This window comes from Pseudopipra pipra, chromosome 6 (assembly GCF_036250125.1).
Source record: "Pseudopipra pipra isolate bDixPip1 chromosome 6, bDixPip1.hap1, whole genome shotgun sequence".
In the NCBI taxonomy this organism is placed as follows: domain Eukaryota; kingdom Metazoa; phylum Chordata; class Aves; order Passeriformes; family Pipridae; genus Pseudopipra; species Pseudopipra pipra.
In genome coordinates, this window is record NC_087554.1 from 35,430,906 (window position 1) to 35,691,676 (window position 260,771).

The window sequence follows — 260,771 nt, forward strand, 5'->3', positions numbered from 1 at the left end:
AACTAGCAAAAAGCTTACAGACCCATTTCAAACAACCACGCTAAGTTAAACTGAGACTCCTTTTCTTTCTAAAAGTTCCCAATGGACAGAATATCCTTTGAATTCAACGATCATCTCACAGACCTTTGCATAGTAAGACATTTTTCACACGAGATGTCTAGCTATCTGGATACAATTCAAAAAGAGGCTTATGCTTCAAAGAGCAGGAAAGCTGACTTAAGCTTTAGATTAAATACCAAAATCTCTTATCCTTCCATATTTGTCATATGTTATAATCCTTGCAAGAGTGGCCTCTGCAATAATAGAAAAAGAATTCTAAAGATTGGCTTGACAGATTAACAACGGCATTATACATAAATGGTGGTTAGGGAACAGTTATGGGGGTTTTAAGTTTTATAAATGAGAAATGCTCATTTATATTAAAATGTACATGAATTTCCAATGGGAATGTTTCCTGACATAAAAGTCTTACTTCTGAGGACTGATTTATTCTGTCGCACATATGAACAAGAAACTCCCCCTGGCTAGTTGCCAGGGCAAGGACATATACTTTATGGATGCGTAATTCTAAAGAGGTTGATTCTCCTTCCAATTTTTGTCTTGTCAAAAAAATTGCCAGTGATAATTTTCTGACTGCAGTTCTAGGAAGATACTTCATGCTATATCTATAGTTTGGCTGTAGGTGTGAGGGCTTATACACTGTGATTAAACTCTAGAACTTTTTTCCTTTCTATTACCTGAATTAGTTTAGTTTCCACAATGAAACATTATTCCTTTAAAATAGACTTTTATTTTCCTGAGATAATCTATGATTTATTTTAATGAAAACATTTGAAATTGATTCACTTTTGGATATTCCTCTTTAAAAACCACACTGTCAAAATACTAATTATACAAGCTTGAACTCCATCTGATTCCAGTGTTAATTTCCATAATAAAACACTTTTCATATGTGTCACTGATTCATAAGGAACTGTTGCTTTTATAAAATATAAATAAATATAACTCCTTGAGGTATTCTCCAAAACAGACACCTCTACCTTAACACCTTCCCTCTAAATCCCAGAATTATGCTGCCTTGAAAATGACCTGCAGAATCAGTTGAGAAGCCCTGGGAAATTCATTATCTCTGGGAGAAAGAAAGGTGTGTACTCCCTCTTCCCAGCATCCTCACTTGCCTTCGCCTTTCTCTGTGAGTAAAGAGGGTGCAGATGATTCAATTAGTGAAGAAATGAGTCAGTGGTAGAAATAAACTTAAGGAAATGTAACTTTTATGTTTCCCTGCTTAAGTGTTTAGCTGCACAGAGGAAAATTTTAAAGCAACATTGTTTAGATAAAATTTCATCCTTATCATAATAGATGTACTTCACCATAGATTTTGAGATAGTTGGAGTAATTATTTTAAAGACAATTATATCCATTACTATTATTATTATTATTTCTAAACTGAAAATGGAATTATTGTATGCTTACAATAGATATTAAATACATAGTCTACATAAATTTTCATGTGCTAGGATGTATGTATAGAAGACCAATAGAAACTACAGAAAAAGACCACATGAGGGATGCACATTACTAACAAACATCAGTTATTTCACAATTAACACTATTTTTCTGGTAATTTTTCTTTTTTCTTTTTTAATATATTTCTATACACTAGATGAAATACATTTTTGTATGAATTTTGTTTTCATAAGTAACATCTCACTAATATACCACAAAGAGGTGCTCTAAACCCACAGTAGCTATTGAGAGCTACTCTACCAAAACCAGATAGAACTGCTGCAAGCTCGCCTCAAGGTAGGAGTTTCTGATTTTAGTACTCTGTTTTTTAAGAAAAAAATAATTCTCATGGCAGTCACTGCGATAAAACTTGTGTCCAGCGGTAAAAACTTAAAATAATGAGATTCATAGCTGTCACCATATTAACAAGTCAGAGGAGATTTATTCCATAGAATAGATTTAGGCAGAATACTCAGCTATCCATCATCTTATTTTTCATAAATAATCTATTCAGTTGAATGTCTTTTTTCCCTGCAGTAATAACTATGTAACGAGTGAGTTGTTTGGCACAATTTTACAGAGGTTTCTGTCCTGATAACTGTGGTGCATGTGTTTAAAATACCATTTTTGTGAATTATTCTGTTGACTAAAGCTTCTTTACTTGCACATGTAAAGATGAGCATATATACAAGTCTTCATAATCAGGACTGAAGAAACAAATTTCCCTGGAGATCTAATTTCTAAATCTTCCTTTAATCTAATTGAAATTAGTTGTGTAATCCCAGTTTTAACAGTTTTTCTGAATCCCATCACCATTCTGATGATCAGAGAGGACTAGTGTGGCTGAGGCACAGAACTCTGAACACTGCATTATTCCTTGTCTGTATCCCTTCATACTAAAATAGATGGGGATAAAACTTGATTGCAGTCTCTGCAAGAAGTATATGGCTTTGAGCTATTCAATCAAAAGAAGAGTCACCTGCTGTAATGGCATCATCTGGGGGGTCTTCATATAAGTCTACATTTACATGGAGACCATTGAAGTAAAAAATCTGAAATTCTGATTCTTCTGGAAAACTAAACCTACACATAGCACTGAAGAAATATTTTTCCATTTTGAGTTTGGGGAAATCTGGATCTGAATCGAGATGAAAGTTTATAGATCAAGTTTATTTGGAAGCAGCACTTGAACAGCCCCTTTTTTTGTCATCATTTATTTCTGAATATAATTTAGAAAGTGATGTACGTAATACAGAATATGTCCCCTTCTGATCTGTATTCATTTTGTCTTATGTAAGCTAAAGTTTATTTCTCTATTGGATTATTAATGGTTCTCCCTATGAACCTCTTTGCTTATGAAAAGATATGTTTCATTGTCAAGACATTTGAATTTCAGTGTCAAAATTTAGCTTTGTATTTGTATTCCAATGTGAAAATATTTGGATACTTTGGAGCATTTAAATTTGAAAGTTTTCAAAGGAGATTTGCATTTTGTTTCCATATTATTTATAAAGAATTAATTCTGCATTTTGAAAGAGTATTGTCTACAGTAATCGATATTTATAAATGTGAAGGAGGGAAGGAAGGAGAGAAGGGAGGAAGGAAGGAAAGAAGGGAAGGAGGAAGGAAAGAAGGGAGGGAGGAAGGAGAAAAGGGAGGAAGGAAGGAAGGAAAGAAGAAAGGAAGGAAGAGAGAGAGAAAGAGAGAAAGAAAGAAACAGAGAAAGAGAAAGAAAAAGAAGGAAAGAAGGAAAGAAGGAAAGAAGGAAAGAAGGAAAGAAGGAAAGAAGGAAAGAAGGAAAGAAGGAAAGAAGGAAAGAAGGAAAGAAGGAAAGAAGGAAAGAAGGAAGAAAGAAAGAAAGAAAGAAAGAAAGAAAGAAAGAAAGAAAGAAAGAAAGAAAGAAAAGAAAGAAAAGAAAGAAAGAAAGAAAGAAAGAAAGAAAGAAAGAAAGAAAGAAAGAAAGAAAGAAAGAAAGAAAGAAAGAAAGAAAGAAAGAAAGAAAGAAAGAAAGAAAGAAAGAAAGAAAGAAAGAAAGAAAGAAAGAAAGAAAGAAAGAAAGAAAGAAAGAAAGAAAGAAAGAAAGAAAGAAAGAAAGAAAGAAAGAAAGAAAGAAAGAAAGAAAGAAAGAAAGAAAGAAAGAAAGAAAGAAAGAAAGAAAGAAAGAAAGAAAGAAAGAAAGAAAGAAAGAAAGAAAGAAAGAAAGGAAGGAAGGAAGAAAGAAAGAAAGAAAGAAAGAAAGAAAGAAAGAAAGAAAAGAAAGGAAGGAAGAAAGAAAGAAAGAAAGAAAGAAAAAGACTTCCAAAATGATGCTCCTGCCAATATGTCCTATATTTAATAAATGACTTTTCAACCCATTTTGATTTTTATTTCAGCAGGCAGTACCCTTCTATAATTGAAATATTATTTGTGCTAGTCAAAGTCTGCATGGTAATATAATTGTTTTGAGAGCTATACAGCACTGGAACACAAAATTTGCTTTGGGAGACTGGTAGATAAGTAGGAAATTCAATCTGAATTCTTAAATCTAAAATATAAAGAATTACTGTACAGGTTCTAACTAAACACAAGATAGATGAAGCACAATTATTTAAAGAGAAGAACAGTAAGATCAGAGATACTGAAAAAATTTGCAATTGAAAGAATATAAACATCAACCTTAGATATAGATTTCAGACTGTACATATGCTTCAAGTATATGAATGATCATACCGTGTTTGAATTTTTGCCTTGGTACCATCACTGCATCTCTTTTTAAGTCCATATTAAGTATTTTATTCCATTATCTTTTATGTCTAGATGCTTGCTAATTGAAGGTTCTTTAAAAGCTGCAGTGAATACTCTATGACTATAGAAAGCTCAGGCTGCATTGCCCGAAGTTGCATTAAGCAGAGCCTCATCAGCATTCAGCACCACTGCCATAGCGTTAAGCCTGGAAGAAGTGGGAAAAATTACCTACTGAAACATAAGAAGAGAAGATGAAAAGAGGTCAGCTAGAAGAAAAAAAGGCACCCTATTTCTGTTCTGAAGCGCCTTTATCTAATGGATCCCCTTCCCAAGCAATGTTGCAAATGGCAGGTGATGTGTTCTGCAAATAGATCAGCAATGTCACCTCTTAAATTGCACTTTTTGGCATTCAGGTGTTAAAACCAGTCAGCTGGTAGCCAGGCTTTATCTAAGGCTGTATTATAGAAAAAGAGTATATGTTAGATCATCTAGCAGCAATTACAGTAAAACACCTCTGGCTTGAGCCAGAATCACTGTTACTGTTGCTTCCTGCAGTGAATTCTGTCACTATCATATTTGCTTCCTTTTTCACTCCCAGGTGTCAGATATACTTGGCTAGGATTATTTTGCTGGGCTGAATTTGTTCCACAACTTCCCCAGAAACTGAGGTGATTGTTAGCTTTCTGACAGTTCTCAAACACTGAGATCTCAGTGAAAAATTGCAAAGATATATATCAAATTGTATTTTAAAAGGTATTGCCAAAGACATTAAATAAATTATGAGATACCCATTGTTAGACCTGCTCTAGTCACAGATGTAATATTTTTCTTCTTCCATTTTTTTTCCTTTTGCCATAATGATCACTGCAGCAAGTTGTAAATGCAATGAGTTCCCCTGCTATCCATGGAGAGAACACAGAAATTGATTTATGATATTAATTTATGGTATTGTACTGTGCAAAGTTCAGGTGCAGTCATAAAGTCTTGCTAGTTTCAGAAGTCTGTAGAAAGAAAGAAGGGAAGGAAGGAAGGAAGGAAGGATAAGAAACACTCAAAGGAAGAAAGATTAGAAAGAGATTGAAGAAAAACATGTTATATCCCTTCTCACATATAAAAAGCATAAGAGAAATTTTATGTGCACAGATACTCTAACAGAATATTCTGTTGTTATTTGCAGTTTGTATAATTCTTGCTCATCTTATTAATTACCTAATATATTTGTATCCTACTGCTACTGCCACTTATTGTTTACTATTTGCATAAATCAATGTGGCTTATGTATTAATGTTCAGTCATAGTTTAAGTCTTGTGTAGCTTCATGAATTATTTTCACAGGCTATCCAAAGAACTGAGAAATGCTATGAGGAAAACCTACCGTGAGGGTCTGAGCTGGGGAACAGAGATACTGTCTTGGGAGAAATATGAGGCAGTGATTGGCTGAAGCACAGTTAAAGTTGACTGGATTATGTGTAGGGGTTGGGTGGTGGTGAGAAGGCTTGCAGATGCAGGGGAGAGAGCCTGAGGGAACGCAATTTGTTAAGGAAAAGAGGAGAAACAAAAAATTTTTCTTTATGTGAAAAAAAATCTTCACATAAAATGAGGAAAGAAATAAGAAGTTCTCTAAGCCTTTTCTGCTCTAGCCTTTCCCCTACCCTTTAAGACAAATCACTGTCTTGGTTTCCTAGGTATAATGACATCTCTGTGCTCTTGATGGCAAAGGTCCTTTGCTCCTACATGTCTTCATTCAGTCAAGGCCTGACATTACTTAGAAGGCAAAAGAAGAACATCATTGGTGCAGAAAAACTGCTTTTCATATCGGCAAGAAAAGCAGATTAGAATTCTTTGATTTCTCATTCTGTCAACAGGTGTAAAAAACTAGAGGGATCCACAGGTCAAGTCCTCAATAGGGAAAGTGGTTGCCTGCCGTCTCCCCAAAAATGCAAAGAAAATACACACTGTATTGTAGGAGAATGAATTAAAAGATTTTTCTGTTAGTTCACTGATGTCTTTGTAGAGTTGCCTCAGCTCTAGCAGCAGTGATAAAGCCTTATTCCAAGGCAAAGATCAAAGCTTATGCTGGAGCTTAGTGATTTTTGCTTTGTGATTTTCACTTTGTGATTTTCAACTCTCGTTTAAGTAACTGATGAAAATAGCATAATTTTTCAATTTCCAGTTCATCTTATCAAAACCTAATTTTTTGTTTTGGCTCATACTGTTGCCACTTAGACTTTGAAGAATAAAAATTACCATAGTCATAATGCTGTCAAACTTTCAATTGTAAACATACAGGAAATTTTTCCTTCCCCTTTCCCTTTCAGTAGTTTCTCATCTCTATCCAAACCAGACACCTGCATTTTCAATAACTGTCATTAATAAGAAGTATTTTCCTTCTGGTCTGTGCTCATTTCATCCATTGCAACAGCTCTCTGTTAGTAGAGGGACAGAAGAAGGGAACCCATACAGAAGTGTTATCAGAGCCAAGAGTAAAACATGTTTAGGCCCCCAAAAAATCCAAGTTTACTCTAAACCATACAAAATAGAAACAATTTTGTGACTCTTTTGAAAAGTGGATGTCCTGTTGTTCCATTTCTGTGTCATGTTGGTTTTGCTTTCTTTTTTTTTTTATGGAAACATTATTTTCTCAGATACTGAAGTATCATATAGGTAATTTTTAAATCAAGTAAAATCAAACAACCATCTAATCAACTAGATGAATGTGATTGCCCCAGGTTGGTTTAATTTCATATTTCAATACCTGGCCTCCATATAAATATTTGTCTTTTCACTTTCTGCAAAATTTACATGAAATTATTTTTAAAATTAGTTTAAGTTAGGTAATGAATAAAAAAAAGGAACTAAAATGTAAATTCAAAAAGGTTTGAAGCTAATATTTTGAGTTTAACACAGTTTCAACAATTCATGGATTGTACATGATTTGTGTGGTCTGGAGTCTTTTATGCATGGAACAACTACACATGTGGATGATCTACAAGTCAGAATCTATGAGGTATTGATGCTGGAATGAAATTTCAGTATAGGAGCCATGTGCAATGAGCACTGTTCATATTTAAAGTGGATAAAAACAAAATCTAAACTAGCTTTTGATTCACACAGAAACTTCATTTTACTTACAGGGAACAGGGATTCTTTGAGCAGCAATGACATATCCTTTTTTATGAGGTTGTTCTCTGACTGGCTGAATGTTACAAGAAGATCATTCCCCTAACCAGACTCAGTGCTGCTTTTTCACACTATTACATTAAGTAATTTATTTCTACTGAATGAAGATTCTCTAAAGAAAGTTATTAAATCTACATGCATCATTTGATACAACAGAAATGAAGTCCCAGCAGTAGAATACTTTCTTAGGAACAATGTTTTTCAGTGTTCATGAGCATTTACTTTCAGTAGGTGTTTGGCATCTCTGTCTATATGTGTTTTTTTAACAATAAGTTACTGACATCCTATGACAATGTCTTAAACTCATCCAACTTTTCCTATGAATTTTAAAATATAAAAGCAATAAAACGTATTTATTTATTCTATATTATATATATTATTTATGTCAAATAAAATATATATTTATTAAATATGAACATTTATATAAAGTTGTGGCTTGCTAAATAACTGAGGATGACCAACATATTTCTACTTCCACTAACTTGTGAATCTAACAAGATATTGACAACAATTACCAAAATTTCTACTCTTTATTCAGAACAAGTTTTTCTTTCAACTTCTTCGAGCTAACTGAGGTGACAGGAAGGAAAACATGCTCTTTATAAAGCTGTTCCAGTTACATGAGTTGGTACACTGGAAATGGGACCAGTGGTTTTATCTAGCTCAGATAAAGAGGTAGGGTGAATCATTGAATCTCATTTCAAATCATTGATATAAATATTAGAGCCGATTACTACTACTCTTTGAATCCTCGAGGACTACAGCTAACTTAGATTATTGCTTCCTGAATATGTCATCCAGGAAGGGGAAATGGACATTACAGTCCAATCCTCTACAATGAAGCCATATTTTAGTGTGAAAGTCTGGCCCACAGAAGGACTTTCTTTACAAAGAAAGTATGACTTTGTATATGAATTTTCTATTCTGATTTTTTTTTTTTCCCACACGTACCAATAATGCACTTTAGTATCTTCCGGGAAAGTACTAAACACAGGACTAACATCTGTTACTTGGTAAAAATACTATTCCTGATTCTTGCTGCTAAGTGAGGTTTCTTTTTTTCTTTACCCTTGTACAATACCACAAATGTAATTCAGTGTCTCTCTGAAAGCAATTATTTTCTTCTTTTTTTTTCTTTCTGCATGAATTAGAAACTTCACTCACCTCAACTTACATTCCTAAGCAAAGAAAAATGAAATCATATAGCTGTGTGCCAGCTGCTGGCACCTGATGATGCACCATTGCAGCATTCAGAATAAAATGGGGTCTATTTTCAGTTAACCTGAACTTAATATGTACTGTGAGTGAGTCAGCAGCATGTTCTTTATAAAGCAAAGTAGTGTGGCAACTAGTTTTTGAATGTTGGAAAACATTATAACAGTTTTAATAATTTCTAAAATAAAAGAACCTGCTCTTTTCAATTGCTGAAAATGAATGGAGAAAGACACATGAAAAAGGGGAAAGAGTTTAAGAATCCACATTTGCCACTCCTGTCCAGTCTTGCCTTGCCTTAACAAGCTCCTGACAATCTCTTCGAAATACGGGTATACTCTGAGAACCTGTTCTTGGCTTTGAAGGTACAAGCACACTGCACTGCGTATCTTATGCATGTGACTTCAAATGCAGTAGCAGATTATAAAAGGTAAGTGTCAATGCAGACTCATGTATCCAAGGAGAAGCCTGAACTCTCACAATAACTCAAGTATACTAATATTTAAATAGAAACTTTATATCACTACTGTGCGATAAGATGAATTGTCAGGTTGCAAAAACAAATGGTAATAACATTACTGAAGAAATAGTAGGACTATGAAGTTACAAGGTATCATAAACCCCAAATTTTTTAATACCTACTTCTGTTTTGATTTGAATATATTTTATGTTGAGACACTCAAGGCCTGTTGAACTGGACCACAGCCAGGAAATGCCTGTATAGACAGTGTGCTCAATAAATACTATTGTTTCTCACCTACACTGAAAACTCTTTTTGATTAAATTAACAGAATCCAGGATCTTATCTATTGACAATTTAAATCAGTGTGTTCTGATGTAGAAACAGAATAAGCAAAGTAAAGAAGATACTCCAAATAATCTCCATTCCATTAAGATAAGGTGCCATTGCTTCACTCCATTTTGTCATTTGCTTAGGTAAGTTTGTTTGCTTCTAAAGGTTAATATAGATAGCAGATGAATTATGTGTCTGTATTTCATGAAGGGGGAAAAGGTTCTGAGTGATAATACATAAGGTGTAGAAATTAAAAATTCCAAACAGGAGAATTCCAAAGGCTAGTTAATAATATTGAGAGCTGTTTGCTTGTTTGGTGTTTTGGTTTTTTTTTTGTTTGTTTGTTTTTGTTGGGTTTTTTTTTTAATCAGTACAGTTTATATTTTTAAACGGTTTTTTTTCCTGTCTTATTCTTTTTTTCCAAAGAAAAATCTTATGTGGCATACATACAGCAGATTATTTTGAAACATATTTTGAAATAACGGAGTGTAGATTTTCAGGAAGCCTGAGAACCTGTGTAAATCTGGGCAGAGTGTGTTTCTCCTGAATGCAGAGATCCAGAGAAATTCTGAATTGATATAGAAATTAACCAGCAAGTGCCAGGAACAGTACAACTGCAGTGGGGGGAAGCTTTGGATGAACAATTTTGCTTTTCAGAAGAGTCAATTAAGTGCCGTGGAGCGTACAGCAACTCAACTGCTCCAACACTCAAGCTGGCACAGTTTCAGTGACAGTGGCATCTACCTCTACACTGCATTGCAGTAAAGAATGTAAACTTTAACTTGAAATGAGATTGAAGGGGCTACGAGCAAGTTGTGACTTGCCTAAACAAAGAGAATTTCCCTTCATTTCTCTAGTAGCAATCACCAGTGCTATTTCCATAAGGCAAAGTTGCTGGTGTAAGAACTACTTTGGCTGAGTTTAGGTCAACTAGTTTACCTCTGTTGGGAAAAATACAGCATGACCACATTCATTGTCAAACTCAGATAGCAAAGGAACCAGAAATTTGGCACTTCATGTACTTGCCAAATGATGCTGTCATTTATTATTGTACGTTACTCAGGTTTTACTTTCTGAGTGATTTAATTTTCTTTTTCTCAAGAGAATTTCTATGGAAAAGATTATGGGAGAAACTTTGCAGAGCTACTCTTACTTTGTACCTTTCTTCTAATATAGTTCATTATCAACCTTGAAAAATGTTTGATGTCATAAATAGTAATGTCCAGCACAGGAGCTTGAGGAATAATATATTTATTTTTATTGACCACAATACCGCTATAATTTTCTACAGGCTGATGCTAAAGGCTTTTTATTTTAGGTTGAATTAGCTGACATTTCCTTTAATACTCAAAATTCTAAGAGTGCTTTTCCCACCAAGGGTACCAAAATTCAGTATCCCATCTGGTTTTCAAGTTCAAGATTTTTTTTCCTCAAGTATATATGCATTGAAAAAGCTACAAACTAGCTACATGTAAAAGATTAAGAATGAAACTCATGTAATTAAAGACCCATTTTGCCTGTCATTCCAATGTAAGGTAAAACAATGCTTTGCCCTTCTGTTGATTCTTCTCTTTCAACTTTCACCTCTTATTTTGAAGAATTGTCTAGCATTGTACATTTCAAATATAAAATTGTTAATATGGAAGGTAAAAATTTAGAATGAGACAGAAAAGGTATATACCGTAGCCAAAAAGGTTTGAGGAATGTAATTTCATTGATATTAGTCCATACAATCCTGTTCATCTGGGATGGCACGTAGGCCTCTAGGATTTATTATTAATGATTAAAACTCATAGCATGGCATTCTTTTTTTATTGTCCTTTACAACCTGTCATAACATATTCAGTCTTTCTACATGACTTTACAATCTGAATATTTGAATCTCAAAAACTTTAGTCCCTGGCGAGGTTCTAGGGAAACTTCCTTTTCCCTGATGACATACGTAAGAAATAGACTTCTCAACAGAAAAGGACTTTGATTGGCAGCTAAAATAAAAAATTAATTCGAAGTATTCAAGCTCAAAACCATCTTCAGGTTGATGGATATGGCATTATACATGAAATGTTAGCAGATCCTGATTTAGGATAAAGCTGAGCATGTGCCAGAAAAATAAGTATTTTTTTTATTAATCACACATAGTCAAAATCAAGTTATGGTCTAGGGATTACAGAAACAAAAAACACAAGGAAAGGTGTTACAGGTTTGCTTGTTTTAAAGAAATGACCTGGCTGGGAATTTTTTCCCTGTCCCAGTGTGAAAGAAAAGTGTTGAATGAGGCAGAGGGAGGGAGAGGGAGGTAGCGGGTAGCCCCACATTCCAAGCTAATTGTCTCAGAAGACAGTGGGGGGGAGGTGAATTTTGCTCCTGACAAAACTGCTTCTTTTTTTTTGCTCTTGTCCGGGACTCAGGGAGGGATTGCGTGGACAGAAAAAAGCTCCAGGTTTTCATCTTTGTTTTTGGCCAAGTTGCCTGGTTGCCTTGGCCCCGGTCCGCCTCCGTTTCCCTCAGCCCCAGCCCTGCCCACTGTCTGGTCTGCCTCGGATTTCATCAGAGAAGCCAGGGCCATCTGCGGAGAAACTTCTGAGAAACTCCTCCGTTCCGGTATTGGCAGCAGCTTGTACCCATCTATGAAGCGTGGGGGAATCCCAGCCACAGCCAGCCGCCGACAACGTGAGTCCCCCTTTCCCCTTTTCTCCTTCCCCTCTCGGCGTGTGAGGGAATCTCCCTTCGGCTTCTCCCGCCCACCGGGGCCCCCACGCGGCGACCCCAGAGCCCAACAGCGCCCCCTGCTGGCCACCACCGAGCAACTGCAGGCTCTGCTCCACCAGGGACCCAACAGCGCCCCCTGCTGGTCGTGGTTAGAATTGTGCCGAAAGGCAAAAGACTTTTTCTTTGGGTGGGAATTTGGGTGCAGGATTGTAGTTTGTTTTTTGTTCTTTTGGTGTGCTACCTATACACATATATGCTTTAATAAAGGTCTGCTTTCTTTTTCTTTCTTCACATTTCTTCCACTGGACCCTCTTAATTTTGGATTTACAATTGCTTAGAGGGGGAAGCTTGGTCTTCCTCATAACTCACCCTCCTTAGCAAACAGTTCTGTCTCGTTAAATTGAGACAAAAGAATACTTTGAGGATATCCAAACTAGGCTGTTGGCCTCTATCCAACTAGCATTTACTGTAACATTGGATAAAGTTGGTAAAAAAGAAAGGAAAAAATAATGAGTTTGCTTCTTGGTAAGAAAATAGGAGACATTGGAAGATTAGGATAATATGAACCTGTAAACTGACGAGGGTGTTAGGAACTGGGAAAGAATGAGGATAACTGAATTTAAAACTTGTTTGATTCTATCTGGTGTCTAAGTCAAAAATTTTTTAAGGATTCCAGATTCCTCAACCTGGTATCTTTCCTAATTCAGGAGAGCAGATGTTCCACACCAATTCTTCCATTTTCTTTTATTCATGCTAAAAAATGAACCTAGATTAAGATAAGAGAATGAAATTTATGGCATATAGTGAATACAGATGCACTTTATTTCCTGACTTTTATAGAGTAGTAGAAAGTTCTCTTTTTTAAAAAATAAAATAATGTCACTGGTTTCTACCTCCTCCAACTCCTGCTAAAATCAGAAGATAAATTTAACAAATACACTATGATTCCAGTGCTTGTCTACAGAAAAAAAACACTTCATTTTTTCTTTAAAAAAATGGAGAAGTTTCATTAGATTATTATTTAAACTCGGCTCAGTCTTCCTGGAATTTTCAAATTGACTGCTGAAGGACAAATCTTTTATTTGTAATGTTTTTACTTTTCTCAAGTTCTTATTTCTGCAGGGAACTCTGTAGATAATGTTTTTTTCATGTAGATATATTCAGAGACAATAAATATTTTCTGTATAGAAGTGGCTGCATAATGAGATATTTTCTTCCTCTGTTGTGTAACTTGATACCAAGATCTGCCAATTGTCATGTTATGATTTTGCTTTGAGATATTTTGTTACATTTCTTTCTTTGCTTTGAAATCAACATGATAGGTTTGATACATATAAAACATTTATACCATTTAATAATTGCAAAGAGCTTTTCTCTTTGTTATTATTGCTGAACATTTTTAGGCGTGGTTCTGTTTTGCACTGAATTCTGAGCATAACCCACCAGATGCAATAATTTATGCCTGTAAGAAATTAGACTTGTGAACACTTATTTTCTGAACATTGTCATAACTAGATTTCTGTAGAGTTCCTTCTAATTTACATTAATTTTAATTATTTTTTTCGGCTCATTTTCCTTGCACAATTCAGCAGGGACAGCATAGAAATTAAGTCTAAATACCGATCTAAAAATTGTTATATTCAGTCTTCTCATTTTTCAAGTCTACTATTTTACAGATATTTGGAAATAAGTATAAAATACTGTTTCTTTGAAAAAGTAGAACACTAGAGTTCTTTATAAGCTTCCCACGACCTTTCATTTTGGAGTAGATTCCTGTATGAGACACTTCTGCTGGAGTGATTTGATTCTGCAGAATAATATAGTTCTTAAATAAGAGTATGAATAGCTTTTCTTTTTACTTGCCTGTTTTCAATCAATAGAAAACTTTTTTTTTAGAAGAGTTTAGTTTATCAACCAGTGTCCCCAGTTCTGTGTAGAAGTGTCAGAAAACCAAACTATATTTGTAGCTTTTATAGGCCCGTAACAACATTTGAGGATGCGTCATGAACAAAAGAACAGCTGATGGAACATTTGCAGGATGGGCTAATGCATCCACAATACAGTTTGCTCATGTATGAAAAAAGGAGAAATGAAAAAATTGTCCCTTTTGTCTATCTACAATAGAAACTCCTCTTTAAAAAAGAAACATCTCTTATTTAAATTTTAATCCATCAACACTTGGAGTATCATGAAATTACACTCATTAATTTTGCAAGAGACACCAAACCTGGGGAGAGGTGTAGGGAGTGGACCAGGGCAGGGCTTCTGTTGAGAGGGACCTCATGAGGGTGGAGAAATGGACTAATAGGAAGTTTAAGAAATTTAACAAAGACAAATGCAGAATCCTGCACCTGGGAAGGAAGGCCTCCTTGAGACAATGCAGGCAGGAGACTGACTAGCTGGGGCACAACTCCATGGCAAAGACCTTGGGGCTCTCAGGAAGAAAGTGACCTAAACATGAACCAACATAGTTTCCTGGCAGCAGAGAAGGTCCTCAGTATCTGAGGCTGTATTCGCTGAGGTAGAACCAGTATTTTGGGAAAAGTTATTATCTGCCCTGTACATGGCATTCCTTAGCCCAGACTTAGGTACTATGTGCAGTTTGGGTCTCAGTTTACAAGAAAACTTGAGTATGATTTACAGGCAAAACACTGGTAAACTCCACAGAACCACCAAGATAATTGGGGTGTGGAGCACATGCCCTGTGAGGAGGTGCAGAGGGAACTGGGGTTGCTTAGAAGGAAAAGAAGTGGCTTGGAAGGGACCTGATAGCAGCCTAACAATAAATCTCAGGAAGACACTGACCAGAAGGCTGGATTTATCAGTTTATTTCCAGTAGGAGAACTGTAATATGAAACCAATGAATTTGTAGAGTAGGGTTTGTCTAATATAATACATAGAAAATTGATCATAAAATTATTGTACAGTAAATCTTTGCTGAGTTTTAGGTAGGTGTAGTGTCTGAGGAGTGCTTCATTTGTTCATAATTTGGAACATCTAATTTTAATTTCTAAGAAGTCAATAGTAATCCAAAATAAAATGAGACTGAAAGAAGTCTTAGTGAAACCTTTACGTGGATATAAAATAGTTTCTTATTTCTTTTATCTGGAAGTTTTGAGCAGACAAGTATTTTCCAGCATAGCTATCAACACTTCCAAACAACTGAAGAAATAACATAAACTAGCACAAAAAAAGAAGTTTCCCATACTCACTGTGTTTTCATTTAATATTCTTGATGTTAATAAATTATTTCAATAGAATGTAATAATAATAGATTTCTCTATGACAGGAGCAAATTTTCATTTAAAGCAAGACCATCCATTATAATCAGAGACACAGTACTTAAACTGAAGATCACCACTCAGTTAAAATAAAAAATAATGAAAGTGTCATCTTTAATAGAAAATGTCACATGAATACATGACAAGTGGTTCATATTCAAAATGTTTTCTCTAAGTCATGTATGTAATTTTAGATTTTAGAACTTAAAAAGCACTTTACTGCTTTTCAGTTGCCATGAGGCACTACATCTATATTTTTATTTTTATTTGACACATCAGAGTCCATAAGGCTACTTAACTGTATGTTTTTTTTGACAGTAGACAACCACTGAAACAAATATGCATTAAATCTACAAAGAGTAATTACAAATGGAAGTGGGCAGACACAACTTAAAGTTGCGTTTGATTCTAAGGACTTCTGCAATATAGAAAATTTAGAAAGGGCTTTGAGTCGTCTGTGAGTATCAGTGTGACCCTGAGACTAAATACCAAAACCTTGGGCAACACAATAATAAAATAAAAGATAAAGATTTGTGACTCCATTATTTGGTACAGATTTGTAAATGAAATATTGCTGTCTCAATCAAGGAGGCTAGCATAATATTTGCAACGATGTGCTCAGGATTATGGAAATAGTGTGGTTTTGACTATAAAAAGTTTATAGAGAAATGAAAAAAAGTACAATACCTATTCATCATAAACCTGTGGTGAAACAAAAAGGGTCAAAATTTTTATTTTTATTTGTCTATTGATCATATTATGTTACCTATTACTTATTTAATTCTTGTTATAAAGAAGGATATGAATCACTAAAAATCATAATAATATATATTTTTTTAATCTGGTTCATTTCCCAAACACATACAAGAGTATTTTTTCTTCATGAAAGTGCCTCACCTCTCATTAAATAAAATGCTGTGATTTTTCTCAAACACCATCTACAACATTGTCACCTTTTCTTAACTTTAAAGCAAAATTATACCAAATAAGATTAGTGAGTAATATATATTGATTGATGATTAATTAGGTCTTCTAGGAGCAAGTCTGCTCACCAAGTATATACACCATGTATTCCAGCATCTGTTGTTTTAATTCCAGAGCTGTGTAGGGAATGTATTACCTTTTTATTCAAACAGAAAACATTAAGAGGACAGTTCAGAAAGACAGAGAGGGAGATAGCACCAGGACCCAACAGTACACATTAAAGCTTTCTACGTAAAATGAAAAAATGAAGTTGATTTACAGGTCACAAAATGGCATAATGTCTCATTGTAATCTATATTGGAAAACTAGAAAGTGACAAATATAGCTTAAAGAAAATGTAGATCCTGGGGAGAACAGTCCATTAAACCATGCAATACAACAGAATTGCTTAAAATGATATCTTAAGAGGATTGTAGAATGATGTAAGTAGGTACATACAACATGCTAGAGAAAAACAACCTGAACACCAGAAATCTTCTACATTTTATTAAAAATTTTAGAGCATACTGACAAGTTGAGGCTAGAAGAGGCAAATCAGATTTTATGATTTGGCCTTTTTTAAAAAAATAAACTTTATTTTAAAAGCAATCTTTGGTAAAAGTTTTCTTACAGAAGGTCACTAGTTAAAATGAAGAATGCTTACAACAAGGAGTGAAGTTCCAACATGAATAGAAATACAGCACAGCAGCAGAAAGTTAAACTGGTAGTTGTAGACAAGAATAATCGTAGTAGAGGCCAGGAAGAGCTCCAAGTCCTTGCATCTGGACCCTATCAGTTTGAATGCATGCATCCCTAATTCCATTTAATCAAGTTCTGTTCATATACTGTACACAGAGTTAAAAATAGTATATTTGCACTACTCCTCTGTACTGACGCTAGATGTTACAGGAATATGACATAAAAGCTACAGCTGTTAGAGTTCTCTGATTTCTCTTGTTTAACAAGAAAATTATAAAACATATTCTGGTTAAAAATGAGAGGAAAGAAAAATATAGCCAGGACTAAAGACTGTCATAAACCCATTTCTGAGTTGCTTCAAAATCTAAACCAAGTTCAGGAGGAGACCTTCAACAAGGTGATCTTAAATTTCAAATTAACAATGAGAAAATAACAATTAAAAATAAAAAGAGAGAGAGAATGGAAATCAGTCTGTTAGTGTGTTTTTCCCTCCTAATTTGGGTGTTTTCTCAGCTTTCTGTATAGAGCTGATATTGAAAACTATTTTTTTAGAAACAGGTTTGAAGCGTAGTGTAAGGAATAAAAGAAAAAAAGTCAACCAAACAAGCTCTGCTTAATAGGGTCCAGATAGAGTAATTCCAGGGTTTCACTCTGTTTTAGACCAGAGAATTAGAAGACTATGTAATTCCGTCCACCCAATGTGACAATGCTCCATGGAAATGTGCAATTATATACTTATGGTTGTCTATGCTCTTTATTTACAGATATAAATCTCTAATTAAAACTATTTTTATTGAAAGCACCACAGATAAATGTATACAATATATGAAGTATTAAATCGAGACATTCCAATATTTAACATTGCAAAAATGTGATATTAGAAAAGTAGTCGTAGGCATGAGGAACTACTAAGGCATGAGGAACATATTTTATTTCAATTTTATGAATAAATCTGAAAAGCTATCCTAAACCTGGATATCAATTAAGAGAGTGCCACACTGAGAGCATAATCTCTACTATAAAACCTCTCAATTTCTAATTTCTGTTTCCTAATATTTCTGAAAGATTTTGTCTCTTCTCTCAGCACTGTTAGTGGGCATGCTGTTGATTCGATATCCTTCAGTCTATGGGCTTCTCTGAAAAACCTGTGGAGAATACAGGAACACATGAGTTCCACTGCAGTCAAGAAGGGATAAAATAATTTGTTGGCATGGGCATATTCACTGCTACCTTGCTTTATACCTGATGTTGTAGTGTTTGGTGACCTTCCTTCAGCACCAACAGTTCCACTTTCCTAACAGAGATTTGGATAACACTTTGAAAGCTTGGGTCAGGTTATTTAGGAACATATTGACAATTCTACTGTCTAACAGCAAGGTCAAATCAAGGTGGTATTAACAACAAATGCAATACTCACAGCCATCCTGGGCCTCAGAGGCAAGGGGCAAGTGAATCAATGTTACCATATCCTCAGGCACCACCAACACTTGACTAATAATGCAAGTTCGAGTGATGGGATGGAAAAAACTGAGATCTATGTGTCAGAGTCTTAAAAATTTCCCACTTTAAATTTCTACTGTCCTTAGACATTACAATGTTTTAACATGCATATCTTTAATCTTGGCATTTTCCTTAGATTTCAAAAACTATTAGTGTGTGGTGTCATGTTTACAGCTAAAATCAAATAAAAATGCATCAACGACATATTGTTGATTTTATAGTCTAACAGTCAACATGAAGTCAGAAACAAAATGTTTTTTTGACATATTCTGTAGGATAAAACAGCATTTATATTATGTATAAAAAATAGAGTAAGCCTCTAATAAATGTAAATACTATATTCTTTTGGGTTTATACTGTTCTATTTTAGAGCCATAGCTTTGAACTGTGATTTATATCTGTCCCCTATTCATCTCACCAAAATTTTCTTTTAGATAAATTTTGTCAGATTTGCTATAGATATAGCTCCTTTTCCCCCCAGTTCTAGCTCCTTATAGTGTTTTGTCTTTTTTTTCATGTGAATAAAGTATTGCTTATTTGGGCTTGGGAGAAGTCTTATCAGCAATTATAAAAGCCTGGCTCTCTACTGTCCAAGGAAAGGACAAGGGCAGTGAACAGAAACTGAAACACAGTATATTCCATTTAAACATAAGAAAAACCTTTCTTTATGTTCTGTGTGGTCAAGCATGTATACAGGAATGGCCAAGATCTCTAGAGGTTTCTTCCAACTGATTTTGTAGCTCTTGGTGTGGTGCCAGAGCTTACTGTGTCTACAATGAAGTCTACTGGTTTGCGTCACATCTTTCAGGATAACATACGCTGCATTAGCACCTTAATCTTAAAATTACTACACTTTGTAAGTCATCTCCTTTTTAACTAGCATATTTTTTCTGAATCCCAGTGAAGTACTTTAGAAGACCTTGTTAGAACTGTCAAGTGTCTGTTTTAGTTAGAAGTTACAAGTGAGTAAAACTCTTTCCATAGCTAGGACTAAAGCACAATATTTGCATTAGAACCACAGAGAAAAATCTTCTAATCAACTTAAATACAGCAGCTTATCTATGTTTGACTCTCTGTATACAGTGATGAATTACCACCAATAAATTTATTTCAGCCATGTTATCCTCTCTGACAAAAGAAGTGTCACAAATTTCAGCTGGTCTTAGTAGTTAAGAACTCCAATGATTTTAGTTGTAACTTTGGGATGTTCAGATACAATTGAAATGGCTTAATCAGCACATTTTCATGCTACTTAAGAAATGTATTTTTAGAAAATACAATATAAATAAATATTGGTTGGATTTTAAACTTGACTGTTATTTATATGTTCCTGCACTTTGTAACATCCACTTTCATTAATGTGGTGGACAGGAGAGATAGCCCTTAAATATTATAGGAAGCAATTTATATATGCTGTGTCACAAGTGTGTTAATTACAGCCTGTAAAAATGTTTGGCTCCCATGTTTAAGTCCAAATTCTGACTAAATAACTTCAAAAATCTAACTGACTCCAAAGTCTAACCAACTCCAAAGTCTAACCAAACACTTCCAAGAAGGATTTATAAATTTATAAATTTCCAGAGGAGGTATGAAAACTTGTAGGGCAGATTAGGCAGCCTCCAAGTAGGCCTGGATGCGTTAGCCCTTAACAAACTTTACAGGGCAGTGCAGAATGTTACATTATTGATATCTGTATTTAAAGAACTATCAAACATAGTGGACACATGCTTGATTTAGAAAACACTTTTTTGTGTATACGGGTAGATTTTATCTTAACTATTTTCTGTCTATGTATTTCTGTTGTTTTTGTAATGGTGGACATTAGCAAAAAGGAGTTTTATTGTTTTTGCAACACAGTTCTTCTCCAAAGCTATAATTCTCAATGTCATTGCAACAGTTTGTCAAATAAATTATCAAAATAAAGGATTATTAAACTAAATCATGGGGCTAAGAAAGAAGATCATAGAATCAGAGAATCATCAAGGTTGGAAGAGACCTTCAAGATCATCAGGTCCAACCATCAACCCAGCACTACCAGTGTAACTCCTAAACCACTAAACTATATAACCCAGTGGTTATCTATAGTCTTTACTAACTGCAATATTCCAGGTAGGGTTAATGATCAGTTGTGGAACCAGTGGCTAAAATACAGTGAGTGGAAGGCTAAAGCTTTTTTAAGACAATTGTTGTTAGAGTAAAATACAAAAACTTAATCATGGAAACTTCTTTTTTATAAATTAATATTTCCAGTTCTGAAGATTTTCCATCTGCATCTTTAAGATGTGATTCCTGTGGGAAATCTAGAAAGTGTTTCACAGTAATTTTTAGAACTGCAAAAATGTCTTTGACATACTGTATGTTCTTTAATTTGCTTTGCTGCAAAATTTAGACTTTTTTTTTCATATGCATTTCAATGAAGTTTCATCACTCAAGTGTAAAGAAGAAGAAAATTTATGGTCACACATCTATTATTCTGTAGCAGAATGAATTAACTTGACTTAAAAATTGACCCATCAGCTTTAAAATAGGCCATGAGTCTCTCATCCAATAGTGACACAGTTCCGAAGACTTAGTACCTTGGAAATTCTCCCTGCAATCTGAATTACACCCTTACCTTTTTTCCCCCTAAACTGAGAAAGAAAGAAGAAAGAGTAGGATTCATTATGAATGAATCCATATTCATCAGGAGGAAATTTCTTTGGAGCATTTTTAATAGAGATAGGCCTGGACTCATTGGCCTAGGCAGGTCTTAAAATGCTACCAAAGTCACTTCTCTACTCTTATGGACCAAAGAGGAAAACTAGAGAATTTAGTCCCACCAGCCTTCAGTCCGGTTTGTGAACATAGAATAATATCTTTCTGAATCATGTTAGGAAATCCTGTTTAGGACTGTACATCATCATTTTTGTGGTCTTTGAAGATAAAATGTGTTCTGGAAGGAAAAAGGAAATTAAAAGCTCCAGCAATTAATTCTTTCCTCCCAATATTCTCTTCTTGTGACTTTTGTGTCCAGGTACACAACATAGTGAGATTTAAATGGTATATCATTGGAGCAATAACTAATTTTAAAAATTTCAGGTGAAATTTTAGAATTAATTCTATCAGAAATGACATGTTAAATTACGTATTTAAAGAATTTGATCTTAGTGAAGAAATTGGACTCATGTTGTAGGGTCATAAGATTTGTAACACTAAGAAAGACAGACAACATCTGTTGTTAAAACTGTCTGCAGATTCAACATTTAAACTTAGGTATCCATGGAAATGTTAATATAGTAAAATGCAGTGTGAAGGAAGATCTTATTTCTATAAGATGTGCAAATGTCATTTGAGTATCAAAACATTGCACCAGTGTCATTGTGCTAAATTGTTCCTGGTCCTCAGGCCCTTGTACTTTCTTTGTTTCTGTATTTCAATCATAGAATTTCTTACGTAATTTTTTTAAAAATGTATTTATTTTCTGGTATTTCAGATATGTTGCATTTTCTGTATATGTAGTATAATCTTGTTTTATTGTAGTAACTTAGTAGCTTCCTTGACGTTTAGTATTGCACAACATAAACATTGAAAAGGAATAAAGGAGAGGGGCTAGTGATTCTGTTGTTAGTGGAAAATGGTTTAAAAGTATGTTAAGAAAATTGTTTTCTGAACTGTTAGGAGTAAAAAGTTAAAAATTTTATTTTCTAACTTTTTTTTGCCAAACATTTCATTATTTGATTTAGTAAGGTTCTGTGTGAACAAAAGTTACAGATCAAGATTCTTTGTCTTCACTTGAGTACAGGATGAAGCTCCTTTATTTTTGCATGTGCAATGAATACAGACAACGGAGCTTTGATTTTTTGCTTTCTGCGTCAGGAGCTTGATCCAAGGCCAGCTCAGTGGAAATGCTCCTATTGATTTCAGTGGCTTCAGATCAGACTTTAATTCTGTTGTGACTGGATTGAAAACCAATATACTTATCTCTTTGGAATTTTACTTACATAGTTTATTTTAAAAGGTTTTGTTTAATTCTTTTCCCATTGCAATTCAGGAAATTATTCAAATAGTTCAACCTACTTCCTATTTAACATATGTTGTTATCAGCTGTCAAGATAATTAAATACTCAATATAAATTTGAACACTTAAAATGACAAAAATGTTGCTGATAAGAATAATAGAAGAAACAGAAAAGCAGGAAAAAAATTACAGGGATAATTCAAACCACTTCATCTGCAAATAATGAGAATTTAATGAGGTTGATATGCGAAAAAGCTCTCAGTGCATAAAACATTAATTTTTCACATTAATTTTCTTTTTAGCAATATTCTTAGGACATTGAAGAGAAAATTTTAGGTGAATATAAAAAGTTTTCATGGAATATTTTCCTCACTCCTAGAAAAATCAGTTCACCTGTGGACTTCTGAAAGGAACATTTCATTAAGCGTCTGATCTGTCAAACAAAAAATTAAAGCTCAGGAGACTCATACCCTATAAACAATAGACTGGCTCTCTTAATTGAAAATCTGAAACTGAATTCTTGTGGTATAGAACATGCCCCTAGGATAAGTTTTGTAAAATACAGAGACAGAAAAGAAATAACAAATAAGAAAGTGACATTATGACATTGGTCCCCACTATTTGGACATTATTCTTTCAGATCAACTATTGGGAAAAATTTCAAGCTGATTACTACAGTGATTGAAGTACACAGGTAACACCACCAGTGAGAGAATTGTTCCATCTGCCATAGTCGTCTAGATTTATTGAGATGAATTATCCCCTGGAGGCACAGGGCTCTCTCCATTTAATATAGAAAAGTCTCAATAGATAGATGAAATGGTTTGTTCAGCTCTTAGAAAGAGAAAATTAGGTAAATTGAGACCTACACTGGATATTGATTCAACTGTGTGAAGTATCTCCTAATAACTTATTTAATAACTTATTTAATAACTCAGAACAATTATGTATACTTTGACATGAGAAGCTGGAACTGTATATACCTCTTCATGAATATTTATTTCAGGAGTTTCTTAATTGCTTTCAACTTTGAAAGCAATTTCTGTAGATTATTTTAATTATATAGTATTTCTTGTCAGCAAATTTGTAAAGCTTAGGGTGTGGGGAAGATGGGAAAAAAAAAATCTGAGAGAAATAAAAATACCAGGAATTATAGTAAGGAAGAAATTATATGATATAAGTTTTAAAAAAATAAAGTGCCCAAAGGAGCACTTTCAAATTGGAGATTTGTGTTCAAGCAAGAACGTAATTTTTATTGAATTAAGGTAAATTAGGTAAGTGGAACAGAAAAAAAAGTGGACTTCAAATAATGAAAGCTTTAAAGTTCATGACAACATTTTGGGTCTAGAGCAGGGAAAACCCCCACAAAACCAAATATAAGAACCAAAAATTTTTTTCTGTCATTTTAAGAAACATCAAAAATAATCTGAACATTATAATAAAAGACATAAAGGTCATTGTAATAAATATGTTTGCTTATGTCATCCAGAGGTGTTCACAGTTAATAAAAAATATAAATAAGGTTTATGCTGACAGATATGGAATTATGTGCTTAAAATAGTCTGGTAAACTATGTTGGTATGTGTCAGCCACCAGTAATGCTTTCTGTAAGTATTAAAGTGCTTAGTGGACCTGTCAAAATTAAGAGGGTTTTACAAGTGGTGAAGAAGAAAAATTTAGTGTTGTGCTACTACAAGAAAACTTTTACAGGTCAGCTATCAAAATATTTGAGAGCAACATAGGCATAAACCTCATGTTATCATAAAATCATAAAAAGGCTTGGGTTGGAAGGGACCTTAAAATTCCAACAACCTAGTCGCAAGCAGATTGTCGCCCCCCGCTAGATCATGTTGCTCAGGGCTCCATCCAACCTAACCTTGAACACTTCCAGAGATGGGACATCCACAGCTTCTCTGGGTAGCCAGTTCCAGTGCCTCACCACCCCGAAAGAATTTCTTCCTAATATCTAATCTCAACCTACCCTCCTTCAGTTTAAAGCCTTTCCTCCTTGTCCTATCACTATATGCCCATGACATCACTCTTTTTTATAAGCCTTGAGTACTGAGAGGCTGCAAAGAGGTCTTCCCAGAGCCTCCTCTTCTCCATGCTGAGATACCCCAGCTCTCTCAGCCTGTCTTTATAGGAGAGGTGCTCCAGCCCTTGGATCATCTTCATGGCCCTCCTCTGGACTCGGCTGAACAGGTCCATGTCATTCTTTTACTGAGGTCTCAAGACCTGGACACAACACTCTAGGTGGCATCTCACAAGGGCAAGGTAGAGGGGGAAAATCACCTTCCTCAGCCTACTGGCCTCACTTCTTTTGAGGCAGCCCAGGATGCAGTTGGCCTGTTGGGCTGTGAGTGCACACTGTTGGCTCGTGTGCAGTTTTTCTTACACAAGAACCTCCAGCTCCTTCTCCACAGGGCTGCTCTCAACAGGTTCTTCTCCTGGCCTGTACTCATACCTGGGATTGCCCCAAGCCAGGTACGGGAACTTGCACTAGGTCTTGTTGAATAAGGTTGTCATAGAAGAAGTAGAAGACCTACTTCTCAAATTTGAACAGGTTCCCCCGGATGGCATCCCTTCCTTCTGTTGTATCAATTGCACTGCTTAGCTTTGTGTCATCTGCAAACTTGCAGATGGTGCACTTGATCTCACTGTCAATGTCATTAATGAAGATATGAAGAGCACTGGTCACAAGACAGAGCCCTGAGGGATACTACTTGTCAGCGGCTTCCACCTGGACATAGAGCCCTTGATCACAACCCTCTGACTGTGTCCATCCAGCCAATTCTTAATCTACCGGATAGTCCACCCTTCAAATCCATGTCTCTCCAATTTGGAGATAAGGATGTTGTATGGGACCATGTTAAAGTCCTTATGGCAATCTAAGTATATTGACTTTGGTGGGTCTTCCCCTGTCAATCATTGCAGTCACTCCACCATAGAAAGCCACTAGATTGGTCAGGCAGGACTTGCCCTTGGTGGTTATACTCACAGCCTTGGGTCACCTCCTTTTTTTTCATGTGCCTTAGCATTGCTTCCATGAGGATCTGCTGCATAACCCTCCCAGGCACAGAGGTGAGGCTCACCAGTCTGCATTTCCCTGGATCTTCATTACTCCCCTTTCTAAAACCAGGAGTGATGTTTCCTTTTTCCAGTCACTGTGAACTTCACCTAACTGCCATGACTTTTCAAATATGATGGAGAGTGATTTGGCAACACCAGCCAGTTCCCTCAGGACCTTGGGATGCATGTCATCAGGTCCCATAGACTTGTGCCTATTCAGTTTCATCAAGTGGTTCTGAGTCTTCTCTTTGCTTACAGTGGGAGGGTCTCCAATTCCCCAACCCCCACCTTGAGTTTCAGGGACTTGAGAGACATGGGAAGCCTGAGTAATAGTGAAGTCTAAGCCAGCTTGGCTTCAAGATGGATCTGCTGCTGTTCAAGGATGAGTTCATCAGTGATGGTAGTAATGCCTCTGTGCTAACATATTTAAGAAGGAAAAAAAATTATTGCACAGGTGAAATTGTGGCCAGAGAAGAGAGGAGTGAGAATATGTAAAAGAAACAACTCTGCAGACACTAACGTTGGTGAGGGAGGGGGAGGAGATGCTCCAACCACTGGAGCAGAGATTTCCCTGCAGCCCATGGTGAAGACCATGGTGAGGTAGGCTGTGACCCTGCAGCTCATAGAGGTCCACAGGGGAGCAGCTTGTGGAGGAGCCCATGCCAGAGCAGTTAGATGCCTCCAAGGAGGCTGCGACTCCATGAGAGGCCCACACTGGAGCAGGTTCCTGTCAGGACCTGTGGACCCATGAAGAGAAGAGCCCATATTGGAGCAGGTTTCCTGGTAGGATCTGTGAAGAGAGGAGCCCATGCTGGATTGGGTTTGCTGACAGGACTTGTGATACTGCAGAGGACTCACACTGGAGCAGGTTGTTCTTGAAGGACTACACTCTGTGGAAGAGACTCACGCTGACGAAGTTCATGAACAACTTCAGCCCATTGGAAGGATTCACACTGAAGAAGTTCACAGAGGACTCTCTCCTGTGGGAAGGATTGTGGAGGAGGGGAAAGAGTCCTCTCACTGAGGAGGAAGCAGACACAGAAACAACACATATTATCTGACCATAACCACCATTCCCCATCCCCAATGCACCACTTGTCGGGGGGGAGGAGGTAGAGAATTGAAAATAAAGTTAGGCCCGGGAAGGAGGAGTGGGGAGAATATAGGTTTAAGATTTGTTTTTTCTTCTCATTACCCTACTTTAGTTTGATTGGCAACAAATTCAATTAATTTCCCCAAGTAGAGTTTGATTTGCCTGTGATGGTAAATGGTGAGTGATCTCTTCCTGTCCTTATCTCGACCCAGGAACATTTCATAATATTGTTTTCTCTCCCTTTGTCCAGTTGAGGAGGGGAGTGATAAAGAGGCTTTGGTTGGTACTCGGCATCCAGCCAAGGTTAAACCACCACAATACTCTTTAAAAAAAATAAAGGAATTCTTGTAACTAAAGCAAACCAGGATTTAATGTCTTATTTGATAAAATTTTTAATAAAAGACAGATGAAGATGTTATACTGGTGGACAGGAAAAAAAATCAATGAGATCATAATCTTGCCTGATCAAAAGTGTTCAGAGTTATGTAAATGAGAATTTCTGGAAAAAACCCTAGACATCTTTTTTGGGAAGAAGAACTTCTCAATGATTCTTGAAAGGATTAAAATAAGGACACGATACCATATTCTAAATGAACTCTGTCATCTGACCTAAGTATACATATAAAGAGTATCCAGTGTCAAATAAGATAGAATACATAGTCTCTGAAGGCATTTATAGAAACACATTCACAAAGCAAAATGTGTCAAACCAGGTTGACACAAACACATTTTCCCATCTGTCACAGAAAATACTTAAAAAAATTGAATAATTAACTCACAAACGAAAACTGGAGCAATTCATTTCAGGAAGCCCCAGCTTACCAGCCATATGTAGCTACCTTTTATTTTATGCTGATGAGAACTTGCTTATGTCTCATATTTATAGGTTGAGGGGAATTCTCCACCTCATTATATAAATTAGCTACTGAAGCTACAGAGCCTAGATATACAAATGAACACCAATGCTGGTGATGTCAGATGTGATTATGTTAGGGATTCATTCCCGTCTTTAAATAGTAGCTGAAGGAACTTGTAGTAGCCTGGAGCTTTATGGAAAACAAACTATTCTGCTAATGCATAAGAAAGACAAAGAATGCAGTAAGAAGCCCTCAGGGAATCTACTTCTATGAAGAAGGGCAAAAAAGAAGACAGGCTAAGTCAAAGCATACTTTTCAATCAAAATGGTTTTTTAAACTGATGTTTTTCTTTAGAGCTTGTGATAGCACAAGCCATTTAAATCCTGAGTTTGGCTTCAGAAAGCAGATTTATTGGTATATGGCTTGTGTGTGTTGAATATAAAATCACATCCGTTACATCCAAGGAAATGAAAAGTATCAACTACCTAAAACTCTGTGTGGGTGGACCTGGTGTCTCCAATACTGAGTGGTTTAGGTTTTTATAGTATACATTGATTGCATTTGAGGCTAGGAAGACATATTATTACTTTTTTCCATTGCTTTTTTGTTTCAAACCTAGAAGACAACAGTTTCAATGCATGATGAGTGAACTAGAAATAATATAGAAATAGTATGTTCTAAAACTGCTGAGGTTATATAAAATCTGTTTTCCTACTATTTACAAGCATTTGAAGACTATTAACCAGAATCAGATTATAAAAGTCAATATCGTCAACACTGATCAACAATTAAAATATATTGAATTTTTCTGCAATTGACATCTGCAGTGTTTGTTCTGATTTTCTTGCTTCTCTTTTGACAGCCCACACAATTGACCTACTTTCCATTGAGTGTACAGACAGTTGACTTCACCTTCCTTAACTCATTTCAGTAGACCTATTTCACAGTTTTTGTAGCAGCATAATTTTTCCTGAGTACCTAAGAAGTTTAAGCCTCTCGTAAGAAGTTAATTCTTTCCTCCAAACAAATGTAGCCCCTTTACATGGTGTCTCTACTTTCAGTTTGGGATGTGTTAATGTGCTGTATAAAAGAAAAAAAGCAGGAGAAAAGCAGACTAAGGTAAAAAAAAAAAAAAAGAAATGCTACTTTTCTATCTTTACAGAAGATGGTAGATTTATTGTTGCTTTCAATCAATTGTCACTCACTTAAATCTAGATTTTATTCTTTTTTGGATTGCTCATACTTTTAATTCAGTATCAAACCTCCTAACTTCAGATTTATTGCTTCTATGTGATCTAGAATTGGAATTGCTACATATCATCATCACCTACAGTAATTCCTAGAACTGTAGCTCTTTAAGTCAGAAGTGATTTTTATGCTGAGTCAGTCTAATAGTCTACATAATAAGGGCCATTATAAGTCAAATAGCAAGGCCTATATCTATCTCAATAGTTTGTACTCCAAAGAAAATAACAGTTAATGGTCTATTTTAACATGAACTGAATATCTGAGTTAGCTGGAACTCTATGATTCATTAGTGGTTGCCTTTTTTTTGATTTATGGTTCCTACATGAGGTGTTCAACATCACAGAAGTTATTGCTCTAATCTGCGTATTTTTGATGCTGTCTTTATTGGCAGATTCAACTGGGAGATGAAGGAATGGTTAAGCTTGGATAAATTAAGTGCTTTTGCAAGCCTTAGCTTTTGGAAGGTAAATTTTGATTGCTAGGAAAGACAACTAACATCTCAATAACAGTATTCTTCAAATCCTGTCAGCTCTTTATTCAAGACCTGAGAACTAGGCAGAAATTTGAAGCTCAAAGATGTGAATGAAGCAATGGTAGATAGGAGGGATATAGGTATGTTAGGAACAGAGGAATTTTTCTGAAAGAGTAAATTGCACAGGCAGCATGGCCTGAAACTTAATCATAATGGAGTCAAGTAATGAAAATGAAAAGTGTTGTAGATTAATATTTTGAATAAGAAGGGAGAAACCGGGAGAAAGTTAAGATGTGCAAAAAGACACCTGACTCAAAGTGATACAGCTGCTTTTGTCCTAGCTCTGGGGACAGGAACAGGGACAGGAAGAATATAGTAAGTGCTACTGCAATAATTAGGCAAGTGAACCTAGCATGTGGATGTTCAAATCCATGAGAGGTAAATACATAAAGGGGGAAGGAAGAACATAAAAATAACAGTCCAAAAAGTGTGAAATTTATTAACAGATGGAAGGCTCTACATTTTTTTTTTGTATCAAAGTCTAAGTAAAATTTGTCCTACAATTCAAGAAGAAAACAAAATGATCCAAACACACTACTGTAAACAATCACAGCACATTGAAAACATTAAGGAAACCATCACAGGAAAAAGGCTGACTTTTAAAAAATGGAAGGTTTGCTTGAATGAGAACAGGAAAGGAAATTAGAGAAGGTGAAAAAGAATTTGAGGTATGACCAAAGAATGCTCAAACTGACCTTAAAAACCTTTCATATCAATTATCACTCCTGGTAACAATCTCTGGCCTATGTTCAATAACAAACCTACAAAGATTCTAATGGATTATTAAAATAAGATTTAACAGATGATTTTTGAAGAAAATCTGCAGCTTTTCTTCAGAGGTTGGACAAAAAGGCAGCTGGTGCTTTTATCAATATAGACTGGTGCTTGCTTTTATCAATATATATCAATATATACAACAAAGCACTGTAGTATTTTCAGTGTCTAGTCTTTATCGTGGAATATGTACCAAATCCAGTCATCAACAATTCCACTGTGCAATAGTACACTAGGAACCAGAAGTGGTTTGCATAGGCGTGGTGAGACACTGTTATATGTGGCCTTTCTGTTTTCCCACCCAGCTGTGTAATCAGATGTGCTTTCTCTGAAGCATTAAAGCAGATCAATGGAAAAGAAATACAAAATAGATCAATCTAACTCTTAAATATTTTTGAGTCAGTTGTAGATAGATATGTTTCTTTGTGAACACTGGTGTTAGTCTTTATTTCCAAATTAAGATTTTACTAAGAAAAAATCTGCTTGACTTGGTTACCTGTTTTTTCTTTCCTTTTAGGTAGAGAAAGGAGGGATCAGCAAAACATTGAGACTCAGTGAATGCCATACTTTTTAAAGATAAGAGATCTTCCTCTATAGTATGGTTTGTGCACCTCTTTTCTATCAGTCTTTCTGTACCATACCTGCTATGACTTTGAGATAGAATCTAGCTCTTAGTATTTTGCTAAGTTAAGGTTGCTTCACTAATCTGCAAGATCAGTATCTTTTTCTGCAGCAGATAGGACTAGAAATGATCTTGGGTTATCAAGTCCAGGCCCCTGATATTATAGGGAACCACATCATCTAATCCCTTCCTTTAACTTATCTAGTTCCATTTTAGCTAGTTTCTTGGCCCTCTAATACTACTAGAAATATGTTCCAGAACCAGGTTACTATGCTTAAAACTTTTGGTTTTTTGAAATTAAACTTATTTATTAATTGTGTGAACTCATAACTGCATATTATTGAAGGTGAATAAAATTAGTGAATTGGGCTAAATCTAACACCCTTATAGCTTTTCCCACGATAAAGAATGACATACAATATGCAGCATGGTATCTTAAAAGCCCACAACACAATGATAACTTCATTGAGATACTATGATTAATATCAACTTTACAATCTCATTTTGAAAATCCATTTAATCTAGGTTTCTTCTGGTATATATTAGTCAGGGATTTCTTTGGTTTATTTTACACATAGAATAGGCAGTGGTCTGTGAACTACTGGAGCTTCTTTTCAGGTATAGGAACAAGTTCAGCAAGAAGATTTGCTTGAAGGCTCATTAGGAATATATTTTTGTTGTTGAAAATTACTCAACATTCTCCTCTTTTTAAACATTAGCTGAGGCTTTGGTTCAGCCAGTAAAATGTAATTTTTGAAGTTAAAAAGGCAAAAGCATATTTTTATTATAACCACTGCTGCAGAGAAATGTTAGCCTTATTCTGTTCCCTTCTCCCCAGGCTTTAGAACTAATTGTTTTTAACAATATCTAATGCTGAGTTCAGCTTGGACATTGGATGTAAGAAAGAGAATACTGAGTACATCATGGCAGGTTGAAAAAGTCTATTTTAGTCAAAGGATGATGGCACAAGCGTGTGAAAGCCTGAGTTACTCTGTGGCTCACTCTGTAGCATGGACGAGGGGCTGTGCTGAAGTGCTTCACTAGTCATTTTGTACTGCCATGGCATACAATCACTCTTCTGATTATCTATGTCTAGATTTCCTAAACAGGAAAGATTATGACATTCAGAAATTAGTTTCATAAATGCTAACCAAAGCAGAACTTGGTCAAATTGTAATTTGTAACTATTTCAAAAGAACATACTTTGAAATGTGTCCACAAGAGAAGAGGAAGGGCAGGGAATCTTCGGAAGTTATTTATTTTTATTTTATATTTCTTTAAAGCTAATGAAAGAATTTAAAACAACAAATATTTTTCAAAAACTCTCATATCTTTCAGAACTCAAAAAATCCTGTTGGTGCAATGTCTAATATAATGCTGTGGTCATTCTCTGAAGGGGTTCAGATTCCAAAGAGCTCAAACATTTAGAAAATCTCAAAGCTCAAGCATTTTTTTGGGTAAGATGTGATGGCTGCTTTCACTTCTACTTTTTATAATTTTCATTCATTTCCATTTGTAAGCTAAACTGGAGCTCTTCCTGCAATAGGCATTTTGGGGGGGGGGGGGGCTCTCTTGTGCTCATTGTTTTATAAATAACTTGATTGAGTCAGGAGTCTGCTATATGCATCATAATGAGCTTCCATATATCAAAAGGAGGTAGTTTTTTTTAATGTCTGATTTTACGAAAAAAAAATGCCTTCAAAATTAGATACCATCAGTTCTAACAAACATTTTGTGGACTGATATGTGTGAAAAAATATTATTTAGTGAGGGTAATGTTGTCAAGGACAGTATAGTTTTCACTTTCTAAGGCACAGCACTGATTCAAGTAATGTCATGTTTAAAAGGCAATATCAGTGACATCTCAAAAAAATTACTCTAACTGTACCATTTGCTGAACCTGCTCCTTAACTGTTAAATGGTATGACTAAAATCTGATTAATTCACTGGAAAACTCTTAGTCTGGAGTATGACTACTTGAAATGACATCACTATTTCTATGTACTAAGAGCAGCAAGCTCTACTAGTAAAGTATTCATGCAGCAATCATTAAAACAATTTTTCCTCTTCTCTCTTACAAAAACTATCTCCATTATCAGTGTTACTGCATACATAACCCCTGTATTGCTTGATGGATTTCTGTTCAGAAATCCTACTTGGTTAACTACGCTGGTGTGGTTGCTCTGACATTTTTTTCATCTTACTCATGAGCACTATCTATATCTCTTTTCATCTTCATTTTGTTGTGTTCATTTGTTATAGAGTTATGTGTTGCAGAATTTTTTTGTTTCAGCCTGCTTGAATGTTGATGAAAATCAGAATATGTAACTATAATTAAGGTAGGACATGTACAATATATCTTATAATTTCATATTACATTATTGTTTCAGGCAATTAAATACTGTAGGCTTTTATTCATCTAAACATACATCAATATCTTAATTTTCTATAATTATATAAACCCCAAACTCTCACATATGCTTATCTTACATCTTCTCATCTCCAGGATCAGATGTTTAAAAATAATTTTTTGCTAACTTTGAAGACTTCAGACATTCTACTAACATTTAATGTTTATAGACAACACCAATTCAATTGTCTTTGAATAACAGGTCATTTATTTAAAAGCAAAAATGAGATCCTTTACTGAAGTCCGCATATTATCAGGATGAATCTCTTTGGGGCAAAAGCCATGTTAGGGTAATGCCCATCACCAGGCTAGGAGCTTGAGTTAATATGCAGTGGTAAGATAAGTACTCAAAAAGAATCTGTTATCACCTGATAACCTACACAAGAAATTTGATCCACGGTAGAAACAACAGAAATTGAAGAGGGCAGAGAGAAGCACAAGCAGACAGTAAGTAACATAAGAAGACTAACCAAATCCTACTGTCTCTTCTGAAGTGTTAACAAATAATGCTAAAATTAATTTCTTGCATAAGTTTTACAAATTGCCATTGTGATAGTTTAATTCACATGTTGTGCTTAGTCTACATTGCTTACGTGGTAATCAAACAATCCGCAATCCATTGTTAGTCGTCCTTATTGCACCACTGTGGCCTCTTAGAGCTCTGTCACCAAACACTGGACAGTATTAGGATGTTACTTAGTCACTAAGAAAAAGTTCATGCTGCTTATTTAATTGACAGCTTAAAGCATAAATTTTGTATAGCTGGATGCTACATATAAAAGGCCAAACTTATATTTCATTTCACACTCTTGCCTTTGAATTTATTGGCATCCTTTGTTGTCCTTGAGGAACTACTTTGAATGCAAGAAACTACAGTTATAATAGTTAGAAAGAAATCAGCGGTTAGAGGGGAGGTGATCAGACAGTAAAAAAATGACCATTTATAGCTGTTTTAGCAGTATGCCTTTATGTATGCTTGGAATTGCGTGTCAATGAAGCACAAGCTAAGATTTAAAACCACACAGTTTCAAAGGTAACATACAAAACAACTTGACTCTTTTGCCAGATTCCACCCTGAGGGTAATGGCATGCTTCAAAATATTGCTTGGCTAGGTTTTTATTTCTGGCAAAAAACATCTTCCACAAAATTGTTCTGTTCTGCAGCATAGCAGCACTAATTTATAATCTGTGCTCCAGCAGCTTTCTGTCTTCCTCTCTCCCATTTAACATTTATATTTACTTTATTCCCTCCCTTCTTTCATTCTAATTACTGTAGAAGCTGCATTTTTTGAAAAACTATGAGAAAAATTGGAGCTTAAACAAAGGACTGGAAAACCTGAAGAAAAGATTTTCTGTGTGTCTGCTGATGAAATGTATAGGATATTATAATACCATACTGACCTCATATACTGTATTTTCTACTAGGAGATCTTTTGTCAGTTTGCAGAGAAAGAAAAGTGACTGATTTGATTTCATAGATGGGAGGGAAGTGGGGAAGCAGAAGTGAAAAAAATTACATACAAGATGTCCCTGATTACCACAAAAACAAAGCAGATCTCTTCATGACATTTTCATACGCTCTGGACCAAAGGGTCTTTGCCCATTATCTTTGCAATTTTCCTTAAACACATCAGTTACATACTTTAAATACAGCTTGGAGAAAATTCCCAACGGTTCATCAGAACAGCGGTGATCCACTATCAAGGGTGAAAGATATGATACAGATAATTTGTCCACAAGAAACTGGAATTAAAACAGTAATTCAGTACATGCAGGCTACTAAACACCTTATTTTGGCAATTGTATTTGGTCCTTGTCAACTTCGCTGGATTAAAAAGCAGGAATGAAGCAGCTGATGACTTCTCCACATATAGTCAATGGGTCATTGATTTCTTGAGTGTGTCTTTGCTCCCTAACCACTGCATTGTCACACGTTCACTCTTCATTGTCACATGCAATACCATCATCTATGACTTTTTATCAGGGCATTGTCATGAAAAATGGAGTACATCTCAAAACTAAAGAAGTGATGATGTCTAAAGTGTACATTACCTAATCTGTAGCAAGGAGGAATCTACATTCACATAGACATTTGCCTCTTCAAGGAAGCAGTAGAAGTGATTTATGCTTCTGAGCAGCATTTTCTTTCTTATCAGCATAGCTCTTGCTATTCCTCTTTTTTTTTCACCCTTGTTACAGTTTATTTTACTGCTTATGTATTGCTTGAAAAAGAATTAGTGCACAATTTACACTAAAAGAAGTAAAAAGCAATAGTAATTTGAGCTATTTCAGTAGATTTTTACTTTTTCATAATTCAGTTTATCTAACTAATTGCCACTCATCACTTATGGATTTGAAAATATGGCAAATCCACTAATTCGGTATTATGATCAGATTCGGGTTTTCTCACAGAGCTGTATCTATGATTGCTGATCTGACTCCTGATAGAGAGAAGCAAGCTTCCATTATTGACATAATTATGTTTTCTTACTTGATTTTTTTTTCCACCCTTTTCAAACCTAGGACACACTTTCTCCCTTATGTAATTTTATCAGCATTCTGCATAAAATACAGTCTTCATTACTGCAGTTAGCAAAGAGATATCTTTGTATACATGAGTTGTCACTTGGGAATTTTAGACTGAACTACTTTAGAGATTTTTGGGAAAGCAGCTTGCTCAGTTCTCATCTTCCCTTGTTTTTGTCATTGGAGTACACCTGCAAACTGAAAACTATGTCTGTCCTTTTGTCTGGGATTCTCCTGGGTACTAGAATGCTAAAGGCATTTGTTTACAAGGCAGTGAGAAGAGGAGCATATCTCCACTTTGATAGATGATCCAGGTTACTCTTCACACTTCCCTGTTTTATTGATTCACTAAACAGAAAGACTAATTCAAGTTTATGTTCTGTATATTTGCTCTGGTCTCACCAGAATTCCAAACCCTCCCCTAAGATTAAACAAAATCATTTTGTCTTTCTATCCACCAGCACAGTGACAGTGAAGTAACCATCAACTAATCAATTTTGTAGCAAAACTAATTTTTATTTTAAACAAACATCGCCATATTTTGTTGACACAATTAAATGATTTGAGTGTTATGCCATATATCTAGCATGCACCCTAGAGAGTAGGTAGAAGCTACTGCAGAAATCACAACATACGTGCTTCTGCATCAAATTAAATATTTTCCCCTTAATCCTAACACCAGCAGCTGTTAGACAGTGTGACTTACTGCATATGGCCTATATAATGAGGCAGATTCAGGCAGTTCAAGTTCCTCTGCTGAATGCTGAATAAGGCCTTCTCTCCAAGGCCACTACGACTTATTGCTTTTGAAACAGTCCTCCTCATGCAAATAACTACATTTGGTATTCAGGAGTTATAAAGATGAAAAACCTCACAGTGTTTTTTATTACTAGGGAGATAACAAATAAGGAGGGTTGGTAAATGAAATGCAGGAAACCTCCACACAATTTGGTGCAAAAATATTTTCTTTCTGTTAACACTGTCCAAAAAGGAGTCAAATTATTCCTTTGCAATAACTACAGAAGTTCTTAGTAAGACTAAAATTGGAGGTGGCTATTCCTAATAGCTGATATAATGTCCTGGAAAAAGTAATATACTGATTGTACAAAAGAACAGAACTGTCTGCAGGTAGACGATATAGCTAATTCATCGTCGGTATTAAGAGCACACATAATCTGTTTCAAGCCCCATTTTATTTATCTCCTGTTCCATTGCTTAGAGGACTGCAAGGTTAAGGGCAATCCTTTCATGCTACCTGACAACGTGAAGACAGCTTCTCCGTATTTAAACAATAAAATCCTGTTAAAAGGACTACAGGAACACCAATTAAAATACTGCAGTAAAAGTAATCTGAAAATATGATCTATAACTGAGAAAAAGCCAAAGCAGTTCACTGCCTGAAGCAATGTGCTGATTGCTTTGTACTGTAATGCATGCTGTAGGAAGGGAAGGGAAGGGAAGGGAAGGATAGTGTAATTATGCATTTTTTTTGAGCTGGGTGAAAATCAGTTGTGGTGGTATAACTGAAGTTACTTATGCTTGGAGGGCCAAATCCTCTCTCTGCTGTGTAGCCAAAGTAAATAAATTGTAAAACAGAGTTTGAAGATGAATTGAAAATATCTCTGTAGGCCATAGATTACCTGTAAAAACAGAATATAACTGCTATGTTATATTTGCGGCATCTCCTGTAACCGTTGTGGGTTGTACCTCAGACATGAGAATTTTCCTTATATGTTTATATGCAAACCTATCATAATCTTTTAGACTTCCCATTGCACTTTCTCCTACCAACAAGACATAAGGACAGCAGGTTTAAATCCACCAAGCCACCTCATGGATCTTGCTCTTAAAGTGTCCTACACATAGAATTTTACTACTTGTTTCAAAGATTCCACTTCACAGAAATTCATACAAAAAATAACATACCCAGGGTTCATTACGGGGAATTTAAATATTCACTACTGCAGAACTGCAAGCCAGTTTATACATTTTATTCTAAAATGGCACTTTCTTGCCTTAGATATAAAAAAGTCCCATGCAAAGGATATCTCTTGTTTTACAATAAATATTAAATGTATCCAAACTCTTGCTATATTTGTGGGGGGGTTTCATAAAATTGATGTATTTATGCTAAATATTACCACAACCAGCTGAGATCTGCAGTGTGGTTGGGTAAATGTGAATTTTCAAATGTGTGTCTGGGTTTATGGAACATATTGTGACATCTACTTCTCCCAGTATGAATATTCACACTTTTGTATGAAGTGGGACAGGATGAGCAGAGCTGTTTTTGAAAATATATTTTATATGTATAACAGCACCACAAAAGTCATGTGTTCAAAGATTCAATATGACATGAGAAGTATGTATTTGTTAACTTCCCATTTTTGGTCCCAAATCTTAGTTGAGATGGACAATTAATAATAATTACCAAACCCCACAAGCATTGGAGCTCTAATCCCATGATATTTGATCTTGCCATTTATTAGATAAGTAGAATCTGTTTTACATGTTAGAATGTTTAAACCAGGACTATTAAGTGCTAGTCCTGGTCTCATAAAAAATGTAGTTAGATTCTACTGTGTTTTCTATAGGCATTTTAATCCATTTCAAGCATATACAAACTTCATTCCAAGAACATTGAATAGGCATATATGACATTATGCCCAAAGTGAAAAATGCAAACAAAAATACAAAATAGCTTCCCTGCTACAACCCCTTTTGTTTTTAACCAGGGTACAATGAGATGTCAGTTTTTCAGACTGTTCAGGATCAGCATAGATATGGACAGACAATATGTACTGGAACTGGTGCATTGCATCTCCCTGTCTGTTTGAAATAGGTACTGGATGATTCCTATAAAAAAGATCCACTTTTTAAAAGAACTTCCGGCATTCAGGATCTAGGTCTCAATTCTCCCTTTTTATTGAAAGAGAAAGACACAAACTCAGCCTCTTCACTTACTTTCTACTCCTTACTTTGTGAAGTTAGTGGAGATTTTCGTAGGGTAGGTATTTAGATTAGATATTAAGAAAAATTTCTTCACAGAAAGCGTGATCAAGCATAGGAATAGGCTGCCCAAAGAAGTGGTGGAATCAAAACCCCTGGAAGTATTCAAAAGGTGTGTAGATGTGGCACTTGGGGACATGGTTTAATGGTGAACACAGTGGTGCTGGGTTAGTGGTTGGGCTTGAACTTAGAGATCTTTTCCAACCTCAGTGATTCCATGATTCTATGATCTGTCAACCAGTACCCAGAAGTCCCTCTCCTCAGGCTGCTCTCAATCAATTCTGGGCACAGTTTGTATTTGTGCTTCAGATTGGCCTGCTCAGGTGCAGGACCTTGCAATTTGTTATGTTGAACTTCATGAGACTCATGCAGCTTCATCTCTCAAGCCTGTCAAGGTCCCTCTGGATGGTATCTCTTCCCTCCAATATGTTGACTGCACCAAAAATTTTGGCAGTGGTGTCAAACTCACTGAGGGTAAATTCAATCCCACTGTCCATTTCAAAGACGTTAAATGGCATCAGTCTCAACACCGACCCTTAAGGAACACCAGTCATCATTGGTCTCGACTTGGATATTGAGACAACGCTTTGACTACAACCAGTAAGCCAATTCCTTATCTACCAAGTGATTCATCATCAAATCCATGTCTCTCTTTTAAGAGATGAGGACGCTACGTGGGACAGCATCAAATGCTTTGCACAAGTCCAAACAGATGGAGTCAGCCACTCTTTCTTCATCCACCAATGTTATAACCCGTCATAGAAGCTCACTAAATTTGTCAGGCATGACCTTAATAAAGCCTTGTTGGCTGTCACTGATCACCTCCTTATTTTCCATGTGCCTTAGCATAACTTCCAGGAGGATCTGCTCCATGATCTTGACAGGCCCTGAGGTGAGACTGACCAGCCTGTAGTTCCATGGGTCTTTCCTATTTTTCTTTTGAAAAAATGGGTGTTATGCTTCCACTTGTCTGGTCAGTGGGAACTCCAACATGGTAGTCATCAGGCTGCCATGACTTCTCAAATATGATGCATAGTGGTTTAGCTATTTCCTCTGTCAGTTCTGGGAGAGTTCAGGTTCCCTCAGGACCTGCAGATGTTTGTCGTCAGGTGCCATGGACTTAAGAACCTCCAAGTTTCTTAGATTTTCTCAAACCTGATCTTCTTCTACAGCAGATGGTTCTTCATTCTCCCAGTCCCTGCCTTTGGCTTCTACAACTTGGCTAGTGTAGCTGGAGCACTTGCTGGTGAAGAACAAGGCAAAAAATTCATTGAGTACCTTAGTTGCTCCACATCAGAAGGTAATCTGGTCTCCTCTTGCCTTCCAGAGAACCAACATTTTTCCTAGTCTTCCTTCTATCACCAGTGTACCTACAGAAGCTTTCCTTCTTGACCTTGATCTCCCTGGTCAGGTTTAATTCTATCAGGGTGTTAGTTTTCCTAACCTGACCCCTGTCTGCTTGGACATTTTCTCTGTATTTCTGTTGGGCTACCTGTCCCTGCTCCCACCCTCTTCAGGCTTCCTTTTTCTGCTTGAGCTTGCCCAGGACTCCTTGCTCATCCATGCAGGCTTCTTGTTGGCATTTTTACTGACTTCCTCTTTTTTGAGATTGATGCCTCAGAGCTTTTTGGATTTTTTAACTTTTGTAGATTTTAGAAGTAGTTGTGTAGTGAATGTAGATTTTAATGTAGCTGTATTATATTCCTTACCCTGTAGCATAATGTTTACACATTCCCAATCCTACTATCCCATTCCATACCAATCCCTCTAAATTCTGTTAACGTGTTTAGTCTTCTTTTCAAGATAGAATTGTAGAAAAGCCTGGATCAGAAGATATCACACAGACACAGCGACCTTCAAGCCCAGAACTTTGGAGGAGCTCCAAGGATTATATGTGCTGCAAAGCAGATGAAGAGAAGGAAGAAGGGGTCCCAAATGCCCTCAGATCTAATTCCCTAAGGAGCGTGTCAGGGGGCAGAATGGGGCAGAACTGGGGATGGACAGATCAGGGATGGGATGGACCTTATTATAAAATCATAGAGCTGCTGTCTGAGCGTGCACGTGTCGTGTGTATTCCCTGGGCTTCAGGCCTGAAATTAAAGGACCTACTCCCTTTATCTTATCTTATACACTAAATTGGCCTGGAGTCTTTTTTCTCCGTGGTCTCTTAAGGCAACAAGATGAATCACTGCTCAATTTGTAGGAGGTGATTCTTGAATATCAATCAGGTTTCCTGGACCCCTCTTTCCTCCCAGGATTTTCCTATTAATCGATCAGACCTCAGAGGAGGACAAATTCTGCTCTCCTAAACTCCAGGGCTTTATTCCGCAGTACTCTACCAAGTAGGTCTCTGAAGAGATCTCTCAAAGTCTAGAGCAGCCAGCTTGCTGTACATCCTCCTCACTGCCCTAGGGCCTTTGAACGCCACTGTTTCATGGTAACTGCACCCAAGCCTGCTGACATAACAGTATACATAATAACTTTCAGGTGTTAAACTTCAGCATGTCTTGCTCAGTACCTCTTTACCTCCAGTAAAGGTATGGTTTAATAAACCAGTGATCGATTTTTGTTTTTTCAGCATTTTCCTCTTCTATTACTACATGTAAATTTAGGTTAGTGAGACTGTGATTTGCTGAAACACATATTTACCAAGGATATCATGATCTAGATTGAATTTCTGGACCATAAGTTAGGTAATGGACAAATAGTAATGCAATGATAATTACTGAACTGAGTACCTGGAACTAGATTTTCTGAGGAATCTCAATGTTCAAGGAACTTACATCACCTTCTTGTTTCTGACCATAGCAACAATTACAATAAAACCAAGGCAGCATGAATGTCATGCAGTTTGTACCAGTCTAACTTTAATGCTTTAAACTTAACACTTTTAAAAATAAAAGTCTTTTTAAAGTCAAGTGGATTTCATAACTTTATTTCATATGGGCCTCTATGAATCAAGCTAAGATTCTGCAGCTATGGCACACGATATTGTTACTGTTATGACCATAAGTATTTTGCCGACTCTATCCTGGGCTGCATCAAAAGAAACATGGTCAGCAGGTTGAGGAAGGTGATTCTCCTCCTCTGCTCTTGTGAGATCCCTCCTGGAGTACTGCATACAGTTCTAGTGCCTCCAACATAAGAAGGGCATGGAACTGTTGCAGCAAGTCCAGGGGAGGGCCAAAAGTCGATGAGGGTACAGGAGCACCTTCCCTATGAAGACAGGCTGAGAAAGTTGAAGGTGTTCAACCCAGAGAATAGAAAGTTGCATGGAGATCTCACAGCAACCTTCCAGTATCTGAAGAAAGCTCGAGACGGACTCTTCATCAGGAGCTGTAGTGATAGGACTAGAGGGAATGGCTTCAAACTGAAAGAGAGCAGGTTTAGATCAGATGTCGGGAAGAAATTCTTTACTGTGAGGATGGTAAGGCACTGGAAATGGTTGCCCAGAGAAGTTGTGGATGCCCCGACCCTAGGAGTGTTCAAAGTCAGGTTGGATGGGGCTTTAAGCAACCTGGTCTAGTGGGAGGTGTGTTGGAACTAGATGATCTTTAAGATCCCTTCCAACCCAAACCATTTTATGATTCTAAGAATGACTTAATTTGTCCAGTCTGTTTCCTATAATAGTGCTCATTACAAGAGCAGATAAATGTTTTGCTATTTTCTGTTTTTCTCACGTAAGTAAAGCAGTAGAATGTTAACACCACATACTGTCTCTGAAAAATCCATTGCTTTGACCTTTTGGTTGCTCTGTGTTCTGATTTGATCTGCAAGAAGGTGATTAATGGTGATTATAATAATTACAATGAGAACTTTGAAATATAAATTAAATGAACTAGAAAATGTATAAAGTGTTTTGTGCTACTATGCTTGACAACTTTTTTTTTTGAGGTTTTTCTTGATAATAACAAGTAAAAAATAGCTACATATAAACAGGTAGGCTTAATCTAAACCAATAAATATGAACATAACTGATTTGGGGAACATACGTGAATCCATTAAAATTTAACTCTATGACAGAAAATGTGGCTGGATTGCAGCAAGAGAAAAATCCAACAGAAGCTTATATATGAGCAAACCTTTATATGCTAAAAAAAAAAAAAAAAAGTTGGGCTTTGGGTCCAGATCATTATCTATGATTCCTGTTATAGTATATATTCCTCTAGGTGCTACAGGAAAAAGGATATACTTTTCTCTTTGATTTTATCTTACTGATTTTATATTTAGGACTCTAAACTTCCTATCGTGCTGTCTGGCTAGTTAACAAGCGTGTTTCATTCATCTGAGATGAAGTCTTAATCTCATAGCAAATGGATCACACATCATGATCATGTTTTAGAGTTGTGTTTTAGATTCTAAAGTTATCACTATAAAAATGCAGAATTTTGTTTACTTTAGTTGTAAAACTGTACTGGTTTTGGCCATGACGGAGTTCAATTTTTTCAAAGCAACTCATGTGGAATGTTTTGGATTTGTGATGAAAGATGTTGATAAGATGGGAATGTTTTCGCTGTTGCTGAGCAGTTCTTCCCTGTTTCTCTCACTGTCCTGCCAGCAAAAAGGCTGGGGGTGCACAATAATTAAGGAGGGAACATAGCCAGGACAACTGACTCCAACTAAACAGGTATTCCATACCATTTGATGTTGGGCTTAACAGTGTCAAAATTGAGGGAAGGAGAAAGGGGAGATATTAGGAGTGATGGCATTTGTCTTCCCAAGTATCTGTTATGCGTGATAAAGCTCTGTTTTCCTGGGGATGGCTGAACTCCTGCCTGCAGTTGAGAAATAGAGAATGAATTCCTTATTTTATTTCCACATGGAGCTTTTGCTTCACCTATTGAACTATCGCAACACACAAATTTTTGCACTTTTACCCTTCGGATTCTCTCTCCTCTCCCACTGCAGGGGAGTGAGTGAGAGCTGTGTGGAGCCAGGCTGCTGAGTGGGATTAACCCACAACAAAAGTCAATATATATATATATGATAGATGCAGGTTTCATACACTGAGTTACAGTAGTTTGTTTTCTTTTTATAGCTTAAATTCCACTGCATTTGCCAGTACAGGGCAAAATAAAGTCTTATAAAGAGTAGTATATATACAAACATCATAGTCCTGCAGAAGTAAGCTGCTTAGCTACTTAATCCTGAGCTGTTTGAAGGAGCACCAGAATTCAAACACAATTGTGTAAAACTTAGTCTTCCTTTAAGAGTCTATTATTAAATCTTATGGCAGTAAGTTCTTAACTTATAGATTATTATATTTTTGTAACTAAACATATAAGGCTATTTTGTTGGCTGTTCTGTATTAATTTAGTTCCATAAGGCAGACTTAATTTAATTTGAAAGCGTTTATTACTTCTGGAAAGAGAAAGGATAGATCCTGTCTGTCACTTTTCTGTCCTTTGTATTGTTTATTCTTTGCATTTTTTTTGGCAATAATATGATTCTGGCCTATTTGAGACTCAGTAATTATTTCTTAGATTGTTATAATAAGCACAAGAACCCCACCACCCACATACAGATGAAATGAATTGTGTAAGTTGCACCCTTGTGTTTTAAATATTGAGTATCAGTGAATGCATGACTTTATTACAACCTTCTTTTTTCTTCCTTTTTATCCAAATCCATAATTTTTATACATAATAGTACTGAGTGGAAGCAATAGCTAATTGAGGCAGACACTACTTAATCTAGGTCTAAGACAGCATTACTTGAAGAACTGAAAAAAAACATTTGTATGAGATAGCCATTACATTAATGTTGTGTTGGGCAAATTATCTCATTAATGATTAATACTTAAAGGGAGTTTGTATAGTAAAACACTGAAGAAAGACAAAACCAAAAAAAATCATGGAGACTAAAAAACTGGGCTGAATCATAAAGAGCAGTAAACACCCACAAAACCTTCTTCAGTAGTTTGAAAGAGTGGGAATGAATGCTGGTAAGGGTCATCTGGGGGATGATTGTATTAGAAAGTGTTGGAATGATATTTTGTAATGAAAATTTAGGATTAAAGTCGAAAGAAGCACCTTCTAACAGAATAAGTTTTACTGAGCTGTCAGCTCTCACTTTCTGCCACTGAAGCAGTGTGGAGCAGATCTGAATGCAAAGGAATGAGACTAGAAGGACCGTAAAACTATACATCAAAAGTCTGACAGTCCTAGATGCAGTCTTGATTTGCCGAACATTGAATTAAAAACTATAGGGGCACACAATGTTTGTGGATTAGAGGAAAGAGTCTTTTTTATTCAGGAAATAATACCTGTTGTGCAAACAGAATAAAGGTACATCTTTCTGGAGTTCTAGACTGCTTCATTCTAGAGGTAAAGCTCAGGAAAACTTTACAAGGGAGCATGAAATAACTAAAAAAAATAAAAACTCCTCTTTTAAGAGATTTTTCCATTTGATGGAAACCTGATGGACTGTTGAAATTTTTGTTCCAAAAGAGAGGAATAGATCTCATTTAAATAATTGACTACCTGTTTACATTTCCTATGGACTTGAATTACTAATAAGATTTTTTTTCCCCTATTTGTTTTGCAGGTATTTGTATAGTGTTGTTTACAGGCCATTCACCTACTGTTTATATCAAACACTTAGGAATTTAAATAGAATTATTTAAAATCTATCATTCCTAAATTGCTAATCCATTAACATTCCTAAAAATCAAAGTCAAAATTGATGAGGGCTAAACTTCCAAACACCGAGTCTTTTTATGATGTTAGAAAGATTAAGAGTAAAAATTACCACTATATTTTTTGTATGTAAATATGTATATACAAAGAACAAATACTTTTTCAACCTATGCAATAAATAAATAAATAATTTCCAAATGAAGCAACTAGCATCAGCTCTATTTTCAAGTTCCTGGATAATTTCCATATTCTTCGCAGAAGTTCTTTCTCTTCATCACTAAACTAAATTCTCCTTTTATCCCAGTTTGTTTAATTTTTCAACTATTAAAGAACTTCTACTTCTTTCCTGTCTTTGTTCCTCCTCCCTGATGATTTCACTAAGTATTAGTCAACCTTGTATGTTCTGTGATGTACCACAACTCTTATGACCAGTGTTTTACCTGAGCTATATAGGTTGACACACTGATCCATAGCTATTTGAGATACTCATATTCCAGTCAATTAAATTATCCTATTAGGTTTTCAAAATGCCAAATTAATGAAAACTTATTGTCTTGTTGAGGGTGTTAACTTACTGGCAGCAACAATACCAATATTTGTTCAGCATTTGCCTTCACAGCACATCTTTGATGTGCTTGGGACCTGCAGGTAGTTCTAAATGTCATACAGCAGTAGAAGAGCCCATTTAAACTCTTCTTTTTCCTCATGACATATAATTTAGTGTTCTCTAACATCCAGTCTTCAGTATTTCACCAGTTAATATGTGTAATGTTGATCCTACTGATGTTGAACCTGATGATATCCTGAGGTCCATCACAATCTGCACTGGAAGTTTAGAGATGGTGAAGAGCAATTGTGAAATCAGGATCAGAAAGGCCTCATTCTCTATTTGCAAATATTTAAAGCTATTGAAGCATGCTAGACATAGTTCCAACACTGCTTACATTTTAATTATTTTTAATACATGCTGTGATACTCTGTGAATAATTCATGCTTGCAAAAAATTAAAGAGAAGCACACATTAATGTCAATCTGTCTGTGTGTTTCACTGCTATTCAAAGCAAAACCATGTAATTCTTTATTCTATTTCCTTTCCTGATTTTTCCTTTGATTATAAGGGAAAAGACTTCATTTATGTTGCTGAAAAAGACATCAGAATCAAACTGTTATTATTATTTGTAGAACATAGTGACATATGAGAAGTATTAATCCCCAGCCTTGAAGAGACTGAAATTAATTTTTTTTAGCTGAAAATTTCACAGGAGCCATTGGATGACTTATGTTTGTCACAAAACACCCATGATTTTTTTACAAGAATAGCAAGAGGGGTAACTTCTGAGGATGTTAGGGCTCAACCACTCACATAGAGTAAAAAATATTAATACCAAGGAAGTGGATAGTATTACTATCTTACAAGAGCACATTTTTTTGTGAGAATGAGAAGACAGAATACAGTCTATATTCTTAAGGACTAAAAACTAGGCCAGATCAGTGTTAGCTTAAATCCCACTTGCCTCTCACAAAACAAACAAACAACAAAATTGGTATCAGTATGAAGACAGTAGCTTCGTGGAGGTGTTCAGAGTAGTTTAATCCTGTCTGTTGGTATTGGAAACAGAGTTGAACTCCTCACTTCCTCTCCTTAAATAGTCATCTCAAATATTTTGTTCTGGTTCACATATACAATATTCTCTATAGAAAAAACACCATTTCTTGTTCCATTGGCACATCAGGTTGAAAAAGATATAAATAAAATAAATACCATCTCCACAACATGAGTTCCCCTCTTCAGGATCTCCGAAGGATTGGAGCATATGCATGTCATGGAATAGGAGGACTAACAAAAAATTCCTTACAACAATCTTCTGGAGAGCTTCAGGTTTCCAAAATGTTCCAGGGGATGATTATCATCTCAGAGAATTTCCTCTCATTAGACACAACCCCTCAGCAAACTCTTCCTCTGAAGAAGTGAAGACTATTTTTCAAACCTCAGGGTAGGGACAATTTTTCTAATACCCTCCCTCAGGGAATTTACTGCTCATGAAAGTGCTGGCTCAACAGTCCTGAGGTTGAAGTTGTTATCTACAACATTAATGAATAATGCAACAAAGCCTTTAAAACTGTTTCCATGAAATTAATGGGGTTATTTGGGTCACATCAGAACTGCTAAGCAAATTATATTTCTTGTAGGAAATGTTCTTTCTATAGGGAATAGCTAGATAATACTATAGAAGGAAAATATATTAATTTGAATTTTTTTTAGACTTATACATCTCTGATAACAACTTTGCCTCTACGATTTAGAAAATGCATTGTGATACAGTTGCTGAATTTGTGACTATTTTTGAAAGGCAGATTGTTAGTAACAACACTGAGATAAGGAGCAGTAGAGGGTTGTTCACTGTGAGGTTTTTTTTGTATGGATACTATCTAGAGTGGAATAGCACAAATGCTTTCTGCTGTAATGAAAACACATTATGCAGATAGAAACTGAAAAAAAAAAATTGTCACAGTTGCTATACTGCAATGTAGACAATGTATATGTATTTCTAGACCACAAGTGGTTACTCCTGAGAGGTTTTTTGGTAAGCAACAGGAGAATCAAGTTTTTTATGTTTAGATTATACAAAAGCATACTTACATGATTTAAAAAAAAGGAAGAATGGTAAATTTGGTGATGTAGAAAACATTGAATTTTTGTCTGTTATCAATAATGTTGATTATAAAATTTTATATTCCTTGCTTTTCAAACATCCTGAAATCAAAATTCAAATCTCACATTGACCAGAATTTACCTGTATTAATGGTGCTCTTTGTCTCCAGAACAATTTAAAGCATATGGCTTATTTGTTACAGTTATGCTCCCAGTCAGTCTTGGAAAAATGAGAATATTCTAATGAATGATAAAATGGAATGGTATCTTTCCGGTAAAAATGCACGCATTACATAGATAAGAATACATTTTATTTAAAAGGAGAAAAATGTATATACCAATAACATAGCTTTAGATAAAAAGTTGTCAAATCTAAGTAATTTATTTTCTATTGGGAAATCCACATTTATTGAAAGTTAGAAATTTCATAGACAACAAAACCCTTAAAGCTAGTACCTTGATTTTTAAGTAAGAAAAATATTTTTTACTTTAAAGATAGATATCTGAAAAAAAAGTAATTAAGAAGCAATATTATGACAAAATAGGGACTTTAAGAATTTCATTTGTTTTATGAAATTCGTTGGAAGAGTCTTTTTGGAAGTGTCCTGTCTCCTGCTCTTCTTTCAAGAAGAAAATCAAGAGAAACCCACCCAGCACTCTCCTCTTTGGCCTCTATATGACATTTTAGATAACTTTGAGGTAGGAGAAAAGTACAGCTTTAGCTAATAATGATCAGATAATCAGTTTAAACATATATCAGGGTAACTATGACCTTAGAGGTCCCAATATTGATTAGCATTTTAAGATATAATAGATGCTGTCCAGAAAAGTAACATCATCCAACGTCAGATATTACAGTTGTGTGAGATAAACACACTTGGAATTTCAATCCATGTTCTATAGTTCTGTAAACTATTTCATACTCCCTGACTTAACTACCCAGAGAACATAAATAATCTTCATTTGAGCCATAATGCAGTTCTGCTCAGCTAAGCCTCTTGACACTCAGGGAGAATTTTTTTGCAAGCTAGTGCCTCAGATTTAAAGACAATCTACCTTTTCCCTTTGCATCACTAGGAAGACTGAAGGCTAACACCTCAAATCAGCTCAAATATATTTTTCCTCTGTTTTGCTACAAAGCTTCGCTTGGTCATTTTAACATTCATGCTCCTTTTAACGATGCCTTGAATGAACAACTGCTGTCTATCTATTCACCTTTTTCCTGAATATCAAGGATTACTTTGGAAACAGCAGTGCAGGGGAAGTATAGGCTAGTCGTACTAAAATGCAGTGTAAATTAGGACTTTTGGACCCTCTAATAAGAAATATGGCTCATGGCCAGACATTATATTTATTCCAAGTACTCTTTCCACTCTGAAGCCCAGGAACAAACAAAATAAGCAACTTAGCTCTTTCCAGAGTAACAGGATTGTTACAATATCATCTGACAAACATAACACTGATGTTTTCACGGACATGAAGCAATATATGCTGGGACTAGAGGACTGTGAAGGCCAGGATCAGTAAACATCAATGGATATGATGTGCCCACGGAACAGAACTGTATTTTAAGGAAGGCAGATGCCAGGGTAAGTGCCCTACCTCTCCTTGGACAGCAGTCACATAACAGTCCTTATTTCACTTCTCTAGTTCCCAGTGGCAAGCCTCAAATAGGAGAAAATAGATATTCTTACTCAACCACATATATCCACTTGTTACATCCCAGGACAGAGCCTGCCTTTGTTTGCCCATAGCTGGTGAATGTTCAGGTCCTTTCTAGCAATATGCTACATAACTGCATCATAGCTATAGAAAACAGTTGTAGAGACTTTGGATCACTCTGATTTTAGGGCTGTTCATGGAACTGGAAAAAAATACAATCCCTGAGAAACTCTAATATAAAAAACAATCTGTAAGACTATTTGAGCTGTTATTGATAGGTTTCCATACACTTTCCTATATTGCAACTTGAATGAAATACAATTTCTATTACCTGAGCAGCCCTTACCAAGTGAAACTCACAGATCCAGAATTTTGCTAAAGTCTCTTCCTAGTAACACAAGTGGGACAGGAACAGAATCCTTCTGGCAAAGAAAAATTTCTTGTACTTAGAATTGCAAAATAGAGAAGAAAGTTGTTGGGGTCCAGAGGATATGCCCCAGGGATTTGACAACCTGGAATTAGGGACAATTTAGAATAGGTCCTTGAAAAGACCTCTTCGAGAAACCTCTGATAATTGGCTTCAGTAGAGCTCCTCATAAACAGGTTCACTAAAGAAGACTCAGTGTGGGCCTCCCTCCCCCACACACATGCACACATAAAACTTCTAAGCATGAAACATGGCCCTGCAAATAAAACAAGTATTGACCCAAATGGTCAGTGACTTCAGGGAAGAGCAGGACATACAGGCTCTCTTCATTTGGGTTTGCTGTTGAAGGATGGTAGAAAATTAATAAAGTGCAACAAAACAAGTTCTGCTATCCAACCCTGTAGCAAACTACTTTGTATTGATGCCAGGAGACTGTCTTTTGTCATCTGTTTACAATGTCTATCGCCAAGAAAAATTCTGTAAGCTGCCTGTTCTAAGAGCAGTCACTGCCAGCCTTGACTGTAATTATGGGTTTTCCAGACAGCTGTGGTAGTATTTAGATATTGGCATGATAAATGAGTTGAAATGGTACATGCATAGAGAATAAGCTGGCATAACATCATGCAAATGTGACCATCTTAACTAGATAAAAATTTGTATGGCTATTGAATTTGGTGCATGATAGATTCTCATGTTGGATGAGGTTTGTGGGACGAATCAGAGATCGAAACTATGCCTAAATTCTTCCTGAACATTCAAACACATCTTGTCAACTCTATTTTAACTAACTTGAGGACATTCTTTCTGATGAAAGCCTGAAATTGGAAGCTCACTAAAGATTGATCTAATGACTCCCATGCAGTTGCTGAAGGTCACTAAATATTCTTACCTGGCAAAAGCGATGGTCATACCTGCTAGCATCGAGTTTTTACCGAGGACCCACTGAGCTCAGTGTCTAAACTACTATAATAGCATTGCGTTATTTCACAGAATATGCTGAGTTGGAAGAGACCTAAAAGGATCACTGAGTCCAACACTTAGCCTGGCACAGGACCATCCCCAAGAGTCACAGTGTCACTCAGATCCCAAATCCAGATCTGTACAGGAGAAAACAAAGAGAGAGCAAACAAAAAGCCTTGCTTTTCCAATGTTAGAGTCAAAATTTTAACAAGATCTCATGTATTAAAATTTCTATTAAAAAAATATATATCATATGTAACAGAGACTGAAGCCAACCATCATCCTGCACTGATATAGCCTGCTTATCTCTTAAAAGGCAAAGAAATATGTGGCAAAAATTTTGATTGATTACTGATGACAAGAAGATAGTTGTCCTTAGAGAAGGATGAAGACCTAGGAAAAGCTAGCTAAATACCCATAGTAAGCTTACAGTACATGTATCTTTGTGTATCTCATCCAAAATAAAAACTCAAGTGGTATATAAAGTTGCATCATGGATATCTCTTGCTTTAAGAGTATGATATTTAAATGAATATGGTTTAGATAGGACAGACCAGCAAGGTCTATCCAACAAAGAAAAGTAAGTGAAAATGCTGCACAAAAGTTAGTGAACTTGAAAACACGAATATGCAAAAGCTTATCTCATAGCTGATTCTTGTAACAATGCATTATCTGATATAATTTCAATTTATTATCCATTTGACATATCTATTGTGCCCTTCCTTATTAAATTCTGATCTCCTCAGAACACTAGCTACCTCTTTGACCTATAATGACATTTCAAATGTTGAAGAATAGTTATTGAAATAAAAGCCTCATAATGAGTATCTAACACCTTCCCACACAAAATGTTTTCTTGTACAGAGAATGCTTCCACTGCTGGTGGTCTGCTTTTGAATTTATTTTTTTTTTTTCTGTTTGTTTTTTTCCCCCCCTTTAAATGCATGGGACATGAAAATGAAAGGCACTGCCACAAGTTCTGTAACTGTATTCTGTGATATAAACAGTAGTAGATAGAAGTTGCAACAGACTCAATTATGTTTCTACAGTCAAATAAATAGGTGAAAGTTTAAGTCAAAGTCTTTCAAAAATATAAAGAAAATGTTGAAGAAAAAAAGGAGTAATTGCATAGATTTGCATATGATGTAAAAAACCATAGCTATTAAACCTGAAACTGAATTAAGCTTACTATGTAGAGTTCCAGCTAGTAGTTATTCAATATCGAGAGAAAAGTTTTACTTCAGTCGGATTCACAAGAAATTATGCAAAATTATGGAGAAGCTAGAGGAGAACCACCACAGAATATCAACATCTCCCTTTAAAAGTTATGCTAAATACTTTATAATATAAACCAACATAATCTGTATTTTAGAATTGTGTCTTGGTTCAAAGAAACAAACTAAAAAATATATTTATATATAGTTCTCATGAGAGAAAAAGTGAGCAAATGTAACTCTATATGTATCTCAAAAGGTAAATTATCCCAAGGATTAGGCTAGAAAAATAATTTTAAAAAATAATTTTATTTCTTCGGCTATTTGACTATTGCTATTGGCAAGGGTGCAGAACCCTGATGCATGTATGCATATACTTAAATATTCTTGTTCTTCTTGGTCCCCCTGGTTTTGAACAACTTATGAGGGAGCTTAATAGGAATAAACTTTTAATCGTTAACCAAATATTACCTCAAAGCTTATCCTTTCATAAAAGCAGAACAGGAAGGTTAATATTTTGATTATAACTTCAAATATTCCCTGATTTGGAAGTTGTCTGGATACAAATCTGACCTATAAAGCTAATCAAGAAGAGAATACCTACATGTTTATCTCTGTGAACTTAAACAGTAATATCAGTGTGACTGTGAGATGATCAAAAAAGGCAAAGAAAAATAGACTAGGAGTAGATTATCTTGTTTAAAAATTGTGAAGGAAATTACATGTTACCCAAATTCAATTACTATATAGAGAATGAAGATGTAGAATTCTTTTTCTTTTAACAAAATTTTGCCAGGAAATTTGTTCTGTTTATCCTGGTGAAGTCAAATCTAAGGGTGAAACTAATCATAGCCTTCCACCCTCTAAAGGGGGTGGCCACTGAGAATATAGTACCAGATCCTTCTCTTTTTCTCAGACGTTCATACGGAAATAAAGAGAAGCATGGTTTTGGTTGAACCTACATAAAATTATTCATAAAAAGAGTGGTTATAGACTGATACAAGTTCCCCAGAGGTATGGCAGTATCCCCACATTCAAAGCTTTTCAAAACTCTGTTGAAGAAGGCACATCAAGTTTATGGTCTAAATAGATAAAATGTTGACCATTTTTGAGATACAGATTCACTATAGTTTTAAATTAGTCTTGTAGTTTTTCTTGTTTGACTTCAATTTCAAACAGTTTTCATGGTAGCTAACTTACTGCATTGCTTGATGTGATGAACTTCATTAAAATATTTCCCTTTGGACAAACCAAAGCAATTTATCATCTTGCAGCGTACTCACATACCTTTTAATTCCATATGCAGCTGGGTACAGCCTCTCTCACCTACCCAGGAGCATCGTAAACTAATCACAATTGCTACCTGCATGTAAACTTCTAATATTAAATAGACTCAAATTCATGCATTATGAAGTCCAAAAACTTATTTAAAGAAAATTAAGCCAAGAGCACAGGGCATGTCAGAGCACCCTACATATTTCTGCATATGATGTAAAATAAGGGAGTGCACATAGTTCTGTACTAACTGTAAAATATGAATTGCATGAATATTTGCAGAAATAGTTCTCATGTTTTCTCTTTGGATTCAGGAATGACACTTATGGTTACAGAGTAGTATTTTTTAGCTCAGTGAAAAATTGATGGAGGAGAATCAAACTCAGTTTCCTTGTATGTTGAAAAGTAGGTGGAATCCTGTCCAATAGCTCTGTTCTACAGGTACTGTTTAAAATACTTGTAAGTCCATGTTTCAAGGTAAGGAAACAGGATATTTCAACTGAAGAGGTACACATAGTAATAAAAATTGTAAATTCTGGGAAGAAGTAGCTTAAGAAAGAAATAACCTGAACATTAAAAGGAATTGCCCTACCCATCCCAATCTTTATTATGTAACTTTACAGACAATTTTGAATTCATTGCTATCCCATTGATAGTATAAGTTATGTTACATCTATTCTCTTTTCCAAAGCCTCCTGAATGATCATGAAAGGTCAAACTGTTTCCACCTCTCGTGAAATTAGCAACAAAACCCCATAAAATGTAGTATCTCTTCAGCATGGTGTATTTACTTAATATCCTAGAGTAGTAAGAGAATTGGAAAGTGATTTTGAGGACAGGAAACATACTTTAGGTATTTTAAATACATCTACAAGTCAGGAAGGATACTCTATGTCTGAACAGTAACAAATTTAATATCTGTATTGGGGACAAGAGGAGGGATGATTCAACTGACTACAGACCAATTACCTTATCTCAGTAATGTGAAAATTGAGAACATATTTTAAGTGGTAATAACTGGACACACACAGTAAACCAGAAAACTGTAGAAAAAACTGCATGGGTTTACCAACAGTATGCTATTAACCTAATATTAATTTTTGAAATTCATTTTCTAAGGAAATGAAACATGATCTAGTCCATTTGTGGACCTCAAAGCCTCCATTTTTTATTTATATACCTATGTTTAATGAGGAATCAAAATAGGAAGGATGCTGATTAAAAATTAAACCCTGAAATGCTCTGTAACGGTAAATAGAGGCATGAACATTGGCCTGGAGACAGAGTAATAACACTCTTTGAGTTGGTTTTAGATGTTTTTTCTTACAAATGCAACTGTAATATGCTAGAATGTCAAATTACTTGATTAAAAAAAATAGTATCCTTTGTTTGGCCCATAAAAACAAGGTAAGATAGATGACACCTACAAATAAATGATGTGTTCTCCCTAGACAGGGGAGAAAAGTAGTAGATCAGTAGGGGCAAAAAAACACCTGGCAGAACAACTGGGTATAAGTTGGTTAGAAATTAGAAGCTGCAGTTGCGGAAGTTCATAAATATGCATTCATTATACTGACACTTCTGAAATCCATGGAAAAATCTGTATGATGTTTACTGCCACCGAATGCAGTGGTGAACTCTTCAAGAAACTAAACAGCAGTTACTCAATGTATGTCTAAGGAAATATCATTCAACAATTAGAAAAATATTTGCAGTAATCTATTACCCAATCGGAAAAAACAAGAGAGCTTCACATCACAGAACACTGAAATACTTAGAGCCATTTCTTTTTTTGTCACCAAATCCAGGTTAAGGATCCAGTATACTTTAAGTACAGTACATAATACGTATACATACATGTATAATTTTTTTAATTGTATCAAAAGGCCATGTAACCTTTTGGAATTAAACCTAATTGAAACAATCTGAATCCACCTACTGCCCATTAGACTTAGAGAATTTTAGTAGTAAAAAGAATAAATGAGAAAAGGAAATATTTTTCTTATACTTTTAGGTGGAATTAGTCAATAACAAACTGAAATTCCCCACAACACTTTATGGGGTCGTCACGATCAGAGTCTCTGACTGGCAACTCATCAGAAAATTGGAATAAGTTTCTGGATTTAATGAAATAAAAATTGGAAATTAAGTTAATTTTGCAAGTCAGAATTTTTACTTTTGCTTATGAGAATGTTATGGGCATGGTTAACTTTTGTATAACAGGTATCAATATATTAACTGAGCCCTACAGAAATATTTACTGCTAGAATCATTTGCAAACAGGCTGGGTATAATACCAGTGCAGCAAAGAGGCTTCTCACAACTCTTTTTTGGTACTGAGAGAAGTTTTATAACTGATGAGTGCCCTAGAGACAGCTGAAAATATCTTTTTTATTATTATTATTTATTTATTTTACTTGAATAGGGAAAGCCCCCTTTAACCATATTTCAAGCATGAATGCCCTGACATTTTGTACTCTTTGGTTACACTGACATACTTTTACATTCTTCATCTGTTTGATATCAGTGGCAAGTTTTTGAAGATTTGCCAAATGAGAAATTGCTCAGAGGACAATGGAAAAGTGGAATCATAGTACATATTATGGCCTAATCTAGTGTATGACCTTAGGAGAAAAAAGTAAGCTCATACCACAGTATGACAAAGCATGTGTTAAGAACTGCAACACTGAAGCAACACCCTACGTATTTTCAAGTCTATTTAGAGGACGAGAAATATACAACATAGAAAGAATGAGTTTATTGCTACTAAGAGAAGCAACAAAATATATACTAGCTAAAGTGTTTTTCCTGTTATTAGTGACTATAGTTTTGAAGAGCAGCCCATTTTGTACATACAGTTACAAGCACAAATTAACCATGTTTCAAAACCCTGCCATAAGGATAATGCAAAATAGCCATTTATATACAGTATCACTTCAGTACCTGGAGGAAACTGAAAGCACATATAGACTCAGTCTTGATAGTCATATAAATTGAATATCTGCTTTCATAAGTTAAAGGATCACATATCACATACATCTAAGCACAGTCTTTTTCATTCAAAAAATGATGAAATATGTCTGCCACTGCAATGCTTTTGTTAATTATATGAAGACAGATGTGTAAAAGTGAAACAAGACATCCATGTAAAGTTGAAAGGAGTCAACTTTAACATTAAAGTTGTTATCTTGAAGGAATGAGACATACACAACAAATTCATATTTAGATACCCAAGATACATGTCAGTTCCATGTATAGATTTGCAAAAACAGGATCAACAACAACAAAAATTACACTATACTGAGAGACCTTGAATGTTCCAGTGTTAATTAGTCCACTTTCCAAATTAGATTATTTGCCAGAATCTCCATATCCTAAGTATTGTTGCACTTCATCTCCACCTTTTTTTACCCCTATTATTAGAAATGGCTATTGAAATCCCTTGAACAGATTACTTGCCAATTTGCAGAAACAAAAATGGTTGAAACAGTATTTAGCTGACATTTACTTTAAACCATTTATTTTCTTTTCCAGCAAATCTGGAGTAAGATTCACCAATTTCCACAGAGGTTAAGGCCAAAAGAAAATATTCAAGCCTCTGCAAATGAAGATCACATATTTTGCAGTTATTGAAATCAAGTGAGCACACAATATTATATGAAGATAAAAAGATAAACAAAAAAGCAAACAAAGTCATATTTAGGTGGTCAACAGATTAGTTTATACTGCATTACCTATTATTATACAGAAAAATATTTTAGACACTAATGTATTAATTTTTTTACTTTAACTTTGTTTTACCCAAAAATATTAATAAGAACACTACACATATTGAAGTAGATTTCACTCTAAACTCTGTAATTTTCATAAACACTAAACAGTAATTTCTCTCTTGAGCTAGTTTTGATGCAGGTTGAATACCGTTTGGCAGATAGGAAGCTCAAATTGGTACTTATTTCTGATAGTCCAAAATTAAAGTAAATAGAGAGAAAATGTAACCAAGAATCCAGCCTCTAGAATATTTCTTACATTCAACTGGATCCTATAATATCAGAAGATGAGAAAATATGCCTGAGCCTTTTTAATATGCTTCTGACAAGCAGTACAGTATCACCTTCTTGACTAATACTGCTTCAAAACAACCTGCCAGGAAAGCTATTAGTAACATTGATTACACTGAGTGCAAAAAAGCCCTTGTATGTCTTTTCCAAATCCATTTTTCTTTAACATCCATTCACATCTCTGAATGTTTGTGCTAAAGCTGAGAAAATAGCCTAAAGAGGTATTATCTTTCCTATTATTAATTCTACAGTGCTATTGTGGTTCCTCCAATTTTCTTCCTTCTGCTGTAGAAAAATAATTTTTTTGACCCATCTTTAGACTTGTTCTTCTCTTTCCTGAAGAGTACTGTGTAAGACCAAGATGTTAGTATTAATACTATTTTCTTTGTTTATCCTGGGTTCCTGTCTTTAATTGTCAATGAACCTCAAAGCAAAGGAAGTGTTCATTTCAATGCAGTCTATTATACCCTACCTAAAACCCATAAGTTTTTATTCATTTTTTTTCCTCTGCAATACTTCTGCAGTTTCATCAAAGTCATGGCATTTCACTTGTATCCTCTTTTGGAACAGGTTTGGGGAAAGATGGAGTGAGCGAGAAGCTTCTTTTTCTCAAGAGGGGCAGTAGCAGAAAATACACAGTAGCTACTGAAATGTTCATTTTCTTTTTAATCTATTTGTGTCACCCCTTTCCTCAGCTACATATAAATTTAAAAATGATAGAATAAACTAAAACTGACTTTTTGCTCAGTTTTGACCTACTTCCTATGTTGTAAAAGACTAAAAACTCCTGATTTGCCCCAGAGAGAAAACATTGGTTTTCAGGAAAGTAGTTGATCTATCAGTATTTGGCTGCAGCACTGGTGGCTGGTCCCAGAACTATGAGATTAACCAGCAGGATCATTTTGTCTTTGGCTCCCTTCACCAGGCTGCCTCTTCTGAAAGGTGCCTTTTAGCTCAGAATTGTCATCAGTCCATTTATTGTTATTGACAAACACTACTATAATTTAAAGCTATTTTCTTTTGTGTAGCACATTAGGCACCTAGTCTCCTGTATTGCACTGACAAGCACTGAAATGAGCTGAATATATTAAAGGGAATCTAGCAGGCTTTCACAGGCACAGACTTAACTGGAGATCAATCAGGGCTTAAACCAACCTTCCCCCAAATCCATTAGCCCTACCAGGACCCATATGCAGTTCCAGAACATGACATTCTAGGCTGACAAGAACTCTCAGCAAAATCAGTACATTCACCTATACTTTTATACAGCAGGCATATACTGTAATTGATTTCTGCTTCCCTAAAATCTACCAAAGCCTACCTCATCTGTTAGAACTATGATATTTTCTGAAAGGTCACCCTCCCTTAAGCAATATGATAAATTATTTTTATTTCATTATTTGTCTTTTGATTTCCTCCTCCTTAGAAAACTATCTAAACCTGAAAGTCAGCATGGAAATGTACAGTCATTTCCTCAAGCCACTGACTGAACTAAGTATATGGTTGAAGCTCAGCATGGGTACCTCAGAAAGTTTCTTAGAATTATTTTTCTTTACCCTCAAAGTTTTCCATAGGAGAAGTGTGCCAGGTTCAATCAAGCCTTTACTGAAGAGAATTGCCAAGATTGCAGTCAAGATTAATTAACACAAATAAGATATAGCAAAAGTAACCCTTCCAACACCATACAATGAAAAACCAATGATCAAGCTCTTGTAGCCAATTTCCCCACCCACCCTGTACAAAAGGTTTGCAGAGCCTGACTGTTAGATGACACGCTTGTCTAAGTTGTTGCCATACATACACTTAATATGAAAAGACAGAAACTATCAATGGTTAAAAGACTTCCATTGGGAGTTAGTTACTGTTACACCAATTCATACATACATTTAGGTAGATGTTACCTGCATATGTATACCGAGAAAAGTTAGAGAGAGGTAAATAATTAAACTTCACAGGATTTTTAATCTCTTGACCCTCATGTAAACAAACACAGAGAGAAAAATTTTCATCTTTTCTAACATTAAGATGCAAAGCTCTTGATAAGTCTAACCTTTCTTACTGCTTTAAAATAAGATAAAAATAGACAGCACAGATTTCACTGGTTTTCTAAGCTTCTCCCTTTTCACTTCTTCTTCCTATCTTTCAGAATTAAAGAATTAAAATCACATTAAAGAATTAAAATCACATCTTCTTCCTATCTTTCAGAATTAAAATTTTTCTGGAGAAACTGTGAAGGGAAGAGATTATATGCTAGAAGTATATAAGAAATATTTAATGGGATTTTTCTTCTCCAACCATGTATAAAAACAGAAAAACTTACAAGGAAAGCAACTATAATATCTAATTAAAGTTATTCCACATTAAACCATAAGAAGGAAATGAACAAATGTCTCGTGTCATAATTTATGTGTTTAACACCAGCATATAAAACAAAACTCAGTACAGATACAAAATATTTTTTTTAATAATAAGAGATTCTTACATTATTTTTCCATCACAGTCAACTTTATACTGACTTGTAAGAGAGAAAAAATAAATATTATCAAGCTGGATTTGTTCAGTAAAAAAAGTTGAAAAATATCAACAAAATTTAAAGTAATTGATAGCACTTTGAAACAGACTACACACTTTCAGTGCGTTTTTACATACATGGTTATAAAAACATATTCTGAGAAGACAAGGGTAAAAGGGGTTAATTAAACTGACATTTCAGTACTCATTAATTTGCAATACATAATACTTGTAAGTAAAACAGTTTTGTAAGCAACAACACATAAAAGTTAAAGGATCATAATAGTAGCCCAGAAGCGGGCCAGAGAAAGAAGTAAATGTAACAGAGAAATAGGATTCCCAGTGCATATTTCTAATTTTTGTAGCAGAGCCAAAATTGTGTATCCTTTTCTTAACGTGAAGGCTTGGAAGAGGAAAAAAGCTGACATACAATAGCTCCTACTTACCATCAGAGTCTAGGCACCATACTGCTCTGCATAATCACACTGTCAAAGGCAAAACGCAACTTAAATTGTACTACGGGAAATACTCTAAAAGTAGTCATTGCTTACACACTATTGTATGCAGCTATCCTTTCTCCTTTCTGCCTTACCATGCTTTCCTAAGAGAGTTTTGGAGGTTACCAAGATTTTGGTATGGATGGTATGGAAAGCTATTTGAAGATTAACACCACACTTAATTAAACCATTACAACTCTGTAGATTTATACTACCATTCTATAATGTGTGAACATTAACAATGCACATTGTAGAACAACAAGGACAGGCAGGAAACAGATTCAGATATGTCTTAATGTTTATGTCAAGGAAAAGCCTCCTTAACGTTGACCAGCAAACCTCACAAAACAAAATGACAAGATGCTACTAAGCAAAGAAGGCTCCAGTAGCGTGAGCTTCTACCAGCAATTTTTAGCATCTGTGAAATTATATTTTAAGTGTGTTCTCCCCAGAAACCAGCATTTCTCACCTTTTTCACATTGGACTACAAAGGTTTGAAAGTTAGATTTTTATCCTGAACGGAATCTGGCATGGCCTCATGATCACCTGATACCTGGCTGTTGATTAGCTACATGTTGGTTTTAATTATCCACCTGCTTTCAATTAAGTACCAGGAAATCCAGCCTATTAACAGTAGAAGCTAATCACCCTTGCACATAAACAGGAGTCCTTTTTCTCTCAGGGTACATCTGAAGAATACAAATAGTTAAAATACATTTTTAAGCTTATAACCTTCTTCTAACAGTAACAGCAAACCACCTGTTTTAAAATCTATAGATAAATTAGTGTTATATATTAAAAAAAAGGTGTCACATCTTATTGAAAGAAATTTTGTCTAGGAATCAAGAGTCCATTTTGAAAATAGTACACAGTTAGTATGTCATCCTACCCTAAAAATCAAAATCCTGCCCCTGCCCCTCCCCATTATACGAATGTCTTTGTTCCATACAGTGTTTGAAAACATGCCCTGTATGCTCATAAGATCAGCTTCTATAGCCAGCTGTGGGAGTAGCCCTGATGTTCTGCAAATATGTAAAATGATGCTGCACAGCTGCATAGAACGTTTTAGAATCTAATCTAATAAAATATTAGAGAATGATTTTAAAAGTTACATTAAAGCGTAAAATACACTGGTTTATTTTTCATGGCTACAATTTAGTACTTTCACTAAAACATGTACTATGGACAGACCTAATTTCATTGTTATTTTCTTTACATGTCTTGAATATTGTGCAGAAAAAAAAATAATCCAGATAATTTAAAGCTATTAAAAATAAATAAAGAAAATTAAAGTGGCGTTATATAGATATGTGTATCTTTAATAAAAATAAAATCTATATAAAGAGTAGTTGTGGTGCATAAGAAGTACAATGCATTACATTTTTTAAAAATGCATTAGGAATTTGTATTAAAATGGTCAATATAACTTTATTTTTCCAATAAAAAATAAAAATGGAGAAAAAATCCAGCACTAATAAATGAAACAATCTTCAACACAAGGACACTGAACTGTGGAAAAGATGTCGGGTTTTTACTGTACTGCAGGTCAAAATGCAAATTGCTATCAGACCATGTGTAAAATAGTCCTAGTCACTAAGACTCCTGTAAAAATATATTTGGAATTTTATCTTTCTGGAAAATAACTTCAGAGAAAAAAGACACTTTATTCATTTTCATCTTAAGAATGTTTACAGGACAGAGGAGATGATGACGTATAGTGGGAAGGTATTATACCTGATGGTTCTTATATACCAGATGTAAGAAAGCCTGCCATAAGATCTAATTATCAAGAATTGCTTTTTCTGCCCCAAAGCAATCATTTTGATGACAGCCTTCTATGCACTGTATAACAAAATGGGAAACCTGTGCTATATAAACCGGCTCAGCGCTTCCTTTTACTTCCTCTGATATCAGTCTCCCCACCTCATTTATTTTCCACACATTAATGGTAGCAGTCACCTTGAGCTGTTGATGCAGTGTAATTTTCACAGAAACCTTGATCAGAAACCATAAATCAGCCTGATGTGCTTTTATGGTCTAATAACATTCTGCCTGCTCCTACAGGCCCTTATGTAAAACTGCATTGCGGAGAATTCCTTGGTCTGTTTTTTTCATATGCACTCCTGTATCTGAAACAGAAAATACCTGCAATGTAATAAGATTAAGATACTTTGTTTAAATCTGTAGCCATAAAAACATCAGATATTAGCCTCTAAACATGAAAACATTCAAATAATGAAGCAGAAATTTTCTCTGCAGATTTTTCTGTGTTTGGCTATTCCTTCCTATATTCGGTTACAGAAACTAAGTATTCTTTCCCTGCTCTCCCAGATGCAGTGCATCAACAGGCAGAGCACACTGCAGCTGAATGCTTTGTCTAGATTAGAAAATGCTAACCTGTATAGCTGTATCAGCAAATCCACCCAGCGTGGGAGACTTTTGAAGGTGAATCTTGTCTGTAAGATTCCATTCTCATTTGTAGATACGTTAAAGCTTTTAAGTGAAGAACTTAGAAAAGAGAGATTGATTTCATTTTTAAAATCATCATTTTCTTTCTGTGAAAAAGAAAATTATTACTTACCTTTAGCAATACTTTCCCATGACACAAACAGATTATATAAACCATAGAGGATTTACCATATATCCCAAAGATTTTTTTTTAGGACCTGGTTTGAGAAGGTGTAACCTGATTTGGAGAATCCTTAGCATTCCTGTGCTTCAAACTGGATTTTCAACATTTCTCTCTCTCTCTCTCTCTCTCTCTCTCTCTCTCTCTCTCTCTCTCTCTCTCTCTCTCTCTCATATTAATCTCTATATACACCTTTGTTCCTGCTTTAAAGGGAGAATAATTCCTCTCCCTGACCTTCCAAAGGCGATGTGGAAACACAAACACACACATACTACAGTAATTCTAATTACTTCTCAGTAGCACAGGTTTGTGTATATAATACACATAAAAGCTCTGATGTGCACAGTTTATTCTACATATACATAATTTTTTACTAAGAGGATTGTTCAAAATTTTCCTTTCTCATTGTATATTTTGTTGACAGAGTTTCCTTATATTAGTGATAACAATGCAGTTTTTTGCTTTTATGACTAATTTTCTACAGACTTTATGAAGCCCCCCTGTCAAGAAACATATGCAGCTGATAGCTAAAATCAGTGCACTAACAAATATCCGTGATTCACAGCATCTTTCATGTTAGGGCTCACAGATAAATACCCAGCACTGAGTAGAATATGACAGCTTGTAAAAGGTAGATTCATCATTTGAGAACCTGGGATGTTAGTATCTGAAGAGAAAACAGGGTATGAGATGAGTAACTTATCTTTCTCTGGTACCTCTCAAAGTATGAACCTAAGTGAGATTGGTTTGCGGTTTGCAGGAGGCTTTTGCAAATTGTCCGATTTGTGAACACAGAGCACAGAGAGTAGAGAGGAAAGAGCAATGGAAGGAAATGGAGTAAAGAAATATTCCTTTCAGGTTTGCTGAATCAGAGCTGTGAATAATGCAGCAATAGCACCAAAACAAGCATCATTCAGCCTTAACATGGCGTCACTGAGAACGCTCTTTTTCTATCCAAAATCATTGCATTTACCTGCACCATCACTTCTACAAAGCTAAAATTGAGGAGAGAATTACCAAATTAAAATGAACATAATGCCAGTTAAAACTAGAGAAGAAATGGTTACAAGATATGATTATTTCTTATTGTAAACTTCCATCACTTAAAAAAAATTTAGTACTTTGAAATGTGGTGGATACTACTCATTTTGTCTTTAAGACAAATCCTTCTTAACTTAGTACATGGTGCATCAGGGTGAAAAACAGGAGTTATCAAAGACGAGGAACATTCCTACTCTGTATGCCTTTTTTGTTTTTACTGATGATTTTAAAAAAATGATTATGGGGTGTTTCTATGGTAATTTCTATAATTAAATAGGTTAAGTCTAGCTTTTCAAATATCCATCCATTCTGCTGACTATTATATCAACTTTTACTGCTGAAGTCATAGGGCATGGGGGTACTGAGAGGCCTTGCTGGTGGACAAAAATGGAAGTGAGAGCAGGAGTGACTTGTCTTGGACGCTTGAGGCTTTTCTTTTTTGTTAATTGGATACTAAGGCAGTCAAACTCTAGGGTCTGTTAATTTATTGGATTGAAATGTGCTTAGACTGGGCACCAAGGATATTTTGATAAAATGTTTGTTAGGCTGGACTATTTTGGCACTAAAGAATCTCTTATTGTAAGGCATTTGTGACCCTTGGTCGATACAGAGACACAAATTATGTAGGTACAATTTGATACATAGATGAGGTACCCCCAAATATATTATGGGATACAATTGGATCTGCAAAAGATGTGCATTGAGGTAAAACTGTTTCTTAAAACTTTCATCTCAAGACAATATCTTTTATATCCATTGGGCAGAACTTTTTTTGGAAGCCAAGGAAATTCTGAGTACGAATACCACAAGAAATGTTTATAAGAGTTTGGGATTTCTTTAATTTTAGTAACAATTTTTTCAATGGTTCCTGAATTCTGCTGAAAGAAGTGCATATCTATTTTTTACAACTACCACAGGACTGCCTAAACTGGAACCTGCCAAAAGCATAAAGAATAATAGGGTTTATATAATTTAAATTTTGCCTAATTTATGACATCATTGTAACAGAAGGTGTTTTATGCCCTCAACTGTGTGTGTGGACATGCATTTGTCTATTTTTCTATTGCATATATTACTGAAAGAAACAATGGAAAATGACAACTATTTTGTATTGTAATCCTTATTGAGTCTCTAGTAGTTTGGTTTCTCCATAAAATATAATCTTTCTTATAGTGATTGCTATATCAGTCATCACAGCTTTTGTTTTAGTTTTTACATTTAAGCTCCTGTGGTTTGCAATACTCAGTGTTCTGCAGCTGTGAATATTCTTTCTTTGTTGATGGTCAGTGCTTCACAGATGATTTAACTTATCAGGATTCCACACATAGAAAGAAGTGAGATCTGAACAATAATACTTGCCAGAATTCTGTCTATTAAATTATTTGGACTAAACATCCTCTTTTTTCCTTTGTTTATGTACACATCAAAGATTGTCTTTACAAAGAGGTTTACTATATTGATACTTCCTGTTGTTCATGCCTGAAAATCATTATTCAGATCCTTTTGTACATATTCCAAGAAACTGAGTAGTTATTTCAAATACCACATTTATTCTAATGATTGCGTATTCAGTAACCACCGCTGAGAATGAAGACTGTGACACACTTCTAGTTGCAGGAACATACATCAAGCTATCATGTACCTGACCTACTGAAAGTATGTTTTACTGGTTTTACTGAAGGGTTCCCCTATTTTGATTTAAATTTAAAATACCGCTCTTTTTTTTTGACAAATTTCTTGTCAAGAGTTTGGTCCATTTTTTTCCCTATAGCTCAAGGACTGATCTGCAATTAGTTCTCAAGGATACCTTCACCATCTCTTCCACAGATGGCTCCCATATAAATAATTTCCTTTGTTGTTTTGCTATTAGTAAAACAAAAAAAGCACTTGTTTTACTGAGATACAGTAAGGTAGTATTACAGCACTGAGATCTTAAACAGACATGGGTGTTTGGAACAGATTTATTGAACTCCTGTGGATGGCACCAGAAGCACATGTGTTGAAAAGGGGCTATTAAGACGGCAAACAAGTTATATAATGCACACTTTTGAGATTTTGTGATAGGAATGTGAATAAAAGCCATTATAAGGAAAAAAAGGGTCAGTGAGCAGAAGCTTGGCTGTCTTGCTGATGACATGTAACATTTGAAATTTGTTTTTTGGTTTCAGTTAATTTGTTCTTACATAATAGAAAATTTGAGTGTATAGGTGCATCTTAAATACAGGTCTTTGGTCCGAATTTCTCCAGGATAAAAATCACACTGTTTCTTTGGCTTCACATCTTGGAGTTAGCTTCCCAGGGAGCTTATACTTGCTGTTTTGCTTCTGATTCTTGCTTTCTGTCTTGGCTTTATTTTCTATCTACCTGTAATTTCCACATTTTATGTATATTTTGAGTATATTTTATTCCACATGTTATCCCTAATCTAGCTAACATTTTCCCTAATTCCTAAACAGGAGGAAGAAAAGATTCAAGGGAAATAGTCAGTGATTCATTATTGATGACTTCTTCAAAACTCCAGAAAAAAAATTATCTGCACATAAGCCTGGCAAAAAAAGTAGAGAATTCCAGAAGCAGGCATAAAGACCTGATGTGCTTCTTTTTTTAGGTGTTACTTACAGCTAGAGATCTGCAATTATGACAGGTGTCCACTGCCATAGTCACCCTATTTCTAGCTCTCCTTACAGGCATCTATTCACCAAGACAAATAAAATGCAATGCAATATTCCCGTCTGTGAGGCTAGCAATTTTTGAAAGAAACAGGAATCATAAAATCATTAATGTTGGAAATTACCTTTAAGATCATCAAGTACAACCATCAATCCAGCACCACCACCATGTTCATCACTAAACCATGCCCTTAAGTGCCATATCCACATGTTTTTTCAAAACTTCCAGGGACTGTGACTCCACCACTTCCCTGGGAAGTTTGTTCAAACGCTTTACAATGCTTTAGGGGAAAAAAAAACTTCAAATATACAATCTGAACCTTCCTTGGCACTGAGACTGTTTCTTCTCATTCTGTCACTTGTTACTTGGGAGAAAATATCAACCCTCACCTCAATACAATCTCCTGTCAAGGAGCTGTAGAGAGCGATAAGGTGTCCCCTGAGCCTCCTTTTTTTCCAAGCTAAATACCCTTAGGTCTCTCAGCCACCCATAAGACCTGGGCTCCAGACAGTACACTAGCTCCATTGCCATTGCCCTTCTCTGAACACTTTCCAGCACCACGATGTCTTCCTTGTAGTAAGGAGCCCATAACTGATTTCAGTGTTTGAGGTGTGGACTCACCAGCACTGAGTACAGGGGAACAGTCACTTCCCTGGTCCTGCTAGGCACGCTATTTTTGATACAAGCCAGGATCTCACCGGCCTTCTTGGCCACCTGGGCACACTGCTGGCTTATGTTCAGCTGGGTGTCAAAAAATAGCCCCAGGTCCTTTTTAGTAAGGCAGGTTTCCAGACATTCTGCCTCAAGATTGTTGTGTTGCATGAGGCTGTTGTGACCGAAATGCAAGACTCAGCACTCTACCTAAATTTTTATTTATTTATTTATTTTAAAATTTAAGATTCTCATAGTAACAATCTGCCCATGCAACTGGCTTTCACCTGGGGACTGGGGATAGAGGCAGGACCCTATACGTATCCCTGTTTTGCTGGAGTAGATTCTCTTGAAGTATTTATATTCTTCTGGGGCTGGAAAGTCTTCAATAGGACAAAAGGAGTATTTGGATTCATGCCATTTTGCAGGGCGTAGGCTTCAGTGCATGCTATAACTTACAATGACACGTTACAATTTCGACAGCACTGTTCAATCTTGGGAGGGATTTACAGAGTTATGGTTCAGCTCATGACAGTTTTCTTCATTGTTTCATTTCCAAATATTCTTGACTCCAGAAGAAAGTTGTCATTTCAGGACATCAGCCTCAATACCATGAAGAACAAAAGAGATGCAGCAGCTATTCAATAGTAGTCAAAGAAAGTAGTTTCCTACACACTTACATGAATAAAAAGGAAGAATAAAAAAAAGAAATATATTGGAAGTTTTCTAAAGAATTTTATGAGAGAGCAAAAAGGAAACCAAAGGAAAAACTAGGCTGCAAGTTCAAAAGGCTGCAATGCCACCTGTGTGGATATTTATTGAAGAACCAAAATTAATCTGAACTCTGAACCCTTTGAAATTCTTGCATCACTAATGCAGATGCAGCTCTATTATAGGTGGATAGCAGTTTGCTTGCAGCTTGTATTCAAAAGTGTTCAACAAAACTGAGACACATTCAAGTATTCTATGTATCTATAATGGTTTGAACCAAATTCAAATGCCTTGGAGGCCCCCTGCGCATGGTGGAGCTCACAGAATTCCATATCAAATAACCTCTTTTATTTCTTTGAAGTGTTATAATTTATTGGCAAAGTTTTGTCTCTTCCCTGTTGTGCAGGTCATGCTGTAATTAAACCAAGCGCTATAAAGGTGGGGAACAGACAGACACACTTCAGAAAGCTCAAGAGAACCTTATTTAGTGGTTTACTGGGAAAAAAAGTATTCTTCAGTTAAAGAGTATTCTTTTCAATAATAAGAAGAGCAAATTAATTATAAGAATAGTGCTGCTGCCTTAAATGCCTCTCTTCTTGCATTAAAGCCAGAATTTTATTCATGAAAAGAATAACTGTCCTTCTTCCTTCTCTTTTTGAACCGCAATAATGATTGTTGTCTAGGGGTTTTTGTTTTATTTGGTTTTATTTATTCATTATATTTATTTTTATTTTTAAATCCGACCTCTCTGTGTTATGTCTTTATGAAAGTGTAGAAGAAAGTTTTAAGAAAGACTGAAATTTTTCTCATCTTTCACATGACACCATTTGAATCAATGGATTAAGACACATAAAATCCCCAAACTTTACATGACATGGATCAGATTTCACCCATGTTGCTAGTAGGAGGGCTTTCATTTTGTTTATTCAGACTTCTTTCTTCCTTGAAGGAATATCTACACCCTACACTGCACAGAACAGGACTTTGTTAAAATACTGTTAAATTAATGTAATTTAAATTAAGAGAGAGGCATAAAAATTTGGAATTAGGTTCAGAGGTATGACTAAAGTAATTTAAGAAAAAGTAATGTGAACCATATCTGGATATATCTTGAATCTTATTCACGGGCTTTCCAAACCTGTATGCTGCCAGACATTAGCCTAAGTAATCTTCAGGCTTTGTATAGAGTATTTTTTCCTACTTACCAGTATATAATATGCTTAATTACCTTTACACATTATCAGTTTGTTAATGTGTAAAAATAATTACTTTGTGAATTATTAAATAAATAAAAATTAATGTGTAAGTTTTAAAAGTCTGGATTTGCAAAATTTTGTTATTTGGGAATGAAAATAGGAATATAGAAAAAAGTAAATGAAAAAAAGGTTTAATTTAAAATAGTCCAACAATTTTGGTGATTTTTGGATGTAATTACCATATAAATTTACATGTTGGTAAGTAATTTCTGCTCAGGAAAAGACAATTTACTAGTTGACTGACTTACTTGTCGCTAATTCACTGTTTTATTCATATAAACACCATCTAAAAAATTACTAATTCTTTTTTCCAACTTTTTACCTGACTGTGGAATTACTGCACTATATAAAACACCAAGACTTGTATAAAAAAGACTTGTATTTTTTGCCTAAGTGGCATCTGTTTGCTACTGTGATGAAAAATACTGTATGAGTAATACAATATAAGTATATGAACTATTAGTACATTATATAGTTATGTATTTGTTTATATGATTAATAATCTTACTTCTGCTTCATCTTAGAAATTGGGAAGCTGGTCAAGTCCCATGGACAGGGACATCTTACACTAGATCAGGTTGCTCAAAGCCCTATCCAGCCTGGCCCTAAACAATTTCAGGGATGAGGCATCCACGTCTCTGGGCATCTTGTTCCAGTGACTCACCACCCTCACAGGAAAGATTTTCTTCCTAAAGTCTAATCTAAACCTACCCTTTGTCCTATCACTATCACTAAATGCCCTTGTAAAAAGTCCCTCTCCAACTTTCTTTTACCCTCCTTTAGGTACTGAAAGGCGGCAGTAAGGTCTTCCTGGAGCCTTCTCTTTTCCAGGCTGAACAGACCCAAATCTTATTCAGACACAGGTTCTGAATTCCATACATGTAATTCCAACAGATGATGAAAAAAGACAAAGAATGTCTATATCCAAGTGTTGCTATTCCCATCTTGCTTTATTGGTTCTTGAATGTCGGTAAGCAAAGTTGATCTAGCACAAAGTATCTACATGCACACCTTAATGTATGCATTCAATCAACATACATTGCACTATCCCTGTTTTACTGCTATAGAATACTCTCTTAGTGTTATCCCTCATGCCTTCTCTCTCTTTTCTGTATAAATATCATGACTTAAATAAGACCTATATAAGAAACTTTCTACTGTTGATTTCTTATGTTGTTTTCAGCCTGTTTAGCATTCTCATAGTCAATACTCAATATATTTCAGGCAGGAACTCAGTAACAACTGGAGGAGTCGATGCCATATAATCAGGACCACTCAAATCAATAAATCAGAAAAGTGACTTAAACAAACAAACAACAAAACCCCCAAACAAATACTATTTTGGAAGAATCACCAAGCTGCTGAAACACCTGTAATAAGGTTCACATCTGTCAACCCTACAAAGTTTTGGAAGTACCTGGCTAGCACCCACACAAAGTCTGGTCCCTTCCAGAATGGGGAAGGAGTCTTCAAAATCCCTGAGGTAGGGATGTTGTCCAAGAGCAGCAAACCAGTCATTCCTGACAGGATTAGTTTTGATATAGATGAAAAAGTCAGGAATTATAGTGAGGAGAGCAAGTGCTTGCTTGCTCAAAGGTCTTCTTAACATGAATACCAGGGAATTTAGATCAGAGTGGTAAGGTTTCTGCCTGTTGCTATGGCAATGCAAAAAGAATCTAACCGATCGAAAGAGGATTGTGTGAGGGAAAGTAAGAGTCTGTAGGCCATAATTTCCACTGAAAAACATGTCAATCATATTGCAGCATAGCTCTTTGCTTTGCAGACAAGTCCACTGAGGATGCAGAAAAATTTCACACATGGGGCAGTTCTAACATTTTGTGTACTTTTTTTCTGGCAGACTCTCCATGTATCAGTGAAACAGATATTTCGGGCAGAGCTATTAACAACTTACACTTTGTACTCGTGTCAGGAAGCATGGACTCATTTGATGTCCTGTGTTTGCTATAGTCACCAGCTGCAAACAAAAAGCTTGCATTCCTGACAATACAGATAGGTATTCTTATGTCATTGCTATCTGTATCATGTGGTATGTAAGAAAGTTTGACTTTCTGTGGACAACATGCAGTCTTACTAAGGTGTGTAGACCTCATGGGTTTTAGAAAAAAAGAGTGTATGACTTTAATTTTGACTCACTGATGCAGCAAATTAAAAAAGGATCTACAGTTTTGTACAGTTCAATGATAGTTATGCTAAATATGCTGTTATCAGCTGCTCTGGCACAGACTGAAAAAATCTGGTGTGACCAGCTTGCCTTTGCGAAGTCTTCACCATGGTGGGTGCTCATATGTCCAAGAGTATGCACAATCACATCCTCTATTTTCTCCCCTGCAGCCTCTTCCCTGCTTTCTCCTGCAATCCCCTACTCTGCAAGTAGATTCAGATTCCTATGCATCAGCTCTGGAGATTTCAGTAGTGGTACTGATGAGGTAAGTAGGCTCTTGGGGCTGAGGTAGTTAAGGCTTTTCTTATTACCAGTAGTTGACATCTCATCATCTGTCCACTAAAGGATCAGCCACACACTTTCTCTCCTGCTAAAGGGTAAGCATGTATTCAAAATGCCAAATGACCAGAAGAGTAATTTTCAATTAGAAAAAGGGCAGTTCAGATGAAGGGGCAAAAAGCAGTAGCAGTAATCTTCATGCTATGCGGTGCAAGAAATATATCTGAAATTTTAATAAAATGCTGGGATCTTGTAGCTTCAGCAATATATCCCAATGTATGTAGGGAAATTTGGTTAACAGGACACTGTGTGATTGCTTTTGAAAGTAATATGTACAGTGAGATTTAACTACTACTCTTTGTAAGTAATTACAGGTAGGAATAGCCAGCATTTTGTGGTTATCAGTTAGCCTTTTTTCTCAGTTTATTGTGCTCACATCATGACTTTCCAACACAGAAAAGAAAACAGTTTAGCCATCGTCAGAAACATTTGTGATCTGTGACCACAAACAGATTATGCAGCACATAGGCATATTTTTGTGATGATAAAGATATTGGGCAAATAAATGCCAAAAACATGTTGTTAGGCTTCCAGTGTGAAAATTCAAAACACAGTAACATTATTTTTCTGCATAAGTACAAGAAAAAAAATTGATTAACAATATTAATTGTCACTGATGTGACTGACCAAAGACAGCCCAAAACTTAAAATTTAATTCTTATTAAACTTGCAAAACCTATAAAGAATCACATAATAAAAACTATTTTAATTTCTCTGTGTGTTCTTTAGTGCCATTGGGAGTAGAAAGGACGATTGTTAAAGTTAACTCTTCCCTTAATTATTGTCCTTGGACAGGACAACAGTAATGAAGGAGTCACTCTTTTATTACTAATTTGTATACCAAAAACGATGTTTGACTTTGTTTCAACATGAGTGAGTACTGATTTAATCATGTATGAAAGAAGAAATACTTTCTCAGGCAATTTACCATCTATATGACTTTTAAAAAAATTAATCAAAACTCTCTATTAGTCTTAATCTGAACTAATGAAGCTGCTCACAAGTTTCTAGCAACATGACTTCATGGCACTTTGATATTTCTGCTGCTCTGTTAACTTATTTCACATGTTAATTGCAACTGTCTAAAACTATTTCAGAATAAACAGCAATGCAGTATGCAGAAATGTTATCCTCCTTAATATTCTAGTCTTGGAACACAGAAACCCGGATACCAAGGCTATTCATAAATGCTATTTTATTTGGAAGAGCAGGAAGGATAAAATTTGTTCACTGTCACTTCTGTGGATATGTGTGAATAGGTATCCCACCCCTTCCAAGCACTCATTATTCCCCATATCACCTCCTCTCTTTGTCTCCACTGTTCATTTTCTTTCAGTCCAGATTCTTACAGGACCACATGGATCAGGAACACTTCTCCTGTTAAAATGATATTTTTTTGCTTGTTTGTTTGTTTGTTTTATATACCTCTATGGTTAATGAAACCCCCAGAAACCCACAGGGGGTTAAGCTTTTAAAGTGAAAATTTTTTTAAATATTAATAAGAGTCAGTTCGGTAGCAAAGTTATGGTTTTTTATACTGAAGACCTTTTTTATATTAAGACCTATATTTAGTACCCCTTTAGAAAGATGTGTATATTTTACTTTGCTAAACTGCAATCAAGTGCTTCATGCATAAACTGTGTGGGAATTAATGTTTTGTGCATAAGGTGAAGAGAGTTTGGGTTTTACCAGACAGACAAATACTGTAGATGCATCTGAAAAAACCCAGGGACTAGTTATAATGAATTATTGATAATTTTGAGTTGTGTTTGGGTTCAGAGATGTCATTGTAACCACTGTCACATAAAGATTCTTTGCACGCCTGAGGGAATATCATGGCTCAGATAAACAGAACAAAAGTTCTTAATGACAGGTTATTTGTTCTGTGTAAACAAAATTAAACAAATCCAGAAAAAAGTTTAAAACATCTCATGTATTAGCTGTAATATAGCTACTTGTGTTTTTTTCATGCTTGTTTACGAATTCTACCTCCTATGCATTAATAGTGAAAACTTTTCATGTCGTATGCAGTCTTTCCTACCTTCGTGTACTTAGAGCCTGCTATATTCTCCTGTCATACTTTACTTTTTCTCTTCTTCCTTACTCACGCCCTCTGGGCTGTTAGCATCTCTGTTTTCCTTCTGCTGCTGTTACTTCACTAGCATTGTCTTTTATCATGTCCATGTCCTCTGAATAGTATAGCTACATAATATTCCCAGGATTTGTACAATTTGTTTACCATCTTTTGATATTTTTTCCTGTGTCTGAACCAATGGAAGTGTTAACACTAAGTTTAAAACCAAAACCTTTGAGTATACTCTTTTAAACATATCAAACCAGAGCCATAAATTAATATATAGATCTTAGAACCTAGAACACCAGTCAGTTGAACCAGTGCTTAATCATTTTCTGGACAGAAAAGTAAGGTTCAGCTACTTTGGTGTCTCGGCAGAGATCTTTTGGGTCAAAACCTATACTTGTAAATTGAGTCTTGATTTCACTCAAAGGTCTGCAATTTTGCATCAGGAGCCAGAATCTATACCTGGCACTGCCTGAAATGTTCTATGAAGCTGGTGAATTATCCAGTATTATTATTCAGTATTTTTATTTCTTATTTATAAAACTGTAGTACGTGCTCTCCTCGTCCATGGCAGTTATGCCAGGAAGTACTAGTGAAAGAGATTGAAACATAGTAATGGCAATGTAGACAGAACATTCCTTTCATTAGTAGTAATTTTCCCTGCCCACAGGATTGCACATTTGTTCCAGACATCTTAAACTTTTTCAATTTGCTGCATCAGTAAGTCAAAATTAAAGTCATACACTCTTTTTTTCTAAGACCCATGACATCTACACACCTTAAGACTGCATATTGTTCACAGAAAGTCAAACTTTATTTACATACCACCCTTGTTCAACTAAATTTTATAGCACAGTTTCCAATTTACTTTCCATCGTTTGACATTCTTTATTGATTTTAGCTTTTCTTGATTACTGATTACCATCAGAGCCTGTTTCTAAATGTAATTTCAACACTTATTGTGCCACATTCACTTCTTAAAAAGAAAAAAGTAGCTGTAATTTGGAAGAAAAGGGTTACACAATAGTTTGATTTCAATTTCCTTGGATATTGATTAGGGATTTGTGTAAACTGCCTATGTCTTGGTATGTGAAAGCATTCATTTGCATTCATTTGCATAGCCCACCCTTTCCAGACATTTTTAATCATATAACAACCAAAAAAATTATCTTGGCCAAATTTTTGAATGTGCAAATGGCACAGTTTCAGGAATCATTGCAATATTATCCTCAGACTTTTGTCATTTATTAATAAATCCTGAATGTTTTACATACATGTAAAAAAGCAATTGGATGTAAATAATCTTGCTGAAAGTTTTTAGACTTTGTAATTCACTAGCAAAATTGAATATAAGTGAAATGACATTTTCTCTCATTAGGAAGTATAATTTTATATGTATCATATTTGCCTGTAATGCATAAAAATTATACAGCAACTAGCAAGCTAAGACTGAAGATACTGGACAAAATCTGACTTAGAACATTGAATGTCTTACACAACTTACACATGTGCAACATTTTTATTTCTTAAACTCATTTATGATGCCAAAACTAACTATGTATTCACTGAGTGAATCCCTATAAGATTCTGGTCTGCTGTATCTTGTACTTCTAGTTATAACCAGTACTATGTGTTTGCAACACAAAAAGGAATCAAATGAAAAGGAATTTCAGGCTGATTCTTGTGAATGATAAAACAATTCTTACCTATAATATTTTTTGGCTATACTGAAAAGATGAATATTTTATCATTGGCTTGAACAGAGAGTTTCAGTCATAGTACCCTTTGTATGTCATCCCTTGATATTCTGCTTCCCTTATGGGTCTTCATGCATATATTATTTTCTAGTGAAACAGCAGGTTTCAGATAGGTCAGATAAATAGATGAATATGAACAAAAGAAACCCATCTGACACCATCACCCAAAAAACTCTCTACTATCTTTGTATCTCCTACAACAGCTACATAAATACAGTAAGTGACCTACAAACCAGCCCAGAAAAGGTTGCTCTGTCCGGTCTCACAGTCAGGTCACAGTCCTTTTTTCTGGTTCTTAGCATTGTCTGCTTTGTGGTTTTGAAATTTTTTGGTTTAAATCAAAGCTGAAATTACTCCTTTCCTTAGAAATTATATTTATACTGTTTTCAATTTCTCCTTAAAGCTCACTTCAACTAATTTCATAATGTAATGAAAAGGAAAAGACTTAGGCAATATATTTGCTAAAAATGCTTAAAAAGCAAATAGTGAACCTGTATGTTTATGAAATTCTCCAACTATTAAATTGTTAACTACTTGTTGCTGGTATCCTTTTATGCTCCCTATTAGTCAATAACTCCATAAAAGAGTTTGGCGAAATAAACACTTGAGGAAAAGTACCAAGATCTGTGTTTACAGAGCCATAGTGCTGTCTACTCTTTTATATGGGTCCGAACCATGGGTCATCTACCGCCACCACCTGCGACTCCTAGAAAGCTTCCATCAATGCTGCCTCTGTACAATCCTAAACATCCCCTGGTCAGATTATGTGACCAATACATCTGTTCTAGAACAAGCAGCAGTCACAAGTATTGAGACCATGTTGCTGAGAACACAGCTGCGTTGGGCAGGACACGTCTCAAGGATGAAGGACCACCGCCTCCCTAAGATCATGCTCTATGGTGAACTTGCCACTGGCTGCTGCAAGAGAGGAGCCCTGAAGAGAAGATTCAAGGACTCCCTGAAACAACATCTCAGCCTTGGCCACATTGATCAACATAACTGGTCTACTCTGGCCTCCAATCAGAAGGCCTGGAGACACACCATCTATAACGCTGCTGCTTCCTTTAAGAACTCACGCAGGGTCGCTCTCGAGGAGAAAAGACAACACAGGATCGTGCCTTGCAGAATATACCACCTAAGGAGTCTTTCTGCTGTGCCTTTTGCAACCGGACATGTCTATCTCATATTGGCCTTTTTAGCCACCAGCGCCCTTGTAACAAGTGTGGGTAGAGCCCTTCCCAAATCTTCATTTGTGAAACCTAGCCATGATGATGAGTCAATAACTAGTTTAAAGAATTAAATTAGCACAGGAATAAGAAACAAAACCTGTGTAAAATCTGTATTAAGCATTATTACTTCATATATGCTTTAAATAATTTATTTTTCTCTGAGTAATTGGTGCTGCCATCCAAATACAGAATTTTCTGTTACAAAATAAAACTGTACTGACTTCTTGACTTGAACATATGACAGTTATTTTGAATATGAACTAAAGGTGACATAGCAGGGCCATTTTGAGGAAGATCTAAATATCAGGGAGCATGTATTAATGTTCTTACATTCTCTGACCAATGCTAAAAATTTTTTCAGATGTGTGGTTGGTATTTGTCAGGGCTGATGTTCACCAGAATAAATTTCATAGTTTAAGAATAGTCCTTCACATGTTTAAGTAAAATCAAGAATTTGGAGACCACTTGCTTTTGCCCAGACAGAACTAACCAGATTCTGTTTTGCGAGTTGTGAGTGCAAAGGAAGCAATGCTTTCTTTCTGTACTAAGTGGGTAGCTCAGCTATATTCAAAAATTCTTCTCTAGAGCCTTTTTATGAATGATGAGAGGTCTGTGAGCTTTTCTAACCAACTCACATCACATGCCTCTTCCTTTGTTTCCATTTCTCATAGTGCTACTCTCCCTAGGTAAAAGTATGTGGCCAAACTATTGTATAATAGGCATTTGGTGCAAAGATCACAAAAATAACTATTCTTCTGTTCTTTTTTTTTTTTTTTTTAGTAAATAATCAAGCAATATCTGTGCCCATAAAAGGGAAATGGTGACAAGGCAGAGAAAATCTTTTTTGGTGTGGGCAAAGAGTTAAACTTGTTTGATTTTGAATTTGCTTAACTTTGTTAGTGTGATACAGTCGTTAATTCAAATGAGATGATGATAAAAAAATAAGATGGAAATGCAAATGTTCACTTTGACATGGCAAACCTCTGCATAAAATAACTACTATAAACTGTATTAAATACTAATGATGAAGTTAGAAACAGTTCAAAGTTTATTTATCTGAAATTTTCAGTTTTGCAGAATAGGTGTTATCTTTTGTCCGTGAATTTAATAGACTTTACTATTGATGCTGTATGTATTTTCCAGAACCTATCAATTCAAAAGGACTGGTTATCAGCCTTGTATTTCTAGCTGTGGAACTCCTCCAATTTGTGCATCATGATAGGGTCATGGTCACATCAATCAAGACTTAAGAACGGAAAATAAAACTAGTTATACTTCAAATGCCTGACTGAATGACATCATTGACTTCTTCTGCCTTTAAAACATTCCTTCTTTTTTTTTTTCTAATTACAAAAGGTCAGAGTGTGACTTCACAGTAAGTGAACCGATTCTCAGTCCTACTATTATGGTGTAGAATGGATATACATTTGTTTAACAATTGCACTGGTTGGAACAATTCTGTATTTAGTTTCTCTGTACTAACAACTACTAAATAATTTTCATAGCCTAGTGGGAATAGACAAATGGATTTGCTGATGGCCATATATTCTCCTCAAACTTATTTTTTTGTATCCCATATTTTCTCAGGTCTGCATTTGTTTCCCATAACTGCTGATTCTTTGAAGTGAAGTCAGGGAGTTCCTTTATTGTTCTGATAGACTGTTCCTTAGGATTGCTTCATTACAGCAGTGTCAGTAGACATCCTTATTAACAATCTTTCTGGTCATCTATGCTTAGGATGAAACTTCACTGTAAAGTACATTTTACATGAAGGCTGAAGCATATTTGGAAGGGGGATTGGGAAAAAAAGTTATTTTGTAACAGATAGAGAGTGTTAATAGAATTTAGTAAAAGAAATGCTGGGAATGAATCTTTCTTTCAAGCACTTGTAATGCCATTGCTATATGAATAACCCTGTCGAATTGCACTTAGCATGTCATCACAGACCAAGGTTGCCAGAATCTGGACCAGGAGTGAAGCATCTGTCTGAGTTATATGAAATGGTATTCCCCCTGTGTACTCAACAGTTAGTTTTACTGCTGAGGCAATTGAGATAAAAAAAGATCCGGGCAGGCTGAGACTAATACAGAAACGTGGGATGCATGTTTAAGAGAGTATGGAGTTTTTTTGTAAGAGTAAAGGTTAAATGGTCAATCTTCTTTTTTAATTGTTTCTATTTCTGAGCCAGGGCTGTCTTATTGACAATGAACCGCACTGGTATTGGTTCCAAAATTAATTGCTGGAATAAAGACAAGGAAGGAAAGAACAAAGCATGAATCCATCAAGCTCAGTTCAGCACGTGTCAAGTGGCAAGAAGAATGTGCACTTTTGTTATGTTTTTATGCAGGCATGGCATGATACATTTGCAGATGACACAAAACCTGAGGAGCTGTTGACTCCCTCAAAGGCAGGGAGGCCCTGCAGAGATACCTCAACAAATTAGAGGACTGGGCATTCACCTGAAAGTTTTAAGCCTTCTGCTTAGAAATGATCACAGCTATCATCTTGTCTTGGCCAGTATTGGAGCAGGAACTCCAAGAACAGAGGTTCTTGTGAAAAATTAGACTAGATCTCCAGTTTGCCACCGTAGTGGTGAAACAAGAATTTAGCAGCAAACATCTGCAGAGTTCCTCTGTAGTAAGAGTCACAGGTACACTGACTCCACAGCTCAGCTTGAGGGCATAATGATGTGTGTTCTTTGGGATGTGGCTTAATGTACATCTGGGTCTAGACTGCCTGAAACTACATCAGAGGATGTTGTCTAAACTTGACATTCTCTCCAAATGAACACTCCCATGATGTCCAATCATACTCTCAGACTCTGAGTCAGAGGGGATGATAAGGGAATTTGGCCTTCAGAATACCTTTGAGGGTGAGTATAAAACTGCCAGAGTCAACGAGTGCTAAGCATACTAATGCTAAAACTGGATTCATACTTTTTGGTTTTCCAATATCTATCAAGTGATAAGTGACATTAAATATTGTAGAACACAGTTCTCTTGGAAAACCTAAAGTCAATCCTTGGCTAAATTGCTTTTGTAACACCTGTTTCTTCTCATTAGTGGATGAGAGATGACTTTGGTTAGATGCATTTTTTAATTCGATGTCTCTGAAAGGTATGTCTGTGTTCAAATATGAGAGTTAAGTGTTTATTTTATACTCAACATTTTTTGTCTTTAGACTTTTAAATTTATATTTATTTGAACAGGAAAAGAAATTTCCCTTTTCCTTTCAGTTTTACTGATAAATTTCCTGATATTTACTATAAGTCAAAATCACTCATTAGTTTTGAATACACTTTTGGATAAAGAAAACAAAGAAATATATTTTTAGGTAAAGAAAAGGCTGTATATTTCTGCTGAACTGTTAATCTTTTACTTTGAAACAAGTAAGCTCTCATGGAATAAAACAAACCCCAACTCACTCAGACCCTAAATATATTATTCCATTATTAATGCTTTTGTCTTGCCCCCTTGTTTTTTTAATGAGAATTCATTTTTTCAAATAGGCTAAACCGGGCACACTCTGGAAAGAACACTGGGTATAATGTTTTGGCATTATTCATATGCTTTAAGAACTTCCATTAAGAAAAAAATTGAGCATTTTGTAATTTAATATTCATAACGTTCAGTAAGACACAGTTTCTGAATTAATAAGCTTCAGTTTATATCCTTGTTGATCAATTATAATCTATTGAAGAGAACTCTTACAGAGAACGAGTAAAAAAAGCCCAGATAATTGCTGTTCCTATAATCTAGTGTTAACTCAAAAAAAAATAGAAAAGAAAAATCAGAAGTTTTTCTTTCTCTTCATAAACTGAGGTTAAGCTGAAAAACACTGAAATCAAAATGATTTCAAGCTTACGATATTTCTATACCATATATAATCCACCTGCAGCACTCACTGTCAAAGGTTATCCCTGAATATAGCAAGATTAAAAAATGGATTACATATTTCAAATAGTAGGCAGGCCCTGCTATAATTTCTATTTAGAAGGACATAAAAACTTCATGATTAAGTGCTTAGGAATCTAAACAATAAGGTTTATATAAAATTATTTCACTAGTATATGTTGTATAGTCTGTAAGTTTTTTCCAACTCTTGTACCTTGTTGTCATTGTTGGGAATTGGGATCCTTAACTGAATGCCCCTTGGATCTAAAGTGGTAAATTTTGTGACTGGATTTTCAAGGAAAAGAGTAAATGAGGAAAAATGACATTCTATTAAGTCTAGAATATAAAATACTGCAATCCTGTAAGGGCAGCATTATGTTTTAGCAGTTTATTATTTGAACAGTGTAGAGATAAAAAACTGTCAGAATGAAAACTTTATTACCTATCAGAACTTTGTTTGGCTCAGAGTATTACTCAATAGATTATATGAAGAGTAGGAAAGAGAAAGAATTCAAAAACAATAATAAAAAAAAAATGTCTGTTCATCATGAGGACTGGAAATCCTTACAGAAATAACAAATGGGTATAGATTAAATATGGTGTGAGGATAAAGTGTGATAGAGGGAAGCTAGCTATTGGAACTTTGAGAGACTAATTTTTAGCAACATGTCAGTGTAAATGCGTTAATGTAAATCTGATTCAAGGCCAAGTGACTATGAGGAGAGTGGTCTTCCAAGCCCTCTAAGTCTGGCTTCATTCCACTGGTTGTAAGAACCTAACAATGTTGCTCATGGCAACATAGGCTTGCATAATTGGAAGAAATCCTGATCTCCAAGTCCTAAGCTTCTTAAAATGTGAATTGTCTTCTAGAAATATCTGCCTCTTTCTACTTGTTATAATGATAACTTACAAAGAAATAACCAGTAACCGTGACATTAGTGAGCTTTCTAAAACTACAAGGTGTGAAATAACATATTTTTATATCTGTATCTTGTTGTAATTAAATATGGTTACATATGTATATGTGCTGGAGAACTATGACTGCAAGAATGATCTACTCCCAGTAAACCCTGAAATTGTGTGGGATTTGCTGCTCCAGCTGGATCCCTACAAATCTATGGGCCCTGTTGGGATTCATCCCAGAATCCTCAAGGAGCTAGTGGATGTCATTGCACAACCTCTCTTGATGATTTTTGAGTGGTCTTGGGAATCCAGAGAGGTGTCATCTGACTGGAAGTTGGTGAGCTGTGTCCTGATTTTCAAGAAGGGTAAGATGCAGAACCACAGAAACTACGGGCCTGTCAGTCTCACTTCAGTGCCTGGTAAAGTTATGGAGAAGATTATCCTGGGAAGTACTGAAAAACACCTGAAAGACAATGAAATCATTGGCCACAGCCAGCACAGCTTCAGGAGAGGAAAGTCTTGCTTATCCAAACAGATTTCTTATTATGACAAAGTAACCCACCTAGCTGATCAAGGGAAGCCAGCTGATGTAATCTTTTTGGATTTCAGTAAAGCTTTTGATACTGTCTCCCCCTGGATCCTTCTGGACAAACTGTCCAGCACACAGCTGGATAAACACGTCATGTGGTGGGTGAGCAATTGGCTCTCAGGTCAAGCACAGAGGGCAATAGTGAATGGGGTAACATCAGACTGGTGACTTGTCAGTACTGGGATTCCACAGGGCTCCATCTTAGGTCCTGTGCTCTTCAACATCTTCATAAATGACTTGGATGCAGGACTAGAAGGGATACTAAGCAAGCTTGCAGATGACACAAAACTTGAGGAGCTGTTGACTCCCTCAAAGGCAGGGAGGCCCTGCAGAGAGACCTTAACAAATTAGAGGACTGGGCATTCATCAGACATATGAAGTTCAACAAAGGGAAGTGCACCTGGGATTGGGCAACCCTGGGTGTACATACAGATTGGGCAATAAGTTGCTGGAAAGCAGTGCCACAGAAAGGTACCTGGACGTCCTGGTCAATGGCAAGTTGAACATGAGTCAGCAGCGCCCTGGTAACCCGGAGGGCCAACCGTGTCCAGAGGGGTATCAGGCAAAGCATCACCAGCCACTTGAGGGAGGGGATTGTCCCGCTTTGCTCTGCTCAGATGCAGCCTCATCTTGAATATTGTGTGCGGTTTTGGGCACCACAACATAAGAAAGATATTAAGCTATTGGAGGGTGTCCAAAGAAGGGCAGTGAAGATGGTGAAGGGGCTTGAGGGGAAACCGTATGAGGAGCAGCTGAGGTCATTTGGTCTGTTCAGCCTGGAGAAGAGGAGACTGAGGGGAGACCTCATTGCAGTCTACAACTCCTTGTGAGGGGAAGAGGAGGGGCAGGCACTGACCTCTTCTCTCTGGTGATCAGTGACAGCTCCTAAGGGAATGGCCTGAAGCTGTGTGAAGGACTGGATATTAGAAAAAGATTGTTCACCCAGAGGTTGGTTGAGCACTGGAACAGGCTCCCTGGTCACAGCACCAAGCCTGATGGAGTTCAAGAAACGTTTGGATGATATTTTCAGACACACAATGTGACTCTTGGGGATGGTCCTGTGCAGGGTTAAGAGTTGGACTCGATGATCCTTGTGGACCCCTTCCAAGTTAGCATATTCTGGTATTCTGTGATATAAGTTTTATCATACCGACTTTGTGAAAGTTGAAGATGGTACTTCAGCCAACATTATTAGCTATATAATGTTGAATAAAGATCTAACACTGCTATATTTTTCTTCTTTTTACTTTCATTTTGGGATACTCATACACATAGCTGTTCTGTTTGGGACCAATATTCGTATCCCTCATTCATGTCCCTTCTCTTATTTATGTAGATAGCCAGGGATTTTTGACAATCCAGCCTTAGTTTCATCTTTCACTTCACAAATTGTTTGTGTTTACTTTTGTAAAGAGAGATAAGAATTGATTCTGCACCTAATCTGCTACTTCATCAATCGGAAGAAACAGCATTTGTGAGGTCCTAAGTATGGAAAGAATGAACTGCAGTGTAAGCCTTGTTTTTTTTCATTTTCTTGTCCTAAGTGAAAGGTAACTGTGGCAGTGTGTAAAATCAAACCAAGTGATATGTACTGTTGTTTCTCTCTCAGGTGTTTGACAGGTATATTTGCTTTTGTCAGTTTAGAGTGAGTTAAAGATGTTTTTAATTGCTCATTGCTGCTGCTACTGAAAAGGCTTTGATTTGCTTCATTTTAATCATAATCTGAAATGTTTGAACATTTATTTTACACATATACACACAAACACAAAGACATATTTCTTCCTTTACTGAACAGAAAAATAAAGAAAAAAGAAAATAAAATTAAAAGAAAGATCTTAGGAAAAGAAATGTTAAAAATAAGAACAATATGAAGGAATATATCTGACATGCAGTCACTTTCTCTCTCGCTGGCTGTATACTAATGAACAGTTCAAATAAAAAGAGCCTGAATTTTAAAATACTCAGCTAAACTCCTCAACAAGCACAAAATTGTAAATCCATGCAAAAGCTATTTGATGACGAAATGTAGAACTTTAAGTGTCTTAGAACATGTCCAATACCTATGAAAATTGCCCATTTATAGGAAATGCATTTAAATTTGCTTTGTCCATGCCAAATACAGGGAAATGGTAGCTGAAGGAGCATAATTATGTTAAAATGATTCAAGAAGGGTGACAGTCTTTCATGAAGCCTAATCAGTACCTTAGCTGTATCTATGGGCAGAGAATGGTCAGGAGCAATCTGCTGAACTGCTAGCCCTCAATTATCATCATCTTTGACTTGTTACCTAAATATATGCAGTATTCCAGGGTCAGTGCTTATGCAATTTGGATTCCTGTGTGACTAACCATCCTTGAGGACATCCAAATACAATTTTTATTGTCTTTTCACTTCCTTTTACACAAGTGTAGTAGTTAAGCAATACAGAAAAATCTTGCCACTGAATGATCTGATCCATCCTCCTTCACTATGGTTTTAGGTTGCTAGATTTTTCCACATCGCACTTTTCTTTCATTTGTGTTTTGCAGCAATAGGTCAAAAGAAATACTTTGTTTTTCAGCTGTCTTAGAGGCATATGGTTATGTTCTTTATTGTATTTTTAGGGCAAATCCAACTTAGAAAAAAAACTATTTTAATCAGTGTTGTAAAAATACAGACCTGAATGATACTATTAGGCTTTGTAAATGTGTTCTATACAGTGCACAGTATTTACTTCTATGGCTCTAATCAATCTTTTTCCACCTCTTCAATAGTTTTCTTATTCCAGCATACTTTTGATATAATTTCTTGTCCAGTTTCCCTGATAAGTTGTTTTTGTTTCCATGGGATTTCAATATGGTAATCTTACCCCTTTAAAAAGAAAAAATTAATCAAGTAGATATTCTATCTATGCTATGTATAGGTAAAATAATACTGTTCTACTATGGGTTTTGTAGGGGGTTTTTTTGTTTGTTTTTGTTTGTTTAGGGTTTTTTTGTGTGTTTGTTTGTTTGTTTTTCTCCATCCTCAAATGTCTTTTACTAGTGTGAACAATTTAAAGCTACCAATCTCTCTTATTTCTATATTTCCGCTTCATAGTATTTGGTTTCACATCCCACACTGTAAATTCTCATTTCATCATTCAAGTTCTTGACATTTCAGGGCACAAATATTTATGATGCTTCTTTTAGAACGCACTAAGTCTCATAACAAAAATTGGCACAGTCAGAACCCCCTGATTACTTGTTTGATCAATATGAGTATTATTTCTGTTCTAGCATCCTTCCCTCTTATGTATTGGTATGGGATTGACTGTTGTTGTAGTTTTGTTTACTGCCCTCTACATATTAAAAATGCATATGATTCATTTCAGTCACTTTCTCAGTCGTCTCCTCAGTTTGTTTCCTTTATAGTTCCTCTTATCATCTGCACCAGACTCAAACCCCAAAGAGGTACAGTGCCAACTGCTCTGAGAGAGTACATCCATTATTTCTGTGTCTCAATAGATATGCATGTAATTTAAATAACACCTGTCCTGGATTTATCTGTTGATTTCATTATCTTGTTCTCTTTACTCTCCTCCCTTAAGGATCGAGTGAATGCAACTGGAAACCATCTGAACCATCATTTTGCTGAGGTGTTTGGTTGTGCTTCATCTGCTACACTGGGGAATCCTCAAGTGTCATTTGCTGAGGTTTGAAGAAAGATTAATGGACTTTTTTTGTTCATTCTTCAGAATCTTTTTCCATGTAACTTCTGTAGTTCATACCTTTGCCTCTGATATACAGCATAGTCTTGTAGTCTCTTGCTCCTCTTTAATAACAGGTGGTTTATTTTCCTTAGCAAACGGGATGGAGTTATGCAGACTCCTCTTGAATTTGGTATGGTTCTTGAGTCATCTACTGTTCTTCCATCTTCAAAACTCTTGTCATATCTCTAAATAAGCTAATGAGATTTTCAAAAGAAATTTTTTTCAGAAACCTAATGTTATTCTAATAAGTTGCAATTTATCAACTGTGAGAGCTGATTAAGTGTAAAAAAGATCATAAATACTTACTACATTTCACTCAGACAAATCATATAACTGTTTACAAGATTGCAATGAAGCAAAATATTTTTTCAGTGGAAAAGATGAAAGTGTCTTTTTTTAGCATTCTTAATCATGAAAAAACAGTAGGATGTGGTTTATCACAATAGCAAGCCTAAATATAGAAGACCTTTATGATAATGACTGTATTTCTCATATTTTTAATTCATGTTCAGGTAGAAAAATGATAAGAGTGAAACAATATGGCACTGCTGACATGGAGAGTGTATGTGTAGTTGAGTGTATGCAAAATTTGTTGGAGTTAAGAATTGTTTCAGAAAGTAAAATTTCTTCTATATTTTTTAAAAAGTTACTCTGAGCATTGCTCTTCTTTCACACACTGAATGCCTCTTTGTTTTGAAATACATTCCTAAGCAAATTCTGATCTGCCTAACTGGTTACTATACTTCTCTGGGGAACATGTAGCTGTATATCGAGGACCGAAATTTCTCACCAGTCAGGTCCTATATCTCTAGCAAGAGAAGATTATTTGGCACATTAGTCAACTGAAGGGTCTGTTATATGGCATACATTTAATATTTGCTTTTATTTTTTCCTTCTAAGATATTACAGTTTGCAATCAGTGTACAGAAATTCAGTACTTAATGTATAAAATACACTAAATCTGTACTGACAGGTAATGATGCGGGGGAAGGAAAACATCGTTGTAAATTAGACCTTGGTGTGACCTGGTCTATCTATAAACTGAAATTCTCATTTAGCATGTCTGAGGTTTTCCTTTTCTCCCTTAGCTACACCTTGGAAATTCTACTCTGTCTACGTCTAATTGTACAGTGGGACTCAGAAAAAACTGAAGACTGATGGCTTAATTTCAATACTGCATTCAGATGAGTGACTACACAGAACTTAGATTGAAGGTTATAAATTATGTAAACACTAGTAACTTGTTTTAATCTTATTGTTTTTTTTCAAACATGTCATGAATTAAATATTGATTTTTTTTTGAAGACTATAAGGTAGTAAAAGAGATTTCTTTCTCATTATGCAAAAAACCTGCATTCAGTGTGAGGGATTCCAAAATCCTTAATTTTAAAAGTCAGAGAGAACTCTAATAATTCCTCTAATTTGGACAACAGGGAAGGCAAATTGTGTCAGAGGTATAAAGAGCCTATGTAACTCTGTGTCTCTGTTAGAGTCACTAAAAAACTCTGTTTATGTACCACCCCCACAGGGCCTGTGAATGTTAGGATTTGGACAACAGAGGAATTAAGGTCTGATATTTCTCATAGTGATGTGTGGGATGTCTAGAAAAATGAACTCCAGTATACCAAAATGACACTTGAGAAGAATTTTCCATTTCTCCCCTGTGTTTTTTTCTTGATGTAAGAAAAAATTAGCTACAGTAAGAAAAATATCAAGAGAATTTTTTTGTTGTTGTTTCGCAATTATTATGGACTAGTTTATAAATAAAATTAATATATAGGAATAATTTTTATGAAGTATACAGTCATCTTATAGCTCAACAAACCATTGCAGCAATAAAGTTTTATATTACATATATATTTTTCATCAATAATGTAGTGGCTTTTCAAGTTAGTATATTAAATATAGGAAGACAACATTTTTTTTAAATTTAAAGAGACAACCATATTTCAAATAATGTTTAAGGTTGTAAACTATTTAACAAAAACAACTATGTAGTTAAAATCTCAGGTGCATTTTCTTGGATTTACATGATTTATGTACATAAAACTAATCCTGCTCTACACACTGAAGCTTGATGGTCTTTATCTGTGGGCACAGAGGGATGAGAAGCCAATAGAGAAAGAAATGTTAACAAAGATTGTGAAATACAGTTTTTAGACCGTTGAGAGTTTCTGAGATTTGAGATTGTGGGAGATAAAATAAACCAGGAAAAAGAGGTATGGGGGATAGACTAGAACCCTTTGTGACTTCATTTCTGTTGCTGTGCTTTACTGATTTCTTTGATCTCGAAACATTCTGAATGTGATGTTTTCGAGATGTTGAATGCACTAGAGACAGGACAAAAAGTGCCCCACTTGAAACTGACCTTTTATTATGGTGCTGTCTCATCTATACTAAAATTCTTAGTGTAAAAAGTGTGATAGAAATACTAAGACATGGGAAAGTTAATAGGATAATCAAATCCATCAGGTTCCACAGGTCGTATGTTAGCAGGTGAAGGAAGAGAAATATTGATAGTACTTTGTTCTACTGTTACCAGGAACACTGAGAATCTATCTTGAGGTTGACAGCAAACATTGTTGTATAACAAGCCAGAAAAAAATATATTTATTCTTTTCTTTGTCACATGATTTCTAACACTGTTTTGTTACTTTTTTTTAATAAATAAGAAACAAAAGCAATAAAAGTATTTTGTATTTCCCCTGTAGACATATATTAATAAAGATAGAATGTTAGTTCCATCATTATGAAGAAGCTAACTCCTCACACAAAAGAACAGATTGTGATATTTATAGAACATCTAGGGGATTACCAAAATAGAATTAAATTTTTAAAAATGGTATAAAAGCAGTTGCTGATGGACTACGGTGTCTTTACATCATCTGTTATAGCAGCTTTGGTCTTATAAAGATCATCATCATGGCTAGGCTTCGCGAACGAAGATTTGGGATACTTCAGCTATAAAGAGGGATGGCTGATAGATCCTTTAAATTGTTCAAAATTTTGTTACACCTCCCACAGTTGATGCTGGGTAATACAATAATCTCCTTGCAAAATAACTCTGTAACAGGGTACTGCTACCAGGAAACTCCACATGTTTATAAAATATTTTCTTTTTTAAAAGTAAATGTTATTAATCTTAACTACTGCCACAGAGATTTACTGTGATCTATGTCTAACCTTCTGTTGGTACTATAAATGATGTATTAATCATGCTAATAATATATATCTTCTTCAGTGAAGGCACATATGAACAACTGTGCCAAGTAACTCATAGTGGCTATTGAACTGTCAGGCTTTATCCAGCCTAATGTATGTCTAAGGAAATTGGAATGGAGGAAATGTTTGTAAGCACTTCAGCATATTAGAACAGTAGCTTTACCTTAGAACATTATAGCTTTGAAATGTCTGAAGAGGGCATGAGATTAGATGTTGTCAAGATTAGGGTGCTTTATCTAATTTTTTCTCTATTGAAACTTTAACTCCTTTATTAGAGGTCTGTATGGCACCTGATTTGATGCATCCCAGAGTCCTGAGGGAATTGGCTGATGTAGTTGAAAAGCCATTCTCCATGATATCTGAAAAGTCACGGCAATCAGTGAAGTTCCAAGTGACTGGAAAATGGGAAAACATGCACCCATTTTTAAAAAGGGTAGAAAGGAGGATTGTTGAAATTCCTGACTTGTCAGTCTCCTCTCTGTACCTGGGAAGGTCATGGAACAGATCCTCCTAGAAGCTGTATTAAAGCACATGGAGGACAGGAAGATGATTTGAAACAGCCAGTACCACTTCAGCAAGGGCAAGTCCTGCCTGACATTTTAGTAGGACCTGTAGTGATAGGATAAGGGGTAATGGTTCGAAAATGAAAATGGGTCAGCTCAGACTAGATTTAAGGATAACATTTTTTACAATGAAGGTGGTGAAAATCTGGAACAGCTTGCACAGAGAAGTGGTAGATGGCCCATCCTTAGATATATTCAAGGTCAGGTTGGACGAGTCTCTGAGCAATCTGACCTAGTTGCAGATGTCCTTGCTCATTGCAGAGAGGTTGGACTAGATGAGCTTTAAAGGTCACTTCCAACCCAAACTATTCTATGAGTTTTTAATTTTATGATTCTATGGTTACTTTCATAAAAACTTGTGTAGCCCAGCTGTGGGTTGCAATCAGATCACAGACACACTGGTTCTCTGAATATCTTGCTCATGGCATGTCTTACAGATATTCTGACCTATCAAACAATTTTGTGCCAGATCTTATCTTCATCACGTTTGAACACCTTTTACTCTGTAGACTTTCAATTTCTTTCTGATTTGATACATTTATCAACATAATTAATACATTTGTTCATTTTTTGGTATCAATCACAGGGTTAAAATGAGGCAGCTGATAGAGATAGCCAAATAGATTTTTACATCTCTGGATGACACCATCAGTGATTATTATAGACTGAAGAGATAAGCATGGACTTCCTCTTTCTGACAGAGTTTATTACAATCAGTTTTATGATGACTTTACTCGAAGGCTCCATTTGATTATGGAGTCCCCTTTCAGCATTTCACAACAAAAAAAGGTTATTTCTCTTTTAAATTAGATCTATCATATAAAAAATAACAGTCTCACTCTTTATACAAAGATAATGCATGATAGAAATATAAATTCTCTTGTTTCCAGAAAAAGCTATTAAACAGAATCACAGCATCAGTCACAGATAGTGGAGGCTCTAAGGGACCTCTCCAAATCATCTAATTCCACCCACTGCTCAAGCAGGGACAGCTAGAACAGGTTGCCCAGAACCACACATTGTGAGATTTTTGATATCTGTGAGGATTCAGACTACACAACCTCACTGGGCAACCTATTTCTGTGTTTGATAACACTCAATTAGGCTAATAACACTAAAACAACTGCATTTAGGTAGGGATTCGGAAAGGACCACTAAGATCATCATGTTCCAATTCCCCTGCCATGGGCAGTGTTTCTAAAAAAAAAATCATCCCAACATTAAAATCAAGTCTGTTGCAAACTACTGTATTTAAATATTCTCCAGGCTGTGAGACAAGTGACCTCAGCCGGTCCACATAAGGCTTCACTCAAGGCCCTTCACCATATTCATTGCCCTCCTTTGGATGCTCTCTAAGAGCTTAATATCTTTCTTATATTGTGGTGACCAAAACTTCACACAATATTCAAGATGCGATGCTGGAAAGCAGTTCCACAGAAAGGGACCTGGGGATCCTGGTCAATGGCAAGTTGAACATGAGTCAGCAGTGCCCCGGCAGGCAGGAGGGCCAACCATGTCCTGGGGGGCATCAGGCAAAGAATCGTCAGCTGGTCAAGAAAGGTGTTTGTCCTGTTCTGCTCTGCACTGGTGCGGCCTCACCTTGAATATTGTGTGCAGTTTTGGGCACCACAATATAAGAAAGATATTAAGCTATTAGAGAAAATCCAAAGGAGAAGAGTGAAGATGGTGAAGGGCCAATAATTCAGAAAAAGTGAGTCTTCATATGGAGATAGTTCATTAACTATTGCTGTCAAATTAAGCACAGCACTCAGAAATATACTTGCTGACTAAACAGTTTGTATGACAATGCTTAGCATGTTTTCATCCAGGAAGTTTGTTCAAAGAAGATATTTTTGTTTCTTGTTTGCACATCTATTTCCTCTTAAAATATTTAGTCTGCAATAATGCAAATTTCCTTGACAACTTAGCTGACTTATAATATTCTCATACCTTTTGCAAGTAACAAAAAAGAAATTTTCTAGTCTAGGAGCTGGCGGAATGAGCTGCAGGTTAATATTCCAGTGATTCTTAGCAACCCAATTGAGAAGAGTCTTATGTTCAAGGGTTTATATTTTTGTTCCTGACATCTTGCAGTAACATCTACTGAAAAAGAATTACATGATGTGTTTTTTTTTGTGAAAATTAATCCTTCTATTTCATAATAAACACGAATATAAATAAAACCCCAGAAAACAAAATTCATTATTTATATTAAGTGGTAATAAGTTTAATCCAAGGCCTCAGCCTTTCTTTTGGGGGATCTTATCATATTCTTTTTTGAATATGGCTTAACAGAGGTGATAAAATATGTAAAATTACTGCATACATTTGGTCTTGTGCTGTTTAGCAAAAAAAGTAATTTATATACTATGGAAAAATACACAAATAATAACATAATAGAAGAGAGGACATCAGGTTGAAAGATACCAGGGCCCATTGTCAAGTATTCTATGTATAACATGGAGTTGGTTAAAATATTTTCACTTCTCCCTGTTGTGTAGAATCAGCTTGTGTGCTACACATGCAGAAAGACAGAAAAATGCAGCTAGAGATAAGGAATATGAAATTTTGTTAGTCATTTGGCATTTCAGACATGTTGGTAGCTTTTAACTATAAGGGGAAGCTGAGTATATCTTGACTATTTATATAAGCTAAATTTACAGTAGTATCGACAAGGCTGCTCTTGCAACTTGGAATACACTTGACATAACACTATAGTAAATATAAATGCTGTATTCCAATTTACTTTAAATACTTCAAAATATAAAAATGCACAGTAATCAAAGTTAGAAAACATAACTGTTATAAACCCAGAAGGTGGTTTTATCCAACTGAAGAGACACCCTAAAAACGCTGAACAATTACTTTGGAAATATTTTATTTCATACAAGTATAAATGAAAATTTATTAATTATTTTGCATAGGGTTAATACAATTTCGAATGCTGATTATTTTATTCTTAAATTCTGCCCATCACTATAGCATCTGGAAACCTGATCACATTCATGACATTGTTTGTTTCGTCACTGATTTAGGCATTTAGGTGATCACAATTTTAATCAGAGAAGAGGTCTTTTGGGATATATGAAAAAGACAGTCAGTACAATGAATAAGTTGCAAGTAAAAGTCTCTCAGTACGTACAAATAAAGTGCATATAAAATGTCTGCCTTTCTTTACTGAGCTCAGAGCCATCAGTAAAGTAAAGGTTCAAAGGCATAACAGCTGCCTGCTTGCTACCCTGACATCTAATAAAATCACTCTCTGCCAAAAATCACATCAGTCTGAACTATAATCACCTCCTCTCTAACACCAACTCTTTATAACTCACACAGTATTCCTCTCCTAAAGGATAAAGCATACTTAAATGTGCCTTTTTTTTCTGATTAAGATGGTAGGTTTTCAGCTACCTTCAGGGCTGCTATAAATTCTGCATTGCAGAATCACGGAATCACAGAATATGCTGAGTTGGAAGAAACCCACAAGGATCATCAAGTCCAACCATTAGACCTGTACAGGACCAACCCCAAGAGCTGGGGTTCCCATGTGCCTGAGGGTATCATCCAAATGTTTCTCAAACTGTCTCAGATTTGGTACTGTGACCACGTCCCTGGAGAACGTCCCAGTAAAAAGAGGAAATCTGCATTGATATCTAAATGTACATCTCTTTGGTGGCAGCCCAACTTCCTTGCAGTTTTCAAGTGACCTGACGGTTAGCATCAATGTCAACATGAACATTTCCTACTACTTGCTTCCTTTTGACAATATTATGGATTTGCTCAAAGATTATTTTTTTAATAGCTAGATACTTGTTCCTATGATTTCTATTAAGTTTCCTGTGAATGTAAAGAACTTCATCTGTCTCAATAAGCTTCCCATGCCTCTTATCAATCACTAAAGATGAAAGAAAAAGAAAAAACACATAGAAATGGTTTCTAAATTCCATAGTCCTGATATCTTTTCGGCATCTCCACTGTAATCATCTCCACACATACTACTGCTTTGAAGCAGTTTCCTACTAAATGTGTGACAACATTCATCATACACATAAAGGAACTACATGATTATCTGGGAATTTTATAGGTGAAGATTTTTTTTAAGAGAAAAAGGGGCTAAGAACATAAAGTACAATCTCTGGCCCACTGATTTTTTCAAAGTAAAGATACCCTCAAAAACATTCACAAAATTTAATAATTTTTCATTGTTTAAAAAAATTGGGCTTTGATCCTAATATATTCATTTTGTCAAGTTAACATTTTGAAAAATTGTTTAACTTCACTCTTGCTGAAAGATTAATTTCAAACCTTTAAAAATCTCTCAGCTGATACTTACAACTGCTTCTTTGAGCAGCCACATGGTTTCTATCATGAATGTGTATTTTCTTCACAATGTACATGTCAGAGAAGAAAATATGAACTTCTCATTTAAGTAATGAAACACTGGCATACGGAGAAGTTGTTCAAAGAGAACTGAACCTTTGTATCCCACAGCAGTGTCATAACGCAAGAGACATTCTAGTTAAAAATAACTAGTAAAACAGCTTACTGTCCACTGACTAGATAATTCATACTGATACTGTGGAGTTTAGTAATCTCGTTTGGTCAGAAGTGATTTTACTCTAATCTGTATATATATAGCCATATACTATAGGCTTCAATTTTGACCTTCATGTATTTTTCAAAAACATAAAATGCAGAATAATTTTCTGCATTTTACAATATAAGACACTACATTGGCATTAATAAAATATTAGACCTAAAAATGTATTTACATATATAATATTTGTTTGCTAAAGATAAAAATGTTTTAACGTAAGATCACCCAGAATTATTCACCCCATTCCCCATACCTTTCATCATCTCCTTCTTCATCTCTAAAATGCTGCATTGCACCTGAAATCAGTTCACTGTTCAGCACATCTTCTATTCTTTTCCATAACCTTCCTAATTGTTGAGGGTGGACAGCAGAGTAAATATATAACAGATGAGTGAAGATACTAAAGTTGTTCTTTCTTTCAGTGGTCTGTGTAGCATCATTTTTGCTGATACCTTGCAATGCCTGACCTTTCAAACTGACAGGATGTTCACAATTGAAGCTTTATAAAGACAGCTATCTCATCTCAGAAAAATGGAAGCCAGGCATTCACAACTGACTTGTATTTGTCTCTGAATCAAAGTGTCATTTTTGCTCTGTTAGTGTCTGTTATCAAGTCTGGACAAGCAGTTATTCTGAAGGCTAGTTCATATAACCTTTAATTTTTTCAGGAAGTCCTTGAGACTTAATTCAGAGGGTTTATGCAACTATAGTTTATATATATAAGTGAGTTATACAGAATCTTGGCAGCTAGCACTTGTAATAAACATTTACTTTACAATTCATAAAATCGTTTTAACTTTGAAATCTGTTTCATATATCCATCTATTTTCTCTGATTGATTTTAATCCCTGTTTTACTCAACTTAAATTTATGGGGAATCCTTAATGGTATAAAACCTAGGATTAAGATATGAACAGTTTATGATTCAGTTGGAATCAGGTTAAGATTTCAAGCTGGACATTTAGTCTAGAAATTTAATAAATGGACAAACCTTCTCCCCTCCAAATCAAAAAAAACCAAATAAGATGGTGCATCAACATCTCTTTACCAGTGAAATGAATATATATGGTGGAGGTCAAGGAACTTCCTGCCTCATTGTAAAAAGAAGAATTTAGATCACTCATACTGATACAATGAGTTAAACTATGAAATATTTCTAAGTAGCAAAAGTATCACGTAATGGTTTAAATATTTGCATAATTCACAACAAAGTGTGTCAACCAACCAACCAAATAGTCAAAATCAATCCAGAATTAAATTTTTTTCAGGAAAATATATTAGATTAGAGATGAGAAACCAGTCTCTGAACAACCTTGTAATTTTCTTCCAGATTTCAGCACCCCTTCTTTTTTTTTCAATGACTACCTGTAATTTCAGCACTGATCTTCTGTTCCTACTATGGTTGGGAAAGTGTTCCTAAATAATTCTTGCAGATTACAGTACGATTTTGAAGCTACCTGGTGAAAGTGTGCAAAGAAACAAAACTGGATTACAACATATACGTAGAATAGAATACTTCCACCTCAAAAGCACATTGCCTTCGAGGATTTGAGTTTAGAAAACTGTTTCTTCTCAAAAAAAATCATGATTCACAAGTAAATAAAACCACAGCAAGAGTCTAGACAACTCTCTGATTACCATTGTTGTGCTCAGAGATTGCAGAGAAATACAGAAATTGTAAATATTACTAAAAAAAAATCGAAAAATTATGTGTCTATTGTTTATCCGTGTAAAAAAATCTCTTGGGTATCATCATCAATGGCAGGGTGCAATCAGTAAAGTCGTCTTTGCTGCTACTTTTTATATACCCTTGAGCATATTCCCTTATTTGGCTGATTCTCTTGTATTCTATTGCTTCACAACACTGAAAAGTAGTATAAAAAGATGAATAAATTTAGAGATGTATCCACTGAATGAGCTAAAATTCAAGACAAATCCAGAAAAACTGACTTTTAGCACATCTGCAGGAATATATCGGTTGCTTTTATATCTCATTATTTTAGACAAAAAGATCATTTAAGATTTGCTGTCATCTGAGAAAGGAATAAGAAAAGCTAAGGCTTAGTGGTTTTTTGTTTTGTTTTTAATATTGTGCTTCATAACTAGAGTTATTTGGAAGGGTTGAACATTTATTACTACAAAAAGCTCTTCTTCATTTTATAAAATAAGTAAAGAAAACCCTGTCTGGGTTTGGTTTTTTCTTCATTGATCTAGAAGCAGAATTTCCTGCAATGTCTGGGTGCAAAACAAAGGAAAGGTTGCATACCTGACACAATAAGATTTGATTTGCAGAGAAACTAGTGAGATACCTTTTTTCTCAACTATAGCAAAAAATATGAGGAGGCCCAAATCACCGTTCTTCAGAACACATGTTGCCTAGAGTAAGTCCCATATTTTTCCTAGTAGTTTGCATGGAACATTTGGGGTGGTAAACTTGTTAAAATTTAGTCTTTTGGCTATAAAACATAAAAGGCAATAGATTGCAGCATATACCGTATACCTGACTTCTGCTACTATCACCAATTCAACTGTCTTAATCTCTTTGACAAAAAATATTTTCTTGCTTGCTATACCCATTTCCTCTATCATAAAGGGAGTGGAAATTGCAAAAATGAACTCTGTGAAAAAATATAATTATAGGCCGAATACTGTTTCTTATAGAAATCTCTACAGTTTAAATCAGAGATCAGGTCACTGTCTTTTTGGATGGGCATAGATCTCTGATGTCCCTGAATCATGAAGAAAACATCTTATGGATTCTCTATGACTTTTGACTGGTGCTAATTAGTGGAAAAGGAAAGTTTGGAAAGATGAGTTTGAAGTTGTTTAAGGTGATGAAAGCATGTTGGAAATAATTCTGAAGTTTTTGGAACATCCTCTTTTGGCATTTTAAAATCAAAGCTCTCCTTTTTAGTTGAAAGTTATTTTCCAATGTGAAAAATAAGGTAAATACAGCAATCTAAAAAATATAAGACAAATAGATACCAAAGTTAACATCTTATATTAGCCCTATCAAATCTCTTTGGCTTCTTTATAAAAAATATTAATTTCGTCTTCTGTTTCAGATTCTGCTTTTATCCCAGCCTGAACCCTGGAAAGCTAGTTCACTGGACAAAATTCCATTTCAGTTACAACCAGCTACATTGTTAAAATAATAACTCTCAGGGGCCTAAACAAGTGAAAATTTTCATGCAGAGAAATTCTGCAGCACTGCTAATTTTTTTTATGGTAACTCCTGAAACATGTTGATCTCCTCCAAAAACAGCTGGATATCTTCTGGTTTTTTTTTTTTTTTCATTTTACTTGGTGAAGGTCAATAAGCAATTTTGGAACTAATAACTATGAAAATCCTATTTTATCACTAAGTAATTGAATGTTTGCACTATATTCATTAGTGTTCTATTTATGTTGTGTATGTAATCAGAAATTATTAGTATATAAAATAGTATATTTGAAAAACATAAGCAAATTAATATATAGAACAAGTCAGCCTCCTGCCAGTTAGTGTTCCAGCCTCACCCTAAAATTATAGCTTTTAAAATTTTCGTTCTCAAATTTACACTGTTTACACTATTAAGCAGTTCTAGTTTTTGTGAGATTACCTAATGTAGAGATACATGGATTCTATTTACAACAGTTACAGATAAAAGTACAAAAGCTTTTATGAATTTATTGTTTCCAGTTATTAAAATAACAATTGGGTGGATGTTGCAGACACATTAAATTCTAGCTGCATCTTACAGAATGAGGACTCTGTCAGGAAAGATGTGCACAATAAGGGATAGGTACTATAGTGTTTTGTCTCACTCACCTAAAAATACCACAAAGAAGTAATGAAATTCTTTGAATTAGTTCTTCGGTTTTTGTCTATTAGTAAACTATTTTCTTAAATTACTATTGTGTCAAAAAATATCAGACAGCCTGACGATCATTCCTGTAATAGAATGCAGAAAGCATCACCACTATATTCAAATCAATGCATCAACATCCTTTCAGTAGTACTGTAAAATGCTCTCAAGGTAAGTCACTATGCTTATAACCACATAGTGATGAATAGCTTCCATCATCATGCCTTCCCAAATTAAATCCAGGTACCTATCTCCTGGGCTATCCGTCCTGATTCCTACTTACAGAGAATGTCAGGCTGTGATGGTCAGATACTTTAAAGTGCTGTGGATGCTTTATTGCTAATTCATTTCCACATTTCATGCTGTTCTAAATTTTCAGGCCTTCAATAGGTTTAAAATACCAAAATTCCTTTTTAACATAATTCTTACCAAACTCCCTCACAGACTCTGTGTCCTTCATTTGCCTAGTTCTAGTTTTTCAGATATTACATGGTAGTATCAACCAGAAAGATCCCTATGTATAGAAATATATGCCTGGGAAGATACAAAGCTCTTGTTAAAGAAACACATATGGGTGAGCAAAAGGTAATTCTAAATGATGATTTTAACTCTGCTGCTGGGAATTTCCAACTTTATTGATGAAGTAAAGGGACTATCCCATGGCTCCTGATTAGTACTGCTGAAGGGATTTGAAATTCCTCTGTTTTACAATAACTCTCATTTTACAATCATTGCAAACCTTTCCTTTTTAAAGTGCACAAATACAGAAACTATGTTTTCTAGTTTGGGGTGGTAGACGTGTTTCAATGAAATGGTCACCGTTATGAAAATTTTCTGCTGTGTTGAGGTGAAGCAGCAAGGAAGCACTTTTCAAGTGTACACAAAAATGTTTATTGAAGTAAAAAAAAAGCCACCTATCAAATGAGAAACACTTATTCAAAATGATAGTGGGAATCTATGCAGCAGTATCTCTTTATAATAAAACTGGTGTGCTTTTTCCCTAAAATCTAGGTGCACATGAATATGTGTAAAAATAAACTCTAAAGGATGAATAAAAAGACAAAATTTACAACAAGTCTGCTGCTGAGCAGCTTGGTATCAAAGATAAAGGAAAGAAAAATTTTGGCTTAGGTTTAGTATTATTAAATTCAAATACATTAACACTGGACACCTTAAAAACTTTTCAGCCTTCCCTTTAACAGTCTACATCATGCTATATTTCCCTTTCCTTTCATAAAGGTCACAGTCAATGTTCTCTCAAGGGTATAAAGTTTCAACTGAAATAAATTCCTTCCTTGCAAGAGGAAAAACACACCTGACAGATTTTTTACAAGAATCAGTGAAAATCTCCTGATCTTATTCAAATTCTGAACATTCATCAACAACCCAGTAAAGACAACGCTGCTGGCTTTGAGATATCAACATTCACATTGATATTCACTTTGTGTCAAAATTCTTTCTTATAAGCGTTTAAGCATTTCAAGACATTGGAATCATGCAAAAGAAAATCAATGATATTGGGGTTGGGGCCTCAGAAATTTAATGAGAAAGGACATGTTGCTGTCCTGGAGAGCACCTTTTCAGCAAAATTTTCACCTCTCCAGCAAATCCTGGAGAGCACCTTTTCTATTAAGGAAGGACTTGAAGTGAAGAAAGTTAATACATCACTGGGAATATCTTTCAAATATATTAATCATGGTGATTTCTGAGTTTCCCAGATAAGATGTGTAAAAAATGTGATTTATAAGACTTCACTAGTTTTTTTGAGGATAGTTAGATAAAGTCAGATATTTTTTCTCATGATTTTTTGTGAAGTGTAAAAGGAAAATTCCAATATATTATACAATATTTAGAGTAGAGAAAGCTTTGAAACACTTTGCTTTGTGAAACAATTAGAAGTGGGAAAAAATCTAATGAATAATAATAATAATAATAATAATAATTCAAGAAATTTTCCTTATTCTCTTTTTTAAGAAAGAAGATTGTCCAGCAATGAATTTCATATTGTTTGAACTTCTTTAATATATAGAAGTGTTCTTATGTTGCTTTGATGAATGATTCAATTCTTGCAGGCAAAATGCAAGTGGAAATATCTGAATGTGTATGTATACTAGTGATTGGGATTGTGCTTTTCTTCACTGATTGACTTGAACAATTATTGAAGTTCACAAGTCTAAGTTTTACATAATTCTTAATTAATTAACCTAAGATTACTTTTAAGAAACAATTTCTATTGTTCTATTCATAGCCATTTAGAAAGACAAGTTCAAATTCTGGTTTCTTCATCGAATAGAATGCACTTGCAATAAATAGTATATCTACACAACCAGAAGAATTGAAATCCAATTTAACTATAACCTAACTGCATATTCAGAACTAGAAACTTTCTTCAGTACAGAAAGTTGTGCTGATTCTCCCATAACATGTACTGTAGTTTGAGAAAAAAAAAGGAGAAAATATAATTTTCCTGAAGTTGGCAATCTGGAATCTCCGTTCTATGGAATTCTTAGAATTAAAAATTAAGATATGTATATTTATTTATACCATAGCATTTTCCAAATGTCTCAGCTGAATCTTTCTAAAGCAATAGATTGTTACATTTCTCAGTCATGGTACATATTCAAATATCTCAGAGACTTAGATCCCTGAGTCTCATTTCCAGGCATGATAAATAGTTGGAGCTTAAAGACATTATTATTTTATTTAAAGATTCAGATACAAGGCTGAGGTATTGAACTGATTGTTAGTGATTTTAAGTAGAACCATTAGTCAGGACTACCTATTCTCTTCACTGCCTGAGGGATTTTTGGTAAGTGACTAAATCAGTAAATGATTTCTCATTAAATACAGAAAGCAGAAAGTACTGGGAATGAATCAGGTAAAAATAGGTTGACTATTCCACTTCATACTCTCTTGACAAGCTGTTTACCTGTGCAAATTCTTGAAAGCTATTGCTGTAGCTCCAGCAAAAAGGTATCAAAGGAATGTTCAGTCCTTGGGTGCTATACATCAATCCCACTGTGATGGGATTGATGGCACATAAAATGTATTCCTTTGTCACAGGCATAGGTAGTACCTCTCATTTCTTCTAAAAACACTTCTGAGAGTAATGGGATGAAGAGTCTCTTTTACCAGTATGCACTTGCAGTAAAAGTGGAGATACAGGCTATTGGGGTTTTCTGTGTTCTCAGACTTCATCTAATCAAAAGTATTTTAATTAATAATGTATATCAGTTCCGATATTTTTCTTAGAATGTTTTCAGTCTATTAAATTATTCTATTTCCTACATTTTTCCCAGCAGTAGAAAGGTTAGGCTCAGAAATAAATAGCCTGCTTTAATGGCTTTCTCCACTGTCTCTGGGAATGATGCAGACTGCTATAAAACTGTTGCATTTGTTTATGTTTTATCCATTTCTCAGTGGTAATTACTTATTGCAATCTGAAGAACTGTAGACTTTCCTCACTTTTCTTACTTTGTCTCATTTAAAATTGTAGTTATTTACATGTTTGCCAGTTAGTTAACATTAGACTATTTAAATATTTGTATTCATTTTATGGTGGCATACAGAAGATTCATTAATCTTTTTTGGCTCCTTCTGCTTATAATTTTTAAAATTTTTTTTTAAAGACTAAAATTTTAAGTGTTGTATTTCTGCATGGTTGAAATTTCTGTCAGAACTTGTTTATCCAGTGAAAGGGGTCATTTGTAGGTTTCATATATGAATCGTTGCAGAAAAGGTTCCACTTGCACAGGAAAAGGTCTGGGGTTTTTTTTTTGGCACAAGGTACGAGACAGGAACTATGAGCACCATGTGCTCTACCCCATAAAATCTTTAGAATACTGTGTAATTATTTGTTAACATTTCAACTGATTATTTCCTTATTGCCAAACTCTGACTAAGTATGCTGGCTGTTCTTATCTCTGCACTTCTGGGTGTGCTGCAGAGTGAAGGTTTCTCAAGAAAATCTGTGATATAGGTGAAAATATTCATTCAGCAGTTGTCAAGAAACTCACTACATTTTATTATTTTATTGACAATAGTTCCTTTCTAAGGGCACGATGAAACGTATTTAAACATTTAATATGTAAATAACACTTCTCCACAGCTTGATTCTGCTACCCTTATACCACCAGCAGTACCACTGAAACAATCATCTGTTCTTGCTGTGTGCCAGCAAATATACACCTTTGTTTCAGAATAAAGAGAAAACTAGGGAGAGAGATATGGCTGTGATTCAGATTTCTTTAGTTGTTCCTGTGATTGGTCCATATTTGTGTCTTCTTACATAGAACAGACAATAAAATCGTGATCATCATCATCTAAATTTGTTTTTATGATGGTATATCTATATATGTTTGTTTTGTTGTGTCTTTGCCTACATGGTCCATGGAATTTAGGAAGCTAAATTTCATTTGTTTGATCAAATGAAAATACATTCTTTTAGATTGACAATAATACTAAGACCTCCAATGACTATATTGATTAGCTTTCAAACGACTATTAAGGGAGTCTTATTGACTTCCTCTGGTTTGACTATCGATACTCCAGATATCTTCACTTAATTTAACCAATCTCACCTTACATATCCAGGTTCAGAGTAATTTATCTTAGTTTGAAATAATATGGCAAATGGAAATGATTTTTGGAAAAGGATGGCTCTATTTTAGCACCAGGTTGTGTTAAAAGAATAGAATCAGAAACATTGTCCATAACTAGGGTGAATTTCTTGCATCCATGCACATATTTTCTTATCTTGAAGTCAGATCCCCAATGCATCTATATCCTTTTCTAAGAGGTTTTAGTTTGATTCTGTTTCTCAAGAGTAAATGGTATATACAAATACTAGCTTGTTAAAGAAAAATGCATTCAGCTTTCTTGATTTTTGTATGATCAAAATTTAAACCAATTACCTCATAATTAATATTTCTTTAGAAAATTTCTTGAACAGAATTTTCCTCTTCAAAATAAGTAATCAAAGGAATTGCTTTGCTCTGACAAATTTTTTTAACTTATAGTTGTACAAGGCACTTGTTTTTACAACTGTTTTTCATCATTAGATGATCTCTACTACCACTTTTTACAGTTTAGCATCCTCTAGCAGTGTCAACTTCAAGTTATAACTCCAATGATTTTTTTTTAAATTGCACAAGTGTAAAAAAAATGCAAATTTCTTAATCTGAAATCTTCAGAGCTGCATAATCCCTTATGCATCAGTTAGCAGGTGAGAGTAACCAAAGCTTATTTTTGTTTAATATTTTATTCTGATTCTTCTTGTACCTTTTTTATTATTTGTCATGCATGCTTAATAGAGTCTTCTTTCCATTATAATAATTAATTTTCATATAACTAATGTAAACTAATATAATAAAGACTGATGGGACACTCCTGATCATTTTGTCTCATCTTATGTACTAGCTTGGTCACAGACCTTCCCTGGGTTAATCCATGTTTAAAAGAAAGCATACACACACACACACACAAGTATGCATTCATAATATAAATGTATTTTTTTTTGTTCTGAGAACTATTTTATTCTTCTCAGACTTGTTATAATGTCCGAATGATTTATTTTTAATATGAATTTATTTAGTCTCAACTTCCAGTCTCTTAATTTTTTTATAAATTTCTCAGACATCCTGAAGAGCTTTCTATTATCAAGAAAAAAATTACTTAGTGTCTAACCTAAGGTAAACTGAAAAAACTAAACCAAACTAAAAGAAAAAAATATGGAAATTTATGATACCTATTTTTAATAAGTCTCTAAATCAAATTACCATGAAATGACAAATGTTGCAATAAAAGGAGGGAAAAGGATGGAGGAAAGTTATAAATTGACTATCTCAATTGCTTTTATTTAATATTATAAAATAGGACCTTGAAATGAAAATGTAGTGCTGTCATCATGAAAATTTCTGAAGACTGATGGGAATAATTGTATTTATAAAGGATAAGCAAAGTATCATGAAGAAAAAATAATGACATATTATAAAAACAGTGCTGTTTTACCAGGTGAAGTGTTGAGTCAGAAATTTAGAGATTAAAAATAATAGAGATCTTTTCAGAAAGTTAAATTTCTGTGTTTGAAATACCGGAGGAGATGAAATTCCCATGTGGAATTACTAATGGTAATGTAGTCATGAAAAAAAGAAATTAAACAATCAACAGTACCAGCTGACACAGGAAAATATTTATGTTACTGTACAGACCTTTCTAAGCCTTCATTAGGAATATAATTTATAAATTTATACTTAAGTGGTTGAGAAAAATGGACACAACTAGAGTTTCAAAGACAATCTGGAGAATGAAATGTGTATTAAAGAGCCTGTGAAATAAGATATCTAAGTGCCTTTGAATTATTTATCTTAGTAAAGTGAACTCAATTGGAGTTGATTATTTTATCTATAAACATAAGGAAACTATCAGGATAAAAACTGCTGAAGATCTAAAAGTAAGAATGAATAAGCCATGAGCATGTATAGACTGAAAAACAGAAGAGACTTTCTTGCCATTAAGAGGTGAGATTTTTCAATGGCCTCAGACCACAAAAATATGCCCGACTAGTTCTGTGACAGAATTTTTGGGAGTTAACAAGATTGCCTGTAATAAGGCTAAATCTGTGATAACCCAGCCTTTTAATTGTAATCATAATATTTACTTTAAATATTGTCAAATTTCTGTTCATGATAAACTCTTACTCAGGAGTTGAGTAGCTATGCTTTACAAATGCAGTCTTATGTTTGTGTGTGCGAGCACGTCGTGGTTTTGTGATGCAATAGTAAAAAGTTTGACTTTTACTTTTTCATTAAAAAGAATGACTCCTTTGTCAGTCATATTTCATTTTTCTTCCAGTTGACATGACCTATACCCTTTACAATATTTGAAATGCCTAGTATGTCCTATCTTCTGGTACAATATAGTAATAAGACATTACTACTTCATTTTATACTTTATTCTCCTGCAGTTCTTTGATTCCCCTGTATCTGATGTCAGACACTTGAAGTCAGTGACTTAGAAAGGATTAATTAGGGTTGCCTAATGTAGGCAGCCAGGGAAATACTTGAATTAGTCAGCGTATCTCTTTAGACCTACTGGCTATAGAAATTACTTTTGAACAGTGAGACTTTCCCTCTGCACATAATCTCTTTCCCCCTCAAAATCTCTTCTAACTAGGTTATAATCAGTGATTTGAACATCAGCCAAACCACCTCATCAAATTTCAGCAATAGTGAATAGATGAAATGTGTAATCATGAATTAGAAATTTTTAATTGCTATAATTTATTACTCAGGCTCCTGGAAATGAGCTCTTATTTGAATATGGTTCTTCCAACTAGTATCTTGTACTTTTTTAAAAAAAGCTGGAATATTTAACACTTCCTACATACTTTCATGGAGAAATTAGTTACTGATAAACTTCAAACTCCTAATTGATCAAGGGCCTAAGATGCCTAGGCAGATAGCTGTGCAAATTAAATTGAATTACAAAAAAGAAATATTATAGTGTGATTCTCATTAACTACTTTTAGGACTCCCTCTCCTCTCAGTTCTGCTAGAGTTCAGCTTTAGAAAGACTTCAGCACACAGTCTAGGGGCTCAGGGAACCTGTTCACACCTTCCATTCAAGTATGGAATTGACACTGTTGGAAGATATAAATTAGTTAGAAAGACCAGGAAGTACTTTTACACTCATCCACTGAAGAGAGAAATGCTGTCAAAATAGTATTTTATATCAACTTCCACAATATTTTTTATACTTTTCACAAATTTTCCTTTTATTTAGGAGGTCTTTAGAAGTGGATAGCAGACTGCCACTAATGTTTGAACAACTTGTTGGATCTCCTTTACCTTCTCAATAATGACACGCGTGAATACCTTTCTAAACTGAATGCATACACACTGTCATCACTGTGCTTTGTCTCCTACTCACACTCACTAACATTCCATCCATTTAAAATTCTCATGCTATATTTAATTTTTACATTCAAGTTTATACTTAATCTGAGTTTCTGGACCTTAGGTTTTACAATTAAATTACATTACAAAACTTCGTCAAAAATGCTTTCTGAAAATTGTTTTTCCATTAGAAAAGCTGCAATTGTGCTCAGCATGATGTCTTCATTCAATCTTCAAGGTTACAGTACCTTCAGTGGAATCAATACGCACTTGATTCCTAGAAGAAGGTTAAAATGATTTTCTGGCAGTCTTGGCAGAAAACTTTTGACAATTCAGTTACTTAAAACTGGTCTGGATTTTTATAAGTAATTAGTCAACAGATAGCTCTCTAGAAGTGGATCATTCCTTATGAAGTGAATGAGGAAATTTCAACATCTCTATTTGAACAGGATATTAGGGGATCTGGATGTTTTAAGAATGTTTCCTTTGAATCTAAAACTATGTATATATAAATCGCCTTTGTGGAAATACAAAAGCAATGGCCTAGATTCTCACAACATTAGTAGTTTTACCATCTGAAGATCTGGCTCATTTTAGTAAGTGACAGTATGCCAGTTGAGATAGAAACCAACTCAACACGAATGAAAATGAAACCTTAAAAAAATGTTTACTATTTCATCTTAGTATTTTTTTAATAAATGTTGTTAGGAATAGCAGACAGGTTTCAGTATCTTCTTGCTACTGTAAAGGACAAACAGTTAGGGAACTATGTCTTATTAACCAATTATTGATATATATTTGGAATAATTTGTTAAACTACGAAACCATAAGATACCTTTGGGTGTAAAAACTATACACGTTCCTACTCATTCAAAATCTTCAGGGAAAACAAGTGAAGCTCTCAAGACTGAAGATTCTTGCAAACTGTCAAACTTTTTGACACAAAAGGGTTGAGATGGGGTTTGTATTTTCAACATTAATCCTAGTTGCCAAGAGGAATTATGTAAAGAAGACATTTTATATTCCAGAAGTAAAACTTCAAAAACTTGTTAGACCATAAAAGTTAGGTGAAAATATTACCATTCTCAGTTCTTTGAAAGTGGGAAATAGAAATTTTAACACGAAGCACGCATTATGGAAACTAAAGTTGAACATTTGTGATAGACAAGCAATTGCATCTTAGTATTCTAGTTAATCTTTTGCAGGTACTCAAAAAACCCTGACCTTTTAAAGAAATGCAGAATATAACTACTAGTGCTTTTTTCAGATATAGGAAGTAGGAGATGAATGTTATAAATCAAAATGTAGCAAACACTTACTACGTAATGATAAGTAACTAGCAATGAAATTTGTTTAGCTGAGGGCAATATCTATATGGCAAATCATGTGAGAGAGGCTCTGTGGTGATTTAGCAAAAAACATCAGGCTCAAACATTGTAGTATATGGATATTGGGGCAGTAGTCAATAGCAAACTTAAAGATTTCAGCCTCATCAGTTTAAGGAAAGTGTTTCTGATAATCCCCAAATGACATTTCATTAGAGGAATTGCTTGTCAGGGACATCTGCTAGAAAATCCAGGAATTGTTAGAATCTGTATGCCAGGTGACTCATAACTGGCATTTGATCAAGTTCGTCAAACAGATTTTTTAAAAAGACAAAAGGGACGTGTTACGTGCAATGATGTCAGGTTGCAAAAGTCGTATAATTTCCCGTCTGTGTATGCTACTTGTTGAAGAGTGATCTGTGTGAGCAGAGTGTTGAAAATCCATGTGTTTTGCTGCCTGTCTAGCCAACTGGGAACCTCTGCATAGAATATGAGACCTTTTTAGATGATAGCACAAATAAGGATAATTTGTAATATTTTAGTCTCATGACTTCAGTGTAAAAATGCATAAAACAGAATTCTGCAAACAAAAACTGAACATTCATGATCCTACCAATGTCTAAGCATGAACCTGTCTTTTTGGATACCATGCTGGTATCCAAACACATGCATCTGTAAAAACATATATACATCTATATTTTGTTATATGGTTGTAATATGTTGAACAAATACTTTCACAGAACTATCCATAATGATGAGTTTGAGTTGCTCATGTAGTTCTAGAACAAGAAATGTATGTAATGTATTTTTCTTTATAATTCTTTCTTTCTTTCTTTCTCTTTCTTTCTTTTTTCTTTCTTTTTCTTTATTTCTCTTTCTTTCTTTCTGTTTCTCTCTTTCTTTTTTTTTCTTTCTTTCTTTTCTTTCTTTTCTTTCTTTCTTTCTTTCTTTCTTTCTCTCTTTCAAACAAATTCATTTTATGAAGTAAATATAAAGGAAATAAAAAGTCAGTATTATTCTTACATAGAATTAAAAGGCAACCTTCTCTGTAAAATCATATTGCTTGCAATAGAAATAAAGCAAATTATTTCATTAACTTCCCGTTTGGCAAGTAACAGTGATTCAATATTTAACATCCTTTCTTTACATTTAAGGAATTCCCAAAAGCTATGTGATTTCTATATGTTGACAGATTTTACCAGAAATATTGAAACTTCATGAGATATTTCAGGAAAGTTGCCTGCACAGACTGGTATGGGTTAAGAGGAAATATTACTTAACTTGACCTTCATGAAGCTAATGAGATGTTTATATCTCTTTTTCAGTTTGGCTGGTCCTTTTTTTTTTTTACCCTGGGTGAATGTACTCTCATCCCTGTACAATAATAGACTAGAAAGTGAGTTGAATCAGGGCAGATAAATCATAATGAGTCTTTATAACAGTAATTGTTTATCTTTCAACCCAATCAGTTAATGAGAATAAAAAAGTTAAGTGTGTGGAACATTGCATGATGGATGACAAATGCAGAAATAAAATGAAGGACACAGTGCTTCGTTTCAGCACATTCTGTGTGATGAAGCAGTACCACCAGACAGTAGAAAGAGAGCTGGCATAGGCTGGTAATGCAGAAAAAAGACAGAGTTTAAAGATGAATGTATTATGTGCCAAACAACATTAATTTAGACACTCTTACAAAAAGAAAGATCAGATAGTATGGGTTTTGATTTAAAACTGCTCAGAATATTTGAACAGATGTTTTTAATTCTTTTTGGGAGGTTCCATAAAGACTAAGGTAGAACTTAAGTCTGCTATAAAAGAGGAGATGATGTATAATAATACTATAGATGGATAGAAAAAAGTTTACACATTTTAACAGATGAAACAGTTCAACAAATATAAATATAAAATAATTATGACTTTGATGGGTCTTTATCACACAAGGCCATGTTCATCATAAATTATAAGGACTTCTACAATCAAAAGACAAGCCTGTTTGTATCACTAAAGAATTTCTCAGTATGAAGAATAATGACAACTTTGATTGTTCATTACACAGGCATCCCTATACTTTGTAAAATATGTAGAATTAAAAATACAAAGAGTTTTATTATCAATCCCACAAGAAAAGCTATTATGTGATTAAAATTTAGTGGTTTGATGTAATAATTTTGAAAAGAAAGGATGAAACTACTTAGAACTGAGAAACAAGTAGATCATAGTCTTAATTAAACAAATCACAATGAGAAGGAATTCAACATTCATTTATTCTAGAGTGCACTTTTTGACATTTCATGAATAATGTATTATTGTTTCAGTGAATGGTGTCATATATTACACATCATATACATAGTATATCCTCTCATTAACGCAATACAGGAATCCTCCCAAATTTTGTTCTCAGTATCCATTTCAGCAGACTGAAAGAACTACTAGGGGCAATTATGAAAAAAGAGGTTTACATTTTCTTAAAAGTATCTCCCTAATAAGATTGTTCCCTTTAATCAGATATTAGAATGAAACTCAGTTTACAAGGGATAGTATATACTGTGAGAGCAGGCCATGTTGCACCCAAGTGACTCACAAAATGGCAGTATTCATTATCAGTTTGTTGGAAAGAAACATAGAAGCATCCTCTAAAGAGATAAAGTTGAACCCTGTTTCTAATCTGGAGATGATAGAGTAACAATAAGAGATAATGTTAAGTTAGGAGGAATAACTGTAATTTACGTATGATAATATAATTTCCACAGTGTCTGCTCAAACTGCCAAGAGAAAGTGAGGTTGACACGAATGTGGATTCTGCAGTCTCACCCTTCCACTCTACCCTTGCCTGATGTCGTTTGCCTGTACTCCCACAGAAGCCCAGCAGCTAAAACAGGGAGACTTTTCCCAGACCTGACAGTTTTCAGTGCAGTGTCATTGGACAGTTAACTTTATAAGAGGTCCTTTTCAAGCTGCAAAGGGGTGAAAAGACATATTGTCTTACTCTGTTAAAAATCAAGGCTGAATTTACATGGTACTAAATGTAGAAGTGTTGCCCTTTTATGAAACTGCAGAGTGAAGGGTTATGTACAGTAAAGGTATTGTTCACCACCACAGATCTTTATATGTGAATATTTGCTAAGTCTAAACTAGTCAACACAGACTCATTCTACAGTCAAAGGAGAGAAATTAAGGGTAGTTCCTTCCACTTTGAAATGCTTATTACTCTCCAGAGACTGTAGCTCTTTGCAGTATGCCTGTTGTACCACAGGTAAGACTGATTAAAATTTCTGTTTTATCAAAAATACCTGCTTCATCTGCGAGAAATCAGAGTTTTCAGTGAGATAGAATTTTAATAACAATATCATATTACCATGTGAAAAAAAAAATCCACAAATGTGTCATATGTTTTCCAGAAGTGTAAATTATGACCTCACATAAGACAGGCTCCTATGAGTTGCAGATCCCTGGGGAATTGTCCTGGGTTTATTTACAAAGGTGGCTTTAGATTGATTTTGATTATGGCTTTTAGATTTCAAACATAAGATTAGTTAGCTAGTATATTATGGATTTTAATTAAAACACATTCTGTCTGAAGGATTTTTCTAAATTTCTAAAGAATTTTTCCCTGGCAAAACCCAAAATAATTGCAGGGAGAAGTTACCCCTGGGACTGTGTGGAAATTATTGGAAGTAAAGCAGAGAATGAGTTGTCCTTCTATCTTGATAACTTGAGGAAGCTGCTGTCACAATTTGTGTGCCTTCTGGTCCCATGAGCTGGACAACAGCCACATCTATGCAATCCTTAACTCTAAAAAGGGATTCTGTTGTGCTAGCTATGCTTCAGAGTATAGATTTATAAGTAACAGCCACTGGTACAAGTTTTGAAGTTCTGAAAAGAACTTGGTAAATACTCAGGGGGGCTATAGTGCCCAATTAACTTTTGTTTGGGAGTCAGGAAATTCTTAGGCCTTTCCATTGTCTTCTCAGTCCCAAAGGCTTCTCTGTGATGTCCTGCCTCCCAAGGAACTACTATGAGTCTTTGATGGGGTGAATTCACAGAATGCTTGAACCACAGTTTGGCTGAAAGGAGATATATCTCAGGTAATAAATGAGTCTGGAAAAATGGTAATAATGTTACTCTGGTTTTGTCATCTGCAAAATTGATGTATCTCTTGTAAGGTTTTGCTTAGAAACAACAGTAAAGACTAATAAAATAAATAACAAAAGTCAAGCTTTGGAAAATATTTTAGAGAGAGGTTCTGAAACAACTATGCAAAAGATTTCTATCTGAATGCTTTTGAGTAAGATTTTGAAAAATATCTTTAGGGAATAATTTAGATACAGTTTCAAGAGAGAGGAGTAGCAGTAGGTATCTTCGTGAAGTTTCTTCTAGCCTTAATGCCCATGATTTCATGGAAATGATAATACAGGCAGTGATAATACAGGCAGTTATATGGCATATCACTTATCTCTTTTAATATTTTTGGTATTTCTTGCTTTCTTTTTTTTTTTCAAAATTCTGATATGTGTAATTTTGTTAAATTTGATGACAACATCTCATCTCCTGAGTAACTTTGTATCTAGGGATACAAAAGAGTGAAGATTTAAGATTTTTTTAGTATCAGCCCAGAGAAAAGATTAATATTTCTCTTCTATATTAGAAAAAATAGGTCTATTTTCCTTGTTATCAAAGGCAAAACTATCAGCTTGTTGGAATGCAAAGTGTGTTTATCGTAGAATTAGATTGTAAGCAAAATTACCATTCTTTTTGAAGGGGGGATACAATCAGTCATGATGTTGGACACTCAAAGCCTCTTTTGACAACTCTAATGATTTTTTAACAACAATATCTCATCCTTTTTTAAATTAATTTTTTGTCCCTCATAAAAGAAGAAGAAGGAAGCTCTCAGACTACTTTAGCATGCTTTGATGTGTGCTTTCTAAGTGTGCCTGTAATTTTTTGATGGTAAGAAACGAAATAGGAATCACTTGGAAGTACACATGCTTTCTTATCATTGAAGACTGTTGCTTTAGTGGACTTGGCCTGAATGATATTTGAAAATGGTTTTAAATCAATTTTAAGCACTCTATATATCTGACATTTGAACTTGATCAGCTGAGTCAGGTGTTATTGCCAGCTCTTTGTCTATGACTGGACTTGAGACTTTCACTTAACCACTGGTGCCATTCTTTTTGCAGCACTATTATGCCTCCCAGGACTTCCAATCATTAGCTTCCTTCTTGCAAACCACTGTTTGGAAATAAAAATACAAATATTAAAATATACATTTCTGAGACATCCAGTTCCAGACTATTTTACCTTTCTGATGAGGTTGCCTCAAGAGATGGTTCATTTTTTCAGGACTACTAAGCAAATGCGGGAATATTAGAAACTTTGATGTTGGTTTCAAGGGAAAAGAGAGGTGGAGAGATTGTTTGGGCTGAATCTGATCAGCCATTAAACCTGCTAGAGACTCAAAATCTTCTTGGAAAAGGATCTCAAAGTTTAATGTGAATATACTTGATCTGGGTCAGATTCTTAGAAATATTTTATACTATACTGGGCTTGAAAAAGCCAGATATTTGGCATTTATTGTTTGTCTGCAAGGTTACTCTAGGAATGATATGACTAGCTTTTTCAATAAATCAGGATGTGTTGATTTCTCTGCAGTTGTATCTTATGCTATTGCCTAAGAAGGAACCCCTAGGAGAACTTCAGCTTTACAAGCCTGTATCTTTTTATGTTATAAACATATACTGAAATCTCAGGAAAACTGAAACCTTCAACAGATTAATTTACATTGTTAAACAGTCCAGTATGTTTCAAGTTACAATTTCATTAAAGAGGAATGTGTGACAGAACTGTGTTGACTTTATCTTCCTTGAGCAGAAAGAAGTTCATAGTTATAAAGACATTTGTTTCAAATCTTATATTTCCGTGTTGGGCCATTGACATTTTGATAGATTCCTCAGTCAATTTTTCAGTCTCTTGAATTTCTTCTGCTTTCTTTAATTCGACTGCTAAGCACAGTTTTGAGAGGAGCTGTATTGCCTGAACTGTAACCATTATTTTAAGTCGAACAAAAATGGCTGGTTTTGATGAATAATCAACCTTTCAGGTAGTAAGGTATTGAAAACATCTTTTTCCTACTGCCTTTGTATAAGATTTTCCTATTTTTTTGAAGTTGTTTTAAGGTGTTGTTTTAAAAAGCAATAGCTTTTTAGCACAATTTTTTCCCAAAGTCAGTTTGTACAAAAATTTTTCATGTATTATTCTGTTATTACTGTTTCTCTTTCATGGACTGCTCTCTGACTCTTTTCTGTTCCCCTTTGAAAAATAAAGAGAAAAATCAAATATATGATGAATGCACATACATGTTTTAAAGCTCTTTTTTGGGCATCTGATTCACTAATACATGCTTTGAAAAATCCTAAATAGAATGTTCGGTATATTAGTTCTAATTAGATAAAACAAAAAATATTGTTTGTCACAGTCTTTTTATTTTTTCCACTAATAAAAAGATATACACTTTTAAAGGTCTTTGAAAATTCCTATACTTGTCCATAACATGCTCAAGTCTATCATTATTGTGATATTTTAGGATACCTGCACACAAAGAATTAAAAAAAATAAAAATAAAATTTTGCCTGAGATAAATTTATTTTGTACCAATAAGTTGCACAAACTAAACTGAAGTTTAGTTATCGTTTTCAGCTTATATACTAAATGAAACTCAGACATCACTGAACAACCATCAGATATTCATGATTGACAGTCATTTTTTTTACACTGGGCCAGATCTGAACTGCTCTTCTCTGTAGGAAGGGACAATACCATTCTTTTTTGACCTAGAAAACACAGAAAGACTGATATTAATTTTTAGATATTGCTGTGCAAACCCAAGGTATATTAGAACATATAGAACCTATTAAAATTTATATTTGAGATATCTGCTGAAGTGAAATAACAAGTCTGAGATTTTATTTTGCCGGAAAAGATGAATTAAAAATTGATATAAGGTTGTTAGTTAAAATTGCTTTGGTAATTTATTTATTTAATTTCATTTTAATCTTAGTTTCTTTCATGCTTGCAGATTAAGAAAAGGGATTCCCAGCCAAAACCACAATATTAGGATCCCTATACAATAATTAGCTGAAAAATATTTATTTTTAGTATATCACTTAACCCTGCTCTTTTCCACAAAGCTGTTCATTCCAAAGTATGATTATATCCATAATCACAGAAACACAGTCTCCACCATATTGTGCTTCAGACACCATAATGTAGAATATTATAAAATATTTGCTTTCTGAATTAAATTTTGCCTTCAACAAGGAGTTTTCTTCAAATAACTGGTGCCTACTCTGGATTCATGGTAAGTCATCAGCATTTGAAGCTGCAAACTGTGATGGATAAGGCTACAAAAAAGTCAGATATTTTTCTTTAGAACCTTTGGAAACATGCTTGACATGAACTCTGCTATTTATTGTTAGCCTACTTCCAGGACAGGCAGATGTTAGAAATTTCTGACTGATAGTATGAGTTTCTTTGGACAGAGGATGACTACTTAAAAAAAAAAATCAGGTGAAATTTACCTTAAGACATTTTTTGAATTTACAAAAATAATCTTTTTTAAAGATTAAAAAAACATTTTTTAAAGTTTAAGTATCTGAATACAGTTTTTAAAAACACATATTTTCAGGATTTGATTTTTCTATATTTTATTTTTTTATATGGAATAAAAAATGCTTGTTAGATTAATTTTTATGAAACTAGAAAGCTGCAGCTGATCAAGTATATGAATTAACTGAGTTTGATCATTTACTTTGGTTGAACACCAGGTGTCCACCGAGGCTGCACAAATCCTCCCCCCCCCCCGAGGAAAAAGGGGAGACGGAAAAAAAAACCCGTAAAAACCTGGGATTTACCAAGAAAGACAGTTTCATATTTACACAGAGAAAAGGAAAAGAACTAATAACACTACAAACACACAGGCAAAGGAAACTAACAGTAAAATTCTACTTCCCACAAGAAGTGACGTCTCAGACAGGCATAACTGCCTACAGGGCAGCCATCCCAAAAGAAGAGAGAGCCGCCTTACTTCCTTCTCATCTCTTTTATATCTGAGCTGACGTAACATGGTATGGAATACCTTATTGGCACAATATGAATCAGGTGATCTGTCTAGTTCCTTTTCCCTCCCAGGGAGGGTAACAAACCGATTACACTGAGTAAAATATGAAAAATATTATGAAATATTGAATACATTAAACCAGTGCACATTATAGCCACAACATGTTTTAAAATTATTTGTAAACTTTTAGAATATACCTTCTAGTTGCATGTATAACAAGAAATATAACATAATTCTTCTTATTTTCTAATCTTCTCCCCAAGAGTTCATTTGTAACAGTTAAAGAGAAAAGTGAGATTATAAAAAATAAAAAAGACTTACACAAATCTAATTGTAACTTTTCATCAGCCCTATGTTATTTTTAGACTTTCTCAAGGCTTCATAATTGAGCCTTTACAGTTTTACAAACAAATAGAAGACCGGTAAGAACCTGAAATTCATTATGTTTACTAATGAAGTCAGCCTGGAAACCTCTTCATTGAATATTGCAATTTGATTGCCATCCTATTCTGATTGGACTCTTGATTTGCATTTTAATGAGCATATAGTATTTCAAATGAAAACCAGGATGTTATCAGGGATATTTCACTGGAACTGAGAAGATTAAATGAAAAACATCTAATGTTCTGTTTATAAAAATATGAAAGGAGTAAGTGCAAGGTAGACACATTTTAATTTATTAGAAACAGCTTATAATAACTGACATTAATTAATTAATTTAGAATCTTGTGAAAGACTGTATTTTAAGATCCTTATTGAGAAATATATTTTTCAAGATTAATGTTTTTACAGTGAACACCCAAATAGCTATCTAGACTTTTTCATTCTCACTGGCCTTAAAAATTAATTTCTCATGAAAATATTACAGGAAGAGAAACAAATTTCTTAAATAATTTTGTCTCTACATACAAGTAAACTGATTACTCCAGATTCAGATGTTAATTAATTTCCTATGTATTTAAACTTTTTTTAAAAATTTATTTAATTATTATTTAATGTATGTAAATTTTACTTAGTTTCTTATTTATTAAGGGATATTTTACAGAATATTTGGATTTTTGCTACAGTTTTACTTAGTAGCAAATTTTAAAATAAAAAATAATTTGCCTTCTTACTTTTAAAATCATTCATCAACGAATTGAAACATGGAATTAATCACTTTCTGTCCCCTTGTCTCTTCTCTATTCTATCACTGGATAGAGTAGCTATGAGGAAAGACTGGTAGATAAATATGCTGCTGAATTAAATGCAGAAAACTGTTGAATTTACTGGAGCTTTCTTATACTGACATAAAATTAAAAAACCCCGAACAACCAACCAACCGAAAACCAAAACACACACAACCACACACACAGCTAGCAGAAATCAGAGTTCTTTTCAGCAAGATTGTAGGAAGCTGTCCCGGGCTAAACTCGTCAAGCCAAACACTCTCTTGCAAATGAGCAAATTAGCTGCTCCCATAAATTGCTGAAACTCCACTGCAGTTAGTGAAGCTGCACTGCATTGGACTTTTTCCAATTTGCAACAATTAAAAAAATTGGCTCTAAAGTGTTGTATTTTTCCAGTGTTCCTGAGAATGAGAGAGGAGAGGTACAGATAACAGGAGGAAAGGTTATTTGCATGCAAAAAATTATTACTTTTATTGTATTTTCTCATTTTCTTTCTATTTCAGGCCTTTATACAGTTTATTTTAAACACAAGGCTAGGAACTGAATGCAGCTTTCCAAGCAGTTACAGATATATCTGCTTAGACTGTTCTGTTACAGTTTTCTTTTTTGTAAGTATATTTTACATGGGTTTAATTTATTACTTATCGGACAATATCAATTCTTTTTCTGTATAAAGTACTTTGTGTAAATCTGCCTAGATTCTTTATCCAGCTGATAGGGTAACCACTATAAAAGAGCGACTGTACTAATCAGCATTTTATGGAACATGCTCCACATTTCAATTCCTTAAATAAATCTGTTATTAAAGTCAATCATTTTTCTTTATTGAAAAACTTTTCCCTTCAGCAATCACATTTTTACTCTTTTCATCATACATATTTTATAGATATTTAGATAATACTTCTTTAGACATGATCCACGTTGGTTAAGAAGGCTCCCATGCTCCTTACTTAAATTATTTATGCTTCATTCGTTTGAGATATTTATCTTTTTTTTTTTTTTTTTTTTTTATTTGCAATAGATTTAGCTACTTATTTTTAAGTTTATAAGTGCTAATACATTGGGAATAGTTTCTGTAACATAATGAATTATGCTTTGATAGATACACCCCTTCAGTAGCTGATCTAAAGGTTTGGAGAGCCACGACAGTAAAAGCTAAGGCTATGAATAGACAAATATCTGAATTGTACATCTTCTCCATAGAAAAGTAGTTGAGTTTAGTTTAATATTAATTTTATTATTCTTGAAAGAAAGTCTCTGGTGACAAGATACTGCTATTCACCAAGCCAATCAATGATCTTTTCTGCTTTGAAGCATGGTTCAATGGCAGCCATTCTCAAAAATGATAAAACCAAATTGGCAATAGTTGTAAAACGTTCCAGGTCCATTTATGTTGTTATGTCAGCTTTGGTGACTTTGCTTTCCGCTCATTCCACATCAGAAAGCTTACATGAAGCAGTAAGTTCTTGAAGTCAGTTCTTGAGAATGGGAGCATTAAAATGAAACTTCAGATTACGAGCAGAGAATCTGAGGCAACTTTGACTCTCATTTATAAACAAATAGCAATCATTGGTTTCTGACACTGATGCAGAGACAACAAATAAAATTAGGAATTACAGGAATTGCACTCAACGTTCCTAGTGTAATGGGGAGTCTAATAATACAAACTACTTGACTCAAATTAGAGCTGTCAAACTTCACCAGGACTGTGAACTGGAAAGAAAAGACCCTGACAGCCTCCACATTCTATTTACCATTGAATCTTTATGTTCGCTCTATATTGAAAACTAAATGTGCCTATGAGGAACACAATGGAAAAAGAACAGAAAAGAAAAAAAAAAGAAGAGACAAAAAGGAGATCAAGCAATGTCACAGAGTTGGTAAGGAATTAAAACTTGGGCCATGCGGAAAGAAAAGTTCCTCCTCATGTATGGAGGAACATTCAGGAGATAAACGCCCCTTCTTTCTTTTTTTTTTTAACCCTAAATATGATGTTGTTCATTGATCAAGTCTGAACAGCAGGCTGAAATAGAATGGTTAGGAAAGCAAAGGGTAAAGATGTCATCTAGACAGCATCACCAGGTATCTTCTTTTCTTCTTACAAAATTATGCAAAAGTCTGAAACACTCTGACGGCAGAGAAGGCTATTTTTAAGCACACAGGGTATTGCAGCCAACGATAATCAGGATTTAACAGTGAATACAATGATTTTCAAAGGCTCCTGGGCAACTTATGCACTGATAATCCACTAGCTTTCAGGGGAAAATAACTACCCAAGTGACTTGCAACAGAATTAATTTCCCTGAATTCGTGTACCTGAAAAGTAGGTGCATAGAATATAAAGGATCTTTCAGTCTTTTTCACAATTAAGCAAGACAACTGAGCCCCAGTAAAGAGACTTTGTCACCCCTTATATCTTTGGATGAATTGGCATGTGTAGATTCTCATTTCTTGCAACTGGTCATAAACAGTTAAAACAAAATTTCAACACAAAACTACTTTTTAGATGGCTAAAGCTAACTGAAGTACACCCTTCTGTAAGAGATTTTGGGAAGCACTAATGTAAGCTGGATTTTGGTATGGGGAGAGGAAGGATAGCTAGTCTTAAGCTGGATACATCAGCAACTAATAACGCCAAAAGTGTTTGAAAGTAGAGCTCAATTTTGCTGAAAAATTAACAGTAAAAAAAAAAAGTTTTGAAATAGAGAAAATTTGGCATGTTCTAAGTATCTCCTTTGTCTGCTGTCTCCTTGCACAAGGGACTTTTTTCACGTTCATTTCTACTCCAGCAATCTTTCTGTCACTTTCTGTGTTGCAATAGTTTGGCAGAGCCTCCTCTACATACTGGGAAAATAAAAAAAAGTTTGTCATTCACTTTTCCCACTTTTGAAAGGAAAATATTTTTTAAATTTCTTCTGAATTACTCTTAGATCTGTATTAAATTTAATAGCGTCTGATACATGATGAGATAACCAATATTTTAAATGCATCTCCAGAATGCTGGCTCTTTATCCCTGGGATAAACACAGACTTGGTGTATCTTCACAAGTCTGGTAAGAGATATATCTTGTTCTCAATTTATTTTGGTGTTTCTGAGAAACACAGAGATCAAGTAGGCAGAAAAATGAAAATTTATTAGAAAACAGTGCTCCATTAAAATCTGAATTTAGTTAGACTTAAAATATGGATGAAAACTTAAACACTTTTAATTACTACACTTAGTAAAAAAACCCTGAGCAAAATTTGACTTTAGGCATTTCAACTCCTTGCTTAAGGACAACGGGGTTTTTTTGCCTGAAATTATTGCCTAACTTTTGTACTGTTTGGAGCTGTTACCTCCTTTAATTTGTTCATTAGGCTTTTATAAAACTTTATGCTATGTCAGTCAGAAACCATGACACTACACGTAAGTTGTTTTATAAAAATATAACACAATTTGCCACATTTTTATAGAAGACATTTCATACACATAACTTTATGTATTTAAGGATTCTTATTTACTCACACATTCAACACTGTCCAGTATAGACAACATTATTTGCAAATTTATTACCTTTACTTGGGTTACAGAATTTTCCATTAAAAATACCATATATTTTATCATTTTTCTATTATCTGTATTAATAATTTGTAAGTATTTACTAGAAGGTTTCATTAAAACAAAGAAGAACAATGATTCTATTGAGTTTTCTCCTTTTAACGCATAAATATTCATGGACGTAGTTAAAAGCTTAAGTTGTGTGACATTTTTCCTAATGATTTACAAGGTGATGTAAATGCTTAACATCTATCTATTGTAGAAAAGGAATGCCAGGAGACATACAAAGACAGTTCTTGGGTTAATAACAACATATGCTTCAACTGTGATTTTTTTTTTAATTGGGATTCATAGAAAGTTTCATAAGTAGCAAGCTGTTGTTTCAGTTCTCACAATTAACTCAATCCTTAGTAACACAAGCCAAATATTTTCACTGGAAAAGTGAATTTGTCAGTAGATGTGGTACAATGATCATATAATTAGTTTAAAGAATGTATGTATACTAAGCCTTGGCAAAAAGGAAATCGTCTTGCAAAAGAGATGTCATTTTTAGTGCTGTGTTTATTGCTTGTCTATCCCAATCACAGCCTAACTCCTAAGCCCAGGGGAGACATCTTCACTTATGACTTGGCACAGTGTGAACTCAACAGATGGACAGAAGTAGCCAAAGGCCAGTGCTCTATGTACATTTAGGGTGTTTGCTGATGACAGGATTCTCAAACAGGAATTTTTAAATAGCTGTCAATCCTAAAGCTATAACCATATGTTTAAACTGATACAACACTACTAATTCAGCTTTAAGATATTTTCACTTCAAAAATAGTAAGTGCAAGTAAAGCTTTCATTTTTGGTTTTTATTCTGTGGTGCATATGAACTGTAACACAGAAACATACATAAGACTTGAGTCTTTGGACACTGCATCCTGGACGTTATCTTATGTTTGATCCTGTGAAAATATACCTTACTAAACACAGCTGAAAGCTGAAGCTGTTGGGACACGTTTGGAAACCAGGCCAAGCAGAATGGTGGCATTTCACCACAAATAGACATAATCATGTAGCAAACAAAGACAGTTTAAATTTCAATGTCTGCTGAGGACACTAGCCCTTCTGGACATTCACATTTAACAGGATCAAGACAGGTAAAATGCACTGATTATTTAAAACTTCCTGAAGATATTACAGAAAATCTAGCTATTATTTCCTTTTTGTCTTCAGAGTCAAGGGATTGTGTACTGAGCCTAATTGGTTCTGTCAAGAAAAGCAGGAGTTTTGTATTATCTTTCAACATCTGTGATAAGTATTTTATCTGTGACATTCTGGTTCTGGGGAATGCTACCAACAGGTACCTAACAAAAAAATATTTTGATTGTAATCAGAGTGCTGCTATGCATTCTTGGAAGCTACAGAAGGTGCTTGTGCGTTTCAGAGCAGCACACATTCTCCATGGAAGGCAATAAAATAATGTGGTCAGAGAATGTTGTGACTTTTATGTCCTATATCCTCATCACGTTCTTGCTTCCAGTGCTTAGTGACATTAGTCTAGTCACCTGTTCCTTTTCTTCTCTGATACAATCACTTACAAAACATTGCAGTAATATTAATTCCCATTTAAACAAGTCTGCTGTGAATTAACTATTATTTATATATGTTGAGATTCTACTCGTAAAATACTAATAGAATAGCGTACAGTGCTTAATAAGAGTAAATTCATATTTCTACTTTATGAATGTCTGTCATAACAGTTTTTATCATGAGGTTTATTTGGAAGTATATATGAGCCACCATCTATAAAATAAAATCATGAATGATATTAAGCTTTCAACATATAATATTTTAATCAAAATTTAAGAGCATTTGATGACCTGGAAGTTTTTAAGGCTGAACCTGTATTTTATTATTTATTTTTAGTTCTGAGCAACTATTATTCTTCTACAAAACAACTTTTTACGATGCTTTAAATTTCTTTGAAAATCTTTGTAAAATGTTTGATCTCTGTTTGTTATATGACTGAAAGTAAGGAAGTCATTAGAGACAAAAAATAAAATGCTAATTGTTTAGGGGTTTTGTTTTAGTTTGTTTTTGTTTTTCTCAGAGGCTTCTTTATACTTCCCTGTGTTTACTACACAGTGTCTACCAGCAAATACAGTCAGCCAAAAGGACTTATCTGATTGTACAGCAACTAATATGAGAGAGCTCTAGTACACGTGGGATCCTTAAATGCTTCCAAATCTACTTTCTTACAGTCTAGACAAAGAAACAAGCAGTACTGAAAATGAACAAAGTAATCCATGAATATGCTCTGCTACTGCTTTGCATTCTGCTCTGCTGTATGCTACCAGCTTGGATCTGCTATTCTAAATTCACTACAAATGCTTTGAGATTGAGCTACAGCTTGTCTATTAGACAAGAATATGATTGAAAAAAAGCTGATCCTGGCACCTGGCAAGCATAAGCCCTCTCACCAACATGTTCTTGTGTCTGTTGCACGGATCTACATTGAAGAAAAGGGTAAAAACAAAAATGTGCATCTGACCTTGGAATCTGACCCTGTGTGTAAGCTATATGAGAAAGTTTAATAAGAATGAAATAACTTTAATTCCTCCTATGTATAGAAATAGAACATGATAAAAATAGGGGAAGCAGAACTATTACATGCATGAAGAATGCATGTAATATAGAATATCTTAAATCAGTTTTAAAAGAGAAATATCACTAGAAATTTAATTAGGGTAAATAATACTTCATTTCACTAGGAATCATTTTGAACACATTATATTAAAAAGTACTTATTTTTCATTTACTTAAAGGTGTTAGTTTCACACACTATGATGGAAAGCATCTTCCTTTTCCAGGACTCTCCTGAGCATGGAAAGAAGTAGTACAGGATGTTCTATCTTGCATTTTTGGCAAGATATTTAACTGCTTTTGTTGAATCACATTTTAAAATCTTGACAGCGACTTAAATGGCCATGGATTTGCTCCTAAAATACCATAATATCATAGGTCTCTTCAGCAAGGCGGTGATGAGCAAGCTTAAGCAGTGCAATGCACTCTCTGTGTGCGTATAGTCCTTAATAAGCATGCAGAGATATATATTTTACAAGACACATCAAGCCAGGGGAAAAGCACCCCATTAATCTCCAGCAACTGCAGTGGCTTGTTTTGTAATGAAATTTTGTTCTATCCTTCTAATACAAACTGGTGCTTGTTTACTGCTACTTTTTAGGTTCAATAGAAGAGATCTTTGACAGAAAATTTCACTCTCTGACTGTCATGCATTCTGTACAGAGACATAATGCTGAAACACTTTTCCTGCAGAAATATACTCAAGGAGGAAACAGTGTGCTCTAAGTTCATATTTTGTTACCTACTTTGTCTGTGTCTTGATCAGTAAAGGACAGAAAATTTATTTGTGCAACACATGAAACCCCTTGGTTTATTATTAACCTTGTTAATTCACATTGATAGAGGCAGAATACATTAAGACAACTATTTGGGATTTCTTTCAATTCTTCCAACTACAGTAATATTACTGACTGATAAAGATGGTCCCCAGTAACAATAATAATTGGATTTATAGATCTGATTTGATTTTAGACAAGTATATTTTGTGCATATCCTGTGCCTATTAAGTGGTTCTTCTTCTTTATCTACAAATAAATCAAAATCATTCCTTGTTACCTTGAACAACTGTTAAATAAAAGTCTTTTTTTAAAAACTGGAGTGCTGGCCTGTTTTCAGTGTGTTGTCCAGTTGGTTCTGCAGGTACTTTTCCATAAAGAAAATCCCTTTTAATTCATAAATTCATTAACTCACACTTCTCCCCGGGAACTAGTTGTCTTCAGAAGACTTTTGTAGCGGAAGGCAGAATTACTTCCATGTGTACAGCTCCATCAGGCCAAGGCTCAGTATCAATTTCTAAATATTTATTTGCCCTTTTTTATGAACCCAAAAAGACTGTCTATAGGCCTTTATCAACCAGGACTTTTCAAAAACTTCCTGCCAAATATGGTGTTTATTAATGTTTAATAATTGTATAATAATTACTGTGTAGTAGCTGTTCAAGGAGGTGCTGTTGTACATACTGAAAGAACATTTTCAGAGGAAAGGAGTGGAACAGAGAGGTGAAAACTGTAGCTGATACAATGGATAGCCTTGCACTAGAGATATATATTTTTTAAAGATAAAACAAAATAGCACAATATAACATTTCATGTTAAAGTTGTAAGAGCAGCAGAAATACTCAAGGTTTGCAGGGAGGGGTTAAAATGTCAGACCTTTATTACAGGAAAGAAAATCTCAGTAAATAATAGAATTATCCTTAAATATGGGAGAATTTGGTTTGACTCTAATCCTGAACCAGAATATTTACTGTTTGAGAGAACACTGGTGATATATAAAATTTTTGCAGAGGGTCAGAACTTCACAGACTTCATAAAAAATAGTATGCATGTTTGTTTGAATATTTCTTGAGAAAGGGCATCCCTTCTTTTCATTCATTTTTCTCCATTCTGAAGTGAATCATATGCTCAAGATACACAAACACTATGATATAATTCAGTTTGTGAACTTCACAACATGAATAATACATTCCAAGCAATTTTTAAATAATCCTCATTCAGGAAAATTTTCTTCTAAACAATTCAGCTGTTGAATTACAAAGAAATTCAAAGGAAACCAAGATCATCTGCAGGTCATTGTTTGGACAAAACACAAACATGATTGCAATTATTATTGTTGTTTTGGATAATTAAACATGAAAAAAATGGACAAAGACTACAAGATGAATATACCTCTTAATAAGTCAGAAGTAACCAAAATCAGCATATTAATTACTAATAAAATTCTGCATAATTTATAGTATATTTTTTCTGTGAAAGTAAAATATGGTGTTATTTCATACTTAGAAGGATTGATTTAAAAATTACCTTTCAATTTTTAAAATTTTGCACAGAGAGGCTTTTGGCCTGAAATGTAATAGAATTACATTTTTTCTATAGTGATAATTCTGGATTAATGTTTTCATTTTTGCAGTGCATAAATGACTCTAAATTCAAGCTAACTGAAGCTTTGAAGATGATTTGCAATGGAACATTAAGAAAGTGGACTCAACGATCATTCTGGATTAATTAAACCCTAATATAAAGAGAATTAATTTAGTGAATATCTGCAATCCTCATTTTGCTTGGAACCAAAACCAAGAAAAAAACCCTCATGAATTTGAGACTATTTTTTTCTCTCAAATATTATCTTCTAATCCTGTTTAGTTGCTTTAGAATCCCATTAATTCCATTAGAGGCACAGAAGTCTGCAGCTCTGTACACGTTTGCAGCAAAAATAGTGGTCAAACTGCATTTTGACATGTTAAAAACAGAATCCATACATCTTCAGAGGTCTGAGCTAATGAGATTAAACTTTATTGTTTCTAAAGTATTTCTGTCACTTCCCAACAGGTTTTTGAGTCCAAAATGTTTTTTTTTTTCATGAAGAATGTAAGACAGTGCTCCTCAAAATATGAAAATCAGTCTTTTACCCAAAACCTTTTATCCAAATCTTGTACAAGATGCTGTCCTTTTATCTATATTGCAATAATATTTACAAGTTTTGTGGAAATAGCTGGTGTGATAGAAATTGTTTATCTAGTTCTTACAGTACCTGTACTGTGGTGCAAGCGAATATTGTTACTTCAAATAAAAACTGTAAAAATTTAAAATGACCAAAAGAAGAAGCAGCAGCTTGTAAAACCTGTAAATGGAATTTAAAAACGAAGTTACCATACTAAAAATTTTGTATTTCCTGAACACAGTGCTGCTCAAGGTCTCCGACCATCATGGCATCTCAGTGTCTGAATCACTGAATGGTTTGGGTTGTAGGGGACCTTAATGATCATCCAATTCCAAGCCTCCTACCATGACCAGGGTCACCTTCCACAATACAAGGTTGCTCAAAACCCCAACCTGGCCTTGAACACTTTCACAGATGGGTGTGCTGATTTAAAGGTAGACTGGTGGGAGAAATGAACACAACTCGAGAGATTACAAGCCAGAGTTTCAATTTACTAAAACAAAAAGATTATAATAAATACAATAAGAGAAAACTGGTTTTAACCCCCAAAGACAGATTTTTAACCCCCAAAGACAGATATTTAATCCAGCACCCTAGGACAAGAACAGAACAGTGTTAATTGACTCCTGTGCTGAGCACCACATGGCCAGCTGGGGTGCAAAGTAAAAGGAAAAGGAAACCTGTTGGTGCAGATGATGGCCACAGTTCTGTTGAAGTAATGATTGCAGTCTTGTCAAGAGTGGCAGTCCCAGTCCTGTTGAAGTTCTGGTCCTCCTCTGGATCCAATGAGTGGTACCAGAAGTCCCAAAACCCCAAGATTATATATGCTCAGATTCAGGTGGGAATGTCAAGTATCTCCCCGAGGGCCGAGAGTTTCACAATGGGTGATTTAACTCCATGAGTCATGGGATATTTTTTGAATCTCTGATGGTCTAGGTCATTGCATTTGCCTGTTATGCCGGTCCAGTATGGCCCATTGCAGAGATAACCCCTCAGGCTGGGTGTGAAGGTGCTAATGCCTCTCAGGAGGGGAGTTATCACAGCTGAGTCATTGATGTGAAACAAAGAAATACTCCTTGCAGAGTTCTTTAACACTCAACTTGTAGCCTTCCGTGTCAGGTGTGCCCTGGGCAGCTGCTGCACATGATCCATTATGAACAGTCCATCAGAAATGACACAGAGGGTGTAGATTACATAGTTTTGGTTATACCCACATAGTGATAAACTGGTCCCGACCCCTGCAACTAGGACAATGGAGCTTCCACAACTTCTCTGGGCAACCTGATTTCCACTGTCTCACCACCCTCATAGTAAAGAATTTTTTCCTAACATCTAATCTAAATCTACCCTCCTTCAGTTTAAGGCCTTTCCCTCTTGTCCTACATTACCTCTGTGAAAAGTCCCTCTCCATCTCTTTTGTAGCCCCCTTTAAGTACTGAAAGGCTGCTATGAGGTCTCTCTGAAGCTTTTTCTTCTCCAGACTGAATAACCCTAACTCTCTAAGCCTGTCTCCATAGCAGAGGTACTCCAACCCTCAGATCATCATTGTGGTCCTCCTCTGGATTTGGTCCAGCATGTCCATGTCCTTATGTTGGAGACCTCAAAGCTGCAGGCAGTACTTCAGGTGAAGTCTCATGAGAACTGAGCAGAGGGAGAGACTCACCTCCCACAACCAGCTGGCTACACTGCCTTTGATGCAGCCAAGGATATGGCTGACTTTTTGGGCTGCAATTGCACATTGCCAGCTCATGTGCAGCTTTTCATTCACCAACACCCCCAAGTCTTTCTCTTCAGGGTTGCTCTCTAAATGTATGCATACATACTGTGAATCAATTTGTGAAGCTCAAACATATTTAGGTATGAAAGACTGACAAGAGTTCAGCTCAAAGATTTTTTTGATACATCCAATTAACTGTATTAGAACTGTCTAAATTAATTTTCTGGTCAAAAGTTACAAAACTACATTCTCTCTACAGCTGGACACTGCTCATAGCTGAATATCCTTTCATATAGTCTGCACCAGCCTTTTGAGATAATTTTGGATTTATGGATAAGTCTTCCAGATTAAATAGGACGGGCTTACTGCTACCTGTGAGTACAGGAGATCCTAAACAAGGTTATTTTTGACAATATTTTAGGCATATGTGCCTGAAGGTTGAGTTCAAGCAAGTTCACCTTTGTCTTGGCCTGGAGTAACTCAAGCAATTACATACACTTAAAAGCCTGATTTTATTAAATGTCTAGCACTGAGAGCCAGTAAACCAGATATTGTACCTGTAGGCACTACAATTAGGACTGATGATTGCAGTTGTGTAAAGTCATTGGCACTACATGATTATTTCAGTTTTCAAGCAGTGATCTGAGAAATATTGCTTTAGTATTTGATTTTGTTATATAGACTGCACAAAAAAAAACAAGCCAGGTTATATTTAAAATGTAGGTAGAAGGTAAATAGAAGGAGAAAAATAATGTAAAATGTATTTTCTTCTGCTGAGAACTCCCTTTGGGATTATTTGAGAAGCCTTTTCAGCCTAGCTGGCCATTCAGTACAGAATCTTTGAGTTTAGCCTACATTGTCACACTGTCAAGATGCTGGCTCTAGCCAAGAACTTATTGACTTGAAATAGCAGCAGAAATTAAGTCAGCCTAAAAGCATTATAGATTTGTAAAACAATAACTTTGCCAAACACTTACTATGCTGTCATAGTATTTGCATATTCCTTCATGCAATTAGATGATTAAAAGGAAAACATTCATTCACACTTCGTTTACATTTATTAAAGTCCTAGTGTATCTCATTCAAGGAAAGGATATATTCAGGAAAAATAAGTTAAATTTCAGAAATCAATAAGTAAAAGTAATTATGCTAATTCTTGTACATTAATGAACTTCAAGCAAATCTGCACCAAAAATAGATATTAATTTGTCTCTAAAAATATCTATTTGGAGAGCATTAATAAATTATGACCTCAATGCACTAGGGCAAATTCAAATGGATTTTATTTTTAATAAAGGAAAAGTGAACTTTTGAATGACATGGAGCTTATTTGTTAGCTCCTAGCATTCCAGAAAAGTGTTCAAAAATAATATTCAATGTAGTGAAACATCATCTGGAATGTCATGTAGATACATGGTTCCTCACACTTAAGAAGGGCACTTGGAATAAATGGCAATGGGATGATCAAGGAAAGTATCTTAAAGCTGTTTAATACTGAAGGAGACTCAAATAATTTGGTCTGTTGCCTCATAGTAGCTATGGCTGCTTTTTATAAATATGTTGGTTGTGTAATCACCATAGAGGGAGAAGAAACGCTTAATTAAAAGCAAAAAAGGAAGGAATTTGGTAAGTTTTGAATAATCAGGTAATCATTATCTGAGCGGTGAGTAAGGAGCTCCTGCTACGTATCTTATCTGATAATTCAAATTTCAAGCCTACCTGACCTTTCTCATTAGGCTACATTTGGATTATCATTTGGTTTTTTTCTGGATTTTTTGTTTGTTTGTTTTGTTTGTTTGTTTTCTTTTTTTATTTTTTAAATTTTATAAATCTCTATATGGTGTTTCTAAAGTGTTTAATAATCAACTACCATTAAATCAAGGACCTAGTTTCCAGGAAGAATCTATATGTGTATATGTACATATGTACATATTCACATATATGTGACATTATATAATACCTCATGATTATATTTTTCTAAAATTAAAACAGATGCTAAAAATTCCTTTTATGTTATAGTTCAGACATGTTATCTGTTTTAGAAAAATCTATCAAAATATAGATTCCCTGCAAGCTTTTTTAAGCCAAGTTTCTTGGAATAAAAGGAACAAATGTAACTTTCTAAGTAGCTTCTTTTGGCTTAGTTTTTTTTTGAGGTAGATGTTAAAAATGATGAGACTTTTCTGTTCTGAACCTCAGTGTAGAAATTATTCACCACAGCAGATATAGTCCTTTCAATTTTACTGCCAGTTATGAACTTGAGTAACACACCTCATTGCCCTGATTAGTTTTTGTTTTCACTCCCTCCTGATTATTGGTAGGAATGGAATAGAGTGATAAGGATACTCTTTCTGATATATCTGATTTTGAGAGACAGTTTACTTCCAATTCTTTGTTCACTTGGTTTTGTTAAATTAATCTAGCTATTAGCTCTCTCAGTCTTTAAAAAATAATTTAGAGAATTCATCTGCCTCATCCCTCATTTTCTTCAGGATCCTCTATTCTCACAGAGCTTTTGTAACACTGTCTTGACTGAGATCTGAAGTACATGGGGAAAACTCAGGGTTATTGAGGGAGCAGTTAACATGTATAAACAGATTTTGTTCCCATTCTGTTCACCTTGTGTACCCTTTTAATCTGAATATGGTCTATGTTCTGAAGATTTGTTCCTTCATTTTAATTGGGAGTTCAAATTCTAAACATCATTTGTTTGAATTTTCTTTTTTTGTAAACTTTTTAAAGTATACTGAAGTCTGTGTCCTATTTCTGCTGAAACCTATAGCATGTACTGCACGTAAACAAGCCACGTTCCTCAGAGAGCCTCATAGCCCTTCGTAGTCTCTGGTTGTGATTACATGTAAAAGCTCAATGGTCAAAAAATTATTAACAAATATGACCTTGAAGATGTACCTTTCACTCTGGGCAAAGGTGAGGGGAAGTGGAGAAAAGTAGTTATTTTTCCTGTTTAATAGCTAGTGAGTTTAATTTGCCTAAGATTATGCAACAGAGCCAATGGCTGAGCTTGCGGATACGATTCTTGTCTTATCTAAGTTGATCAAATTCAATTAATCTAATTTATTTCAGTACAACCAGGACTTCAGCCCATGTCTCCTGACTGATGGCGTTGAAGATTAATTACAAAGCAATGCAGTGAACTAGTGTGTGATGGTGTTACAACAATTTTCCTCAATCAGAAAATTTTTCTATCCTGTCCTAACAGCATTCAAAAAAAGATATAGCAACCCTAGTGGTGCTCATTATAATAACCACATTGCTAGGGTGGTGTTCTACCACCTTCACAAACAAGATGTTCAGCACTAAGTTTTGTATGAAATTTGTGTCCTTAAAATGAAATGTCTTAAAAAATTATTTAGTCTGTCAATGATATCTACATGATTTAGACTACAGAATTCTTTAGGCTATTGTGGAATGGCTCACGATAAACATTTTTATATATGATCAGAATGATTTTTCAGGACTGAAAAGATTTATATTTGAGAAATCAGTTAAGTAAATAGATATTTTTAAATCTCACTACTAGGAAAACTAAAATTTTTTCTGTTTAATCATCTCTATATCTCTGTTTTCCTTCTAAATGGTAAAGTGGGTGAAATTGTATCATAAACTGTTCTGGTATCTCTGCTCATATTGTGAAACACCCATTTTCATGGGTGCAAGGGAGCATGTCTGCAATGAGTCCATATTTGATTTTGAAGAAAAACTATCACTATGAATAGCTTCTATCATTATCTTTAGAATCACAGGTTTGTTTGCAGTATCACAATCTGTGGGTGTAAAACAGAAAACTAAAGGTTATGTGCAAAAGCAACAAATTAGAAAATATTCTGACACAATTTTAGTCTCATCTTCTCCTTGTAGAAAAAAAAATCTTTTATGAGTGATAATCTTTTAAGCTGTTTTCCAAACTGAGCTCATTTGTGATGCATTCTGGGAAGATGAATTTTGTCCTGGCTACAGGCCTTCATCATGGTGTACTATGAAGAAAGTTGGTATTGTTGTGTAATGGTCTTAGTTCATTTAACTGGACCATTACATTCTGATAAAAAGACTTTATTATGGGAACCTTAACTTTGGGACCATCAGAATTTCCTGAGGAACAGCAGAAGAATAGACACTGTTAATGTCTAGTAAAACTGAATACTCAAAGAAGACTCTTTCAGTTCAGAAAACATCCAGATTTTGTGTAGGAGCAACTCTACCATTAGGGCTTAGAAACGCACATAGGAATTATTTTGTTACTGTATCTTGCAGAAAAGACAGCATTTCTTCATTCTGCTTCAAATTTTCTTAGATAGCCAAGCATATATTTGTAGGTATTAAAAGATGTCTTTCATCACTATGTCTGTCTTTGAATGGCTGTGCTGCAATTTGTTTTACTTTAACCATGAAGAAAACTGCCATGTTTGCCAGCTCACTGTATGTTTATTTCCATTTTGGTTTGCTAAACACTGATTAAGAACAAAAAATTAATTTTGAAAACCCAACTATTTATAAAACTGACCGGCAAAGAGTTAAACAAAATGGGTGCCTTATTTTCCCTAGCAACAGTCATGCACAGTAATAAATGTCACAATAGTTTTTAAAAAAGATGGTTCATGTTTAGGTTTAGTTATCAAAATCCACAGCATATAGGCTGACAGCTTTTGAAATACATAAACTATTTCTGTCTTTTTTGTTTCCATAGCAACTGAGTGCTCAAAGCTTTAGTTTTGCACTTGAGGAAGGAAAAAACACCCTCTCAGAGTAGGATCTGGAATAGTCTGGAACAAAAGAAGAATAGGGGGAATGGAAAATTATGCAACTACACTGACATCACCACTGCCTCCCTCAAAATAACCCAAAAAAACAACCAACCCCAAACAAGCCTAGCACAAAGCTTTTTTCCCTTGCTTTAATGTTATGATTTTTTTTTTTAGTTTGTGGGTGTTTTGCCTTGGACATTAATGTAATCAAAGGCTGGCCCCTTTCATTGTGTAGTGCTTTAGGAGAGTAAAATGCTCGCAGTGACATTTATTTAGATGATCACTCTGTTCAGCTTGAAATGGAATTTCATTATAAAAAAAAGCTTAATATATATTCTGTATCTTCTTGCATTAAAAATATTGCTATTCACAACCGCATCATTAAGAGTCTGTCAATTTTTCTAGTTTTGAATTGTTTTGATTAAAAACCTATTTTAAAGAGGAATGCTGTTTGTTTCAAAATATTTTAGTAAGATTTGCCACGAGGGAGACTATTTTACCAAATTAAAAGGGATATTTATGCATATGTAGAAGTACATTTATTTAAGTTGCAAAAGATCATTGGAAACAGAATTGAAAGAGAAACAACAAGGTATATTATCCCATGGATAATATATGAATAGGAAGATGCTATGGGTTTTTTTCCCAGCATGCTAAATTTTGCTGTTTATTTCTTTAAAAAAACAGTAAAGATAAGAGAACATCCCTAGACAATTGATCTCCAACAAGAAGAACTAGCAACGCATATTCAACAAATGTAGAAACTTGACTGCTTTCAGGCATTCCTGGGAATGGATTTAATATTTTCCATCCATGTAAATATGCAGATTTCACCTTAGTCTTACTCACTGATTTGTCAAGTATATATAATATTCATGAGAGAAGACATAATAATGCTACATAAAATATCCAAACAGATTTTAAGTGCAGTGGAACTAGTTTGAGCACACTATTCTGTACCATTTCTGCTGTAAAATTAACTTACACGTAATAATCCTTCTTTTTGTGACAAGAGGTGCAACTGGAATAGATCCATTGTCAAAAGACATTCTACTGATTTCAAACTGAACTGTTCTTGAGTTATATTAGGCAAATTGAAGACATTAAAGATACGTAAAACGTGATTTTAAGTTCCAAAGATTTAATTTGTCAAAAACACAGCCTCTAGGACAAGAATTAAATTTGAACTACCTGCATACAACACTGCATATGGTATATAAAAAGCAATTTAAAGTAAGCTACAGCTGCAGTAAATTCCCCTTAGAATATTAACACAGAGGTTTTTTAAGGGGCATTATCTTAAATGCATAACACCCTGACTAACCAAAACAGTTTCTAAAGAGCCATTGCAGTCTACTGGATAAAGGCCATATAAGATGGCATATGAATGAATACAGCCTGGAATGGCTTCCTGCTGTCTGTTTTGCTTTGTCAAATAAATACATAAAATATTCCTTTTAATAGCTGAAATACATAGTGGTTCAGTAGACCATGAAGACATCCTTTAGGATATATAATTTGTGTCCTTAAAGGAAAAAGAGCCTTCTAAAGTACTCACTACTCTGTTTTTGAATGAACCACTCATGCTTTTGTACATAGTAGCCATTTGTAGATAAATATTTGTGATAAATTTCACCTTCCCACCCTATTTATTCTAGTGTTATGATCAGTAAGCCTTAGTTTTGGTTTTGCTCAATGTGAAAGCTGCAACCTCTTCTATTATAAGCCTTATTTTTAGCTGCTCTATGTTTGCAGAGCAGACAGAAATGGCATAAATCAAAAACTACCAGATTTGATAAGAAGGAAAGTGAGAATTTCATGTGCAATATAAAAAAATATGAAAAAATACAGTCAAATTGTTTAATATATCATTAAAAGCTACTTTGTCTTCAGCGAGAGTTGAATATTTTGTGAGATTTCTAAACTTTTCAATGTTATCCATACAGAAAGCCTCCTGAAAAATCCACACTTACTATAGATTTGAAAAATAAAACTGTTATTTGAATCATAGAATCATAGAATGGTTTGGCTTGGAAGGTGCCTTAACAATCATCTAGTTAAAAATCCTTCTGCTCAGAGCCCCATTCAACCTGGCCTTGAATACCTCCAGGGATAGGGCATCCACAACTTCTCTGAGCAACCTGTTCAAGTGCTTCATCAGCCTCACAGTAAATAATTTCTTCCTAATATCTAATCTAGACCTACTTTCAGTTTGAAGTCACTCCCCCTTGTCTTGTTGCTACATGCCCTTGTAACAAGTCTCTCTCTATCTTTCCCTTAGGCTCCTCTCATGTCACAGAAGACCACAATTAGGTCACCCTGAAGCTTTCCCTTTTCCAGGCTGAACAATCCCAGTTCTCTCAGCCTTTCCTCACAGGAGAGCTGCTCCATCCTTCTGATCAACTTAGTGACACTCATCTGTGTCACTTGCTCCAACATGTCCCTATCCTCCTGTGTTGGGGACTCCAGAGCAGTACTAAAAGTAGGATCTCACCACAGAGGACCGGGGATACAATCACCTCTCTCAGCCTGCTGGCCACTCTTCTTTTGATGCTGCCCAGAATACAATTTGGCAATGCTATTGGATTCTACCTTCTCTGTAATAGTGTCAGATTTTCTCAGACAAATATTCCACTGCTTTACAGGCCAATGTTTCAGGTATGCATTGTGTGACATAGTTATGATGAAATTTTCAGAATCTAAAGTTATTAATTACAAAACCTGCTTCTGAAGTGATTTGGTACTAAAGCTGCTGATTTTCAGAAGTATCTAAACAACATAGCCATGTTATGAAAATCTTTGTGGCAGCTGATCAGTATAACTAGTTGCCTAATAACTGTAAAATCTAACCTTAGATATGTGCGTACTAAAAAAAAAATCCATTACCCTTTACAAGACTGATGGCCAGATCTTCCAAAATATTTCCGCAGAGAACTCTAACTGAAAAATTGTTTAATTAGAGCTTAAGTATCTTTGAAGATATGAGCGTTCAACAGTTTTTGAAAGATCTGATCATAAACATAAAATACTATGTGCATCCAAACTTTCTCTTAAGTGGTGTATACAAAATATATCATTATTAGTCAGTTTTGTATAGTGAGTTTTAAATTAACTAATAAAGCATATTTAATGAGAAAGGACAACAGTATGAAGTGACTGACTAAGGTTTAAAATTCCTGTCTTCTTTCTATCTTGTATATTGTTGTAACTGTTTAGAAAAACCAAAATAGTTTAGCGAACTAGCATTGATGTTGACTTTTTTTCCTGCTCAGATATATGGCTCTGGGATTCTATGGACACAGTTCTAACCTTGGTAAATATTGAATAGGTTTTGCATAAATGCAGTCTTTTCAAATCTTTCTCTGTTGTACTCTCATGTACTCTTATCTCAGTGCTCCATGGCATTGCTGTTTCATACATCATGTCAAGAAATGAGGTTGATCCATAATAATATTACTTCCAGAACAGAGACCCAAGCAATGACGCTGAAGACAAGTTCGCATAGCTTTTCACAATAAGGGGCTTTTAGTACAGAAAGAAGTTGCAGTTATTCCCTTCAGTGCAGTTCATTGTGGAGTATTATCAGAAGGTTATATTTCTGTATACTCTATGTTTCTGTCTTTTGCATCAGAATAGGCAACCCAAAGGTCTTAAGTAGAATATAACTTGTATAACTCGAGGAAATTATGAAGAAATTCCTTGTCACCAAAACTATCTCTGAAGAAATCTGGTGGATTTATGGCTCTCTGTAATCATGGTCAAATTTAGTTTTTAGCTATGAACCTGTCATTCTAAAAATTGTTCTGGTGGTATTGTCATGTATTATTTCAATATACCAATGTACAGAACTATAATCTATAGAGGGAAATAAATTCTCTCTCAAAACTTCTGTAAAAAGTCTGTTCATAGACTTTCAAATAATTTTTCAAAGCAAATTCTCTCCTAAAAAATTAGAGAAGGGGTATTTTTGGAACTAGTGGTAAAATGGAGGAATGTTCTTTTTTAATAGGAGATGATAGTTTAATCAATTTTTTTTTTCATCCATAAATTCCTCCAGAACTTTGCAATGCTGCTTAAGTGGATGGCTCTGGAAGAAATCAAGAGATTCTTCTACACATTTTCTTTAGTACAACTAAGCCCGCTGTATATAGAGAATAAGATTAAAGTCTTTGAGATGTCTTAGTTTTGAAGATGCAAACAGGCCAGATCTTATCCTTCTTGCTCTTCTAACTCTTCTTTTTCCCATGCAGGCAGATTGCCATAACATGTGATGATATCTGTATGTGGTTCAATGTCAGAAATAACCACTGTTTGAACAGAAGGAATATTTGCTATGTCAACAGAATAAAATAATAATAATTAAAAAATATTTGTCCTGTTGAAAAACCTCTTCCATTTTCTTTAAGATGTTAACACTTGTTTTCAAAACCTATGGAGGAAGTTGTGATGTGTAATGGACGAGAAATAGAACAGCTTTAGTCATAATATAATCAGTGTTGTACAGAATCAAACTATAACAAAATGTAAATATAATGTAAATATAATGTATGGAATGTAAATGTAAATATAAGTAGAATACACAAGCCATCTAAATTGAAATATAATTGGCTTAGCACCAATAATATGATGCAGAAAGAAAATGCCAGATGGTTGTGAAACAGGTAAATCACTGAATCTTTTTTACTATCTGTCTTTTACTTCAGTAAAATTTTCTGGGAATGAATTTGACTACACTGTATGGTTTTATAATGTTTTAAATCATACCACCTTTTCGTCTTTTCTTAGTGGCAAGATTTCAGGTAAGTATCTTAGGTATTTTTTTTTTTTTTGTCAGCTAATGCATTCTTTTAAGCACATAACAAACATGAAGAAAATGCTTTCATTAATTTTCAGACTGCGTTTTTTACTGTTTAATGTTTCAAACAAAACTCTAGGTTTAATGGAAGAATTCAAAGCACAGAATAGCTCTACTCTTGTTAAATGCAATGACTGACCACAAGATGTCTTGAAACAGCAAGCTATATAAATGCTAATAAATGACCACTGCATGAATGTAGTACCAAAATGGAACACAGACATGAACAAAAATAAAGAAATGAGACCCATCCCCCTTCTTATCCCTCTCTGAGTAAACATTCTTTTCTTCATAGAATCTATCTATAAAGCACACAAAATGAACAGAAACAATTATTAGCCTTTTATACAAGCTTGAAATGGCACTATACTCTTATTTCTCTTTCTTCTTCAGTAACTTTTATGACCTTTTCCCAATGTAATTTCTCAAAACACCAGTAGCTGTTCTGCAGTCTTCATTATATGTTCAGACTTTAAAGCAACCAGAGATTATAGGGAACAAACATGCTGATGTTTACATGGTTATAATGTATTTGGACATTTTTAAGGACCTATATACATTTAAGAAACTTATGATTAAAAAAATGTTTGTGCTGATCCATTTCTTTGGCAAAGAATGAATGTCTGTGTACAGTATCATCATTTCTACATTCCTGAAGAGTAGGGGCCTCTGACCCCACAGAAGAGAAAAAAAAAAATAATCAAGTGACACCAAGTGAAGGAACCACTGCAGTGTGGATTTTCATTCTTAGTCTGAGGGACAATAGAGTGCCTTTTTAAAATTTAAAGCAGAAAGTGGGAAATAGGTGATGGAACTGAGGGTATAAGGAAATGGAGGACCACTGAAGAGTGAAAATAATATAGAAATAATACTGCATGTAATATAACAATATATAAATTATGCAGGCCACCAAAGTTAAGAGACTCTCCAAATCAGAAGAAATATGTAGGTAAATTTACATTTGACTATTTTTATCCTCTTGCCTCTGTGTTCATTCTGAAATACGCAAACATGTCCCTTTAAATGCAAATACAGATTAAGAATCTGAAATGATCCTGCTTTAGGGTATTTAGAGTGGTGATGTTATTTCAACTACTAAGATTCAAGAGGTTTCACTTATACTATTGGAACATTTGAGTTTGTCAGTATTGCCTAACAAGCATACTAAATTACCTCTCACAAAAATTTTTGCCAAGATGAAAAGGTGCGTCTTTTAACATAAACAAAACTATCAGGAACGGAATTTTGATAGCAGTGTTGATCTTGGCATAAAATTTCAAAGCTAAATGTTACTGAAACTTTAGGGATAAAATAACAACTGAAATTGGGTCCTGACAGAAAATTTTCACTTCCCAAACCAGAATTTGAGAGGGAACAGCTCCAAATCAGAAATAAAAATGTTGATTTTGAGATGTGCTTTCTTCCTAAGGGCAGTCAGAGCCACAAACTCTCTGTATTTTCACAAACAGATCCATACTTAGCTATTGATATTTGACAGATACCACTAAGACAAACAGGTGTTTCAGGAAATTGTCATTACAGTACACCAAATTCCATGTTTCAGTTTGGCAGTTATGACAAAACTAAGAACACTTGGGTATATGCTCTGCAATGTCAGAACCCCATTCAGTTACAGTGACTAGATTTGCAGATTTTCTACCATTATTAATTTTAGTTTTAATTAGAGTCTAACTAGACTCTTCTTTTTTGCTAATTTGGCTTTTCGTGTTAAAAAGCAGATTAAAACTTTTTTTTTTCTCCACAAAATCAAAGAATTCATGAAGCTTGAAAGAACCACTGGAGGTCATCTGGTCCAACTTCCCTGCTCAAGAAGGGCCACCTAGAGCAGGATGCCCAGGACCATATCCAGATGACTTTTGAAATCTCCAAGGATGAAGATTCCACAACTTGGCAACCTGTTCTGGTGACTGAAATTAGTGAACAATTGAGCCTTGTAAATTGTGTTTGAAAGTGCTGGATGAACTCAAGGATCCAAACCTGTAAGTGCCCTAAACTTATTTTATTTTAATGTCCCACTGTATTTTATTTGTGGAGAGCTCTCATGAATGTAGATCCACTGAGGACCTGATCACATAAATAGTGTTTCTTTGTGTGCTTCCCTTTTACTAATGAAGCTTTTCAAACAACATCCTGACTCTATTATCTGAGATTCGGGTATAGAAGGAAAGCTGGAAGAGATATTGTAGAATTGCTTCCTGTGTCTCACTTAAAGATGTCACAGTGTGTTGACTATGCATAATGCCAAAGAGCATTCTCAAACCTGGTCATTAATAAGCATTCCTGAGAAAGGGAGTGCAGCTGTCTAAGAATATGTAACAGCACTGGTCTTAGTCAGGTACAGACGACACAATTTTTCCACGTGAATGTGATTCATCTCTTGAATTGGTTAATTTTAGTGGCTTCTGAGAGAATTTTAAATTTTCTAAAGATATACTTTTTTAAAATTTTATTTGTCAATTACCTTAAGAGCTTTCTTAAGAAAATAATTAAAAGAAAAATAACATTTTGACCATAGATAGATTTTAGAAATGTTGAAGAGTTAATTCAGATTTATTCTATACATTCTGTATAGGAACTGTAAAAGAGAGAGATGTGTTGGCAATCAAGACTCTTTTCTACCCCGCCTAGGTTTGACCAAGGGGATTTTCAAATGATTTTTATTTTCGGTAAACACAGGAGAACAGGAAAAATGCAAGAAGGGACGGATGGTAAGTTTATTCTTGTAAAAGATAGAGAAGTTATATTTGTTGAGTGAGTACACTGTTCAGATTCACAGAGAGAGTATGCCCTCAATTTCACTGCACTATACCAATGTTCATTCAACTGACGAAGTTTGCAGCTCAAAGGGCAGCCTACACTTTGTTCTAAGTTCCTGCTGGAATGGAAAACCTGACAGGGGGAAACTTGCACAAAGGATATTGTGCTGTTAAAGTTTGTTCAAAGTGACAGTTGTCAGATCTCTTTGAAATGAAATTGAAAAGGAAAAACCAATTTTCTCTGAGAACAAAGTTCAGCTCATTTGGTGTGCCTTACATGTCTAATTTCCTTCCCTGTAAAAGAAATTTTGACTAGGTCTATTTGAAAATGTAGTTTATACTAGTACAGGCATAGCTTAGAAAGTTTAATTCTAACTAACATAATATTTACAGACAGTAGGTAAAAATGATCTTTTTCTGTTTAGAACAATATAAATGTCAAATTGTGCTAAAAGGATTAAATGTTTGTATTTTGTCTGACCAAATGTGTTTTTTAAGGCTTTGAATTAAGACAGGCAACATGATTCTTAATGGCTTTTTTAATTCACTTTTTCAATAATGAATAAATAGTGAGATTTCAGGAGTGAGTTGAGCTCCTAGGAAACAAGTTACTTAGAAAAAATTCAAATATCAAAAGAAGATAAGCAGTAAATTCAAATCCACTACATATTTTTAGAGATTTCCAATATATATTAATTTGATTTTTAATAAGATTGTAATAAAATATAAATACATAATATAATAAAAAGGTTTATTACTTATAAAATTCTATGACCACAGAATCACAGAATATGTTGGTGATTGGAAGGCACCCACAAGAATCATCAAATCAAACTCCTGATTCTGCACAGGACCATCCCCAAGAGTCACACCATGTGGTCGAGACTATCAACCAAAAACTTCTTGAATTCTGTCAGGCTTGGTGCTGTGACCATTTACCACTTACCAGGGGAGTCTGTTCCAGTGCCCAACCAGCTTCTGGATGAAGAATATTTTCCTAATATCCAACCTAAACCTCCCTGACACAACCTCAGGCCATTCCCTTGGGTCCTGCCACTTGTCACCACAGAGAAGAGATCAATGTCTAGCTCTCCTCTTCCCCTCACGAGGAAGTTGTAGACTGCAACGAGGTCTCCCCTCAGTCTCCTCTTCTCCAGGCTGAACACATTAAATGACCTCAGCCATTCCTCACACGGCTTCCCCTCAAGGTCCTTCACTATCTTTGTTGCTCTACTTTGGACTCTCTCTAATAACTTAATATCTTTCTTATATTGTGGTGCCCCAAACTGCACACAATATTCAAGGTGAGGCCACACCAGTGCAGAGCAGAGTGGGACAGTTACTGCCTGATGCCCCTCAGTACAGGGTTGGCCCTCCTGAATGCCAGGGAACTGCTGACTCCTGTTCAGCTTGCTGGGGGTCAACCAGGACCCCCAAGTCCCTTTCTGTGGCTCTGCTTTCCAGCATCTCATTCCCCAGTCTGTACGTACATCCAGGGTTACTCCCTCCCAGGTGCAGAATTTGGCACTTCTCGTTGTTGAATGTCATATGGTTGGTGATTGCCCAGCCCTCTAATTTGTCAAAGTCTCCCTGCAGGGCTTCCTTGCCTTCGAGGGAGTCAACAACTGCTCTGAGTTTTGTGTCATCTGCAAACTTGCTTAATATCCTTTCTAGTCCTCGGGTCCAAGTAATTTACGAAGATTTTGAAGAGCACAGGGTCTAAAACGGATGTGTATGATTATTATTATGAAATCATAAGTTGATAAAAACAACACCTACTTTATGAAAGGATTGAATATTTGGATAGAGCAGACATTTGTATGTATTGAAAAATTAATTCAAAATATACGATGTTTATGTTTCGCAGTGTGTTAGAAGAGATAGCTAACTATCTAGCAGTCTGCAAGATATTTCTATTTCTCCCTGGTTTTTATTGAAAGGGGTTTATCCGCTGTGGTACTTGTAAACACATAATGTACAAATGTAAAAATGGCATATTTGATCTCAGGACTAGATTCTTGAAATATATTTATTACCTACTTTAAGAGCAACATGTCTCTGTGACTCTATATGTATCAAAGCCCTTCTGTATAAGTAGAATGCCTATACTCAAGAAAGACCGTCTCAATCCATATATCCATTGAGAGCGTTTTTAGAAAGGGCAGTGACTCAACTGATTTGGAAAAATCAGTTTGACTATGCTAGTAAATACTCCTTATCAATTATAACCAGGTTAATAACCTATTTTATCACAGCTGTATAGTAACCTGGGTCAGTTTTCCAGTTTAACATTATCCTTCAATGCTATGCTGAGTCAGTCTGCTCTGAGCTGTTTCAGTCAATACCTGATCAGTGTGATCAGCTACTGGATCTAGGGAGTTGTCCACACTACAGCTTAAAAAGTAATTAATAATGCCCTGATGCATGAAATCTAATTATCTAACTGAAATTAAATTTGTTGTGGCAGGACTAATTTTGCAAGATTTGAGCTGTGGAGAGATGATACTCAAAAGAATCATGGAATGGTGTCTGTGAGAAGCTTACTTTTCTGTCTCAACATAGTTTGTATGCAGATAATTGTATGGTACCTGTATCTAGATAAGGCCTTGATTCAGATGCATTTTGACTCTGTTTAAGTATCTGTTGCTTTGCCTAAAATCAAACACAAGTGTTAACTCAGAGTAACATTTGGGAAAACACTTGAAATTGGACTTCCCCCCTTTTTTTTTTTAAAGTACATAACAGATAATGAGAGCAAACAATCTTTAAAGCTTTATTCTTTATTGTTTAAAAAGATAAGCAGACATCATAAGTCCAGATAAAAGAAATATATATTGGAATGTTCATGATGTGTGTAACACAGATATTGATAGCAGAGCCACGGAAATGATGAAACAATATTATCATCTGGGTGAAATAGTTGAACTCAGGTGAAAAGCTGCATTCAGAAACAGTGGTTATTTAGAAGTAGAAATAGGCATCATTGGCTTACTATCACTTTTCAAAACAGTGCCTTTTCCTTCAACCCTGAAAAACTATCTGCAGAATAATTGTCTTTTGTTCTGTTTTCTGATAATGACAATGGTGTGGCATCATTAGAAGTGAAAACTCTTCCCATTGAAGGGTGATAACACATCCTGGAAGGTTAACAGAACACACATATGCATTCCAAGTCTTAGGATGTTGGTTCCACCTGCATCTGAGAAAGGAATGTGCTGAGTCATGCACATCAATGGACAAACACATTTAATTTTTATTGAAGGTACACTTTATTTTGGTAAAATGCTGCTGAGAGCTGAGAATTTTCTCTTTTTCTTTTTTTTCCCTAGTCTGTCCTGAAGCTAAGCATATTAACAGCCTGGTTTGCTGCCAGAAGCAGAAAGTGACGTTTGGCTCAACCTCTTTCCAATGGGTGAATCACTGCCAGTTCACATCATGTTTTGCATTGCTGCAAAAACATCAACAGACTGGCATAACAGAAGTCGATTAAGCTTCTGTTTAGTTTGCAGATTGGCAAACAGATGAGTATCACTGGTATTTCAATTATTGGTGAGCCACTGGTCTCTTCTGGGTATGAAAGAAACTGAAATACGTTCAGTCCTGGAAACCTCAACAGTATTATAACAGTTGTTCCGAATTGCTCCTTCTGTGACAGAATTTCTGATGAAAATGGAGTTCAGAAAATATCAACATACTATGATTGTGTTACTGTAACATGTCAGGTAGTCATAAGGCTGGAAAAAATTAAGCCATTTCAATCACAGAATTTTCTCCTTGTTAGAAACTGTGTATTTTTAGAGAGGAGAGATATGTGTACATTTATAATGGAGCACTTTGAAAAGATGCATTTTTGAGGTTAATTTTGTGCAATTAAATTTCAGGTAAAGATGTGGTTTAAACCTGAGTTTGCCTGGATGAATTTGATACCCTGACAGTAAAAGAAAAAGAAAGTAAGCCAGTACAATTCCTTGCTTCATCTGTAAATCTTATTTGAGGTTCATGTTTGTGGGGAAAGAAAAAGTCAATCCAATGTTACAGGTAAAGCATTCTTTGGTATCATAGGCTTACATGGTTATGTCTACCTGGTTTCAATTGACAGAAATAGCTGGTGCATTTCTCCATTCATGTTTAATATTGCAAAAAATAATTTGTTTAAGCAGTAGGTCAGCTAATAGGTAATCTCCTTGTCAAAGAAGGGATGATACAGGGCTGTGATGTGGTGAAACTGAAGGTGGCATTCCTCAGAAGAAAGGAGGGGAATAGCCTAGGGAGGTAAGGACTGAGTGTGAACATACCTGTGGCACTTCAGGGTGTTACACAAACTGCTGATTTGACAACAGGCTGAAAAAGAACAGCTATGTTTGCTTTTATAGATGATAATGTCAACAAGGTTCAAAAGAGGGTGGGGATGAAGTGAAACTGTTCTTTGACATATATGTGCTTGATAAATACAAAAAGAAGTGTCTTGTATTTTCATTAGATATTGAATTTCATGAAGTACCAACAGAATAGGTTTACTTGGGCTTCTTTTGGGTAGGGGGTTTATATTTTTCAGCCTTCACAAAATAGTCATTTACAAAACAGTCTTTTATCATCCTTAGCACTGAATGGTATCACCAAATGGCATAAATTAAGTTTTCTGTATGCTCAGCATATTAATATTTTGCATTCAAATTTAACATGCTTTTCTTTTTTCATTTTTTACTCAAGATTAACAACCTGCCTGAGTTTATTTTATTGCATGCTATTTCAGTTTTCTGTAAGCTTCTCTCCTCGGTTTAAAACCTAAGACCTTTTCTGCAATGTTTTCTTAATTGGAAGGGTTTAGTTCATTTTCCATCAGAAAATTTGTCTTTAAGCATCAGATTATCCATTAAGCATGACATGTTTCAAAGAATTATAAGTATTAGTTAATGAATTTGCTCAACTATATAAGCAATATAGTTTTTTTCCTGAAGACTTTGGAATTACTGAGGAGCTATTAAAAGGGGCTGGGGGAGCAAACATTCCAGTCTTTTCACATGAAATATTGCACAATGGTCTCTTTAGTAAACTTTTACTTTTACTATTGAAATAATAGAACAAATACTAAACCATGAAGACCTAATAAAAAAACAGTGGAAATTTTTTCATTGATTTTTGTTGAGCTTACAGTAGCTTGTCTATGCTAGTATATCTATCTAGGAGGAGAAACAAAAAAAGCAAGTAAAATGGACTCATGGAAAGATCTTGTCAGTCACTCAGCATTTTAAATTGAATAAAAGAGAGAGTATATGACAGAAAGCAGTTTCAGATAGTTAAGTGAAGATCTAGACACATATCTGGATTTGTGATACCAATTTTCTCTCATTTTTTATGTAAAATATTACAAAGAACATTATGACGGGTAAAAAGTGAACATGTAGAAAAAAATCACTATTAAATTGCAAGGCTACATTTATTGGGATACAGCAGATAGTTAAATTAGGCCATTCTTTAATGGATTTAATGGATTAATGATGTTGAAGAGGAAATACATGAACTAATTACATCATAAGCTGATGATAAATTGAAGACAGAGAAACATAGTGAAATGAGAGTCAGAGGCTTTTTTAGAGAAACCAAAATAGTTAGTACAGAGTAAATATGCATGCTCAGTATGAAGCACTGGGGAAAAAAACCTTGAAAATTTACAAAAGCATGATAGTTTCAATTTAGGCCTTCCCAGAGACCAGCTTGTAACCAGGGAAGTACCCTGTGTTCCCAGTATTCCATACAATTTTTTACAGAAGCCAGGGTATAAATAAGAAGGAGAGATGAGGATCTTTCTTCTTCTCTTCTGATGGACTTGAAGAAAACAGCTCACGGTGGCTCCTGCAGCTGTGGGGGGTGTTGGGCCTGTGGTTTGTCGAAAGGCCACTGCCTTCTTTCTGAGTTCAGAGGGAGATGTGGTGATTGTGGAGTGGACCGAGACATTTCTGTTCTCTCAAGGAAAGTATTGAGATTTCGTTTGTTAATCCGTTATTAGTTGGGTATATCTGGGAGTTTTTTCTGGTTTTGGGTGTTGGGGGTTTCTTTCTTATGCGTATATAGTCTTTGTATATAAATGTAATATAAGTGTAAATATATTTATATATTGCTTTAGCTCTCTTATTTTGGTTCTCTTAGTCTTTTTTTCCTCTTTTCCCTGGGTTTTTTGGGGGGAAGCTTCTGCTGTGGTACTGGGGATTTGGCAAGGAGCCAGCTCCAAACCACCACACCATGCAACAGAAATAAGTTTATAGTAAAACTACTCAAAGAAGCAGATTTAGTCACATGTATACAAAGGGCAGGTGATTAGTAGGATCAGATCCTTGAACTGTATCCTGTCACATAAAAATCGATGACATTAAGACCTCTTGACTTCAGTGGTGAAAGAACAGCCACATAAAATAATGTTCATAAGAAATGTGTATTTTTGACTTGGATAGGAGGTGCTGTGATATAGAAAGAATGCAATACAGTTGGTTTTCTTTACATCTCAATCTGGGTGTATACAACTGCAGAAATAATGATTGTACTTAGGAAAGGAAAACTAGGCAATAAATGATTTTTGTAGCCTTCTCCCATATGAACGTGAAGCAGAAGATCTGATTTTGAGTCACAGTTTTCAAAAGTTACTTCTAGACCCTGGGATATTGAGCTTTAGCAGCACATTTAGCCATTACTGGCATCAGAATTACAAATCTGAACACATTTTTATTGTTACATTTTCTTTCCCAAGACAAAGTTAAAGAATTGGATTTTTTCTGACACTTGTAACAGTTTTACAAAGTAAGAGTGAGGTACATTCCATAAACACTATAAAATAAAAATAGCTTGGTTTATTTTATAGTGGTATACACATGAAACAGTGTTCTTCCCATTGCTGACAGTGACTTTTACGTGATCTTGGTCAACGTCCTTTCTTAATCTGAGTGGGCTGAAACAGACTCTTACCCATCTATTGTTCTAATTAATTTCTGTGTAAAATAAAGTTAATACTAATCTCAAAGTGCTGGTACAGATGTTTTAATTAATTTTTACAACATATCTTGTTTCTGACTCCGGTAAAATGAAGAGTTCTTTACTTTTCATCAACAAACCTTGTTCTTTGTAAACTATATAGGAAAGGGAGAGTTTAGGGCAAATGGATGGACAATTGAAAGCATATTATGGAAAAATACCAAATCATGGAGTTGTTGCTTTGAAATCACAAAAAAGCTTCCCAAAGGCTTTAATTTCTGAAGAAGTTTTAGGATTGTCTTTGATGTGATTGATTTTGCTCAAAGTTCTTCTAGCAGATGACAAATGTTGTCATTATTCTTGAAAGAATAAGAGTTTGTTGATGATAAATTTTGTATCAGGCTAGATTCTAAATAGTTTACTTATAAAATCAGACAAAAGACAAAGTGATACAATAGTTGCTACTATGAAGATTAAAACTGAAATTTTAGAATGCATAAATCTTGGCAGAAATGAGGTGATGCCTAAATGCCAATGAAAATAAACTGCACCTTAAGATCTTCACTCCATCTCCTATTTAAGTATTCTAATGTGCACTAAAAATCAGAGATTTTTAAAATTTGCTTTGAATCCAGGAGCACATTATATCTCTCTCCTGGATGTATTGATTCAGTCATAATGTACAGACTCCTGAAGTGAAGAGTGCTGACAGTTCTAAACAGCTGTGATACCCGCCCACCCGCAATTTCTAAAAACAAAAAAACCCCTCACAACCCAACAAATTCCCAGCATATTTTTGAAATTCTTTTTCTGATGCCATATTTTTAAAACATAAAAATTTATCCAGCCAAATCAGTTCAAAGTCACTTTATTGTCTGATAATTCTTCTGTCTAGTGGCACTGTATATTTACAATATACAATCCCAGCATTATTTATGTCTTGATGGACTTATGTCATCCTCAGTGGATTTACACCATCATATGCTTTCTGCTAGGTGTTTTCCCATTAGTGCAGGTCAGATTCAGCTACCCTATAAAGCCAACAAACTTCTTTACCCAAATCCCTATCCATAAAGTCTGGAACCATTGAATAGGTTTGTCAGATATTCTTACAGATCAGCAATGAGTTTGAAATTAGAATCAAAGTAGTTTACCAGGGAAATAAAGGACATTGACTCAGCTTAAAAATAAGAAAAGATAATAGTAAATGCTTAATGAATGATAGGAAAAGAAGGCCAAAACATCAGAAGTGATCCTTGCGGTGATGTAGGTTCATGGCCACTTTTGCACTCTAGAAGGCTATTTCATAGTTCTTATTCTTTAGGTAAATAGAAGGTTTCTTCCAAATAATAGACTACATTACTTCATGTTGTGTTTATGAATATATATAGTTATGCATTTGCTGTCTATTAGCTTAAATAGCCCTTTACCTTTCCAGTGTTGGACAGGGAGCTGTAAAGCTAACACTCAACATATTTTTTTCCCTTGAGGTATAATACAGTATGGAAATGAAAACTTTTAATAGAAAGCATGTTAGTTCATACTCAAGGTACAAAATGTGCAGTTTTTGAACCAGAAGTCAAACAACAGTTACTGAGAGACAGCACATGCTCTCTGGGGACCTAAATGCATAATTTCTTTAATAATTGTATGGCAGTGAGATACATAAGATAGGTCACAGGCCAAATATATAAACAATGTAAAACTCTTATTTTACTCAGAAATAGCCTCTTAATATATTTGTACATTACAGTTGTAATAAGAGACTGTAATATGTTAGCTATTTCTTTCAAAGCAGTGCTCTGGATTTGAAGCCAGCTAAACTCTGTATATTGTGCTTGGGGAGACAACTGGAAGTGAGAGAACTCACGGAATGAGACAAGGACAGTTTAATAGGTAAAGAAAAAGCAGTGCTAACACACACACACAAAAAAGACAAACCAAGAAATCCATTCACTAATTCAGGCTTCATCACGCATAATGATTACTTAGGAAGATAAACACCATAGCTCTGAGCATTCTTCCTTTCTTTCTTTCCCATGGCTTTTATTGCTGAGCACAATCTCATGTGGTCTGGGACATCCCTCTGGACAGTTAGGGTCAGCTGTCCTGTCTGTGTCCCCTTTCATCTCCCAGCCTACTCAGCGGTGGGGCAGCATGAGAAATAGAAAAGGTCTTCACCTTGTGCAAGTACTGTTCAGCAACAGATAACACACCAGTGTCTTATCAACACCATATTCATCAGAAATCCAAATCACATCATCATACCAGCTACTGTGAAGAAAATTAACTGTATCCCAGCCCAATGGGATTTAAATTAATGATTTAAAACAAATGAAATTTAAAAAATACTCAAACCAGCTACTATTACTACCACTAAACCCCTAATGATTGTTTTTCAGAAGGGTTGTTTTTAAAATGCTGCTGTAAACATCTCATGAAGTACTCCACTTTCCTGTTACAATAAATAAAACTAGAGTTAAAAAAAAAGATGGATAGAAGAGATAATGGCTTCATCAAGAATCATTAAAAAGTTAAACATCAGTGTCCTGCTTTTGGTGGGATAGAGTTAATTTTCTTCACAGTGACTAGTATGGGTCCATGTTTAGGATTTGCACTGAACACAGTGATAATAATTAGAAGTGATAATAATACTGAGATCCTTTTGTTATTGCTGAGCAGTAGGAAGTTGGGAGGAGACACAGCCAGGAGAGCTGACCCCAACTGACCAAAGGAACATTCCACACTATATGACATCATGCTCAGCATATCAGACTGAGGAGAAAAAGCGGGAGAAGTTTGGAGTGACGACGTTTGTCTTCATAAGTAACCGTTCGGTGTGGGGCTCTGCTCTCCTGGAGATGGCTGAGCACCTGATGGCCCATGGAAAGCAATGAATTAACTCTCTGTTTTGCCTTGCTTGCAATGGTGGTTTTTGCTTTATCTATTAGACTGTCTTTATCTCAAAGTTTTCTAGATTTTACACTTCTTATTCTCTCTGATTCCACTGTTGGGGGAGTGAGTGAGCGGCTGCATGGTGCTTGGTTGCTAACTTGTGTTAAGGTACAACAATCACAAACTAGAGTTACTAACACAATATACTTTCATGGCACCAAAGTAGACAATTAAGTACTGGAAAACAGAAGAAATCCCTGTGAAGAAATAAAAACTGAAATGTTTGATTTCCCACATATTTAAGACAAAACTATTCCTGTCATTTACCCAGGCATTAAAAAAAAATGTTTAGAAAAACTCTCACATGTTAAAGCAAACTTTTATTGTGTCTTAATGAATGACAAAGAATGAAATGTTACCATTCCTTACCCCTCTATTAAGTCTATACTTAGAAACTTTTCCCATTGCTATCATCTTTTATCATTTACATTGAGGAAGTTGGCAAGAGCTATCAAAAATCAAGTAGTGTAACTTGAATGCCAACTTCATAAAGTAATCAGGGTCTAGTGGGATATATAATAAAATATGCCAGACTGTGTCATTATAATGCAATTTTGAAAGAATTATACATATTCATTCTTCTCATTTAGCAGCTGAATCACAACAAGCAGGTGAGAACATCTATACGATACATCAAGCAAGACAGCTGCCATTATGAACAAAACATAAAAGAGTGTGACAGAGTTGAGAAATGGAAGGAATGCTCTGTTCATACCTTGCAGGCATTGTTATTCCTTGATAGAGAAATGAAGCTTGCTGGGGAGAAGGGTATGTCTTGTTGTCATTGTAGGTAACATTTCTGTGACAAATTGCAAGATGTATTTCTTAATAAAATTCCCAGTAAGTTATTTAAAGGTATTCTTAGTGCAAGGAAACTGCCAAGTTCTTCTCATCTCTTTTGTTATGTACCCAATTTTTTATTTTTCTTTCTCTAAAATGAAGGCTAGACTCATCACTAATGAATTCCAAAAACATGACTTCCTGTTGCAATAATGAAAAATATAATTATACCATGACATTACTAAGTGACAAAATAATCAACTCCCTTTCCCATTTCTACAATGTGTTTTTGGATTGCAAAATGTTTCTTTATGTCTGTAAAACAAATAAGCAAAAAGCCCTTTCTGAACTCTGACTTTCTTCAAAGTTTCACAATGCAATACTGACAAGTTGCTGTCTTTTGTCCTTCAAACTACAATCATTCTCCGATAAATTGTATCCAAACAGATTACAAAACAGATATGCTTTTTAGGAATTAAGACTTGCTGCTTTGTAACAAGATTATATTAAAATGAGAAACTTACACAAAGGTATGTCAAATATTCTAGAAAAAGCAAATATATGTTTGATTTTTTTAATCTGGGCCATATTTTCAATAGCACATATTCTGGAGTAAAGTACTTACATGTCAAAATGACAAGGACAGCATCTAGACCTCTGCTGGCTTTTCTTTCTGCACTATCACATTAGTTAAATTGTAAAATTAGCTAAGACATTAAGTTGTAAAATTTTGTTTGGGATTATTCATATTTCTTCAAGAGGAGAACAACATTAGATGTTGTTGTCCATCTGAAACATGGATAAATCTTGAATAATCTACAAAATCTGATTCGACACAAAAATATGTGTTATTATCATTTGGATGATGAATTATAATCAGTGATCACTGAAACTTATTTTAATCTTTTTTTCTTCCAATATTAAAAATAAATTGGTGTATGTTTATACACAAACCTACCTATTAGCTTTCAACACCATTACTAAAGCAGAAGTTTAAGCGACTGTGAAAGACTGTGAAAAGAAAGACTTTCATGGACATTTAGTGGTAAGAGGTATAAAAACTAGAATACCTTTTATTTTGACATAAAACACCATTAACAGCATCTTTTCAAAAAAGAAGAGTGCAGTGGGATACATCCTTCAGCAGCGTTTACAACACATAGGTTTTCTGAAAACTAAGGTCTGAAAATAAATATGAATTTAAGATCTTACTCTATGTTCTTGATATTATCACCTAAGATTTCCCTCTTCAGTAAAAGTCAATTTTTTTCTACCGTGATCTATAATTAATTTTCTTTGGATGGAAACATTCGCGTTTCTTTCCATCTTGTTTCTTATCCTCCCGAATCATAAGTGCAGACCAGTACAACTTTCCCGTTATGTTTGTTGTGTCTTAAATTTTGCATTCTTTACATTAATGACAGACGATCTCAAGCATCAAATCCGATTGCATACTGACCATATTTGGTCTTTAGGATTAAGTGGCAATTATAAGATCTACAAACAACAGATGGGTAGAAGAATTCAAATTCTTTTGCCAAACCAGATATGTGCTGAGAATTTTGGCAAGCCTATGAACTGTTTGAATGGATAATGAAAATACTGGGCAAGGGATAAATGAAACAAAATACTGTGAGATAAAACAGCCTACTCAGTATGTGTTTCCGTGGTGAAGAAAAACAAAACAAAAGCAGTATTGAAAGTAATTGCATAAAATATAGGGTCTTGAAAGGACTCAATATTCAGGACACTGTGGTAGAATTTCCAGATGCTAAGGCAGGGGAGTGTAAAACTTATCATAGATTCATAGAACCATTTAGGTTGAAAAAGATCCTTATGGCTAACTCATACAGTAAACCTAACACTGCCAAGTCCACCATTAATACCTACATAGAAAATGACTGACATATATGTGTCCCACTTAACTGTTACTACATAATAGTGCACATGAACACGTAATGGAAGTCTGTGGGTAGCTCAAGTTCAAAAACTGTCTTTGAAAGAAAAATAGTGTGTTTCTGTTTATGCATGACAGACACAAAATTAAATCACCTTGATTTTCTGAAACAGTCAAGAATGTATCAGTTACTGACGATTCAATTCTATATTTCTTTTATATGCTTATAGCATTTTGTAGATAGAAATATTCCTAATTTAGTATATTTTATTCCCTTTTCCTGCCACTGATTTTTCAGTGTGCTCTCAGTTGTTCTCCAGTATCTATCAAATACTTTGTCTTTATATAGCAGTTATATACTTTGTTAGATCAATTTTAGTTAGTCCCAACATTTTTCCTTCTTTTGACATCAAATTTTTTCCTTTATTTCTACAGTTTTCAGTTAAAAATACACATGGTTACTGAAAAGAATAATTCCTAATATGCAGGGCTGTAGCGTAAGGATAAACAAAAGTTAATTAGGACACAGTCATTCAGATGATCCTTTTATCACTCTTTCAGCATGAACAGTAATGAATTAATTACAAACATTAAAATTATAAAATGACAGCTGATATGTTAATGGAATTTTTCAAGTGTTTGCATGCATGAGTTACACATTTATTTTCACTGTGTTTATGTTTTCTATGGCTCTTTGATTTGGTAGAATAATTTAGTTTGTAAATAAGACCTTAATTTTTAGTGTTATTTTGGAATTATGGCAGTTCTATCCACTTGGTACTTCAGAAGCCTCAAAGTAAGGATCTGTGGAATATATTTAAATCTCTGTCTGCCTTTTGACATTTTGATTGCACTAGTACAAAGTCAATATGTTTCAGCATAGAAACTATGTGATAATTTACTCAAATCAGTAATCTATCACATACACTCTACCTATTCAGATTAGTACACTTATTGTATGCATTATTGTATACTTATGCATGTATACATTTTTGTAGGTGTTGGCAATTTGTGGAATATTTCTGTAAACTCATTACTGGGAACACTGTACACATGTCATTCAAATGCTACACTCCTCAAATCAGCCTCTGGATTGCATGAAAATTTTAAGACTAAAGACTTCACAGTTAAAGCTTAGTAATTCTGCACTTCAAGAATGACCACTGTAAAGTATCTTCAGTGCATATCAAGTGTGAAGATTTAAAGGAGAAAATATAGCTGCTTATTATAACATTTGTATCTACAACTTACTATTATATTTTCTATTATAGTAAGAGTCTCTGGATTAATTTGAAGAACTGGAATGAATCAGGACAGTATGTTTTTTCAGTCCTTGACATAATAGCAGGCAAAAATAAAGGACTCCAAAAGTTCCCATTTGGCAGGAAGCATATGAGCAAATATTCTGGATGTATTTTTACAATGGTTCAATTATTTATTATAATAATTTATTTCCTCTTCTGATTTCCATATACTGTATCACCTTCGACTTATCTCATTCTGCAGCTGGAGAAGACAGGAAAGCCAAGCGTTCGCTTGAAAGGAAACCAGAAGAAAACTGAAACCTGATCTATGGTCTCCTTATCCTCTGCTAGAATATATGGCCACCACAGCTGAACTGGTCATCTTGGCATCTTCCCAAACAAGTTAGAGACTTATGAACTAAATGTCTCTGTACTTAAACCCTTTAAGGACTTTTATCGCTAGAGGTGTTTGGACCTTGTTTTTATGGGCAAGGAACTGAAGAGCATCAACAACCATTTTCACACAAAGATATGGCAGACCTCCATTAAAGAACTCTGGCTGCTGGCAAATATATTCCAAAGGGAATTACTGGCTATAAACCTAATGCAAGAAAGACAAAAGTTAATAATGAAACAAAGTAACAAAATAAAATAAAGCTGAAATTAGTTTCAGACCATGACTGAAGATATCTACATGAATAAGATAAATTAAACAGTTGGTATGGATCTATTCATGTCATATATTGTAGTAAATATGTATTCTGAATGGCTCTTGTGCCTCTAAGCTGTTTTCTGGACTGATTATCCAATTCTGTCACAAATATAATAGATTGGCTTCTCTTTTATTAGGCAGATCTATCTTTTCTAGATTAAATGGAATTGTACATGTTGAACACTAGTGCAGAACTCACAGTATCTTCTGGGGCCAAAGATTACATTTCGAAAAAAGAAAAATACACTTACATTAGAAAAGAACAAGATTCCTTCAAGAAAGTATGAACAAAAGAATGTCTCAGCCAATGTCCTGTATAACTAGAAAAATCATGTATTTTTTCCTTTGTTCAGCCACATACTTGGTCAGAACCCTATTGGAAATATCTACGGTAATTTATTTCTCTTCACCAAACTAGCCATAATCGCATCAGTGCAGAAAACGGCGATTTGTGGTATTGAGTTGAAAACAACAATTTAACACCTACCCGTAAGTTGCTGTCAGGGAGCTAAAGAAGTCAGGAACATCAGGAACATTATATTTTTAACAAATTGTGAAGTTTATTTTGCTGAGAAGCAGCTCATGCCTTCCAAGACTATAATAAAAAATTTGACTGACTTCAGTATTTCTCTTCTTTTCCTTATTGAGCTTATAGTTGTTTTAAGGGAAAAGAGTATTGTACACTAGTTCTGACTGATCAACTCATCAATTTCAGATATACCATATTCTGAAATGGAGAATAAAATAATGTAAAGATGTGAATCACCTTGGAGATGGATCATATCACTGTAAAACAAATAATTTACATTTAAATAACTTACCTCCTTTTCACCTAATTTAAAAGTAATCTTTACTCTTTCTCAACTAATCCCCAAATTTATGAGCTAGTTTGATCATATTTGTGCAATAAAATTGAAAATTTTAGATAGAGCAAGTAATCAGTTTTAGTCTCCTCATCTGTGTTTCCAATCTCATTACAGATTGCAATTTTCAGTGCAGATTACATGATGACCCATCAGTGGCTTTGTTGTTTCTGAATTACTGATTCCTCGCCTATTGCCAGATAAGAACAAAGACTATGCATCAGTCTGACAGCTTGCAAACAGAAAATGGGCTTGTAGGATTGGATTTAAATCCCAGGTGTAGGGGATAATTACCACATCAGTCATGCAGTAACTGAAAAATGGTATTTCAACAAGAAAAATAGCATTCCTTTTATAGTGCCAACAGAAATAATTTTTTGAGGCTTCACACTGATTCAGTGCATCATTACATGTGCACTGTACTCATTAAATGTAATGTTTGTTACAACCTTAAAAATTTATTTTTTCAGATACTTTTGTGGCTGAGTTAGCTCAAATCAAGATTTGTGAAACCTTGACAATGCTGAGGTCATTCAAAGGTATAATATACATTATACAAGTGAAACAACAGCAGAGCTAAAAACATCCAAAACCTCTTCTGCTTCAGGGCAAAAAAAGAAGACTAAAGTAGAAAAGAATAAATCTTACTTTGGAAAATCCTCTGGGGTTAGACCCTTTGATGCAGGACTTTTCATTAAACTAAATTGAATGGTAATAAGATGCTATCATCATTTGTGTGGGCTTCTCTATTCTATACTTTTCAGTAAACAGGATACTGTTATCAACAATTTTATACACCAACAAATTAAAAGCATGATAAAAATAAATCATAAACAAACTAATTTTTTAATTTCACATTATCGGAACAGAGATTTACTGTATAATTTATTTTATAGCTAAACTATGATCAATTTTACTTTCTTATTTAACAGACAGTGAAGAAGTAAGCAGATTTAACAGAGTACTCTATGGGTCTAGAGAATTAGCAACTGAGAATTTGGAGGAAGGAGAGGGAAGACACTTGTTAGTTATCTCAAATGGAAATACTTTCCCTTGAATTCCATATCAACAGTGAATGTCTGAGTTGTGCCAGATGGACCATCCGTGCTCTGGACTTCCCAGGGATATCTTTGGCAATACCCAGCTAAGGTTTATAAATGTCTTCTGCACTATTTTTCTAAGCTTATCAAATGAGGGTTTTAAGTGTCTTGTAAGAACCACTCCAGGCTTTAGCAAGGAACAGGAATACTTGGATTATTTAAAGAAACATAAATGGATGGCTCAGTCAGTGCCATGTCTAGGTAAAAGGGTCATCTCAATGACAGAAAACAATAACATGCCATCCACAGAGCTTTTCATGTAGTTTGCCAGGTCTTGGTTTATCTTTGGTACTCTCACAATTATGTTGGATACACACGTAACTACTGGACAAGCTATGAACAAAGGTAACAGTTTACAAACCACTACCAGCATTTTAGACACCATTATTAGGTTTATAGACAATTAACCTGACTCAAACTTCTCTTTTTCTCTACTAGAGAAAGAAGTTATTTCCTTTCATCCACCTAAAATTAATCTTCCTCATTGATTTGGACTTTTCAAACATAGGGAACGAGGAACCCTGGGCCTACAGAATATTTCAGGGCTCAATACTTCTACCTTGAATGAGTTCCATGCAAACGATTACGGTCTCCCCAGGGTACTCTTTGTATTCAGCACTGATATTCTCATATACGGCCTGTGCTAAACTGTCTCCAAAACTGCCTTCTACATAGGTTCAGGAAAAACACAGAAGTGCTGGAAAAAGCAATTGGGAAAGCTGGGAAGCACTGGCAAAGCTACTACACCCAGGAAAAATTTAGGATGCTTTTTCCAGTGTATTATATTCTTTAAGAGATAGGTCCATAAAGTTTTGCTCAAGGGTCTGTTTTTGTGGAAATTTGAACAAATTAAGAAGTTTCTTTTTTGGCTGGTACTGGTAATTGGGCATTGCTCATCATGCCATTTAATCCTGTTTTGTGGGGAGAGGGAAGAGCTATGTCAGGCATATTGATACCTCAATATTTAAAGAGGATATAAGATTGTAAGAGAAATAAATAAGAGACTGTTTCAACATCAATTAATTCATTGTCCTGAATGAATACAACAAGGATTTGCAAGTAAGAATGCTGCCACATAGTTCAACAGGAAGAACATAAGGTGAATGTTATTAGTTTCCAAATTGTTATTTATATTCGTAGCTTGCTGTAGTTCTCACTGTCTTCAGAGGAGAACTCTAACAGTCACATCTAAAGCAAATTAGTTACGCATTTTGTAATAGTTTCAAAGAGTACTAGGAGAACTAGAAATGGCAGTGCTGCGATCCTTGGAATAGTAGTGTATAGTTACTTGCAGATCAGGTGATAGCATTAATGCATTAATATCTCACCAAGAAAAGTGAATGCAACTAGAAATTAACATTTTGTTCTGCTCTGGAAATGCCAACTGCTGTAATGCCAGGGAGAATGGAACTTAAATGCATGCGTGCTATTGTGACTTACATGTAATAGATAAATTGCAGAGTCAATAAAAAGCAGATTTAGGGATTATAGAATATTTTTCAATTGTAGAGTATTTCAGAGACAAATGTATTCTATACCTTTCTTTTTTAGTTTTCATGGAGTTTTTTTACATCAAGTATCTTAGTTATTTTGAGTTCTCTTTGTTCTACATGAAGTATATTTTAAAAATTTAGCATTAAAAAGACAGTCATGTTCTTATTGAAATCTTCAGTTATTTGAACTGTGCAACTACTACATCAATCTTCATGTATATGTTCTGAAGCACTGGCTATTATGGAGGGTAGCATTAACGCTATATGATTATAATATGTCTTGCAAATCTATCTTGCAAATATTCAATGACATGAATATTACATCTCTGGTATAAGAATGACAAAGATTTACATTTTTATTTCTTCCTAAGATTATTTTTTTTCTTTCATTCTTTTGTTTGTATCCTAAGACACAAATTATCAGACAGTCAGTTAACTTGAACACAACAAATATAAGGACAGCAAACAGGTAAATGGGCATGCAAAACACTAATTTACACTTGCAAAACAGGTAATTTCACACACTGGTGGTAGCCTGCACATACAATTATTCAGTTGTTCATGCATATGCATGGATTCAGCACAATTACCTTTTTACATAAGTGCATATATTTCACAGGCACAGTTTAGTCACTGATATTTAGTCATCATGATTTATGTGCATGTTTAAATCCTGCTGTGTTCATTCAGAATAGAATATAGGTTCATGATCCCTTTGCTTAAGGCAGCTCTATCATATCAGTAAATTCTGGTCTGCCAAGAAATACAGCTTGAACAAACATCAAGGTTCAGAGCATTCCATACCACTCAATCTCTTTCTTTTCAGTAGCAAATATCATTTTCACAGAACATGCATCTCCCTCTTCTTCGCACATTTGACTTTCAGTATTTTCAAGGAAAATATATGACACAAAACCACAAGATGTGATGGGGTAACAGATAAAACATTTAAAACATGTCATAATGTGATTTTCACTCTATGGCATTTTTAAAATAAGACCAAGTCTGTTTATATCCAAATGTTTGCATCAAGTCTTATTAAAAAAAACCACAGCAAAAGGACCTCTAATTCTCTTTCTTATTTTATGAGTCCACAAAAAATTGATTTTAAAAATTTGTGTTCCTGAGACTTCTTTTTTTCCCAGACTGAACTAGGCCCAGAAGACCAATTGAAAGAAGAAAAGAAATCCTTGGCTTTAAGCAGCATGCACACTCTTGTCTGGTTGCCCTTGTCTTAACTTTAGCTATAACTAGAAGAAATATAACACCATTAAAAACAATAACAGAAGTTCTTGGTGCCAATCAATATCTGATCTCTTCCTTATTTGGGGATGTATAGCATGAAGCAGTAAAATAGGCAGATAGATATAAATTCCAAACACTAATCCCAAACCCTAACCTCGTTTTATAGTTAGAAAACTCATTAGTAGAACAATAGAAAATGTAAGTCCTTGGCTTCAGCTGACAACAGCATTCTTTCTGATATAAGCTAATATCTTTTCTCATTTATTTTGTGTAAATGAGGCTTTTAATTTTATCTATGTGTTAGGATTAGGTTTGGTGCTACAGTATGGATTGGAAATCCAGAACTTCAAATGACCAGTTTACCAGTTTATTCTGGATGCTGCCATGACCTCAAAGATATGGCAAACAGAAAACACCCTTTTAAATGAAAAATGTTGTAAGACACACATTCCTGAATGCTACAGAGCCTGCAGCACTGAGAAAAAAGCTGGTGACAATGTGGCCAATTTTGTTGTTTGGTTTTTTTTTTCAGTTGGAGTTGGTTTCTCCTGTTGGATTAATGTTAGGGTTTATTTGGAGTTTAATTTTCAGTTTTAGAAACCAAAGCATCAAGATCCATATTTCCTTTCACTATCCCCAAGCCCTGCACAATTATAAAGAGGTCTGGTAACTAAAGATATAAATAACCTAGTCCTTGCTTACTAAATTAATAACATAATGGCTTTGCCACAGTCTGTCAGTTTGGCATTGTTATAGCATGACTTCAAGAGTGTATGTTACATTCTCCTGGGATGTAGTATGAAAATATGAGGGAGTTTCTATGCATACAAGTCTATACATCCAAGAGAAACAAAACTAATGTAAATGTTCTGCTATTTGCTAAAAAATAATGCTATCTCTTGAATTGAATGAAACCAGATGCCCTGAGCATTAAAGATGGCCTTGGAAATTCACATTTTATGATTTTATAAAGCAAACTGGGAATATTGTTAAGGCTAGGCTTTAAATTTGTTGTATCTAAACACAATGTTTCTTTCTTCTTTAGATAAAATGACAATCATAACACACTAAGTTCTGGAGGACTGACATCTGGCTCCTTGGCAGACACCTCAGGCAACTGCGGTAATGACTTTGGAGATGGCTGTGTATCTGTAATAGAGTTTTTTGTCTGGATTGTATTAACCTCTTACTCTCTAAGACATTTTGTCCTATAGCTCATATTGGAATTACTGAACCACTCATAACCCTGACTTACAAGCATTTTCTTGTATTTCAATCTGCTACTGTGTGTTGGTTTTGCTGTTTGGGTTTGCCCCCCTCCCAGGAAGCTGTAAGCATACTTTGCAAAAACTTCAAAAGGAAGGTTTTGTCAACTGGAATTGTATTTTTAATGCTTGATAAAACTGAAGATTTTAGACAACACTTACTGCTTCTTAAGAAAAGGTGCTATAAAGGAAGTGCATACCTACTGAATGCTTAGAATTGAGAACTGCACCTCAAACTCACTTGTATGAAACAACGATTCTAATTATAAAAGTTAAAAAAGAAAAAAATAAATATTTCTTATAAGAAGAGTGTGTATGAAAGTATAAGGGCAAGTGTAGCAGGGAAGGATGCTGCAACTGAAACCACACACTGTTGAAAGTTCAACGAAAACAATATTTATTACGAAGAGGTGGCCAACAAAACGAAAACCCGAGAGAGAGGAAGGAGGAGGAAAATTAGCCCTCAGTACAGCTCCCCATCTCACCCAGACATTGCTTATGAAGTTTTGTTACTGACTCCAGAATGCCTAAAATTACCCATAGCAGAAGCTGCATTCTTGGAGTGTCGGCAGGCTCACAAGATAGCGGGCGTCCCCGCAAAAGGCAACGTTGTCCTTTGATGTGAAGCTTGCGGTCGCTCCCAGCACGAGCTATCTGCTTATTATGCAATTAATTGTTGACATCGCCCTGGGCAGGTATGGCCAGCACTGCCCAGATAGAGGCCTTCAGTGCTTCCCCCCATTATGTAAGTGGTATCTCTTCTGAGCTTGCATGGGTACTCTGGAATGACCCCGCATCTGCATGCTGCACCTCAGGGGATCTTTCCTAAAAGAGTCTGGGGGCTTACTTCATCCTCCTCCTCTTCACTTTCTTCTACAAATGCCCTTGAAAGGCCATCAGCCAATAGGAAGGTACCAATTAAATATAGTTTATACAAAATGCTCCCTTCAAGGACAAAAGTTCTCGTTTATCAGTGCTTGTTTTCTCCTAACTTGGCAGGAAAAGAATAAACTCTCACAGGTGGCCGGGCCAACCACAAACCGAAAAATAGCAGCATCTAATTAAGCATGAATACAGCAAGCATAGCACACAGTATTTTTAACTTGGAGCTGAAACATTCTTGAATGTTTTTAGGTCAAAATATTTGCCAAATTAATAGGGAATGAATGGAAAATGTACTTTCTTCACTTTTTTGAGGTATATAGTAAAATCTGTGTGATCTATTAAATGTCAGTTAGAAGATATCTGAAATCCTGTATTTTGAAATAAAATCACTTTTTAACTCTCCTAGGTTTCATTGTAGCTGACTGATCCACATCATGTATAAAACCTAGAAACACTGACTGGATCCATTTATTTCCTGGAGAAGAATTGTAGATACCTTGGACAGATCTTCTTAGTGTATGAGAATCATCTATATGGCACAAGAGACAACTAATTTCATATTTACAGTCATTCTGCAATTTAAATTCTTTAACTTTCCTTGCCCATATACAACTAATGTTTCAAATGTAGTCACCAGGTACAACCCCTAGGCAACAGTACCATCTTCTGTACTGTTTATGAGGTAATTGACCTTCAGAAATCTGAACTTTGTAGAAAGAGGCACAGCACAGCACCTATGCAGACAGATAGCAACAGACACAGTGTGATAACTAAGACACAGGACCACGAAGAGATAGCTAAATGTCTTTCTTTTGATCTAAGAAGCACTATGAAGTTAAAAAGCAATCTGCCCCCAGATTATATCTTCTAGAAATTATATGATAGCACTGTGCTTCAGCCATTTTCATTTATGAACATGAAAATTCTATTTTATTGGGGGAGAAGTGACATATTATACAACTGGTAATGCAGCTTTCTTGTTAGCTTAAGACTTACACTCTCTAGGATTTCACCTTCACCAAGAAAATAGCTAGCAGTTATCACAGCACAACAGAATATGCTGAGTTGGAAGGCATCCACAGGGATCATCAAGTCCAACCCTTAGCCCTGCACAGCACCATCCCCAAGAGTCACACCATTTGCCTCAGAGTATCATTCAAATGGTTCTTGGTCTCTGGCAGGCTTGGTGCTGTCACCATTTCTCTGGGAAGCCTGTTCCAGCACCCAACCACCTTCTGAATGAAGAACCTTTTTCTGATGTCTAACCTAAACCTCCCCTGACACAACTCCAGGCCATTCCCTTGGGTCCTGTCACTGGTCACCAAAGAGAAGAGATTAGTGCCTGCATGTCTTCTTCTGCTCATGAGGAAGCTGTAGATTTCAATGAGGTCTCCCCTCAGTCTCCTCTTCTCCAGGCTGAACAGACTAAGTGACCTCAGCCACTCCTGAAGGAGCTTTCCCTCAAGGCCCTTCAGCATCTTCACTGCCCTTGTTTGCATCCTTTCCGATAGCTTAATATCTTTCTTATATGGTGACGCCCAAAACTGCACACAATATTCGAGGTGAGGCCGCACCAGTGCAGAGCAGGGCAGGACAAACACCTCCCTCAACAGGCTGCCAATGCTTTGCCTGATGTGCCCCAGGACATGGTTGGCCCTCCTGGCTGCAAGGGCACTGCTGAATCATATTCAACTTACCACTGACCAGGACTCCTGGGTCCCTTTCCTTTGAACTGCTTTCCAGCAACTCATTCCCCAGTCTGCAAACTTGCTTAGTATCCCTTCCAGTCCTGGGTCCAAGTCATTTATGAAGATGTTGAAGAGCACAGGGCCCCAGATGGAGCCCTATGAAACCCCACTAGTGACAGGTCACCAGTCTGATGTCACCCCATTCACAATTCCCCTCTGTGCTCAACCCGTGAGTCAATTGCTCACCCACCACATGGTATGTTTATCCAGCTGTGTGCTGGACAGTTTGTCCAGCAGCATCCTGTGGGAGACAGTATTGAAAGCTCTACTGAAATCCCAAAAGATTACATCAATGGGCTTCCCTTGATCAACTAGGTGGGTTACCTGGTCATAAAAGGAAATCAGGTTTTATAAGCGAGACTTTCCTCTCGTGAAGCTGTGCTGGCTGTGACCAATGATTGTGTTCTTTCTGAGGTGTTTTTCAACATGTCCTAGGATAATCTTCTCCATAACTTTACTAGGCACTGAATTGACACTGACAGGCCTGTGGTTTCTGCGGTCCTCCATCTTGCCCCTCTTGAAAATTGGGCCAGCTTCCAGTCAGAGGGAGCCTCCCTGGATTCCCAAGACTGCCCAAAAATCATTGAGAGAGGTTATGCAATAACATCAGCCAGTTTTTTGAGGATTTTCGGATTAATCCCAACAGGCCCCACAGATTTGTAAGGATCCAGCCAGAGCAGCAGATCCCACACAGTTTCAGGGTTGACTGGGAGTTGATCATTCTTGCAGTTACAGTCCTCCAGCTCAGGACACTGAGACCCCCTTGGTCCATCATCTATATTGAAGACAGAGGCAAAGAAAGCATATTAAACACCTCTGTCTTCTCTCTGTCCCTGTTTGTGAGGTGACCATCCCTTATCCTGTAATGGGCCGATGATATTTCTGTACTGCCTATTGCTCTTAGCATACTCGAAAAAATTCTTTTTGTTGTCCCCCACATTTCTGGAAGCTTCAACTCCAGTTGAGTTTTGGCTGCGCAGATTTTCTCCCTACAGTGGCAAGCAGGATGTCTGAATTTTGCCTGTTTAACTTGGCCTTGCTCCCATTGAGTATACATCTTCCTTTTTAGTCTTATTTCCAAGAAAGATTCCTGTTCAGCCAAGACAGCCTTCTGCCTCGTCTGTTTGACTTCCAGTATCTAGAAATTGCCTGCTCCTGTGCCCTTAGGAGGTGATGTTTGAAAAGTGACCAGCACTGGTAGACCCCAGTACCTGCAAAAACATTGCCAGGGGACCTTATTTACTAATTCCCTCTCCTCATGTCCAGAGCTGAGATTTGCTGGCACTGTTCCTCCTGTCAACAGAGATTTTAGACTCCATAAAGTTGTCATCCAAGATTTTTAGAAATTTTCTGGCCTGGGTTGAGCCAACTGTGTGATGCTCTCTGTTAATTTCTGGCAAGTTGAAGTCCCCCATAAGGACAAGGGTAGTTGATTTGGAAGTGTCCCTTAGTTCCTCAAAGAATAATGATAGTCAGTGCAGTAATTCAGATGTATTAATGAGACAAATATAAACAATTTAAAGTTCTGACCCTTATCTAGAAAGACTGCATATCTTGTCTGAAACGTATTAAAGTACACAGATGCTACCATTTTTAGGCTGTACTTCAGTTGTGTTGCACATGAATACTTTTGCCTCCTGTGGAATCATTAAAATAATAAAATAATATCATAAAATATAATTTTTTTTCCAATCATTAGATATTTACAAGGAATTTTTTAAGTTAGTAGAAACATGGTACAAAATTCAAGATCTTTAATGATGAAAATATACATTATAATTTCCCAAAGAGTCTCAACAATTTGAAAATATATCCCATAACATAATAAAAATATCTCCAATTTAAATGGCAAAAGTTTTGAGAAAGTTTTGATAACCTTGGAAAATTACTTTCACATTTTTTCAAGTCAAAAAAGCACCATACAGATATTATTGCCAACACAAAATGCCTTCAGCTATGAATTATTCTCTGAAACAGTGGAATCTTCTTTTCAAAAGTTGTCAGTCTCTTGTGTTTTCCTCAACACAAACTTCAACCCTATTAAAAAATCAGTGCTGCTGGTAAAGGTGTAGACAGATGTTTTATCTTCACATTTTGTGCATAAATGCAAGTACTCTGACGTAAATTGATCAAACTGTTGAAACAAATCATTTAAGATTTGTGCAGTGATTAATAATAGATGCCAGTAATCAAATCTCCCTGCCACCAGCACATCTGTTACAGAGAGTTTCTGGTTTGCCCTATTATGCAAATGTGCAATAAAACAAATAAATTGCTTGTTTTAACAGCTGGTTGAAAAACATTATTTTAGGTGATTTTTTTTAATGTATTGTTTTTACCATTGATAGCCACTTGATGTAGACTAATTCAATTATGCTTATGTAGAGTGTCAGAATCCAACTCTACTCAGAAACTGCTGCAGAATTTTAAGGATATTTAGGATTTCTTAGACACACATAGCTTCTGAAAAAACAAAGCACCCAGAAGTAGAGAGTTTTCCTTGAATTCAACACTTCAAAAATGTATTCATGTAACTTGGTTCTTCAATACTAGTAGTGTCACTTACATAACTAGACCTTTCTGGTACCTTGAAAAAATCAGCGTTTGAATCTTCACTGGACATCAAAATTAATATCATCTCAAGAAATTGTTTCTAGAAATTGTAGCTAATAGGTTCTTGAACTGCGTAGAGGGAAGTTATCAGCACAGAATTACCCTCCATCTAATGTGTACTTAGACTATGCACACTGCAGATTTCAGCTTTTAGCACCAGGATCATTGAATCATAGAATTGTATAGATTAGGAAAGACCTCTGAGATCACTGAGTCCAACCATTAACCTAACACTGTCAAGTCCACCACTAAACTATGTCTCTAAGTATCACATCTATATGTGTTTTGAACACTTACAGGAATGGTGACTCAATCGCTTCCCTGAACAGCCTGTTCCAATGCTTTACAGGCTTTCACTGAAGAAGTTTTTCCTAATATCCACTCTAAACCTCCCCTGGTGCAACTGGAGGACGTTTGGTTCTGTTCTGTCTCTTGCTATTTGGAGAACTTCAAATTTTTTAGATGTAAACAACAATAATTTTCTTCCCTTTCTGTCTCAGGGGTGTATACCAGGTTGTGTGAGACTTGGTTTGTTTATTTTTTTTTGCAATGCCCCAGATGTATACTGGAAGAACTAAGATCACTTTTACCTCTGAAGAACAGAAGAAAAAAAAAAGAAGTGATGAACTTAGCTCTGAAAATATTTGTTGCCTTTTTTTATGCAACCATACATGTTGCTCTCAAAATTTCATATGCTGAATTACATATTTTATAGAGTACTATAAAACCAGACAAACATTAATTTCAAACAAACATCACCTTTCAGCTCCCTAGGTTGCCAAGTAAACCAGTTGTGTCAACAAAGTGTATTGCTCTGGAGGGACACATTTTAATATAGTCATCTTAGAGCAGAATATGTTGCTTTATAAACTGCATTCAAAAATAACCAGACATATAGAGAAAGATAAAATAGAACTCACCCTGTAAAGGGAGATGAAGGGTAAATATTTCCACTCTTCTCAATAGCTACTCTGAAAAGTTGTGAAAAACTTTCATGTCCTTTTATTTTGTATTACAAAGATACAGGTATACAGGAAGCATATAAGAATATGGTACAAAGTCCTTTTTCCATTTTACTGGAACTTGAAGTTCAACTTCTGTAGTACAATATATCTTTCTCTCTTGAAAAGGTGGTTATCAGCACATGTTAATAAACATTTTGATCTAAATGTCAAAGTCAGATTTTGGGTTTTATTTCTTTTTTTCTTGTATTTCCTGTGTTTCTTTATTTCTTGTATTTATTTTTCTATCTTTTTGTATGTGTAGCAGAAAAGACAACTGATTCAAAAGAGATCTTTAAAAGAAGGCGTCACAATTAGTATTAAAGAAAAAATGTAGAATATTGACAAGAATTCATTAAGCGAAAAACTGAAAAATATCTGGGCATGTTCCAATTTGAATAGATCTCCTCAGCTGAGAAACTAGGTTTCAGAAATAACAGGAATGAAATTCCTTTGATTTATTGTTTTGCCCTGATTTTGGTAAGTCAAAAATCTCAGCAATATTCTTTGTACAGTTCTGAATGAAAGTATAGGATATAAAAAAGGGTTAAACATTTTAAAAGTATCCCTAAGTGTGTGTATGTGTTTACATTTTGTATTTTCAACATGATGTGTAAAGCTATGATACTTCTTTTTATGAAAAGTGTCTGGCAAAGCAAGGAAATAAAATTTCTTCTTGAAAAACACAGAATTCATCGTGGTCTCTGTAGAGCTATTTAGTGTCAAAAAGTAGGTATCCAGTGGTATTTCAGGAGCCTTAATGTATTCAATCACATTCGATTGTGTAGATATGGTGCAGGACACAAATCAGCCTTGCACCCTTCTGGAAAGTCAGCTGAATAGCAGACATTAGGTCTTCTAAAATAGTATTAGATGCTTGCGTTACCTAATTTGTTCCCTAGTAATCTTATACTTGATACATTATGGTAAACCCCAAATGACTATGCAGTTGCCTTTTTGCATTCTTTCTCCTAACGCCTCATTTTCCAGATTACTGAACTGATTCCATCTTTTAGAGTCTTCACAGTGACAAGAATGCTGAGAAAGTACCACTCAAACATAGAGAGTTTTACATTGCTTATGTAAAATTCAATGGATTATGTAGAGGAAAAGTACATTGTCCAGACCTCCTTGATAATTTCCATCAACTCCACATATCACTTCTGCCATCAGACAAGATGATAGAATTTAAGATGAAAAGTTAAGTATTTAAGAGTTGTAAATGTAACCAGTTAAGTTATCTTGTAATTATTCAATGAATTTTAAGAAAATCATGTGACTTCAAAAGATTAACATTACTTTCCATCTCTCAATTTGTAACCCTGTGAACAAAAAATTATTTATAATAGCAACTTTGGTGTATAAACAATCCTTGGGAGGATTTATCAGCTTCAAGATTCAGGAGTACAAATGTATTTGAACTGCTTTAAAAAGGACATTGTTATGGCTGAATTCTAGGACAAGACCGTGGAGAGGAAGACATGTTGCCCCAGTGTTCTTATGTCCTTACAGTTTTGCATCCCTACAGTGATGAAGAGACACCATTTACAACAGTACTAGAAGTGTAAGACCCAGGTTCAAGCTATGAGGTCAATGAAGCAATTTTACTTTAAAAATATACAAGGCTCCAAAAATCTACCTGCCAAATATATATCAAAAGTGCTTTCAGTTCTTTTATACCTTGAGAGAAGGCATGGGAGAAGAAGCTGCACATGTTTCTCAGGAGATTAAATAACACGCTTTTACTGGAAAACTTTAGAAAATAAGGGATCCTGGCAAAAGTTTAAAGGGCAGCATTTAACCAAAATAAAGCATTTCACAAAGCATTGACTTACCACATGCTAATGCATACAACTTAACAAAATCCAACCTATCTGACTTAAAGTTATCCAAACATCAAGAAAGGAGATTAGGAGAGGAATAAGTAAAGAAAGGGAGAGAAATAGAGAGAACTATAGCTACCACCCCAGGTCCAGCATTAAACCAGCTGCCAGGAGTCCAGGAGACTATACCATGGCCAGATGGTGCTGGTTTTATCTGCTCTGGCCCCCTGTGTTCACCCCCACCCCAAGCAGGACTTCTGGTGTGCCAGCCAATCTGGAGATGGGTTGGTGCTCCAGGGGTGTGGTGTGGGCAGTGCTCCTGGTGTGCCAGTGACTTGGAGCTGCTCCAGGGCTGCCTAAGGAGGTTCCAGGGGGCTGGGGTGTGGAACACACTTTTGTGAAATTCGGCCTGTCTCTTCTCCTAAACACACACTTGGGTTGGTACAAGACAATAATTAATATAGTAATTCAGTGTCTCACAGGAAGCTTAGGCAGTCTTCAAGGAAATCTTACGTGAACCAGTGGATGACCCAACTCAATACAAAAATTAGAGTTGCAATTCCCAGAATCGGAGATGAAGGAATGGGACTGCTCGCACACGATTCAGTTTTTGGGATTTCTCAGCGGAGCTCTGTCTGCGTTCCCCTTTTATTTGTATTCTTTGGTACACAGCATCTCGTTTTGTCATTCTGTTGATCAGAATTCCCAGGACTTTTTGCAAACTTGTTTTGATTCACACACTTCTTCTCCCGTCCTGTGACTGTTTTGAGTCAGTATCACACATACTTTTTTAAGTAGTTTTCTACTTTGAGAACACAGCATTCTTTGTCAGCTCCAAGGCCGAAACACTTTCTTTGGTTCTAATCAGCTGAACAGTTGGCTTAACTTGTTCCCAAGCCCATATTCCTGTGTAGATGGGATTTGCACAACTTATAACTTTCTTTGATCAGTAATTGATTAATATTTAGCAAGCAACATAAGGAATCAACCATTCATGCAAACACATGAGGTCTGCTAATATATATATATCCTATGTTTGTAATTCAGTAAGTTACCAGGAATTGAGGAATGGGAAATATAGAATAAAATCAGTACTTCTGTGGTGTCATAACAAAACAATAGAAAAAAATGTGCATCTGTAGTGATAAAGTACAGAAGACACAACGATATAGGAAGGGAAATGAAAATAAATCACTTGACCAGAGAACGGAATTAGTCTGATAGGATCAGTGGAATTACAGGAAATGAATGAATGAGCTAAAGTTACAGATGTAACAAAAATTATGTATGCATGTAAAACATACATAGTAGGTGACTGAGGAGGACAGTGATAGCATAAAAATGGCCACAGGAGCCCATAGTAATAGAAATTTTAAAGAAAGAAAATAAAAATGAAACTTTATTAAATACTATGAAATCCATAAATCAGAGAGAGAGTTGAACACTGTTCAATTGTTCTCACCAAACCATCCCCCTCCTCCCTGGCCTCAGCTGTTCGCAGATGTCAGTCAGCTGCTCTACATGCCCTCCACAAAATACATGAAAAAAACGCATATAGATTTGATTTTTTTCTGTTGACAAAGCAAAAAAGTAGAGGTGCTGCTCAGCTAAAACTCCTATGAACTGATTGTCCACTATCTGTTTTGTATTAAGTAACTCTTGATTTAAGCACTGTATCTTGTCTTGCTTCTTGTTCTTCAGACTACTGTCCTTCACTGATATCTGCAGGTTTCCAAGGGTAAAAATGGTTATCATGTCCTCAGAAGCTATACATTAAAAACTGCAAGATCACTTTCATCCTACTACTTCAGTGTAGATCAGTATATGAAATGCAATCAGATGTTTGATACTCTTTTCCCACAGAAAAAACAATCAGGATCATTTTTTATTCTGTCTTCTATAAAAATTTTAGTGACAATTTAAACCACCTATCAGTGTTTGCTATAACACTTAATTGTGAAACAAGCTGAGTTTGGATAGAGAAACTGTATTGATTTGATGATAACCATCACACAGCTTCTTGATGGTGGAGAGGATATCATGTTTGAAGAACCTCACTAGAATTTGACATAATAAAGCACTACTGGTTGCTAGCCATAACACATAGCAAGATCAAATACCACTCTCTGTAAGACCGACACAGCCTTTGTGAGAATAAACAATATATTTTCAATGAACTGTATAGCAATCCAAGCTGGTGGCAGAAACAGTGAAATAGACTGCCACAAAGAGGGCATCTGTGTGTATATTGTGTAACATCACTACAAGAAGCCAAATAATCCTCTTTAGCACAATAATATTATCTATGCAGCTGATTCGTGCACCACTGCCCAAAACAAAACCTATACTTAGCTGAATCACATTTTCACTGTTTTTCCTGTGCTCTGAGATGTGTGTAATTGAAACAAAAATAGTTTCTCTTCAGTAGCACTAATGTAGGAGACTTTCTTTCACCAAAAGAATAATGAGACCGGTAAGCCTCTTAGAACAACTTTAAAACTTTCAACACAGTGCAGCTACAGTGCAAGTCTTAGAAAATTCAGTTTAGTATTGCTTACTTTAGCTTACTTTAAAGTATATATCAAAAAGACAAAGTATAAAGTCAATACACAGAACAATGTACATTGTAGAATGTATGCATTGTTCTGCAGAATGCCATTGATTCTAAAACGAGGCATTGGAAAAAAAATTTAAATATGCTCATTTCCTACTATGTTTTTTCATCCTTGCACTTATTTGGGAATGGGTAATATATACAGAGAAGCTGCATACTATACTGAATGGAAGTTACCAGTGAATTGCAGGATTCTGTAATCAAGTAATGGAAACAATCACTATGTTCTTTAGGGCCAATCCTAGAAGGCATCGAGAAGGCAGTCAGTGGTAAGGCAGAAAGCATAAGACAGACTGAAGATACAAAGTGGTCTTTTATGCACACCTGACAGACTTGGCTAACTGAAGCAATGAAAAAATTTTTTCTCGTTACAATGGAATAATCTGGTGGAAATTATACTAAGACACATGGAAAATAAGGAGGTGATTCGTGACAGCCAACATAGGCTGTCACAGTGGCTCAGTTTGAGGGGTGGAGACCTTGGACAGAAGTCTCTTCCCTCAGATTCAATACCCCTGGCTTCTCAATACAGAGAGAGGGACCAAAGAGGCCTGGATGTAAGTGAAAAAATAACTCTACCAAGAAGCATTCTAATAACAATACTGATAAAAGTGTGTTAAACCAACTGATGAGAAGAAACTTTCCAAGACCCATCCAGTGGGCCAAATTGAGATAGCAGCTGGCCTCCCCCACACAGAAAAAACACATGTGGTCACAGGACAGATACAAGATGGATGCCCTTCCATGTGGTTCACCTTCCCCATGCCCAGAAGACCTGGTAGGAACTATTGGAAAGTCAGCAATGGCAGAAAATGAGCAATGAGCAGGGATTTGATACCAGCAGATGCTTGTGTGGTGCTGGAGTGAGGCTGTGGTGCTGGTACAGGCAGTTGGAGCAGGGCTGTGGACCCCCCAGGGGACCAGAAGGACCTGCAAGACACCTGTTGGATCCAGCAATGAGACTTGGTTGTTGCAATTTTGGTCTTTGTTGCTTGACGTGGTGGTTGCAGTCCTCTCGAGTGGTTGCAGTCCAGATTCATTGAGGTGGTGGAAGCCTTGAGTTATGGGGGGAGCCCTAAAATTCAGATTTATATACAATCAGGTTCAGGTGGGAATGATGTAATACCGTGAGTTATGGGATATTTCGAGAGTCTTCGACACCTTTTAAGATGTTGCACCTGTCTCTTACATCAGTGTGGCTGAGTCTGTTATGGCCCATTATGGCTCATTGACAAGAGATGAATTCCGTCAGGTTAAGCATGAGTGTTCCAGGGAGTTATCACAGCTGAGTCAGGTGTGTAAGGAAAAAGAAACACTACCCCACATCACAGAGTTTGCCTCTTTCCTTATCTTGTTTAACACCCAACTTGTAGCCTGAAGTGTTGGATGTGCACGCCTTCAGCCCCTGGCCTGGGTGGCCACTCTGCACATTGTTAGCAAAGCACACTGCTGACTGAGCCATGAGCACCAACAGTACAGTCTCTTACAGCACCTGGATTGTCAGTGCAGGTGGTTGAACATTTGAGTCATTAATCACAGCAGTTCAGTCTCTTTAAAAAAGGCAAAACACCAAAAAGCCAAAAAGGCGTATTTGTAGAAAAGATAAAAGAAAAGATGGATACCAGAATTTTTGTGTAACCAAGGGCACAGAGACGCTCAACTAAGAATGAAACACCACTGATAAATTTGGTAGCCTTCTACAGCAGGTTTATATGTTGGTAGATAAAGAAAGAGAGACTGATGTCATCTACCCAGATATGTGCAAAGCATTTGACACTGTCCTGCACAACATTCTTGTCTCTAAACTGGTGAGGAATAGACATGATGGGTGGACCACTAGGTGGGTGAGGAATTGGCTGGATGGTTGAACTCAAAGCATTGGGTTCAACATCTCAATGTGGAAGAGCTGTAATGATTGAGTGAGTGGAGAGCTGTAATGACTGGTGTTCCTCAGGGTTGATATTGGTGCTGGTGCTTATTAAATTTCTGTTGGTGATATGGACAGTGGGATTGAGCTCAGTTTCAGCAAGTTTGCCAATGATACCAACTGAGTGGTGAGGTTGACATGCTGGAGGGAAGGGGTGCCATCCAGAGGAACCTTGAGAGGTTTGAGAGACGGGCCCATGAAAACCTTATAAAGTTCAACGAGGTCAAGCGCAAGGTCCTGGAACTGGGTCAGGGCAATCCCAAACATGGATAGAGGCTGGGCAGAGAATAGATTGAAAGAAGCCCTAAGGAGAAAGACTTAGTGATTTACGTGAAGTTCAACATGATGCAACAGTGTGCTCTAGCAGTGCAGGAAGGCAACCATATCCTTGACTGTGTCAAAGGAAATGTGGCCAGCACGTCACGGGAGATGATTCTCCCCTTCCATTCTACTTTTGTGAGACCCCCACCTGGACTGCTGCATACAGCTCTGGGGCCCCCAACATAAGAAGAGTTGGAGCATCTCTCCTTAGAAGACAGTCTGAGAGTTGGGGTTGTTCTGCCTGGAGAGGAGAAGGTTCCTGCAAGAGCTTAAAACTGCCTTCCAGTACCTACAACAGAGCCTACAACAAAACTAAGGAGGTACTTTTTACAAGGGCATAGAGTGAGAATACAAGAAGGAATGACCACAAACAGAAAGAGAGTAGGTTTGGATTAGATATTAGGAAGAAATTCTTTACCATGCGGGTGGTGAAGCACTGGAACAGATTGCCCAGAGATGATGTGGATGTCCCATCCCTGGAGGTGTTCATGATCTCATTGGATGGGTTTTTGTTTTAGTGGAAGAAATATTTTACATATATATTTTAACTTTCTTAAAAGGTGGCCTGTTTTGTTGACTTATGATAATGTCACAAGCAATTCTACTATCCAACAACATGTCATAACGAATCTAAAAATTTTGGGCAAATAAATATAAAGCAAATAACAACAATATTATAATCTTTAAACCAACATCTGAATTAAAAATTAAAAATTAATGATGGATAGAGGGTATTTAGGGCATAATTTTAATGAAAAGAAGATGTGAGGAGAATTGTGATTATTTTAAAACTTTGACTGAATGATAAAAAACAAAAAGACTGTTGTGCTGCTCTTAGTAACCCTCCTGATAAGCCAAATTTTTTTAATAATGAAGAACTAGAATCTGGCCAGAAAAAAATGTAACCTGCTAGATATTGAACAGGGTTAGGATATACAGCACAGATTTCTGATGTCTTCAGCCTTTTGCTCACCCCTTGCAGTCTTTTGTTAGGTATATGCAGAGACTTGTAGTTCAGCAACCTATGTATTACCCTCTCAGACAAAGTTATAGTACAAATGTTTCTCTTCATTTTTACAGGATGAATTTACAAATTTGAATTCTAAAGTAGCTTCACTTGCTCATTTATGAAGTATGTCTGAAGAATTAAAATCTTCATCACTGGCGTTGGACCTACCTTGTCTTTGAACATTACCCATTTCATCTCAAAAACTTAAATTAAGAGCAATAGTAAGAAGTGAGAAATCAAAACCAGAATAAATTGCAAACAACTTACCTTGTTCTATCCTCCTTTCTTAGGTGACTTCTCATGGCACTAATTCATAAACACAAGGTTTTTTTTCTGACTTGAAAGACACAAGACATTCAAAATGCCTTAAAACTTTCTAATCCTCTATTCCTTTGTCTTAATCAAGCCAAACTTTGCAGGTTTGCAGATCTGTCCCTAGCTACATCTTTTTGGGTCTTCCCCTTCACCCTCACTCTCATGTGTTGAAAACTTACGAAGATTTCTCTTGATTCTACAGTAAATTTAAAGATATGCCACAATGACTTGTGATGGAAAAGTTGCATCTCATCTGATAACAGCTTCCAAGATTGTAAGGATTCAAAAATCTCTGAATAAAGTAAAAAAGAAACAAAAGTACAGTTCCTACATGCTATTCACACAATACATAAACTACCACATTAATGTTTTGCTACTGAAAAAAGAGAGAATTCCTGGAAGATGTTTTTTGTGAGGAGGTCAAGTGGCTTGGGAATGTTATTCAGTTTCTTCCCCAATATGATGAAGATTATTGTATGCTTTGGAATTCACATATCTGAAAACAACATTATCACATTATCTGAAAATAAGAGAGGGTTTCAGGGCTGGTCACAAATAGAATAGAGATGACTGAGGCTGCTTCTGTTTCAGATTCAGGAGGATTATATACTCTAATTATAAGGGGGAAAAAATCATGTTTCTTTTATTTTAAAGTATAACAAGGCTAGAATGTTTCTATCATAGAAAGCTTCCATCAACGCTGCCTCCGTTCAATCCTAAATATCCACTGTTCAGATTATGTGACCAATACATCTGTTCTTGAACAAGCAGCACTCACAAGTATTGAGGCCATGTTGCTGAGAACACAGCTGCGTTGGGCAGGGCACGTCTCCAGGATGAAGGACCACCACCTCCCTAAGATCCTGCTTTATGGTGAACTTGCCACCGACTACTGCAAGAGAGGAGCCCCGAAGAAAAGATACAAGGACTCCCTGAAACAACATCTCAACCTTGGCCATACTGACCACCATAACCTGTCTACTCTGGTCTCCAGTCGGGAGGCCTGGAGACACACCATCTATAACGCTGCTGATGCTCTTGAGAAGGCACGCAGGATCACTCTTGAGGAGAAAAGACAACGCAGAAAGAATCGTGCCTTGCAGAATATACCATCTAGGGAGTCTTTCTGCTGTGCCTTTTGCAACCGGACATGCCTATCTCCTATTGGCCTTTTTAACCACCAACGCACTTGCAACAAACGTGGGTAGAGCCCTTCCCAAATCTTCGTTCACGAAGCCCAGCCATGGTAACAACGTAACCAAAAGAAAATGACTAGGATCCTTTCCTACTTTGTGTAAATTGCACAAAGAAAGAAATACTAGTAGGTAGAGCATAAAACACTATATATTTTATATAGCACAATAAAATTCTACATACATTCAATATCTATTGCTGTTTCAATTCCATATATGTATATCAATTTTCAAACTGCAAATCCAGGTTTAGCATATGAAATAAGTTGCCTCAGGCAAACTTTAACCCATGAATTTGTGTTTTCAGAGGCGTGTTTGCATCTCTCCAAAGAAAGTTACAGAACGTTTTCTGACAGAGGTGTTTCCCTACTATATGAGAACTTACAGATTTATTTCTTTAAGGCATATTGCACTAATTTTGGGTGCTGAATACATTATTTCACAGTGATCTCATTTCACAAATGTGGCTTCTAAAGAATATGTAATGTCTCTCACCTGTAAGAGTTCCTGTGACTCATTCTGGTTTAGAAATGAAAGAATATTGATCTTTCATTAAGCAAATTTAGTGCATGTAAGACCATCCTCAAGGTGGAGATAAGGAGAATGCTACACCGGTACAATAAGACTGCTTAATATTCTAATCTTAATCACTTATCTACTGTCCGTATTTAGAACATTATTCTCAGTGGACGTGTTCTTTTGTCCTGAACTGTCACGTAGGGGTGTTGTATTGTAATTCACTGGAGACTATTTGGTTGCTTTAGACTCCTACTTCAATTTAGTACAGATTAATAAAGTCTTACAAGTGAGATTATAGAAAGCATTGTTACTGTTTCATACAAGTCTGAAATTGAAGTCAAACTGACCAAGTGACCTTATTCTCATGCACATTGTTTTGGTGAAAAGATAAACACAACCATATTTCACTTCAACAACAAAACTCGTATTCCATTGGCACATCTGCAGTCTAGATTTTATCTATTTATTCTGAATAAGATCCTGCAAATGCAATTAAGGATCCCACATCTGGTATGAGGAGTCAGGGATAAAGGAATTAATTTCTTATTTTTCCTCCCTGAGGGTAGAAATTGGTTTGTAGGTTACAAACACCCCACGGTCTTGACAATAAACAAAGTAGCTATAGTTGCACTCCACTAGGCAGTGGAAAATCAGATTCACAGAAAAATACCCATCCATAAAATAGAGGACATTATTATTAGAACAAAGATTTAGAGAAATTTTCAGTGATTGAGCACTGCCTAATATTAGAGCTCAGTTAAATTGATATCTCTAATCTATATGCAATGTATTCTGGCATTTTAATTTTACTTCTACCATGACTGTTATTTTCAATTAACTTGTACATTAAAAGCACTAAAATTTATGGGAATTTTGATAGTATTTCCTTCTTTTTGGATAATTTTCTCCCAGAGTTTATTTTCAAATTTTCTAGCATGTGTCAAAACCATCAAATCTGACCTGCTGTGAACTAAGGCCCTCTGCTGCTAAAACCTATATGTGAATAAAGCATGATTTAAAGTCATTATGGAATTCAATGAGTAGAAAAAAGGCATGAGACCTTTATTTCAAGAATCTGTTTGGCATGGGAACATGGTAGACTGTGTAGACATCACTAGAGGGAGTCATGACCACACAAACCACATTGGTGCATTTCATAAATGCTACTGAGCAGAAATCTGGGTCCAGAGTATGAAATTTGTGCCATATACATATACAACAGTCACCTGTGGAAACTTCTCATTTGTTTTCTAAAGAAAAGGACTAAGACAATTTTTTGAAACAAATATTAAAGGAGTTACTTAAGCAGAATTTACCCATTTCATAAGTAATTCAAAGAGCTTTTTGGAGAAGCTCTACACAGGGTCTTTTAAGGATGGAAACTCCATAACCTCTCTGGGTAGCCTAAGCCAGTGCTCAGTCTACCTTTCAGTGAAATAATGCTTCTTCTTATGTTTAGACAGAATCTCCTCTCTTTCAGTTTACGGCCATTGTCTCCTGTCCTGTCACTGGATATCACTGAAAAGAGTCTGACTCAGTCTTGTTTACATACTTCCTATAGGTAGGTACATCAACAAGATCCCCTGAGCCTTCTCATCTCCAGGCTAAACAGTCCCAGCACTCTCAGACTTCCCTCACAGGGAAGGCACTCCAGTCACTCAATCACTTTCCTACTCTTCCACTGCACTCTCTCCAGTATATTAATGTATCTTATGCACTGGGGAGCCCAGAACTGGATGTACCGCTTCAGGCAGGGCCTCATCAGTGTTGTTCATACTTACAAAATATCATAAACAATATAAAAAAGAGGTGTATGCTTAATGAAACCAAAAACTGAAAACCTAATACATAGCAGCACATGCAAAGACTTTAATGAAATGGGACAACCTTGTCAACATAATCCAACCATTTTGTTTGTATTTTGAAGGAGTGGACAGCCTTTTTTCCTAAGTTCTAGAGAAAACTTTGAGTAGAACCACAGCTTTCTACCACCAACATCTTATATTAATTTTATAAGAAAACTTCCAGTTTTCTGGTCTTCCCTGTAACTAAGATATGTTCTTATTAGAGCTTATTAGAGCTCCTTCACACTGGCTTCAGTATGATTTCTACTGGTTAGGTCTGACAGCTGCAAGACATCCTCTTGTCTTTGACTTGAAATGGCTGCTGAGTGTACTCCTTCTGTCCTCATCTGCTTACAGCTCTTGGACCCAATGCAGATGCCTATGGGGATGTCTAAAGAAGTTGAGGTGATTCCCTGCCTTTGAAATTGCTTTAGAGGTAATCTAGGAGAGAAAGATCTTTAAAAGAACCCAAATGGAGACATCATATAGATGCAACTAATAAATTTGACCTGTATATTGGTGATAGGTATTCACTCAAAGTGAATACCATGTTTCCCTTAAACCTGTTTCAATAACAGGTTTTAGAATGCCTGTAAAATTACTTACTATACAGCCATATGCCAATCTCTTTAAATCAATGAAAAGTACAATGACTTTATTCAACTCACCCTCTCTTTACCAGCTACTAATAGTAAACAAACAATATAATTTGATGGATCTGACCAGTTATTTAAGTGATAACGAGAACTAAAGGCAGGTTGAAGTATCAAACAAAAGACTACAAGCAAACTAAATGCTAAAATTTGTTTCAAAAAAATTCTTAATTTCTGAAAAATCAGAGTAATCTCACAAAGAGACTACAAAGAGAGAGGTAGAAACACGTAAATTAACGTAATAACAGAATTCACCCATTTGGGTACATAGTATTTTTTCATACATGGACTTCTTTAAACTGCCTTTACCAGACTCCCCTGGAGGCTACAAAGAAAGTGGCTGTGTCTTCATAAAGCTTTTTAAATTAATGACTTAAAGAGATATTTTATTTTGTCCCTTTCCTGCATGTATTTTCCCTTCCACTTCAAAGCGCTCTTCATGCAGCAATAAAAATCATTGTTTCTCTCCACTTTCCATTGCATTTCTTTCCCTCCTTACTATTTCAAAGTTTAACAGGAGAGTTTTAAAGTGCCCTTACAGAGGACCCTCAACCAGCAGCTCTGCAGAAACTGTGTTTGAATAATTCATCAGACTAAATCTTGCAGAGTGACTAATGTGCTAATTATACAGAAGAGTCATTTATTAAGGTTGGGTCAGGTGCTTAATGCTAAACATCATTATAAAATATTCATATGGTATTTGGAAATTTTCTGAAAACTTCAGATATCATAGACATCCAATAAGATGGATAATTTCCTCAGCATTACAGTCCTGCTACACTGAAAAGATTTATCAGGAATTCAGTATCAAGACATTCTTCTTGAAGAAGTAAAATCCATTATGACTGTGTGTTAGAAATATGCTACCTATGCCTACTGCAAAGCTATTTAAAAATAGCTCATCAAATTAAACACCTCCTGTAATCACAATGCATCCTTTTAGGAGGTGTTGTTAAAACTGCTGATGAAAGTTCTGTGTGAAGCATGAAATTTGGCCATATGTTTTAGGCCACACTAGTTTACCTTGAACTGTACCTTTTACTTATATTTTAAAGTGAAAAAATGGGAAACATTTTAATTGTCAGAGAAAGTGGAATTTAGTGAAAAATAGATAATGGTATTTCTTACTGGAGTAGGTAAGTTTCTTCTTTCAGCAACATGTTATGCAACAGGGCAAGCAATAATGACCAAAATCCTTCCCGAGTAGTACAACAGCCAGGAAGGATACAGATCCAGAGATGACATCTACATGTCTGTAGCTAAAGGAAATGTGGTCCCATCTAAAGTATATACTCCATCTTATGAGGAATATTTTTGCTGTCAAGGTAGTATGACAAATTTTTTTCATAGGCAATGGAAAAAACTGTTTTCTTGTTTCATTTTAAAAACTATAGTTAGGTAAACTCATTAGCTGTAATTTTGCATACTTAGGCATACTGCCTCCAATTATTAATTAGTATAATTTCCCACACTTTAGGCAAAGTAACTGGGTCATACTGGCCACTATTTTGGTTAGCTCAAAACAACAAAAATATATTAGAATAACAGACCCAGAAAAATATATTAGAATAACAGACCTCTGGGTACCAAGGCAGACATGGCCAGTACATTCACAATGTAAAAGATTGTTGGAAACAGAAAAAACACTCCTTTTACAAGTTTCCTGCAGGATCAGGCAATGTAAAAGGTGTAATTGAACACGTTGTGTTTTCCTTACAAAAGCTACTAAATTTTTGTCACTCCATATTGCTTTCCACTTAGGACAAATATTCTTGCATACTTAGTATCATGGTGCTTTCTTTTGCTAACAGTCTTCTTCCACAGGTCAATTCTTCAAGCATCCGTGGCTAGCCTGTGGTTTGAACAGTGACCTTGATTTCTGATGCCTTCAGGCTGTGACTTCACTCCCAACAAGTGTTCTTCTTTCAGACTGGATCCTCCAAAACCCTCATGAGCCTTTGCGCATCCTGCTGCCCACATTATTTTGAACTTTGCTGTCACCATATCATCTCTCTTAGTCATGGCTTAAAACTTGAAATAACTTATCAAGAATGCCTTCTTTTCAATATACCTCTCTGTCATACAATACCTTATTTTTCTTACTCTCAGCTGGTTTAGAGATTTGAAGAGTTATGTGAATTGCAAATGAGCTTAGGTAGAAAATATATACCAGCAGTAAAACTAGCATAAGTTTCTCCTGGGCATATATGGACACCAAAAATGCATGTTCACAGGAAACTGTTTTAGATGAGGGAGTGAGCTGATGGTGATGAGTGGTGTCATGATTTTATTTTTGGAAGTATAGGGTTAACTGGAAAAAGCTAAGTGCAATGAAGCCAGTACTAAATGTAATTGAAAAATGTAGAAAAGCAACTGTAAAACAAAGGCAAGGATAATTTTTCAGTGATGAGAGTTTCACTCAGTATTTCTAAGGAATTCTCTTGCAAGGAGCCAAGAGAAAACTCCTATTATAAAACAAGTGTTCATGAAAAATCTCAATCTATTTTTACTGAGTTTGAGAAGGGAAAAAGGTAGCAGGCAGTAAACAATAAATCACTTAAAACATCTGCCCAACAAAGGAAGCTAAAAGCCACCTAGATTAATAAGCCCATTTGAGAATGTGTATGAGGAGGAAATAGTAATGGGTAATTGGGATATTCTGACTGTATAAGCAAAAAGTATGCATATATTAGATTCAAAGCTGTAGAAAAAAAGTGTCCCTATCTCAGTAAGAATGAATCTTTAACTTTGTTTACCTGTGTAGAAGAAAGAGAACTTTATGTTTGCTATGGAAAAGAGAGTCCCATGTGCTGTGAAATTTATCAGTTAATATCCATCCTGAGGAGCTCACAAGTGAAGCTAAATCTTATTTCCTCTTTGGAAGACCCTGTAGTGTCCTTAAAATTTAGAACTCATGTATTTCAACTCAAAAATCTCTGTTTGGACTGTTTTGAATACTGATAGCAACTTTGGCTAGCATGGATTAGTTTGCACATTTACACAATGTGTCTATTAAATACATGTTTTCCACAAGTATTTTCTTGCCAGTGAATGAAAATCTTTGTTCTGTTAATGCAATGAAGCCATCCCTTGAAAGTGGGTACATGAATTAATGATTATCCAGTGTTCACTAGAAAATCAGACATTATAGAATGTATTTAAAACCTCAATTTTTTTTTCATTGTCTGGTTAAACTAAATCTTTGATTATGCAGATGACTATATCTGAATATACCATTTACTTCAGCTCAAGCACTTTTCATATACGGCTTTGTAAATGAGACAAATTTAGATTCCAGTAAAATTAACAGTCTGTTTCTGGAATTATTCTTTATATTCTACCTTCATGAACCATAAGGATTTTTCACGATAGTGAGCATTTATATAAACATATAATGTGATATGCCAGATGGTTGCACTACCATTCAGAAACACCTTGAAAGACTTGAAAGACTAGAGAAGGTGGCAGACGGGAAATCTCATGAAGCTTAACAAAGGGAGGCAAAGTCCTACCTCTCAGAAGGAATAACCTCAGGCACCTCTACACAATGGGAGACAATGAGCTGGGAAGCAGCTTTGCAGAAAAGGGTCTTGGGGTCCTGTCGGACAACTAGCTGACCATGAGCCATCAGTGCACCTTCACAGCAAAAAAGACCAACAACATCCTGGCTGTGTAAGGAAGAGTGTTGCCAGCAGACCAAAAGAGGTGATTGTTCTCCGTTCTTCGGCACTGAGAAGGCCACACTGGAGTCTCAAGACCATCCTAACAATCAGACCTTAGCCCTGACAGCGCTGTATCACAGAAACACAGAATAGCTGAGGTTTGAAGAGACCTCTAGAGATCCTCTATTCCAATCCCACTGCTCAAAGAAGGATAACCTAAAGTAGCTTTCGCCAACTATAAATTCTGTTACTATTTCAAAATTGCTTCTCCATTCCTCACTAGAAAGACTTTATGAGTAAGAGGTATCTTACATAATTTCCTTTAACTGACCTAACATATACATGTTTATATTGCATTTAAACAGCTCAAGCTAGCTAATATAATCTTTTTCGTTCCATCTAGAAGTGTTGAAGAAGTCTCAGTTGTTATTGAGAAAGGATAGATAGACAATAATTTACAATTTTATGTAGAGTGAGGTTCTATATGAATGATAAACATGACCACACACACACATGCATATATGTGTTCAGAACTTTCCTATGTTAAAACAGAAACTTCAATCCTTTAAAGCATTAAAACACACAAAAAAGGTTTTTTTCCATTAATGATTACAGGAAAATATGGGAAATTCATCTGATTGCTTGCATACTTCCAGATAGTATTGATAATGGGCAACATGATATTAGTTGGAAGGTATTACCATCCAGGCAGGTTTCTATTTTCCACTCTTGATTAATTGGTTAAAAAATTTAGAAGAAAATCAGTACATTTAAAAAAAAAAAAAAGGAGCAAAGTCAAAATCCCAGAAGACTCATTCCCAAAATGCAAGATAATTTGGTAGTTCTGGAAATTTTTCACCTGGTAATATCAATTTCCTGAGAGATGTGAATTTTAAACATACTTTTACTTAATTCACAAGTATGTGACTTAGATAGCTAAAATGTCACACTTGATTAATTGGAATAATACTTTTTCTTGTGGCTGGCCGCACATGAGGCTTATTACCCTAGAAGACTTCTATAATATTGCTTTTGTTTAAAGTAGTGATGTACAGATAGTAAAACTAGCAATGCTACTATCTATGTTTGTCTCCCAGTGATGTTTATTTGTTGGAACAGCCTATTTTGGAGCAGGTACCTGTGATAGAGTGGCCACTATCTGTGAAATGTATCTAGAGAATGGCCCCAGCAAATATCTGGTTGAAGATCCAGTCTCCATTTTTGTAAGTATTTATGCAAGGGGAAATTTCCATAAGAATCTAAAATTTTGGAAAACAATTGATACACTTCTGAGACTTCAAAAGGAATTGCAAGGAGAGGACAGATCTTCATAGGGGAATTGTTCTGTGCAGGGACAATACATCTTGGAAAGTAGTGCATTCACCTATTCCAACAGTGAAAATGAGTGGGAAGAAAGTTTCATCTCAGTGAAGAATTTGAAAATGAGTGGTAAATCCTGGGGAACGCTTTAAAACAAAAGGCGATTATGTGCTTAGAAAATATACATTTGCCTTTTGCTAGGTCTGCTTGATGCTACCAGCCAATTTCTTCCTAGGGAATCAATGTGCTATTTTTTTTTATACCCTCCATGTAGTTCCTCTCTGCTCTAAACCTTGCATTTGGGACATAATGCAATCCTGTAGGCTTATGTAGCTTTATCTGTTGGATAAGGTCAGTGCAGTCCTCTAAACACTTTTTCTCGTATGTGTAGAATCCAATAAATCCAGTGGTATTCATAAACATGTTACACTTCTGGAGATATAACATTAATTGGCTATATATAATGCCAAATATATCCTGAAATGCTAATGTTTGTAACTTCTGGTTTTAGTACCTGTTTCCTACACTATTTCTTCATTATCTCTCTACCCACTCACCTTTCTAGCTGCCACCTCCCTTCGTGACACTTGTGGAGACTTCATTAAGAGCTTATTATATAATTGTATTTGCCAGGGCTGTGAGTGCCCTGAGGCCCATGATGTTGTCTAATGTGCTTTAAATCACAAAACCTTCTTCACAAGGAATGAACTGACAAGAAATAAAGTGAATTAATTGAAGAATGGACAAAGTGAAACCAAATGGAATATAATTATTATTCCCCTATGAATTTCCCTTCCATAAATTATTCCCATATTAGGGAAATGTTTAATTCATACTGTAAATAATGTCTAGAGAAGTCTTTTCAGATGTTGCTCAATGATTTGTTCTGTCTCTGGAGCAAACATTCTAAAATACTGTAATTGAGCTGAGAAGAGGACTACAAAAGCTAAAAAATTGGTTACAGTTCTTGCTGTAGTGTACTGAAATTTGAAAACATTTGTTTTTAACATGACTGACCCCATAATTATAATTTAGTTGCCTCTTGTATGGCTTATGTAAATTAAATATGTATTCTCTTAATTCCATGAATTACCACACATTCCAGACAAATTAATTGTTCTCCACAGATATAGTTGAAATTATTGGCTCTTTGGAAAAAGAATCATGAAGTTGAGGTTATGGACAGAAGGGGCATACACTAAAAAAAAGTATTCTTTCAAAATTTCCAATTTCTAATAATTCTATTTCAAAGGTGTCCTGTCTCCATTGTTTTGTGTTACTTTGATGTACGAATGATCCTTCTAAATTGTTGCAGATAACTATGAGTCCAAATGTCTTGAATGCAGCAAAAGAAAAGAACATAAAGTGTTCTCGGATCAGAAAGGGTTATTAATTTCTTTAATTAATTTTATTACTCATTCTTCTCCACCTACTTTAATTTTACTTATAGTAAAAATTTGCGTTTTTCTGTAAAAAAGTAATTCAAAAAGAAACTCTCACTACAGCAGTTAGTTTCGGTTTATTTTTTTTTGTTTTTAAATATCATATCTCTAATGAAAGAAAAATATTACTTGACATCCCATTTTTTAACTGAAGACTGTTCCTAGTTATGATTAGACTCCAACAAAAAATGTTGAATTAGACACACTGAATTTCATTGTTCGTCAATTTTTACTTTATGGCAAATGTATTACCTTGCTTGTGTGATAGCAATTACACACTTTTCCTGTTACAAACTCATACTATATTTATTTCTTACTCTTATTGTATTTGTTTTTAACTGTTCAGCAGTGTACAAAGCTGGCATATGTCTCTCCAGATTATAAATTCCACAAAGCTGTTAGCATTTTGTGAAGTATCATAATGCACTCTTGACTGATCTTTTATTACCAAAGGCCTCAGCCATTGAAGACTGAAACTGGCAGACAATTCAGAGTGCCTTAAGTGTAACTTTGAGACAGCAGGAGCTAGAGCTTTCAGTAATTATACTCCCTGATTGTGGAATCTGCTCCCTATTGAGACTGGAAGAGCAGCATCTGTTGAGACATTTGGGTTAAAATTAAAGAGGTGCACAAGTTTGTTGATGCATTTAACTGTGAGGAAAACTCTTAAACATTATTTTTAAACAGTTCTGGCTAAAAAACAAACAAAAATCCCCCCCAAAAATTAAAAATGAATCTGTGGAAAGGACTTAATGTTGTTATGCTAAAAGACTGCTTCAAATTGTTAATTATTATTTGTCCATAAATGAAAGGAAAAGAAGAGGTAATCAACACCATGAACACAGAACAAAACACCCAATCTGGATTCTGTGAACACAGTTATTGCTCCCTTATTAGTTCATTCATACATTCTTCCCACCTCCATCCTACTTGTACAGTACTTGTCAGTATTTTATACAGGTAGTGGGTGGGATTTGCCCTAAGAAACATAAGCTTTAAAACCATATTTCTAATTAGTTCTGTTTTTAAAACCATCTTAAAATCACAGGAAAAAAAAAAAAATCTCACTTCATTTGATTAGAAGGTAATTGTTTTCCTGGGTTGCTTAGGTCGCTTGGCTCGTGTACCACCAATTGACAATATTATCTATTTTTTCAAATATTGTTGTTTTTAAATATTCTGTTTTATAACCGTTACACATAAGTATAATAAGTAAGTAATTTTCTTCTACAGTATTTATGTTATATTATATAACATCATTCTTCTAGAAGATTTATTTTTCATGATTAGGACAGGTTGTATTTAACATTGGAATTCTTATTGCATCTGTATAAAATTGTCCATACCAGATGGGATAAATCTCAGGTGTCCTCTTCAGAATTTCAATAATTTTTCCTCATTATTTTTTCCTCATTAACTTTTAAATATACACAGTTTCTAACATGCTATATCTTTCACGTATGGTATAATAATTAAACACCATAAATATATTTGAATTTTGTAATTCTAATGCAAATAGAGCTCAAGACTGGATAGTGAGTTTTGGCGAGGACTATTGACATTTCATAATCCACAGAAAAGAAAATATAGATTTCCTTCTCTGTATGAAGTCCTTATTTAATCCTGTACTTGTTAATTCTTTATGTCTCTCCCACAGGCTTTTCTGGTCAAGAAGAGATAGATAGATTCCTACTGTGCTTTACTTCTTGCATGGCAATTGTTTGAAAGTTTGCAAGCAAAGTAACTAAGTTACTGTAAATTATCCTGAATGCCAAAAAGAATTCAGTATTAAAATTACCAATGCCTTGTAAGTACCACCTCTCAAAAATATTTCATTCAATGACCGCCATAGTAGTTCCTTTTTTGAAGACATCTCATCCCTGGAGCTATCAAGATCCATCTAGATTAGAGCACATAATGAGAATAATTTGAAATATCTATTGATAGAACATTAGTAGCAATTGACACATTGAAGGAGAGAGAAAATATTTTGTTTAAACTAGTGCTCATTTAGTTTAAAATGCAAGCAAATATATGTTCGTGAAATCTTCCGTATTTTCATTATGAACAGAAATAACTCCCTTTTTAATAATGTGTTCTCATACTAATTTTATAATTATTATTAGTTTAATTTTTGAGCTTGAAAAGAAAATTCTCTCAAAAGGTTTTAAGAATCTTTTCATGTTATGTAGACCTGAGGGGGGGAATTGAAAAAAAAAATAATAGAAAAGCAGCTAGCTATTTTCTTGCTCTGCTTGGAAGCAGATTGATCTTTCCTTCACAGCAAACTCCTTGTAGAGTTTCAGGGTGTGTCTTAGTCTTCTTTATTAAAAATAAATTATACAAGACTTTATGTGTTTTTTAATATCAAAATATTCACCTTGTACTGAAGCATTATTCCAAAAGATATTTTTAAAATATCATACACAATGAATAAAGATGGAAAAGGGGTAGAAGTGAAGTTATTCTTCTGTATTGTGGAATGATTCCAGAATTCTTTTCTCAGTTCTGAGGATATGGAATGAATGAGCACAGGCACATATATTCTACAGAAGCTTTGCTGATTAAGAGCTTCAAAAGGGGCAACACAGCCAGTCTGAAAAAAACCTTTGCCTATTCACTTAAGAGTTAATCATTTCTTGTGTGCAAGTAAATGAACAGTGCCATAGTGTAGTGGCTTTCTGTGGCTGGGTTTTGGTAGCCGGGGGTGGGGGGGACTACAGGGTAGCTTCTCTTAGAAGCTGCTAGAAGCTTCCCCTGTACCGTGGAGCCAATCCCAGTCGGCTCCAGGACAGACTTCCTGCCGCTGGCCAAGGCCAAGCCAATAAGGAGCAATAGTAATGCCTCTGTGATAACATATTTAAGAACAGAAGGTTGCGGCACAGAAAGAATTCCAGCCAGGGAAGAGTGGAGTGAGAACATGGGAACAAGAAGATAGACACCAAGGTCAGTGCAGAAGGAAGGGCAGGAGGTGCTCAAGGCGTCGGAGCTGAGGCCCCTGCAGCCTGCAGTGCAGACCATGGTGGAGCAGCTGTGCCCCTGCAGCCCATGGAGGAGCCCATGCTGGAGCAGGTGGATGCATGAAGGAGGCTGTGACCCCCTGGGAGGCCCAGGATGGGGCATGGTCCTGGAGGAGACCTGCAGCCCATGGAGAGGGAAGCCCACGCTGGAGTTGGTTTTCCCCAGGTAGGACTTGTGGCCCCTGTGGGGGACCCATGCTGGTACAGCTCATTCATGAAGCACTGCACCCCATGGAGGAGTGACCCACAGGACAGCAGTTTGGGAAGAACTGCTGCCCGAGGGATGGACTCATGCAGGAGGGGTCCATCAAGTATTGTCTCCCATGGGAGCAGGGGAAGGACTCCTCTCTCTGAGCAGTGGCAGAAACAACAACTGACCGTAACTCACATTCCCCATCCCCCTGCACCACTTTGGGGGACAAGGGAGAACATGGAAGGAAGGAAGGGTGAGGGGAAGGTGTTTTTAAGACTGTTTTATTTCTCACTCTTTGGCTCTTATCCTGTTAGTAATAAATTTAAATAATATCCCCACTTTGAGTCTATTTTGCCCGTGAAGATAATCAGTAACTGACCTCTCCCAGCTCTTAACTCATGAATCCTTATCAGGTTTTTTTTTTCTCCTCTGTTCAGTTACAGAGCTGTTCAGTGTGAGAGAGTGGCTTTAATGGGTACCTGACATTCAGCTACACATAGAAAAGAATCAGCTAAAGTGTTAAGTGCATTGTAACTTAAAATTTGGTATGGATAATTTTGAGATGGATCTGCCAGCATTTTCCCTTCAACTCCAGTCTGTAGACTTTTTAAAGGAAATAATTTGCAGAATTCCACCTGTATCTATAGTATTCCAGATTTCCGCCACAAGCTTCCTTTCAAGTTTCCAGAAAGCTAAGCTCCCAAAAATCTTTCATTTAAGAGAAAGAAGCAAGGCATATTGAAAACATCCACTCCTTCTGTCAGCAATATCAATCATCATCACCATCAGTCTGTCGTACCTGCTGGGCAAATAGTCACAAGTGTGCAGAGTAGCTTATTCTTTAATATATCCAGAAGAATTAATTACCTATTGGTATACATAGACAGATTTATAAAAATGCACTTATTTATTCATTTTAATCAAAAACAATACTCCTCTATATGCTTACATCAATAAATTTTCTTTTCAATAGATTAGTGCATATCAGAGAATATGCAGTAAGGACTTCTTGGTGAATATGAGGTGCAGTGGAGATTCTTGGTTTCAAAACACAAGAAAATTCTTTTGTGTCATCCATCCAGGATGGGAGGGCAAAGATTTTCTGCAAGTCTGTGGAAAGAAACTAAAAATGCCAAGACATGACTGTCTCATAGATCAGCAATGAAGGGAAGAAACTTCCAGAGAGACAGATGGAAGACTGTAAATGGCTGGTAATTCTGTAGATGGCAAATAAGAAAACTCAGGTCTAGGAATTTGCTAAAGAACTGAATACAGTAAAAGTAGTTAAATGAGATTAAAATGTCCTCAATGTGCTAGAGAGCGATAGTTTAGCATGAAGTTGAGATGTAGAGGTTCTTAAACTTTTTCCAGCTTACCAGGATTAAATTGTATTTATTATGTACTGATACAACTGAAAAGTAGGATTCAAACAATTAAAATTAAAACTTTACTCAGACTTTTATCTTGAGTTTTCACTTCAGCCTTCAGTGTTCATTGTTGTACACAGCTTCCATTCCCTACACTGATAAAACAAGTGTATGTGAAATGTGCAATGGGAGGAATTGCACCTGTTGAAGATAAAAGGAGAATCAAAGTGACTAAACCAGATCTGTAGCAAGTGCATAAACTTGATGAGTGTGGTTCTGCAGGATTTCCACAGGAAAGATGTAGTGGCTCAGGCCAAAACCCTGTCTTAGGCAGTGGCCACAAACAATGAGGGAAGAATAAGAACAAGTCAAACAAATTATTGCTCCCTCTGTCACAGTCCTGTTATGAAATTATACTCTGCTTTTTCCTAAATCTAATGCGACTTCTATAACCTCTTTGTATCTCTTTTTTTTATGGTCACAGATGCTTTTACATGCAGAATAACTGAAGGTCATAAATTCAAAAGGTCTGTTATTTTTCCTGTTAAGAAAATTAGGTCATTTTATTTGGTTTGAACTTGGCTCTTATTACCTCCATTTAACAATCTCTTATTTTTGTAACAGGAGAGACGGTGAACAATAATTTCCTATTCACACTGCCCATGATATCTTTGAAGTCTTCTGGCATTTCCTTTATGTGGTCTCCTCTCCAGGCTACAGAGAATGTTTTCTCATTTATATGTAAAATGTCCCATGCTTTTGAACGTGCTTTTTCTTTGTCTGAATCTTTCTCAATTCTATTGAATACTTTTTGGGAATAAGACCATACCTGCACATAGTATCAAGATTTGGGAAAACTACAGATTTATACAGTGATTTCACTATTTTTCTTTCTCTCCCTGTACTTCCTAATATTTTTAAACGTTTGAGTTTGGTTTGGTCCACTACCAAGTACTAAGGCTATACTTCCATGAAATATGTGTCATAATCCCTAAGTTTTATATCTTTTGTGATGAACTCAGATCCATCTACTTTACAGATGAATTGGTTCCCTTGGTATCACTTTATACTTCTCTACACTTTATTTGCTGTTTCATTGCTAAGACACTTGTAGGGCTTTTCTTCATTTGTTGGAGGTGATTCTCATCTTTACCACTTTGACCAACTTCTGTCATTTCACAGAGCTTTCTATAAAGCTAAAATTTTGGCTATCTAGTAGAGGATAGCCAAAGAGGATAGACATAGGCAAAGTGCACTCTCAGAAGCAGCCCCAATCAAACCATTACCTCTCACAAGCTGATTTACTTTAGCCACCATTACATCTTTAGATTTGGTGTAAAGCAAGAAATGACAGGCACTGTAATGGAGTAGCAGCCATAAGACCGTATCCTCCAAATTAATGAAAAAGTTAGATTTCTGAAAATGTTAGATTAGTTAGATTATCTCAGAATGAACAGAGATTTTTGAAAACCTGGAAATATGGAAACTGAGACAGAGACCTCTCTTTTCTCCAGATAAGAAGGGAAAAGCAACATTCTTCTGAGGAGTGTCTATTAGTCTGTAACCTGTAAACCTGACAGGTTAGAATGACTGAAATTAAGAGAGGAAACTGGACTTTTGACACTCAGTTTAAGCACGTAATTTTACCTAATAACTAAAAAGATTAATGGTGAAAAAAAAATCAATGAATAAGCAGTAAGGTAGAAAAGATCCTCCCTAAATCTTGACTTGGCAGTTTTAATTTGCACAGATATAAGCTTATATTTTCTTCTGTTTCAATTCTCCTGACTTTGCTGCCTATATAGTTTTCTTCCAAAATTATAAGCATAGCTAACACTCAGAGAACACAGCAAAGCAAAGTACCATGTTTGAAGTACTTGATGCTTCCTGGGTTTAGGTCATATAAAGTGAGAAATACTGCATCTCATACAGAGAAGCACATTTCAAAATGAAAGATTTATAATCTGTAAAGAATTATTATATTTAAATCAATACACTCTAATCAATTTAACATGGAAAGCTATGTGTCTTTTTAGGTTTCAAATATATATATATGTAGTAGAGTGCAACTACTATTATAAACAAGAACTTTTAAAACTAACAAAAGGGGAATTGAAATTTTCTTACAATGTTGGATTATAAAGGTGCAAGTTAGTGATAGGAGAAGAAATATGTATAATCTCAGACTGTGCACTTTTCTCAAAGTGGAATTAAGCTGTAGCAAGCAAACTGCCTTTGAAACATTCATAGCCACCACTATCTCTGTGCAAATAGTGAAATGCAGAAGCTCTAAGGCTTTACTGAAAAACACTTGAAAACAGTGTCTGAGAAGACACTCTTTACTGTTGTTTGTACTGATGGAGACAAGGGGGTTTATTTGATTTGCTTGCTGCTGCTCATACCTTTTGACATGGAAAAGTCTATTTTCCTACAAAATATGTAGTCCCACAATAGTGTCAACTTTTTGCCATTGCAGCATAATTTAGTAAGTTTATTACAAACTGTGCCTGTATGCAAATTTGGCATTAATATTTGTTTGGATATTTTGCTTGTTTATTTTTTCACTTTCTTGCTGAAATTAAATTGTCTGCCTCCTTTTTAAATAGGTGTTTGACTCACAAGCTCCCTGACAAGATAGTCGGGGAGTGAATTCATAAGTAGTGAATGATGCATAACTGGTCAAACAGGAAGCTTGTATCCCCTACATCTTCCATGTGATAAGAAGCTTCTAGAAGCACTACATTTCAGTTCTAGTCTATTTTTTGTTGTGTTTGTTTATTTGTTTTTCATTTGGATTTGGAGTTGCCTAGACATCCCTCTTGTTTAGTATCTTGCCATCGCAAACTGAGTCTTGGAAGGGAATAAAGCCTAACCTTTCAGAAGTCCTTTCAGATCCTGCCCCTCAGTGTCAGATATTCTGGCATCATCTATTGGTTTCATATTTGCTTTTATGTTTCTCCTTTTTAATGTTTATTTTCTTCTTATATGTTTTCCTTCTCTTCTCCTGCTGTTTCTATTATCTCTAGTCCAACAGGTTCCCAGCTGTAGTTTCCTTTGTTTCCTCCATTTGACTGCTAGCTCTTTTGAATCCATCCCAGTATCTCTGTGTTGCTCTGTTGGTATTTGCTCTCCTTTTAATCAATGTCTTTCTCATTTAAAAGCAAGGTGTTCTCAGAATTGACTCGAAGAGCTCTTTTTTCCTATTGTGACCAACAGCTAAGCAATTTTCCACCTTTTCTGTAGATCTATAGTCTTGCTGTCTATCATTCCAGTGATGATATAATAGACTCAGAATGTCAAAGAAAACAAAGACAGAAAGAATGTAACCATTCAAAGAAAGACTTAAAGCAAACACAGTAAAATTTTATTTGGTTAGCCTGAGACAGGATATGCCATTTTGAAACTTAGAGACAATCTAATAGATTTTGATTTATGGTTAAAGAGTTTTTTCTTTTGTTAACACAAATTAGCAATTCTGATAGATACATAGTATTGGTCTCGGAAACTCAGACCAACATAGATCAACTCGGAAAGATCTTCTTTCATTAATCTACTACTGAGCTGCGAAGCATACTCTCTACACGATATGTTAACAACTGTTAAAACAAATGTTCAAAATCACTCCTTTTAAAAGGGTCTTCCAAATTCCTTTAAACTCAGAATTATCTTACATCTACACCTATATTCGTTTCACTTCATTCCAAATAAAATAAGCTTGAGAAACTAGGTATTTAAGTGTGATTTGTTTTGAATATCAGAAGCTTGTTGATGAAGGAAACAAAGACCTCATGCAGCAAATATCCTTCTGCCATCCTGCTTAATAGGAATTCTGTAAAACTGTACAGATACATGTCTTCCCAACATAAAATGTTCTAAGGATTTTTAAAGAAGAGTTTTCTATAATTTTTAACTCTGTATTTCTATGTTTTTATTCTAGAGAATGTTTCAAAATGCATTTAAAAATGTATTGACTTTATCACTTCTAATTTCTTTAGAATTTTCTCAGCATGTTTTAACTTCAATGTTTCAAATGATCTCATCTGCTTGGAGAAAAGCAGCAGCCCCTAAGGTAACCAGATCTAATGTATTTATTAGAGTCCAAGTGTTTGGACTCCAGAATTTTCTCTTAGCTCTATGGAGAAGGTATTTTATTGCAGCTGAGGACTGCACTATGGGAAAGGTCCTCACAGAAAGAAGGAAATTGCCAGCCTTAATTAATAAAAATCAGACACTGCCATTGCTTTCTGCGTGACATATAAGACCAAATAGAAATCTTAGCGCCTACACACTACAAAATATCTTCCAATAGGTAAATGAGTTACACTGCTCTTTCTTGCACTTGCCCATTCTTTTTAAGTCATTCTGTCATCTCATTCGTCCAATTTCAGTAAGATGCTGTCAATCAAGCATAAACAAAAATAAATAAAATGAAGAAACTGAGACAAATACCATCTACAAAGTGCAAATATCCTATTACATATTCGTTTGTTTTCTTCTGCAATATTCTTGCACATGTACCACATAGTTGAAGTAATAAAAATATGTCTGTTTGGAAATTTCCTGCCCCTTTCTGTTTTAATTTGTTTTTAAGGATATATACAGTTGAACCAAAACTCTAATTATTCATGATATATTTGTGTTTGGCAATTTTCTTTCTCTAGAGCAGAAAAATCTAGAATTAAAATGTTAATATATATTAAATGGAAATATTTCCATTCAAGATAGTTTGATACCAAATCTAAAGTGTTCTGCAGCTTTTGATACAATGTTATGTTGCTCATCTTCCTCTTTTACCTCTGTAGTCAGCTGTGTAGCAAAGAACCAAAATTCATAGACTCAGAATAAAAAATGAAGTTATATGACACCACAACTAAAACTCCCATGAAACTGGTAGTTCAGACAGATAGACCTCCAACATAACCTCACACTTGTTCTACCTTGTTTATCAACATTTCTCAATATCAATTCAATTCCGTAAAATATGAGTTTAGTTTTACTGGGTTTTTTCATCAGATATATGATGAAAACAAATACCAAAAGTACAGATCTACAGTGGCATTACCATTCCACATTAAAGAGTGAGGTTAATGTAGATATCTCTCTGGTCAACTCTTCTCACTTATCTTCTCAGAATGAAAGAAGAGAGCACCATTTTTCTATTCCTGGCATATTTTACAAAACTGTATCAGTAACGCTCCGTGGCTAATTGTATCAAAGGCAGCTGCAAAATCCAAACAAATCAGTTTGAAGACTTAACTCACTGCCATTGCCAAGAGGAGATAAGCAGGCAATAAAACATTGCAGTTCTCCTGTCATATGTGCTGATTAAGGTTAAGGATTCTGGGTATCAGCAGAGACTGGGATAATTATATCTATGCCCATAGATTATTTCTTTCTATAAAGTTCCCCTAGAGAGGAGCTAGTATATTGATTTACTAACAGGAGGTTTTAAAAAGGCTGCTTCCCTTTGAACTCAAGAAATCTTGAGGTATATTTCCAGAGTGTGAATCACAAATTAAGGAAAGAAAAACTAGTAAAAAAATCTAACAGAGCACATTCTGCATTTGTCTTTACCAGATTTGGCTTTGGTCAAGAAGCAAGGAGAAAATGTCTCCCAAAAATTTGGTTCAAGTTGTGCTAAAATTCTTTACTGTAGATCTATATAAAGAGAGGAAAGAATTCCCTATGCTATAATAGCCAGTTGACTGGAATTTTCCATATGTTAATGTTGAATCTAGTTTTCTTACACAAGAAAAATATGTGGTTTAATAATTCTAAATCTACTTGATTCATGTAACAGCACTAACATTGAAGAGAGCTATCATAACTTATTCCATTCCATAATCACCTGATAGGTGAATCCACTTTCATACTATAGCATGAAGCATATATCTTGTCACTAAAATAGATAAAGGTGATCATCACAGTTTTTCCATGACCAAAGGAAATTTATTGTCCTTTTATATATCCATGTTTTCTTAATACATAAATTCAGCTTGATCACATATAGGTTTTAATCCTCAGGAAATTTCCAATGTTCTCGTTATCACCATGAAATTCTGCAGTGTGTCTTAAAACTCACCACTACAGAAACAAGAGAGAAACATAAACATTCAGTCAATGTTAACTCCATTGCCACTGGCATAAACCATAGACATTAAAGGATACAACATGTTCATCGTACTAATTATTTTCCTTTTCCAAGTTTATTCTGAGATTTACAATTTTTTAAGAACTTTTGTTAGACCCACTTTTAGCCTTGGTTGTCCAAAGACTGATTTCCACTTCTCCATTTTTGGGTAAAGTAGTAACTGTGTGTGTTTATCACTATACAGAAGGTCATCCTTCTTGTTTCTTAAGGAACTAGTAAGACAACAAGTTTGATCATTCTGCTTAGAATGTAAATGTGTATATATGGTACATAATCAGTAGCCTGATTTTGATGTTCTTCTGTCTGTGACTTGACTGTGAATATTGCAAGATCCCATCTTACGTTTCACCTACAGTTTTTCCCTAAGGAAAGATGGTTTTAACCATATTATTACCCAGTGTCCGTGGTATTCTTGAAAAGTTCATATGTTATGAATATTTCACATTTTCTCCTCACATATGTTATTTGCAACTTTTCTTTGGTCACAAGAGGAAACATAGAGGAAAGGAAGGATTCTACTAAGGAGGTCTGTTCACAGAATCTTTGTCTAACTCTGCAGCTTGAAAGTTTCCTGTGTGCCACCATCGTGAATGAACTGGAGGCAGGCAAGTCCTTGAGGATCTGTGACTATATGTATATCTGCAATACACACATGTTTAAACAGGGAATGCACTGTCTAGAGTCTACATAGCTGTGCAAATTCTCTTCAAGACATGGAAGTGTTTCCTTACTAGATAGACTACTTCAGTGTAAGCTCAATGTGAATAATTTATCTCAAAAATAGGTTTATGTGTCATTAATCTAAACTAAAATATAAGTTAAAACAAAAATTTTATATTTAGGTTTACTTTTATCTTCTCTCTCCAAGTTGTTTCATGTCGAATAACTCCCTCAATACTCCTGGGTTTCCAGGATTTATTGCATAAATTTATAACAATGCTAATGACAATGCAGGTTTTCAGAATGAAAAGTTAGACTGGGGTTCTCTAGATTACTTTTATTTGAATAAATGGCAATATCACTGGAAAATTCAGAGAACAGTAAAGCAGGACTTCAAATGGTTTCTCTCTGGATGATGAGAAAGTAGGATTTGAAAACTGAAGATGCAATAGTGAGGATATCCCTACTTCAGAAAAAAAAATATGTGTGAATACTTATAAAATTAAAAGGATTTCTATTTGTAGTTATCCACCTGAGGAAAAATAAATAAATCATCTATATCATATTTTGATATAAAAGATATATAATTTTATTTTATATATAAAATATAACTTTTACTTATTACATTTAGATATTTTAGATTTTATTGTCCTGTGGTTATAACATAACCTGGAGATCTTAAGTAACTCTTATAAAGAAGTAGATAAAATTTAAATATACATGAAATAACAGGATTAAACAGATGACCTTTTAGAAAACATTCAAATGCTGTTTTCTCTAAGCCTGTCTGGATTCCTGCTTCCAAATCTTCTGAAGCTACAAGAAGTCTTTATTTCTTAAACTCCTAATGTTGCCTTGCACCACAAAGAATTGTTTGATTCTGACCTATGAACACTTATTCGTATACATATATACAATTTATATGTTATATTTGAAGGTAAAATGTTACAGTGTGTGTAGCAGATATTTTTGGAAGATAACAATGAACAAACAAACATATTTATGACTGGTCAGTAGAAAAACTAAAATTGAGTAGTAATTTGTTAGGATGGAAAATTCAAGTGGATGTTCACAAACACTGATGTGCAGCATTTAACCAAGCTTTTATTTTAAAATGATGCTGCTTGCCTCCTTGTGAATATTAATACTCACACATCTTCCTGAGCTGTCATAACATTTATCTTCTTAACAAATCAAAAAGGCTAGCAAAACTAGCTATCAAATATTTTAACCTCTGATCCTAGCACCTGAAAAACAATTTCAATCAGTATAATCTGTATTTCATGAAAATCTGTTATATAACCACAGCCTTAGCCCACAATAGCAAGGCTCTAAACTATTCTTGAATAAACATACAGCGTGGCAGTATTTTTATTTCTTTTTTATAATGAGAAAAAGAAAGATTTGTAGCTGATGGTGAAGAGGAGTCTAACAAACTGTTTCCAGAGTGTAATTTTCATCATTGCTGACATCACTGATTATGCTTTTACGAAGCCAGTGAGTAAATATTCCATTACCTGCAGTCCGTGCTCCACAACAAAGAGAGAGGAGAATGACAAAATCAATTTTGGAAAATGGAAGACAACAAAACTAGTGTGGAATAAAAAGCTGTGCTTCTTTTTCATGGAAAGATTCCAAAAGATAGAATGAAAAGAAGAAATGAGGGAATGCTTTCAGTGTTGACAGTGTGGTTGGACTAATAAAAATCAAATCTATAAGCAAACATTTCTAATTCTACCTTAATCTTGCAGTAAAGTTATAGACATATATGAACCATATTTTTAACTGAAAGTGATAGTTGTGTACATATGAGCATACAATTTACATGGAATGAAAAATCCAAAATTAATATCTTGCACTAATTTCTGTGAAAAAATTACTGACATCATTCCAGGGTCAGTTATCCTGAGCCCATAGGTCAATCTGGTGTCACACACCTGCATCATCAACTGACGGTCACCATGACATAATTTCTGAGATATCTTTCTTTAATGCTATCTCAAGGGAACATTTTAAATATCAGAGTCTAAAGGTGATTGCAATGTTCCTCTGATTCCCTTTCCTCTACACAAGCAGAGTTTGTTTTTCCCTTTGGATTCCTATCTTCTTCCATGAGTAACGAAAAAGCCATTTCTGCACTACTGTGCTGTCACATTTTCCTTGTAGTACCTATGGAGGTAAGACTGAAGAAACAGAACTTAGTCCCTGAATTCTGTGCCATATCTACTCAAGAATGAGGTCAGACAGAGGATGTATTAATAGGGAATGCTCCACCTTCCCCAGCTGTGGAACTTCCGTAGCAGTAATAGGCATCTACCAAAGGCTCTTTGAGTAGAAGACCCAAGATATAGTAAAAAGAGGCCTTTCTACAGGTGATAAAGTTGGCTTTTGTGGACACTCTGTGATTTTCTGTAGTATTTCTAGGGGCTTTTCAGTTTCTGGGCAATGCAATTATTAAATTACAGAGTTGCTAAGGAAATCTCCTAGAACATTCCTTCCCCGAGGTACACAGAAAATCCTAAGAAGCAAAGAAAGCAGTTAATGCCTACTTACCATGCACTCAAAGTTCATTTTTTTTCTAGAATCTAATTCCTTTTCTTGCATCTTTGAGCTCATTTACTTGCAAAGAAAAATAAGAAGGAAAAAAAAAATCCTCCTTAACATTCAGGAACATGTCTCACATACTATCATGTCCCTGAACATTCTCTATTGTAAAAATCATACATCTTTTCTGACCTTGTTGTCTTTGTTTTGTTACATAAATTATTCAGTTTTGATGTGTTGTATAGGTCAGACACTGAACAAAAAACATTTCAGAGACTTAAAAAATTACGAGGAGATTTGCTTTTTTCCCCTCTGCAATCTGTTCAAATACAGGCTACTGCAGAAGTTGATTAAATACACAATATCCAAATAAAATATGCACTTTGGAATGAATTAAGTCTGTGTTAAAGCTAGAATACTCCAGGGGTTTGCAACTCAAAGAAGGAAAATTAGCCCAGAATGGATATTCCCTGCTTGAATGTGAAAAAAAAATAATTAGAATTTTCATTAGCAAACAAGCTCAAAGGAGCCTACCTAAGTTATATAACCACATATGGTTTCTCATATGCATTTGCCTGTCAAAAAGATATCTTTGCTTTTTTATCATATATAATTTTTTATTTAACCAGTCAATGTAGCTCATTCAGTATGCAAGATTTTCAGTTTACCAATCTTAAATGAAGCATAATGGAGAATAGATTTTTATTGAACTACCGAGAGACTGCAACACAGAGCATTTTAGTGACTTTGCAGATGTCTTTTTTATCCATCTCTCCTCTGTTTATGCTCCTTTAGCTGCTGTTCAGGAGAAAACATCCATTTAGAAAAACAAAAAAAATCAGGTTTTATTTTCACCATAGTTTTAGCATGCCCATTAAAGTCTACGGTACACTAAATACATTGAGAGTCTGAAAATGGCAGTTTGCAGCCTTAATGAACTCCTGCACAAGGAGGTATAGCCACTGTAGATTTGCTGGTGGCAATTAGCTTTGCTATCTTTTTTTTTATCTCCATTTTATCATCTGACACTTCTCAAACTGTCATCACCCCTAATATTTTTAGTGTCATACTTCTTTAAGGACAGACTCATAAACGATGCATACCCATATCAGGCTTATTAACAGACCTTTCCCAGACCTTTCCCACACACGCTTCAATTAGGCAATTTCTCATCTATATTTTTCATGCCTCCACTGTAAAAAAAAACAAAACCAAAACACAAAAAAAACCCCCAACAAGCATGTTGGTAATCAAGGATGCTAATTTGCACTAATTCAAGAAAATACTAGTTCTTTGAATGTTATTTTAGACAGCGTCCTATCTGTAAGGAGAGAAAGCACTCTCGTTTCCAAACTCACAATCTTCTATTTTATCAGAGTTTTATTTTATTCTATTCTTCTAATTCTCTGTTATCCTTATATTCTTGATAAGAGCGTAATTCATTTAGCTTTGCTGCTATCACATATTCAATTCAGATAAAATGTAGAAAAAGTAAAATACAAAGTTACTGTTCAAGTGAAAATATAAATGAAATAATAAAAAGTTGCAAAAGGTATCCTCTTCCTTTATATTGTTCTTTTTTCTATCTATAATTTGAATTTCCATCCTGTGATGTTTGAGAGTGCATTCTCCACCTTCTCTCTCTCTTGCCTACTGAAAGGAAAGAACCAATGCTGAGGAGAAGATTTAATTTTTATTTATGAATATTTACAATTAAATTTGTGGTAAAATCTGCAGATTCAAAAATTAGACAGAATTTTTCATGGAAAGGAAGGACATAATGAACTAGAGGAAAGGTTGTTTTATTTTGTCCTGAAGAACATGATAGTTAAAAAACAAACATTCTCTGTTAATCTATCCAGGAGTGTCACTAAATTACTTGAGGATTTAAATTTTTGTGTTGTTTTATTTTTGTTGTTGTTGCTGCTCATTTGTTTTTGGGATGTTATTTTCTTTTGGTTTTAGTTTGGTTTGGTTTTTTTGTTTGTTTGGGTTTTTTGCCTTTATCGTGTATTTCATCCTCCTACTTATTCTTTTATTGAAGTCATGATGTAGAATGTTCAGCGTCCCTGCAACAGCCAAAAGTAGGCAATGTCCCTAATAAAAGAGTATGTTAGTAACACAACTAAGGAAAAGAAGCTAAACAGATTAAAAAAGTCAAACAAGAACTCTCTTGACAAAGTTATGCTGAAAACTGCAGAAGCTACAGGAGTCCTGTGGACAGAGTAGGGTCCATGTTCAAAAAGAAATTTGTAAGTATTTTTTAGAAATTCAAAACTACATTCCTCAGCACGTGGAATTATCTACTCCTTCATTCTCATGGCACCTGAAATATTTTGTCTTATAAAATCTGATTTTTGTAAAGCTAAGGTATGAGATTGGGAAATGAGAATTTAAGTTTTATTCTTCTAGTTTTATCACTGCAAAAATCTGTACACCAGAGCAATGGCTTTAAGTAATTCACTATTTCTTCACCTTTTTTTTATTTATTATTGTTTATTTTATTTTATTGGTTTTTATTTTTGCTTCGCTACTTTTTATTTACATGGCTCTTAGATATCACATATGAAAATCACGAGAACAGATGCCAAATTATCATTATATGGTCTCAAACTTATCTCTCAATAAAAAAAATAAATATAAAATATTAAAAGAAATCCCCTCAGGACAGTTGGGAACAACCTCGAGGAAAGGAACATTGTGGTGAGGACTCATTCCTTTCTTTCTCTTTGCAGGTTAGTATCTTCTGAAGGTTCTCAGGAGTTCCCATGTTTCTGAGAAAGTGCACAGAAACTCAAGAACACATCATAGATGTGGCACCCAGAAACTGCTTTGCAAACTGCTATATCTACTGGCTGCCTCTGATAGTTGTGCTCTGGCCCTGGGTGTTATGCAGACCCATATAGAGGAACAAAACAAGTCTATACAGCATCACACAGATATCCTGCCTAACTCAAGACTGGTCAATTTTCCTGAAAGGATCCATGTAAGTCGAGGTCAGATTTCAAGTAAACCTGTAACGAATTCTGAGTGAATCATGAGCAGCTTATACAATTATGGTAGAAATCAGGTCAATGAGATTAGATCTTTGAGACATTTCAGAGTCTTTCCACTAGGCTCTGTAGGCTTTGGACTGAGTCCCAAAAACACTGAGTTTCACCAGCTGTTCTATTAGAATTGCTGTATTCAAACACATTCAGTCTTTTGTTCCATTGCTTTTAGGTATATTTGAGCTATTTATAGATGTGGTGCAGCTGTACAGTTCCAGACCAAATTCCTGCAGGTTAAATGTTCAAAAGTATAATTTAGATTCAGACTAAAATAGCTGGTAAATTTCATTACTGGAAGATGCTGCATCACTGGAGGTCAGTTACTGAGAGGAGATATAAAACTAATGTCACACATTAAGTGGCAAAGGACCAGTGGTCATGCTTGAATGACACATAATTCAAAGCATATATAATATTAGTGGTTTTGTATGACTGTCAAAGTCACTCTATCCAGATATGTAATTTACACAGTACTTCCCAAAATGCTTTGACTTGCACCGTATGGTATAAATGCCTTTATATGTCAACATAATAGAAGCCTTCAGAGAGAGTATTTATTTTTGAATTATCAGGACTTTTAAATGCCTTCTGAATGTCAGCCTCTGTGATATAGCAAAAATGAGGCTGTGACACTAATTAACTATTTTCCCCTCCCAAAGTGTACAGTTCCAATATATTTTGGTGGGGTTTTTTTTTGTTTGCTTGGTTGGGGTTTTTTTGGTTTGTTTTTTTTTTTTAGTTGGTTGGTTTTTTGGTGTGTCTATATTTTAGGTTGAGTATATTCCTTCCTATAGCATCAAAGTGTCCTGCGTAACCTGTGATTTTTTGGTTACTGATGATTTTCATCTGTTTGGACAACTGTGATGGTTTCACTCAGGCCTTCCTGGAGACCAGCTTGTAACCAGGAAGGAACCAGGAAGGTGATCACGGAAGTATTCCATGCTATTCCTTTATGTAACTGGAGGTATAAATAAAGCCAGCAGGAAGGGTGAAGTAAACATTGCAGCAAGTCATTCTCTACTGGTGGGTTCAGCTCTTACAGTTCATCTCCAAGTCTTTCATGTACTTGGCAAGGAAAGGCATAATGGGAAGGTAGGGAGATGGGTGGTGGACATGGACAACACAAAAGACATAGACTTGGAGGAAGAGGAAGGAGAGAAAAAGCAAGAGAGAATTATAAGCTGTAATCATCCAAGACCTAATCAAACATTATATCATCTTTTACAAGGAAATCTTGTGAAAATATTTCATGAAAACAGACTTTTACCTCATTATGAAACAATTCAAACCCAGTTGAATAGCTACTCAGAAATATCAGGAAAGAAGTTTGGAAACTTTTACACAGCTTTATTAGGCAACTTTATAGGCTTTACAGTCCTAGTCCTACTCCACTGAAAAAAAGTCTGCAGCATTATTAAGTTCATAAATGATCTGAATGGATCTGAAAAAATAATGTAACCAAAAAGAGGAAAATTAATGTCAAGGGAAACTTTTACAGTCTTTTTTGTCACTGATCAAAGAGAGAACCCCAGGCTGGGATGTCTAGCAATGGAGAAGTAATCACATTTGAAAGGTATTTTGAAGATTATCCACTGTAAACAGAATGGCATACAGTCTTTTTTTCTGGTGTGCAAGAACTATAAACATTCTCTCATACTTGCCAGGCTGACTTAAGTGCTTCTTAAATCTAGACTGGACTTAAGGTGCCTTCTGCTTACCTTCCCTGTTGGTAAATGGTAATACAAAGAGAAAATAAATTGTGAGGAGGTTTGGTTCTTCTAACAGTAGTGCCAGGGAAAGGAGGGGGAAAAAAGTACAAAAAGATAAGAAGGACTAATATCCAGATCATCAAAAATGAATAAGGACAGCAGAGAAGAAGAACAGTAAGTGCAGTGATGAAAACAGAATGGCTATACCAATCTGTCTTTCCTGTCTTTTTTCTCTAAAATATGAGACTGTTGACTGAAGTGATAGATTCAATTAACCTTCCACTTTATCCTGTTACTTACACTAATGTACATATTTCACTTCTCTTGATGTTGACAGTAATTTATATATACATATACTTAGAAATTAGTATGGAATTATTGCATAATTATCTACTTGCATAAACATAACAAAATAATGCTTAATATTCAAAAGAAATACAATTTAATTTTGTTTTGGAAAAGGAATTACTACCAATATTTCTGCTTTTGTAAATGAAATGTTTCTATTTAACTGGCATTGGAAATACCAGACAGAGGAAAGTATCTCTGCCAACTATTCAAAATTTACATTTGGATATTTAGGCCTGTAAAAAAATTCTGTATATAGCCTTAATGCTTACATGTGTGTGAATATGTAAATATCTTGCATCATTAACATTAAATTAGTGTTTCATAAGACTTTCAAGTGAACTGCAGTTATAAACCTCTAGTTCAGAAGCATTTTATATTATGGTAAGAAATACAAGAATCCAAACTCAATACAAATTGTGATTTATAAATTAATCTTTACTGTGAAATATTCTTGAAAAGAGTTGAATTATTTCCATCTGCATAAACTCAGACCATTCATTGCTCATGAATACAGGTTCTGTATTTCAAAGATTTAAGAGCATATACATCAATATTCAGCTCCAATGATTGGAAGAATAAGTGAAAAGCTAGTATGAGCATTGAAGTTTGTGACTCTCTGGTGTGTTTGTTCAGCAGTTACTTTGTTTAAAGTGAAGAATCTCGACTGTATTACCAACAAATTCAAACAACTGTACAAATAGGTGAGAAAGAGGATCTGAAACATGGTGTGATTTTGAAAAAAATTTGAAGATAATCTAAATCTGTTCTTCCTGTTTGTGGCAGTTTGAGCCACATTAGAAATCTAAAATCCAATTTTCAGGCTTCTTTCCACCCCTTCCCACAATTTATCCTAACACGGGAGAGAAACTTTCAGACCAGAGGCTTCTGTAGGGGAAGGGGGAAGTATATACCTTTATTTACACAAATAAATATTATACAAACTAAAGGCAACTATATATATATTACATTTCTATCAGTCAGTCCTTTCAAGCCCCTCCTTTAACTTTAGTCCAGGAGCAGCTTTTCAAGGCTGATACATAATACAGTCTTTTGCTGTGGGAGTGTTCTGGGCTCCTGAACACTCCCCCCTCACCAAGTTCCAGTTGTTTGTTGCAGTTTCTCTCCTCACAAAGTCCAAGAAGATAGCTTTGAGTCCTTACTCTTCTGCTGCTGGTGGTTTCTCCCTCTTGGTGTCTCACCTCGGTTCATAGGCTGCTGCAGTGCAGCTTATCAAGTGTCTGTGTCCTGGAATCTTCATTCCTCCACGTCAGTTCTCAGCTGTCCCCTGTCAGCTTCGGCAGGCAACTCCCGAGCTCTTGGCTCACCTCTAATTTAGCCTGGGATTCTTCTTCCGAGCACCGAGCCTACATCCATGGCCCGTCCCTTGGCTCAGCTTCAATGTTGAGCCTCTTCTCCACTTACAGTGGAGGGAAAGAAAAAGCCCCCCTCTACAGCTTCACTGCAGAAAAGGAGGGGGAAGAGGGCTTGGCTGCAAAGCCTGCCTCTCTCCTCTTACCTCAGGTGCTGTGAATCTCTTCCTTCACAGCACACACTCCAAATGCTGCCTCCAACTCCGCCCCAAGCAGAGCTGGGGGGCCGCAGGGCTCCCCTCTTCCCCCTGGAGGGAGCCCAGCCACCCCCTGGCCTTGTCCACCTACACGCAGCAGACACCAAAAGCAAAACAACCAAGACTGCCCTGCCAACCGCTTCTGGTGCTGTGATATATGATTTTGAGCAGAAGCGAACGACATGAGTGATGATTGACTCTCCAGGGAACACTGCCCTGGCACCCAATCACCTCTGAGCCCCCCCCAGCCTGTCAGGGGGGCCAATTTCAAACTATGACGCTGTTCAAACCAAAATGCTGGTTTGAAATACTTAAATATTACTTCTATTTCATCAGAAAAAGTTGAAACTCTATATTTTTAAAGTATTAACCCTACAGTCACTACCTTCAGTACATATATTGACCTCAGAAAAGTATGCAATTGAAGATCTACTTCCTTCTGGGAGTAGCATTTACTGTGAAATCAGTAGAGCAATGACAGCTTACATCATGTGATAAGGTGCAAGATAAAATGGACTCATATCAAGGCATTAGACTTATTAGAGGAAACCATTGTAGTCCTCTGAGTGTTTATGCAGTTGCTTGAAATCCTATGGACTCTTCTTTCTCTTAAGTCCAAGATTTGTCCTTGTCTCAAAGCTTCAATGTTTTTTTCCAGTCCATCTCCGCAGAACTTCTGTGTACCTTCCCAGTTCCTTTGCTCCACCTACCTCCATAAATACTTTGCTGCTGCTTAATGTGAAATTGCTAGGAATCTCATGCCAGCTCTGGTATCATAAACCTTAACCATCTAGCACCATGATTCTTCTCGAGTGAAAGGTAGAGAAGAGAAATTTTGATTATATTGGACCATCTTTTTGTTTGGGAAGTTCCTATCTCTATTCCTAAATGGTGGCCAGCTTTTTGACTGCAGCCACACCTAGTTGTGAGTTGAACACAATGTGGACCAGAAGAAAAAATGTCCTGAAATTGCATTTAATATAATTAATAAGGCATGAGAGACTTTTTCTAAAAACAACAATATCCAAAATAAAAGTATTGATTAATAACTAAGCTGTTGTAGATTTAGCCTACAACAGTTGCTGAGGCAACTCAGCACCATGCAGCTGCTCACTTGCTCCCCCACTCCCAGCAGGACAGCATAAGAGGAATAGAAAAGTAAAAGCAAATAAACTTGTGTGTCCAGCCAAAACTTATGTAATAAGAAAGGAAGTGGAAGAAGGAAGAAAGAAAAGAAAACAAAACCAGTCATGCAAAGGGAGTCACCACCTCTCATGGGTAGACTAATGCTCTGCCAGTTCCCAATCAAAAGATGGCTAACCCTTCTAAAACCTCCTCTTCTTCCTTTTTATTGGTGAGGATGACGTTATATGGCAAATAACATCTCTTTGGTTTGTTTGAGTTGTCTTTCTGGTTGTGTACCCTCACAAACTCCTGCATATTCCCCAGCCTATTCACTGAGGAGGGGAGAGTGAGAAAAGGTCTTGGTGTTGTGCAAGCGCTGTTCAGCAGCTGCTCAAATATTGGTGTGTTATCAGTATTGTTTTAGGCACAAATCTAAAAAAAAAATCACCATACAAACTGTTGTGAAAAAAATTTACTCCACCCCAGACAGACTCAGTGCATAATCATAATTTGCTTAAAATTTTTTACACATTTTTTTTGGCACACATTAAAATAATTTGTCAACTAGATAACTATAATGATTTTGATAACACTGCAAGAGATATTAGTGGAAAGAACTAAAATTGTCGCAGTCATCTTGAGGCTGACTGTGGTACTGACTTAAATTTCTTCAGATTACTTCATTGAGAGTGCTTGTTTTACTTAGGTCTCATGAAGATGAGAAAATTTACCAGAACACTACTACCTGCTGATCTGTGATTTAGGTTTTAGAATCCTTGAGATTTTTTTAAAATTAAAAAATACACATATACACACTCACACTCTCTCTCTCTCTCTCTCTCTCTCTCTCTCTCTATATATATATATATATGAGTATAAATAATATATCTTGTAAGGTTCACCCAGAAACTCAAAATTTATTCAGGAATACTGCAGATCATATTTTGTCATTTGAAAGGCAAGCAAAGAGTTTAAAAGTTGATTTACAATAATCTACTGGTGCTAGTCTTGAAGAAACTAAAGATTTGTAACAGACTTACATGAGTGCCGATAGGTTAGAACTTAATCCAGTAGTATTTGTAAAGCATTCAACTGGCAAAATGCTCAAAACTCTTAGATTATCCAGTAGAATAAATTAATAGAGGATACTGATTGTCAGGACTGTGCTGTGAGGAAATAGTGACTTTTGAAAACCCATGATGCCTAAACATTTTAGAGCCTGACTAGTCTGTGCTGTCATCATTAGAAAGTGTAACATTGGAAGGATTTTAACAGATGACAATCTGCTAAATCTTCTATCTTACTGCTGTTGACAATTTACCTTGCCCTTAACCAGTGCTGCATGGTCAAAACCTGATAAAGCCAATTACATCACTAAGAAATTGTGGGAGGTTTTATATTTCATTCTTTCTTTTCAATTCTTGAACATATTACATAAATCCCATTTATAGTTGTAGAGCACAGAAGTCAGTCCTTCTCTACTCTTGCGCAGACCCTAAAGCTGTCTGTGGAGTAGCCATTCCACTTCAGTGGAAACAATTGTTCATACACAAGGTTATTATAGATGCCATCTGGGTTAGTGGCAGAGAATGATACAGTTTAAATGATGGGCGAAAATGTACTGCAGGATAGGTGAGAATTTAAAAATAATATAACATTGTGAGTGACTTGCTCTAAGTGTTAAAGGTCCTCTGGCATAAATTCCCTTGCCAAAGATAGAAGGACTTTATGTTTGGCTACCTTCAGCTTCCACTAAGGAAACCAGTTGCAAACAAAGTATACAATTTGAATACATTTTAAATGGGGATTAATCTCAATGCTCTTATGGTGTGCTATTTCAGAAATGAGTAGCGGGGTTCCCTGGTGTTTTTCCACCATTACAAATCCCCATGAATGAAGGCAAGTAGCTTGTAATGAATGACACATTCAAGGTAAAGTGAGATTGCTACCTGCTGTTACAACTGGTAAAAAAGAAAATCAACTACTTTTTCTTGGTTTTTTCTCACAGACTTTAGCAGATGAATGAATAACTCACTCAAAACTTGCCATAAAACCACGCATTTTCTTAAAGTTATATTTTTTATTTGCAGGTTAGTTTCTTCTGCAATTATGAAATATTATTTTTCTTTACTAAAATTCCTAGATACTTTGAAAACATGTATTCCCTTTAGCACCTGGCAGAAGAATCAGACTATATTCTTTGGAAGGCAAAAAGAGGAAAGAATTTATCCTACCTAGGCAAAAAATTAAGAAGTGGTGCTCTTTGAAGATGGAACAGGTTTGGGGATCCTAGAATACTTCCCTCCTTGACCTGAATATTCCCTTTTTACTGGTAGAAAGATAAGTGTAGCAAGAGGGCTGCGGAGACTCTCTCCAACATATATCCTCTACGCCTATATTTTCTCTCTCTCCAGTGCCACTGTGATCCCTCACACAGCAAGCATTACACTGCATCACTGAGGCAGGCATACCTTACAGCCCCTTTGCACAGGTAAATTTAATTAATTGTTTTGCCAAATGGTTCATCATCCTTCAAGAAAATGTGACTGTTGAACTCTATGACTTTGATATTGTCAACAGCAAATGTTCAAAAATCAATTTCCATAACAGGAGTTGCAAAAACCTTGTAGAATTCAAAAGCAACATTTTTGTTTTTCAAGATATTAGAGGTCATATTTTCAAACTTAATTACTAGACCCACAACCTAAAGTCCTTATTTTAAAAATATATTTGCATGTAAATTAATGAATATTACAAACTCTTATAGATTAAATAAATTATTGCTTTAAGAAAGACATTAGACATGTTGAGACTTATAATGAAGTCATGCAAAAGGGTGAATGATAATCAGTATTTCTACTGGTTTTCCATTTCACAGAAAGTTAATTCTGATACATTTTCATAAACAAAGTATTCCTTTGCTGGAAATGAAGAATTATGTAAGTCTCTGCATTTCACATTAAATTCTTCTTAATACTTTGAATAAAGCTTGTAAAATAAGAATATGATATTTTGATGAATTTGAGAGTATTGCAAATGAAAGAATACAAATATCATCTTCTCACACCAGAAAAAAAAGTAGAAGGGTGAATTTTGGGAGTGCTTGATGTATTACTCTGAGGAAAGAAAAGATGAGAATTACATTTGTAATGCTGTATTAATCATTGCTGTTGGAGCTTTTTTAGCCACTGTCATGCTTGATCCTCAGACCCCAGGGAAACTCTAGACCAGTAATAGTTTGTCTTGCTTAGCCTACATCTGGGAAAGAAGTAATCTGAAGCTTACACACAGTTTTCTACTCCATGCTGCAGGTTTCCATTGTGTTGACTGTTACTGACAAGAATCTGAGTGAAATTTTGATGAAGAGTGGATCACTGTTGTCAAAGTGCAAAACCAAAAACTTCCTACAGCCTTCCTTTTTAGTGTGTGCTTGAGAATGAAGAGATTGTTTCTATCATTATTAGTATAAAGGAAGAGCACATTATTTTGAAAATTGGAATCTAATCTTTTTGTAAAACAGCAAGATAATTGTAAGAAAATTGACTGCAAATGTAGTGGCTGTGTAAAAAGCTATATATTGACAAAACATCACTTCACAAGAAAAAGCAGTAGTATAATTAAACTACTGTAAATAGTAGCAGGCATCTTAAAATTTTCTGGCATCCTTTCACTCTGCTCCTAACTTGCAGCAAAGATTTATAAATGTGAGGTTTTTAAAGCATTTCCCCAGTACTCCTTGATAGTAATTGTATTCACCATTACTGACAGTACGTCTGCATCAGTACAGAATATACGAGTGCTATTTCTTTGAATGCCTCTTCCTTTGATCACTGCTCCTCTAAATAATATAGGAGATTGCCAAGATTTTTCTCTAGTGTCAATTTATCACAAAGAAACCACCATTGCTTCTTATTGGTTTTAACTGACGCATTCATGTGGAAGCCTGATTTTATACCACAACTATTGCTAAAATGCAGTGTTACCAGGCGGAAATTCAAGAGTGGATTTCTCATGCATTGAATAGAGTTACAAAATTTATTCATATTTAAAAATTCCTTAAAATGTGTGAGCTCATATTTACGTATCACCTTTGAATTATACTATCTCTCAGATACTGTAATACTTTTTATTTTGTGGGGGTTTTTATACTATTTTTATTATTTTCTAAACCTCCCCTCCCCCTGTTTTTAAGACTATTCTCCCACTGCAGAGCTTTCAGAGGGAGACATCTATTTTACATTTTATGGCCCAGTACGTGACATGGAAGCCAAACTCCAACAGCATTCTCAAAGAAAGCCTCTGCTGTTTGTCTACTCTATTTAGCTTTAACCTTTTTGCACGTGATATTATCCAGTAACTGCCTGAAACTTTAAAAGCAAAGCAATTAACATAAAATCGAAACTGAATAGTAACTCAAGAAGTGAAAGACAGAAAGCCAGATAAATGTATAAGCAAGTCTACATAAGTACTGCATACTTTCAAAGCTTTAATTTCTGGTTACCAGACAACTGCATAGAGTGTTAAGAAACCTACAGGAAAAAAAAAATTCTTTTATTTCTAGGTATGCGTTTGTTTTAAGTCCAAGGGGATAGTGCAATATGGGTAAATAAAATAGGTACATAAAATTCATTTAACTTCACAGAGATTAAAAATTCAATAACCCCAGATGGTACAGAAGATTAAGAAAATCAGAATTTATACCAAATAATACACTTTTTTTCATATTACTGCTAAAGTTTATTTTACTATCCATTCATTAAGCACATGAGGCATCTAGAGATATAATATATATTTTCCTTATCTCCAGATAAATAGAATTTCAAAAGAATATGAAAAATCAGAAATTGCAAATATAAATTCATATTAGGTTGTGTTATTTCTGTCTTTCATAAAATACTAGAAAAATAAAGTGACTAGAAGCTTATAACTTAGTTGCCATTAAATCTTCTATGAAATTGCACATGTAGTCAAGAACACAGCTTTGTTTAAATATTTTATACCCATATGATCATACATCTTCCATGGGAATAAGGGCCTACTGATTCAGTATTTTCAATCTCCACAAAGTTTAAGTGCTGAGTAACTAGAACTTTTTGCCTAAGAAGGGAATGTAGGAAATTAATGTTCAACATGACATATAACAATATCTACGATAAGGAGGCATACAAAGGAAGTTGTTCTTAATTAGAAATGGAAACACATGATCAGAAATTGATTTTATAGGATTGTGGTCCCAGCTGACTGGAAGCTAGCAAATGTCTCAATTTTCAAGAAGGTCAAGAAAGAGGACTTCAGAGACTACAGGCCTGTCAGTCTCAGGTAGTTATGGAGAAGATTATTCTGGGAAGTATTGAAAAATTCCTGAAAGACAACACTGTCATCAGTCACAGCCAGCACAACTTCATGAGAGGAAAGTCCAGCTTATCAAACCTGATTTTCTTTTATGACCAGGTAACCCACCTAGTTGATCAAGGGAAGCCTGTTGATGTAATCTTTTTGAATTTCAGTAAAGCTTTCGATACTGTCTCCCACAGGATGCTGCTGGACAAAGTGTCCAGCACACAGCTGGATAAACATACCATGTGGTGGGTGAGCAATTGGCTCACGAGCTGAGCACAGAGTTTAATTGTTAATGGGGTGACATCAGGTACATGCAACAAAGTTCTGATTCATTTTAGCCTACTTGTTTGTCCAGAGAAAGAATAAACTCTTACTCTGCAATTTTGTTTATTATAGATGTAAAAATGCTTGCAACATGTCTAGGTACTAAAGAGCAAAATTCCACCTCTAGGAATATAGGCAACTGTTGCCTTTAGATCCTTCTTATATTTAAAAATGACCAGGATTAAAGATATTACTAAGACATATCCTGGTATGAGTTCCAGCTCATATGTAGTGCATTTGCTAAATTATCATATTAAAAAAAAAAAACCAAACATGACCCCCCCAAACCAACCAACAAAAACACACCAAAACCCACAAACAAACAAACAAACCAACCTGAAAAAAAATCAGAAAAAAGAATCATTGTATCTCTAAACAGAAGACTAATATAAATATTAACAAAAGGAAAGCTGGGAAAAAGAAAAATATTCATACCTTTTTGAGGGATTGTAAATCACATTTGCTTATGTTCTTATATTTTATTTGATTTTCTCCTACAAGTCCTACAGAGTATTATGAAAGGATGAAATATAAATATTTCCATTGGATTTAAATGTGATCTTGAAACAGATGTAATTAAACTAATAATAATAAATAAATCCTTTAGGATTTTATATTGTTTGCCCAGAACTATTCTAACACAGTTAATGCATCGGTTGCTTAAGTTAAAAGAGATTTTCCTTTTTCTAACAGTCTGGAACTTTCACTGTATGAGACTAGGATCCATTCTCTCTGATGCCAATGAAGGCTCTCTCTGCTGGAGATACCACATTTGTCATTGAATCCTGATTGCACCTACGTAGGAGAAACGTGCCGGATCTGGTTCCCTTTAATATCAGCGATGGTGTTGCTAGCAATTTACAAGGCAGGAGCTGAGATAGGACCTAAGCACTGCCTTTGTGGTGTTAACTTCCCTCATCTCCTGCTGCCTGCTAAAAAAATCTTGAAGTTTAATGCTCACAAATCCCACAGGACTCATTCCAACATAGGAAGGTAAAATTTGGTTATGCATATGCCAATGGTATAAAAAGCATTCAGCAGGATTTTGCTGAATGTGCAAACCCTGGGACAGGGTTGTTGGCTGAGCATCTACTAGCCGATATTTGTCAGTAGTCATGGAGAGAATTTCGTTCACAAGAGTTAAATTAATAACATCAGCAAAGGAGCTTTAAAATCAAAGATAACCAGCGTAAAAGGTCCTTTGTGCAGAGTCACTCTGCTGACAATACTAATTGAGAAAAATAAATTCATTCTTTTTAGGTCAGCTGTCTACCTTGTAAAAGACAAAAAGGATATATGATTATGTATTCTGTGAATTGTAGATTGAGTAAGACAGGACAGCCTGATGTTCCACCAGAATAAGATTTCTGGTATCTCCAGCTTCTGTAGGTGTAGCTCCAATTCAAATACCTTCAACAACCATGACTTTCCATGCCAGCAGCCTACATTATTTGAGGTGCAAGATAGACTACCTACCCTCCTTGAATAGAAAGCTTTTCTTTTGGTTGTGTGTCTAAACAAAAGCCTGGGTCATATTTGCGTGGTACCACCTGTGCTTTTTGTGGAGTAATGTCTAGGGAAGATAATGATTATGATTTAATCTTAGAAAAGAGAATGATGTATAATCTTAATCATATAGAAATCTTAGTATTGAGTTGAAAGAATATTCTAGAATATTCTTTAATGAGGGACTTCTAAAAACGGTGATCCCAAAACATTCTGAATGGCTTTTATTTTAGCCAACATATCAACTTATGAGGATGAGGACAGGTGGGTGAGCACTGCTTCTGAGTGCTTGATCTTTCCTTTAATCTGACTCCCATCAATCACTAGACTCTCTATGATTTAATTTCTCATTAACAGCATTGAATCATGAAAAACAGTCACCTTCACAGACATCTTGGAGTCGACAGCTCTATTCTTTGTTTGTGCACAAGAAGATACATTATTATTGATAAAATTTTGGATTTCACCTTGACCAGATTTTCTAAAAAGTGTGCTAAAAACTAATTTGAGTGATTTGGGGACTTCACCGGTACTTTGAATAAGAGTCAAACAACCTCTGAATTATGCTATGTTTGTTTTAACAAAGCTTTTCTCCATAGATACACCATATATCTGAAATATGATTGTATAATGTGAAGTTTAACAAGGAAGTACAAGGATTAAAATACGCAGTTAAAATATATGGTTAACAGTGATATAAGTATTGGGAGGACAGAATATTTTTTCCAGTTTGCCATTTTGTTTGGTTACATTCTTCCAGTCTAACCTGGATAATGTGTTACCTTACTGGTGTTTTTCCATTTGAATTACTATGAGGTACACATAGGTCTCCAAGTATTGACACTGAGAAATTGCAATTATTATTGAGTTGCATATATTTCATTACACTGATATTTATTTTTCTCTCATGAACTGCAATATGTAGCTGTCATCTTCAACTCAGAACACACCAAAGTTTTTAAAGAACTTGAACACATAACTGAAGTCACATTGCAACAACTCTAATATTACACCTGTGAACTCCTCTCTGGTTTATTTATATACTGTATCACAGGTTATTAACAGAAAATAACCCACTGAGATGCAACATTCTTGTTTACAGTGAGATGCTGGTGGTGACAGCAGGAATATAAAACATAAAATCAACAGAGAACATAGAACTAATAAAAAGACAAGGGTCTATAAACTAGACAAAAAAGCCAAACCGAAGCCAACTGTGAAGGCAAAAATAAAACAAAATAAACTTCCATCATAAAACAATCAAAATCTGCCATATATTTCTAGATAACAGAGTACAAATACCCACTGAGCTTGAATACTTATGGGGGCAGGAAATCTGTGTGCTGTTCAGAATCAAAACTAGATCAGCAGAACATATCTCTCTGAAAAGCTGGTTATGTCTACTTCACTATAGCAAATGAAAAGGATAAAAAAGAAAAATTTATGTTACCAGGGGAAAACAGCAAGAGAAAAATGAAAGAGAAAAATGTTGCTGGCCACCTCTTGAAAATCCAGTCCCGCTTCTCCTCCTCTGAACCAAAATTCTGTGGTTCATACAATGAACTCTTTGAAATTATATCCCTATTCCTCAGATCTATTCCATTATCCATTCGCAGAATATCTCTACAATTACTCTGAAAACCTTATCTGCCCTTACCAGTGTGATGTGTCTTGGTTCAGACAACATGGAGTCGCACAGCACCCCTTCCCTTAAGAGTGGACTCTTAAGGAGTTCGAAGGTTTTATAATGTGGATCTAATTATTCCTTATTCTTCTTTTGATTCTGGCTACCCATAGTAAAATACAATAAACTAATTTTAGCCAGTACAGGTACTGCTGTCTGGGCTAATCACTGACCTGCTGCATTAATTCTAATTTGCAGCAAGTGCAAATGAGATCATCAGGTCCCCAAGAGTTACATATCTTGTGGAGTCATTTCACTGAGGGTCTGCCCTGGGTGGATGCCTTTCTGGCATTCTGCAGCTCTGGCAAGGAATATTCCTGTATGCATCTGAAGGGAATCATCATTGTTACAAATAGCTTCAGTTTATGTATCAGCTTCATGCTCACCTCTCCTAATGAGCAGAGGTATCTGATTTATTCACTTCTTTCTGGGTTTAAAGTAATGGATTATAGCAGTTGCAGTGGAAGTGATATACAGCCTGCAAGTCATACAAACCCCCTGTGAGATTTTCCAAGGAGAATACCATCATTCTTGTATATTTTTGAGGAAAATCTTCCCCTAATATTTACTGAAAAATAGTGGGCAACAATTCTCTGCACTATTTCCTGTGCACCTATATGTAACCAATCTGTATAGGAATGATTAGTTCTCACATTCTAAAAATTATATATTAAGATGATTAGTATCATCTTATTCCTTGCCACTCTACCAAACACCATAGCATCTTCAGCAAATCTTGGAAGTTAACTGATCTAGTCCAAAGTCCTCACTGCTTGTCTTTGCCTTGGGATAGTGTTAATATGTAATGTAACCTGCCCTTTGTTCCACTTCATCCAATATATCTTGCTCTGAATGTGAAATTATGTATTTAATTATCAGTAATAATTTTAATTGTATTAAAAAGTAACAAATAAAACTTATTTTTGTCTGTTGTGTCTTAAGCAATGATATGGAAATTGAACTTTAATAGCCAAATCAGAAGTGGCCACCTAATCTACAGTATAAATCTATTTTAATTTATAATGGACATTTTTGCTTAGCTCATACGTATCTGGTGCATTTAAAAGAAAATAGAAAAAAAAAAAAGGCACTCACAAAAGGATACAATGGTCCCTGAAGACACAACATCTCATTTTCAATTCAGTTGACAAGAATACTAATTGCATTTTCACATATACAGCAGCATTCAGCTAAGTTATTTATTCATATCCTTAAGACCCAGAATGTCTCGCAGGTCACTGCCAATAAGCACTACCTTGAGAATCTCAGACAATGGTATACAAAGAAAATTAGATGTAGAACTGCTGAAAACAAATCTCTCACAAAGAAGATAAACCTCTGAGATTTCTGTCTTTGCTATATGACTGAGTGAAAAAACGTACTTGCCTCCATGAACTAAACAAAAAAAACAAGCCCATAACTTTCAGAGCATAAAAGAGAAAGGAGGGGAAAAATGAAGGGGAAATATACAGGCTGACCTGCAAATCCTAAAACATGTGATTATAAATGATACAGAGAAGCCAGGTGTCAACATGCCAAACAAGAAGCTTCATCCTACTATTATCTCTCTATCATGTGTGTGTTGTGCTCCGTTTCACTGATCCTGAAATAAGGCAATGAAATTTCAGAATAATTTTCAATATTTTTTGTTTCCTTTTTTCATTACATTTGGCATTCAATTAAAACCTGCATATTTCACAGCACGAAGAGAGAAATTAGGAAAAGAAGGAAAGATGGGAAAAATCAGGACATTTAGTGATATTTGTCGTCTCTTCTGAGGAATAGAAGCTTCAACAATGTGCCTTTTAAACACAACAGCAACAAATTAAGACTCAAATAATAAGTTTAAACCACAGCCATGTTGGATGGCATCCTGTCCTTCAGATGCGTCGACCACACCACTCAGCCTGGTGTCATCTGCAAACTCAATGAGGGTGCAGTCGATCCCTCTGTGTATGTCATTAAATGAAGATATAACACTGCTCCCAATACGGACTCCTGAGGGACACCACTTGTCACTTATGCCCGTTGGGATGCCATTGACCACTCCCTTCTGGATGTGACCATCCAAACACTTTATTATGCAACAGTCCACTCATCAATTTCATCTCTGTCCAATTAAGAGAGAAGGATGTTGTGAGGGGCTGTGTCAAAGGAGTCCAGGCAAATGACATCAGCAGCCCTTCCCTTGTCCACTAGTTGAGTCACTCCATCGATAGAAGGCCACTTGATTGGTCAGACAGGACTTGCCCTTGGTGAAGCTGTGCTGGCTGTCTCAAATCACCTCCATCGTCTGCAAGTGCCTTAGCAGAGCTTCTAGGAGGATCTGTTCCATGACCTTCCCAGGCACAGATGTGAGGCTGACAGGTCATAGTTCCCACGGTCCTCCTTTCTACCCTTTTTAAAGATGTGTATGATGTTTCCCTTTTTCCAGTCATCTGGGACTTCACCTGACGGCCAAGACTTTTCAAATATCATGGAATGTGACTTGGCAACTACATCAGCCAATTTCCCCAGGACTCCGAGGTGCATCCCATCAAGTCCTACAGACTTGTGGGACATGCAGGTTCATCGAGTGGTCATGAAACTGATCTTTACTTACAGTGGGAGATCACGGTAAGTGGTGGGAGGGACTTCGCTCCCCCAGTCCCCATCCTGCTGCCAGTTGCCAGTGAAGACTGAGGCAAAAAATTTGCTGAGAAGGTCAGTCTTCTCCTTATCTGTTGTTACCAGCTTTCCAGCATTGTTTGTCAGCTGGAGTACACCTTCTTTGACCTTCCTTTTCTGGTTAACACACCTTAGAAACCCTTCCTGTTATTCTCTACATCTCTTCTCAGGTTCAGAGCCGAGGAAACAACTCACTGTATTTCAGTGGGGTTATTTGTGGAATGAGCTATTGTCAATGTAATGGTAGCAGAGTCAAATTCACGGGCTATGTTTACAATGTGCTACATTGTTATGTAAAATGTGGTAAAGTCCTATCAAGATTGCTTTCATGAGAGAATGCAGAATGAAGTATCCTCTAAAGTCAAAGTAAGGCAGCCTGCGAGATAGTCCACCTTCCAATATGGAACCTATATATCTCATTTGCCATTCAGGATACACAAGATGTGACATCTGTGTTGCTCCTTGCTTCACCAGGTGCTACTGCACACCACCTCCTTCCCTCAGTGCCCATATTCATTTTTCATAATCTCCCATTTTTTTCAAGTTATTATTTATGCAACTGGGGAATGACAAAAGATAGGGCAGAAAATCTGACACTGATCAGTGTGTCAGGATAGGCACAGCCACTGCTGGAGACCATAAATAACTTCAGGAGGTCATTTCATCTCACAAGTCATACTCTCCTGAATGCTGTAAGTCTCAAGTCTTATCTGAAATCATGGATAGAAGCATGAAAGCTTTATTTATGAGAAATGACCAAGACAGTCTTGTCACTAGTAAGAGTTAGACTGATGTTGCAGCCATGCTAAACGTATGCCCACCAGCTCACAATTGTTCTGAAATTGCATGACAGACCCCTACTGGAGAAGTTTAAATTCACCTTTTTGATCTCTTACAATAACCCAGTACAGGACTTGAAACAGAAGAAATCTCAATTCCAGGCTGCCAGTTCAGACTATGTGTAGGCAAGCATCTCTGCCAGTCTCCCTCTGGTTTTGATACAGCTGCTTGGCATTAGCTAGTCCGCTAAAGGTGACACTGTCAAGAAAACATTAAGGAATTTTGTTAGATTTTCATCTCCTACTGGTTATCCATCTGGCTTAAGGTTCCTTGACATTGCTTTCAGAAGCAGACCAACTAGTGTGAACAGTGCTATCAGAATCAGGATGGTCTGCTCTACATTATCCAGTTTGGGCAAGTGTGGGAACAAGCTGAGACAGCTGAACCTGCAGTTCAGCTAATTAGGACCAAAAAGGACTGTCAGCCTTGACCACTGTTTTGACAAAGAGAGTGTTGTGTTCTCAAAGTTGAAAACCACTTGATAGTGTGCATGGTTTACCATGACTGAAAACAGTCACAGAATGATAGCGTGATTGTGTGAAGTCAAAATATTAGGTCAGCAAAAATCCTGGGAATTCTGGTTAACTGAATGACAACACCAGCTGCTGTTTACCAAATAACGCTAATAAAAGGGAAATGCAGTGAGAGATCTGTGGAGAAATCCCTAAAACTGAATCATGTGTGTGCAGTCCCATTCATCCATCGCCAATATGCAAGGACAGTGGGACACTATCCCAAGGAAAAAGCTACTACATTACTAACGAAGGCAGTAGTGTTCACTGATCACTGTTTCCAGGAGGGAATGCAGAATGCCATTTCCTCATCAATAACCTTTATACACTTCATTCATACAGCCCCACTGGGGAAAATTTATGCTGCTCCAACAGTAGATCCTAAACTAATTCTCCTTCCCCCTCGTTTTTCTTTCATTTTCCCTGCTCTCCTGAAGCAGACTCTACAGCCTGTTCCCACAACATCAATAAAGCATCCTAGTTTCATTGTTGAGCCCTAATTGCAGATTTCTGTCTCTGTTCTTGAATAAAATCTCCCTAAACAACTCTCTTTTCATGGAGGAAAAGATGAGGATTGCTTATAATCAAGGTAATTTTTAGTCTTCTCCCAATAACTCTGACATAATGCATTGCATAATCAATATATAACTGCAAGATCTTATATATACTATTTCACTTTCTGCATTGGTCCAATAAAAAGACTATTACAGAAAAGATACACATTTAAGCTTAACTTCATATATGAATGTCTTTTCTATACCCATGATTCAGTCGTGTTCCTTTGTGCACAACAGCAGTTAGCATGAGCTGCAGAGCCTTTCTGAACTCCTCACTTCAACATAATATTCGCTGGGATTCTTGGTTTGTTGTGGAAGGGTTTTGTTTGGTTTGTTGAGGGTTTTGTTTAATAGAATTTAATTTTACTGTAGCTTAGTTTGATTTGCTTTTTTTGTTTGTTTGCTTGTTACACTTTATTGGTCTTTTAGGCATGTAATAAACCTGTTGTAGACTGAACAAATATCTCCTTCTCCAAGTGGTACTTATGGCCCCATTTGCCAATGGTAGAGCCTTAAAGATTCCGAAAGAGTATCATATAAGCTGAAACATTTCTAAAGAGAGAACGGAACCAAACCCCTTTGTTTTTAAAAGCCCTAAACAAACAAACTAAGATCATTAACATTAGTTATTGAACTTCATAGTTCTTTATAAAGAAACTGTGACTACAGAACACACCTTATGAACAATCCTGAAACATACACTCTTTCAATAGTCTCTGCCTCACAGACATTCACACACATAAGAAAAAAATCAAAAACAAATACTTGCATACACAAAGCTTGTCCTTTCCATACAGACCATATTTGATTAATGAGGCCAGCTCACATTAGTCACAGTTCTTTCAAGAAAAACTTTGATACAGGCCATCTGTTGGAGTGAAAGACTGCATATGCAGGCTAAAGCTTTAAGCAAAGTATCCAGAGGGAGATAAAGAACACAAAAGCAAGGCTGTCTTATGACTTAGTTCCTCTAATTTGCTAAAAAGTGCTTTGACATCAATAAAAGCAAAACCAGGGTGACATGTCCTCCACTGTTTCTCAGATAAACCTTAAATTCAGATCCTCCATTGTTCTTCCACATATTCAATAAAATGGACGCATTATGAATTTGGGGGTCTTTGTTTTGTTTTGTTTTAAGTACAGTGTTAAAGGCATGCAGTCTCTGTTAAAAAAGACTGGAAATCTCCAGCTTTAGGTCTTTAATTTTTTCCAAGTCAGTAAACATTGTGCATAGGAGTCACCTTCCTGCTTTCCTGTATCAGGCACTCTTCATACAAGTCATGATCCATATAGCATGATCCATATAGCCATGTCCAGATTGCTGTGAACCCTGCTGTGAACCCTCCTGTCACCTTATAGTGAGAAGCCTGCTCATCTTGCTTTGCTATGAACTAGAAAAATTGCTCCACATGTGGTAGCTTAGGGAGAGTGGAGAGGGAAGGGACATGTGAACTTTTTATGTGGACCAGGTTCTCTGATTTTCTATGTTGGACCTTCTGTATGACAGACTCACAGAACTCCATCTGCAGAGTCAACAGTGCACATGTGGATGTCCAGGAGGGAGATCAATAAGCCAGAGTTTTCAGGCTTTGATACATAACAGGTGGAATGTTGCCAGTTACCCTAAAGAGAGTAAACACATATTGGATTTTTTCCCTTTCAATCCCCAAAAGTTCTGCAAATAGCTTGTGACTTTTCAATTGGAATTACTCTGAGTATTCTTATCAAAAATTCTGCCATAATCAGGTCATTTTGAAATGCTAGATAAGTAGTTTGGTTGTGAATGTACACAGAGGACACAACGGTAAGGTTCTCTTCTGTCTTAAACTTATTAGCTCTTGAAATCGGGCTCATAATTTTTCTGTGAACATTTCTTAATCAGTGAAAATTCTGATTACTACAATATTTTGGAAAACAAGTGTGAAAATAATGTGAACACACTGTATAGATTGTTCATGTCGATTTTGATGCTTACTGTCCTATGGCATTGTTTCTGTATCACATGATCATAGTTTACTGTGGAAATCCTTCTTTTTTTTTTTCTCCTGCCTTCCAGCTGCAGTGAAATGCTTGCTTGTCATCCTTGACATATTTTGTTCAACCAAAGAACACCTTAAACCTCCTTTAGGGTGTATTTGTTACATGGGACAGTTGGTAGAACAAAAAGAAAAATTGGTTGGAAAGAAATAGTGGTTTTAAGTGGGCTGAAGAATTAGGCATTAAGTATAAGATTTCCCAACATTTTCAAAGTAATATTTCATGGAAAGTACATAGCAATAATCAAACTTGAAGAGAGAGGAAAAAAAAAGAACAAAAAGCAAAAGCTGTCTAAGCAACAGCTGTGGCTTGGGTAGCTAGGAGGATTTAGAGAATCAACGAGACCTGTAAAGGTCACAAATCCTTTAAACAAATGGTGGGCATACCTTGTCAGCTGTATAAATACAGCCTCGTTTTCTGGTTGTTTCTTCCACTCATAAGTTAATTTTTTAGTTTTTATGTCTTGCATCTTAGTAAAACAAAAAAACATGTATTACTTCTTTTATTTTTCTTAATTATTTTTCCTTATTTCTCCTCAGGCATTTACTGATACACTACTTTTATCAAGGAGAGTAACAAGGGACAAAAGTGCTAAACTTGACACAATTATTTAGCATGAGATTCTTAATTAAGTGCTCCTCCAACATTCCTAGCAATGCTGGAAATGAGCTAAGACTGATTCAGAAAGGAGACTTTATCTAGATAGATTACACCACTACACCATCTCAGGCACGATAGCAAATTTTTAACATCTCCACTGTGTTTCGAAAACATGTAAATACCTTCTGACCAAAAATATAGAGAGGTCAGTGCAGACACCTGTTTCAGTTTTATGCCAGAAGGAGAATATTGAATGCAATCCCTGCTGCTGAAATGAACTGTATTCTCCTGTGTTCATGCTATGTTCCCTTTGCTTTCCTCTTTGCCTCCTTCATACCCTGTTAAATCCTGTATGCTCATATACATTTATCAATCCCAATCCACATCTTAGTGAATTTCCTGAACTCATCTGACAGCTGCTTTCCCAAGACCAAGTCTACAATGTATTCAAATAAGAATGGATTGGTTCAGAAAGCTGTAACAGTTTCATAAAAAAAAAGTTTCTACAAAGCTATAAATTATGTTTCTTGAAAACAAAGTCACAGTATGTAAGAGTAGAGACACAGTATGCTTTGCCTTATTACATTTCCCATGTGGAAAGACAAACTATCATACTCTACAGTAGAAATGGACAAGTGATTTGCACCTCCTGGGTACTTGAAACTGAGACTAGTTCAGTTAGTTAGAGCATGGTGCTAATAATGCCAAGGTCATGGGTTTGATTCCTGCCATTCACTTAAGAGTTGGACTTGATGATTGTTGTGGATCCCTTCCCATAGAATATTCTGTGAAATTTCTGATAACAGAGATACATCTTATTTTTATTCCAGTTAAATCTCTTGACAAAACTATAAAATCAAAAGCAAATGATCAAATCAAATTATCTTTTGCAATTTATTTTATGATATTGTGTTAGACTATGACCTCGAAACTCTATGTTTCTATAGGGAAATAATGGCCTTGGTGATGGTAGAATATTTTATCAAACAATAGTACTAGTGTTTATCACCACTGTGTGCTCACCATGACTTGATTTGGCTTTTCTAGCTGTTCAGTACTGTTATAATGAACCTATAACCCCAGATATCTTATCTATATCAGAATATATTATGTTCTTGAATTAAATTGCATCTGCCAGACAGCTGTCCATTCACAATAAGTAAGGTAATTCAGTAACTATTACATATTACTCTCCTTTGGGCTCTTGTTCCTTCCATTGATCTCTCAGGGGAAAATAATCAGAAAACTAACTAGTTGAGAATTCTCCCTATAAAAGTGTTTGTAGTGGTGGAAGCTGCCAGTGAAAAAATTTAATGAGAATGCCTCATTCACCATCGATCTCCATGTGGGATTATTGCACTGGACAGACTTCTAGTTACTTGTATAATTTAAATTAACCTCAGAAAGAGGATAACACAGAGGAAAGAAAACCCTCCTTCCATATGCCTTCATAATAAACACTTTGTAGGGAAACCTAGGGCTGTGATATCTAAAATGACCTTGTCTTCATCATTATTTCCTTTGGGAATGATCAACGTACTTAATAGCCTGTTCCTAGGAGGTGTTTATTTGGTCATAAATGCCCATGGAACTATTCAGATTCATGAAAGTTCAATGGTTCTGTAGATTGTTCATTTATGAAGCACCAAATTATGCATTTATATATTCTCTTGATATTTTCTTTATAACAGAACAAGTCATAATACAAAGAAATTGTGAAATCAGAGATGTGACATCTGTTTCTTGAAAAACAAAGTACAAGTACACAATCTGTACACAAAGTACGATGCACAAGTACAAACACAGAAGTTTTTTAACAAGGATGTAAAAATCCTTTGCGTGGAGAGACCAGGAAATACTAAGAGTCAGAATGCATTGTCTGCTTCCAATCAAATAGACACAGCATTGGAAAGAAGCGCTGGAAGCTGATGTCGCAGTAAAAAGTCAAGAAGCATCATCTATGTACTCAGGGTTGCTCTTGGGCAGTATTTTGCTGTTTCTACCTGTTTGTCCTTTTTTCTCTTTTAAACACTAACATATATTATTGATGAAAGATGTGAAAAATTTGTTTCTTCATTTCATCCCATCAATTCAGTTTGCCATTTGAGGTAAAAGTGCATCTGGGGTGAAAAAAAATACCCTCTCAATAAAAGTATACGATAGTCTTTCATGGTAATTCAGGAGATCTACAATTCATATTAAACTTTTCATATTAAACTTTTCCATTTACAGTTTTGTTTCCATGAGTTCATAAAAGGAAACAGTTTGCATTATGCAAGCACAAATATTAGGTCCTTTTATGCCACTAAAAACAATGATGCCCATATAATCAAGGCTAATAAGCCAAACTATGAACATGAGTAATAGTGTCTCTGAATCTCATTGGAATGCATAGTCAGCTGCCTCCTTTGCAGTAAAAAAAATATTCTGTAAAGGGAAGAATCTACAATAAGAGGGCAGATTTAAACTGCAGTTTAGTCTTCAAAAAATCTAACGACCTTTGGGAAATGTTGCAAGACTGATCTCTTTCTGCAGGCATTTCCTGATTCATAAATCTATTTTAATTATGGTCCATGGGCAAAAGTGCAAAATTGGCCTTGATCCACAGCAGTGCTCACTGCTGTCACTTTGGGAGGTTCACGGAAAGATCAAGGATAGTAACTGTAGCAACTAAATATTTAGTCATTATTATTCTTTCAGTACCCTATGGTTACACTCAGCATCATTAATAAGTGAATGTGCTCATTGTTAACTTACTGTTTCTGGTCCTTATTCTTTCTATATCTTTTTCTCTCTCCTTAGGGAACTTTACCTCTTCTTCTTTCAGAAACTGCCTTTTTCCATCCTTTATTGGATTTTTCTAACACTATTGGTGAAAACTGTGCTGCTAAACTGATCTGTAGCAGAATGAATACAGTTGTTTAATAGTGATAATAAAATGTCGTTAATTGGTCTGACCCCTTTCTGGAATAAATAGAATATAATAATAATTCACCATTTTAAGAGTGTGCTATCGAAATGTCTGTAAAAAGGCTTTCTATAGACCAAAGCTGATACTTTATGTGCAACGAGTTACCTATTGATCCTTGTGGACAGTATTTTTTTTTAAATAAATGGTAAATCTAAATGTACGCAGTGAGCCACATAAATACGTCACATATTTTTGCCTGATGAAAACAATAGATTTAACAATGCTATTTCCTAAAGTTGTTTAAAAGATTTTGTGAATAAGTGATCTTTACCAACCATAGAAAGTTTATCAAGTGCAAATTAATGTGCTTTATCCAGCAACCCTGGGTGTATGTTCAGACTGGGGAGCAGAAGGCTAGAGAGAAGCACTGAGAAAAGGAACATGGGCATCCTGGTTGATGCAAAGTTGAATAACACTCAGCAGTGCTCTGGAAGTCAGGAGGGCCAACCATGTCCTGGGAGGCAGCACAAAGCATCATCAGCTGGTTGAGGCAGGGAATTGTCCTACTCTACCCTGCACTGTTGCAGCCTCACCTTGAGTCCTGTGTGCAGTTTTGGGGGTCACAATATAAGAAAAATATAACGTTATTAGAGAGCATGCAAAGGAGGCCTATGAAGATGATGAAGAATCTAGAGGAGAAACCATATGAGGAGGGGTAAAGGTCACTTGACTTGTTCAGCCTGGAGAAATGGAGACTGAGGGGAGACCACATAGCTGTCTAAAGCTTCCTTAGAAGGGGAAAGGAGGGAGCAGGTAGCAATCTCTTCTCTGTGGTGACCAGTGACAGAACCTGAGGGAATGGCATGAAACTGTGTCAGGGGACATTCAGGTTAGATATTAGGAAAAAGTTCTTCCCCCAGAGGGTGGTCAGGCACTGGAACCGGGTCACCAGGGAAAAGTCATGTCACCAAGCCTGACAGAGTTTAAGAAGTGTTTGTAAAGCACTCTCAGGCACATGGCGTATCACCAGTCCTGGCTAACCAGGGAGGTCCCAGATGACTGGAAGTTGGCCAATATGATAGCCATCCGTAAGAAGTGCTGGAAGGAGGATCTGGGAAACTACAGGCCTATCAACCTAACCTCGGTGCCCAGCAAGGTTATGGAACAGATCACACAGAGGGTGATCACATGGCACCTACAGGATGACCGGGAAACTAGATCCAGGCAGCATGGATTTAGGAGGGGCAGGTCCTGTCTGACCAACCTGATTCTCCTTTTATGATCTGTTAACAACATCACCCTCGTGCATGAGGGGAAGGCTGTCCAGTCTACCTAGACTTCAGCAAAGCCTTTGACATTGCCTCCCATAGCATACTCCTGGAAAAGCTGTCAGCCCACTACTTGGACAGGTGCACTCTTGACTGGGTTAAGAGCTGGTTGGATGGCATCATGGCTTGTATCAGGAATGGTTTGGCCAGCAGGACTAGAGAAATGATTCTTCCCCTGTACTCGGCACTGGTGAGGTCACACCTCAAGTACTGTGCCCAATTCTGGCCCCTTCAATTTAGGAAGAATGTTGACATGAGCATGTCCAGAGAAGGGCAACAAGGTTGGTGAAGGGTCTGGAGCACAGTTACTCAGATATGGAGTGGCTAAGGGAGCTGGGATTCTTTAGCCTGGAGAAGAGGAGGCTCAGGGGAGACCTCATCACTCTCTACAACTACCTAAAAGGAGGTTGTAGCCAGGTGGGGTTGGTTTCTTCTCCCAGGCAACCAGCAGTAGGACAAGAGGGCACAGTCTTAATTGTGGCCAGGGGAGGTTTGGGTTAGACATTAGAAAGAAATTCTTCACAGGAAGGGTGATTGGGTATTGGAATGATGGTGGAGTCACCATCCTGGAGGTTTTTAAGAAAAGAGTGGATGTGGCACTTAGTGCCATAATCTAGTAGACAAGGTGGTGTTAGGTCATGGGTTGGACTTAATGACCTCAGAGGTCTTTTCCAACCTAGCTGATTCTGTGATTCTCTGATTCTCGGGGTGGTCCTGTGCAGGGTCAGGAGTTGGATTTTGATGATCCTTGGGAGTCCCTTCCAACTCAGCATATTCTATGATTCTATGATTTGTCATCAGTAATGGTTAACTTCACCTAACTTCAGCCAATGAAGCCAAAAATCACTCATTCTGGAGGCTAATTATTTGCTAACTGATTTGCTAATGATCAAGTTGTGAAGGAGATAAAAGATAACTTATATTTAAGCCTTTTGGATACTCTTAAGTGGTAGATAGCAACTTGTTTGAAGCTCCATCTCTGTATCTAATTCCATCCTTTGTGCCTAAATCCCTTTCTCAGTACAGGCTTACTGTTTTTTTAAGCTTGTGATCTTTTTTCTTGAGCAATGTCTTGGCTTACTACATTCCTTTTGTAAGGTAATAGGTAAGGCCACAGAAAAGAAGAAAAAAAGCCTCCTGATGGCTTCCTGGAAAACCCCAGGACCTGGGGAGACATTCCCAGAAACTGATAAAAACCATTAAAATGAAGAAAGGAGTGATATAGAGATAGCAAGGCCTTTCTTCATGAACATCCTGGCTACTGGGAATTTGGGAAGTGGACCCTCGGGCCTATTTCATCTGTCTATCACCACGAAATAGGTTATTGACTATAACCATTCAAACTGCCTACAGAAAAAGGTATAAAAAAAGATTGGACGTAGCAAAAATCAGGGAGAAATTCCATCAACTCTGTGGAGGTAACTGATGGGCTACCTTTTCTTCACCTACCTTCTCAGGACACCTTGGGGTGAGCGATCACTTTATACATGTATACTAATTTTACTTTTGCTCCATAATACTTTAAAATTTTTACTTATTCTTTGTTTGTTGTTTTGCTTTATAGTGTGTGCTTAAGTTTTTGTTTACTGTTGTTCTGTGCTTCAGTTTTTGCTTTACTTACTCTTTGCAAGTTGTCTTATTTATAAATTGGTTTTGCTTTAGAGTGTGTACTTAAGTTTTTGCTTTAAGTTTGTAAGTTGTTTTAAGTTGCTTCAGAGTGTGTGCTTTGTAAGTGGCTTTGCTTTAGAGTTTTTGCTTAGGTTTTGCGGTACTAATATTCTTTGTAAGTTGCTTTGCCTTAAAGCGTGTGCTTATGCCCGGCCTTGTTGTTGTCACTACATGGTTTCAGTGTAATTTTTGCAGTTAAACGTTATCACTGACGACACAAATCCTATAAATTGTCACAAAGTTGTATTAATAAATGTGTTATTTCATGAACTGCTAGAGTGAGTGTGTTTTTAGGTGCTGACAGTTTCAATGATGGTGAAATAACTCATAAGAGAAACTGGTTGAGGGGTTTCCCTATTGCCATTAGGTATTGTCCCTATATAACTGGTATCAAATGACCAGTCCATTTCAGTTAATCTGGTAAGTGAAGAATCTCATCTAAGGAGATGCTAACAGACTGTGTTGGACATTAAAAGGCTTTGATCTCCTGGAGGGGGACAATGATAGACAAAAAGATAAATTAGTAAAGGTTGGACAGAAAATTCTTTTCTACCACTTTTAGTGTGACACCTTTATTTGAAGGTCAGCTCACAAACTACTTTAACCTCCAATAACAACTTGTGTTTTTTTTATTCTGATAGTGAACATCCAAATCATCCTCAAACTCCTTATCAACATAATTTTAATTCAATCTTCACAATGCTTATTCTAGAAACAAAAATTTCAAAAAAAGTACTAAAGAATGATTTTTAAGTTTAACAATTAAGTATAAATAAATAAATTAATTAAAAAAAAACCAGCAAGTATTCTCATTGCTGTCTCAAGGGGCTGCTTTTCCTGGAAGCTGATAATATATAAGTACAGAGATTTATCACTGGAAATGCTACTGTGAAAGTAAATAATTTTGGATGGTTAGCAAAATGTTGACATCTCAAGGATGCTTATGTGCTCAGGACGGTCTATGAAAAATCTTTCTCTGTGAAGAATTCTGAGTTTTATAGCTAAGTCTACTTACTTGGCATTTTAGAACAAAATGAGTGGACAGTTTTCCTTGTGTGTCATATATTTGTAAATCTCAGAGAAGGCACTCCTCATTTTTTTCCAAATAAAGCAGATTGAAATCCAGCAGGAACAGCCTGAAACTTCTCAGTTTATTTCATTTTCATTAAAACTGTTGCCCCTAGACACAAGAGTCAAGAAATAAAGGCATATTCCATCAGTAAAATTCTTTTCAACTTTTAATTTCAGAAAGTTATAAAAAAGTCAAACTGAAAGTCAAGTCTGTTGTAATCGTAGGTATCAGACAGAAAAAAATCAATGCATTTGCATATATGTTTATGTATACTGTCACAGCTTTTTGACTTGTATTTCTTTATGTACCTTGTAAACAAGTTAACAAACAACTATAAGTCATAAAAAAGATATTAAATGAACTTTGTGACAATCTTCTTACTGTATTATTGTGCTCCAGCCTGATAATAATTTCTTTTCCTGGTTTGTGTTTGTTCTGGTAGGGTTAATTTTGTTCACAATAGCTATTATGGGTCTAAATTTTGGATTTGTGCTGAAAACAGTGTTGAAAATACAGGGATATTTTTGTTATTGCTGAGCAGCTCATGCACAGAGTCAAGGCCTTTTCCACTTTTCACCTCACCCCACCAGCTGGGGATGCTCAAGGAACTGAGAGGGGACACAGTCGGGACAGATGACCCCAAGTTACAAAAGAGATACACCACACCATGTGACATATGCTCATCATACAAAGTTGAGGGAAGAAGAAGGGAGTGGAGGTGTTCAGAGTGATGGTGTCTGACTTCCCAAGTAACTGTTATCTTTACTGGAGCCCTGCTGTCCTGGGGATGCCTGAACACCATTAGAAGTGAATGAATCACTTGTTTTGCTTTGCTTGCATGTGTGCCTTTTTCTTTCCCTATTAAACTGTCTTTATCTCAACCCCGGAGTTTTGTCACTTTTACCCTGATGTTTTTCTGCCCCACCCCACCAGGGGTGAGTGAGTGAGCAGCTCTGTGGGGTGGAGCTGCCATCCGGGGTAAAACCACAAAAGTTTTTGTTTTGGTTTGGTTTTTGTTTTTGTTTTTTTTTTTTTTTCTGCAGTATGCTTCCATAAATAATCTGAAATAGAAAAGTGACAGTGCATATTAATTACATTTAAGATATGTGAAAGTAGGATCACAAAATTACATATATTAGATATTAAATTAATTTAGATTCCTTTTTCCAAGACAGGGGCATATCAATATAATTAGTGAGTCCTATTGTGGTACTCAGGTAAAGACATTTCAAATTTATTTTAAGACTCCCTTTCTGTAGAGTCTAAAGTAAATTAAGTCTTATAGACACACATCTTGATTTTACATCTTCTTCTTGTTTCCATTCTATTTAATTGAATAGTTATTTTTACTTAACCTTAAAGTAAGATCTAAGTAGAAATGTGTTTCCTTGTGAACTTCCTTTCAGATCCTGTGAAGGGCTCCAGCCCTTATAGCTCCAGCTTTTGTATCACATGTTGCCATATTTTCATGAATTACACTGAAATGATAATTTTGGAGTTCTTTTTGTGCCTTTCCAGATATCCTCTGTCCAGAAGAAAACTAAAGTACAGGTTTTTAATATTGCATTGCTTAAGGGGTTTGTGTGTTTATCCATTTCTTTGGGAAACAAGGCTCAGTACCTTGCATGAGCGGATGTTTATTAACTGTATTTTTGTATTTGATGATTTAAGTGACTTATTCTTTGAATGATACTCGTGTAGTAAAAGGTTGTTCTCTGATAACTTTTGGATTGTAGGTCTTCTGATGCTATTACTCAGTCTGAAATGTAACCCATTCTTTGAAGAAGATTGAAACTATTGATTAAATACACAATTGCTGAATTTGAACTAATATATCAAAAAATAACAGTATCATGAGTTAATGGGACCGATATTCCAGTCTTTCTTATGGTGAATGTAATATTCAATTTAACATCAGTAAGAATGTAAATACTGGCTTCCTGATTTTTTGGTATTTGTTCTTGCAAACATATAGTAAAATTATTTGGTAATTTCTCAGTACGCTTCCATGTTAGAGATTGCTTTAAAAAAGTGATACCGATAAGGTTCTGCTGCCCCTGAGCGCTCACATATACCTTCCTGATGATTGTGTGAAAACTATATATACAATGCAGGTGTCAGCACAAAAAATATTCCTTGCAGGATACACTAATTTAAATCCATTATCCTGCATTACGTCTCCCAGATTGTATGTACTTACTAATTTTTTTAACTTTATTTTTGGATTATAAAAAAGACATTCTAAAATTGCATAGCAGATCATGAAAATTACTTTCTGTCCCATCAGGAAGATTAAAACAACAAATCAAATGTTCTTAAATTTCTTCCTATTAACTATAAGAAATGTTCATTACATTTGATGCCTAAAATTGGAAGAAAAAACTCACCAGGCAATACTAGTATAGATAAGATATAGAGTAGCTCTTTTAATGAAGGCCTTCATGGTGCATGGGGTATAAAGCGCACACCGTGTCCAGGGCTTCTCAATTTTAAAGTACAATCCATTCAAGCCGAGAACTATCCGCCCCCAGATCCTCCCCTGAATTGCTCCCTGGAATTGAGTCAGAGGGCATAAGAGCTCTTTCTTCCTCATCTTCCTCCTCCTCCTTCCACCACACATTATCTTTGGAGCTTCTCCAAGGTTCCGAGCCTCCAAAGTTGCTTTGGGTACAATGATATCTTCTTGTTCCAATCTAGGGTGCATATGTTCTTAAACAGGATGCGGTTTCTAGAGCATTTAATTGAAAAGAACCTAAACAAGCCCGCCGAATTTAGAAAATTCAATATGAAGTATGCGAATAGAGTTTGGTAAATGTCAACTGCTGTTCTAAAACGTGAGAAACTGCACAGCTGTACTAAAAATCCATATCTACTACACAGCTACATTAAAATCTACAAGAAGCTAAAAATCCTAAAAATCCTAATGTATCAAGTTGCTTTTATGAAATCCCTAAGCTTTCCTGATAACATTTCATCATATGAAATGCAAGCAGTTTTCTGTACTTACATTTTGTTTATGAATTTTTCTATTCAGATCTTGCTAATACTCTCATTTTAATAATAATAAGATTTTAATTCCTTCTCAGTGAATTTACCCTTTTCTTTGCCCAATCTGCATATGAGAGATTAAAGGAATTTCTTTGAAATTACAAGAAAGGGAACATAATATTCCACACCCAAGGATTAAAGAAATGTGCAAGTTCCATTTGAGGGGAAAAAAGAAGGTACCACCTAACCAGGATCTCAAACCTATGATTAAAACACAGTAAATATACTTACTACTTACACATGCCTGTGAAGTAAAGAAATATTTTCAATCCTGTTGTATGGATGTTTCTATTTCAGTACCAAGATTTTGCACATAAAATATTTAGTCTTCAACAGGATTTGGACATTCCAGGAGTGAGAAAAGATTTTTCAGAAATGAGTTACGGGTACATGATTGTTGTGATGCTACAACAGTTCTCCTTGCGGTTTAGGAAAAGATCTTAGGAGAAGCACAAGGATTGCTATGTGTCAGATGCTACTGACATTTCATATATTTCTAAACAACACTCAAACCAGGCATAAATGCATTTATTTACTTAATCCTCATAGACGATTAGTCAGATCTGATAATGACTATCAGTTCAGTCATCTCTTCTGTTCTTGTACTTAAATATTTTTTTGTATGATAAAATATTTGTATGCAGTGTCTTATTTGAAATTTCAACAGAGCTGACAGAGTAAACAGTGGCTATTGCTTTGTGATGGTGTCAGCTAGATTAAGGAAAACTGAATCTGTCTTCTAAGGTTACCTGTATGTATCATGGAAAAGAGAAATGTGTGTTGACTAAAGAAAATACCAGTCTTGGTTACTCTGTAAATCATGCCCTTATCATTGCTCAACATGTAGTTTGTAAATAGCTGAAAATAATATACTCTGATTCTCCTTTTCATTGAACTTTGCTGTAATCTTAAAATGCATCAGGATTTTACTCAGAATCATTCATTCGAGCAACTGCAATTCACTCTTCACATGTATTGTGCAGAGTGCTTGTCAGAGTGTTGTAAATGATGTTCCATATACTTCTTCCATCCCACTTGAAAATGTAACAAAGAAACATATATAAAAAAATCAGCTTTTCACTGAAAGCAATTCTGATACTTCTTAACAGAAAAGGCTTTATTTGGCTTTCTACCACGTTTTCACTGTCCAGCTTGGTAGTCAGACATAAATTAGAGGCTTTATGAGAAAAAGAAACCTCACCCATATTAATCTTAAGGTCTACTCTACTAGACATGTGCGAAAGACATGTGCGAAAGACTGGAGTCTGCAGTCTGGATGATAAAACCACTGCTCCAAATGAGATATTTCTGTGCAATAGAAAAATTCTCCTTACTTCATTATAAAAATAGTTCTCCTCTCCTTCCCTTTCCTACTCTTCCCTCCCCTCTCCTTTCCTCTTCCCCTTCCTGTAAACCAACATAAATGAGTGGAGAGGATTGAAGCTCGTTTTTAAGTACCTGAAGTCGAGTTCAATTCCTTTAACACTTGGACTAACATGTTAAATGAATCTTAAACATGGAACCCTGTCATAATTACATGAAGTACAAAATATGCTGTGTTCTATAAGTCTACTTTGCATGTTTTGCTGTGTTTCTAGCAGTAACTTACATCTAGACTATTAAGAAATATGATTAGAGTAGTAATTTTATGATCCATTGAACCAATTGAAGCTAAATATATGGACAATATCATGTGTTTTATGTCTTAGTTTATGGTATTGATATAAAGCCTCTTGAAGATAAAAAATTGTACCAGAAGTATATCTTTTAGTTTCTTATGACTATCCTCTACATTAAAAATTATGCCACTGAAACTTTATTATACACAAAAAAGACTGGAACTTAGTAATGTATGTCAGAAAAAGTACAGTCTATCACAATTTGCTTCATGCTAACATGTACAGCAACAGAATGATAGCCATGACCTGTATCCTCTGGGATTCTTTGTGATTTTCACAGGGTCTTTCATGAGGAGGGTTATAAAATAATGAAATGGATATAAAGTAATTTCTCCAAGTATTTTGCAGAACCAAAATAAATACAAACTTCGTTTAGAAAAGTAACTTTCATCCACGCTCAGTGAGAATGATCCCACCAGAGTGGTTGTCCCTGAAAGTATTGAAGAAGAGACTGGATGTGGCATCTAGTGCTATGGTCTAGTAGACAAGTCGATGTTAGGTCAAAGGTTGGACTCGATAATCTCAGATCTTTTCCAATCTAGCTGATTCTGTGATTCTGTGTGCAGTATTCTGCTGCCTTAAATAACAAATCTTTATTGTCATTTCTAACCAAATTATTTTGTCAAATTCTGATACAAAAATTAATGTCTTTTTAAAATTTATCTCTTCCCAAGGCTAGAAGTTGGGTGTCTATTTCCATAATGATAGAAAAAAAAAGACTGATCAAACATTTCAGAATTCAAGACTTTAAGAAAACCTCGTATAAGCAATGTCAATTTGTTACTTTTTCAATTTTCACTCTGTCCACTTATAGACTGACTAGCCAGTTAGACACAGGTGTATGCTGATTCTTGGCTTCGATAAGCTGTCTGCATAATCTAACATCATCATTCTGACACAAGTTAGGACCATAAAACTACCTTGGAAAACAAACAAAACACAGATAACACCACAGCAATCATAAAGTAGCAATAAAAATCACTCAACAAGACTATAAGTCTGAAATTCCTAAAAATTACTGATGTCCCCAGAAAAGAACTAGCAAAGAAAAGAGCACATATTATGTTCAGCACATAATTAGCTGAATAGTTCGCTAAAAAATTATATTTCTATTCTTTTCTGATGGACTTTCTCCTTAGAAGTGAAACTCTTTGTACCTTTTTATTCTAGGAAAGGAAAAATAAAGTTTGAAAATATCTCACTTCTTTCTTGAGGTATTTACTAAAGTTGGAGTGCACAACCTCGTTTTTTTTTTCTTCCCCCCTTATTTATTCTATAACTTATTGATGACCTAGTAGCATATTTTTCTGGCGAGTTCTGCAGGCCCCAAAACTTTGAAGTCTGATATTCTTGAAATTAATATTGACATTTTCTGCTTTGAATATAGATAAGATAGTACATGCTTATATAGTGACTACCAAATCATAGTGCTCTAAAGAAAGCTTGTAAAGGCTTGGAAAACAAAAAATCTGTATGGCCATTGGTTTCTGTGCAGCTCTGTGTTTCAGAAAAAATGCTGTAATCTACACTTTAAATATTACTACATTAATGCTAAATACGAGTGATCCAGATTATTGCAGGTGGCAACTCAGAGAGAAGGGCTGTAATCATAGTTATAATTATGCATAATGATATGCAGACTGCTGCCTTAATAAACAGCTCCCTCATTGCGCAAATAGGGCAAAAAACACCTTTGTCTCCTTTGGGACAGACAGAATTTCATCTTGAATGGGTCCTTTGAGAAACACTTGGGAGATATGTAAATAAATACTGGACCATTTATTTGCCAATGTGGACATTATGCTCTTTTTTTCTTACCAAAATTAATGCCATTGCATAGTCTCCTTGAGAACATGACATAACAGGAAAGATAATTTGTCTAGTCCCAAGGTGACTTTTCAAACACTGCTAAAAAGAACCCCAACGTGCTGTAGGGATAAGGAGGCATAATGAGGCAGAGAAGCCAAATGAAACTCATCCCACACAACACAGCATGTTTGACTTAGAAAGTGAATTTTCACCTTTGCTGTCAGAGAATCTGCTCACGGGAAAACAGTGTGCTGAATTTTTAGATCTTTTCTCTCTCCTGCTTGAATGCAAGCAGCTCTTTTATCATAAAACATTTTCCTTTGGGAAAGATGAAATGTATCTTTATTGTAATATCAATGTATTAATGTTGCAGTGGTTCTAATGCCTACTCTGGATTCAGGCATATTGGGTGTGCAAAAAAACCCAGAAGTGTATCCTCCTACAGAGCTTACTATCACATATTATTTTTGAAATAAAAAGTAAACTGTGACTTTAACTGCTAGAGACTACACATCATCACTATACAAGGAACTGTGATTGCTTTAAGTAGAGGAAATTCTGGTAGAATTTGCTTATAATATTTTTTCTCTACTGTTAGTTTGCTCAAGACCACGTTTCCCATTAAGCTAGTAAAAGAGATTGTGCTTTGATGTACTAATTATTATTGTAATGTGGAGAGGCTGGGTTGTCTTTGTAACTGTATGACTGTAACTAATACTTGCTTGATAACATACTTCCTGAAATATTCTAGCCTCCCAGGTAATAAGTGAAACGATCAGCTCCACTTCGTTGGATGCGATGAACCTCACAAACTTTAATCAAAATTCATTGGAACTAAAGGAGACTTTCAATTGTACAAACTACCTCACTAAGTCAACATCCCCTGCAGACTGAGTATGATGGCACATGACATATCTGATTGCCAGTGCCTAAGGTGAGATTTTACCTTTAAAGGATAGCAGTGAGATCAGATAGAACATGAAGTAAAATATACTCAGTAAAAAATCCTGTAGTCTCAATAAACTATATGGAAAATCTCATCTTATAGGCTTTAGACTTTCAAACAGTGTGACATCTTCAAATGAAGATCCAACTGTCATGAGATTTAATAAAACATAACCAATAAAGGACATATACCAAGAAGATTGAAATGTATAAGACATCACTCTCATTATTAAGAAGAGAAAGAAAAGCCTTTTAGTCAGCAGAGACCCTTTCTTATATTCACAGAATTGTACACAATGTTATAGTGGCAAATCAAAAAAAAAAAAAATCTCAGCTAGAAATTTTTCTGGTTTATTATAATTTTATGATTGTTAATGTACTTTGTTCTCGCTTCAACTTTCTCCTATATTATCACTTATATGAGCTCATTTTCTCTCTCTTTAAAAGTAAAGACAGCTATCCAGGAAACCTGGTCTTCCAGCTGTTAAAGAGTAAAGAGATCTCCATCTACTGAGATGACTCGGTGTAACAATCTCTATTTAGTTTGTCCTTCCAAAGTCAAGAGTGTGATTATTCTATAATTCTCTCACCTGATTAATTCTTAACTGTGAACATAATTACACTCTCCAGAAGGTAAATCACTCTTATAAATCAGCTGCTGCTGACAGTTTCCTCTTCTGCACTCTAGCACACCACAGCAAAGTCAGTCTGAGATTGCAGAAACAGATGATTGTTAAAACACAGATTTTGCAGGTCTACACATTAATGAATTACAGGTAACATGATACTGCAAGAAAATTTAAAAAAAAAAAAAAAGAAAGAAAGGACAGAGTGAGGGCTTTATAAATCCTTCAGCTACTGCAGAAACCTTTTTTATTACCACAATGAACAAAGAAAGCAGTCCTTGCATATACAGTCATACCGCTGCAAGCTGATGTGAAGAGACCACTTGACATTTATGAACTCTAATCTACTATCACATTGCCAAAGGTGGGCTTGGAACTGGGACTGACTTCAAACAACAAATCAAACAAAAATAAATCAAGTGAAAAAACTGCATATTACATATTTTTCATATTCCCCCCACCTCCCTCATCCCACTGCTCCTGACTTAGCAAAGAATTTTTTTTTTCCTGGTTCTAGCTACTGATCACTTTATGCCCTAACACATAAGTTTTAATAACACTATGTGACTGTAGTTCCCAATTGTATTGAAAGCACTCCAAGGGGCTTCTCTTCACAAGGAGGAAAAGTCAATCTTTAACACCTTTTTTTCCAGTATTTCTCCATTTTTTTCTCAAGTAGCTATAGAGTCCAAGCTTTGGCTTAAGACATCAGAAACTTTTTAAGCAAATTTTCTGAAACATCCTCCATTGTCCCATTGTGCACAGAGATACCATTCCCACTGCCTAATCTTGAATGTTTTAAGACCTTGATACATTTGAATCCTAAGTAATGTTATTGCAAGTCACAAAGGGACAAACTATCTTGACATAATGATAGGTACTGAATTGGTTCAGGTCTTGAAATTATTTTTTTTCTGTGGGAGAATATGTCCTGACTTTCCTAAATAACCTTACATATTTGTTTCCACAGTATCAGTGAATTCAACAGAGTAATTCAGATAAATGCAATATATTTTATCTTTGCCAAATAAATACTCTAATCTACTGATGACATGAATTATTATTTTAGAAAGGATAGAAAAATATGATAAATCTTTTGTATCTTAGTTTTTCATGTATTATTCACTTTATTGCATTTTTTCTGGTTTTGGTTTCTTGGTTGTTTTTTTTTTTTTTTTTTTTTTCTGTAGGAAACTAAATAATAGGCTTTAAATTCTCTTTGGGTACAGAAGAAATTACTATCATGAGTACTTTTAATTGTTTTTGATTTCTTTTCCTGGTTCTCTTGCATGTCTTTGGTTTCCCCGGTGAATTGAAAAATTACTATGAGATAACAAAATCTTTGAAAAATATAGTTCTAAATAACTGGGCCAGAATTGCTGCTGAAATAAATAACATTACAGCAAGTGTGAATTTATCATCTTAAATTTATTTTTTTGTGTGTAAGTTCACCATCTCAAACCTACAGTTTGAAAAGGAAATTTAAAACCAATGTGCTATGTTTTCAATTAAATCCAGGGATCTATAACATAAATAGCCTGGAGAAAAACTTCAAATGAGGCTTGATACACAAGAAACAGATTAGGTATTTTTTAAGGATGAAATTCTACTTAAGACTTATTTAAAAATTTTAAGCTTTCCAGACTTTATTTTCTATCTTGTAAACATAGTTCTATTTGAACTCCTTTAATTGGCTAAGGGATGAAAGTTTAAGAAAAAAGAGTGAAAAATCATCTATTATTTGTATAGGATAAGCACCCACCAACTTTACCATGTTCTGGAGGATACCTTCTGGAGGTCCTTTCTGTACACTCTGCCATACTTGTCTCTGAGCTCTCTACACTGCTGAAAGCTAACTGGCATTGTCAATACAATACTACAGCTAGTCCTTCATTTTACTGTACATACACATTTAGCTTATGTATGGACTTACTTAACTAGACATTTAGTCATAACTTGGTCTTAAGATCACTCCCTGTTGTGCAGACAGGCTCTGTATAGCAGTATTGAAGGAATTGTTATTGTTTTATCTTCCAAGCCTTTTTATGATAATGCCCTTCAGTTTTTTTCTCAGTCCTATGTCAGTTCTGAAATCTCCCATTATAACAAAAAGTCAAAAGGAAACTTTGATGAATCTTCTATGAAATTTCTAAACCAGATATTTAACACTCACTTGTCTTATTATGCTCAGAATACAGTTCTTCATATTTTAACCTTTTTTTTGTTTTCTCATAGAAAAGGAGAAGACATTTTGCAAAGCAGTTTTATTCACATGGCTTTACTTTACAGCTAAGGATTTGGCTTTACACTCAATTAAAATATGTTCTGTGTGTGGGAAGTTTCTATTAAACAACATACTTCTCAATAAGGTTCACAGAATCACAGAGTGGTTGGTGTTGGCAGGGAGCTCTGGAGATCGTCTAGTTCAACCCTCCTGCTAAAACAGGTTCACCCAGAGCAGGTTGCACAGGGTCATATCTAGACAGGAATTGTGTATCTCCAGACAAGGAGAGTCTAAAACCTATCTGGGCAGCCTGTTCTAGTGCTCTGTCACCCATGAAGTAAAGTAGTTTTTCCTCATATTTGGATGGAACCTCCTGTGTTCCAGTCTGTGCCTGTTGTTCCTTATCCTGTCACTTAACATCACTGAAAAATGTCTGGCCCCAATCTCTTGACATCCGTCCTCAAGATAATTTTATGCATTGATAAGATCCCATCTCAGTCATCTCTTCTCCAGGCTAAACAGGTCCTGCTCTCCCAATCTTTCCTCACAAGAGAGATGTTTCAGTCCCCTAATGATCTTCATAGCCATCTTGGTAACCCTTTCCAGTAGTTCCTTGTCTTTCTTGGACTGGGGAGCCCAGAACTTAACACAGTAGTCTAGATATGGCCTCACCAGGACAGAGTAGGGGCTTCTACTCTACTTTCTAGAGCCCCCAATGACACTGACTTACTGGCTAGAGAAGCTGCAATTCTTTTGTGCTGCACTTCAGATGTTCTCCTGCTGACCTCTGATCCCTCTGCAGTCACCTCTTGCTATCCCTTTGCATCAAACTGATAGTAGTGGGATGGACTGAGACTACCCTTCCCCGGCTTCTTTCATTTAAAGTCAGCATCAGCAGCTTGGCAAGCTTATAACCAGAGATGTCCTTCTTCTTGTCTGACAGATGGATCCCACCAGTCCCCAGTAGACCAGGTTTCTCAAAACCAAGTCCCATGATCTAAGTAGCTAAACCCCTGGCTGTGGCACTGGTCCTGTAACCATTTGTTAATTCTTCAGGTTCAACTGGTGCTTTCAAAACCCTTTCCTTTGATTAGGAAGATTGATGAAAAAACTACATGTACTCCAGAGTCCTTTACTGCCACTCTCAGGGTTCTATAGCCATTCTTGATGCTGCTTAGACTGCTCTTGTCTGTATCACTGGCATCCTCATGAATCAACAGCAGTGACTAAGTCGGTGAACTTTATGAGTCCTGATAGTCACTCAGTGACATTCCTGATATGAACCTACAGTAAGCATCACAATTCTCTAGAGAGAAGAACACTCTTTTATTCTAAAGAGTGTTTAGATTCTTCTTTTTACAAACTTTCCCTGTTTCCACTAAAAAGGGCATAACTGCAATGTAGAAAGGAGGTTGTGGTAAAAAGCTAGATACTATGTCTAGTTTTAACACAACTGCTATCTTTTGATTTCAAGTGGAAACTACTGAAGTTAATACATTCTTGAAAATTGCTAGACTCTCTCTACTCATATGGGACTCTTCCATCTGTTTTCATCAAAAAATTAAGTTTTTTTTTAGTTCTTAAAGCCACATTTTAGCAGTCAGTAACACAGCTAGGAAAAGGTTATAATTTGTGGGATTTGCCTCATATACATACATATTAGATTCATGTAGATGTGCTGTAACTGTCTATAAGCCACTACTTTCATCTAACTATCTGTGTACACATAAAAAGCAAAATATGCATAGATGTAATGTAACCAAATTCCCATTTGAAATTATTTAGATCTAGGATTAATATGGGTAGATGCACTCCTGAGAAGCTCAAGATTGCACACACATTATTTTTGCAAAAGAAGGTATTCAACTCAAGATTTTCATGCAGGCCTGTCTTTAATTAGAAGGCAAAGTAAGCAAATCCTACTTATGCTATTGCACACTATAGTGGTTTGAATCACATTTTATAAACCATACCTGATTTATTTTAAGGTTGTAAGGTACCATATGTGATGCACTCACTTGACAGATGGATATTGATATTTGTTCTCATCTGCATGAACACTAGCTGAAACATATGCGAAACTGTTAATGATATTAAAGCTGTGCCAATTAAGATCATCTTCAAGCCTCTGATGAAAACTGATAGCATGTTTCACAAATTCTACTTCTGAATTTTTTTATTGTGATTTTGATATACCATTTGTTGATACTGCATAGCTAAAATAAAATTTAATATTGTAGACATGTTACAAAAGTATATTTAAACACTTTATTCCTCAAAATAAGTTAATTCTAAAGAATAGTCAAGACACTAATACACGAAGGGAATATAAAGGAAAGCTATAATGTAGTCATGTATAAAAAGCTAGAAACAAATGGGAGTTCTATCTCTTTCCTGGTATTAAGGAAGTTGTTATATTCAGAACTTCAAATGAAAGAGTTCCTTTCAGGGTAAATATGAGAACCAACCTCAGACACAGAGGTTTCTTCCCCACAGGGGAAGGTTTGCAACAAAGGGGAACTTCAAAAATAGAAGGTCAAATTCTGTCCCAGACTGTCTAAAGTATTTTTCTATTAAGGGAGACTAATTTAACGCAGTATTATACTGTGTTTAAATCTCAATAACTGAGGAAGTATGTTATACTGGATAACGTAGTAGGGGATTCACATCCTTTTTCTAACTTAGTAACCAGGCAATGTAGGACACTGATGGGCAATTCTGGAAAAATTGTAGGTATCACTCTGGACAAATCAGATGCTTCCTTCTATTGTCTTCTTTTCATTAGAAGTTATTTGTCTCCAGCAATGTAGGTGGCACACCCACACATTAGTAAAAAAGTCTAGCATCTTTATTAATTAATAGTTTAGGTTAAAGTGCTTTGGCTTAATATAGTGTAACTGAAATACGGGCATCCTTTCCCTTAAGATGACTGTTGGAGAAATGGTCTTATATAGACAAGAACAAAGTAGTCAACGATAAGCAGTTATGTTTTTCATATGTTGCAGAAAGAGTCATCAGACCTCAACTTTCAATGCTGTCAAACAAGATATTCTGTATCCCAATTTAAAATGAGGATAATGAATTTTTTTTTTTTTAAGAACTCTGAGAATTACTGGTGTAGTACAAGATATTACTATTTCATTTAGCCAGACCTTTTCAGCAGTTAATGGTAGTTACTAAGCCAGTTACTGAGAAATTGATGACATCCTTATTGTCAGATTTCCACAAGAACTATTTATTTACATATTATATTAATACGTATATCTGGCACCAAACGTGAGGCACCATTTGTGGTTTAGTAATGTAATATAATAAAGTACGACAGAGCAGCTCAGATGGCAAGCAGCCAAATCTCTTATATAAAGGAAAATGCCCCCTTACATACCCTTCAGGGAGCATGTGATTCGCCTAGACCCAATCACAGTAGGACACATATTGCCCATGTGTCAGTGTACTTCTGGAGACTACAAGACCCAGCATGCTTCACCCTGCATCCCTCGGGTACGCCTCTTACACTGAACTTTTATCATCTCTACAAACCATAAATCTTTTTGATTCAATTTGTGGTTAAAAACTGAGGAAGAAAAAGTAGCGAGTTACACAGTTGTCAGTTTAATGAATTTCTACTAGTAGAGGTTTACATCTTTGTAAGTGTTCATAAATATCTTTTTAATTCAACGCCTAAAGGTTCCTCCATTTGTTTTCAGAAGGTATCCACATATTCTGTGCTAGCCTTCTGTGGTTTGCCACTGCTGTAACCTCCTGGTGAGTGTCTCTTACTACTGTGCTTTGTACTATACAGGATATGAGAGACATTTTAATCATGTGCAAAATAATTCACATATAGAACAGAAACCAGGTGGGAAAATGCTAGTTTGAGGGAGATAAATTCTGAAGTAGAATTCTGCATAGCTACATTTCAGTTTCATTGCCTGCTTAACTGCTTCACTGCAGTATTTTTTAGCAAAATAATTGGACACAACATAAAATTGTCCTTCTACCAACAAGATATTAGATATAGATTACACTAATAACAACACAAGTGAGATGGTTCAGCATAAGTGAAACTCAGAGACAGATAAAGACGTGTAATCATACACTTTGGCATATATTGCATGTATGAAATACTTTAAAATAACTATACTTAGCATTCAAGTATTATCTGAGTTTATTTAATACAAACACGAATGTAGAAAAAAATCAATTTGGTCCTTGATTTCTCTGTATACATAAAGTGCAACAACTGTAAATCTGAATATTTTTTTTAATACCATGATGTTTCCAAAGCTAAATCCCTTGATTATTAATATTGATTTCCAGTAGTCACTTTTTTAATTTAAATTTAAATCTTTTCAACTTTATCCTTTATATTTGGAGCTGTGTCTCATTATATCTATCCTCAGCATTGACAAAAACTATTTCCCTAAAGATGATGAATCAATAACAATTGATACTGAATACTTTGCAGTATTATGCTAGCACAAATGTTTAATACATGGATTACATCTTTTGAATTGCATCTTGCTATAATAAAAATGTTTTTGAAATGGATGAAGACCACTTTGGACTGTGCTAGTACTTTGGCATGGGAACTTGTATCTATTTATCAAATGAGAAGTAATGATAAAGCAAAACCTCTGCCAATGAATGTTAGTTTAAATAGATATACCTGCCGATATATAGATATAGAAACAAGAAAATCTAATTAGCCAACATAGGATGAAATGCAATTCTGTGTTCCATTCTTATATGCGTTCTTTTTAAACTAGAAATTAGTTTTACTAGAAATTCTAACAGCTGCAAATGTTTCACTTAAAAGATTCACTTCAAATGAAATTGTAAAGTCAAATCCATTTTGACATATATCTTTGATACATCTCCAAGACTTTAAAATGTTACTCAGTGTTTGATATCAGCTTTTGGGATTTTTTTTTCTTATCCTAAAGACCTCCAAAAAGCTACAAACAGATTTGTTCTTGTAGAAATTTTCCTAACCTTTTGGAAAAATTCCATTTTTTTTGCAAAGACAAAAAAAATAGTATGATTTTAAAGAATAAGTCATAGAATAATAAACATATCAAGATGTGAGTAATTTTCCACAATACTACCTTCTCTGTATAAAAAATATGAATCTTTAAAAACTTATTCACCTCCTAGAAGATGAATCTCAATAACCCAGTAGGGTCAATTCGGTTCTGGGCTCCACAATACAAAAGAGACATGGAGCTCCTGGAGCAGATCAGCAGAGAGCAACTAAGTTGATCAAGGGTCTGGGGAATCTCTCATATGAGAAAAGGCTGAGGGAGCTGGGCCTGTTCAGCATCAAGAAGAGAGGACTGAGAGAGGACCTCATCAATGTGTATAAGTATCTAAAGGGTGTGTGCCTAGAGGAAGGAACCAGGCTCTTCTCGGTAGTGCCAACCAATAGGACAAGGGTCAATGGGCAGAAAGTGATGCACAGGAAGTTCCTCTGGAACACAAGGAAGAACTTCTTTAATGTGGAGTGATCACACACCAGAACAGAGAGCCCAGAGTGACTGTGGAGTCTCCCTCACTGGAAATATTCACAAACCATCTGGATGCATTCTAGTGCCATGTGCTCCAGGATGACCCTGCTTGAGTGCAGAGGCTGGACCTTATGACCCACTGTGGTTGCTTTCAACCAGACTGATTCTGTGATTCTGTGATTCTCACTTGTGGAAAGCCAAAAGTGTAACTTAACAATTTTCTTATTTTCCATTTTTTGATAACACTTGGAAAGATTAAATTTCTTATTTATGTGTTGGGGCTTTCATTTATTTGTTTTGTCGGGGTGTTTTTAGAGGAGTTTTTAGCTTTGTTTTTTGGTTTTGTTTTTTTTTCTCTTCTCAATGAAACCAGAGATACCAGCACATTCATTTCAGGATTCTAATCCTCCTTCTCTCACAAAGTTTGCTGCATTTCCCAAGTCTTGCGTAATGCAACAAATGCTGCTGCTTTATGAGAACTCCTGTTGAAAAATGGCAGTTTTCCTCAACATCTGGGATGTGTTTGTTGTAGTAATCGTAATGTGAGTGCAATGCTGGTTTTTAAAGTAGTTAATGTATTTTTATTATAGTATGAAGGAGAAAAAAATCCAGACAGGCTCACCATAGACTTAATTTGAAGTTTCTCTTGTTTTCAATATGCTAACAGACAGGATTGTCACCATATATAGTGTTGTGACTTTGTTTTTCACTTATGACTCACTTCGTAAAAGGATAAAAATGGCCGGTAAAAACATCTGTGAACAATCTATGCCAAAGTACTGTGGATCAAACTTTTCCAAACATTGTTGTTACTGCTATAAGAAGAAGGCCAAATAGGAGTGAAAAACTCAAACAAGTAAAACCCACTAAAGAAAAAAAATATAGAAAAGAAAACAAAACATAGGTGGGAAGACTGATGTTCTTTTTAAACTCCTTGGACACTTTTTAAATTCCATATTTAACCTGATGCTACTGATGTATTAGAATTTTAGGTACCATTGAGGGTAAGCACAGGATTCTGCAGGAACAGTGTCAAGGCTCGTACATATAATATCTTCATTAGCTCCTCTGCCCTGATAAAAAATAAGGTTTACATAATGACATGCATAACAAATTCTCTACTGCTCTGTTCTGACTCTGACAGGACAGAGTTAATCTTCTTCATAGCAGGTCATATATTACCATGTTTTGGATTTATGGTTAAAACAGTGTTGACAGCACTGCAATGTTTGGGGTTTTGCCAAACAGCACCCACACAACTTCAAAACTTTCTGGTTTTGTTTTACCATTCTGCTTTCCCCTCCATGCACCCCCAACCTACTTGGCCAAGAACCTGTGAGGGATTAGAGATGAAATAACTGGCTCAGATTTTCCAATGGAGTTTCCATATCATACACACTCAGCAATAAAAAAAATGGGTGTAGGGGAAGAAGAGGGAGGACAGGGGCCAGTGTTGGGCAGGATTGTGTGTCTTCCAAGATGGCCATTGCTCAAAGGCTGGCTGGGCATTAGTCTGCTTGTGGGAGGCAGTTGCCTCTGGATCACTTTTTTTTTTGTCTTTTGTTCCCTTATTAAACTATCTTTAATCTTGACCCATTACTTTTCTCACTTTTGAACTTCCTGTTCTCCTCCTCATTTTACTGAGGGCAGGAGAATGCAAAGCAGCTGTGAGAGTGTTTAGTTGCTGGCTGACTACTACAACACTGAGTAATTTCAACCAAATATGAAACACCCTATATCACAAGAGGTTCTTACAGTTTCTGTACAAAGACCTTGCTAATACCTCTATTGACAGAGGGACTGCAGAACGAACTCTTTTCTTTTGAGCGGTCAAAAAATCTGCATAGTACCACAGGTGCATGACCCAGACTATGGGAAACCAAACTTCCTTTATCTCTTTTCTGACACCACAAGCTATGTGTTTGTAGTAATTTCTTCACCTATACAATTTATCATCCAGAACAGCTGTAGGGCTGCAGATGGGTTGATAGGAGCTTCAGAGGAATTGTTTTAGGTTCAACAGGTTCCATAGTATGAGATTCATTACTCTGCATGTTAAACTTGGGATGCTTAGAAACAATGTGATTGCTATTTGATATCAGAGCTTTGTCTGAGGGCAGAGACACTCACAGATACTCATTTCTGCACTGTGTCCAAACTACAAAGACAGATTTATGTGATAAGTTGAAAACATCTTTCAAGTTCCTCTGTAGTAATGCAGTATTACTTGCATTTGCAAATGCAGCCTGAGTAGACCTAGATACACCTAGATTTATCTGTTCTCAGCTGTGTCATACTATGCTTTCCTATTGAAATGTACTTTCATTTGAAATGGATGTGTTGGGCTCACTCAGATATGATGATATATTTTATTAAGTCCTCTAAAGAGATCAGAAGAGAAGAGTGAAAAAGCACTGATCAAGAAATATAGTCTGTGAAAAGTAATAATGACAAAAGAACAACATAGAAATCAGCAAAATGTTACAGACTATGGGTCTCTTCACCTTGTAGCATAGAAGTTGGAGGCACACAGACAGTGAAAAGTCAAAATCCTTTCTTTGCTATCATTCCTCAAGTGACAGATGACCTGTGTTTAATTGTCAGTGTATGCATCCATATTGAAGGTAACAAATAAGAAATATATTTTTTTGACAACAAAGAAAAAACAACAAACAACCAAAAATCCCATAAAAATGCTTTGAAGGAAACTATTTCACAAGGAATTTTTTACTGTTATGCATAATGCCAGACATCTTATTATGATTTGCTAAATAGATATGCGTATATGACTGGATAGTTCTTGAAAATTATATAGCATGTACTAGAGGAAAGGGCAAATAAACCAGAGTACATTATGAATAATATGTTGTAAGTGTCTAAAGAGACTGAGTTCAGAGCTCAGTCAGCTTGGAAAGCTTTGGTTTTGGGGTAGAATTGTTAGCCAGTAAAAGAAGGAGCAATATAACAAGAATTTCCTCATATCTCTTTGCTCTAAGGTTTGCATTAGCTACAAGTGTCAGATTTTATAGGAAAAAAGATATATTCCTGTCACTGCATCATATTTTGCTGGGATACAGGGGTTGTTAACAATGTGAAAGTATTTTATATCTTCAGAATAAAATCAGTGAAATGAAAAGAACACATGGTATAAGTCAATAGAGGTAATAGAGCTGCTGATTTGCCTCAATATGTCTTTGCTGAATGGAACAGGATGCATGCTGCTTTGAGTATTTCATTCAATTTACTGAAATCATTAAAGTCTTGTACAACAATATGCAAGAATTTAATAAACTCATTCTATAACCTGTTCTTTAACTTGTAAATGCATACAGGGTGCAAAAGATCTGAAAAGACAGCAGATATGAGAGCTGCCTAGGGCACATCTAAGAGGTTCAGTCATTTCTTATGTATCTCATAGAATGCTACTCATTTTGAAAAAAAATAGAAATAAACCCAATATCAATTTTTCTGTAGCATCCCTAAATAGACCAAAACTGAAATAAGTGCAGAACATGTGACCATTTTATAAAATAAAATTTTCATTAGTAGAAGCAACTTTTAAAAAAAATTACTAATGTCAAGGTCCAGTATAGGACTTGGGACATTGAAAATTACAATCTAGAAATTCCTACTCAGCTTCCACTGAACCTTTAATGATGCTTAGACTACATACTTGTCCCACTATTTGACTGTCCAGTATCTTTGGGACTTGCACTTCTACACCTGCTCCATTGCCCTGGTTTAGGTAATTAAGTACCTAAGTATCAGGTTTGGCTTTTTCAGTAAGTGAAAGCTGAGGATCTACTAATTTCTGTTCTTAATTTAGTGTTCAAGAGAAGGTGATGCTGTTGTTGCGTTCTCTCCATATTTCATTTTGTTCCAACACAAATCAAAGAGAATTTTAAAACACAGAAAATGTAAAAACTAAGTTGATAAAATATGCCAAATACATAACATCTTGACATTTTAAAAAATACATATATGGATCCTTCTATTCAGAAGTGAATTTTGACCTATAGACAGAAACTGAGATCTGAACACTTATGTTATTTGAGAAGAAATATAGAGAAGAAATATACTCTAAATGTCTTTTGTGTTCACAGATTTTGAAAATTATTCTGCTATAAGTGTATTTTGCTATAAGAATGTGTTAAATCACACTACTATTCTAATGCTTTTCTAGTCTCATGAGACCTTCCTATAGTTAGAAATAATGCAGATTATTTCACTACAGAAATTGTCTTCCTTAGATGAATTGTACTTTCTAATAATCTCTAGTAATAAGTAAATTCATCTTTCATTTTTTAATCTCAGCAAGAATAAGTAGTTTCAAGACAAACATTAAGTAACTGATGAATCCCAGTGTTATTCATTAATCCATGACATATGTAATCATTAAAATATCAAATGCTAGAGAATTCTTCTTTTATTACCTGTTATCCTCAAAAAGTATATATATTTTTTTTTCATTACATGAATTCAGTGTAGATTCTTGTACAAATAATTATTCAAAGACTTGCACCTGCAAGTACCTTCTTTTAATGAGGGCAAATAAATTGATATCCAGTCTTCCAGTATCCCAGCACTGTCAGAAGAAAGTAGAAGTATCATCTTCCTCAAAAGCCCAAATTAAATTAGACAACCAACATGCTTTGTGTGGCTACAGGATTTGGCAAAAGGAGAGCCTTAGAGAGAGAAAACATAAACATTCCTATATTATTGTATGTGTATAGAATTGGCAAACAAATGAAGTCTGACAAAGTTTAGAAATAATGAAATTGGAATAAAAGGGTTAAACATTCTCAGGTAACTGGGTGCAGAGCCAGGGCAATGTTGTGATACAATAGAATTACAAATTAGGTGTTTGTTCTAAGCTTATTTTAGCACAGAAAAGGGTACTGAACACTATGTACTAAACAGCTAATGCTGACTAAGATGATTGGTAAGTATGCCAAGAAAAATATATAACTAGTAACTAACACAGCCCGGCTAGGGACACAGGGAAGTTCTCTCAGGGTCCGACACAGGTTGTTGGGTGGAAAGGAGTGAACCAGTTTATTAAAATGGCTCTCCCTTTTATAGGGGAGCTGGGAGAACTTTCCAGAGTACGGTAAACAAAGGGAGGAGCTTTGGAAAGGAGGAACAACGATTGGGTACAGGGTGGAGCATAAAGGGGAAGAATAACAATAGAATATGCATGAGAAGGGAGTGGAACTCTTGTAGGAATGAACTATTACAACATAGGGATAGGGACAAACCATTATTAAAAAACATTAAACAGCCATAAACTTGTAATTTCTCTCCATTCAACAGTCTCAGTTAAGCAAGTCCATTATTTCAAATCCATTCCTCTTCTTCCACGACTTCTTTCAATGCCACAGCCCAGCGCTAGTAGTCTTTTCCCTCTGGTTCTTCAGAGTCCTCATCCACAAGTAAGTTACATTTTCAGTACATGTCAGATGTCCTTGATAAAGGCACATGAATTTTCAAGTGAGGGGCTTACTTCCCACACATACAGAGAAGGAGAGAGAGAGAGAGACCAAGAGAGAGAGAGAGAGAGAGAGAGAGAGAGAGAGAGAGAGAGACTGAGAGACTGAGAGAGAAAGAGAGAAAAGGGCAAACCAAAATCTCCTCTTCATTCAGGGCAGGATGTTGTCTCCAAAGGGTAGTTCCAAGAATGCAGACATGCACAAGAAAGAACCATAAATTAGCAGGCGGAAAGAATGGCATAAAAAAGGGCTATTAAATGATTTTGTGATAGTTAACTTCTCAATAGAGTTGAGTGAAAGTAAAATCCCTGTGAAAGCATTCATGCACAGAGAATATGTATATTTGAGGGAGTTTTAGGTTGGGGGTCGGAGGTGAAAGGGATATTAATTAGAGATTGTTGCTGGGCAAAACATATGAGGTAAATTCCCCTCTGATTTGGTGTTTCAATGTACAGTCAAAAAGTTCACTCACCTCAAAGACATTGCTACAGTCCCTTCATTACTGTATAAACATGTATTAGTCATGCCACTGAAGCTGTTATATTTCCTGCAGGTTTTAACAGAAGGATAAGAAATCATTACAGAAGCAAGGAGAAAGAGAAGGTGAAAAAAGATGGAAACACATTAAGACACCAGAATGTAGTTTCCTCTCTCCTGAGTCTCTTATACATATATCTAAAGTAAATGTAGTCTCTCAGCAAAGCCAGTGATCCTATCTCTTGTTTTCAGCAGCCCATTGCACTCCCAGAGGCACACAAAAAGTTAGTGCTCATTGCTGTTATCTTTTCTTACCTAAAGAAAACACAGCATTGATCAGTAAGAAGAAAAAAGGCTGTGCCTGTCTGATAAGACAGCATCCTTTCCAGCATTCTGTGTCTGTAAAGTGCAAATGAACACATTGGAGAAAGAAAAATTGAAAGTCTCAGTTTTGGGGTGAATTCTTTGAAATTCTGAATATAGAGAATTTGAGGTAGGATCAGTAAAAGCCTAAAGCTGCAAGCTTTTGGAAAATCATATCTAGGATATCCAAAAGACAAAGCAACCTAAATCAGCAGTACATACTGGAGATTCTTAGTATCTTCATTCAATATTCGCAAGGCAAAAGTAAAGACAGAGACACACTGGGCCAGTGGAAGGTTCAAAACTAGAATTTGTGTTTACTGACAAGAGCTCTGTGGTCTACTCCTTCAAACAGAACCTCTACCTTTAGGCACAAGGGATTAAAAAGTAGTAGAAAGAATGATTTACAAACGTAGCTGCATTCATTGATATGATGTGACTCAGGGTGAGCTACATTACTCTTTTTTTTATTTTCTACTCATGTAAGTTTTCATGGAGGTCAAAAGAAAATGCAATCTAAAGTTTTTTTTAAAAGCATGTGAAAAAAAAAAGAGAGTAGTCTTGTTGAAGGAAAAGATACGTCTTTCTTTTTCTGCTATTCACTTTGGCTATATTCACATTTATTTCTCAATGAACTGTTTGCTGAAACCCCTACATTGGTGAGACATAATGAAACATGGTCTTATGACTATCTAATTTAGGTAACCAGGTTATATATATCCTCTTCTTAAGTACATGGAAAGTACTTATCATTTACAATTATGGTGTAAATGTATGTGAATGATGAACTGTAAAGATACTTTAAAAATTCACATAAGGACCAATAATAACTTGATTTTCTGAAGCACTGAAGGGAGCAGAAACACTTGTTTAAATTCTCTATGCTATTTACTTCAGATGAAGGTGGCACAGTAGGTGACTTTGCTGTCATTGTAGTTTGTGATGAGTTAATGAAATGAATTCAGTGACCCATAAGATCATGCTGAACTCTCAAAGCACAACTAAAATGATTATTATATTGCACATTCTATACTGATATGTTAGAATAAAAAAAAACCTGCAACTGTGTAACCTGCATGCTTTCCTGCAGAAAATCAATGTAATAAAATTATGCCTACCTCTACAGCAGGGTTTTTTAAAGTTTAGTTTTTGAAACTTCCTTATAAATTAGTACTGAAAATAATATTTGTGTGTTAGTCTATGCAGACACTTAAATTCCAACACCTAATAGAAGATGATGAGAGAGATATTTTGGTATGTTGTGGTGGGTTTACTTTGGCAAGAGGCCAGATGCCCACACAATCTCTATCACTCCCCTTCCCAGCTGTCAAGGGGAGTGAGTAGGATGGAAAACAACTCGTGAATTGGGATAAGACAGTTTGTTGAAGCAAAACTAAAGCAAAAACTTCCACACACACAAAAGCAAAGCAAAAAATAACACAGTTTATTCTCTACTTTCCATGAGCAGCGACGGTTGGCCACTTCCAAAAAGCAGGGCTTCAGCACGTGTGACGGTTCCTCAGCAGGCAGCCATTGGAGACAAGGAATGCCTGCCTTCCTGCTCCTTGCCTTAGCTTTTATACCTGAGCTGACGTCATATGGTATGGAATATCCCTTTAGTCAGTTTGGGTCAGCCAACCTACTTGTGTGGTTATGTGCTGATGCTGTGCTCAGCAGTAGCCAAAACACTGGTGTGTTATCAGCACCCTTCTAGCTACCAATGCAGAGCACAGCACTGTGAGAGCTGTTATGGGGAAATGAACTCCACCTCAGTCAGACCTAATAACTATGTGTATTAATTTTATTTATATAAACTCTGTATATATCTAATATATATACATATCAGTATATAGTATATAGTATATATAAATACTAAACTCTGTGTGGAGATAGGAATACAAGATTGCCAGGATTTGGACAGAAGATCATCTGTAGACTAAGACTTTTGTAGCTAGGGGCTGCAACTCAGTTATTACTATTTACTTTATTTGTACATACTGTATTTATTTAATTATAGGTATTTTACAGAATTAAGCATCTCAGTATTACATTGTTCAACAATAACTCATTACTTTACTGTTGGTGCAATGTAGAACACGCTAAATACATTAAAATAGTTCCTGAAATGCCTCTAACTACTGATTTAAGAAAAGAAGTAAACAATTAGATCATCCTATACACATGTAATTTGTCATGGTATATTGAACACAGAAAGCTATACCATACATGAGTCTGCACAGAAAATTTAAATATAAATCAAGATAGTTTCAATTGACACAAGAGTCTTTCTCTTCAACTTGATTGGCTTTAATCACGTTGGATCTGGAACACTATGTTATATAAAAATATAACCTTTTCTCCCTCTGGTTACTAATAAAATAACTTCTTGGTAAGATATTCCTTTATTAATAATAACAATGACAATTATTTTATTTATTTTGGGTCTTTGCTCCAGAATATGTTGGCAGAATGGACACAAAGTTTTTCCAAAGCCAATAAGCCATCTCATTGTTTAATAAGCTTTTCTGCAAATATACTCCTTTTAGCAGCAGAACAAATAAAGTGACAATGAGGAACTGTATGTTTGTTTTCTTTGATCTTTAGGGGTTAGCAGGTTTAGGTACACTGCAGAATTTCTCTTGATTTTTTTCCTTGTCCACAAAGAATGGGAAAAATATTACTTACCCCACTTCTGTCTTATAGAATTTGAGATGTTATTTAGAAGGAACAGTGCTACAGAGCCTCATTAACTGCAATGCTTTCAGCTATTCCAGTTATAATTTCTGACAGCAGAAAATCTATGGTCCTTCTATTTTATTTTTGGTTTTGCCAAGCTCAACTTACTGTCACACTTGTTCCTGTAGTGACTGTGCTTTAAACTGCCTTTATGTGTGAATGTCTCATTACCATCCAAGACACAAGCTACAGTCTGGCATCTTTTGGGACAGATCAGTTAGATGTTCGGAGCCCTCAAGAGTTCTGAAAGCAGTGGAAAAGCCAGATATTGGGATACCCAAGGAACAGTTTCTTCTGAGAGTAAAAACCAAGTCCTTGATGTCTGGAAGTACAAAGGAAGAGTTTCTGTGGGCAGCCTGCTCTAACATCTCCTCATAAACACCTAGTGCTTGCCACCAAGGCAGAAAGAATTACAGATCAGATGGAATATAGGGTCTGATCTATGTCTGCTCCTGAATGACATGCCCTGAGCCATCAAAAAAGGCCATGAAAAGAGGTCAGACCCACAGAAGTGAACACCATATTCAGAGAAACATGTTTACATCCACTGCTTTTGAATCTATCTATATTCAACATTTTCCAGCGGGATGTATTTACATTATGCTGATCCTTCGTTTCTACTTTTTATAAAGCTATATTTTGTTACAAAAGAAGTAGCTAGATCAAGCACTGTGAATGTAGATAGTGACAATCTTAACGAAGAAGCAGAGATATCTAAATTTTTTCTTCCCCCAAAAGCACATGACATGTAAAGTTATAAGACTATCAGGCTTAAGGGACATTACTTGTCAATAGAATAGTCATACCACAGACAGCTGGTTAGAGATCTGGGAACCTTCAGCATCAAATACTGATAAAATTAATAAAAAATATAGCGCCCTATAATAATGGCCTATGACATCAATCTCAGCACTACCACTACAAATTTGAAAGAAAATCTTACAGTGTACACAAATTAAAATTGTAAAGAAAAGCAAGGTTCCAAATCAAGGCCTTAGTGTTTTGTCACCAAGACCTCACAGCCAAAATTTCAATGTCTTAATTATCAAAAGCTAGAATCTGTACCATGGTAATAAAACTTTAACATTTTTGGTGTTATCAAAAAGGTATATACTAAAAAGGAGCTATTTTTTCTTCAGGTGACTATAATGGAATCTCACCTATTTTCCTTCTTGTTCCTTTCTAAATATCTCAGTGTTGTGAAAGCCACAAGGAGAAACAGCAGCAGGCCCACTGGGGGCTGGGGCCCCCCAGCTTCCAGTGGGGGGCTGCGGGGACCTGGAACAGCATAAAGCTGGGCTAGGTGCCTGCAGCTGAGAGCTAAGAAAGTTTTCTCCACTGTGAGTGAGCAGAGACAGAGCAGCAGCAGAGATGCAGCGTCCAGAGACTGTGGCTAAAAGCCAACAGATAAGAACTGAACCGGAGAAGCAACAGAAACAGCATGCAACTGAGTAAGGAAGACACCGAGTTGTCTCAGAAAGCTGAGAGAGCAGCAGGGAGAGAGGAAGCTGGGGTAAGAACTGGAATAAAACCCCATACCCCTCTGAGACCTCCGAGAAAGGAGGGAGATGGACTCCTATTAAGGAGAGGAGCCTTGGAGTGCTGCAGCACCAGAGAGAGAGGAGCTGAGAAGCTCAAAGACATCCTGAAGCTGGACTGGGAGGGAGAAGGAATGTGGGGGGGGGGGGGGGGGTTGACTTTGCCCCCCCCTCCCCTCTGCTGCTGACAAGCCTGGCAGCCTGAGACAGAGCACAGGAGCTCTGGTAGAACTCTTGAGGCAAAGGCTTTCAACTGAATGCTGCCCAAGATGTTCTGACTCAGGGGTGAACCCCCCTGAGGAAGGGACTTTCACGAAGATGCCCCTGGATTTTGTGATATGCCTGTGGTGAAGCGGGTTTTGTCCCTGCTGACAGTCCACAGGTGAGGCCTTCGCTTGGAGTCGAAGGACAGCCAAGAGGGGTGAAAGGAGACCTCCTTGTGTCTTGAGGACCCTTGTTTGGAGATGATGGGTCAAGGGATTTGGAGACCCCCTTGTGTGTATTGAAAAGAGATCCAGCTACAATAATCTAGTTATGGCTGCTGCATAGAGACAGAGAGACCTGCTACCTTAGAGACGTTGCTGCTCTGAAGAAAGGATATGTCCTTCTTCCCTCCTGGACTTTTATTTGGAGGGGAGAAGAGATCTGATCCATTGTAAATACTGATCTGTCATGGTAGAGATAGTTGAGATCGTGTATATAATATATTGTAGTATTTATTTATTTGTACAGTCACTGTAATATACTCCCTTTCCCCCATTCTGAGTCTCGTGTTTTGTCTGGAAAAAAAACATCTCACATTAGGTTGAGATGTGGGAGGGGGTTTGAAAGTAGGGAATTAGATTTTTGAGGAGCCAGAGGGGATGGGATCATATGTCTCTAAATGTGAGATCATGGAGAAACTAACTAGAGATCAGGGTAATCCTGGCCAACTTTAGGGGTTGTGCATGTGAGTATGATCATGAGTGAGAGGTCTGTAATAGTATTTGGAGTGGGATTATGGCCTTGAGTCTTCTATGTTCATTTTGAGAGCAAAAGGGGAGTCTGGTATCCATGGCCACTGCTGGGCAGATCAGGTATCTGAGCATGGCTGCTGGAAGGATCCATGTTGTCCTTGTGTGTATTTATAGCCTTACTATGCATCTCCACCTTGCTCAGCTAGATAGGGGAGCAGGATGAGGCCATTGGTTCTGCCTGTGTTCATGTGAGTACTCTGTGTGTCTTGTCTGTCTCTATCAATCTGTATGGATGGCCATGTATATTCGTGTGTATGTGTTCCTGTATGCATGTGCCTACTGGGAATTCTTGCTCAGTCTCACTGCTGATGGGACCTGGGACACGGAGCTCCATCAGTTTTACTTCGCTCAGCTTGTCACTGCTGACACAACATATTTTCCCCTAGCAGCTACTAGGCTAGAGAATACATAAGAAAATCCATGGATGATTCACAGATGAGACCAGTGTTTTAGAGGTCTCAGATTCTGCAGAGTGTAAGTACAAGGAATAAATCACACACTGCTGATTTAGTTTATTTGCCCTCACAGAAATATTTGAAACTGAGTCCCCCATCCACCAGCTTTTCTGTTTGCCATCAATGTACAGAATATGGAACTTCAGCTGCAAGGCAGAACATTTATACTTGTTCTTTAAACCTTATGCTGATTTTTGAATCATGATTATGGAGAGAGAGAACATGCTGAAAAGCAGTAGCATTTGGCTGAACTTCACTGAAATACCCTGGAAAAGGATGGATTGCCAGCAGGCAAACGCTGAGTGAATTCTTTGATCATAAAACCTATCTGGTGCCAGACAATCGTTTGATAATATATGAGCCATGAAGAAACAAAGCATTAAGAACAACACAGCACCCAACTAGGTTGCAGGGGAGAATTCAAGATTAACTTTTGTTTTCTCCTCAGGTAACACATCTCATAATGTCATCCATGGAAGTTCAGTGTAGCATGAATAGAAAAGAACTCTCCTGACACTGCTTTCTGACTGTTTTAGCCTGTACAGTTTTTTTTATTACTTTGAGTCTTCTTCCAGGGAGCTCTTACTGACCCTGGACTGTCCCTATCTTGAATTTTGGTTCTTAAACCAAATCATCAGAGCAGAAAGCTCACACACTTTACATTGCCAAAAGTATTCACAGTCACAATCAGTATCTGTGGGAAGAGAAAGTAAAACTTTGCGAATTTCAAAAGATGGAGTGTTTTAAGCACAGGTAAGAGGAACGCTAACCTTCTTAGTGACAATTTGTTTATCAGACTGCCTTTCTTTTATGGTAGCTCAGTGCTGATAGCTGGGTTGGGCTGTCTGGAAATGGTTTAGTGTGCTCTGTCTTGTTTTTTTTAAAAAGAACTTGAAACAAATTTGAATGATTCAGAGCTTGCAACTGTCTCCAAGAGTTGTTCTCATTCTTCAAAATAATGCAGAAAATGTTGGAGGCAAAATATTTTCAATATTCTTAGAAGAACAAACACAAGAGTCCTAATGTAAAAAGTAACAATGTTCTCTTGCCCGACAAGGACTGCTCTGTAGTACCACTAAGCCAAATGGGCTGAAGACAGATTGTTAAGCACAGAGAATGACAGTTACTTAATTCAATAACTTGGCTTGCTGGTAGAACTTGATCCCTATATTTCAAAGTGACTGGAAAAATGACAATTTCAGGAGAGAGGTTCTATCAAAAGATATCATAGAAACCTCTGTCTCAAAATTGCAGATATAATGCTGAAAAAAATAAACCTCTTTTCAGAAGTTATGGTCAAGTGGACAAAAAACTTCAGAAATAACAGCAACTGTATTTAATGTCTGCGTTAAGTGGATGATGATGCAGAACTTGGTGTAAAGATCATAAAGAGGATGTGTGGGAGTTTCACCCCCCAAAAAATCCAGTTTTCAAGCTTCTCCACAATTTGCCTCAATGTACGAGAGAGAAGGTTTCAAACAGGTACAACTCAGCATGGAGGAATTATATCAAACTTTATTACTAACACAATAAATACTATAGAAACTAAAAAGCAAATAAATACACAGTATTAATACAATCTCTACCACCCCTAGGGGTCTTCCCACATCAGTTCAGAAGAAAAACCCTCCAGAGCGATAGTTAAAGTCTCTCTCTCATTGGGGTATCAGGGAAGGGGTTTTTTGCACCCCCACCAGCTCCTCGACTTCTGCTGAGGTCTTCTCCTGGGCTACAAGGGAACACTTGTTTTACCAGGTCTTCATCACAAGGTCCAGGGAGTCAGCTTTGAGTCCTTTCTCCCTGGTTCGTGAAGGTTCCTCCCAGACAGTCTTTCTTCTCCAGGTTGCAGGGTTTCTGGATCTTGCTCAGTTTTTATACCCCAGATAGTTTTCACCAAAAGTCCTTACCCAGAAAAAGCCTGCTCGGTTTGGCTTCTCTCTGTTACAGCTGCTGCAGCTTCTCAGCTTCCACATGTCACGGGGTGACATTCATCCCCTCCTGCATTCCTCCTTCGAGTTTCGGCTGCCCCCGCCCAAACCTCACGTAGAGCCTCCTCCAAGCCCTTCGGCCCGTCTCTCCGTTGCTCAGTCTCAGCTCAAGGTCGCTACCTCTGCCCCGCCATTATAGGGGGGGAGAGGGTAGCAGCAAGACTGCTTCGGTCATTCTCCTCTGCCTCAAGGTCTTCCAGCTCTGCACGATCGCAGCTGCTTCTCCGGCTCCAGACCACCCCTTGGCTCATCTCTGACTCGGTTCCAAATGCCGTGCCTGCCTGCCAGGGAGGCTAGCTCCAATTCCCTGTCTGGCCTCTTAAATCCATGCCACCGCCTCTCCTGGGCAGTGGGGGAGGAAAGCCCCCTAGCCTTGGTCACAGGCACCCAGTTCAGTTTTAATACTGTCCTGGGCTCCCCACAGCCCAGCCATTGGGGGAAAGAGGGCCTGACCCCCCACAAGGGGC

The 260,771-nt window shown here is 35.6% G+C and overlaps 1 long non-coding RNA gene across 3 annotated transcripts; it reads left to right on the forward strand.

Moving 5' to 3' along the window:
* Positions 1-8,752: 8,752 nt before the first annotated feature.
* Positions 8,753-162,019, forward strand: LOC135415956 (uncharacterized). 3 transcript variants are annotated; one of them, XR_010431363.1, is made up of 11 exons: positions 8,753-18,237; positions 30,659-30,738; positions 32,098-32,216; positions 33,022-33,098; positions 134,865-135,241; positions 139,212-139,438; positions 140,088-140,167; positions 144,097-144,165; positions 149,861-150,004; positions 154,086-154,619; positions 160,513-162,019. It is a non-coding gene; the product is annotated as an uncharacterized LOC135415956 (long non-coding RNA). The 3 variants fall into 3 exon arrangements; XR_010431361.1 differs by lacking the exon at positions 160,513-162,019 and having other exon boundaries at positions 154,086-155,388; XR_010431362.1 differs by lacking the exon at positions 160,513-162,019 and having other exon boundaries at positions 8,753-12,085; positions 30,655-30,738; positions 154,086-155,388.
* The last annotated feature ends 98,752 nt before the right edge of the window (positions 162,020-260,771 follow it).